Genomic DNA, 288,358 nt, shown 5'->3' with positions numbered 1-288,358 from the left:
TATATAAAGTAAATTTATTTAATAAATATTAAAGTATATAAAGTATTAAAGTATATAAAGTATCTTCTAAATTGCATTTTTGGGCCTCTTTGGATCTACAATAATTCTTTTAGAGGTTGGTACCTCTCCAGCCTTAATTCCTGAATTTGGGCTTTGTGCCAAGGCCAGGTTCTGCCCCCTATTGTGCTTTGGGGTAGGGTGTAGTCTGTCTTGCTTGGTCTTACCCTGGGGTCACCTGGCCTGACCTCCACCTCCCAGGGTTAAGCACCCTTATCTTTGAGGTTGAGAGCACTGGATCTCCAGGGCTCACAGTGGTGTTTTAGGAAGAAAAGACCCAGTACTAATGACTTCAGAGTCCTGGCTTGTCCCAGTCTGAGGACTGCCACTCTGCACTGTTCATTGTTCACTATGATTCCCAGTTGCTTCTAAGGTCTCTACTGTGGGATTCCAACTTCTGTTCCCCACCTCCCCTGCCCCAGACTTTCCAACATTGCCCTGCATTGTCAGTGCCTCTTTACCCAGATCTTAGAAGACTATATATTTTTCTACCCCATCCCTCGTTGTGCTGGGAGCTGGCTGCCTTTTTTGCATTGTTGCATTGATTTTGATTGGGGAGGGGTGTGTGTGTGTGTTGGGGGGGAGCTTTCCTATTGTTCTATAGGTTTGTGACTGTCTTTCTGTGACTTCCTTGGGTAGAAGAAATTACTTACTTTCTTGGCTCATTGAATTATTTGATCATTTTTTGGCCTTGTGTGTATTTTTACATGTTTGCTGGAATTGGTATGGTATGGGGAAGTGAATTTCTCCCTTTCTCCATTCAAGCAGCCGCCATTGTAGCATGGTCTTATATTTTCTGTGTCTGTCTGTGACTATAAAAATGTGGTTTTCTGTAGAAGAACATTTGTGGATACCTCCCTGTTCCCTTCATCAAGGATGCCCTTAATGTGTGCATAGATTATTCTTGTAAAGACTTTGTAGAAAGGGGATCATAGGTAAGTTTATTGATAACTTTTTATGTAATCTCAGTAGTCTTTTTGGTAGTAATAATGTACACAGTTTTTTCTAAACATTTGTTATTCTCTCTTTTATGTGTCTTGAGATGCATAAAAGTGGATCCGCAGTGTCTTTCAAATTGTGTCCTGTTAAAGACCTCTGTGTAAAAATGGTTCAGTCCAGGAGTGAGGAACCTGCGACCTCAAGGCCACACGTGGCCCTCTAGGTCCTCAAGTGCATCCCTTTGACTGAATCCAAACTTCACAGAACAAATCCCCTTAAAAAAAGGATTCGTTCTGTGAAGTTTGGATTAAAGTATAGTCCAACGCTTTTTCCATCTTTGACTTCTCTAACGCCAAAATGTGGTGTTTCCATTGTGATCTGTGGAGAAAAATATAGCTTGTGAGAGTCATCTTGACAGATCTTTGGTGGCATGGTCGGCAGAGCACCGGGCGTCAGGTAAGAAAGACCTGCGTTCACATGTGACCTCAGATATTTGCTAGCTGTGTGACCCTGGGCAAGTCATTTCACCCTGTTTGCCTCACTTTTCTCATCTGTAAAATGAACTGGAGAAGGAAATGTCAAACAACTACAATATCTCAGCCAAGAAAACCCTAAATGGGGTCACAAAGAATTGGACATGACTGAAAACAACAAAATGAGAACTTAACAGGTGCCAAGTGTGAGTTCTCAAAGAGCTCTCAGTCTAATGGAAGAGACAACATGTAGAATGCCTCTATTTGCAATGTATTATGCACACTTCCAGCCGTACATAGACGGAAAATGACTCAGTCCTGTCTGAAAGTATTTTGTAATCTACTGGGGGTGGTAGTAGGTACAAGATGGACAGAGATAAGTGTCTATCTACAGTGTATGGAATTATGGGAGGTAGGGTTCCACAGGGAGATTTGATCCTGATAAAAGACTCCTTGAAAATGCAAAGAGGAAGAAAATACTTTTAGCTGAGAAGACTGTGGAAAGTTTCATGGAAGAGATGCTATCTGGGCTAGGCCTGGAAGGAAGAGGATTCCAGGGACTGAATATAAGGAGAGAATATGTTTTTGATTATGAGGAGTGACCTGTGTGAAGAAACAGAGGTCATTGATAGCAGGATGAGAAAGAGGAACAGAGGAGATTAGGGGGACAGCCTGGGAATATCAGTGCAGAGAATGTAAATTTATTGTTTGTTGATTAAAAAAAAACAATCAAGGGAGTTAGAACTTTGGAGACAATAAGGAGCTATTAAGTTTTTTTTTTTTTTTAAACCAAAGACACACACACATAAACAACAAACAGATCTATGAGGGCTTCTGTTGGAATGACAGTGGTAAGCAAAGAAGAGAAGGGGACCTAAGAGATATTATATACTAAGTGGAACTGACAGAACTTGGTAATTGATTGAGAGTTGAGGCAGGGCAGGGCAGAGTTCATTGTAAAACACAGAACATTTCCCAAATGTTGAATCTAGGAGACATCTAGCTGTAGCCCTTGCTCATCATTGCTTATGACCTTGACTATGGAGAAATTGCTATGAATAAAATCGTAGGGGAAAAAAAGTATGAAAGAGGGGCAGAGGTAGTGCTGGGGAGACACAGAGAGAGAGAGAGAGAGAGGCAGAGGCAGAGAGACGGGGCGGGGAAGGGGGGAAGAGACAGAGAGACAGACAGAGACAGAGAGACAGAGACAGAGAGACAGTTCCCAGGGACTGCATCTCTCCTTTCTTCTCTTCTTTTGAGGGAGGACTGAAGGCGGATGCTGACTTCGTTTCAATGTAAGGATTCGTTAAAGCGCATGTTAAGTCTGAATAGGAGTGTGTTCCAATAATTCTCACCGTTCCCCATTGTTTGTTCTTTCTCGGTAACTTTGGTGAGCCCCTGCCCTAGGGTATTGGATGCCGTTAATTCTTCCTGCAATTAGTATTCATGGTTAGCTAAGCAGAACTAATGCAACAAACCTTTTTGACTTTGAAGGTTATGTTACATGTTGTCGGAGCATCCCTCTGGAAATGGCTCTTTATGAAGAAGATAATCTTGTGTATCTCTGGGAATTTTCATTCACCTGGTTTTAAATTGTCCAGTGGCCCTTTTGGCTTCTTCAGTTTGATTCCCATCGGAAGCAGCCAAAGCTCGATGACAGCTGAATAGGAGCACACTTCTCCCCCCACCCAAACTGCCCATTGCAAGGTATGCTATCAGCAGGTTGAATTCTGAGCTACTTGGGATTTCACTGCAGCTAGGTCTTCCTGCTCGATCTCATTACTATTGAACACAGAGAGCTTTATTTCACAGAGAAATTGCTTCTTCATTTTCAGCATCCACAGGGATGGTTCTGAAAATTCCGACTTCCAAAGACAAGGATTTAAAATTCTCTGGAATTCTAACCCTGGAGAGTTTCCCCAGGGGAGATGAAGTAGCTATAGCCAGAATAATTTTTTCCCCCCCGAATCTTTTCCTTCTGAATGTTCACTACCAGTTAACACTTTAAATGGACCCAAAATAAAAAAAAAAGGTCAGAAGATACACTTGGATACTGCCTAAAAATTCGAATCCCTCATAAATGGCAACCTCAGCCAGCTCCACTTAGAGCCATTTGAATTTGGCTGTCACCCTGTGGAGGGCACAATCTATTTCCATCCCTGTGAATAGGTTAGGGATGCTTTTTTTCCCTTTTCTTTTAAATTCTTGCAGTGAGATGCGGTTTGTTAGGAAGAAACTGCATCCACGTTTCCATCAGACACTATTTATTGAAAACACACAGAAGAAGAAAAAAATCCAGGAAAATCGCAATTTCTGAGTTTTAAAAAAAGGTGCACTAATTGGTGGTGACTGCATCTTGATGTGTCACTATTACAAGAAATGGTGACAGAAAAAACCAATGCCAGAGTGAAATGTCTCTGATACACCCCCCACCCCCCACAAACACTCCCCCAGTCCCTCAATATGTGCTAGATATAACAGCTTAAGGAAGTGGGTAGGCTGTAAAAGAGTTTGCAAGTGAGGAGTATCTCATGAGCAAATTCCTATGTTATTTACACAGTTTGTGATGGCATCATCCCCATTTTCTGGGAGTGGTAGCTTAGTAAAAAGAGAAAACAAGGAAAGAAATTTCCCAGTGAGCTCGTGAAAGCTGAGGGGGTTGGTTGTGCAAGGACCTGTCTCCAAGGTGGTGAGGCTCACTTTCAAGTGTTCTTCACCAGAGTGAAAGGAACAATACTTCAGCTATTTGTGAATAAGTCTTTTCCTGCTGTCCTGTCCTCCTCTCCTATTTTGTCCTGTCCTGTTCTCTCCTGTCATCCATGGCTTAAGCAGTGGGACCTCACATAACATTTGCTCCAACCTTCTAAATCTATGTTTTAATTTGCATCATATTATACACATTCTTCCCCCATATGTCCTTCTGTGACTCTATCTTCTTGTCTCTCTGTCTGTCCCTCTAGAGATAATTCTTTAACTTTAAAACACCAGAGATTCCCAAGTTTCAATGAATAATCTAACTCCAGGAGAGAAAGTTTGGCATTATTTTAAAACATAATTTTTCATTGGAAGACACTTTAAAATTTAGATGAATATGTAACTTTCTCAGGGAGAATAAACAGTGGAGAGATTTCTTTCTTAAAAGCTGCTTTGTTAAATATATTTCCATAAATATTGAGCACAGTTTTTGCTTTGATATTAAGAGAAAATGTATTTTTTCTCAGTCTACCAAATGATGATGACTTTTTTTTTTATCTCTTGAACATGCTGGTGGTGTACAATCCAACAGACAGATACATTTTTAAAATAGATTGTCTTTGGCAGGGCTTCATTATATGTTAGTGTTCTCCCAGGAAATGCTGGGATGATGCATTCTATTGAAAGACTGATTTATTTATTTTTTTTAGATATGTACTTCTATGCTCAGGACAGCAGAAATTTCTGATTAAGTCAAGTACAGGTGATTATGGCTTCCAATGTAAATCAGTTAACACCTGTAATTTTCCTTGTTCTCTAATGCTATTAGTTATTTCAAGGGTAAAAAAAGGATGTTTTACTTAATTTTTTTTTATCTTACTAGGTACCCGTAGCTTAACTTAATGATTTGTATAAGTGATAGTAATTGCTGGAACTACAGTTGAGTATTATTAGCTATAAAATGAACATGGTTATATGTCCAACAGAACTAGCAAGGGACAGAAATGCAGTTGTATCCAAGAGAAAATAATTACAGCAATAATCAGTGTAATTCATGATAATGGCTGAATTGAATTTCACACCATAGCTCCAAGCACTTACACTTAATGAATGTAGTTTGTGCTTGTTTACTAAAAAGGTTTTTAGCAGAAAATCGATAATGTAACTTCAGTGTTTCTAATTGCAAATGCAATTATTTTTTTTAAAGTAGTGGTTCAATAAGGATTTTGTAGAGAAAATTGAGGTATGTGAGTGCTGCAAATGCTGGTGCCTTAATTAGTCTACCTGTACATTAGTACTATGGTTCCTTAATATCTATTTATTACAACATATTGATTGAAATGGATTTGTATTCAATTTTAAGGTTAGCTAATGTAATGGACATTGAAACTTTTCTGTATGCATTGGCTGTGATTAAAACATATCACTAGGTAATGAGGCTTTCTTTAAATAGGTGATTTCAGAAATCATCTTAACACATGATGGCTGCAAAAAAAGTAGGGACTGGGATACTGGACAATTTCTGCAAAGCTAAAGTGACAGTAATAGATATGACACAGAAATCACAGGATTTAAGAATTTGGAGGGATTGTAGTGGCTATTTAGTCCAACCCATACCCCAAAGGAATCCACACCACAACATACATATTGTCATCCAGCTTCTTTTGAAGATATACAAGGAAGGGTGACCAATCACCCCTTCAGACAGTCTGTTTTACTACAGGACAGCTCTAATTGTAGGAAGTCTTTCCTGAAATCAAGCTTAGGTGTGTCTTTTTGTAACTTCTCATTGCTCCTTGTTTGTCCTTTGGGGCCAAATAGAATAAACCTAATCCTTATTTCACAGGATAGGCCTTTAAATCCTTCAATCCAGCTATTATATGTCTCCCCACCTCTGTGTCCCGCCCCCCCCAGCTCTTTTCTTCTCTAAGCTAAACACCTCTGACTTGTACTCTTTCAGTAGGATGTCAAGTAGAACACATATTCAAATTAGACTATATCTCTAGTGCCTTCAGTTAACTAGGAATGATTTGGATCTGTGCCTTCCCAGATCAAACATATGTTTACAATTATTGTATAAATCTCAATTTTTATATGGTCAACAATATCCATAGCTGTAGTTCCACAGAACTACAAACTAGTTAGTAGGGACTGCAGGAATAATCTAGTCCTGTTCCCTTATTTTACCAAAAGGGAAACATCCCGAAGAGGTCAAATTATTTGCCAGAAATTGTCACGTCACTAATTAATGACAGAGCTGTGACTAGAACCTGGGACTCTTTCCTAGGCCAGTGATCTTTCACTATATCACACTACCTTTTAATCAGTTCCTTACTACGATATTGGTTAGAATTCTGCCAAAAATTGACACTAAAACTTTCAAACACATTATGAGATTAAGCCTAAGATTTTCCACTTTTATGTTCATCATCATCTTGCAGTTGTTGAGTCCATGCTTGATGAGTAGAGTTGGCATCATACATATTTTGGGACATGATGTAGTCTCAATATTAAAGAAACTTAATCCTCAGGTTGAACCCTAACTTGATTCACTAGGGCTGGAGACTATTATTTTCAGTCTTGCAACATCTCCGGGTGTCTCTATTTATCTCAGAAGATGTGGTGAAGCTCTTAATGCACTTTGAGAGACAGAGAGAGAGACAGAGACAGAGAATGAAAGAGAAAGAGAGAGACACAGAAAAACAGAGCAAAATAATAAAGAGATAGATGGGAGGAGGCAAAGGATGAATGTTAAAACTTTAAAGAGGTTGACAAACCATGATAATTGTCACTGAGTTCTAACCACAGTGGATTGCAAACCATATTCAAAATGATATTCAGAGTCTCAGGTTCCTCAATTCAATTTAATTTAATTAAAAACACTTATATAATATCTTACATATAGAGAGAGTACTGTGCTTGGCATTGGAAGATACACAAAACTTGGATAACCAAACAGTCCCTGTCTTCATGGAGCTTGCAGTCTAGTTCGGAGATGTGGTACAGATACAAATTGCTGGAATACACAATGATATGTGATAAGTATGGGAAAGAAGGGTAAAGTAGTATTCAAAAGGTCTGCATGAGAGCAGCCAGTACTGAACTAGGGGATGAGGGAAAGTTTCTTGAAAAAGATGACATTGAGCTGGGCTATAAATGATTCAATAGGTGAAGATTTGGAGGTTTGGGGGAAGGGTGTGAGAGGAGAATATTCCAGCCATAGAGAAAAAGAGCAGCAAAAGGAAAGAAGCAGGAAATGGAGGGGATTGTATAGTGGAATCCTGTGGTTCAGCATAGTTTAGCCTCGAGTAATATGAGATAAGACCAGAAGGGTAGAATACTACCCTTAGTAAGGATGACCTTAAATAGGATCATTCCTGGCATCATTCTGATAAAGGCTCTGTCTCTGGTTCTCTCTCAAAAAAATAAAAAAAGCAAATAACCCAAAATTCACAATAGTTACCTCAATTATATTAAAAATAGGCCTCTTGGAGAAGATGGGTGTGGCCTCAGAATCACACTGGCTTGTGATATGAATTATCCAACAAATGGGTAGAGTGGAAGAAAGTTGTTTTAGGCTCATCTTCTAACAGAATCTCTATTAAGTAGGGTCTCCCAGAGTTGCTTCTAAAGCTCCTTCCTAGCTGTCCTCCAAACCTTACCTCAAATTTACTCTCTTCTGTGAAGGCCAAAGTGGTCTCTCCCTTTTCTGAAGTTCGATAGTGTTTGAGAGGCAACATGTAAGATATAGTGGAAAGTGTTCTGAATGTGGAGCCAGAAAGCCTTAGCTTTAACCCAAGTTTTGTCACTAGCTATGTGATCATGAACAAGTTACCTAACCTCGCTTTGGTATCAATTTCTTTATCTGTAAAATGAAAAATAATATCTGTAGTACTCTATACCTCCTAAGATTATTGTAGGGAAAGCATATTCAGTCTAAACCCAAGATCAAAGAACTTTAAAAAATATATTGTGTGTTTTAAAAATATTTTAATATAATTGGTTTTCTTTATTATCTAATAGATGCACTTTGTTTTATGTATTTGCAAACAGTAATCTGAGAAGGGTCCATAGACTTCACCAGCTCCAGAGGGGTCCAGGACACAAAAAAGGTTCCAAGTACCCCTGATATGAATGTTAGCTCCCGCTATTGCACTCATTTGATGCGCTATATTGCTAATTATTTTTGCTTTAGTTTTATGGGGCTCAAAGCTGTCATCTTAATGTACTTTAATCTCTTGCGTATAGAAGGTACTCAATAAATGTTGAATGAATAATTCATTCTTTCAGATGGGTGGAACCAATCTTTATACGTTTTAGGATTGTAAAGGAAGGTAGACAGCCTCTAGCCCCACTTCCCCTTTTGGTGCATGAGGAAACCAGGGCTCAGAGAGAGGAAGTAACTTGCTCAAGGTCACACAACTAATGAAGAGCAAGTTCAAGATGTGAACCTAGGTCTTTAGACTCCAAATCCAGTACTCTTTCTACCACACCATTCCCTCACTTCAGCAAATATCCAATTGCTTTCTGTGTTTAAAATATGCATTTACCTTGGCTGTTTTCAGAAATGAAGAGCCATGCTGGAAATCTGCTTGTGGACATATTTGTGTCTGCAGCCATGCTAATGGGAAACATGCATGCACATATATGCATGCATACATTCATGCATATATATCATTAAGTTTTCACATGGTTATAATTTGCAAGGGTAGTTCTGAAATAACAAATGAAACAGAATTTCTTGCAAAGAAAGTATCTTATAAAAAAAAGAGGAAGAACAAAAGCTACCAGAAGAAAATGTGAGTAGCCTACAAACTCTGCATACTTTCCCTGAGCTAATGAGGGGATGATAACAATCTCCTGATACCTGGGAGACACTAATTTATGGATTAAAAAGAAAGCTAATGCTTATTAAAGCTTTTCTCTCCCCCCTTGGCCAATGTTGCTTGCAACATGTGAATCTGCCTAGGAAGACTAGAAGCTCTTGTTTGGCTGAATAACCTAATATCCTGTGCTGGGTAAGAAGAACAACATAACTGTTGACCAACAAAATGTATAGAAAATGGTCATCGGTAAGTAACAATTATGTAATAATCTTATCCAAAGAAAATGGGGGTGCAAATTAAGTTTATTTCACTGGGGAAACATTAAGGTATACAAAGAGTTCTTAATAAATAGAAATAAATAGTGCAGGTTTTACGCTGTGACTATTTTCTATGGTTATCTGCCCTCGCTGCTACTACGCCGGTCGCATTTTCTGTGGGGCTCAGAACAGCATTTTACTTTACAAAAACAACTAGCTCTTTTCCAGCCAATGATTACTTGTAATTATGCTTTCCCCTGCTATTATTCTAATAGGCTGTCATGCTGTACAGAGGAGGCGTTTGGAATATACGGCTGCTTTTATGGAGGGACTGCTGGAACACTTAATATAGCTCTATTTTTGAATTATCAGGTTCTATCCTTTTGAAGTCTGTGTTAGTGGAACTCCTATTTATGAGATGTGCTGTGCTTAAAGGTTTGCTATTGATGAAGAGGTCCAACAGAGGCCTTTATCCTAAGTACTGGAGCATTCTCCCTGAGAAATAAACAGCCTTGCTAAAAGGTATGTTGTGTACCAAGGCTGCAAATTACCAGCCAAGTACTTTATAACAGTATACTTCAAAAATACCTTTATGCTTCTTGTTTGTCCTCTTTTCCATAGACATGAGTGACATTTCTTAAAGCATATAGGGAGAGAAAGGTATTGGCTACCAGCCATCATTCAATAAGCTGGAAAAGGGTGCATGTGCCATATAGAGCCTGGGAGGCATGGGTCTGCTGTGGATATTATAGAATTGGTAGGCATCAAACAATTTTTGCCATCTTCAGTTCTGGATCTTTGTGTGTGTGTATGTGTATGTATGTGTGTGATTTCTTTTAAGTTTTCTGAACTCTTATTTAGAAAATGAAATTAGCTTTGGCTAAACATTTCTTGGAGTTGGGGAATGGGGCAGGGAAAAGGGTCAGCTAAGAAAGCTAAACCTGAATGCAAGGGTATAGTCTTTTGTGGTGGAGAGAACAGTTGTAGATATGATCTCTAGAAAAATAAATGAGGGAAGGCTGTAGCTATGACATTTTCCAACAAGACTTGGGGGGAGGGTGGGGAAAGCTTGTTGGAGGAGACTTTAGGAGGTGGCAGGTGAATTGAGAGTGGGATAGGTTTTGAGGTTTCCCCAGCTTCCTTCAGTATGGACAAATCCAGGCTTTGACTTTTTTTTCATGGCCAGCAACTTTGCCTGAAAGTGTCTTCTCACAAGTAAAACTTGCTTTCGTGGCTCTTTCTGCTGACAGGGGTTCACAAATATAACCCTAACCAGAAGCTGACTGATATCAAAGATCACGCAGTTCTCTTCAGATCTTAAATAGTTTTTAAACTGAAATGAACAAGTTATACATTTTATGAATAAAATTTTCCATCTGGTTTGTCTGTCGGTCTATCTGTCTATCTATCTATCTATCTATCTATCTATCTATCTATCTATCTATCTATCTATCTATCTATCTGTTGGTGAGGGGTTGCATTTCCTCTGTAGTAACTGAATTTCATTGTGTTAGGCAGAAAAGCATCTCAGATTTAGTAAGAGTTATGTAAGTGTCTCTGCTCTTGGAAATGCACCAACACCAGGCAGAGAGGCTGCTTTGAGTAAGGGCAAATGCAGCAGGTTTTTCCCATGCATTCAGAATTTGCATTTGATTTCACAAGTAAGGCAGGGTATTGCTCCAGAGTGTTTGTCTTCTGTTTTTCATTTGGAGCCTTAATGCATCAGAATCTTGACTCTGTCGTCCCTGTCTAATTCATCTTTACTCATATATTTTACTATTACTGATAGCTTTTCCCTTAAGCTTGTCTATTTACTAGCGGATTTGACAGATGACAGCTCCTCTTTGGAATGTTAGATAGCATTTGTATGGCGGCGATGCCAGGAGCACTTGGAGCGCTGGTGTTGCATATTTATTGATCTCCATATTCCCAATAATCCGATGCACGTCACATTTGACAACATTATGTGGAGAGGTCAGCTAGATGGGGCTAATGAAACTGTTCCAAAGATGGATGTTGTTTTCCACAACATTAACCTTGCAAATAGCTGTCAGTAGTGCATTTCAGTATAGGGCTTGGCGTTTGAGGACCACCCCCCCCCCATTCTCTCTCTCTCTCTTTTTTTTTTTTTAACATAGTTGACGTTAACATTAAACAAAACCCGGAGCCATTAAATCTTGGTATTTATATACAATAGGAAACACAGACGGCATGGCGATATTCTAAATGAAAATCTTATTAACAGCATATGGTGCTTGTGGCAAAGTCCTGAGCAATTTGAAAATGGGCCCGGCTGTCTCCAGTGTTTGACAGATTAGTGAAAGATGGTGTAAAGCCCCAAATGGGAAATGGCTGAATTCAGAAGGATTAAACCGGCAAATAGAAGATTCTGATGCAATTAAGAAGTACAGACCTCTTCTAGATTTCACCCTAGCTTTTCCATTCTGAGCCTCCAGTAATCCCAGTATGTACAAAATAAGGCACAGTCAAATATGGTTGGGAAAGCTTCATATTTAAAGCCAAAGGGTGAGAGCAACATTTGCACCAAAAAGCAGATTCAGGGATATGCTACTTATGAAGAGGTGGCATTTCGATATTTTGGTGCAGCAATTAAAATATCTGAGTTCAGGTTCTTGAACCCCCTACCCCACCACTCTTTGAAAACATTGAAGAGATGTACTTCAGGGCCCTGTTCTTGCTCTAAGGATTTTTCACTCTGGGAAAGTTACACAGGTGGCTCATTTCCCGGAGGCCAAATTTGAGGGCAAGTGATTTCAAATGCTGCCCTCTCTGTGCTCCTCTATGGCACTCAACTGTAGCTCTTTAGGTATGAAGAGTCACAAAATATCTTTGAAGCCAATGTACTTTTAGTTAAAAGCTAGGCATGAAAGTTGCCAGTACAAGCTAGAATATTAGAACTTTTAGGAAAAAGAAAAGAAAAGCCTTTAATTTGTATCTAATCTACTTGGACATATTTGACATTGAAAGGCATATTTGATAGAATTATTCTTAGAAGTTTTCCATTCCCAGTTCTCCCCCAGACCAGGCAAAACATAGCTTTTAATCATATCCATTATGTTTGTTTAACTAGATTAAAAAAGACCATAGGCTTGGTCCCCTCCTACCGTACCTTATGGGTGATAAGAGCTAGAATTTCTTTTAACTACTGACTGATAACCTTGACATAAAATTAATAGGAATACTTTGGTTTCAAAATTTTCTTGCAGTAATAAGAACTCAAGAATTTCGGGTTTGTTTACTTCATCAAGATGAAGGGTGGATATAGGAAGTAACATTGATTTACACATATACTATAGGTTTAAAAGTTAGAAGGTTTTAGAGTTCATTTTGGTGAATTCCTTCATTTAACAGGTGAGGAAACTGAGGCTCTGAGAGGGAAAAGGTTGTGAAAGCTCACAGAGTGGTGGAACCTAGGTCTCCTGAGTCATAGTTCAGGCTTTTTTCCAGTATTCCACATTAATAACAATAGTTTGACTTTTTTATTTTCCTGTTAATTAACAAGTTCAAGTGTAATGAATCTTTTTGCCCTTGAATAACCTCACCCTCAGACTAGTACAATTGCCTGCTGATTGGTCTTCTTGCCTCACATCTCTCCTTACTCCAGTCTATCCTCCACTCAGCTGTCAAAGTGATCTTAAAATTCAGTTCTGACCATATCCCTCCTTCCTTCCTTCCTTCCTTCCTTCCTTCCTTCCTTCCTTCCTTCCTTCCTTCCTTCCTTCCTTCCTTCCTTCCTTCCTTCCTTCCTTCCTTCCTTCCTTCCTTCCTTCCTTCCTTCCTTCCTTCCTTCCTTCCCTGGACTTTTGCACCATCTGGTTCAATGTTTTCCATCCTCATCTCCTCCTGGCTTCTCTGGCTTCCTTCAAGTCTCAGCTGAAATCCTATCTTTTGTAAAAAGCTTTACCCAGTCCTCCTTATTGCTAGCACCTTCCTTCCATTGATTATCTCCAATTTATCTCATGAGCGTCTTATTTGAGCATAGTTATTTGCATGTTGTTTGCCCCATTAGACTGTGAACTCTTTGAGGGCAGAGACTGTTTTTGCCTTTCTTTGTATCCCCGGCATTTAGCAAAGTGCCTGATAAACAGTAGGAACTTAATCAATGATTGTTGGTGACTTGATTTATTAGTAGTTAGATTATTATGCATTTTCAAGAAGAATACTTCTTTTTCTCATCCCTGTACCTGGCTAATGTAACATACTCGTCCTGGAATTCTTTCTTTTACCTGTATTGAATGGGAGGGGGGGCACAGCAGAGGGCAAAGGAAATCAAAGTAAAGGCTAAAATTAGCACAAAAATGGGTAGCATGTGAACAACACACCAAAAGACAAAATACTCATTAAAGGAAACACTATTAAAAAGCTATATGTGGTAGGTAGAAGTTAAAGCTACCCCAGGTAGCTTTAACACAGGCATGAGCAAATTACATGGGTAGTAGTTGCCATAGTAACAAGGAGACAATGTGGTGTTTATGTTACCTTGGAGATGCCCAGTACTTTACCAAAAAAGAAAAAGTTAAAAAAAGAGGAGACTTATAAAAGTATCTGAAGATGACATAAGGGAGAATATTTTATAATAAACATTTTACTTCTTAGGTTTTAATGTTTATTTATAATGAAAATCATAATCTGCATTTACATACTGCAATTTCCTCCTCTTCACTCCCCCCCCAAAAAAAAAACCAGGATCCTCTTTTAGAGCCTTTCAGTAAATATAACCACTGGAGACACACCTGGCAGCCATCTTGGATGTAGCCATCTTGGATGCAGCCATCTTGGATGGTTGCCATGAGGTGGCTACTGTCAGTCAGCCAGCATGAAGTGAACTTAAGGGTATCCCTGGGCCATGAAGACTGTTACAGTGGATTATCTAAGGCAAAAGGAAATGCTCATAATATAAAGTTTTAATTTTATTCATTGATGGGATTTGGAGTATTTATCAGCCAGAACATTTTAGGGAATCTACAGAAGGTTCATCAATGACTTCAGAATGACTGAAGACAGTATAGAGTGGGGGTCTGGCAAATGGCTGGTGGATCTTGATTATGGACCTGGATAACACTGGCCCCTAATTGGATCATTTTAGCTTGATTCTTTACCTTGATTGAATTTACCATATGGTTCAACTGCTTGCTTCACCTGGTTTGTGTAAACCAGGGATACATAACTCATTATACTTTTATTTCTCTCAAGAGGAGTTGTATAATTTTCTAATAGTAAATTGCATTCACATAGTGTTTAAAGTTTGAAAAATTCCTTACAACCCAATGAGGTAGATAGTACATTTTACGGATGAGAAAACTGAGGCTCAGAGAAGTTAAATTATTTGCTCATTGCCCATAGCGAGTAAGTGTCTGGGGACAAAGGTAAAGCTCACAATATATAGTTATTTTATTCATTAATGAGACATGGAGTAATTATCAACTGGCAACTTTTAGAGAATTTTCAGATTCAGATCTGAAGTATGGTTTAACCCAAGTGTCCCAAATACAACTTAGTAGTCTATATACTATATGGTTTCTCTTAAAACCAAATTCAGTTAAATTCACTTGAAGGAAGGAAGGAAATAAACATTTCTCAAACCACCTACTAAGTCTTAGGCATGGTACTAAAACACTTTAGAAACATTATCTCATTAAATTCTCACAACAACCCTGGGAGATAGATGCTATTATCATTGTCATTTTATAGTTGAGGAAACTGAGGCAGAGAGAGGTTAAGTGGCTTGCCCAGAGTCATATAACTAGTAAATATCTAAGGCCAGTTTGAATTCAAATCTTCCTGACTCCAGGCCCAGTGCTCTGTATACACTGTACATAACTTTTTTTCATGTATTATACAGCAGTTTTTGATGGGATAATAGAAAAATTATGAAACGTGCAAGAAACCAACAATGATAGTTTTTGATAGCCAGTGATTTGGCACCACTGCTATAGATCCAGCTTGAACATGTTTGTACTTTAGCCCATATTCTTATCTCTGTGTGAATAAGACAGGTAACTTCTGGTTCAAAGTTCTGATCCCTCTGATTGTTGAGTCCTGAGTCTGACTATGAGCCAGAAGTTTTACTTTTGTCACTAATTAGCTGTAGAATTTTTGACAAGTTCATGTCTCCTTTCTGGGAATCATTTTCTTCTTTTGTACAACAAAAGATCCCTTTTAGCCAGGAATATGCTGGAGCCAGCTCGGACCCTGCAGAGAGCCAATTGTTACATCTTCAGTGTGAACACTGACATATCAGAAGTCAGCAAATGCTACAAATCTGAACATGATTTATTGTTCTTTATTTGTCTAGACTTAAGAAAATGATGGAGAAAGTATTAATGATTTGGATTAAATATCAAAGTGTGTTGTGTGTGCAATTTTTTCCAGGAGCTATTGTTTTCAATATTTGCCAGCCTACTCCTACTTCCAGTTCTGAAATTTAATGATTCTAAGCACTATTGTTTAATGTATTCCTCCTGTCTTCTCTGGGGCTTGTCTATAGTAGATTTCAGTCTTAATTGTTGAATAGATCTATATACTGTCCTGGCAGCTGGGCAAAGCTGCACATATGAGAATTCAGAATGCCATATTTGAATTTTAGGTCACATCTTTCCTTATCATAGTTTCTGACTCTACAAGGGGTCTAAAGAGATCATATGACCTAACATTCTTAAGCTTCATGAAGACAGGGTATTTTTTATTGTCAATCAATAAATGAGGGAACCCAACTCAAAGAGGTTAAGAAATATGCCCAAAGTCACATAGCTGTTTTACAGTTTAGTATGTTCTCTCTCTCTCTCTCTCTCTCTCTCTGTCTGTGCTTCTATATGTATGTAGATATATGCATATACACATTCATTACATATATAATTATATGTATAATTCATTATATATCTATATGTAATGAATTTGTGAGAAGGGCATTTCAGGACAAAAATGTCCAAAATAGTGCCCAAGTGAGGCTTTGTTCAATTGAACAAATATTTTCTCAATTATACAAGGGATTGGCAGTGAACTTGGACCCTGTATAAAAAAAATGAGATACATGAGGTGTTTGAAGGGATCTATTTAGCTACCTGAATCATGATTCAAAAATATATGCAGATTGCCTAATTGATAAATGGTCAAAGGACATGAACAGGTAGTTTTCAGGTGAAGAAATTAAAGCTATCTATTGTCATATGAAAAAAAAATTGCTCTAAATTACTATTGATTAGAGAAATGCAAATCAGAACAACTCTGAGGTACCACATCATACCTATCAGGTTGGCTAATATGACAAAACAGAATAATGATAAATGTTGGAGAAGATGTGGGAAAATTGGAACACTAATGCATTGTTGGTGGAGTTGTGAACTGATCCAACTATTCTGGAGAGCAATTTGGAACTATGCTGAAAGGGCTATAAAATATGCATGCCCTTTGATCCAGCAATAGCATTTGTAGGTCTATATCCCAAAGAGATCATAAAAATAGGAAAAGGACCCATATGTACAAAAATATTAATAGCAGCTCTTTATGTGGTGGCAAAGAATTGGAAATTGAGGGGATGCCCATCAATTGGGGAATGGCTGAACAAGTTGTGGTATATGAATATAATGGAATACTACTGTACTATAAGAAATGATGAGTAAACAGACTTAAGAAAAACCTGAAAAGGCTTTTATGGACTAATGCTGAGTGAAGTGAGCAGAACCAGGAGAACATTGTACACAGCAACAGTCACATTGTGTGATGACTGACTTTGATAGACTTAGCCCTTCTCCACATTGCAAGGATCTAAGACAACTCCAAAAGTCTCCTGCTGGAAAATGCTATCCACATCTAGAGAAAGAACTATGGAGTTTGAATGCAGATCAAAGCATACTATTTGTTCTTGTTTTGTCTTCTGTTTTGTTTTGTTTCTTCTTTCTTGTGGTTCCTCCTATTGGTTCTAATTCTTCTTTACAACATGACTAAGGTGAAAATATGTTTAATAGGAATGTATACATATAGCATATATCAGATTGCACGCCGTCTTGGGGAGGGAGGGGGAGAAAAGCATATGGAAGTGAATGTTGAAAACTAAAAATAAATTAATAGGACCTTTCCAGGCTTATTACCCGTTTTCCTTCTTCTTATAATCTGGGTCCAGCCAAACTGACACATATAACATTGTACCTATCATTAATTGATTGAATTGTAATGGAGTTGGTGGAGGGGGCACACACATTGATGAATTCATGGATCCTGTCAGGATTGAATTGTATAGGTGGTACAGTAGAAAGAGAGCTTTGTTGGAGTCAAAGGGCCTGGGTTCAAATCTTGCCTCTGATACTTACTGTGTGAACTTGGACATATCATTAACCTCCCTAGGCCCTAGTTTTCTCATCTACAAAATGAGGAAAATGTACTAGTTGACCATTAAGTCTCATATGGCTTTATATCTATGAAGTGTATGTACATATATGTCTAGAAAAATGTATGGGTAGTGAATTGTATTTATTTTTAACAGAAGGCAATTATTACTATTTCTGCTCAAAGAAATGAGCTTTTTATTTTATGTTTTTCTTAATGTTTTGAATTGTTTGCCTCATGACTCTGCAATATAAAATTCATTAACAGCATAACAATTTAATCAGAATGAATAAAATTGTGAAATGGATATATAAGCATTGTATGTAGCCACAAAACATATTAGGATGTTTTCTAAGTGGGTTAATAAAGCACATGTGGGTAGTAGCTGTGATGAACATATGCTCTTACAAAAACTTAGAAGTAGTCATTCTTAATAATAGAAAGGTAAACAATATCTATTCTGTATTATTTTTCTTTCCTGAGGACATTAGCCCATATGAAATTTTTAGTCAATCAATCAAATCAATTAATCTCTTATGACTTGTTCTTTACTACAGACCACCAATACAGAAGGAGGAAATAGCTGAATAGTATGCGAAACTCATCATAAGACTGGTATGAAGCCATAGTAGTGGAGAAAAAAGGGGCTTCAGTTTTGTAGAATTGTGTTGGAGTTCATTCCCTGCCAAAAGCAAAATGAATAACGATTTCTTCACTTGCTATAATTATTCTTCAAAATGTGGAAGAAACAAAGGTAGAACTTTTATTTCAGGTTTGTTTCTCACCTTCAAGAAAGAATTACTTTGTAGAACTTTGGGAAGGGATGAAGTGACTAGTACCTTCATAAAAACAAAATAAAACAAAATTAAAATATGTAATAATGAAGGGAAGCAATATCAGGCATAGTTTGACATGGACCATAGATTTTGAGAGAGTAAATTTCAAAGGGTTTAGATAAAGGATACTTATGTTGTAAAGGACTGAAATTTTAGAGGAAAATTTAGCCAAGGACAGGTGGGAATATCTCATGTCATATTTTAGAGACACAAAGAGAAAATTCCAGTGAAGATGAAAAGGGAGTTCTCTAAAGGGACCATTATGGTTGCATAAAGAACTCATCAAACAACTTAGATTTTAAAAATATTTACACCGAAGACTGAAGTAAGGAGTGGCGATAGAGGATGATGCATAATAGAATGTGGCATTGAACTATAAGAATACTGTCAGAAATACTAAAGCTCAGAGTTTGCTGAGGGTAGTGAAGGAAAGTTAAAGCCAACACAAAGGCTTTGTTTTATTTCATTTTAGCTGTATTAGGAAAAAAGACCAGGATCAAAAAATGTATCCAATTTTTGTTTGAGGTAGATGGAATGATGACAATGGACTGACAGAAAAAGGCTTAATTATATTTCCCCCCACTTAATAGTGTTTTATTTTTTTCTAATTACATGTAAAGATAGTTTTCAATATTCACTTTTATAAGATTTTGATTTCCAAATTTTTCTCCCTCCTTTCCCAAGACAGTAAACACTCTGATATAGGTTATATATGTACACTCATATTAAATACATTTCCACATTAATCATATTGCGAAAGAGGAATCTGAACAAAAGGGAAAAATCCTAAGATATAAAAAACCCCCAAAACAAAAAAAAATGAAAATAATATGCTTCGATCTGCATTCAGACTCCATAGTTCTTTTCTCTGGATGTGGATAGCACTTTCCATCATGAGTCTTTTGGCATTGTCTCAGATCATTTTATTGCTGAGAAGAGCTAAGTATATCATAGTTGATCAATGGACAGGGTTGCTGTTACTGTATATGATGTTCTCCTGGTTCTGCTCACTTCACTCAGCATCAGTTCATGTAAGTCTTTCCAAGTTTTTCTGAAACCTGCCTGCTCATCATTTCTTATAGCACAATAATATTCCATTACATTCATATACCATAACTTGTTCAGGCATTCCCCAATTGATGGGCATCCTCTCAATTTCCAATTCTTTGCCACCATAAAAAGAGCTGCTATAAATATTTTTGTATATGTGGGTTCTTTTGTCTTTTTATGATCTCTTTGGGATACAGACCTAGTAATGCTGCTGCTGGGTCAAAGGGTATGCACAGTTTGCCCTTTGGGTATAGTTCCAAATTGCTCTCCAGAATTGTTGGATCAGTCCACAACTCAACCAACAATTCATTAGTGTTTCAATTTTCCCACATCTTCTCCAACATTTGCCATTTTCCTTTTCTGTCATATTAGCCAAGCTGATAGGTGTGAGGTGGTACCTCAGAGTTGTTTTTAATTTACATTTCTCTAATCAGTTTGACTTAGAACATTCTTTGATATGACTATACATGACTTTAATTTCTTCCTCTGAAAACTGCCTGTTCATATCAAAAGGCTTAATTCTTAATGTGACTTCTTTTTTCTCCACCAAGGAGAATGATCTGTGTACTGGACAAAACAGAAATAACTAATAGGTCTAACCTGAATTGAAAGCCAATCTTGGTACCTTTCACATGAAACTACATATAGAAAAGGAGAATCTTAATTGCTGAACCAAATGCTGATGCTAGGCTGACTGTTTGAGGGGGTAAAGTTGGTATGAGAACTTTAGAGAGGACAGACATGCTTTCTTTAAGAGAGTCATACATGATGCAAGGAATTCTTTGGGACTGACTCCCTCATTCTCTCTTTCAGTTAGAAGTCTCCTTCTGCATATGCAGAGACATGGGAAATACCTCAATCCTGGTTTGAAGTCTGAGTTATGTAAGGGGACTGGTACTCAAGATAAATAGGAAGATAGTAAGAAAGATCCTAGATGACTTTGATGAATTCATGTCACCCGGCTTTTATGAATTATGTCCTGGGACACTAAAAGAACTGGCAGATAGGATTCTGAGGAATTTTTGAAAGACCATGCAGAAATATGAAGTACTATAGGATTGGAAAAGGGCAAATATTGTCTTGGTTATCAAAAGAGGAAAGAGAATGGAGTTTGTATATTATTGGTCAATGAGCTTGACTTTGATTCTTGGCAAAATATTAAAATATATTATTAAATGTTCAATGAATTCCTAGAAAAAGAAATGGCTTCATCAAGAGCAGCCTCTGCCAGATCAACTTTATTTCCCGTTTGCTCCCCATTTTTTTTATTAGCCTGATATAGAAGGGGTATTCTGTAATGTAGGTTATTATAATTTTAGCAAAAAGTTCAACAAAGTCTTTGAAGATATTCTTGTAGAAAAGATGGAGACACATATCCTGTGCTAATACAGTTAGGTAGATTTGCAATAATTAATTAGCCAAACTCAAAGAGTAGTTATTAATGATTTGATGTCATCTCAGAAGGAGGTCTCTAACCAATGCCACAGGTGGGGTGGGAAGTCAGTCAACAGTTAATCATCAGGCATTTATTAAGTACCTGCTATGTGACAGGCATTGTGGTAAGTACTGGGGGAAAAAAGAAAAAAAATCAGTAAAACCAATCAACATATTGAGAAAATATGTGCTGTTATGATATCTATACCCGTGGACCCTGACGTCTGCAAAGGAGCAGGGAGGTAACTCCCTTCTCATATATATTCTTATGGTCAAGAATATTCTTTATAATTCAGTCTCTATCGCAAAAAAAGGCTTATTGGTGCCTTCATGTTTTCACATCACAGCTACTTCCAGATTTAGCACTCTACCCACACCAAGAAATAGTTAAGTAAAATCAAGTAATGGGTTGACTGCATTTGACAATGTATTCAGCATTTTACACCTGCAGACCACTATCTTTCTGGTGAGAGGAGGTAGGCAGGTTTCATTATCTGCTCTCTAAGATCCAAGTTATTATTACAATTACTCAGTCTTCAGCTTCCCAGTAGGATTATTTTCATTTACGTTATCGTAGTCACTAAATATAATGTCCTTCTAGTTCTAGTTAGCATTTAGTTCTACTGCAGCATTTCATATAAAATTTCCTATGTTTCTCTGAATTTCTTATAATCATCATTTCCTATTTCACAATAGTACTCTTTTACAGGTCATAGCCAACTGTTTGCTCAGCTCTTCCCTCATCAATGACCATCTATTTCATCTCTAGTTCTTTGCTACAACAAAAATGATCGAAAGATTTTGATATTGAACCTGCTGCACAAAATGAGACATACCAGTTATGAGATGAATGATGACTTGAACACATTTTATGCAAAACTCTGAAGCCTAGGCCTGAAAGGAGAGATCTATTTCTAAAGCATCCTCTTGGCCTTTGACCAAAATTCCAGCTTTGAGCACCCTACCAAACAGCCTGGGCAGCACAGGCCTCTGGGAGAAATAGATCATGCAGATAGGAGGAAGCAGGATTAGCCCTAATGGGATAATTAGGAAAATCCATTAGTCAATACTGTTTAATTTCCTTTCACATTTCTAGTTGCCTTATTAACAAAGTAATCAGACTCTAAGTAATAGTTCTAAGGTGGATCTGGAATCTACCTTTCCTTTCAAAGATGGTGGAAATAACAAGGCATGATCTAATATAGTGTTTTGTTTTTTCCCTGCTAAAATCCAAGGTATTTCCAAAAGGCTATATTCTGCTGGATGTGGCTTTAGGGCAGAACATCCTTAATAAGGGAGCTAGTCCTGCGACTGTGAAGTGCTGAAGGTGTGGCTGCATTAAAGACCCCTTGTGTTTTTTTCCATTTTGCTTTGTAAGTGCTTAATTTTACCAGTTGCTTTAGTGGACTTGTGTGCCTCCCTCCCTCCTTCTTGGAACATGAAAAGCCAGGTGGTGGAAACAATGGGATTTTGAAGCCTAATCATAGAAGCCTGGCTTCTATAGTGAGGGAGAAGGTTTTGTAGACACTCTCATGATGGTAATACAGATGAGAGAACTGGCCTTTTGTGTCCCTGTGGTTCTGTGGGCTTAATGAGGTTAAATGTGCAAGTCTAATTCTCATAAAAGCTGGTTAGCCACATCCTTGACCTGGGTAGCTATTTCACAGCAATAATAGCTGACATTTATATGTCCCTTACAGGGTTACAAAGTGCTTTACATGAATTATGTCATATGATCTTCCTACAATGATTCTTCAAAGTAGATGCCTTTGCTTTTTGAAGTAGGTACCATTATTAGATCCATTTTACAGATGAGAAAACAAAAGCTAGGGGGGCATGTCAAATCATCCACCTACCATTACATAAATAATAAGCACTGGAGTCAGAATCTGAACCCAGATCTACCTGATTCCCACTCTAGCTGTGCTGTAGTATCTCATATATGTGATGTTGGTACCAAGAGAAGGAGCTAGGGCAGTAATAACCCTAATCCATCACCAGGGCTGGGGAAATTGGCTCAGCTGATACCTCTTCAAACTTGAACGTGGTAGCACCGTCTTTGCAAATGTTATATAATGAGAAGGAGCAAGGTGGAGTGAAAAGAGCCCTGGACCTACAGCCAGAATCCATGGCTTCATGGCCCGGTACTGACGCTTCCTAGCTTTCATACCTTGGATAAACCCTTCTGTTTCCGTATCTGTAAAATAGAGTAACAGAATAACAGCAACTCACATTTGTGTAGAGCTTCAACATATACAAGACACTTTAGAGTACAAGTAGTACTCTCATTTTATAGATGAGAAAAGGGAGACATATCCAGGGTTTGAGTAACTTACCCATGGTTACATATTTTGTAACTTTGGCATTTTGTAAACATAAAGAAATATGAATTATTATGAAGTAGAATGTAAGCTCCTGGAAGGTATCATTTAGTCTTTGTGTCCCTAGTGCCTAGCAAAGTGCCTTACACACAGCAGGCCCGTGATAGATGCTTGTTGAATGGAATTAGAGGATGGATGGTACATAATTATTGAGCTGACTTGCATTTTCTAGAGAGAAGATTTTACATTATGTTGTATAGGGGAAAAGAGGTGCAGTAAGTTGGGAGATTTGGGTTCAAGCTCTCAGCAATCAGCTGAAGGGCTATGTTTAGGTCTGGGCTACCCCTTTTAGGAGGGACATTGATAAGCTGGAATACAAACAGATGAGGGGTAACAGGATGGTGAGGGGAACTGAAACCATGCCATTTGTGGATCAGATGAAAGACCTAGAGAAGAGAAGATTAAGGGGAGGTATGATTGGTGTCTTCAAGTATTTAAAGGGTTGCAAAGTGGAAGAAGAATTGGAATTGGAATTCTAATGGAAGGCAGAACTAGAATCAATGGTTGAGAGTTACAGGGAGGCAAATCATAATTCTTTTTTGGGGGGGAGGAAAAGGGACAATTTTCTGACAATTAAGGATATTCAAAATGGAAAGGTTCTGCCAAAGAATTTCCCCATCACTGGACGTGCTTTATCTTCACTACCACTTGTCAGAGGTATTGGAGAAGGGATGAATTCTTTGGGGGAGGTTGGAGTATATGACCTCCAAATTTCTCTTCTAATCCTAAGATTCTATGATTCTATATCCATGAGCAAATCAGTTCACTTCATTTGGATTGAGTTTTTTCATAAGTAAAATGAGGGTATTGGGAAATAGATATCCTTTAAGGTCCCCTCTAGCATTAGAATTCGAAGAACCTTTGAACTGTAGCCCAGACTTTTGGTTGGATAATTTCAACAAGGAATGGGGTGGTAATACAATGGAAGCCAAGCATAGATCAAAGACTGCATTTCCAAAAAAGAAAGTTGTATTGATAGTTTCCTTTACAGTGCTTTTACTGCTGATAATACATACTTTATTTCATACCTACAGTCCACTACCTGCCTCTGGAAAGGAAAGAGATATTCTTTTCCTTTAGTTTTTTTTTGTTTGTTTGTTTTGTTTTTTGCTTTTTGGTGAGGCAATTGGGGTTAAGTGACTTGCCCAGGGTCACACAGCTAGTAAGTGCCAACTGTCTCAGGCCGGATTTGAACTCAGGTCCTCCTGACTCCAAGGCTGGATCTCTAGCTGCCCTTACCTTTAGTCTTCTGATGTCAAGATTGACTCCTGCATTGATCAAAATTCTGATGTCTTTCAAGCATGTTTTCCTTTATGTTATTATCATTCTGTAAATTATTCTCCTCGATTGGCTTACTTTGCTCTGCATCAGTTCATTTAAGTCTTCCCAATTTTTTACAAATTCTTGATATTCAGTGTTTTTTAGAATGTTCTAATGTTCCATTGTATTTTATATACCATAATTTATTCAATACTACTTTTTTTGCCACTAACTATAAATATCATAGATAAGGAAAAGCAAGACATGATTGTTCTTTCAGGATGTGGAATTACTGAGGTTTTCCCCAGGTATTTGTTTTCCTGAACAAATGTTAGAAGTAGGCCCCTCTAGGCTGGCCGGATTGTGACAAAAACTCCATGAATTTTAATAGCTCCCTCTTCCAAAGTAATTAAAACCTTAATGAAATGAAATCATCTTGATAATAAGCATTTTGTGCACAAGCCCATTGCATTCTGACCACTCATTGTTAACTGTACATTTATGCTAGTGAATCCAGTCAATCATTGTAGAAGGAAAAGTTGAATCTGCCTGAGTGAAATTTACCTCAAAATAATTGTTTTCAATAGAAACAATAAGTAGTCATTATGATTGGATTTGTGAATTTGACCAGGCTGTACATTGCTCCTATTATGTACTATATGCATATGTAATATATGCATATAATATATATACACATACACATGAGTTCTCTCTCATCTCCATCAGTTTAGAGTTCTATTAGTAGGAATGTTAAAAGTTCATACTTTTTTTTTTAAGTGACAGGTGTTTATAGCTTGCAATTGCATTAAACAGGCTCTTAAATGCAAGTTAAAGGCCTTCATGAAATATAGAAGACCTTTAAAAAATGTGGTCCAAGTTTTTTGCCATTTTAGACTTTGAATTACTTATGTACAGAATTACTCTCACCCTTCAGGTTAATCAGCTGCAGGTTTAAATCACTGAGCTCCAGATGGGCATAAACACCAGGAGAGCCCAGCTCACTGGCCCCGTTGCCTTGCCCGGGACTGGCGAAGGCCTTCCGCTGATGGAGAGCTTTTAATTTCACATTCCGGCCCCCCACCGCAGGTGATAAACAAAGGTTTCCCCACTGCTCTTGCTGGGGTCAGTTATCCAGCCTCCCTCCCGCCCGCCCGCCCCGAGGCCCCCTCCCCACCATCCTCTCTCCCTCCCGTCAATCCCACTCCCGTAATTACACACAAAAGGTTACTGAGATCCACAGCTAATTTGCGGCCTCTGTTTAGCAGAATTTAATAGCAGGTATTACTGCTGCGGCGGTAATTAAGGACCTTTGTCAATAAGACGGAATAGATGGCCACACTTTGTTGTAATCAGTGGACTCTTGAGAGCCCAAAGGAGTGAAAAGCGGTGAGAGGAGCAATCCATTCTGTGAATAACATGCGTCTCCTATCCCCCCCTCCCTCCGGAAACCCGCGATGGAATAATAATTCCCCAGGCAATGAAAGAACAGGAATAAAAGTACTTACCCTCCAGCCTGTGCTTTTTTTTTTACTTTTTTTTTTTATTTACTCTACTGTGCTTTCTTATTTGCTTCAGGCTGCATTTGATGAAGTATTGTTTAAACAGCAGAGAGCAAAATAGATCTAGGGAGATGGAGAAAAGAAAGAGGAGGAATTTTAACCAGGTGGCTAGCTCTGCACACGGGCAGGGCTCCTTTAAGGTGGGCGCTGGCCCGGTTTATCAATTATTTCTTCGGGATAAAAAAATGACAAAAACAAGTGGCCCAGTGAAGAGGTGGAGGGAGTCATTTAGAGCTGTCTCTGAACATAGTCATTCAGCTCTAAATGGGTCTCAAATAACAAGGAGAAGTGAACTTGGTGTCGCATTGTAAACCTTTCCCCCCTTCTCTGGCTCTGTTTGTGTGTGTCTCTCTCCCATTCCCTCTCCCGTCACTAATGTATCCAAGCAGAGAGGAGAGAGGGAGAGAGAGAGAGAGAGAGAGAGAGAGAGAGAGAGAGAGAGAGAGAGAGAGAGAGAGAGAGAGAGAGAGAGAGAGAGAGAGAGAGAGAGAGAGAGAGAGAGAGAGAGAGAGAGAGAGAGAGAGAGAGAGAGAGAGAGAGAGAGAGAGAGAGGTGGAGGGCGGGAGGAGAGAGGAAGGGAGAAGGGGGTAGAGAGAGGCTGGTATGACACAATTCAAAGAGTGCTTTAAGGTGTGCGCTCCCCTCGGTAATTGGTGAAGAAGCTACATTTCACTCCCTGATTTCCTGCCTTTTTACACGTTTTAACAAGCGTGATGCTTTTAATAGTGGTTTGAGTACTGGCTCTTTATGAGGCCTCTCCCCTTTTAAAGCAGCTTTAACTATACTCTTTCTGTCACTAATGTCTGAAAAACTCCTACCTTTAATCATTCCTAGATCAGGCGGCAAACAAGAGTCCCTTTCCATTTTCAATTACATGCTGGATGGTCACTGCATATCCAGAGGAAAAAAGAAAAGGGGGAGGGGAGAGGTGGGAGGAGGAAAGGTGAAGAGAGTATAAGAAGGAAGAGAAAAGGGAAAGTGTAAGTGCCCAACATTTTCTTTATAACAATAACCGAAATTATATCAATGTATTATATAGATATAGAACCCAGCTTTGATGTGATAGGAGTTAATTTCAAATGCCTTGAGTCAAAATTTGAAACTGAGGCAGAAGCTTCTATGCTTCCCGTTAGCGCATAGACTTGGATTTGAATTTTGTTTTAATTGTTACTTTAATTTCTCTTCTTTCATATTTTTTGCTTAAATTGACAATAGTGTTTGTGTTGGGTGTGGTCAGTTGGTTAGGATTTTAAAGGTTTTTAAAGACTCCTTTTGGGGGTGGAGGGGAATGGATTTATTTCTGTCTGTTTTGAAGTACAGATTTGTGAAGGAAGGTGAAGTGGGAAATATCAATGCACAAGTTATTTCCTTTCACTAAGGACCAGCATTCAAAACACCATTAGGTCACTTAAAGGGAAAGAGGGTGAAAGGCATCTAGTAGATGTCAGTCCCCTTATTAGACACTCATTAGACAATTGAGAGAGGCTCCCAAGCCCACAGGTGGTTGTAATGGGAGTAATGGTGGAAGGAGCAGGATCTGAGCAACTGACACTCATAGGAGCCTTCCCTGCTTTGTTAGGTTGGAATCCAAGCATTTGAAGTTCTGTCCTGCCTCCTCCAACTTGATGAAATAGTTTATTAAACTAAACTTACTGGGAAATTATCAAAGGGCTAAAATGGTTCCTACAAAGATCTTACAATATTAGGACTTTTTAAAAAGGTAGATGTTAAATGCCAGCTATTGAAAGGTAATAGTAAAATATTTCTTTGAATTGAGTGCTGAGGGATTTAAAGACATTGATTTCATCTGAATTTTTAGAAAGTGTGACAGAGGGTCAATGTTTTACTGGACATTGTACAGTACTCAGAGAAATCAATGAAATTTAAGCAATAGCTATATCATACAGATCAGCTAAAACAATGCCCAAAAGTGCGTGTGAAAAATTTACCTTGAACAGAAATAGTCTCTGAAATGGTTGTGAGCTTGAGGCAAACCCCCACCTGTCCCCTAAACAAAACAAAATCCCAAATCTGAATATAGGTTACTCTATTTCAGTCTCAAAATTAAGCATATTAGATAATAGTTCTCCCCCTGCCCCATGTCTTTCAAAAACTGAATTTGAATCGCTCTATCCCTGATATCAGAGGCAACCAACTCAAACCTACCACTGGTTGAGGAGGATTCCTTTGGTGAAATGCTTGGTCTCTCCCGCTATCCTTGGCTGGGATCGGAAATGTAGAGTCTAGCTTTTAAACTGTCGCAGTTTGCCAGTGTTAGATAGACTTGGAAAGAGCCTCTCTTCCTGCCAGCTCCCTGTATCTTGGGGATCTTGGCTGACTTGTTTCTCTGTCCACAAATTCTTGGTGAAGATGCTCCAAAGCTCTTCATGGCTTAATTTTTTTCCAGCATCAAAGTTAAGCAAATCATGGTTCTGAATGTCTAAAGTCCACAATGGAAAGACTTAAACATATTGCTCCTTTTCCCTCAATATTCTTAGGCAGAAGAGGATTCTGTTGGGTACTGTCTATGTGTATGTGACTGTCTATACCACCAGCAAGAAGGTCACGGCCACCTTTACAACAGAGATCTGGTGGAGCAAAAGTTGGTGGGAATCCCAAAGTGTTTGAAGTATTCTTTTGCCATAAATGTTAATAGGCTTTGGTTGTGCGAATGACCTTTGTATAGGAACAGAATAGATGCCTGGGTTGTAGATCTGGCTCTGCCATTAACTGAACCCTTAATCTTGAAGAGTTACTTGATCTCATAGTGGGCCACAGTGTTCTCCTCTTGTCCAATAAGTGAAGTGGGGAATAAAGAGTTGATCTTATAGTCAGTGAGACCTGAGTTTGAATCCACCCTCAGGCACTTACTCTTTGCTATCTCTGGGCCTCAGTTTCCTTATCTGTGACAGGAAAAATATTAGCATCTACTTCGTAGAATATGAAGCGCTTTGCAAACTTTAAAACACTACATAAATACTAGCCATTATTATTAATAAAGGATGGGCCAAACTAGATAATTTCTTAAGTCCCTCTAGTGCTAAGAGCTTATGCTTCTCATGGTCCCGGTCCACCATCAACAGAGTAGATTTTGAATGTTTTTTTCTGAGAGGTGGGCTGTTGGCTTTACATTGACCCAAACACACTTACACTTAGTCTTACGTATTGTCAGTATATATTACTGATGTATTTCAGCATATTGGAACAGAGTGAAATTAATTACCCTTGTAGGAATGGAATGGTAAGAAAGAAAGGGAAGAAAAAAAGGTTTTGTTTTTCCATTTATTCAGACATAATGAGCTAACTGGCCATAGTGTGGCCTCTGTGGTAGGAAATACATTTTTTCATTGACTGATATTAGCTGTGAAAAACATCAACAAGGAACACTATTTTTTCTTAGGGATACCCAGCTACTTATCTCATCATATACATATTTGCCTCTATGGTAAAATCTTGTTATAAATGTTTGCTCAATGAATGAATAAAGCCTAGTTTTGTGGGGTCAGGTGTGAAAAGATTTTTTTTTTCTACTGAGGACTATGTCCACTCCGTTCTTCACCATCCCTCACAACAACAACAACACCAGCAACTGTGGTCCACATGCAGAAAGCCACATCACTTAGCTTCCCCACCCACAGATAAATAAAAAATTGTTCAGCTCAGCTAGTTTTTAAAATTAGGTATGATGAGTGTAAAACTTTATTCAATGAATATAACAGCTACTAAAAATACATTAAATCTCATATCTGTTCATTTAATTGGAGAGGGGTAGCCATAGAGAGTGAGCAGAGAAGAGAATGAAAGGCAAAGTGGAAGAGTGGGAAAGGTGAGATCCATAATGAAAATATGAAGGATAGAGAAGGAGAGAAAGAGATGTATGGAAGATGAGAGAGAAGAGACAAAGACAGAGAGAGAGAGAGAGAGAGAGAGAGAGAGAGAGAGAGAGAGAGAGAGAGAGAGAGAGAGAGAAGTGAAAAAATAGGAAATAAGGGAAGAGATACTTAGATAGGGAAACAGGTAGAATAGTTTTTGAGGCATTAGCTGGAGACTAGCCTGATGTTCATTTGGTTAGTGGGCTTCAGGTATTATCCCATATTATTTAACCTCCATTTAAAATGTTGATTTATTTATAAGTAGATGTTCGTAGACCATCTTCTATTCTTGTCCTTATACTTTTAGAAGCTCTCTTCTGAATTGGATAACTGTAGCATCAATTACTAAAGCAATATTACTTCTAGGGTTTAATAAAATAAAATTCAGGGTCAAATTTTGCCCCAGGCTGGAAGTTTCTCACCTTTGGTTTACATTATGGCTGAGAACATTCCCTCTTACATAGATAGCTATGCAAAGATGAACAATGCATTTCATAGATTTAGAGCTGTAAAAGACCTCAGAGATCATTTAGTCCAACTCTCTCATTGTCTAGGTGGAGAAATCAAGGCCAGAGAAGTTAAGTGATTTGCCTGAAGTCACACAGGTAGTAAGTAGCAGAATCAGGATTTGAGGGGCAGCTAGGTGGCACAGTGGATAGAGCACCGGCCCTGAAGTCAGGAAGACCTGAGTTCAAATGTGACCTCAGACCAAACACTTGCCACTTACTAGCTGTGTGACCCTGGGCAAGTCACCTAACCCCAACTGCCTAAAAAAACAAAACCAAAAAACTCCCCAAATAAACAGAATCCGACTTTGAACCTAGGTCCTCTGGATCTAAATTGACTGCTCCTTTCCACTGGACCACATTGCCTCTCTGTTGTGTTATAACTCAGAAAGTCTATCACATGAGTTTTATTCTTGTACCATGATAGCAATGCTACAATGGGAATTCTACTCTTTTAATCATATGATATATAATTTCCATATGCATCCATTTTAAAGATTTTGGTGTTCTTTCATAATTGTGATATTATAGACCATTTTTGTACATTTAGTTAAAGATTAAAATCACTGCCAAAAGAGATCAATAATATATAGGCAGCAACTTCTTACTCGGCATCATTTCAGACTAGATGAATTTATATTTAGATGTCTTGTTGAGACAGCTCTGACAAACAAGAGCTTTATAATTTACTCTTTTCCTATATCTAGGTCTTTTCTTGGATTCAGTGGACTTAAAATAGTATATTCTTAATAGATTTTCTCTTAATGGCACAAATTATTTTCATCCTGTATGTTGTAAGTTTCTACTTTTACTAATTTAGATGGTCATCTGTGTTCAGATAAAAAGTTAGTTTACATGGAGCTTAGAATTTATAAATGGTATCATTCTAGATGCTATTTAAAGTCTTTTCAAAGGAAGAAAAGAAAACTATCTATATATGTCTTGCTATTAGAAGATATGAAGTGATCTCTGCTGTTGGGTATTGAAATGCTCAAGGAAAATACATAGTAGACATTATCTCTTAGAAAGAAAATGTATGGATTCCCATGGGGGAGAACATCTTTCAGTAATTCAACAAACATTTAATTAAACATCTATCATGGTTTTGGGTTCTGGAAGAAATAGAAAATAAATAATATAAGAATCCTTTCCTTCAATGACCCTACAACTCAATGATCTTATAGTATAAAAGTACATCAGAGCAGTATAAAGTACCATGAGATTGCATCAGGGAAGGAACACTTCCTACTGGATGTTGGGGTGAGGTTAGCTTCATGAAGAGTGTGACATTTGAGCTGGGCCTTGAAGGATCGGTGTAATGTCAATAAGCTCAGACAGCTAGGTGGTTCAGTGGATAGAGCACTGGCCCTGAATCAGGAGGACCTGAGTTCAAATGTGGCCTCAGACCAAACACTTGACACTTACTAGCTGTGTGACCCTGGCAAGTCACTTAACCCCAATTCCTAAAAAAAAAAAGGCAGGAATTCTGAATGTAGGGTACAGTCTGAGCAAAAGTACAGAGGCTAGAAAGGGTGAGATTTAAGAGTTTATAGGATTTGAAATTGGAAGGGACTTTAGGGATAATTTGTTTCAATCATTTAAAAAAAAATTAAAGATGAGACTGAGGCTCAGAGGGACTTGTACATTAGTTATAAGGTGGTATGTGAACAGAGTTTTGAATAGAATTCAGATCTTCAGACTCAAAATCCATAGTCATCGTTGGGGAGATAATAAGAGCTTTTTGGTTGGAATATGGAGTACAGATGGGGGAATAACTGTGAGAGATGACTGGAGAGATGGATTGGAGCCTGACTTAGGGGAACCTTTAATACTAGGCTAAGGAAACCTGACTTCATTTTGTAGACCCTACAGACAAAAGTTCATGGGAAATAATATTTGGATAATAAGATTCCCCCATGCCTGGACTATTGTTCTTCCTCATCTCTACGTCCTGGCTTCCCTGGCTTATTTTAAGTTCCAGCTAAAATCCCACTTAACACAGGAAGTAATTCCCATTCCCCTTAATGTTAGTGCCTTCTCTCTGCTGATCATTTCCAATTTCTTCTCTGCATAGCTTCTTTTTACACAGTTGTTTTCATTTTGTCTCCCGTATTAGACTGTGAGCTCCTTGAGAACAGGGACTGTTTTGCCTTGGTGTTCCCAGAACTTAGTATAGTGCCTAACACATGGGATGCTTAAAGAGTTTGTTGACTGATGAGATAGGTACAAATAATACCTATTTCCACCTAACATGAGAAATTCTCTTAGTCCTAGAATTAAAAAATGAAAATAAAATAGCAAACAAGCAACATGGTATAATAGAAAATTGGAATGGAAGTTGGAAGACCTGAGTTCAAATTCTGTCTCTGCTGTTGATCTTAGGAAAAACATTTAACTTCTTAGGGTCTCAGTTCCCTCATTTGTAAAATAAGGAAGTTGAATTACAGGACCTCTGAAATCCCTTCCTTCTCTAAATCCTATGTTTCTAAACTTTTATTAAAATGTGTTTTTTAAAGTCTTAAGTCTCTTTGTCTTGCAAAGGCTACAAGTTAAGGTGCTACTCGTGGGCCGAGTTCCACTCTGGCCTAGGAGCTTTGACTTGGAACATTTCTGACCTGGGCCCTTCCTTACGGCGAATGGTAGGAGCCCTAATCCTAAGGCCCCACCAGGTTGTCACACATTATTGGCTCAGTTCATTGTACTTCGGAACTTCAGAGCTTAAAATATCTGCCAACCTTAGCCTTCTAGGTAGCTGGCATTACAGGTATGCAGCACCATGCCTACCCTAAATGCATGAGCTAATAATCCTAAATAGAATTCTGCCTTTTGTGGTTATGCCTACAGACACAGCAAAGTGGAAATCTTATTTTCTGAGCTGAAGATGCAAAATATTTTCTGTTATTTACTGTTGTCTCATTTTAACTGGGTTCCTTTGATACACAAACTACAATCTTTTTTTGCCTTTTGTCCATAACTGGCTATTAATTGACTTACTAGTAATTGGTTTCTAATTATCTGTGACACTCAAATGTAGACAGAAAGAATTAGTTTAGCTTTTAAATCACTGGGTAAAGATGCCACAGTGAGGAAAAAGAAATGTTTTTTTCCCATTTATTTTGAAGAATACTCCCTTTGGATAGATTTTATCTTTCATTAAGTGAGATGAAAATCACCACAGAGACTATGTTTGACTAGATGAGGTTGATTACTTAGGTAGTGAGAAAGAATCAGAAAATTCAGTAGAGAGAGGACAAACTAAACGTTGTACTGATATCTGTGAGATCAAACAAGGCTCCTGGCTAAGTTTTCTATTGAGGACTTATCAAAAAACATTGACAGACCTGCAGAAATTAAGAATGAATGGAAGTGTTAGTCTCATCAGTGAAGGGAGCAACCGCATCAAAGAAATCAGAGATCTAGAATAATTCCCAGCAAAACACCTTGTTTGATAAGTTTCTTCACACCCCTTCCTGCAATATGTTTCACGTGGTCAAAAACACCTTATTGATGGATTGAATTTTTCACTTTTCAACCCACTTTCTTAGGTTTACATAGACAAAAAGGGTCTAGCAGTGTTCATGGATGAAACAGGCCAAATACTGCATCTCTCTTTGTTTCTCTTTCTGTCTCTATCTCTCCCCACCCCTCTCTCTGACTTGAACTGTGATTTCACTGGTGTAAAGAACTCCTTCTACCAATGACAGATTGATACCTTTCCTATCAACTTTTATCCTTAGAGTTTCCTTTGGCACTAAGAGACTGTGATTTCCTTGGGGTCACATGGTCAACATGTGTGAGAGGGGGGTTAGATTACTGTGCCTTTCCAGAGTCTGAGTTCATCTCATTATCCATGAGGCCACACTCTTCCTAACTTTAACTCTTAGGACAAGAAATTGTCACCAGATTTCCTAGGGTATTCTCAGAGACCTGGAAATTTGTAAGAGGGAGCCAGAATGATACAGTCTGGACCCAGCCATTGTACTAATTCACTTGGAAGTTAGAAATGGGCTCTTTGTTCCAAGAAAAGAAGAAGATGAATAGCTTGAGCTTCTAATCCAGCAGGGTTCTTTGAACTGGTTATGCACGATTGGTAGGCTGCACCAATTATTCTAACATGAAAAGCTAATCGTGAGGGTCTCATCTTTGTGGACACTACAAGTGCACTGTGAATAAAGCACTTTTATGACACATGTCTAGTACCTGTAGTCAGTTCTTATCTTTTCTAGCTGGCAAGGAAGGTCTTTGAAAATTTTGTTCTTGTTTGGGTCAGCATACATATATACTTACACATGTACAGCTAATGATATGTATATGTAAGTGTGTGCACACATACATATATGTATATATGTACACATGTGTATATATGTGTACGTACATACACACATGCCATGTGCTGCTGATATTCTAAATTGTAAGAGTGGAGAATGGATAGAGAATTGGCTTTGGATCTGGGGAGACCTGGGTTCTTGCCCCACTTCTAAGACGTACTTACTAACTATGAGAGTGGGGAAATCACTTGTCCTCTGTCAGTGCTCTAGGCGACCATCTAAGACTATAAATTGGAGAAAAGATGCCAATCAGTATAGGTAGAAGGAGTTTCTTCATCTGGGAGTTCTCTCTACCAATGGAATTACAGGTTCAGAACTTATTCCCAAATTATCTGTCATGGAAAATCACTGATTCACAATCTACATCTTCTGGAAGGTTTTATTTTAGAAGGTCTACCTGCCTCACCTATTTGTACTGATCAAATCATGTGGCTAAACTATATGGCATCCAAGGCTGTTCTGTACATTGAATTAGGAGTCGGGGAAGGGAGGTAAACAGTAGAGAAACCTTGAAGAATTAAATGAATTCATGTTTGTCACTATAGGCAATTTACTCTTAAAGGATGATGTTTTGGGAAAAATATATTGCTATTCCTAAAAGGTGGTAAAATATTGTTTTGGCCACAATACATGTAACGTATCCTAATTGTTTCTAAAGCAAAACAAAACAGAACTAAACACTGGATGGAAGCTATGTTTGGTGGCTGTGAATGGATTCTGATACTGAAAAGACTTTACGAGAACCTATTTCACACATTTCAGGCTGTTTAGCATAACCCACAAAAGCAGCTACTTTTCTTTGAAAAGTGAGCAAGAACATTTGGTTAAGAATCCATATTGATTTTGTAACAGGAGTCAGTGCTGCTGAATTACAAATGAGACAGTGCCTTAAGACTTTCCTCAAATGTCTTCATCTAAACGTAACTGATTACTTTTAAGACAAATGCGAGCATGTTTTGCGTATTGCTTTTTCTTTGAGCACTCCACTTGTAGCAAAAAAAAAAATTAAAATTAAAAAAAAGTCTGATCTTTGCTAAGAGCAATGGAAAAGGAACAAGGTGTACCCTGTCCCTCTGCCCTCATAGTAACTGAGGTCATGGAGCCTGTGTCATTCAAAGTATAGAATGCAGACTAGCCGGCATGGCGTCATTCACTAATTCTTTTCAGAGTGATTTGACCATGACACTGACAAGAGAATAATCTCCTCTGTAGTGATTTGACATTGATGTTTTCATTCATGCTTTGCCAACTACCAACCCTGGATGACTCTCACCATCTGTCTCCTTTGCAAGTAGGAACTCATGTGCTGCTGAACAGAGCTGTCACATATTATCTGATCACAACTGGGCCCTCACTGCAGCAAGGTAATTATACTACTTAGTTGATTCTCTATCCCACTCCCCACAATGGCTATTCTAAACCTTCCTTTTTCTTCTCAAACCTCTGACAGTCAGCTCTCCACACTCTCAGCAAAGAACCTTACTTTATACTTTAGAGAGAAAATCAAGGTCAATTGCTAAGAAGATCTTCTTCTCCCCTTTCATTTTATACACCCTACATCATACCCTACAATTTCCTTTATATGAAGAGAGTTGGCCCTTCTCCTTGACAAGGTCATCCTTCTACATATGTGTGCTGCATTGATTTTAGGACTGACTTCATCCAGCACACTTTAGCAGCATCAAAGTATTATATCACTGAAGGACTGTTTGACTCATGCCAGTCATTAAGTCAATAAGAATTTATTAAACACCTACATAATGCCTGGCACTGTGCTAAGCACTGTTTTTGTGGGTTGGTTGGAGATGGTTGAGTGGGGGCTATAGTGTAATTTTAGAACTTAGGTGTCAAACCAAACTCTTCCTTTTACAGATGAGGAAACTGAAACCTTGAGAATTTAAGTGACTTAATTGAGGTAGCATAAGAATTCAGTTAGAGAACAGAATAGGATCTAAATCTTCTGATTCTAGGCTGAGTGGTGTTTTTGTTCTGCCACTTTTGTGTCTACTTACCTCCCTGGGAGCTTCCTTTCTGTTAATGCTGCTGAATTATCAGTGACAGTTACTTTGCAGCCATGTAAGATGTTTGAAACCCTACCTTTAGACATCTCTACAAGGGAGCTGAGCATCTCTTCCTCATCAACTACACTTCTTTCACAAGCTACCAAGCTGCCCTAGTTGTGCCCTACTTTACTTAGATTATTTCCATTCAAATTAGAATCATTGCATCATAGACTTAGAGCTGGAAGGGACCCTCAAAGTCATCAAATCCAACCTGCTCGTTTTAAAGATGAGGAAACTGAAGCCTGACAAGGTCAAGTGATTTGTCCAAGGTCACACATAAATGGCATATCCTGGATTTGATTCCACATCTTCTTCCTTCAAAACCACTGCTCTGTGTCTTGTACTCTACAGTTTCCCATTGTGTGTTTGGATGGGGCGGGGCTGGGAGTGGAATCTATCAGCTATCTCCCATTGCCATCTTTGGAGAAGTTACATTCCCATCAGATCGTTAAGACTATATACGTGCCTTTGAGCTTGCTCCAAAAGCTCACCGTTTCCCATTTTATCAAAAGAGATACTTCCTAAGATTGCTAGAGAATAGTGGAATTGTATCATTATCCCTCCCTCTCTATGTGTGACTGCACAAACTACTTCCCCTCTCTGGGTCTCAATTTCCCTATCTGTAAAATGAGGCAGTTGATGTCTTCATTTCTAAATCCTATTATCTTATGATCCTAGGAACTGGAAGGATCATAGTCTTAGGGCTGAAAGGGATCTTAGAAGTCATCTATTCCAATCCCCTCACTGTACGCATGAGAAAACTGAGGCCGGAAAAAGTTGAACTTGCTCAAGCCACATAGATGGGAAGCAGAATAGTTGGGATTTTAATCCAGGTCTTCTGACTTTAGAGTTGGTTCTTTATACTATACTACAGAACTTCTTAACTGGGACCAGCATGATATCAGCAATCTCCTTTGATTATCTAAAGGAGAGGCAGAGTAGCATACTCAAAATAGTGCTGGATGAAAGGTCAAAGGACCTGGATTTGAACATTGGTTCTATTACTTAATGCCTGTGTGGTCTTGGTTGGAGTACTTACTTGAGCACTTTGGGTCTCAGTTTCTCTAAAATGAGCAATTTGGGCTAGATGATATCTAAGGTCACTTTCAGCTCTAAGCCTCCTGGCTTCTCTGGCTTCCTTCAGGTCCCAGCTGAAACCCCACACCATGCAAGAAGCCTTTCCCAGTCCTTCTTAATTCTAGTACTTTCCTTCTGCTGATTATTTCCTATTTATGCTGTCTATAGCTTGAGTGTGTATAGTTGTTTGTATATTGTCCATCCCCTCCCCCCATTACACTGTGAGCTCCTTGGTGATGGGGACTGATCTTTTATCTTTCTTCATATTCCCAGTGATTATAATTGTGCCTGGCACATAATAGGCACTTCATAAATGTTTACTGACTTACTGACTAACTTAAATATTTTTTTTTATGCTGACTCTCATTTATTTATTTATTTTTATTTTTCTAAGCACTACTGCAAAGTTGCCCTTACCATGGGTAAAAGCATGCAGATGGGGTCTTGGGATGGGTGAGGCAGAGATATTTCCCTAACCATTATGACCTGAGTCTTCAGTCTATGCTCTGATACCCACTTGTTTTGTGCTGTTGGTCAAATCACTTTGCTCTGGATTACAGTTTCCTTATTTGTACAGTGAGGATTCCTTACATCTCTAAATTTAGTTTGCTTCTAAGTCAGTGGGGGGAAAAGTCAATCCAACTGGTCTTTTGGTATTGTATAGACAAAACAATCATTTTATTTAACTAAATTGTTCTTCCAGTTGATTTGGCATCATGTTGACACCCTTACAATGACTTTGATCTCCCCTTCCATTTCAAATTCTCACAACTGGTATGGAAAAGCCTTTTTTCTAATAGTCCAGTTGCCTATGTTTGGTCTCTAAAGGGAATTTCCAAGGAGCTTTTAATTTCTAATCCATTAAGAAATAAATCTTTAGTGCACTTGCACCAGACACAGTGGTATGCTTTTTGTTCCTACTAGCTGTCAACCTCCAACTCCATGAATTCCCCAAGTAATTTAGAAGTTGCTTGGACTGAAATTCAGGGTGATGTCTGCTCAACCTATATGGTGACATTTGTGCCTAGGTAATTCAATTCACTTTATTTTTTTAAAAAAGGAAATTACTTTCATAAGAAAAAAGGAAAAAGGACATTTTATTGAATTATGAAATGGGTGTTCAGAACAAACTTGTTACTCTCTTTCTAATTGGTCTCACCTCTCAGTACTCTTCTGGGAAGAGCTTCCTGTTAAACGGTAGCTTGTTCCCTGCCAATAATTACTTTTGGATGTGACCTAAAAGTCCGTTGTTTTTTTTTTTTTTACTTTGTTCTTCTATGATGTATGTTAAGAAAAACCCCTGTTAAGATCTAAGCCTCCCTCTCCAATACTAGGTTTCTTTTCTTCAGAGATTAAAACACTGCAGTCACCATTAGTTTTGACCAAAACAATGTTATGGGAGCCAGTAATAGCTCACTGGGGATTTGGGGTTGAAAGAATTTTTTATTAATCCTGCAAATACTTTAGGAGATACAAACCCACTTTCCTCCCTCCCACTTCCAAGCACATAACCCCGGTGATTACTACTCATTAATTCCAGAATGTGCTGTCCCCTGACCTGTCTGTTACAATTCTGCTTTCTGCCTTTTTTGAAAAAAAAAAGATTTGAACTTTTTAGTCTAAATAAAAAAAGCTTGATGTCTGCCACTGGGCAACTGCACTCCTATTCCCCCCTCCCCCCAGAAAAATGGAACAGGTTTCTTTTAACTAGTGCAAGGCTCTAGTCTCTAAAAGGTTTTTATTATTGAGCGCCTGGGGTCCTTGGTTTCAGACATTTATCTTCTGGCTAAGCAGTAACAAAGGAAGGAAGCAGCTTCCTGCACCCTGAGTTTCTTAGTAATTGCCTGGTGGTCACAGTGCAGCAGGTGTAACATCTTCTTCATCGTGTCACACCCTTACGCAGGTAATAATTTATGAGCTTCGACTGTCAAAATAATTTGTGCAACAGACCCTAAAAACAGGTGATGGGTCATATCAATCAGACTTTATGGCCACAGCTTTTCTTTTCCATAGGAAGTTGGCTATATATGTTGAATTAAAAAGCAGAAGGAGGGGGACAAAATGAGTAGGTAATAAAGTCCAATAAGAATACATCATTGGATTGTACCAGGGAACCCAATCTAGCCATACCAGAATGTTGCTTGGAGCTGGTAGTCCCCATTATGATAAATACATAGCTTTCAGTCACGGTGCTAGGATTCTTCAGGATATTATGATATGACTGGGTTTCCAAGCACTAATAAATAATGATAAAAATAATAATGAATATTTATACAATATTTTGAAATTCACAAAGTACTGTACATACATTATCTCATTTAGGCTTCATCAAAAGGTACAATGATCATTGATATTATTAACCTCTTTTTTTGGTTGAGAGAGGAAGTTGAGGGCTCAGAGAGCTTGTGATTTGTCCATAGTTACAAAGCTGGTTCATATCAGAAGCAGTATTTGAACTTGAGATTTCCCAATTACATGTCCAGAATGCTATCTATTACGCATGTCCTGCTGCCTCTCACTGCAATGTGTGGTCTATCATATCATAATGACTATTAAGATACTGAAATGACACGCTTGATTGACCTCTAGAAAGGAATTTGTAGATGGCTTATGTTAAATGGTAGACTAATTTAAACACCCCTTGTGATTTTAATGGTTAATTATATTTCCGTGTGACCAAAACACCTGTCTGTAGGTATACATCTAAGAGAGAGTGCAGTGGAAAGAGTACTCAACTTGAAATCAGATGACCTGGGTTTGAATATTGCCACCACTAGTTACTGTGTGATCTTGGGGCAAGACACCAAACCTCAGTTTTCCCTTCTGTAGGCATAAATGAGAACTTGCACTGTATACCACTCAGGACTATTGTGATGATTAAATGTAAAGTAATGTAAAGTTCTTTTTTAGTATAAATGAGCTATTCACACAAATGTTGATTTTGACTTCTGCTACAATGTATGTTGGTGTTTTTGCCTCAGTAATTTAGAGTTTCCCATCATTCCTATTTTTCCTATTTAGACTTAATGGGGTTGTGGTTCTATGGCTATATTTACATAAATATCTCACCCAGAATCCTTGTGAGATGGATAGTTCCAGGATTACTGTTCCCATTTTAGAGACGAGGGTTATGGGATCAAAGAACCATAGATCTAGAGCTAGAAGAGGACTTTAGAGTAAACTGAATCTAGACAGGCAAAGTATCTTGTTCAGGGTTGCACAGATATTAAATGTTGGAGTCAGGATTTGAAGTAGGCTCTCTCCTGATTCCAGGTTTAGCTCTCTTACTACAACGGCATGCTGACTCTGGCCATCTTTGAAGTCTATACCCTGAGTGGGACAAATAGGTTTCTGCCCTTTGTGTTTTCTAATCACTCATTTGAAGTATTTGGACAAATTAATTTCCTTGGATTTCAGCTTTCTGGGAAAGAGAGCTGAAGCATTGATTTTGTTCAGTGTATGTTTCCATACTTCAGTGGAATCATGGTCTCCCTTGGTTAAGTACTCCTTCCACTGGTACAGATCACAATCCATCTATGTATTCTCATCCTGACTGATATTTATCCATGCCTTTCTGAAGTCCAACATGCTAGAAGTCTTTTGTGGTTTTTCTGCTATTTTGTAGATCATAGGACCATAGATTTAGAACTGGGAAGGACTGTAGAGACCATGTAGCCCAGCCCCCTCATTGTACAGGTAAGGCTCAGAAAGATAAAGAAATTTACCCAAGGACACACAGGTAGTAAGTAATAGAGATGAGATTTGAACCCAAGTTTTCTGACTGTAAATCCCTTGCTCTTCTCACTCTATTACACTAGTACCATACTAAGGCTATCTATGATTATTCAATATGAAATATTTAAAAATTAACAAACACTTACAAAAGCACCGTGTAGAAAGAACCCCAAAGAAGATGACAGAGGCCCTATCCTCAAAAAGCTTTTAATTAAAATTTTAGTTTTAACCAAAATCTCTGATCTCAAAATAGTAAATGATTATTGTTTGAAGATCCAAGGAGAATGCAGAGCTGCTATTGTAATGAAATGACTCAGTGCATACAAAATGACCAAGAAGCTTTCTCCTGAAAAATGAATTCAATGTCTCAGTGTTAGGGGCAGTGAAATGTGAATCTCTTTTTTTGTGTGTTTTTTTTTTTAATTTCTTTTAAGTTTTTATTTTTTTATTTTTTAAAATTTTATTAATTTGTTTTAATTTATCAATAATCACTTCCATATGCTTTTGAGTTTAAAATTTTTCTCTCCCTTCCTCCCCACCATCCTCCCCAAGATGGTGCACAATCTGACATAGGCTATACATTATATTCCTATTAAACATATTTTCACATTAGTGGTGTTGTAAGTAAAAATTAAAACCAATAGGAGGAACCATCAGAAAGAGGAAACAAAACTCAACAGAAGAGAAAAATAATAGCAATTCAACTTTCATAGTTGTTTCTTTGGATGTGGATAGCATTTTCCATCACGAGGCCTCTGGAGATGTCTTAGATCCTTGTATTGCTGGGAAGAGCTATGTTTATCAATAGTAGTCATCGCACAATGTGGTTGTTATTGTGTACAATGTTCTCTTGGTTCTGCTCATTTCACTCAGCATCAGACCATACAAATCTTTCCAGGATGTGAATCCCCTTGGCTGGAGGATGCTGAGGCTATGGCTTACTTGAGCTTGGGAGTTCTCAGCTGCAGAAGGGCTAAGGCTAATTGGGTGTCTGCACTTCCAGGTATCACTATGGTGAGCCTCCAAGAATGGAGGGCCATAAGGCTACTTAACAGAGGGGCTACACAGCCCGAGTTGGAAGTGGGGCAGCAGTGGCATCTACCATGAGTGGCTGCTGCACTTCCAGGCTAAGTGAGATAGGGAGACCCAGTTTCTTTAAAAAAAAAAAGAAGGAAAAAAAATGAATCTAATTTGAAATTTTAGTTTGTGACTTGAATATTTTGATAACATTGTGGGGCCTAGATTAGAAAAATATAAAGAATAATTTTATGATGTTAGGCCACAGAGAACATATAGAGTATCATTATCAAATAATAATTACTGAAATGACCAAAATGTCCATACCTTTTGACCCAGAGATCTCACTCCTAGGCAACCAGAGGTGAAAGATAGAAAGACAATAGTCCTTTAGCAAAGGGTTGAAAGCAAAGCAGAAGTCCATTAAATGATGGGAATGGCTGAAAAAATCATGGAACATAAATATAATAGGATATTATTGAATCATAGGAAAAGATGAATATGAAGAATTCAGGGGAGCAGGGCAAGACATATGAACCTATGTGGAGTGATGTAATCAGAACTAGGGGAAAAATATACACATTGACTACAACAGTGGAATTAGAAAAAAGAAAAACAAAGCAAAACTTGATGCTTCATAAGTATGCTAACAAAGAGTGCCTCCCAAGAAGAGGCAAGGAAATGTACTCCTTTCCTTCATTACAGAAGTAAGGGCATGTATCATCAGACCCAACTGATGTGTTGGCTAGTTTTGATGAATTGCTTTATTTTTTTTCTTCTTAATTATTTTTGTTGCAAGGGTTAACTCACTGGTTAGGAGAGAAAGGAAGGTTATATTGGTAAATGAAGGTGCCGTGAAAGCAAAAGAGATCAATAAAACCCCCTACAACAACTCAGAAGCTTGGTCCTGGGCTCGCTAAATCAAAAGGGACAGAGAAATGTTTTAACTTATTGGCGGGGGGAGTAAAACATGGAAAATGAGATCATCTGGGAGTTAAGAGCTCTAGGTTCTAATTCAATCTTTGCCACTACCTCACTGTGTGATATTTTGGGCAAGTAGCTTCTACACTTTGGGATTTTGTTTCTTCATTTGTTAAATGGTAACACTGAATTAAGTGATCTCTCAGTTTACTTCCAGCTCTAATAGGGGGAACTCTGCTCATGATTTCTTTGCCTAAGCTTATAATTATCTATCAATGTAATTACAGGTATATGGGTCTTTGAGTCTCTGACCTGTGTACTCCTATCTTTTCCTTACTGAATAATGCTGTATAGCAAGTTGTAATAACAAAGAAAATAACCAAGGATATACTGGTAAGTGTTTAACAGCAGGCTCTCTGGAAAAATAAAATGCAAACCTTCATTATTAATACTTTAACCTTTAAAAAAATATATATATATATATGTATATTTATTTAACATTTTATTTTCCCAAATTACATGTAAAAATAAAATTTAACACTCGTTTTTTAAAATATTGAGTTCCAAATTCTCTCCCTACCATTGAGAAGGCAAGCAATTTGATAGAGGTTATACATCCAAAACATATTTCTATATTAGTCACGTTGTGAAAGAAAACACAGAAAAAAACCCCAAGAAAAATAAAGTTAAAAAAGCATGCTTCAATCTGCTTTCAGACTCTATCAGTTCTTTCTCTGGAGCATTTTTCATCATTGGTCCTTTGGAATTGTCTTGGATCATTGTATTGCTAGGAATCTAAGTGTTTTACAGTTGATCATTATACAGTATTACTGTTCATCTGTACAATGTTCTCCTGGTCCTGCTCATTTTACTTTGCCTCAGTTCATGTAAGTCTTTCCAGGTTTTTCTGAAATCATCTTGTTTGTCATTTCTTATAGTACAATAGTATTCCATCATAATCATATACCATAACTTGTTCAGCCATTCCCCACTTGATGAGCATCCCCTCAATTTCCAATTCTTTGCCACCATAAGAAGGGCTGCTATAAATACTTTTGTACAAATAGCTCATTTTCATTTTTAGTTTTTTATCTCTTCAGGATACAGACCTAGTAGTGGTATTGTTGGGTCAAAGGGTATGCATGGTTTTATTTCCCTTTGATCATAACTTCAAATTGCTCTCCAGAATAACTGAATAACACAACTCCACCAACAATGCATTAGTGTCTCAGTTTTTCCACATCACTTCCAACATTTGTCATTTTCCTTTTCTATCATATTAGTCAATCTGAAAGGTGTTTTTAATTTACATTTCTCTAATCAGTAGTGATTTAGAGCATTTTTCATATGATTATAGATAGCTCTGATTACTTCATTGAAAACTGTCTGTTCATATCCTTTCGCCATTTATCAGTTGAGGAATGACTTGTATTCTTATACATTTGACTCAGTTCTGTATCTACTTGAGAAATGAGGTCTTTATCAGGGAGACTTGCTATAATTTTTTTCATTATGATTACTAATTTTATATTTCTCTCTCTCTCTCTCTCTCTCTCTCTCTCTCTCTCTCTCTCTCTCTCTCTCTCTCCTTTTATCTTGTCCATCCTCAATTTGCTTCTGACTACCTTGTACCCCCATTCATCCTCCCTTCTATCAGTGGCCCCTGTGCTTATTCCCTTCCTCTCTTACTTTTCTATAAGGTAAGGTACATTTCCACACCCAATTGAGTGTGTGTGGCTCTTTGAGATGGTTTTGGTGAGAATAAGGTTAAAGCATCCCCCATACCCTCCTCCATCTTCACCTCCACTGTATAAGCTCCTTTGTACTTCTTTTATATTATATAATTTATCCCATTCAATCTCTCCCTTTCTGCTTTGTGGCATTTGCCAGTTTCCAAGCTGGAAATGCTCTTAATGAAAATTTAATAATCAGTTCTCATAAGCAGGTTCAAGCTGGCTCCAGAACGCCTCTGAATATAACTGAGATTTATATAATGCTTCACTGTTTGCACAGTTCCTTATATAGTTGATCTCATTTGATTTTCACAACAACTTTGTGAAGTAGGTACCTACAGGTTATCTACATTGTGCAGCTGAGAAAATGGAGACTTAGAGAAGTCTTGCCAATAATTATGCATCAGAGGCAGAATTTGAACACAGATCTTCTTGATGCTATTTTCAGTACTCTGTTCACTATGTCACATGGCTAAGGCACCAGTGCACCCCTATCATTAATTTCCTGGCTTGTAACTGGGGAAGAGGGTTCTAATATTCCTTATTTCCAAATGCACATTTGCTTCTTTGTCAGTAAGACAGTCTATTCTGTGGTGGAGACTCAGGATTGTCTAATAATCATGTTTATAAAATCTTGAGTTTTCAAAATTGTGTACCATAGGACAACAAATACTTTTTTAATTTACATTCATTCATTTGCTTTTTTTGAGAGGAGTATAGATTGAACAAACATAAAATCCTGTTGCAACACACTGCATGCTTCCCTTTTGGGTGCAAGGATATTTTCTCTAATGCTACTGTTGTTTGTATCTGCTGTCAGAGTTTATGATGACATTTGTAGTGGAAACTCCTAATTTGATATTTCTCTAGTGAATTTAATGAGTCTAAAAAGTGTCATTTAGAGGTAGTTTTCTCTTTGTGCTTTGAAAAATGAAATGCAAGTAGTTATCTATTAAATGAGATAATTACATCACTACTTTGCTAAAGGCACACAGTAGTGATTTTTAGCTTGCTTCATTTAATTAAAGCTTTCCAAAATGTGGAGTATGGAACTGATAATAGACCTGCTGGAACAGTAACTGAGAATGGGGAATAAGAGCCAGTTCCTCCAAACAAGAAGTGGAAATAGACTGATGAACTGGCTGGCAGCTCAGACATACATTTAAGCCTTGGCTGCATTAGAGAAAATGTAATAATAGCAGCAACCAAAATTTTTAATATTACTGATCTTTCTGCAATAATTACTGAGAACTTTTAATGTCTGCAATTAGAATGCTAGAGATAGGGTGGCGTCGACCAGTGCTGAACTGTATGAAATTGGATACTTAGTCTAATTGGTAATTAATCACTTTTCATTACCAGGAAGGGATGTAGTAGTTATTCTGAATGGGCTAAGATACATCATGCTAATTATGGGAAAAAACAAACCCACATATTTGAAGTTCATGGATGCTAGAAAAGAGGCAGTCCATGATGGTATTGTGCAGGCTGGCAGAAGATTAGCATGTATAATTGCCCTATGAAAAATGAGCATGTGTTTATTTTGACAAGAGGCTGTCAGGGCAAGAAGTTCCCCTTTTCCTAAGGGGTTCAATCACAGTCCTATTAACTTCTGTTGATAATCTCATCTGTCTTCTTTTATAAAGACTTAGAAATGATTTCAAACATTTATCCTAAAAGGGACAAAAGATGACAATAGTGGTAAAACCTTAGCCATGTCTCTTAGGATTGAGGGCATTACTTGCAGCCAACAATTTTGAGAGCCAATAAATTGCAGAGCAAAGCTAAATTGCTGCATCTTTCCTAAGTCAATTAAATTCAACAGGCATTTTTAAAGTGCTTACCACATTCCAGGTATCTTGATGGAGTGGATTGAGGGTTGGCTTCAGAGTTTAGAAGCCCTGGGTTTGTTTTGTCTCTGGAGGATTCTTCCTGCCTCTCTTGACAGGCTTTGTGAGCCTAAGCAATTGGCTTAACCCCTCAGTTTCCCCAGACAACTCTATGAGAATATTAATTAGTGAAGAGTTGCTGATTTGTTTTGGTGAAGGAAGTTTCCTCTTTGGGTATTTCCTATATCTATGAAATCATAGATCTGGGTCCCTTCTACCTTCCTCCCCTCCCCACCAAGTGCCAGATGATGGAGATACAAAGACAAGTCCCCTCAAGTTGCTTACATTCGATTACATTCAAATCTCCCCCTCCACTAGCCCTATTTCTAACCAGTTTTCTGACCAGTTTCCTGAAGGATCCTCCAGATATCCCAAGCTTGAGGCATCCTAAGCAGAGAGGTGAGGACTTAGGTTCAATGTAACTTTTTGGGCGAAATAGCAAAAAACAACTTTATAAATATAAGATGGGGGGGAGCATAGCTTAAAATCCAGTTCATATAAAAAAGACCTAGGGGTTTTAGTTGACTACAAACTTGGTATGAATCAATAGTGTAATGTGGCTGCCAAAAAAGCTAATGAAATCTAACATTGTATTAAATAGAATCTCAGCTTCTTTCAAAGCTCAGCTTAAGCCTTTTTTAGTATCCACAGCTGATAATGCTTTACCCCCAGATTATCTTGCATGTATCTTGTATATAGTTAGACATGTAAATGTTATCTCTTCTGATAGAAATTTGAATTTCTTGAGGGCAAGCCTGGAACATAACAGGTTCTTAATAAAGTGTTGCTGATATATGTATGTTCATAACAATACATGAATATGTGTGTATGTAAGTATCCATACCTGTTATGGCATCCCTATAGGGAACTTCCAGTGAGGCCAGTCCCTCTACCAATGCAAATTAAAGACTTCTAGTCTTAGAGTCACCTGGGGCACTAAGAGGTTAAGTGACTTGCTCAGGATCATACAGTTATATATGTCATAATAAGGAGCTGGAGTCACAGATTTCTGACTCCAAGAGTTTCCCCTCTAATCCTATGCTGTCTTTCATTACATATGTGTAATAGATATCCTTATATACAAATATATATAATACCTAACATATAATATGTATTAGAAGCAAATTAATATACACATGGAATAAAAAGTCTGTATTTCAATGAAGCAAATGTTTTTGACTCCATTTTTCACTCAACTTGGCCTATGGAATTGAGTGACTCTCATAAAACATCACTTAATATACTCTCTGTAATCTCCTGAGTCCCTGAATTGGTTTTCTGCCCAATAGGACTCTTTTAACCATAGATTCTTTTTCTCCTCTTTTTGTCACTGAGCTGAATGATGGTATGACAACATGTGATTGGGTGATTGATGTCAAATGTTAGCAGCAACATTCATTTTAGTCTGAAATGGACAAAGAGGAGCATTTCTCACTTTAAATTTTTTTTTCAGAATCTACACCTAACCAGTGGCATTCCAAAATTGCATTTGGGAGGAAATTCAAAGTGACTTTTAAGTTCCTTCTTCTGTGATTGCTTCTAAGGTCATAAAGAGTTGCTAAAAGCTGAAGGAGCAAGTTAGTGGAGAGAACTACAAATGTAATTTCATAGCTGTCAGACTCCTTTGGAAAAATCCAGAGCTCTGGTGACTAGGCTTTTGCTAAGCTCCAGTCCTGTTTGAATGCATGCCTCTATTAGAAGCCATATAATTCCATCCTGAGCTTGCTTTTAATCAATTAACAGTAGATATTTAATGTAAGAAATACAATTACCAGTCAGCAATCATTTATTAGGTGTGAACTATATTCCTGGCACTATAGTAGGCACTGGGAAAGAAAGACATTTTTCAAAAGAGGAAGAAATGTTTCTTAGTCCTGAAGCATTTATTAAGCAACCAGGAAACTCATGGTGCTCTAATATATGCCCCATCATAGCTTTCAATATTTTCTAATATACCGTACAGTGTTTTTAATCTCTTTATCTATATTTTACCATAAATTTGCAACATGAAATCTTGATGAACAAAATGATGCATATGGATGGATTCAGCATATGCAGTGGACATGTGTGTAGAACTATGGTAGCATGGAATAATGGAAAGAGAACTTGATTTGGAATAAATAAAATATGGGGTCAAATTCTGTCTTTGTCACTCCTAACCATGTAACATTGGTAAGTCAATAACCTCTCTGAACATCAATTTCTGCATCTCTAGAATGATGATAGTGATACTTGCAACTACATACTTCACAGGTTTGTTGCGATAATCAAATGAGTTTACTAAAAGAACTTTATAAAGTACTAGAAGAAGGGAAGGAAAGGAGAAGGAAATAAGCATTTACAAAGAATCTACTATGTACTAGGCATTGTGCTAAGAACTTCTGGATATCACTTCATTCAATCCTTATAAAATTAATGCGAGGTAGGTGCTATTATGACCTCCATTTTTTCAGATGAGGAGACTGAGGCAGATAGAGGTTAAATGAATTGAGCAGGTCATAAGAAAAATCAGCGGCCAGATTTTAACTCATCTTCCTGATTCTGGGACCAGCACTCTATCCTCTGAACCACCTAGCTACCACTAAATAAATATAAACTGTTATTAGTTGTGTTGATATACAACCAGTAGATCTTGTTGTCCTAACTAATTAATCTCCAATCTGGTTGCTTCTGTGATGTGATATCTGATAGTTGTATGGACATCCAGAGAGGAGATTAGCATGATGGCCAATAGAACCCTCCTGTCCTGACCCCTTCTTTTGTGTCTGGAAATAGTACCTTCAGCACTCTGGCCAGCGACTTTTTAGTGACCCAGGTGAGTGACTTAATATTTATTAACAACTACCTCTGAGTCCCAGTTTTCTCATCTCTAAAATGGAAGTGACATTGATTCACATTTCTGTAAAGTGCTTTAAGGTTTACAAAACATTTTCCTCACAACATCTCTGTGAGGTAAGTTGTGTATGTATTAGCATCCATATTTTACGGTTGAGGAGAAGTTCAAAGAAGGTAAGGTGACTTGTCTAGGGTTACATAGTAAGTCAGTGTTTACTGGTTTAATAGGGCTCCCTGCTTCCTGGGATCCTAATTGTTGACATCTACAAAGTGCATCAAGGTTTACCTTATATGCATTTTTTTTTTTGCAAGGCAATTGGGGTTAAGTGACTTGGCCAGGGTCACACAGCTAGTAAGTGTCAAGTGTTTGGTCTGAGATCAGATTTTAACTCAGGTCCTCCTGACTACAAGGCTGGTGCTCTATCCACTGCACCACCTAGCTGCCCCTTGCATTATCTTATTTGATAAAACCAATAACCTTCTGAGATACATCCACAGTTTTTATCATCTCCATTTACTGAGGAGGAAAGTGACTGATGAGAAAAGATTAAGCTAGTCATTTTTGGAAGTGGGATAGGAAACCAGTTATGATTCCAAATCCATCATGTTGCCTTTCTCCCTATCCCACAGTGGTGTTGGAGAGATAAAATGAAATAACTATTTCATCCTTGCAATCCCCTTGGCCTTAACCTCTACAGCATCAACAAGATAACTTTGGGGAAATAAAGGATGGGTCTTTCTCAGAATCAAAAGATCATATCACAGGAACATAGATTTAAAATTGGGAGCCATGCCAGGTGCCATTGAGTTCATCCCTATCTTTTTACTTTTGAGGATGCTGAGGCCCATCATAGTAGGTGGGGTACTGGACATGAAATCAGGAAGACCAGAATTCAAGTCCTTCCTCAGAAGACACTTCGTAACTGTGTGACCTTGGGCAAGTCACTTAACTTCTCTTTACCTGCAGACTCATCTGTACAATAAAGGGACTCTAGATACTGGGGTAAGGACTCAAGTTATTTGACAATGACTGCAGGGAAAACTGGAAAGCATCCTGGTAGAAATTAGGTTTAAATCAAAACTGCACCCCATAGTGCCTTTCTTCAAACCTCCAGTTTGTCCTATAATAGCTTGTTTGTATATAGTTGTTAGCATGTTGTTTCCCTCTTAGTCTGTGAGCTCCTTGAAAACAGGAATTGTGTTCTGTCTCTTTTTATATCCACAGCATTTACCACAATGTCTGACAAGTAGTAGGCACTTAATTGATGTTTTTTGAATGAATGACAGATTACATGTCACTTAGATAACTCCAAGTAGATACATGACAAATATAAAAGGTCATATCATACATAAATTAGAGGAACCAAGGAAGAGATTTCTTGTTTTTGGATTTATGGGTAGGGGAAGAATTCTTGACCAAATAATGAATAGAGAGGACCAGAGAAAATAAAATGAACAATTTTGATTATATAAAATTTAAATGTTTCTGTACGAACAAAAATAAAGTTGCAGCTAAAATTAGAAGGGAGTCAACTGAGTAAAAAAATCTTTGTAGCAAATTTCTCTTTTAAATGTCTCATTACCAGGATATGTAATAAATCAATCTGAATTTATAAGAATAAGAACTTTTATCCAATGTATAAGTGGTCAAAGGATATGAACAATCAGTTCCCAAAGGAAGAAATCTAAGCCATATGAAAAAAGCTCCAAGTCACTAATTACAAGAATGTAAATTATAGCAACTCCAAGGTTCCATCTTATTGTTCAGTCATTTTCAGTCATGTCCAACTCTTTGTGACCTCATCTTGGGTTTTCTTGGCAAAGCTACTAGAGTGGTTTGCCATTTCCTTCTCTAGTTCATTTTACAGATGAGGAAACTGAGGCAAACACCTGCTTTGCCCAGGGCCACACAGCTAGTGAATGTCTGAGTCTGACTTGAATTCAAGAAGATGAGCCTTCCTGGCTCCAGGCCCAGCATTATATCAGCTGCACCATCTAGCTGCCCCCAAGATTTCATCTTACACCTATCTATTCAGCAAAGATGATGAAACCCAGAAAATGATAGCTGTTGGAGGGAATGCAGAAAGATAGGCACGCTAATGAATTGTTGATATAGTTGTAAATTGGTCCAGCATTCTGGAAAGAAATTTGGAACCATTTCTCAAAAGTCACTAAACTGTACCTACCTTTTGATCCAGCAATATCACTATTAGGCTTACAACCTAGAAATAATAGAAAGAAGAAAAGGATCCTACGTATAAAAATGTAGTAGCTCTATTTATTGTAGCAAAGAACTAGAAACTGGTGTGGGAGGGTGCTCATCAATTGAGGAATGGTTGAACAAATTTTGGCAAATGAACATAATGGAATACTGTTGTATTCTTAGAAATGATAAGATGGATGGTTTCAGAGAAACCTGGGAAGACTCATATAAACTGATGAAGAATGAAAATGAGTAGAACCAGGAAAATACTTTATATAATGACAACACTGTAAAAGCAAACAACTTTGAAAGACTTAAGAACTCTATCAATGCAATGATAAGCTACAATTTCGGAGGAATGATGATGAAACAGTCTTCCTTTCTTCTGGCAGAGAGACTCAAGATGCACAGTGAGGCATAACATTTTTCTACATGGCTAATGCTAAAAATTGCTAAAACTATACATATGGGTTATAAAGATTTTCTTCCACTCCCTCCCTCCCTCCTTCCTTTTCCTTCCCCACTTTTCCCTCCCCTCTCTTCCCCTTCCCCCTCTTCCCTTTCTTCCCCTTTCCCTTCACTGTCCAGGTAGGAAACATTTCAAAAATATAATTTATTTGGTGAGAGATCTGTGAAGACTGTTTGCCAGATCAATCGATAAATACTGTGTGTTCTGTATGCCCAATACTGTACTAGGCACTAGGCATATAATACAGTGAATGAAATAATCTGTCCCTCCAGGCATTAGAAATAACTGTCAGGCTTTAATGTCTCCCTAGATTTCAGGGTAAATTTATTTTAATTTTTTAATTTTGTTTTTCTAAATGTTTTCAGCAGTCAGATCTATTTCAGACATAAAGTAAATCCCAGAGCAGTGAAGCTAAAATTGACTGACTTGGGTTCAAATACTGGCTGTGATGCTTACTAACTATAACCTTGAGAAAATCCCTTCACCTACTGAGAATCAGTTAACTAACTTATATGATAATAGGCTTGTACTATGAACTACCTAACCTCTAATGTAGTTTTGAACTCTAAATCTATGACCCTATGATCCAAAATAAAATGTCTTGCTTTCCAGTCCCTCAGATTTAGTTATGTTGCCAGTAAAATAATCACTTCACCAATATATATATATATAATGTCTGATGTATGCCCTTCCAGCCCACCTCTGTGTCAGAATCGGTAGCTCTCTAAAATACAACTCAGGTCTTACCTCCTACATGAGGCCTTTCCTGAAGCTATGAATTATCAGAGCACTTTCTCTCTTACAATTATTTTGTATTACTTTAAACATATTTTGTATCACTTATCTCTGTGTTTGTTATATTCTTTTAGTACAATGTAAGCTCCTTGAGAGAAGGCACTATTTAATTTCCATCTTTGTAAGCCTGATACCTAATACCCAGCACAGAGCTTGGCACACAGTAGGCAGTTAAAACATTGTTGACTTCACTTTAATTGAATCATTGCTGAACACCATGATCCTTAAAATAATGATTTCAGTAGAATGCAAGTTCCCTGAGAGCAGAGGCCACTTAAATTTTTTCTTTACATCTCCTGTAGTGCCTAGAGTAGTGCTTAATAAGTGTTTGTTGGGTTGAGTTATATTGATAAGAATGTACTTGTTGATATCTCTGTTTTTCTAAGGTAAATCCTTGGAGTCTGAATGACAGCTCCTTCTCTCTCCCTCCCCACCATGCCCTTTAAAATAATCACTTAATCTTTAGTGTCTTATGTGTTGCAGATGAAGACTGGTCAATTGCTTTTGGTTTTGATTCACCTTGCTTTTCTTGGAATGGGATGTAGGGTTTAGTTATGCTTAGATTTTAGCAGATAAAGCAGAATCAGTCTTTTCACCTTGTTCTGGTAGATCACCAGAGTGTATATTGCAGAATCTTATTGAACATCATGGGAAAATCAGCCTTGCTTCAAAAGAAGGCTTAAAGGTTATGTTTCATTAATGAAAACTCTTGCCAAGGAAACTGCATGGTCAAGCTTTGCCTAGTGACTCTTTAGAACACAAAACAGCCTCACTATTCATTAGCAAGGAAGGGATCTTAAAGAGCATCTAGGTCAACTCCTTCATCTTACAAATGAAGAAACTGAGGTTTGGGGTGGTGACGTGACTTTCGTAAGGCCATACAAAGCCTAGGTGAGAACCCATGTCCTTTAATTCCAAATACTCAATTCTTTCCATGTGTTGTGATACAATTGTTAAGAGTAAACTTAGTAAGCCAACAGTCAAAGTCAAAATGAATCAATGACTTTAGTTCATTGCCTGGATTATCTCAATTGGAGACTAAGGAAGAACAAAACCTTTCTTATCTTGGTAGAGTTAATTGTTGCTAGAGCTTGGCAAATACCTCCTACTTTCAGAAAGCTTTCTTTAATCTCCCCCCTCAAAAATGATCTCTTTCTCCTTTGAACTCCTAGGGCATTTTGTTTATAAATCTCTTATGAGACTACATTCTGCCTTATAATTATTCACAACAATGTCTTATCTCTCCCACTAGACTGTAAGTTCCTTGAGGGCATGACCATGCATATCTAATTCATCTTTTCTCTTCATCTGTGCCTTGAATAATAGAAGCATGAAATGTATATTTGTTGAATGAATGGCAGGCAATAAATGTTATTGTTCATCTGAAAAGAGTAGATTCTTCACTCTAGAAAGACTTTTAATGAATATAAATGAGATCCAAAGAAGCCTATATCAAATTTTAAAATTTAAATTCTTTATTTTTTTCTTTTAAAGTTCTTTATTTTTAACATTCTTTTCTTTTTAAATTTTGACTTTCAGATTCTCAGTCACTCTCCCATCCCTTCCCTACCCACTGAGAAACCAAGCAATACATCAATTACACATGTGAAATCGTGCAAAACCGGTTTCTAAATTAGCCATACCACAAAAAAGCGAGAAAATTATAATTTAGTTGGCACTCAGAGTTCTCCAGTTTTCTCGCTGGAGGTGGATTATGTTTTTTCATCATGAATCCTTTGGAATTGTTTTGGATCATTGTACTGATAAGTCTTTCACAGTTGATCATCATTACAACATTGCTGTTACTGTGCATGATGATTTCCCAGTTCTCACTTCACTTTGCATCAGTTCAAGTAGATCTTGCCATATGTTGAAGCCCACATTTTAGCAAAAGCTGGAAGATACATAAAAGTGGTTAACAAAAGCATGTCATCTTATGGAGGATGACTTTAAAAATGAAACAGTCTCTTAAATTCCCCAGGATAGCTTAGCTTTATCTACCCACTGTAACTTTATTCTTAATTTATAGTATTACATAGAATGCATTTTTTTGAGGGGGTGCAGACTTATGATTGTTTAGGTAAAGAGAACTCCCAGCTTACAAACTCCCATCATTAATGCAGATCAGCAACTGTCCTATAATGGAATGTATAGCCTTAGAATTATATAAAAACAAAATGGAGCGTTTTGAAATAGCTCAGCACATGTTGTTCAATGGTGTCTGACTCTTCATGAACTCATTTGTGATTTTCTTGGCAAAGATATTGGAGTGGTTTGCCATTTCTTTCTCCAGCTCCTTTTACAGATGGGGAACTGAGGCAACGGGGTTAAGTGACGTGCCCAGGGTGAACTCAGGAAGATGATCTTCCTAACTTTAGGCCCTTCTGTCTGTTCACTGTGCCACCTAGCTGCGCTGTGCACATACAGGTAGTGATAACTAATGATCATGTAAACTTCAAATTGGAAAATGGCAATATTTGTTTATGATGGGTATCTATTCAGAGATAGGGCTTTTCCAGATAAACTCGAAAAATATTCAGCTCTTGGTGAAAGTGACCACTGATGAAGAATGCTAAGTAAGGTCCCTTTTCACAATCTAGAATCTCTCCTAAAAGGAAGATAGCGTACTTAGTGTTCATGCTATAAAATTTGTAATGGTTTCATGCTGACTCTGAGTCTTTCCATGTCCTCCTAAGTCACTAATATTGTCTTTAAAAATGGTTCCTACCTGTGGTTATGATTCATGGGCTGGTTATGACTGTGATTCATGATCCTGCTAAGCAGCTTGGGGAATTTAAGTGCTGTCTCTATAGTCAGACAGTTATATGAGCCGGCTGTCCCTGGACTGCCAGTCTTGAAATCCCCTCTATTTTCATCCCACTATGATAATGGCCTGGCATTGTGCTACAATAAAATATGCTAATAAGATCTATGGGACTTAACATTTAAAAACCCAAAATTGAAAATTTATGTTAATAAGGGGGGTGGGGAAGAACATCAGAAACTAAACCAGAAATCAGTGAGGTGACTAGCTCCTCCTCAGTTAAGTAACATAATTTGTTCAATTTGTTTTATGTCTGTAAGTGAAGAACCTTTTACTCACTTTGATTCATGGAAGGAGGTTAGAAAATTGTACAGTAGAAAAGAACTTAACATTTAACCTGCCTGACTGAATTTCCTAACTGATGTCTCAATATGACTTCAGCTGTGCGTAAATTCTCCTGATAAACCAGAATAAAATAGCAGGGTGGCTCTTTAAATCCTGAAGAAAACTTGCATGGCAGATGAGAATATTCTATTCTGAATCAAGGTCAAGAGGAATTGAGTTAAAACCCATAAATTCTGGGTTCTAATCCTGGTCCTACCCCTTACTGACTATGAGATTTGGAGCACAAATTATGAATCAATCAATCAACAAGCATTTATTAAGTACCTACTGGGTGTCAGGCACTGTGCTTGAGGCTGGAAACACAGATAAAAAGGCAGCTTGACTAGCTACTGTGCATTAGGTACTGTGCTAAAAGCTGAAAACACAAAGTTTTTTTTAAATGACAAAGTCCTGCCCTTAAGGAGCTTATAATTTAAGGGAGAGGAAAGACCTACATAAATAAACATGATGCAGGGCAGAATCCGATGGGAGCAAAGGCAAGAGCCATATAAAATGCTCTAGGTAGAAAAATTGAAGAGGCAGTAGGAGGAGAGTGATAAAGATCTCATGAAGGAGTTGGCATCCAAAAAGGATATTGGTGAAAGATAAATTTTTTAGCAAGTGGAGATGAGTAGGGAATGCCTTCCAGGCCTCTGTGCCTTGATTTCTTCATCTGTAACATTAAGAGTTTAAACAGTATCATCTCTAAAGTTGCTTCCAGATTTAAATCCTGTGACCCACTGAGTGGCATGAAGTCTGGAAAGAAAGGTTGGAGCAAAGTTGTGGAAGGACTTCCTTGGCTTAAGAGATTGAATTTAGGGAGGTGAAGTGACTTTTGTAAGGAGGGAAGCAATAAAGATTTTCATTAGAGGAGTAACACAGCTTGTTTTCTAGGAAGATTATTTTGGCAGAAATTTCAAGGACAAGTTAGAGCGGGTGGAGACTAGAGGCAGGGATATCAGTTAGTGGCTGTTAACAGTAGTCTGGGTGACCATTAGAAGGGCTTGTGCTTAGATGATGGCTGGGTGAGAAGATAGGAGGGATGGATGTGAGATACCTTGTGTAGGTGGAATTGATAGGAGAATTGGCTAAAGGAACTAGGGATTTTTAGCCTGGAGAAGAGAAGACAGAAGGTGGGGAGGGATTTGGGGAGACAATAACATTTGAAGGTTTGTTGTGGAAGAGGGATTGGACTTGTTCTGATTTGTCCTAGAGGGCAGAAATAGGATCATGGGTAAAAGTTGAAAAGAGGTCAATTTAGGACTGAGTTCAGGAAGAACTTCCTATCAATTATCCATCAGTGAAGCATTTATTAAGTGCCTGTAACATAGCAGATGCTGTGCTAGGTGCTATAGATGCAAAGACAAGAAACAAAACAATCCCTGACTTCAAGAAACTTGTATTTTAATAGGGGAGATGTCACGCACATGTATTTATGTATGATCATAAACTAAACATACAAAGTAGCTACAAGATGATTTTGCTGTATAAGCTATCAATAGCTTGGGGGACCATCAAAGGCCTCATGCAAAATAAGGGGCTTGAGTTGAGGGAAGGAAAACCAAGGATTTCTAGAGCCAAAGATAACACAGGGGAGCATTCCAGGCATGGGTGACTGTCAATGCAAAGGCATGGATATGGGAAATAAGAATGCTGTGTGAGAATAACAGTCAGTGGGACGATATGTCTAGACATAGACCATGTGGAGGAAAATAATATATAAAAATAAATATAGGATATGGCCAAGTTTCAAGGGCTTTATTTTTTGTTATTTTTTCTTTTTTGCCTGTAGAGTTGCCTTTATTTTTTCCAATTTGTTTTTACCATTTTTATTTAAAGTTTTGAGTTCCAAATTCTCTCTCCTTTCTTCCCCTCCCCTACCCCCTGTCTGACATGGTAAGCAATCAGATATAATTTACACATATGCAATTATGTAACATGCTTCCATATTACTTATTTTGTACAAGAAGACTCAAATAAAAGAAAAAAAAGGAAGTGGAAAAAATAGCATGCTTCAGTTTGTATTCAATCAATATCAGTTCTTCCTCTGGAGGCAGATAGTATATTTCATCATTAGTGCTTTGGGATTGTCTTGGATGGTTGTATTATTGAGAATAGCTGCCATTCACAATTCTTCCAACAATATTGCTGTTACTGTATACAATGTTCTCCTGGTTCTGTTCACTTCACTATGCATCAGTTCATGTAAGTCTTTCCAATCTTTTCTGAAATCATCCTGCTTCTCATTTCTTATAGCATAATAATGTTACATTACAATCATATACCCTTGACTCTTCCCTCTCCTTCATCCAAATGCATACCCCATAAAGAATCCCCTCTACAACACACCTACCAAATGGTCATGGTCATCCAAGTCTCTGCTTGAAGGCCTCACATGAAGAGGAAACCATCAGCTCCAGGAATATAACATTCTACTTTTGTAGTTGTTAGGAAGTTCTTCTTGACTTTAAGCCTAAATTTGTTTCTTTGTAACTTCTACCAATTAACCTTAATTCTGGCTTTTTAGGACTGAACAAAACAAGTCTACTCTACATAAAAAGCCTTCGAATACTTAAAAATGGCTATTATCTTCCTGCCCTCCCCCTCCAAGCTTTCTTGTCTAAACCTATGCCATTTTTTCAACCAGTCCTGGTTGGTTTGACCCAACAAAATTGATATGGACCCCTGGCCCTTGTCCATTCCAGTTGCCCTCTTCTGGGTATTCTTCAGTGCGTTAGTTTTTTTGGTTGCCATATGACACTGTTAACTCAAATTTAGCTAGTAATCCTCTAAAATCCCCTTATTTTCTAAGCATGCCACATTTACCTTGTATTTTTGAATTTGATTTATTGCATCCAAATATAACATTTTAAATTTATCTTGAATATATTTTGTTTTTATTTATTTTTAATTAAATTTTATTTTCAAATGACAGTCCATTTTCTCCTCCTCCCACTTTACTTCTTTCTCCCCAACCCCCTGAGAAAGCAAGCATAATGAAAGCTCTGTTGCAAAGATGTATAGTTAAATAAAACAAATCCCCACATTTTGCTTTATTAGGTTCAGCTCAGCATCTGGACCCGTCAAGATCTTTCTTGACAGTTCTGTGATCCAGTATGTCTATTCCTCCTCTTCTTGTGGTGTCTGCAAACTTGGTAATATGCCATCTATACCTTTATCTGTGATACTGACAAAAGTGTTAAACAACATAGGTCTCTGTGGCCGTTCATGGAAGACCACCTGCTCAGCTGACATTGAAACATTATGCACTACTCTTTGAGTCTTGCTATTTCACCAGTTCTGAATTCATTTAATTGACTTACCAGTTAGTCGACATATCTTCATTTTTTACATGATATACTTTATTGAATACTTTGCTATAATTAAATAAGCTGTATTGATAGCATCCCCCATATCATATAGATTATTAACCATGTCAAAAGGAAGGCAAAGTCTTCTGAGATGACATATTGTGTTTTTTTAACTAATTTAACTAATTTTAAACTATTTTTTGTCTCGAACTTAACGAATGCCAAATAAAATGCTTCCATATACAAAGCAGAGCAGATACGGATTGCACATGAAACCATGAATCTCTGTTAGAGTGCTTATTTTTCCTTTAAATCTATGTTACATTTTACTTTCAGAGCTATCCTATTCATTAGTGTTTCCTTTTAAACCTCCTCTGTTCATTCACTTCTGCGAGTTAAAAATGCTTCAATTATTCTCTTTTCTTCATTTTTGGAAAATATTGTAATTTCCCTGCCTTCTTCCTTGGATGGGGGAGAAGGAAAAATAAAATCCTTGTAATGGCTATGTATAATTAAACCAAATGAATCCATATATTGTCCATGTCTGAAAATATATGTTTCATCTTATACCTTGAGGTCATCACCTCTTTTAGGAGGTGGAGAGATTGCCTCATCACGTATCTTTTGGATTTTTGGTTAGTTATTTCATTGATCACATTTCTTAAGTCTTTCAAGTTGATTTTCTTTACAATATTGTTATTATATAGATAGCTCTGGTTCTGTTCACTTCATTCTGCATCAGTTCATACGAGTTTTCTCAGGTCTCTTGGAACTATTCCTTTTAGAATTTCCTATGGTACAATAATATTCCATTACATTCATACGCCACAATTTATTTAGCCATTCCCCACATGAGTACCCCTTTAGTTTCAAGGTTTTTGCTGCAACAAATAGAGCTGCTATAAATATTTTTGCACATGTGAGTCTTCTTCCTTTCCCCTTTATCTCTTTGGAGTATCACCTTGTAATGGTATTTCTGGTCTAAAGGTATGCACAGTTTGGTGATTTTGGCACATAATTTAAAATTTCTTTTTAAACTGGCTGCACCAACAATGCATTAATGTGACTTGTCTTCCCACAGCCCCTCCAACAAGTGTCATTATTATCCTGTTTAAAAAAAGTGCCTTTGCTATTTCAATGAGTGTGAGGTGTAAACTAAGTTATTTTTGTTTGCATTCATGTAGCTATTAGCTACTTAGAACATTTTTAATGTGGCTGTTGATAGCCATATAAATCCTTTATTTTCTTATTTCAGTAAATGGTTTATGTAGTATTGGGATTAATTGTTCTTTGAATGTTTGATAGCATTCACTCATAAAACTATTAACTCCTGGGGCTTTCTTCTTTAGAAGTTCATTTATGGCTTGTTTATTTTTTTTAAATTGGTTTATTTCAAATCTCTATTTTTTGTTCCATTAATCTGGATGTTTTATGTTTTGGATTGAGAATTGACTGTTCATATCTTTGACCACATATTTTAATTAGTTCTTATGTGTATCAGAGAAACTTGCTACAAAGATTTTTCCCTTTAAACTTAGTTTTATTGGACTTTGTGCAAAAAAAGAATATTTAAAGTTTATTTAATCAAAATTTTCCACTTTATCTCCTGTTATCCTCTTTTCCCCTTATTTGATCACAAATGCTTCCCTAATTCAAGGTTACAAAAGCTATTCCTTCTATTCTTCTCTAAACTGTTTATAATATGACCTTTAACATATATGATATATCCATGGGGAGCTTATCTCATGAGGTACATGGTGTTAGGTTTTGGTACATACCTAATTTCTGCCAGACTGTATTACAGATTTCTCAATAGTTTTTGTCACACTGTGAACCATTGGTTTACCAGTTGAGGCCTTTGTGTTTATAGAGCATTATACTATTATATTAATTTGCTTCTGTATGGTGTATTATTTTGATTCTGTTCCACTGATCAACATATCCATTTTTTAACCAGTACCAAATAGTTTTAATTATTGCTTCCTTGTAGCATTGCTTGAGCACTTGTACTGCTAGGATCCCTTACTTCACACTTTTTAAATTATTTTCCTTATGATTCTTGACTTTTGTCTCTTCGGATGAGTTTTGTTGTAATTTTTTCTAGCTTGATAAAATATTTTTGGTAGTTTGCTTGATATGGCATTGAATAAGCAAATTAATATGGGTAGTAGTATAATTTTTATTAGATCAGTATGTCATACCCACAAACAATTAAGATTTCTCTAATTAACTAGGTCTGTTCTTTTTTTCTACAAAGTATGTTTTATGGTTGAATTTATTTAGTTCCTGTAAGTCCCTGGAAGGTAGAGTCCCAAATATTTTATATATTCTGTAGTTATTTTTAATGAAATTTCTTCTTCTATCACTTTCTTATTGGCTTTGTTTGTGATATACAGAAAAAAAACTATGTAGATTTGTTTTAAATCCTGCTTCCTGCTGAAGTTATTGCTTAAATTAATTTTTAGTATATGCTCTAGAGTTCTTTATATTGACTATCATATTATCTGTGAAAAGTGATAATTTTGTTTTCTCTTTGTCTAGGCTTATTTCCTCAATTTCTTTTTATTATTGCTATAATTAGCATTTCTGACACTATAGAAAAAATAGTGAAAATAGACATCCATGTGTTGTTATTCTTATTCTTTTTGGAAAGGCTGTTAGCAATTCCATACTAAATATAATGTTGGTCCTTGGTTTTTGATTGATACTATTTACCATATTAAATAAAAGCACATTGATTCCTATACTTGTTAGTATGTTGTTTTTTTTTTTTAATATCAGTGTTATATTTCGTTAAAAGCTTTTTTAACTTTGGGGCATCGAGGTGGTGCAGTGGATAGAGCACTGGCCCTGAAGTCAGGAGAACCTGAGTTCAAATCCCTGAGTTCAAATCTGGCCTCAGACCAAACACTTGACACTAGCTGTGTGACCCTGGGCAAGTCACTCAACCCCAATTGCCTAAAAAGAAAAAAAAGCCTTTTCAGCATCAATTGATATAGTAATGTGATTTATATATGTGCTATTATTAATATGATCTATTATGTTTAAAATTTTCCTTACAATGAACAAACTCTAAATTCCTAGTATAAGCCCAATCTGATCATTATGTATAATCTCTTTAATATGTTGTATCATCTGTGCTAATACTTTATTTAACACATTTGCATCAATATTCATAAAGGATATTGATCTATAGTTTTCTTTCTTTGCTTTGTCTTTCTTTAGTTTAGACATCAAGATAATATTTGTGTCTAGGAGGATTTGGTAGCATCCTTTATTTTTTTATTTTAGTAAATGGTTTGCATAATTTTGGGATTAATTGTTCTTTTAATGTTTGATAGAATTCACTTTTAAAACTATCAGCTCTTGGAGTTTTTTCTTTAGGAGTTCATTTATGACTTGTCTATTTTTTTTCTGAGGTGAGGTTATTTCAATTCTCTGTTTTTTGTTCTATTAATCTAGATATTTTATATTCTTTTAAGCATTCATTTCATCTAAGTTACCAGTTTTGTTGGCACACAACTGGGCAAAATAATTTCTGATAATTTCCTTTGTTTCATCTTTATTTGTTGTGAATTCTTTTTTGTTTTTTAATAGTAGCAATTTCATTTTTTAAAATCAGAAACCTCTACCACATGTTATTATTATTATTATTATTATTGTAAAATGGCTCTTAGTTTTAGTTCATAGTTAGTAGCTAGATGGGGCAGTGGATAGGGCACAGGATTTGAAGTCAGGAAGACCTGCATTCAAATACAGCCTTAAACACTTATTAACTGTGTGGCCCTGGGCAAATCATTTAACCTCTTTGTCTCTCAGTTTCTTCATCTATAAAATGGGGATAGTAATTCTACCCACTTCCCAGGGTTGTTGTGAAGATCAAATGAGTTAACATAAGTAAAGTATTTTGTAAATCTTAAAGCATTATATAAATGCTAGCTATCATGATTGTATTTAACAATTCAGTAGTGATTTTGCTTCCAATTTTGTTCATCTCTCAGGTGTTTAGTTGTTTTTTTAATGTAATTTTCCTTTTTTTTAAGTTGCATACCTAATGCATTGATCTGTCTCTCTCTCTCTCTCTCTCTCTCTCTCTCTCTCTCTCTCTCTCATACACTGTGTGTGTGTGTGTGTGTGTGTGTGTGTGTGTGTGTGTGTGTGTGTGTGAAATTTTTCTGCTAAGAATTGCTTTGGCTGCTTTCCAAAAGTTTTGGTATATTATCCAGAGTGGTAATTTTCTTTGAAGAAATTATTTATTGCTTATATCCTTTGTTCTTTGAGCCACTGATTCTTTAGGGTTAAAATATTTGTTCTCCAATTAAATTTTAATCATTTTTAAAGACTTCATATTGAATATAATTTTTTATTGAATTTTAGTCCATAAAATATTATTTAATAATTTTGCCTTACTGCATTTTGTGTTTTTTTTATTCCCTAATACATGGATAATTTTTTTTAAAGTTCCCATGGCTAGCTGAGAAATATGAATACTCCTTTATAGATGTATTAACTAATCACTGTTTCTATTTTGTCTAACTTTTCTAAACTCCTCTCCAGGTACTTAAATTCTTTCATGTTTAGCTCTTGGCTAGATTTGGACATGGCCTATTTGTGATAAAACCATGCTGGCTCTTTGTGATCACCACTTCCTTTTTAAGATATTCATCTATCATCTTTTTACTAATATATTTTAGAACTTTGCTAGGAATCAAAACTAATCTCAGTAGCCTTGAGTTTGTAGATTCTAGTCATTATCCCACCCTTCTCCAGGCCTATGAGACCTCTCTAGGATCTTTCCAATATCACTGATAATGACTTGTTAATCACACCTGCCAGTGTTCAAAGAGGTAGTTTATATGAGACAGGTGATTTGAATTCATCAAATAACTAGGTGCTCTCTTACTATCTTTTTATTTATCTTATTTAACTCTCTACTAGCTATTTTTGCTTTGTTCTTTCCATTGTAAGGATGATTTTTCCAGGGAGAGAAGGAAAAAGACAAATAATTGAGTCATTTGCTTTCTCCCTATGAATGATCATCATCATGACAAGCCTGAGAAGTGGGCATTGTGGATATTATCAATCAAATCAATGATTATTTAAGTGCCTACTATGCACCAGGAATTTTGCTAGGTCACGGGGATACAAATAAAAAGGTAATAATTTCTTTCCTCAGGAGGCTTAAATGGGGAGATACAGCATGTTCGCAAAGAACATATTGTAAGTAGATATAGGTCATAAACAAAATAAATACAAAGTGATTTCAGTGAAGGGGAGGGAGAGACCCTAACAATCAGGGGAATCAGTAAAGGTTCATAATGAAGGTGGCACTTGAGCTGAACCCTAAAGGGAACTAGGGCTTCCAAGAATCAGAGGTAATGAGGGAAAGCATTAACTCCCTACGGAAAGCTTCTGCACATACATGGAGGCAAGAAATGGAATGTTATGTTCAGAGAACAACAGCAGACTAGTTGGGATGGAATGTAGAGTGTGTGAAGAGGAATAACATGTCATTAATCTGGAATGATAGGCTGGAAACAGAATATGAAAGACTTTGAATGTCAAGCCAGGGAGTTTATGGTTTATCCTAAAGGGCAGAGGGAGCTGCTGAAGCCTCTTGAGCTTGGGTGATGACTTGGTCAGAACTGCATTTCAGAGGTATCAGTTGGCAGCTGTGCAGAGGACAAATGGGGAAAGGGAAGAGACCGATTAGGAGAAATGTGTGGCTAGAAAGAAAAGATCATCGAGTGCTACACTGGGTTAACAGATGAGATAACAGATGCATCAGAGTATCAAACTAAGACCATATGCTACCTCATGATGCAAATTAAATAGATAGATAGATGCATAAGGCATTCATGAAATGAGATAATATTTGTAAAGTGCTTAGCACAGTGCCTGGCATATATAGTAGAAGTATTTATTGCCTTCTCCCCCCACTAGTATATGCTGGATGGACACTGTGCTAAGTGCAGGGGACACAAATACAAACAAAGATAACAGTTCCTGCCCACAAGGAGTTTACACGCTCATGGGGGATGACATATAAAAGCTAGGAGTGAAGGGGGAAGAGGAGAGGGTACTCTTGAAGGGGGATGGCAAGGAGAAATGACCTAGAGGTCTGGTTCCCAGTAAGGATTATATTTTCGTGTACATGTTCCATCTTCCTACTTGAACTAAGTTTGAGAAGGGCAGGAATTGACCTTATACCTTACTTAATCTCTTTATAGCATATAGCATAGTTCTTTGACTTACTATTTTTTTAAAAAAAATTTTTAGACATACCTTTGATTTGGCTATATAGCGAACCATGAGTGTGGAAATCTCCTCCATCTATGCAAATAGGCAACTCATCTATAACATAGTCTTAGAGAGTTGTTTAAAGGGACCTAGAAATTAAATTACTTTCCCCCAGTCACACAATTTATCTGTGTCAGAGGCAGGATATAAGCACAAGTCTTCTGATTCCAAGACCTGTACTTTATTCACCACACCCCACTGTCTCTCTCCTTTCACATAAGAGATGCTTAATAAATGTTTATGCTTCATTGATAATTTTCATCATGACTCTTGCCATGTGTCTTTAAGCCCCCATAACTATATAATACCTCTCAGCTTTCTTCTTATCATCCATTGCTTTTTACTGTTCATTTTGGTGAAAGCCCTTTCAGAAAATACCTCTCCATTATCTGATGGATATTAACAAGAAAGTTGTACTTCTTTGAAAGAAGCAGCAGCTGAAGTAAAAGGAGTGTCCCTTCTTGAAATTACGTTCTTAGTCCTTAGGAAAAGAGACTTATACTTCACAGTTCCTATATACGTATGTCACTTTCAATGCATCCATTTTCATGTTCACCTTAACAAATAATATAGTAGGGAATGCAATATACAAACATCCTGAAGTCATGCTAATGAGTACTGGAGAGACTTGATCAAGAAGAATGATATTTCTGGTTTTCAGACGAGACTGTCATTATAATTCACATAGCTTAAAAGCCAGTATGCCTAAGTGCCACATGTAGTTTGTACCTTGATCCACAGAGTGTGGATTTGTTTGAGGGGATATTTTTAATTTTTCTCATTTTCATTTTCCCATGTCTTCTCTTTAAAGAGCTACAGTTCTTTTTTGACATCTTTCTTATTTTAACTTTCTTCTTGCACTCTTAGTAATTCACTCAATCACCAATTTGACTGTTGAATGAATGACTGTTTCATTCTGTCTTAGGATGATATTCTATGACAATGCAGCAGTCTTGAGTAATTCTGAAGATTTGGGTCCTACTTCTAATGAGAGTCATTAGCAAAATTAAATACAATCCAGAATCAAATCTGTGTTGCATAATTTCTCTCTTTGTCCACTTCCTATTTCTCTCTCCAGCAGTTTAATGAAATGTCCCTCACAAAGATGATCAATGACCTCCTTATAGTTATTTCTGAGGATCCTTAACCAGTATTCATCTTCTCTTGATGTATGCCCATCATACCTTTTTTGTGGATGACTTCTTCATTCTTGGCTTTTATGTCATTGCATGACCTTGATTCTTTTCATTTTTTCCTCCACTTCTCCTTGAAGGCACCCAAGAACCTTTCTGCATGTGATAACATGCTGATATAGGACCTGCTTTGGGGTTACTCCCTGAAATCCCAGTCACATTGGTGAGCTGGGTCTGTATAAGATTGCTCACTGACTACTCCTCAGGATTATAGGGGTGACTTTGAGGGGCTGGGGTTTCTAGTCCTGTCACTCATGAGCCCTCACCAGTATGCTCCTCATTGATTATCAACTTGCAGATATTAATTAACTTATAGAAACAGTATTTACTGAGTAGATATAATGAGGATAGGTATTATAGGAGCATCCCTTCCTACCAAATCAGGATTGTGTTCTCCCCTCTTACACTGGGGAAAGTGGGCTCAAACTTAGAGAGCACATGGAGTCAGACTCCCCTTTTTGACATTCCAAGTCCTTCACATTCTGCTTCCAGCCTATCATTCTAGATTGATGATGTATTATTCCCCTTCGCACACTCTACACTCTAGCCCAACTGATCTGCTGTTTGTTCTCTGAACATAACATTCCATTTCTTGCCTCTGTGTATGTGCAGAGGCTTTCCCTATGGCTCTTAGTCCTTTTTCCCCTTCATGGAGTTCTCATGAAGTTTTCTTCAGGTACAATTTTCTTCTGGGCTCCAAGAGTCAGTGCTTTGTTCCATTAATCTAAAACTGCTTTTCCTCAGTGGCTTTAATTTGTCTTTGGTATGTCTTGAGCTCCTGATACAGATGCTACTGTCATCTATTGCTGCTATGGATTATATTACCATTGACATTGATAGTCCCTACTACTAATACCAATGTGTACTTTAGATCTTTGAGTCTTTTGAAATTCACAAGCTTGTCACTGGGTTAAGGACAGGGGGAAGAGAAATAGAAAACTCTTTCTTCACCCAATCTCCCCAAAAGTCATTCTTCTTAAGGAGTCCACCATTGGATTCAGTCACCACTTAACTAGCCTATGCTGGAATGTAATTTGAACTGTCTTGCCTTGCATACAGAGGCTCAGAGGTAAGTCTGTTCTTTTAACCAATCAAAAGATATTTCCTACGTGGTGTCATCTGTCTTTGTCTAATGACTCAAAGCCCCTATAATACTTTCAAATTGATTAAAGATTTATTCGCTGGGACAGTAATACACTGTTGGTGGAACTGTGAATTGATCCAACTATTTTGGAGAGCAATCTGGAATTATGGCTAAGGAGTCATAAAACTGTGTATACCCTTTGACCCAGCCACACCGCTATTAGATCTATTTCCCAAGGTGATCAGGGAAAAGGAAAATAACTTATGTGTTCTAAACTATTTATAGTAGTTTTTTGTGGTGGCAAAGAACTGGAAGCTGAGGGGATGCCCATAAATTAGGGAATGGCTAAACAAGTTGTGGTATATGATTGTGATAGAATACTACTGTGCTGTAAGAAATGATGAGCGGTTGATTTTGGAAAAAAAAACATTGAAAGACTTGCATGAAATAATGAAGAGTGAAATGAGCAGAACCAAGAGAATATTGCATACAATAACAGCAATATTGTTTGAAAAATAATGGTGAAAGACTAAGTTATTCTGAGTATTATAAATACTCAAATCAATTACAAAGAACCTGTAAAGGAAGATGCATCCACCTCCAGAGAAAGAACTGATAAGTAGAAGTATTCGTGGTATGGTTTTACATATATACCCACACATATATATCTGTGTCAAATGCTGACCTTCTCTAGTGGGGGATGGGAAGGGAGAGAGAGAGGGAGAACTTAAGTTCAGAACTTAAAATATAACCAAAAAATAAATTAAATTAAATTAAAAAAAAGATTTATTCATACCCAGTCTATTTCTGTTCAACTGAATGATTCAATCAATATGTCTGGGCCTTCTGTGATTACATTAATTGGAGTGTGTGTGTGTGTGTGTGTGTGTGTGTGTGTGTGTGTATAAAATCCCCTACTATTATCCTAGATATGAAGTAGATAGAAAGTTACAATCAACATGTGGCAAAGTGCCTGAAATACAGTAGGTGCTTAATAAATGTTTCTTAAATAAATGACCTTAAATAAATTCCTATTCTCAAGGAGTTTATAATATGCTATTATAATCCTTCTCTCCATCTTCTCCAAATATCTGTAGCAGACCTCATATTCATAGGAATAATAAGATTTACAGTATTAAAAGACCTAAAATACCTTATAGTCTAACTCTTTCATTTTTAGGGCTGAAGATACTAAGGCATAGAGAAGTAAAGCAAATTGCCCCAAATGACAGCAATAATTACACAGTCTGAGTTGGAAGAGCCAGCAGAAGCCTTCTTAATCTGGCCCATAATTGATTAATAATCCCTTCCATATTTTCTCCAAACTTGAAAAATTGTTAATTTTTGTTGTAACCCTATACAGGCATACCTCATTATATTGCATTTTGCTCTATTGTGCTTCACAAATATTGCATTTTTTTTAAAAATTGAAGGCTTGTGGTAACCCTGCATTGTTTGCCATTTTTCCAACAGCATATGCTTATATCATGTCTCTATGTTACAGTTTTGGTAATTCTTGCAATATTTCAAACTTTTTCGTTGTTATTATTCTATCTGTTGTGGTGACCTGTGATCAGTGATCTTTGATGGTACTATTGTAATTGCTCTGGGGCACAACAAACCACACCCTTATAAAATAGTGAAGTTAATCAATAAATGTATGTGTTCTGACTGCTCCACTGACTGGCTGTTCCCCTGTCTCTCTCCTTCTTGGGCCTCCTTATTCCCTGAGACACAATGATATTGAAGAAGAATATTACATAAACTTAGTTGATAAAGCAAGGACAGAGTTTGAGAGGATTGACTTCAATTTTGAAAGAAGTTCTACTATGGGTAATATGCTATCAAACAGCATCACATACTACAGAGAAATCTTTCATGAAAGGAAATCAATTGATGCAGAAAACTTCATTGTTGTCTTATTTTAAGAAACTGCCACAGATCCCCCAACCTTCAGCAACCACTACCCTGATCAATCAGTAGCCATCAACTGTGAGGCAAGACCCTCTACCACCAAAAAGATTACAACTCACTATAGGCTCAGATGATAGAATTTTTTAGCAATAAAGTATTTTTTAAAAATTAAGACATATACATTTTTACACATAATACTAATTACACACTTAATAGACTACAGTATAATATAAACAAATCTTTTGTATGCACTGGGGAACAAAAAAATTCGTTTGACTTGCTTTGTTGCAATATTCACTTTATTGTAGTGGTCTACAACCTAACCTGCATTATCTCTGAGGTATGCCTGTAATCATTTCCCCTTATGATCCCGCTCTTTGCATTTTCCATTGAAACAAATAAAAAACATTTAAGGAAAACCAGCTGATGCATCAACCATGTCCAACATATATGATTTCAGTATCCTAAATCCTAGATGCAGATAGTATATTATACTACATTTCATATCTCTAGTTTCCCACCTGCTACTGAGAGAAGGGATTTCATCATCAGCTCTCTGAGAGGGAAATTGAATTAATTAACTAATTAATAACAATTAATCAATTCAACTATCTTTTAATTTTGTTTTCATTAATGTTATTATGGTCAGTGTATGTATTGTTCTGCTACTGTTTCATTCACTGTGCATCAGTTTATTAAGTCTTGCTATGTTTTTCTGGATTTCTCATATGTTTGCCATTTCTTATTTAGTATACCATTACTTATTTGGACATTTCCTAATTGATGGGTACCTATCTTGTTTCCAGGTTTGTTTGTTTGTTTTTGCTACTACAAAAAGCTTTGCTGTGAATATTTTGGTTTATATGCATCTTCCACTATAGCCAATGAGTCAGCCAATTACAGTTTGGGACAGCTTGCTAAGTTTTTCCTTATTTCAAACTTGACCAGTATGCCTCTCTTAAGGCAATCTTAAGATTATATTGCTTTCTTTGAGTATAATGGTATACTATTGACTCATGTTGAGCTGGCAGTCTATTAAAACTCAGATTGTTTTCAGATGAACTACTGTTGAGCTGTGTCTTTATCTTGTACTTGTGAAACTGATTTTTTGAATCCAAGTATAGTACTTCACATTTAAACTCCATAATATTTCATCTTAGCAAGGCACTAATTCATGAAAGCAGAATTCAGACCCAAGATTTTGATTCCAGATTAAGTGCTTTTTACTAAACCACGATAGCCTTCTTTTTCTACTACTTTTGTATGTGGTTTACGCAGAGATTCTTCTGTATCCTAAATGCTGTTTCATTTCAATAAATATTTATTGGGCATTTGTGAAGCCTTGTGCTGGGTACTGTGAGAGGTAAAAAGATAAGTAAAGGCAAGACCCTTCCCTAAAGGAATTAACAATTCAGTAGTGTGGATGACAGAAATACAAATGAATAAATGTAACAAATACTTTTAGAAAGGTACAAAGGAGCTCTGAGGAAGAAGGTATCACTTTGAATTGTGTGGGTCAGTAAAGGTTTCATAAAGGAAGGGAAGATGTTTTCATGGAGGTGGACCTTGAATAATGCATCACAATATGAAAAATAACTGTACCAAATTACCATGTGAGAAAACACTGGCCTATTTGGGAGAATCTTTTGTTTCTTGTTTTTGTTTTTCCTAGAAGTAAATAAGCTTCTGTTACACATTGAAATTTTAACAGATTGATATGGAGAAGAGGGATGGAAGTGAACAAAGATACAAAGGTAGGAAAGTCTCGGGCATGTGTAGACATGGATGAGTTTATTAGATTCCAGTTTGAGTCCAATATGGAGTGTTGGACATTTTGCATCTTTTTGTATCCCCAGAGCTTAGCATAGTGCCTTGTACATAGTAAATACTTGATGAATGTTTATCCATTCATAGTGGTTAGTCAGGAGGGTAAGGTTCCTATAGATAGATGACTGAAGATGAAAATAAGGCCATGTTGGATGGAGAAAGGGGGTAAAATAAGATTCAAACCAGCAGAGTAGGTTATTGACAGCTAATTTTTTTTGATACCATCTATGATCACGCATTATAGATCTGGAGTTGGAAGGGACCCTAGAGAACTTCAGTAACTTGACGAAGATCACAGTAAGTTTCAGAGACAGAATTTGAATCTAGACTCATTGAAGAAATGAATGAATAAAGCATTTATTAAGTACTTATATACAGAGCACTATGCTGAGAACTAGAACTGCAAATAGGAAAGGAAGACAGTCCCTGATCTCAAGGAGTTCACATTCTAGTGGTGGAGACAGCTCCTGTTGACGGTTTTAGCTACAAGTTAAATACATAGGTCCATGGCCCTTAGAGTGTGGTTCCAGTGCATATGGCAGTACCTCTTTAATGTCATTTCTACTGATAAAATATTATCAGTTTTTGATGTTGAACCACTTGACAGTGCTAAGGACTTTGGTGGCAAGAAATTTCATTTCTGGGTCATCAGTAGATATGATGGTAGCACATGTAGAAGCAGTTGCCAAGCTTCACCTGCACAAGGTTGGCATCCCAGAATGGTGGCTAAGGGCTCCTGGGCTCCAAGGATCCAAGGCTCCTAGGTTTAGGGTCCTCAGGGTTTGAGGGGAGATGATGATCAAGGTAATAATGGTGGTTGTACTTGCCTGGCACATGCTACTTCCTGTCTTTCTCTCTCAGGATATCTTTTCTTTTTAAGGCAATTGAGGGTAAGTGACTTGCCCAGGGTCACACAGCTAGTAAGTGTCAAGGGTCTGGTTTGGGGCTGGATTCTCTCAGGGTGTCTTGATGCTTCAGGTAGGCTGCCTTGCCTGCCCTGTGGGTGGCAGATGTTGGGGATGCTGGCCATTTGTATGAAGAAGTTGCTTCCCCAGATGATAGCTGTGAGGCTGGCCTGGGTATAGGGGATGTGAGTAGTCTTGAGGGAGCAGCCTCTCATAGGGCTTCTGGGCTTATCTGCTTATTGGTAGCAGTTTTTGTTTGGTAGTGATGAGGAAGGTGAGCCCCCCTCTCCATGATGATTTCCCATCAGTATGGCTGTGGGAGCTGGGATGGAAGAAGATCTGGTGGTTTGGAAGACATTGCTATTCTGAATGCCGTTGAGTTCAGGGTCCTGGAATGTCTCTGGGGGGGAAGGTAGTCAAGATGGTGGTGGTGGTTTGACTTTCCTGGGACATACGGCCTCCTGTCTGATCTGATACCTTACTGATTCAATAATCTTTCCATTGTTCACAATTCTAAGAGGATGGTTTTATGTGAATTGTCCTTGTATTGGTCCAAATATAATCTACTTCTGAATATAGTTAGTAGCCCTAAAGTGAGATATTTCTGTAATGAAAAGAAAACAAGCTTCTGCCATACAAAATGTCAGGTATCATATCAAACTTAAAAGGAAAGCCAGAAATTCTCAGAAATGAGAAGAAATTTAGAAAGGAAAACAAATAGAGGAGATTCAGCTTTGGGACATTAGGAAAAGCCTAATATGTATAGGTTACTTTCATTTTGCTCCCTTCCTATGGCAGCTTTTTTTTTTTCAAAGCATGGACTTATCACCACTCCTCTGTGAGACCCAAGATTCCCCTGTGCTCTCTCCTGCCCACAGTTCCACTCAATGACATTAAACTTCTCTGAGCCACCTCTTCAGTGCCAAGCAGCAGTTCTTGGACCATCTACTAACAAATAGGACATGGATCTCATGGGCTGAATGCATATTTTTCTGGGAAGGGGGATTCCTGGAGATTACCTCTAATACCTACCCCTAACCATTGTTAGGGATGTGTGGAGGGGTAGAATTGATGGACTTGGTAATGAGACTCTTAGCCCTAAGAGACTCAGGAAGGGATGTAAGCAATCACCATGGGGGAGGGACTTAGTTTACCTCTTTTACCATGTAATACCAGCAGCAAGAATATGGACTTCTTCAATGTGCAGAGCTATAACTAAAATTTTTTTGTTCTTTGGAGCACTCCAAATTGTGCCTGGGGAAAGTGACACAAAATACATCTGCAAACTGGGATACAAACACCTATGGGCACACCTGGGACACTGAGACTGATGCTGGGATGACCAATGCTGGATAAAAAGGTTGGAGGACCATGGCAGTGCTAGGCCAGGGAAGACCTAATATAGGATGGGATTGCAGTTGGTGAGAAGGTAAAGGAAGTATACCATCTGGTGGCTTGCTAGGTAGCTCAATGGGTAGAGTATTTGGCCTGGAGTTAGGAAGACCAGAATTCAAATCTGGTTTCCACACCAGCCAGCTTACTAGTTGTGTGACCCTGGAAAAATCACTTAACCTCTGTTTACCTGGTTTCCTCAACCATAAAATTGGGATAATAACAGTAATTCCCTCTCAGGGTTATTGTGAGAATCAAATAAAATAATATTTGCATGGTGCATGGCACAAAGTAAGTGCTATAGAAATACTTAGTCCCTCATTCCCCTCTTCCCTTCCCTTCCCTTCCCTTCCCTTCCCTTCCCTTCCCTTCCCTTCCCTTCCCTTCCCTTCCCTTCCCTTCCCTTCCCTTCCCTTCCCTTCCCTTCCCTTCCCTTCCCTTCCCTTCCCTTCCCTTCCCTTCCCTTCCCTTCCCTTCCCTATTAACTAACTCTCCTACATATCTATCTATCTATCTATATATATATATACATCTCTCCTACACACACACCTCCACACAGTAACTATTCCAGGATAATCCAGTTATTCACTTAGAAGCATAATTACCCCATCAGAATATATGTATTTTCTCTATCTTTTGACAAGTAGGAAAGGAAAGGATGGCTTTGAGTTCTAACCACTTCTAAACTCCTTTCCAGATTGCTCAAAGCAAACTTATAAACTGGAGCTCGGAGTGTTTGGAAATGTCAGTATTGCACACCTTTCACCATTATAAGTCATGGTATACATGAGATGTTCAAATTATGATGTTTGATTCTAATGACACAGAGGGTAACAAGTACAGGAAATGACCTGGCATTAATCTCTCCTCTATCTTGTGGCAGTGACTGCAATGAAAATGAGAAATAGTTTAAGCTTAACTCATTCTCATTACAATCATAATTACATTTTGTGGTCATTCTTGGATTCCAGTGGAACCTGACTGCTTTCCATGTTAATGTAAAAGACACAGGCAGCCCTTCACATTTTCTGCAACATTTACTGGTGGCAAAATGACCAGGCATCTGCTTAAGATTAATTCTTGGGAAACAGGATTGAGAATAAATAACTTGGATGTTTAATGACATAACTTGTTTGGAGTGTGTTGTACATGACTAAAGAACTGGCTGAAAAATAAAGTGTGTGTGTGTGTGTGTGTGTGTGTGTGTGTGTGTGTGTGTGTGTTGTCTTCAACCACTGGTAAATATGAACCATAGAACATTAATGGTAGAAAGGACCTTAGAGATCATTTACTCCAACCCCAAATTTTATCGATGAAGAAACAAAGGCTTGGAGAGTAGCACTTACCCAACGTCAGCAATTCAGTTCAATAAACAGTAAGTGCCTACTATATGCTACCACTGTGTTAGATGACAGGGATGTAAAGATGAAAAATGGCATAGTCTTTGCCACATGGTCACTTGGATTGGAACCAAATAGGGAATATCTGTGTATGTTCTAAGGACTGGCCCCTCCATAACTAGTCCACTGTCATTACATAAGAAAATAAATCTGGTGCCCCCAAATCTCATTCTAAAAATACATTAAAGATATCTATTTTTTTATTTTGGATTTAATTTCTTCTCATTTACATGTAAACAAAAACATTTTAACATTTGTTTTTTTAAATTTTCAGTTCTAAATTCTCTTCTTTCCACATTCCCTTTCTCCTTGAGAAGGCCAACAATTTGATATAAATTATAATGAGGCAGCTAGGTGGCTCCGTGGATAGAGCACTGGTCCTGGAGTCAGGAAGACCAGAGTTCACATCTGGTCTCAGACACTTACTAGTTATATGATCCTGAGCAAATCACTTAACCTCTGCTTACCTTAGTCTCCTGGAGAAGGAAGTGGCAAATCATTTCTATATCTTTGCCAAGAAAACCCCATGGACAGTATGACCCACAGGGTCATGAAGAGTAGCACACGAATGAATCAACTGAACAACAAAATACATGTTGCAGTCATGTAAAACATTTCCATATTAGCCATGTTGCAAAAGAAAATGCATACCCCCCAAAATCCAAGAATAATAAAATTTAAAAAGTATGCTATATTAATGGCTCTTTTGTGTTGTTTACTACTTCTTGACATAATTTTAAGGGATTCTTCTTCCTGAAATTGTCTTCTAGCACTCTATTCGAATAATTCACATAAGGTAGTGTTTTGTTTTACGTTTTTATGTGTGGCCATGCCACGTAATTCCTGCTTAGTCCTAGTCTAAGTGCCTATGGAGAAACTTAAAGGGAGGTGGTTTCAAAGGACTGAGGAGCTTCTACATGGCGAAAAGTATTCTAATTGGCTGTGGGGTCAGTAGAACTGATGGCTCAGGGATTACTCAGCCAGAACACAGTGTGTAAACAAAATGGATAGGTCATCTCTCTGAAGTTCTTTGTCCTTCCTGGCTGTATGGAGGCAGGATTACTTTGAGCTGCTTCTCAAATGAGAATGAGGGGAAGGCTAGATCCTCTATCTTCCATATGACATCACATGGCTCCCTTTGTGTATGTGTGTGTGTGTATGTGTGTGTGTGTGTGTGTGTGTGTGTGTGTGTCTTTCTTGATTTTAGGTGAACAAATATTCTGTGATAGAATTGCCTGGAGAGTAAAATGGTGAGATCCAAATGATCTGAAGGCCTGTGAAGTGACTGCTGTGGAGTTGAGATCAGTGTCTAATGGAGCCAGTAGCAGTGTCTACCAGACCATTAGGGGTTAATAGCAGTAGAAATGGCTGCAAGGGGAGCGGAGTGACACACCAAGGATGAGCATAGAGGAGCTATAGGCATATGAAGAAGGGCAACTTTGAGGATCCCTTGTGGCACAGAGAAGGGCTGATGATGAATTCTAGAACTGTGCGTTCTAATCGTGAACAAGGGTTAGCCCTGAAAGGGAGAGAGGAAAAGCCTGGTATCCCTGAGCCCAGAAGCAGTTTTTATTGTGGCATCAGGAAGTTATTTCTAATCATTTGAATTGTCCAAAAATGAATTGGACTGCTTCAGGCGGTGATGAATTCTCCATTAATGAGCCTGTTCAAATAGAATTGGATAACTACTCGGTGACTATGTTCTGTCAACTGGACTGGAACCAGTTTCTAACCTGTGCGTGGCTAGAACCAAACAAAGCAGGCCAGAAACAGGAGAGACAAGAATCAAACAGAAGTCCAATCTCAAAGTGAGGGAAACGGCTTGCAAGCAAGAACACATGTGCCGGACCCCCTCCTCTAGTGGCGGCAGCGTTTTAGTGTGGGGATATCTCAGGACTTATACCAATGGTTGAACAGTGAGCTGTAACCTGACAATGAGAGGTAACAGTAAAAGACAAGTTTGATTCATAGCAAGACTTCATGACTGGAAGATGGGTACCACAGGTACCACAGATATCCAAGCTCAGTGACCACCTGATGCTGGTGTGAAACAATTCTGGGATTTTGCTGGGACTGAGATCAACCAGAGGGTGAGCACAAAGGATTGTTATTATGCCACGTTTAGGACACAGCTTGCCTGCTGGAAAATAGGATGTCTCCTAATATCTCGAAATTCTAAAGGGGATTTTTTCTTCAAGCAGTGGTTGGAATGGATGATTGCTGAAGTCTCTTCCAATTCTAAGGTCCTAATATGAATCAATTTTTTAGGTACAAACTTTGAATTGATGGGAATATCAATGTGTATAATACATGCATGCTTTCATGGTTCAAAAATCCCTTATTTTGTCATTGTCAGTATTTTCTCCATGTAGACTATGATCTCCCCTTGCATTTGTAGATGGTATTATGGATATTGTGGTCAAAAAATTCACCATCTGTTGGTCAATATTCTTGTGACAGGCCTTCAGAAATTTAGTAAAGCTAGTCTATAGACATTCAGAATGCAGACTTTGGAATAGAACTTAAATTTTTAAAAAAAGCACATAATGTGAGCAGTTAATCTTTTCTGTTAAGATGAGGAAAGGATGGTCCTTCTCCCATCCCTAACAGGAAGCCCAAGGAGGGATAGTTATTTTTCATATGTTGAGCCAAAGGAAGAGAGAGAAGTGAAAGCTGTCTCTTCATTTTAAATTGATGTAGCTTTTTCTCTCATCACAGTCACAGGTGATGGGGAATAAGTGAACACTCAGGGTTTATTGTGTCATCCCAAAGTGCCAACTCCTTCAGAGCTGAGCACGTATTGTCCCAGGGCACAGGCTTAGTACTCCATGGGGTGTGTCCTAATCAGAGAAGACCAGAGAGACCTACTATTATGCCCAATATACTTACAATGAATTAAAGCATGCCTTTCTATGCCCATTTGCCCCTTGGTTCTTCCCTCTGGGGCCAATTAGAGTAAATCTAATTTACTTACCACATGATAATCTTTCAAGTGTTTGAAATTTGCAAAGAAATTTTTGTGTGTGTGTGTGGAGCCCAGAATTTAGATGTAAGGCATTAGATGAAATTAAGGCACTATGGTGTAAAAGGAAAAAAAACCCCTAGATTCGAGATCAGAGAATCTGGGTTAGAATCCTGGCTCTGTCATTCATTGCCAGTGTAATCTTAGGCAAGTAAGTTCTGAATGGACCCTAGTTTTCTCATCTGTAAAATGATTGGGTGAGACTAAAATAACATTTAAAATCTCTTCTAGCTGTAAATCTGTAGTCCTATGTTTTGATGACTATTAATCCAATGATTCTACTATATCAGAGAGAATTCCACCTCTTTGATCCATCTTTCCCCTCCTCTATTCCTATGGGTACCACCTGTTTTTTTCAGTAGCTTCCTAGTTTTCTCTTCTTCACTTTCTCCTTTCAATCTTTTATATTGCTGAACAGAATAACCTTTCTAATGCACATTTCTGGCCATGTCTCTCCTCTGCTCAAAAAATGTTCTGTGCCTCTATATTGCTGATGGAATACAATTAAAAATCCTTTTCCAGGACTTTAAGGTCATCCACAATCTGCTACCACATTGCCTTTCTAGTCTTATTGCCTATTTCAGCCATCCATGTGACTTATGTTCCAACCTGACTAAACTATTACTTGCTCTATGGACCCAATCTATGTTTTTATATCTCTATGCCGATCTTTTCCCAATGAGTGTTTCCTCTTCCCTACTTCTTAGTTTGAACTATATACATCTTTTAAAGTCTACCTCAAGTACTAGTAAGAATTTGGAAGAAAAGAGACATCTACTTCTCTAGCACCGTCTTTCTGATTGATAACAATCTTCTCTCCTTAGACTTCATAAAGCATTTTGTTTTGCATCTCTCCAATGTACTTATTGTGTTATATTGTCTTTTACATGTAACCCTGGGTTCAAGCCTGGAGCATTTTCATTCTCCTCAGCGGTAGAGAGAAGGATTACTTAAAGCTGTGTGCCTGTGTGAGAGGTGAAGTTGGTACCAGAGCTTGGGAGAGACACTGCTTCCCTTCCTGCTTTGGCAGAGGACATACATGGATCCAGATTCTCTTTGGGGAGAAACTGGAGATAGAGAAAAGACTTTGGGAAGTGATAGGTATGTAGGAACTCTAGAAACTCTGGGAAATTTTTCCTTGGGTGAAATTAGGCAATTTCCCCTTGAATGAATTCAACTAAGAGGTTCTCCCATCTTACCCAAGGGAAATTCCTCAGAGCCTTTCAAGAGGCAGTTTGCAAAACAAGGACATGTTGGGGTGTTGGCTTTTTCTACATGTCTGTTACTTCCCAAAGTCTTTTCTCTTTCTCCTTTGATTTTACTCTGATTTTAGAACAGGGGTGGGGAACCTATGGCCTCACGGTCACATGTGACCCTCTATGTTCTCAAGTGTAGTTCTTTGATTGAATCCAGTCTGTTCTGTAAAACTTGGATTCAGTCAAAAGGCTGGAAGGTCACATACGGAAGCTGAAGCTTCAATTCTTTGGCCACATAACGAGAAGAAGGGAATCGTTGGGAAAGACCCTGATGTTAGGAAAGATTTAAGGCAAAAGGAAACTGGCACCTTAGAGGATGAGATGGATAGATAGTGTCATGGAAAAACGAAAAGGAATTTGGACAGACTTCAAGACATAGCGCAGGATAGTAGGACCTGGTGTGTTATGGTCCATGAGGTCACAAAGAGTTGGACACAACTGACCAACTGATCAACAACAAAAGAGTATCATCCTTGAAATGGACAATTTTGCAATTATTTGTGAAGGCCACATTTGACTTGCTACGTTGAGCAGAGAATTGAATATTCCATGCAATAAAAATGGAGACTTTTGGGGGTGGGCAGCATGAGTGGTTTGGCTTTTTGCGTTGCCCAGGGTTTTTCTTCGCTGGCAGATGACTGGATTCAGAGATGTACTGTGGAGTTACTGACTGTGTCAAGGGCTTTTCTAACATCGCAGGATTTAGAGCTGTGGCATGAGGAGTGGCTTTTAAAATCTAGTCAAGTCAGCAAGCACTTATTAAGCACCTACTGTGTGCCAGGTACCATTCTGAGCACTGGGTATATCAAGGAGAAAATGGTCTTTGCTCTCAAGGATCTTACAATCTAATAGAAAACCATCAGCTCCATACTCTTCATTTACAGATGAATGAACTGAGGCCAAATAAGTCAAGTGACTTGTCCAAGGATACATAGCAGAGCTACATTTAGAACCAGGGTCCTCTGACACTAATGCCAGTTCTCTTTCCACTACAAGAGCACTGTGACGGGCAGGGGTCCCTGTCACTACAATGACAAAACCATACAGTGTGAGGTCTGGTTTCAGACATATTCTTTGGTGGTGAGTTAGTCTGCTTTCTTGCTTTTGACTGATGTTAATTTTTTTCATAGGGGGCCAATAAACAGTAGTAATTTGCCCCCAACCCACTTAAGTGCCGGTATAGATAGCATCATATTCTCTGGGGGGTTCACAGAAAACTTCTCCTTTATTGTAAAGAAATGACTAAAGTATGTAAGGTATTCTGGAAACAGTTCCTTTATTTTTGATTGGCAGTTTGAAATGTAACATTAGGTCTCATAATGTTGTTTAAAAATAAACAGACAAGGGCTCAGTGAAATTCAGCCATTGGAGAAAATAGGGTCCGTAAATCAACACTGAAGGGAAAATCACCATTGTTAAACTGGAAAAATAAATTAGACATTTGCTAGTAGAACAGGTTAGGAAATGAGAATTTCCCTAATTGATATAGTGTATCTCATGGAGGGACACTCATTCAAACTCCAATCCGGCCCTTCCAAATGCAGCTGACATTCTTCCCTAGGGACTGACTGAGTCATCCTCCACCAGGCGGGGGTCTGGAACGCAGTGTTTGGCAGCTCATAATGCTGCTATGGAATTAAATTTGACCTTTGCAATTGTAGCTTTTTTATTATTAAATTAAAAAATGGTTAAATCTCAAATGAGCTGAAATCTTTTGTATTAAGAATCTGTCCATCATTACTTTTGTCCATAAAATATGTTTATACTCGACCACATAATTAACGCCAATGAATCAACCATGTCAGTCAGGTTTATTATATGCATGGGGGTTATCAGCTGTTTTCATTTGGAGAAGCACAGTGCAGGTCTGCTGTATGGCATTTTCTCTGGTTGCTTGGCAAGGCTATAGGAGAGGATGTGAATACACAGAAATTTTGTGGAATGTTTTCTGCTCTCCCCTTCCATTTCCCCCAAAGCACAAGCAGAAAGTGTTTCACAGTTAGAGGAAAAAAAATTTAAAAATATATTCAGCCAAGATGATAATACATTCCAGGGGAAGAATGCATATAAAAGGCACATAATTCAAGGGAACAGATTCAAAACTGGGAAACCCAAATCTAAAGATCCAGACCAACAAAACCAGCTGTCAATAATTCTCTACTTTTATCTGGGGCACCAGAAACCTATGGCAGCTACATAGGGCTCTCTGTTTCTCAGACACAATGCTCAATCAAATTCAATTCAACAGTCAATTATAAAGCATCTTCTAGGTCTAAGACATTGTGCTAGGTTCTGAAGATCATAGATTTATAAAAGGAAGGGATCCTGGAGGCTGTCAAGGCCAATTTCTTCATTTTACAGATGAGGAAACTGAGGCACAGAGAGGTTTAAATGACTTGACTAGGATCACTCAGTGTCTACAGTGAGATTTGCCTCCAGGTCTTTCTGACAAAACATAAAAACATTCTGGGAAGGGAGTTGGTAGGTGGACTAATTAATTTGAGGAGGAGAATGTGGACAGAAAAGTGGACAGGGAAGGGTTCTGTGAATCTGGGGTTCCTGAACTTAGTTGTCCTGCTTCAGAGTCATAGTTAGAAATACTTGTGCTTGGGCCAACCATCTTGGCCCAATAAATTGTACAAACAGTAGTTTCTCCCAGGTTAGGGATGGGAATCCACCACCCAGTGGGAGAATGGATAAAGATCTTGAGATGCTAGTATAGGGTGGCTGCTAGAAAAGACCAAGGTGGAGAAGCAGGACAGGACAGACAGGTGAGAAGCTCAGCCCAGCTAGCTGTCTGGTAGACTTCTATCTTGACTAGCTGACTGTGCTAGATGGGTCCTCATATTTATTGTTTTCTACATTACTGAAGGGCTGAAAATGATGTAATTATCTTTTAAATTTGATGCCCCAGGGCAAAGCCTATTGCCCCATACTAATTACATTATTGTCTTCCTCCCTCTCTGGTGAAATATAACTGGGAAACTTTGGAAAGCTGACAGGAAAGTAGAAAGTCCCACAAATCAGTCACTTCCCAGGGCAATTTACCAGGTTATAATTTTTGAACATCTACCTTAGCAAATAATAAGTAGGAAGACTCTATTTTCTAATTATTATGCAGAATCAGTCTTATGACACAGATAGCGTAGATATCCAGAGGGTGAAAATGAGGTCTTCTTAAATGAAAAATATTCCCAAGTCAGTAGGATGAAAACAAAACATGGGCCATTTTATGGATCAGTTTCAGGTCTGCAGGGAGGATATTCAGTCGGGTCCTGCCTAAACACACAGAATAGAATAAATACTCAAAGTGGAGATTTTAGGTGATTCCTTTATCCTGTAATGTGTTTCCCACTGTTATCTATACAAACACACTTATATGAAGTGTACGTCCTCTCCTACTGGAATTATGTAGTGCATTAAAAAACATGCACAAATTCTCTCAGGCATAATGGATTCTAGGGAATGTTTATAGTCTATTGTTTCAATAGGAAGTGGATTAACACTCCCTCACCATGCACTGATATGACAGACAGTAATGCCTTTTATAGATCCTTTATAGCTTTTTTCAATGATCTGTAAATAATGGGTCACTGAAAATGTTTTGAACTGTGCCTTGCTCTTTTTCTGCTGTTTGTTTTTCTTGTTTGTTTGCAGGCAAACTTAAGCTCAGCGTTTCCCATTCCCCACCTCCCACTGACCCTCACTGACTTTTCAACAAGGTCTCATAATCTGTTTTGTTTTTATTTGGTTTAAGAACAGCATGGAGGTCAAGTGTCTTGCTGAAGATGTCACAATTAGTGAATTAGCAGAAAGGAAAATACACATTCTGGTTTTCTACTTGATCTGGTGCGCCTGCTCCCGGTGTTAATCCGGCTTACTTCTTAAACTCTATCCTGTCAGTGCTTTCAGGAAGTTAGAGCTTTGAGGATCCTTGTTGCCCCAAATCTCGACTTGGTCAAAACTGAGTTGAATTGAGTGGAAAAGAAAGTACCTTATTATTATTGTTGTTTTTTAAGGAAGTGTAAAGGGAAAATTAAAGAGCTTCAGTCTTCCTGCCCCCTACACACACACACACACACACACACACACACACACACACACACACACGTGCGTGTGTGCTTTCCCTCTGTTGATTATTTCCAATTTATCCTGTCTATACCTTATTAGTTATATATAGTTATATATAGTTATATATATAGTAATATATAATATTATGTATAGTATATATAATATATAGCATATATTATTATATATAGTATACATAATTTATATATATATAGTATATATGTGTATATATGTATATATGTGTATATATGTATATATGTGTATATATGTATATATATGTGTTGTGTGTGTGTATATATATATATGTGTGTGTATATATGTATATATATATATACATATATATATATGTGTGTGTGTGTATATATGTATATATATATATATATATATATACATATATATATATACATATACCATCAGACTGTGAGCTCCTTGAAAACTGGGACTGCCTTTTGCCTTTTTTTCTTTTTCTTTCTTTCTTTCTTTCTTTCTTTCTTTCTTTCTTTCTTTCTTTCTTTCTTTCTTTCTTTCTTTCTTTCTTTCTTTCTTTCTTTCTTTCTTTCTTTCTTTCTTTCTTTCTTTCTTTTTTGTATTTTCAGCATTTAGCATAGTGCCTGGCACTTGGTTCTAAATAAATGCATATTGGCTAACACACACACACACACACAAACACACACACACACAGAGGCACACCTACACACAGAGCCATAGATCAGAGGTTATTCCATCTGTCCTTATCCTCTCATCTCTTTAAAGTTTTGTTAAATTCTAGAGCAAAGTTGGAGTAAGGTTACAGGACTTAAATCCTAATTAGCAATCCTAAAATCATGTTGGTTTCTATTTGGAAGCCAGGTTTGGTAATGAATGCCTTAATTGAGTTTTAGAGCCAGGGCTATAAAAAATGCAAGTAATGTCAGAATCCCAAAAGCCCTGGGGAAGGGGTGGGGGAACCCATGCCCAAGACTAAATTTTTCCAATACTGTTAAATATGGAAAAGGTAACAATTAACATTGTGTTCCTTCTTCTTACTGCTGCTCTAAACAGCTTATGGGCTCTGTGTACATGGAGAGGTAATAAAGCTGGGTTTATTATGGCATTAAAAGAAGAGACAACTCTGGTTAACGGAATATTAAACCCATTTTTATTCGGTGGAAGTACAGTAGGGATGCTATGCTTTTCTCCATCTTGTGAATCTAAGTAGGACACAGGCTGATCAACACAAAGGCTTGGAAAACAGGTTGCCCTATAATTGTGTCTTTACAACCAACTAGGCTACCAAAATGATTTTCTTTTTCTTTCCACATCTAGTGACCTGTGGCTAATGAGATTTGTGTTTCGATTAGTTGTAGGACATAAATTAACTAATCAATGTCAATGGATTCACAATATTTCTCATCTCAGAGAGCTCTGCAGCAGTGATCTGTATTTAATATTCAAATCAATTTCAAATCCTCAGGATGATTCTGTTAATATGGCAGGCTAGAATCTGAGCATCTGGATCCTCTTCACTGGTTATGAATAGGACATCTATAGATAATGGACCACTCATTGTCTTCCAGAACATTACTAATCTCCTTGCTTTCAGTTACTGAGAAAAAAAAATATGGAGTTCAGAAAGCTGCCCTGAAGTCTAGGAGTAGTGTGACAACAAAGAAATAGGCAGAAACCTCTCTGGAATACACACCCTGGCACATCGTCTTATTGGAAAGAGAAGCAGGGCAAATGGAGATCAAAAAGCAGTAAGAGTAATTCTGAGTTTTGATGTGAAAACTTTGCAAATATTGATGCTCTTGGGTCAGAGGCCTGCCTCTTCATTTGCCAGCACCAGGAAACTCTATCTCATGCTTTGCTCTAATTGTCTCATCTGTACAATTAACTAGCATCTTGGCATAAAATGTGAAAATTTGTACAGTGTTCAAAGCATCTGTGGCCTTTATGGTACAAGTTCTGTTAGTACTGAAGCCACAGAAAATTAAATGTTCCCCAAAGAACTTCCAGATGTGTTTTATTCTAATAGGGTCATTATACAGTAAATTAAAAAGCAGGGTAAATGGAACTGTAAAATTTAAATTACTCTAAAACCACATCTCTTTGCTTTGAGCATTCATTTGTGGGGTTGCATTTGCAATAAATGTGAATTAGGCAGCTGCAATAACTGTTAATCATATATTTATAAAATAGTAATGAGGAAATGAATAGCAGAGTAAGACAGCTGCACATTTCTCTAATAGTATGTCAACTGTGAACATAATAAGATGTAGAAAATTGTTTGGTGCTATACTGATAATACAGCTGAATGTAAGAGATCACTTCAACCTCTTAACTTTACATGAATTTATACATAAAATCCATATAAAGCCATAATAATGCATTATGCCTTCGAATTGGATTCAATATTTTTCTTTGCTTTGATTTTCTGAAATGAGCTGTACTTTTTACCAAAGTAGTCTTCCAGAGATCACTGAGGCTTTTGTTTTAGGTGATGCTGTGCTCCTAATCTTGCAATTTTATTTAAAAAGACCTGCTCCAGATGCACCGAGTGCGTGTTAATGGCTCTCCTTGTTTTGGTGGAGCTGCCATCGCAGATGGTGAGGCCAGCTCTCCTCCTCCTGGGCTGAGGTTTCGATGTGTGTTGAATTTCCCTGGGTCCCACCTTGGTGCCACAATTGTGCTAACAGCACAATCCCCAGCAGTCATCCCCAGTTACCAAAAAATAAAAATCCACGATCCCTACGTTACAACATAGATAGGACTGGCATATGGAAATCACTTCTAAGGACCAATAAGCAACCATTGTCTTTGAAAAACATCTTTCTAGTCTGGCCCAGTGTTAGGGTCCCCAGAAAAGACAGGGGCTTCCGATATTGAAACTGCCCTCTGGTTTACCATCTATGGTGGCAGATGTTTTTCCTCCTGAGCTTATGTCAGGCACATTTCTTGCTTATGCAGTTTTGGAGAATAATTGTATTTTGCAAATGAATGACAGAAGGAGGAAGATTAAGAAACCAACCAGCTCCTATTTTCTTCTTAAAAAAATGAAGCAAGTGGTTCATCTGGTAAGAACTTGATTAGGAAATGGCACTTAGGAGAGCTCAAGGTCTAGCCGAGGGTGAGAAATAGGGCAAGTTGGGCAGGTGGAAATTGGATAAAGGTTCCTTGTCTTTATAGGGGTTTGGGATTAACAGGCAATTCAATAGATGTTTATGAAGCACCTACTATGTGTTAGGATATGCCATTAGTTGGGGATTCAAAGACTAAAATGAAAGCAGTTCTAAAAAGGACAAGTGACATGGTTTGGTCTTGGGACAAAGATAACATTATGAACAGATTTTAGGCACTGAAATGTGAACAGAGAAGGCTCAAGCTTGCCCAAAATAGTTTGGGCCCCAGTTGCATTCATCTGCATAGTGATTATTATGGAATGGACCCCATGTGAAGGGTTCTATTTCTTTGAATAGAAAGGATGCTTAGCCCACTGAGGTGAGACAAATACTGGCATGCCCTTGGCAACATTTGGAAACTGCTTCCTCTGTTTGTGACTGTCCACTTTAGGCTTTGAGCCTTCATTATAACATATAAGGATGTTATGTAGTCACAAAAATAAAAACTTATATATCATGGAGAGAGGAATTTTCCATTTTTAAAAATATATGTATTTGTAAAAATATTATATATAATATATATAACAATATAACATATGACATACAATAGTATACTTGTAATATAAAATAGCATATATAACATAAACCATTATTATCATGAAAAATAATATTACATATTAGAATTAGCACATCTGGCATTATGAATAGAGAGTCAGCCTAAGAGTCAGGAAGACCTGAGTTCAAATCCTACCTCTGACATCATATAGGTAATATGACCATGTGAGTGTCCTTTAACCTTTCCATGCACAAAGCAAACTTTCAAAGATTAGATGGAGGTTTCAGGGCAAGTGCCATCTGCACTGGTGGAGGGATTTTACTCACTGAGAATCCCTTAGTAGATTAACTCACAGATCCAATTCACCCCCCAAATTAAAAGCATTCTTCATTGATCCTCCAGGTGGTTACCTACCTTGCTTACTCCTAATTATGACCATGGTATCAACATTGTTTTAGGCAGGCTAATTCCGGGGCAGCTATTCCATTTTTTTGGGTAGGGCAATTGGGGCTAAGTGACTTTCCCAGAGTCACACAGCTAGGAAGTGTCAAGTGTCTGGTCTGAGGCTGGTTTTGAACTCACCTTCTCCTGACTCCAAAGCCAGTGCTCTATCCACTACCCTACTTTGCTGCCCCCAGCTATTCCACTGAGTTTGGGAAATAGCACCTCCTTTGCCAGAGTATAAGACTTTTTAGTCAACATAAAAGGACATCTTAATATGACTATATGGAATTTCTGTGTGAATTCTTAGAAATAAGCTACAAAGAATGGCTTAAATCTATTAGGGCAGTATTAGGGCAGAAGTTTTTATTCTGGGGTCCATGAACTTGTTATTTAAAAATAAATTTTAATAACTATATTTCAATATAATTGTTTTTCATTATAATCTTATGTATTTTATTTTATGCATTTAAAAACATTCTGAAAAGGGGTCCACGAGCTTCACTGCCAAAGGGGTCCATGACATACAACAAAACCAGTTAAGAACCCCTTCCTTAGAATTTCTAGGAGCAATGAGAGTTTAAGTGACTTTACGATGACTCCACAGTTAATGTTTCTAGAAGGTCATAGAATGTAGGGGCTAGCGCTTTTAGTATAATATCCTCTTTTCTAGATGAGGAAATTGAGGACTAGGGAGACCAAATGACTTTTGTAAGGTTACTAAAATGGTGGTAGACCTATCATTTTGCCTTTCTTGAGTTATCTCTGTTAAAGGGAATTTTCTTTTCTAAGACTGGATAAGAATATTTCATGGGCATCCACAGTCCTCCAAATTTTGTATAAAATATAGGATCACAGACTTAAAGCTGGAAGTGACCTTAGAAGTCATCTTAGTTCAACCCTTTCATTTGACAGCTGAAAAAAATATGAGGTACACAGAGGGGAAGTGATTTGCAAAGGTCATACAGGTGGAGTCAGAGCCTGGTCCTTTTATGAAATCCAGAGCTGTTCCATTATACTATATTGTCTTATTGACATAACTAACAGTACTCAGAGAACCCAGGAAATATTACTGGAAGGAGTATGAGCTATGATTTTCTAACTTAGATTTTTCGAAAGATTGATTTTTGTATCTCAAAAGTTCAAGTTCCCCATTTTCTAATCCACAAGACTTTTCTTGGTACTTCACTCAATAGCAGCTTGTGGATTAAAAAGGCTTCTCTTAGGTTAAGCATATGACATAGCCTGTCTATAATGGAGCTATTCTTCTGGATCCAATAGACCCAAGTCCCACCGCCTTATAGAATCCAGTAGGTAGACAGAGAAAGAGTCTTCTTACTTCTGTGCCCATCTGGGTTTGATAAGGAGAGCAAAGGTCTCTGGTTGACAATAAGTTAGAAAACTATTCTCTAAAGAAATAGAATTAAATATAAAGTAGGGGCATCTGGGACTTTATCTAAGGAAGTTTAGGTAATAAAGTATGCAAAGACTTCATTCATTCATTCTGAGACAACTTCACCTATAAGAGGGACCCATTATGTGGATGAGAACAATCGTATAGCAATGTTGGTACTAGCTCTAGTTAAACTGCTTTTATACTTTTCTAAGTAGATGCTTAAGAGTGATGGTCCTGGGCACATGGTAGGTCTTCCATAGTTACTTGTGGGTTGATTGATTTCTTATTCTGAAATATGGTGATTTTGTTTTGGTGAGAGTTGGGGAAGGATGACAGTGGTTTGTTATGACCATAGTTATGGCCATGGAGGTAGCCACCTGCCAAGTCATCCAGATCTAATAGAACAGTAATAGAATAATCACTGAATCTCAGAGTTGGAAAGGACCTTGGTTGCCATTTAGTTTATCCTATACCTGGAAAAAATTCCCTCTTTGACATACCTAGCAAATGGTCATCCAGCCTTTGCTTGACAGCCTTCAGAAAAGGTCTTTACTCACTATTTCCTTAGGTAGTTCATTCTGCTTTTTCACAGCTGTAATTGTTAGGACGCTTTTCCTTACTTCAAACCCAAATGTGTTTCTTTGCTCCTATTCCTGTCCTCTGGGCTAGTCAGAACAAAGAGCATTGGTTTACTTTGGTTTCCCTCTTGCCTAAGCTGAGAAACCTCTAAGCAATCCTTGTGGCTAGGTCTTTTCCCAATCCCCCTTAATGCTAATGCTTTTCCTCTGTCAGTTATTTCCAATCAAATCTTGTATATATCTTATTTGTACATATCTGTTTTTGTCTTTCCAATTAGACTAGGAGCTTCTTGAAACAAAGGACTATCTTGCCTTTCTTTACATCCCTAGTGCTTAGCATGGTGTCTGGCACATCGTAGATACTTAATATTTTGGATGGTAGATGAGTTCCTTTAAAAAAGGGGAAAAAAGTAGGGGAGCGGTAAGGAGGACGGTACAATATATTTATAAAGTGGCTAAAATCTTTTCATGTGTCTGAAATGCTGCTTTGAGTTCATAATAATATTAAATTATTAAATAATTAATAATACTATCATTAATAAATGATGTTGAAGAACAAAATTACTATTCTAGTAGATGCTAAGACTTTACATTTTATCTAATTTAAGGTCAATATCAAAATTCTGTTCTAGGTTAACATGAAAGTAGTGTCACTTGTGCCAGAGAAAATGTGCCACACAGCATCAGGTGCTGTTTACTATGGAATACTATACATGTGAGACTGTATCAAAGTGGATAGAATGCCAGCCTTGGAATCAAAGAGACCTGTTTTCAAGTTCTGTCTCTGACACATACAAGCTATTTGAACAAAGGGCAATTTACTTAATCTTAGTGTCCTCTGGCAACACTCCCAAACTTTAAATTGAAGATCAGTCACTGAGCTACATGAGTAGAGAGAGTTTCCAGACTGGGAGGCATTCATAATGCTTATGAAATTCCAGGTTCTGATCCTCTTCCCTTTCTCTACCAAATTAAAAAAAAAATATGGCAGATGAGTATTGGGAATACTGCACGATAAAAAGGACCTTAGCGCCAACTACATTTTAAGCCCATGTATTTGAATTACATTAGTGATTTTACTGCACCAAATAGACTAGCTCTGCCAGGTCTTGTGAAATACTATTAATATTTCTCAAGTTATTGTGCTTTGCATCATCCCCGTGTTCATTTTTGTTTTTGCATATTGAATACATTTAAAGCGATTAAAATGGAAACCTGATTTGGTAACTTCATCCAAATTCCATAAATGCCACTTCCTCCCAAATGAATGCTTGCAATCAATTTAATTTTTCAAATAAAATTATTAAATTGCTGTTATTGTTGAATCATTTTTATTACTAAAAACCTTTTAAAATGTTAATTATTTAGGGCCCCTCAAAACACTTTCATCTTTACTGACTTTGCTCTTCCAGAGAAAGTGCCTCACTCCTGACCAAATGGAAAATCCAGCCTTTACTTTTTTTTTTTAACACCTGTCAGTGTTCTCCTTAGCTCTAATATTTATATGAATTTAACTTTAATTTTTCCCCCTTTCATCTTCTGAATTAGTCAGTAGAATGCAGAGATCACTCCTTCTTCGTGGCTTTCCTGTTTATTTGCCTTCACAATAGATTCATTAACTAGATTTTGGTGCCTGAGCAATGCGGCCACATCCATTTCAAAGGAAGATTTAATGGCATTTCATATTTTTCTACATTAAGGAAGATTAAAGTATATTACAATACCCTTTACTGCTCTATTTTCTTCATTTTAGAAGTGGTAAGTTTTTAAATTTTTTCCCCCTCTTTCTTTCATCTGCAGTGTTCAATAAATTGTCCAGGCCTTTCAGATGATAGTTCCAGCAAATTGAGTTCTATATTACAACTCTGAACCATTGTTTAGCCCATCATCAGTCAGATAAAGCACCCCTATTCACGCAGGACATCAAAAGAACAAATATATGTTCAAAGTGGCTAAAAAGATTACTGTGACTCAGATATTTCATTTTCTTAATTGTTAGTGATTATTTGGCTAGTTTAGGAGGTGATCAGTTTGTTGACTCTGAACCTGTCCTTGTGTGATGTAATCAGGATATGAGATATATGGATGAATATATATTCATGACCACAAATTACACCATTCACAGAGGGACAGTTCCATCATCTTTTAATAGCCTAAGGTGCAGGAATACTAACATTTTAATAGCAGACTGCGGATGTGAAATGCAAGCTTCAAACTTGTCCCTTTTTCTTTTGCTATATTACAGAATGCTCTAGATTTCAAACTGTTCTCCCAGAAAGAGGAAGCTGGAAGATGGAGAGTAGGTGTAATGATTTTTGCAAGGCAGAGCAGGTCGAGCACAGTCTTTCCCTCTTGGCAGAAGACTTCTTCCTAGGCAATGAGTGACAGAAAGCAAAATTAGTTCTGGGGAGCCCAGAATCTAGTCCTCTAGGTCACATGGAATGTCAAATAAGCCAGCATGTGGTTGCATCTAAACCAAGATTGGGGCTGTTGGTAAGATGTGAGAGGAAAGGGTGGAAGACAGATTTTACAACCAAACAGTCATGGGGTGTAGGTTTTAGGCAATAAGCAGGTAGCCTAGTTTTCTCAAAAGAAAAAAAGAAAATAATGGAAAACTGTAACATTCATTCGGAGGCCTCAAAGGCATAAAAAACCCAATTCCAACTGTTATAGGTCCCTGCAGGAGTCTACAAAAGAACTAAGCTTTTTAAGTAAGAAAACTAGATTTTGGCCCAGAGGGCCCTGTCATTGCTGCTTAATAGATGAAACTCTTTGGATATAAATATGCTGTTTACTTCTCAGCTTCAGCTTTCATAAAATATAACCTTTTTATGATTTACGACCCACAGAAAAACTGGAGGATGGATTTTTAGCTCTGAATTGGTTGAATGTCAACAAGAAAAATATAGATAACATATCGAAGTAGCAGGGTGTTAATGCCACACAAAATGATGAAATCATTTTTGTTTAGAAAAGTTAAGTTTGTTCTTCAAGTTGTTTGTAGAGGATGACTGGGAGAGGGGAGGCTGACCCAAAGTGGGGGGGGGCGGTGGCACAGGCGTTTTTAAGTATGTATCTGAAAGCTTCCCGCTTGTGTTCGTCAAGCCACTTGGGTTCTAGTTTGCAATCAGCAGTATCTTGTGAAAAGTTGTCTTTCGCAGGCACTGTCTCAAAAATGTAAATGATTAGGCTTCTGCTGGGCTTTGCCTCTGTCACTATGACTTTAGGCCTTTTAAGTGTCAGCTTTTCATCATGTCTCCCAACCCAAAATGTGGGCCCTGATCCTGTGGGCAAGAGATGACTGGATAAGTCATTTTTGGGAAAATGATGGGGAACAAGAAAAGAAAGAGAAAAATCCCAAATAACAAAAAACAAATGTAAGCAAGGTCTGCCTGAAAGATGATTGAATGCTAATTTTGCCAGGGGTGGATGTGTATTGGTCCTTACCAGATATTAATAATATGTCTGTTATTTATTCTGATTTTTTTTAAACCTGGGATTTCTTTCGTTCATGTTGTTGGTGAACCTATAGAACATATAAAATAATGTTGATTTCTCATTGTGCTTGGGGAAATAGTCTAAGCCCAGACAAATTGCCCAGGAAGTCTGCACAGTGACCTAGCTTGTCACAGAGGTATGGTTATAAAAATTGAAAAGGCTTATGTTTTGTTTGTTGAAAGCTGTCATTCAGCAAATTAGAATATTGACCTGTGGAGCCCTGAACAACAGATTTTCCAGTTTTCTCCCCATTTCTCATAGATTAGAACAGGGGTGGGGAACATGTGCCTTGAGGCCCACTCCTAAACTAGAGAATTGTAGACAGGTTGGCTGTCCTTAAAGCCTGGATGACACCAATAAGAATGGGGAGATGTTTCTCATGATCTATTTGGTTCTAGATGTAAGGGGTGTGTGTAATAGGTGCTGCCAATGTATGTTATGTACATGGGTCTGTCTACTATGCTTATGGGGGGCATGAATAGATACCTCTAAAATACCCTCCATCCATCCTTCTCCAAGGGAAACTTTGATTTCTACTAGGAGGGGAAGAAGGAGATTGGTGCCAGAGTCTGGCCATTCTTTTCTCCTTAGAGATCTAGAAGGGGTACTGGGCTAGAATTATATCTACCTACCCCATAAATATTGTCAGTACAGGGGAAATAATTTTTAGTTCAAAGCTGAGCTCTCAATCACTATCCCTTAATGGGGAAGGAGTGCTCCAAGCTATATATCCAAGGCTTAACTCCTTTCCACCAAATGCCAGTCACATATGTAGTAAATAGCAAACAAATCCAAGACACAAGAAAACGAAATCAGAGAAAATATACAGATGAGAATATAAATCAGATAGTGTGTGGGGTGAATGAGCTATTCTATTGGGAGCAAGATATCTTAGCTCAACTGAGAGAGAGAAAGAGGATCTCACCTGAGAGGAAATTTCTCAATCTCTAGTGTAGTAAGCTGTGGATAGCAATATTATTGAAGTTCTGGCCCCTCTACATGCCAGGTTCTTCCTAGAATCTTTCTCTCCCTGCTGGAACCTGAAGTCTAGAACCATGTGTTTTCCCTCTCTAAGTGGATAGCCAGATTTCTCTTCTTCCAAGCTCTTGCCAACTCTGCAGCATATCCATGCATGAAGCATTGTATAATCAGTCTCCACCCATGTGGAGTGTCTTTTGCAAATGGACTTTGATGTGTGGATTACATAGATAACAGACATCCAACTGATGAACCAACAACTGCCTTCTGCATACTAGGTGCTAGGGATACAAAAACAAACATAAGACTGTCTGCTTTCAAGGAGCTTACATTTTGTCTTGCGAGACAAAATGTATGTATGTTGGTATTTATAAGATAAGTACAAAACATAAACAAACTAAATATAAGGTGATTTTTATGTGAGAGGGACCGGCCACTGAAGGGAATCAAAGAAGTTCTCACCTAGGGGTTGTATAGATAGTGCAACATCACTCACTCTGATCTACACTTAATCCATGTTGCTGAGACTGCATCCTATCTCTAGATATCCCTAGAGATGAATTTGCTCGCTGAGTCTTCAGTATTTCACATGCAAAAGCAGAGAGAGGATGTGCAGTTTATGCAGAAGGCAAACCTAAAGGCATGAATTAGCACAGTCTCCTTAAGTAAACACTGAGCTTATGGTCTCTGAGGGTGGGCTCCCGATAGGAGTTTCAATTCCCATCTGAGTTTAAATTAGTGAAATGTCTGTTATATGTGTATACACATTGTGTGTAAATATGCAAGACATAAGTAAACAATACATAGAACACAAACTTATAAGGCAGATACATTAGGGAAGATGGATTTCAAACCTAATGCATACTTTTCACTCTTAAGAGGCTTGCAAGATACAACATGCAAATTTAATCTGAAGAGGAAGCAGCCCTTATTTACAAATAAGGAAATCAGGAAAAAGCTTTGCATAGGAAAGGGCACCTGAGCTAAACCCTGAAGGAAGGCAGGTTTTCTTGGAGGCAGAGATGAGGAAGGAGAACATTCCGGACATGGGGGCAGCCTGCGCAGAGACATGGAGGCAAATGGAGGAGATCAAGTGCTGAATTCAAGGGACAGCAACTAGGTTGGTTTGGCTAGACTAAAGAATGGTGAGTCAATAGGGTGAGTAAAGCAAAACGAGCTTGGAAAGGTAGGCTGGAGTTAAATAGCAAAGGGCTGTAAATGCCATGCTGAGGAGTTTGCATTTTGTCCTAGTGGAAAGAGTGAAGAGTCAATCAGTCAATAAGCATTTATTGAGTGCCTCATAAAAAGCAGAGATATCACCTTGCCGACAAAAGTGCACATAGTCAAAGCTATGGTTTTTCCAGTAGCAGTGTGTGGCTGTGAGAGTTGGAGCACAAGGAAAGCTGAACACTGAAGAATTGATGCTTTCAAATTGTGGTACTGGAGAAGACTTTTGAGAGTCCCTTGGATGGCAAAGAAATAAATTCAGTTAATACTCAAAGAAATTAATTCACGCTATTCACTGGAAGGTCAGATATTAAAGCTTAAATACTTTGGCCCCATAATGAAAAGATGGTACTCATTGGAAAAGACCCTGATGTTGGGAAAGATTGAAGTCAAAAGTAAAGTGAAATGGCAGAGGATGAGATGGATAGGTAGTGTCATGGAAACAATGCCCATGCACTTGGACAAACTTCAAGAGTTAGTGGAGAATAGAAGAACCTAGTATGCTGTAGTCCATGGGGGTCACTAAGTGACTGAATAACAACAATAGCAATGTGCCTGGCACTGTGCTAAGCTCTGGAGGTGCCAAAAGAGGCAAAGACAGTCCCTGCCTTCAAGGAGCTCACAATCTAAAAGGGAAACAGTAAGCAAACAACTGCATTCAAGGAAACTACATAGAGAATATAGGAAATAGTTAAAAGAAAGAAGGCATTTGAATTAAGAGGGGATGAGAAAGGCTTCCTATATAATATGGATTTTAAAGGAAAGCCAGGGTAACCAAGAGTCAGATGAGGAAGGAGAACATTCCAGGCATGGGGGACAGTCAGAGAGAATGTCTGTAGCTGAGAGATGGAATATCTTTTTCATGGAATAGTAGGAAGGCTAGTGTCCACGAATCAAAGAGTGTGTAGTGGTGCATAAGGTGTAAGAAGATTAGAAATGGGAGGGGGGCTAGGTTATGAAGGGCTTTGAACATTAAACAGAGGATTTTATATTTGATTCTAGAGGTAATAGGAATATGATATCATATTCTACTGGCATTTATAATGTGATATGCTCTGTTCTTAGTGATAGAGTTGCTTTGATATCGTGGTTGACTTTAAAATAACATCTACTATACCTCCCAATTCCCTGCACTGAAGTCAAGAGGAATGCCAGATCAAATATGCTCAGAAGAAATCTATGCTGTGGGTATAATGGAGCTGAAAGAAATAATCCTCCTTTCCTCTAGTCTCTGACAAATAACTTGGTAAAAATAAGTTGTTTGCCTGGTATTTCTCCCATTAGAATGCAAGGTCTTTAAGAGCAGGGATTTATTTTTTGCCTTTCTTTGTATCCCCAGCACCAAGAATAATGCTTGTCAGATAAGGGCTTAACAAATGCTTGATCACTGACTGTTGACTAACTCACAAAAATCTTGTAAGGTCAGGAGTACAAATGTTCTTATCTCCATTTTAGAGGTAAGGAAACTGAAGCTCGAGATGTTACATGTACTACCTAAGGTCAGAAAGGGTTTTATTCTGAAGGCAATTGGGACCAATAAAAGCATCTGAGCAGGTAAATGATGTGTCCAGTCTTATGCATTAACATTATTTTTGCAGCACATTTATAATCGTGCAAAAGAGTTTTCCCTGACTATCCACAGAGGAACTATCAAGTGGATGATTGAAGCCTGTTGTGCAGGCTTGGATGTACAATTAGAGGAGTGCCCATAGAGAGCATCTATTGGTATGTATATCTTAGTTGGGCACTCAAATGAATGAGCTGGGCTCAGGATTGAATAAGAAGAGCAGAGTAAGCTAGATTACAATGATTTTTTAAAACAAAATTAAACTTCTCCTAAAACACACAGCACCTTCCAGGATATCGTGTGATATGCCATGGAATCCTTTGAAGAATTGAAGTTGATGATCATTCATAAGACAATGGAGAAGCTTAGTGACAATGTGACTAGGCCACAAGACATTGCACAAAAAAAGCTTTTGTAGGAGAAGCACCCTCAAGAATGTCATCAAAGATATGAATGGCTGAAAAAGAAGGTGGGCTGGTCATAGAGCAGGAGTGAGGGGTATCTAATGGAGAGTCCACATGCTCCATCAGCATTCTTGAAATCTGAAGAGAAAGTGAGAAAAGGTTCCAGCATATTGATGGCCATGAGAGGTGCACAGGATGGACATGCACAGATGGGTTGAAATTTTAATTGTTAGAGGGAATAGCCACAATTATGAGATCATGGATCCATTGGATTTTTGAGGAGAAAAGGAAGAAGGAAGAAAAAGGACATGATAAAGGGAAAAGACTGGAGACAGGGTGATTAACTAGGAGATTATTCCAACATCTCAGGAAGAGAACTAATGAGGACCTGAACTACAGTGGTGCTAGTATGAGTGAAGAGGAAGAGACAGATATAAGAGTGTTGTCAACGTCAAATTGACAGAATTTAGCAGCCTATGGAATGTGAGGGGTGGGAGATAGGGAAGAATCAAACATATTTCTAAGATTGCAAGTCTGAGTGGTCAGGAGGATGATGGTGCTATCAATAGGAGGGAAATTAGAAAGAAGAGAAGGTTTTTTGGGGGGAATGTGGTAAATTCAACATTGGACACAAGCTTGAGGTGTCTACTGTAAGCAACAGGACTTCACAGTTTGGATTCAGTAAAAGGGCCACACTTGAGGAGCTAAAGAGTCATGTGTGGCCTAGAGGCTGCAGGTTCCCCACCCTTGATTATTAGGTGGTACGGAAGGTGTTTTTTTTCTGGCATGCTGTAATCCTTTTTCAAATAGCAATAGATATTTGAGCATCAAGAGCTTAGCCACACTGGAATTTAAAGGGTCTTTTCTTGGGCTTGCCTCAAGACATCTTATAATAAAAATTCCCAGAGGTCAACAGAGTTTACACATAAGTTTAATGAAAAATAACACTTTTTATCCTATTCTCAAAGCTCCCAAAGGCTCAGTTCTAATTTTTTTTCAGTCAATGCTGAGATAGGTTGCCTCTTTGCCTAAGGGGTTGCCTATTTAGTTAGCTACTGCCCTTCTGCCCATTCCTTTCCATATTTCAAACAACACTATGTTTTTTCCCATCCCTTAAACTTCCAACATTTTTGTTCAGGTAAAATAAAGTTAAAATGAACATTAAATGAGAGACAGTGAGCTGTTTTGGAGGGAGCATTGGACTCAGAGTCAGAAGACCTGTGTTCATGTCCTGGTTCCCACATTTGGTGGCTTTGTGAGCAAAAAACAAGCCATTTTACTTCTTAATTTCCTCATTTGGAGAATGGGAATAATAACAATTGCATGGCCTGTTTCATGGGATTGTGAGAAGACAAAGGCCCATATTGTTCTCTTACTTCTGACAATTTCTGTCTTGTGACCTTGGGCAAAATACTTAACCTCTTTGGGTAACAGTTTTCTTCTCTTTAAATTGAAGGGGCTGGATTGGTTGGCCTCTAAGTTGCCTTTCAATTCTCTGTTACTATAAGATGGGAATAATAATGCTTTTGCTACCTATTTCATAGAGTTGTTATGAGCAAAGTATTACATAAACCTCAATGCACTGTAGAAATGTGAGTTATTATGACAATACTCTGCAATACCCCATGGCCCTGTGCACCACTCAAATCCTAACACATTGCTTTTGGTGTAGGATATCTGATTGATACCAAATGGTAGAAAGTATTACTTAAACTACTGTCCCACTGCTAACATTATATAGCTCTTTCTTCCCATCTAAGTAGGAAGCAACCCTACTTAGAAAGAATTGCATTTGATTCTGTTTTCTGTTTTTTTTTTCAAGCTGGAAAGAGACACAATGATTAATTACACATGTCTACATTCAGCCACAAAGAAAACAGAGTCAATCCTAAATGCCAAGATGGTCAATGGCACACAAATGTAAGTGAATTGAGTAGAGGTCTCAGCCAGGTGGGCCTTACATTAGCAGATTAGAGGATTCAAATAGTAAAAGATTATAAAAGTCTTGACTTCCATGGTAGAGATGAGTGCTAGATCAGGTTGGAGAAATGGTACAGTCCTGGATCAAATGAGGCCCTGACCAAAGGCTTGAGTGAATTTTTAAATTTATTTTTTTAATTTATGGAATAAAACATGTATTTCCATAACATAGTATAATAAAAAAGATGATTGCATAAAGGATATATGAAGAAGGATGCTATCTGCATCTAGCCAATTATGATTGGAAGACTTGAAAACCATATCACTGCTCCTAGGGATTCTGGGTCAGCAAACTGAGACTACTGAGACCTCTGACTCATCTTTTTCCTCTTATGCCTCAGTCTTGCTGCACACTGGTTCTTCTTCCTCTGGACTCTCAAGGCAAGCAAGAAGCCCATATAATAATGTTAAGACCAAATGATTCCTAGTTTTTTATGGTTGCCTAATCTTCTTTTGATGTACTGTTTATTCTTAGTAAGAATGATAATTAACATTGCTTACTATTAGAGGGGCATGTAGTATTAGTGAGGTATGGTTGGTAGAACACAACTGTAACTTGATGAATATTAACTAAATGTTTTGTCCTCCTTTTAAAGAGGTGAATTGAAGTGTCCAAAGTTACACAATGAATAAAAGAGTTAGCCATCTATTTCATTATTACTGCCATCATTATTGACATCAATGAATACTTATAGTATTTTGGTACATGGCACCATGTTCTAGGCTTTATGTTTAAGAAAAAGGCCAATCAGAGGGAAGTTCTATGGGTGTTGATTGGGCAAGATTTTGAGAGGTGATGTTGATACAGACTAACAGGGTTTGTGCCTTTATTGTACCATCATAACTGTTTGAAACCCTTTTCTGTCTATTGATATCCTATTTACCCTTGAAGACTCATCTCTGATGATACCTCCTCCATTAAGTTTTTCCTGATCTACCTCCATTGGATATGATCTTTCTTTAAGCTGCATGGAGTACCTTGTACCTGTCTTATGTTTTTGTTATATCCTATTTTGCTTTATAATTATGGGATAGTTATTGTATATTTATTGTTGTTGTTCAGTTGTTTCAGTCATGTCTGACTCTTTATAACCCCATTTGGGGTTTTCTTGGCAAAGGTACTAGAGTAGTTTGCCATTTCCTTGTCCAGTTCATTTTACAGATGAGGAAACTGAGGCAAACAGGGTGACTTGCTTAGGGTCACATAGCTAATAAGTGTCTGAGGCCAGATTGGAACTCAGGAAGAGAAGTCTTCCTGACTCTAGGCCAGGCACACTGTGCCATCTATCTATCCTTAATTGTATATTTATGCTTGTGCCATATCCCCACTGTTAGATTGTGAACTCCATGAGGGAAAGACTATGTTTTAATTATCCCTTCATCTTTTCTTGAGTCTTATGTAGTGCTATGTTTGTAGGAAGCATTTCCCAAATGTCTGTTAAATGAATGATTAAATAAATGAATGAGAAATGAAAATTCAGTCACTCAGACTGTTTTTATTAACATCAGAGAACAAAAAAAGGATTTGATTTATTCTTTTCACTGAATTAACTTTTTAAAAAAAATTGCAGAGAGGAATGCAGTAGGAGGTTTAGTTGTAGTACATTGGCAGGTTCAGAGGAATGTGTTTTCATCGATAATAAAATGGATAATGCTTACATTTGGCTGCTATTTTTATTCTACTCCTAATCTACAGTTTTGAGCAATCCAAATTAGGCAAGGAAGTGAGACAACTCCAGACTGAGTCAGGTGAGCATACTTACATCTAACAATTGCATGACAGCATAGCCAAGTTGGTGTGTGTGTGTGTGTGTGTGTGTGTGTGTTGAATAGACCATGGCAATGAGTATGGAAGGACTTATTTGACCTTCTTTGAAATAAATCATTTTGCCCCTCACAGAGACTAGGATCTAAGAGTTGCCTTCCTTTTTCAGTCTGATAGCAGTGTAAGCTTGAACAGTTCATCTGTCTGTACCATCATCATCACCACTACCTTTCTCTTCCTCTCCTCCTTGGATTCTAGAGTTGTTGTCTTTTAAAAGCAGAGTTTGTACAATTGGCAAAGTCGCTTATGAACACAAACATTCTAACTGAGCCCAAGAAAGATAGTCACTACTGAAGGAGGAAGCAATCAATCCATCAATCAAGGAACCATTTATTAAGGGTTTTCTAAGTGCCAAGGATATAGAGACAAAAATGAAGCAACCTCTGCTCTCAAGATAGTTACATTATTTTGAGGAGCTCACCAATGTACATATATAATAAATACACAATAATTGTTTTGGCACTGGCAGTGAGGTGGGGGCCAGGAAAATCTCCATGTAGAAGTGGATGACTAAGCTGAGATTTGAAGGAAGCTAGGAAGTCTAAAAGATGGAATTGATGAGGGAGTGTACTCCAAGCATAAGGAACACCCAGTACAAAGACATGGGGATGGGAGATGGAGTATGTTGTGTGTGAGGAGCAATAAAAAGGCCAGCTTAACTGGAGTGTGCAAAGGTGAGAAATGTATAACACAGCTGGAAAAATAGGTTGAAGCTGAGGTCATGAAGGGCTTTGAATGCCAAAGAGAGTTTACATTTTACCTAGAGGAATAGGGAGCTGCTAGAGTTTACTGAGCAGGCAAGTGACATGGTCAGAACTATGCTTTAGGAAAATCACTTTGGAATCTATGTGGAGGGGAGATATTTGAAACAGAGAGATCATTTAGGAGGTTATTGCTAGGCAAGAGTTATAGGAGCTTGAGCTAGGGCAGTAGCCATGTGAATAGAGAGAAGACAAATAGGAGAAATATTGTAGAGGAAGAATGGAGGAGAGGAAGCCCCTCCCCCCACAAATGGGGAGTAATTGAAAAGAAAAAATTATCAGTGGCAGGGAGTCAGTGCAGGAAGATTCATAGTAAGGGAGATCATTACTTATGTGTTTATTTTCTCTGCTCATTTCACTGTGCTTTTGGAGGGTGGCATCCATTCGATTGGACAATAGATGTCTTTCATCCACTTGATATTTTTAGTGTGGATAGTTGTTTTGGATTTCATTTAGCTTCTGTAATGTTATGGGACTTGATATAATTAGAAAGACGCTATCTGCAAAGAGGAGCATCTGGAGGACCTTACCATTTATAGGCAATCCTTCTTCAATTTTTACTTTGCCCTGGGCATCTTCTGTGGTAATCGACAACAACTTTGGGACATATTCATCCTCCTGTTTTATGCCTCCCTTGATCAATTTGGGAGATAATTTTTCAAAATGTGTTTCCAATTTTTAATTTAAATTTTATAATGAACTTTCCCTGTATGATTGATTCTGGACTTTTAATGCATTTTTTCATTTCAAACTGATGTCTTTTTAAAACAGCATTCATTTACAAACATAGCCCACTTTGTCCCTTCCTCCCTCCCATCCACCATACTATGATTCTGTTTTGTTTTGCTTTGTTTTTGCTAGGCAGTGGGGTTAAGTGACTTGCCCAGGGTCACACACTAGTAAGTATCAAGTATCTGAGGCTGGATTTGAACTCACATCCTCCTGACTCCAGGGCCAGTGCTCTATCCATTGTGCCACCTAGCCGCGCCCGTACTATGATTTTGGATTGAAAAAAAGACCCTTCTGATACATCTGGAGTAAAGGTCATTATTACAATGTTTGCTATGTCTTACTGTTGGACAATATTTCTAGTGTCCAATTCTCCTTTTTGTTCTTCTCAGCTGTGCTCAGATTGTGCTTTTCCCCTCCCTCCTTATGGGGCTTACTTAATGGCATTTCATGTTCCACAGGTCAGCTAGCTTGGGGCAAAAAATTTGTGCTATGCTCTTAATTACTTCTAGTTTTCCTTTCAAAGAAAGAAATTTAGTTGTCTATCATATATATCCCTCTCTTGTTGTCATGGGATGACCATGAATATTTGAATTTTTAAAATAACTTGCAGGATAAGACTTGTCTGGGAGGAGTGTTGAGAAGTATAGTAAAATGACAAACTACATAGCTTACTTTTTCTCTCCAAAGTCAATTCTTATTCTCCCTCCCCCCATCCCTGCAAAACCTGCCAGCTATAGAGGCTTTAGAATGAGTATTCCTGAATAGTTAGTATTCTGAGACAGAGAGGTAAGTAAGGAGTCTATCCAGACCTGGGTGAAAACCTGGGCAGAGGCACAGGTACATATCAATATATAAATCTTTAGGGGGAGAGGTTAAAGATTAATAAAGACCAAAAGCTACAGATGCATGTACAATAATTTATCATCCCAAGGTTTTTTGCTATGTCAATTTCAGCTTACATGCCCATTTTTCTTTGCTTATACTTCTCTGTTTCTGGTGTTCATGCTCGTTTTCTTTTGTTTCTCCATTTAGTTGTACTTCTGATTTTCAAGACTTCTTTCTCCTCTGTGGCCCAGCAGCCTTTTCACCCTGGAAGATCCCTCTGTCCCCTCCTAGAATCTCCATTTGAAGGAAAGTGCCCAGATCAATCCTGTTCACTCATTCATTCCTCTCATTCCTCTTAGGGCTTCACTCCTGATTCTCCAGACTTCACCATCAGATGGTTTTCTCTCTCTCTCTCTCTCTCTCTCTCTCTCTCTCTCTCTCTCTCTCTCTCTCTCTCTCTCTCTCTTTCTCTCTCTCTCTCTCTCTCTCTCCTTTCCTTTCTCCTCCTCTGCCCACCCATCTACACCTTTCAGTTTCATTTTATATGTTGTCTTTCCCCATTAGACTGTAAGCTCCATGAAGCCAAGAATTGTCTTTCTTTTTGCATTTATTTGTATTACCTGTGTCTGGCACGTAGTAAGCACTCAATAAATTTTTGTTGACTTAAGCTTGTATTCACACCATTTAATACATGTACTTGTCAATAGAAGTAAAAATAAAGCTTATAATATACATGCAAATATATTTTAAATTGCTTTTCCATATGTTTAAAGCCCTCATTCATTTGTTTTGTTATTGCAGTACTTTAAATACTCCTTTCATCCTGGACCTGATTTTCGGCTTTCTTTTGCTCCTCAGGAAAGGTGAAACATTCATCACTGATCACTTAGGCCGTGCCTCCTGAAAATCCTCAGTTTTCATTTATAATAGAAGGTGATCAGCCATTTCTATGTATTAATGGTGATTTCATTCCTTTGGTCTTCAAGTCATTTAAAACCCAAAAACAAATTCTAGGCACAAGCCTGGCCCTGCTTACACACTCTGCTTGAAATTGGATTTTTAAACTTACTTGATTTTATAGTCCTTCACTATATACAAGATACTGGAGTCCTCTTAGAATTCCCTGATGATTAGCTTACCATCTTGCTTAATGATCCTAAAGGCCATGCAAAGGTTCTCCTAAATGAGTGAGTCTTAAGTCATGATTCTGGGATTTGGTTTCTCAAAAATCACTATTCTAAGTATTTCAAAAGCCTCACTCATGTAATACTGGGAAGGATTCACTTGAATTTTGGGTCTGATCTTCTGCCTTCATTTGCTAGAAAATTTACTGGGTCATACCAGGGCAAGGATATTCAGCAAAGATAGAATTTATTTGGTTGGGCACAGCTTTCCTGTTTCTGTGTTGGCCATTCTGGTCCACTGGTCAGAAGCTTGAGGAACTCTTAATTCCCTTGATATGCTTAGGCCACCGGGAAACTATGTCAGTGATTCAAATCTTACTTTCCTGAGCCAATTAAACATTGAGTACAGTGTCAATACCTTTTAAGGAAAAAACAGCATAGTCTGAGTAGAGTAGGGTCTTAGTATTTTGTTTTTACGACAGCAATTCATACTACCATGGCAGGGATTTAAGTGAATTCATTAGAGTGGAGGACTTGCAGAAGAAGAAATTATAACACTAGAAAAAAAGTAATTTTTTTTGGAGGGAGGATACGAGATAGGGAAAATGGAGATGAAATTGGTTCTTTCCCAAGAGATTTATATAAAACATACAATGAATCAACAAATTCATCTCTTTTTTCTGAATGGCCATCTTTGTCTATACAATGAGAGTGCAGCATATCTAGAGGTAATTTGGAATTGATCAGGATTGATTTTACTTTCTCTCCAGAAATTAAATTATTTCCAAATAAAAGACTTTCAAAAATTCTGCCAAATTTTACTTTATCTTCCAGTATAACAGTCTGGTGAGCTTCTGCTGAAGGGAATACATAATCAACAAAAGGCTCATAATAACATGAAATCTGGTACATGCTAAATTCAAGTACAGACAACTAAAGTCAACCTCGTGCCCATTTTAAGCACATACTATTAGCTTCAGTGCAAAAGAAACTATGTTTGTCTCAGAACCTCTTAATCTCTGGATCCAGCAGATCCCATATTTTTCCAAAAACAATGTTTGGGAGTCATCTTTCAGAAAACAATTGCAACGTCCATAGAACCAATTCTCCCTTTCAATGTTAGGCCTATCTATTTGTAATAAGATTCATATGATGTATTTAATAAACTCCAGAGGCTTTCTATTGCTTCTAGGATAAAATATAATAAAATATTTTGTTTAGCTTTTAAAGACCTTCATAACTTGGACCCAATCTTTCCAGCTTCATTCTATATTATTCCTTTCTATATTATTCTATATTATTCTGTGATCTGCCTAGTCACACTAACCTTCTTGATGTTTTCCTCACACTGCACTCCATCTCACATCTCCTTATCTTTGTGCTAGACATCCGCCATATGCAGGCTACCCTCCTTCCATACTTCTCCCACCTTTCCATTGATACACAGTTTAGAAAGCCATCTTCTACCTGAAACCTTTCCTGGTTCCCCCAACTGTACCCTCTCTCTCCAACTACACTGCATTTAACAACCTTGTATTTATTCTGTATATATTTGTTCTATATATACTTATATATGTACTTGTCTCCCAGGATAGAATATGAGTTCCTTGAGAACAGGATATTACTTAATTTTCTTGTCTTTGTATTCCCAATTGCTAGCACAGTACCTGACACATAGCAGGTATTTAATAAATGCTTGCTGATCGATTAATTTCCTACTGTGAATGGCTAGATTATAGGCATGAATTGTATTGCTGTTTTTCCTGGACTCTGTCATGAACTGACCTATAGCAAGAAGAGGGAAGACCATGTGTTCCTAGAATACAACAGACACTCCTCAGTGAGTATCCTTAAAAAGATTGGTTTATAAATTTGACCTAATTCTTTATATATTTTGGAGATGAGGCCCTTATCAGAGACATTGGTTGTAAAAATTCTTTCTCAGTTTTCTGCTTCCCTTCTAATCTTGGTTGCATTGGCTTTGTACAAAAACTTTTCAATGTAATGTAATCAAAATTATCCATTTTGCATTTCGTAATGTTCTCTACCTCCTGTTTGGTCATAAATTCTTCTATTCTCCATAAATCTGATAGGTGAACTATTCCTTGCACTCCTAGTTTGCTTATAGTATCAGCCTTTATATCTAAATCATGAACCCATTTTGACTTTTTTGGGGGTATATGGTGTGAGATTTTGGTCTATGCCTAGTTTCTGCCATTCTCTTTTCCAGTTTTCTCAGCAGATTTTGTCAGATAGTGAGTTCTTATCCCAGAAGCTGAGGTCTTTGGGTTTATCAAACAATAGATTACTGTAGTAATTGACTATTGTGTCTTTCATACCTAACCTATTCCTCTGATCTACCACTCTATTTCTTAGCCAGTCCCAATTAGTTTTGATGATTGCTGCTTTATAATACAATTTAAAATCTGGAACAACTAGGCCACCTTCCCCTGCATTTCTTTTTATTAGTTCCCTTGATATTCTGGACCTTTTGTTTTTCTTGAATTTCCTGCATCTTGTTATTATTTTTTCTAGCTTTATAATTTTTTGGTAGTTTGATTGGTATGGCCCTGAATAAGTAAATTAGTTTAGGGAGAATTGTCATTTGCATTATATTAGCTTGGCCTACACATGAGCAATTGATGTTTTTTTCCAATTATTTAGATCTGACTTTATTTGTGTGGGAAGACTATTGAGTTAATCAGTACATTGTCCTGGATCATCACTGAGCTGGGCCCAAAACTAAATAGAAAGAAGAAAACAGGCTGGATTGCATTTTCAATGTTGGGAAATGCTTTTAATAATTTTGAAACTTCTACCTCATAAAAAATCCATTGTTTTAATATCAACATTCTCCTAGTGATGCCAAGTAGCTGCAAGTCATGCTATATCATGATTTCTGAAGAATCAAAACTGGGTGACCCAAAGGACAAAGCAAAGATACATGGCAGCTTGCAGCATATTACTAATAATGACTTGAACACAAGACGTGTTATAGCAGATGTGATCAAGAGCACGTATGGTCAGAAAAGGAGGTATGCCAGTTTGATAGTGGGAGCAAGGAATAAACCATTCAGATCTTAACACTGGTATCCCATGATGTGTTAAGAACTAGAAGCCCTTCAATGCCTTGTGTTGATCTTCTATATAGGATTTTTATATATAATAGTGATGGGTAAGAGTTACACCAGACGAAAGCTACCAGATAAGTTGCAATCTGTACTGGGGGGAGGGTGTACTGAGTGTAGATACTCTAGATCCACCAAAGCATAATATTGGAGTATATTTCATTTGACTTTACAACCTTATGAGGTTGATGATTTTCTCCCCATAAAGGAAACTGAAGCTTAGAGAGGGTAAAGTGACTTGTCTGAGGTCACTTAATTAAGCATCAGAGCTGGAACTTGAACCTTCTCTGACTCCAAATCCAATGTCCTTTCCACTATATTATCTATTTATTTTCTAGGCTGGGCATTGCATACTTATTTCACTCATGCCAAAGTGTAAAATATCCTAACTGTATTCTTTCCCTTGCTTGGTGTGTGTTTTTTGTGGTTTAATTAAAGTTGATAAGCAGTACTGGATGGTGGAGAACAGCATATTTTTACATTTTAAAAAGTTTACTGTTCCCTTTGTATTTGGGTTTTGGTTGTAAGCCTAGTTGGCTTAGATGCACATTAATTTAATTTTATCTGTGATTTCAATCAGCGCTGCATCCTATTAATTTGGGGTTGACTGCTGGCAGAAAGAATCTTTCACCAATATCTACTTTTTAGCTAAGTAATCATGTAGTAATTAGGCTGCATGTTGTACACAATCTTGATTTAAATAGTCTTCACTTAGTTTTTCGTCTATGGAGATAAAAAGCTATTTTGTCAGTATTTTGAAAATAGGAAATCATCTTGATTATTTTCATAAAAAATCGGCATCCATGAATAGTCATACTATCTTACGAACAGTTAATCTACACGTCAGAGATTTGCTTCCTTGCCCTGTGTGAGAGATCCATTGCAAATGCATTAGGATACAAAGGACATATTCAATTTCCCTGGTCTCAAATGAGCAGCTTTTTGGTTTTTTCTGTCCTGTAGAATCACACAGTCTTAGACCTGAAAGAAGCATTAGACCATAAAGTATTAGAATGTAAAGCCCCAGAATGTTAGTGCTGGAAGGGACCCGAGATCATCTCATCCAAACCCTTCATTTTATAGATGGAAAAACTGAGGTCCATAGAGGTGAAATGACTTGTCCACCTTGCAGAAAAATAATAATAGAGATGAATCTACTACAGCCTAGGTTTTCTCTCAGCTGGATACCTTTCTCCACTACATCTGGCTGTCCCTTAAAAAAGGCTTGTTTTTTCTTCCTTCTCTTCCCTACATTCTTTTTTCTTTTTGGCTCACTGAATTCCCTTCCATCTTTTTTTAAAAATCCAGTTAATGGTAAAGAAGTAAAAATACTTGCACTTGGGTTCGGAGGGGGATGGCTTCCACCTAAACCCTAGGTCTGGGCATTTGGGGCAAGGGCGATGTTTCATATAGTACTTAGTCTGACCCATTCTTCCCATCTGCCTCCATTTCTTTATGAGGTGATCAGGGAATCTAGGCATTATAAGGTTTTGATGCCATATCTGATCTGTCATTATTGTACAGACACAACTTAAAACCACCACAGTATGCAGGCATGATGTAAGAAGAGCAGTATGGTACGTTGGAAAGTGCGTGGGATTCAAAGTATGATATGTGTATGGGGAAAGGGAATTTATTTCCAACTCCAGCATTCACTAATTATTGGATCTTCTGAAGGTCACTTAAGCTCCAGCTTAGTTTTCCTTCCTGGAAAATGTTGGAATGGAGTGGTGTTGTAATATTCAATTCAACATTTACTGGGTGTTTACTATGCCAGGGCACTGTGGTAGGCTCTGAGGATACAAAGAAGGAAACTGACATAATCCTTGCCCTCAGAGAGGTTATAGTCTAATGGGGGGATATGATATTTGTACAAAGAGCCATATGTGGTGGCACAGGCACGCCAGGCAAAATATTATAAGAAATCTGGGGACACAAAGCTCTATCTCACTAATATAATCTCTAAGATACCTTCCAGCACTAGTGTTTTATGATTGTATGAAATACTGGATGACAAACACTTATAATCCAATTCAATCAGTTTTTCTTGCAAAAAATAAAATTGAGTGCTGTTGTGCCATTATTATTGTTTTCCAGACAAATTTCTTTATTGTTTTATCAATCATCAATTATTGATCGATCAACAAGCATTTAATAAGCCCTACTATGTGCCGGGCACAGTGCTAGGTGTGATACATGCAAATGCAAACCCAAAATTTCTGACCTCAAGGAATTTATATTTCACAGGGTATTAGAAACAAATTCTGCATTTACATTCCACAAAAGAAAGAATTTCAAAATTCTTGCATTTCACAATATAAAGTCTAGCGCAGTAAATAATTTGAAGGAATACTTCTTATTTAAAACAGATTATCTTAAACGTATGATAATCAAGAATAAATTTGCAGGCTTGAAACATAATTTATTTTGTAGTGGTTTTCTCTTACTATGCACAATATGTGGCTTCTTGTCTTTACCTATGTCACGTATTATATATGTACATATATAAATAATAATAATAATAATAATTATTATTATTAAGCTTTGACTTTAGGTTGCCAATTGGCCTTCTAACATACTCAACCTCAGTTTTGCCTTATACTCAATGTGTCTTGCCCAGAGAAGCCAAGATATTTGTATGTTTCACCTTCTTCTATTGTTTCAGTTTCATCTCGAGATTCAAGTTCAAAACCTTTAGTGTTTATTCTCTCTTGGCATATACTAAGAATTTTACAAGTTGAGTCCAAGTGGTATTTTGATATTATTGGAGAAAAGTTACACATGTTTAATGTTTAATGTGCTTTTCAAGGAGCCATATAACTTGATTTCTCCTAAGCTTAAGTAAATATTAAGACTATTGGCTATAACATTTGTTACCAGTGTAATAAATGATAAAACAAAGATATAAATAATTATTTACAACAGATTACCTTTGAGAACAATCCCAGCACAGTCACCTCTAGCCATCAAAGCTTCCATTGACTTCTGAATTATGGAAACAGTCCTACCATTCAGCAATCTCAGGATAAGCAGCTAAAATCTCTCAAGGATTCCCTTCATAAGATGTCTTCACAAGATTAAACTCAACCTCTCAGAAAATAAATTCTCTTCATTTTTTCTATAGTTCACTCAGTATTTTCCTAGCCATCACCTTTAAAAGATTCCAAAACGACAGTTAAACTTTCAATCTCCTTGTAGACATCTCAAATATTACTCTACAAGATTCCTGTATCTCTTCAAGATAAGTTACATCATCCATAGTATCTGGGAGAGACTGTTGAAGTAGGAGTATCAGCAGTACATAACTAAGAGGTGATTGCAAGACTAAGTCAAAGCTTTGCGATAATTAATAAAGGGGGGTGTGAATGTTATGGTGCTTTAGGTGGCTAATTCAATAATCACTGAGTCAATAATGAACTGTTCTTTGTATGCCTTGAGACTTTTTGGAGTTTGCTTTTTGTTCTTCTTAGAGACAGCGAAGATGTCGTAGTGGTTAGAGCTGTGGGTATGAAATAGGAAGACCTGAGCTCAAATCAGGCTTCAGACATTTACTAGCTGTGTAACCCAGGGAAAGTGAACTTCAGTTTGCTTCAATTTCCTCAACTGTAAAATGGGAGTAATAATGGCACCTACCTGACAAGGTTGTCAGGAGGATCAAATGAGATATTTGTAGAGCGCCTACCATACTACCTCGCACACAGTAGATTCTATATAAATGCTTATTCCCTTCCCTCCCTCCCACCTTCAGAAAATATATTTTATGCATGTATTTATAGATTTTTTGAATGACATAATCTGTGAATGCTTTGTAACATTGGACCAAACATAATTGGCCAATATTCTCATCTTTTGGCAATAAGTATGTGATTCCTTCTGTTTAAAAAGATGGAATTAGGCATCTACAATAGAGGAAGCTGGTAAATTATTAATATTTTCCTAGCAATTTATGCACCATTGCAAAGAGCCTTAGCCTCTAATTATGGATCTTATTTAGATCTACTGTTTTCCAGTTTCAAAAAGAAATTAGAATTATAGTTACCCTCCTTTATATAGCTGCAAGGGTAGCATGAGGCTCAAAAGACATAATGGACATAAAGCATTTTGTAAACTTTAATGTGCTGTATAAATGCCAGTTGTTGTTGCTGTTGTTGCTATTGTTATTGTTGTAGTTGTGGCTGTGATTATTTTAGAGTCACCAGGCCTCCAGTCTGGTGATGACTGTTCTTTGAGCCTTCTATTATACTCAAGCCATGTTCTTAGAGCAGTACAGGGGTGTGTTGATAAATATTTACCAACTGAGCTCACCCTTCCCCCCAAAAAAGTATGCAGAAACAGTTTTAAATTTAATCTATATTATTCACACTTTCTTAAGTGTAGACAGTTAAGAAAACAATAAATCAAGCCTCATTTGTAGTTACTGACATTCCTGTGGAATAAAAGCTCACACTGAAAAATCTAATCATACTCAAAGGTTAGACTTGGCTCTAACATCTATGGTTCATTAAAATAACGGTATATAAATTTTATGTTTTGTGTTTGATCCAATTTATACTTTCATTGAATAGACTTCTTTCAACTATGTGGAAGACAATCAGAAATTTTCCATGTCCTCCTACTTTGGGGGTTCACTCTCTACCCTAATTTCTTTGTTTCTCTATCCTCTATAATGTATGTATACATGCACATATATATGTATATACATGTATATGCATATACATATATATATATGTATGTACATATATACACACATATATAACATATATTGCATATTACATGTCCATTTGTTTATATAGTTATAATGAAGCAAGGCCACATGTGTTGTGAGGGCCACCCTCCCCCCAACATATGGCATAGGGGTATTACTATGTGGTTCAAGGAGAGGCAGAATAGCCATCTTTGGCCTCTTTTCCCCTCTACTCTTCTCCAGAGGAGTTTTTATTTCCTGTTAAGAGGGAAAGTAGAAGGGCAGGGGTCAGAGGCTACTATAGAGCAGAGTTAGGGGGTACTAGACTAGAATTATATCTATCTGCTTCCTTAAATATAATTAGTCTAGGGGAAATGAGTTTTAGGTTCAAGCTAATTTCTGATCACAGTTTCAATATTGAAAAGGAAGACTTCAAACTCTACATCTGAGGCTTGACCTCTTTTCCTCCAAATACCAGTTTCACAGTGAACCAAGAAATTCATTTAACGAAACTGGTAGAAAACAGAAATCAGAGAAAGTACATCCATCTATCTATCTATCTATCTATCTATCTATCTATCTATCTATCTATCTGTCTGTCTGTCTGTCTGTCTGTCTGTCTGTCTGTCTATCTATCTATCTATATCTATATCTATATCTATATCTATATCTATATCTATATCTATATCTATATCTATATCTATATCTATATCTATATCTATATCTATATCTATATCTATATCTATATCTATATCTATATCTATACACACGCATACATACATATACATACATGTACACACATATGTATGTATGTATGAGAATATATACTGGACAATATAGAGCGAAATAACTCAGCTCATCCAAGAGAGAGTCCCAGGTCTCACCCAAAGGGACCCTGAAGTCTCTAGGTTAGCAAACTGGGGAGAGGGACAGGGTGGAGACTGCCAGTTCCTTTCATATCTTCCCAGATTCTTTTCTTTCATCCACCTGAAACGAAGCTGGCCTTCTCCATCTTCCCTCTTGTAGCTGGAAGCCAGAAGTGCCCAGAGTGACTGCAGTTCCTGAAGCAACTTGAAGCTTGAGGAGCACTTGGAGACTGTTTCCAGAAGAACTGAAGAGACTTGAGCTCTCCTGCTCTTATCAATTCCACCCCTGCTGCTCATACAGGGCAGGGCATTTGTCTACACAGATGAGGAGAGAGTCTCGTACTAATGGGCTTTGGGACTGGGGTCATATCAATATGTGAATATACCTAGATATCCATCTGTCTGTCTCTATCTCTCTCTTGATCTGTATCTATATAAATAATATTGCTGTTGATTTTTTTATTTTGTTCTTGTCTTGCTTTAACTCCTTTGGTTGTGTAATGTTTTGGTCTTCACTTATGAATTAAGGGTACCAAGAATTTCTTATATACTTTTATTTTGTGGATCCCTTTCAATATGTTTCTTTTTTTTGGTGTTGTCTTTAATTCATCTATATTGTATCCCAATTGTCTGCTATGCACATCAGATTACATTATTTGTGTCATCTTCTAATGCCTTTCCACAGGTATTCAATAGTTTTCTCCAGGTGATTCTACCATGATGGCATTTGATACCTGTTCTTAGGAGTATTTCTATATAACTCCCTATTTGTGCCTATGGTCCTTACTATAGCAATGACTCCAGCGTATACAATTGTGAGGAGGTCCTGAAATTTTTTTTGTTCTCTATCAAATTCTGTGGGAGGAAAGCATTTGTTCCTTATGGTTGTAGCAGATATCAGCTTTTTCAATAAATTATTTTGTTTTGGTATCTTTTGTCTATTAGTTGAATTTGTGTTGTCAAACTCCAAAAGTGTGTTTTTAATTCCATTCTGACTATGCCCATCTCCTTTTCAAAATTATTCAAGGCATTGGCATTACTTTGCTGTTGCCATCTGTTTCATTATTTGGTGGCACTTCTGGAGTTTGCACTAAGTGTAGTTTTTCAGTGCTTTAAAATTCTTTGGCTTTTTTTCCTTTGGATTTAAGTAAATCTCATTTTCTCTTCTTATTTCATCTAATCTAGGTTTAGGGGTGAATTTTTTATGATTGCATTGATCTGAAATGCTTTGATGTATAAGTGGGAATTGAGGATCTCATAGACAAAAAGCAGTCTTCCAAATATCCCTTGCCTATAACTTATAAGATGTTTCTAATTTTGTTGTGATGTAGCTCTAGTGTATAATAAAAGTATTCATACCTTCAGTCTATTACATGTGTACTTGTGGTTTGTCTATTGTAGTGGTCAGCACTATCCACAATGAAGCATTTCCAGGCAGGGGAGGTTTTGGTATTCTGATTTCTACCTGTGTGTCTTGCCTTATTATTGTATCAAAATATGGGAAAGTGCCAGTCATTTTGCTTTCCTCTGTTAAGATGATCATCACAGTAGTTCTGAGTAGGTTGGTTTTCAACCCTATGCTGCCCCATCTATTTCTTAGATTTATAGGACCAGATATATCATTCTGGCCAGGATGCTAACCCAGTCATTGGTATTACCAGAACTCAAGTGACCAGCTTTCCAAGGTTCCATTCAAACCTTCACAAATACTGTAGGAATCTCAGGGCACAAAGAATTCATGCTCTGTGTTATTCTGGGTAGTATTATTTTAATTGTCCTTCTTTGGACCCCTTCTTATGACATGGATTTTGGGTTGGGCTTTGAGGAGTTTATTTATTATTATTGTCATCATCATCATCATCATTTCTTCTGGTTCTTGAGAGTGTGACTTTAACTTCCAAGGTGGAGAATTGTATTGACATGCTTTGTTGAATGTAAACTTTTCAAGACCTCCTCAGCATATAGACATTGTAAACTCCAATGCTAATAGATTAATTTAGTCAAAACAGGCCAATCAGTTTCATAGAGAGTAAACCAATGATGATGAACTTTAGGTCCCAGAATTTAGATCAAATGGATTTAAATGGTCATAACTGTCAGTCAGTTTCACAGATTTGGAATGTGATACAATGAGTCTAAGCCATCAATATAAAATATTGTTTGCTATTTTACATAAAATTTGTCCTCGTGATACATGTTTAGAGTAAATTTTTAGTGTTAGAAGTGCAGAGATTGATTTAATTTTGGGGTAGATGGGCTCCTAAAAGCTTATTTAATCCAGCTATTTGCCTCTAAGAAATACTATTTATAAGATTATAGAATTGTAGATTACAGTTGGAAGAGACCACAAAGGTTATCTACTTCCCCCTGTTTTTATTTTATTTTTTAATGTTATCTATGTTTTATTATTATTTATTTTGTCAAATATTTTCTGATTACATTTTAATCAGGCTCAGGTTACATTGGGAGTTGTTTGACATCACAAAATTCCAAAAGCGAGTTGACCAGATGACAGAGGACCTCTTATCTTCAATTTTCTTTTGTTGTTGTTGTTGTCATCATTTTAATTTTTTTTTAAAATTAATTTATTTTTAATTTTCAACAATCACTTCCATAAGTTTTTGAGTTTTAAATATTTCCCCCTCCTTTCCCACCTCCCTCCCCAAGATGGCATGCAATATGACATAGGCTTTACATTATTAAACTTCTTTTCACATTAGTCATATTGTAAACAAGAATTAGAAGCAATAGGAGGAACCACAAGAAAGAAGAAACAAAACAATACAAAACAGAAGGAAAAAAAGAGCGAAAAGTATGCTTCGATCTGCATTCAAACTCCATAGTTCTTTCTCTGGATGTGTATAACATTTTCCATCATGAGACTTTCGGAGATGTCTTAGATCGTTGCATTACTGAGAAGAGCCAAGTCTATCACAGTCAGTCATCGTACAATGTGACTATTACTGTGTGCAATGTTCTCCTGGTTCTGCTCACTTCATTCTACATCGGTTCATGTAAGTCTTTCCAGGTTTTTCTGAAACCTGCCTGCTCATCATTTCTTTTAGCACAATAGTATTCCATTACATTCATATACCACAACTTGTTCAGTCATTCCCCAATTGATGGGCATTCCTTCAATTTCCAATTTTTTGCTACCACAAAAAGAGCTGCTATAAATATTTTTGTACATGTGGGTCCTTTTCCCTTTTTTATGATCTCTTTGGGATACAGCCCTAGAAGTGGTATTGCTGGGTCAAAGAATGCATAATTTTATAGCCCTTTGGGCATAGTTCCAAATTCCTCTCCAAAATGGTTAGATCAGTTCACAACTCCACAACAATGCATTGGTGATGGAGTTGTGAACTGGTCCAGCCATTTTGAGAGCAATTTGAAACTATCCCCAAAGAACTATAAAAATGTGCATACCCTTTGACCCAGCAATAGCACTTTTAGGGCTGTATCCCCCTATTTTTAGATGAGGAAACTGACATGACAAGTGAATTATCCAAAGACATACAGATATTTATAGAATCAGGATTTGAACCTAGACCTTCTTCCTCCAAATCCAGAAATATCTCTATTGTACCACATTCTTTTATGTCTTTTTTTTTGTATCACCAGCACTTAACATGGTGCCTAATGGATAGTAGACACCTAATAGATGCTTATTGACTGACTTTCCAGGCTCCTTCTAAGCCATCTAAGAATATTGTAGAAATATTTTCTTAAAGCTCTGCTCATTTGGAGATTCTACCATTTTACTAAGTAGTCTGTTCAATGCTTTAGTCTTTCATACTGCTAGGAAGTTCTTCTTTACATCTTTCTTGATGCAATGTAAGTTCATTTCTCAGAATTTTGTCCTTCACATAGTTGGAGAATGTGCTGTCAGCACCACCCTTCTTATATACTTTGAAGTACTTGGAAATAACTACTAGGTTATTTTCATTCCCCTCAAATTAAGCCTAGCATCTTTAATCTTTCTTCATGAGTTCTATTTTCTAATCCTTTAACCATTTTGATTATTTTTTTTCTGGGTCCTCTCCTCTCCTATTCCTTAGGGACTCACACTGGACACAATGCTGTAATGTCCTATTTCAAATAAAATGAAAACCAGAGTGACTATTTATAACAGACTAAAGATCTCTGAAGAGTTCAGTCCCTTCATTGTCTTAGTCATGAATAAAGTCACGCCAGCAATTTTCTTTTGAATAGTTTTGTCAATCAAAGATATAACAGTCAGAGTAGATCCCCACAGTCTCCCTAAATGCAGCTGGACATGAGCCAGTGGAGGGGAGTAGACGAATTCCCCAATGTTGTTATAACTGGAACTGTAGACTGAGGGCTGATTCAATTTTTTAAAAAGAGATTTCTTTAGCTCTTGGCTGGCTTAAGGAGAACCGGACTGCATCTGGCTTGGGGAAATCCTTTTCATGATGACAATTTCACAATGTCCCGTTCTATAATTTCCACTAATTGCCACTTCAATGAAAGCCATGTTGTATAGGTTTTACCCTGCTCTGTAGCCTGAAGCATGAACTGCCCCCAATTGCTATAGCACCCATCATGAGCAATATCACAGGGAGACCTCTCTTCCCCCCAGCCTGCTGAATTTATCTAGGCTATGGCGGTGGAAATCTGATTTTCACACTCAGAGCAAGTTTGTGCCAGGCAATGAGAATTTAACCAGGGCTGATCCCTCAGTAGCACTAATGCCTTACAATCCACCTGCACTCCCTGTTTTTTAGGGCAATGATAATTTAGATTTAATGGAAGATGGCTTTAAGCATTTCTTCTTTTTCCCCAGTTGTCTGAATGTTTTGAAATGACCTAATAAGCTTTAAGGACTAGCTAACAATGTAATTTTGAGTACTCAGAGTCGGCCCTAGGCAAAATTGTGAAATAGGTGAAATGTATTTTGGTGCTCCCCCCTTTTGGGGGCGCTCCCTTTTCCCATATGTTACCCTCTGTGTTGGTCAGTGCCTACATGTTGTTCTCCAACTTCCCAGACTTCCCCTACTGTGGATCTGCACAGTTTCCCATGCTGCTGACCTACCTTTCCTGCTTCCATCTCTCCCCCAGCAACTGTTTCATCAGTTCATCCCAACAATCATTGGTAAGTCATCGAAACTCGTCTGCTGCATATCGCATTTCCTCAAGGAGGATGTTGGAGGGGTGATGAATAAGTGGTCGAAACATGTATTAAGTGCTCACAATGTGCCATGCACAGTTCTGAGTACTGAGGATACAAATTCAAATGTGCACCAATTCTAGGCCTTATGGAGTTTACCTTCATACAGGGTATCAATGGCCAGGGAGAGGTGAACCTTGACAAGAGATTGGAAAGAGAAGAGTCAGGAAGACCTGAGTCTACACAATGATGAATAAGTCACTTAAGTTAATGTCCCTGCCAACTGTCTAAGACTGCAACAATTATAACCTTATAGCCTATCTGCACTGGTTAGTAAAGGGAATTTGCAATCTGGGAGTTCCCCACACTGGTGTTTTCCCAGCTCTGGACTCTCCCCTTAGCACTCTCCCCCCTTTTCCCTGCCCAGATGAGGGATGTTGTGAGGATCAAATGAGATGGTATTTAGATCTAGGTATGTGTGTGTGTGTGTGTGTGTGTGTGTGTGTGTGTGTGTGTGTGTGTGTAGTACTTTATAACTGTCAACACCCTATATAAAGACAAGTTCTTATAGTAAGAGTTGCCCTCTCCTACTTAACAACGTATGTATCTAGCAGATATATGCATGTGTATGTATGCATGTATATTCCTGGTAAATATGTCCTTTCTCCTTGCTCCATAAAATACATTAAACAGGCAGTCATTTGCTTGGCTTGCCCATAAGGACAGCCTTGACAGCGCTCACTGAAAGACCTAAGCCTGGTTGGCATACAGTGGATTACAGATGAAAACTTTCCCATGGAGATCCTAGTTCTGCTAGGCTGAGCTATTCTCCCTTACAAACTGAAATGCACTCTGGTTTGCTGTAATCACGGCTACGATAATATTTTTTAAGCAAAATAATCTGAAACAGAGCGGGAGAATAATGATGTCACGGTGGGCTCTGTTGGTAAATACAATTACCCAATTGTAAGCACTAATCAATACACTGTGCAGTTCAAGAGTTCAGTGCTAGCGAAGGCGGAGGTGATGACTCAGCACAATGGCATTCTTGATGATGGATTTTAGGGTTTATTTGGACACAGGCATAAATAGTTGGAAACATGAATTACAGAGTGCAGATTTAAAACTGGATTGTGCCTGAGATCCCATGGCAATTAAATGGTGGGCATTCCATAATGTTTTCTCATTTTTTTCCTAATCTGGCTGTAGCCTTTTTTTTCTCATATAGATTCCCAAATAGGCGGAATTCAAGCATTGCATTGAAGTCTGTGATTGATTGATTGATTGATTGATTGATTACCTGGCGGGTAAGAGTTTGGAGAGAGTAAAAGCATCACATCCTTTCTTGTTGGCTGAAGGTGATTTGCACCCTATCCCCCTTCCCCTCCCCAGGGCAGTAACCTTGCCCTGTGACCTAAGAGAGGAGAAAGGTGATATTGTTACTAATAAAATAGTCATTGGCTCGTTTTTGATCTAAAGAATAGCCGGTAAGGTATCTCTCTCACTTGTAATCTCTAAAGCATGACGGATGGGTGGACACAATCATGCAAATGACTCCAAGCTTAATGGTCTGGGATTTATCAACCTCACTCTTTCTGATGTGCCCTGTGTCAAATTCAAAGAATTACTCCTTTCTGGGGACCAATGAATCAAAGAACTATAACATTTTATAAAAGCCTGATGCTTTTTGCTATTTAATTATATGTTTTGTTTTTGTTTTTCCCTTCTTAGTAAGTCCTTCATCTCTCTGGGACTCCCTTATTCTCATCATCTATTTTTCATTTCCTGAGCCTCTCCTCCATGACTCCTCCTCTCTGATTATTCCCTAACAAGTGTCCTGTTCCCTGTGCTTTACCCTTCCATTTTCCATGGAGTTTAATGATTGGATATATTAAATTCACTAGAACATGAAATTCGCAAGAACATCTCTTTTCTTATCCATTGTGGCAAAATAGTATTTTACAGTATGGGTTCAGTAACTCTTCAGAATTGATCATACCATGATTGGTTTGATGCTCTTCATACGTACGATCTTTGATGCTGGTTCTTGAACTCTGGCTGCAGATCTTGGTCAAGACATTTGTGGATCCATTGTAAGGTTTGAAAATGGTGCTTTCTGTGCAGTACTGGCTGGTAGAGACTTTGTGCCTTCCCTGGAACATGTAGGACTTATCACAGAATAAAAACCTATGATGCTCACTTCATATGCACAAATACTAAAATTGGAATGATACAGAGAAGATTAGCATGGCTCCTGTGCAAAGATGACATGCAAATTTGTGAAGCATTCAGTTTTTTTGAAAGAATAAAAACCTATAGACTATGGCATTATGGCATTATGGCATTAAAATGATACATTGGAAAAAATTATTATTTTTAAATATCTTCTATTTTACCCTCCTGTAGGCTCTGCCCCAATATTGTTACAATGTTATTTCTTGAAAATATCTGAGTCTTAATAAGCACACACCTCTCCCAACAATAGCTCAAAGATGTGCTATTAAGCTTGTATCATTCACTGCTCGTTTTCTTTATTTGTTAAGGATAAGCGCAATTCCCTACATTTCCATTTTGGTTGGCAAAGTTGCTTTTTATAAAATCAGAGATATAGAGCTGGGAGGGACCTCTAAGCCCATCCGGTCCAATCCCCTGGTTATATGGTTGAGAAAACTGAGGACAAATGATTTGTCCACAATTACAGAGCTCATCTGTAATCAGAGGTGAAATTTGAACCCACTCCTTCCTGATTCCAAGTTCAATTTCAATGAAAATTTAAGAAGAGTTTCCTGTTAAATTTTACACGGATATCTACTTCATAGACATAGCAAGGATAGAACTGCAAACCATTAACCCCCTAATACCTGGGGGGCACATTCTCCCCTATATTCCTTTGATTTCTGGGGCCAAGTGACTTAGACTTAACATAGTTTCCATATATCATGGATTTCAACAGGTTCCTGTCCAAATGTAGCATACCTTCTGGATGACTCCAAGGCTCATCAGCTATAGCTGGATTAAATCAGTAAGGCTGTTCCTCCTTGGCATCTTTTAGAGGAAGCCAAGAGGTGAAGTGGGTAGAGCACTGTGCCAGGAGTTAGAAAAACCGGAGTTCAAATCCAGCCTCAAACGCTGACTAGCTGTGTGACTCTGGGCAAGTCACTTAACTTCTGTTTGCCTCGGTTTCCTCCTCTGTAAAATGGGGATAATAATAGCACCTCCCCCTCCCCCCCCACAGTTGTTGTGAAGATTAACTGAGATAATCTTTGTAAAGTGCTTAGCATAGTGCCTGGCACTTACTTGCTCCCTCTCTCTTCCCTCAGAGCTTCAATATGGTACTGGCTGGCTTAAAAACTGGGCATGGGTTCTGTTTCTAGACATCCTGGTGGCTCAATCCCTTGACCTTTCATTGCTTACAAGGTCAAAGCCATTTCAAATATCTTTCACCTTAAACAGGAAAGAATGAATACCAATGCAAAAACAGAGGCTCATATTCATGTGGGTCTTGGGTAGAGAGGGCTGGAGGCTTCTTCCTTTACAGCATTCTTTTGTCCTACCCTAACATAGGCAGTTAGATGCCACATGCATAGAGTGCCCAAAGGAATGGCTCTGGCTGACTTGGGCCTTTTGAATTCACCCCAGTTCTGTAGCCATGTAGAAAGGCTCCTCTTCATCACAGGGCCAGCAGATTGGAACCAGTGACAGAATGCCTACACATGCTTCAAATCTCCGTGAGGCCCTTTCATCATTACACATTCTCATTCCTCTTGCACGTGGCAGGGACTGGATCATCCAAGCTTGCTAACGCCACCTACCAGCCCCCCATTACACAATAGCCAGCAAATCATAGTAGAAAGTCATAGGGTAATAGATTTGCAGCGGGAGGGACCCATTAAGTCCAGCCCCTTCATTTTACAGATGAAGAAACTGAGACCCAGTGAAAGGGAGTGATTTGCCCAGGATCCGGTGATCAGTGAGTGCCTTAGACAAGATTTGAACCTAGATCTTCTAGACTCCAAATCTAGTGCCCTATCGCTGACTCTGCACAGAAGGGAGAGTTAGGAAGACCTTGAACTCTAGTGCTTGTTCTGTCATTTATCGGATGAGTATCTTTCAGAGGGCACTCAATTCAATTCAATAACCATTTACTAAGTACTGTACTAAAGAAAAAGAACTATCTTTGGCTGGGAGGGGTGGTGTTTATAACATGTGCACAGATTAGTGCGTACAATGCAAAAAATGTATAATTTGAAGTCTGTGACCTTGGGTTCAAATCCAGGCTCTGCCATTTGCTGTGTGACCTTGAGAAAATCACTTGACATCTCTGGGCCAGAATTTCCTCGTCTGTAAAATTCAGGGGTTGAACTACACGGCTTCTAAGGTCCCTCCATCTGTGATATTAAGCAAATATAAAGTAATTTGAGGAGGGGCAGAGTCACTGGAGGCTGGGAAAAATCAGGGAAAGCTTCAGAAAGAAGTGGCTTATAATTAGATTATTGGATTATTAGAGATAGCATTAAAGAGAAGGTGCGTTCTAGATATGGGGGACCAACTTGTACAGATGAACAAAGGCAGGAGACAAGATAGTCAGGGAATGGCTGGTCATCTGGTTTGGCTGGAATACAGAGTGCATGAAGTAGAATAATGGGAAATAAATCTGGCTCTGTAGGTCCGAATCCCATTATGGAAGGCCTTTAAATGGCCTGCTGATTTTGTATTTGCTCCCAGAGGCTCTTTGAGCACCCCACTTGCTCATTTGTAAAGTGAAGGGTTTGAATTTGAATTATTTTGAATTTTGTCTTTAAGGTCCCTCTTAGCTATAACATGTCAGAGATGCCTGAAATACTGTACTGCCTTCTATTGGTAATTATCTTTTCGTGTGCATATTTCTTGTCTCTACAACTAGTTTGAAAATTCCTTGAAGGCAAGAACCTCATCTTATCCATCTTGTTATCTCTTTCATCACCTAGCAGAGGTCCAGGTGGACTGCGAAGAGGTGCTTCATAAATATTTGCTAATTGACACTTAAGTAAACAACAGATTGGTAGTATTCCAAGAGTCCTACAGCGATTACTTGGACTGCTGCTCCATCTTGCCCTTGGCCACGCAGATTCATACAGGCTCCTTTAAGGCATTATCTGGAAATCTAGGCTCAAAAAAATAGAAAGGAGAAAAATATTTCTCTTCCATGACTGGAGGGGAAGGAGCTGAGATGACATTTCCAGGATCTGATTTCTGAGTTGGGTTGTTAGGATGACTGGTGCTGGCACCAGGAGCTCTCTGAGGGTGAAGACAGCAGGAGAGATGCTGTGTTCATGGAAGCAAAGGGATGATCTGGGATTTTTTGGAGCTATGCAAAGACTTGGGTTTTGTAGCTGGTGTATCTGTCTTCTCCCCTCTGCTTCCAATCTGAGGGGTCTTATCAGGTACTCAGTCGCCTTTATGCCCTGCTCACTTAGCTGTCTTTTTAATTTAATGTGTAGCTGTTTCAGATTATAAAGGCTTGTGAGCCTGTACCCTTCAGATTCATTAGCGTTGTGGAGCCAAATATCTATGATCTTTGCTGTGTGTCCGGAGCTAGAGAGATACTAATCCAAATGCCTTTATTAAAAAAAAATACCTAAGTAAATGAATTATGCTATAATAAAAAATGGTAGGAAATTATGTCTGAATTAGTAGATCTGAAGAAGTTAAAGAAAGGGATAAAGTTCTAATGGTTGGTATTGTTTGGGCACCAACCTTTCCAAAGCCTCCATTAGGATACAGGCAGGGAGAGGAGGGTCCTTTATTCCAATGCGCTGCCAGTCAGCTGCAAGACTTTCCCAATGTTTGGTCGGTGGATGGAAAATGCATTCTATTAGCGGGTATGCTTTTTACTTTACAGATGAGGCATTAAAATTGATACCACTTTCCCCTTAATAAGAACAGAAAATGGCACAAAATCTGAATCTATTATCATGAGGAAGATAGTAACAAGGATTGGAAATGAAACAAACGTAATTTGTCCTCATTATAGTATTCGTATTTTGATCTTGTGGACTTCTTAGGGTCCATTCCTCTCCCCCCTCTCCCTTCCCCCTTCCCACTGACTGCTTTCTCTGGATAATACAGTGATAATTTTTTTTTTCTCTTTTGAAAGGAAGTCATTGAGATGACATCTTGTGTTGTCTGTATGTATCTGTGGTGGCTCCCAAATCTCTCAGTAGGTTGAGTTGAACAACTACTCAGTAGGTGAGAAAATGTACCACTACTTACATAATGTGATTTTACATTAAATGGCTACAGAAGAATTCTATATGGAGGCAAGAATAGGATGTATTTCTACCTGCTGACAGCTCTCTTTACAAAGTAGCTGTATTGGGCTTACATAGATTTTGAGTTACAGTGCTACTCAGTATGTTGGTTTTAAGCAAAAAAGAAAGAGAACAAAAAAGAAAAAAATCCAAATCCTTTGTCTCAACCCTCCCTCCCCCAATCTTTACTGTGACTTTAATATACCATTCAGCCAACCAGAATCCTCAGACTGGTGATATACTAAACAGGCAGGTGATGACATGCTTTTTGGGTACAATATATACAGTAGGCCATTAGTCTGCAAGCAACAGTTGTCAGTTTCGTTCCCATTTAGAGTAATTTTCTCACTAATATGGCATATTCTTAGGGGATAAAATGCATTTTGAAGCTAGATATCTCATAATACTGAAGTTGGTTTAATGATCAAGTTTCAGGCAAGGGAGAGGGTAAAGCTGCTGTCTGCCAGGGGTATCCAACCCACCCATAATGAGAAGGGAGTATTTTAAAACATGTTAACATGAATAGAAAAAACCCCTCATCCTTTAAGAGATTAATCATACTTATTTTATGGGAAACTTAGAAACAAATATTAGAGATAAGTAAGGGACTTGGAACCCTTTGGTACAAAATCCTCATATTGAAAACCCCGCTCCCACATTTCTAGAGAGGGCCAGAGACGGCAGAAAGGAATACTTTATTACAGATTACTGATGACCAGTTCTCTGCAAAAAGGCCTGTGTATTCAGGCCTGTGCACATCTGAAATTGCCAATTCCATTTTCCCCCATGTCTATACCTCAAAAAATATTCAAATCAATTAAAAATGAATTCCCAAACTGCAAACTTGGATGTCAAGCCTCAGCCTGTGGCCAATTTATATGGTTGAGTTATAACCCCCTGAAAAACAGCATTTCTAATGGGGATGCTGACAGAGCCTTAAGTACATCTGGGCGAGTCGAATGGCTATAATTAACTCTGCTCTAGACGCCCCCCATTAATATTTTAAAGGCTCTTAATTAAAATAATTATATTAGTTTATGAAAAATATCAAACACCTAAGAATTTTTTTACAGACTTGAAGTCTAAACATTCTCTCCTTTAATATAGTTACTTGGGTGTTCATTTTTCTCTGCACTCATCCCCCATGCCTAATACTACTTCCAAAGGGAAAAAAAAAGGATTTATTGCAAATTGAGATCCATGTCTATTTTTACTATATATTTTTTGATATTTGGGAGTGACATGTTACTGAATGTCCTTGGATTTTTTAAAAATAATTTTTCCTTTTAATGTTTTTTCCACTCTTCTCAAGGAAGATAGAGTGCAGCTACTCATACACAGGAGGCCCTCAACAACTATTTGTTGAATGAATGAATCAGTGGCAGACCTCTGTACCTCTCTTCTTGCAAAAGTGGAAGGTGAAGAAGTTAAAGAAAGGGGAAGTGTCTTCCAGAACTAACAAGAGGCAAGGGATTATACAGTGTGGTGTTAAGAGTGCTAGCTCTGGAATCAAAAATCCTGCCTTCAAATCGAGGATCCATTTTTTCTTATCTGTGTGACCTTGATTTCCCACTTCACCATTGTGGGTTCTTTGGTGCCTTATATGTAAAGTGAGGGATTGGACTAATGACCTCTAAGGTCCATTTCTAGCTTGAGCTTGATTCCATTCAGCAAAGGACTATTTTGCTAATTCATTAAACAGCAAATGTAAAAGTGATTCTTTTCACTTAATTTACTGCCTTGAAAGAATATCTTTCCAATTTGAAGAATACACAGATGACCCAAACAGAGAAATGTACTGAAGACTATGTTAAACCTATCAGACTGTGAAGATATGTTTAAATGATGGAGAAAGACTCCAAAGAGGTCTTACACACTTAATCCTTTTGAGCAAAGTATAGGGTCTGAAGCATCATTATTGATCTTTATGAAGTGTTTGTATTTCATAGCAATCCATGGGCCTTTATTGGGTAACCATGGAGAAGAGAGAATTTTCACATGGACTTTGGATATTTTATATGTTGGGTCACTTGTTTAGCAACTATTTGTTGAATCTACGGTGTATAAGACACTGTGCTATGGGCTGTTGGACACCCAAAGATGTACAAGACACAGTACCTGCCTTCAAACAGCTTATAATATAATTGTTAACAACCTACTTCTTAGAAGTAAATAATAGACTGAGAGTTGATTTAATGCTGACCAGGGTATGAAATGCCTAGCTCTTCATTTATTCATTCAACAAGCATTTATTAAGTGCTACGTATAGTAAAAGCCTGCTCAAAAATGACATATATGCTATGCACTATACTAGGTATTAGGGATGCAAAGACAAACCAGAAGAGCTGCTGACCTCAGAGGACTTACATTGTATTGAAGGGAAACCCAATGTGGATAAGCAAATACAAAAATACATATAAAGTAGTTTCTAAGGAGGAGTGATAAATAGCTGGGGAGATCAAGATAGATCTCATGGAGGAGAGGCGGTATGATGTAATGGTCAGAGGACAAGCTAATGACCATGTTCTGTGAGCTTCAGTTTTCTCCTCTGTGAAAAAGAGGGTTGGACTGGATGACCTCTAAAGGCCCTTCTAGCTGAAAGCTACAATCCTATGAGGGGGCCTGAGCCTTGGAGGAAGTAAAGGAATTTGAGAGGTGAATGTGAGAAAGGTGTGAATTCCAGTCACTGAATATAGCTTCTGCAAAGGAAAGGAGATGGGAGATGCAATATTGTGTCTGTGGAACAGCTAATAGGTCAGTTTGGACAGAATGTAATGTGTTAAGGAGAGTAATGTTCCAGTAAGCCTAGAAAGTGGACTGAAGTCAGGTTGTAAAGGATGTCATTTTCTTCCTCCCACCACCCTTTTGTGTAGAAAGATATGCCTCGCATGTTCATTCTTTCCTTCCCTGTGCAATTCCATTTGGTGTGGGTGTAGTAACTCTGGCTACAGCTTTACATGTAAACAGGAAGTTATTTCAGATGGGAGCCACAAAGGATGCTGATGGCTGGAGAGTTTTTCTTCTCTTCCCATCCACCTATATCCAAGAATCATTATCTCTCTGGGCAATTTTCTCGGTGGACATATGACATTGAGTCATACCACTAGTGTGTGTTGCCTCTCCCATGCCAACTATCTAGATGACCCTTTTATGTCTCTGGGAATGGATATATAAATATATGTATGCACATATGATATGAAATGGCAAATACGTACACATACACACATGCATATATATGCATACACACACGTACGTATACATCTATGCATATGTTTATATGTCTGTATATGTATGTGTATATACATATATATGCATATATATATGTATATACACATACATACGTACATACATGCATATATACGTAGTACGTATGGGATTCCCAGTGTGGAGATACCTTTAGCAGTACAGATAGACAAATTGCTAAAGATACCTTTAGCAATACAGATAGACAAATATCCGTAGTCTGTATTAGTGAGGTACCTGGGTCACGCAGAGGTGAAGTAACACAGCCACCCATGCTTCCTGTCTTATGAAAAATTGTACCCATTGCTAGACATAGTCAACAGGAAGGCTAAAGAACTGCCTTACATAATAGTAATTTGTGTACATATCATCTCCCCAACTAGGTTATAGTCTTTATGATTAGAGGGGAAATACAGGGCTGAATTTGGAGTCAGGAGAGACCTTGGTCCAAACTCCCCCTTCTTCCACTCCCCCCATTAGATTTGGTACTTTGTTTAATTCACTTGACCTCTCTCAGCCTCAGTTTCCTCATCTGTACAATGTTTTACAGCTTAACCTAGAGGTATTTATAGAGTATATCTATAGGTTCTCAAGCCTAACTGCCTGCTACATTTCTTATAGTACTTCTTTTAGTCGATCAATAAACACTTATTAACGTGTATAAAAAAATAATCATTTATTAAGCACCAACTATGTTCCAGGCACCATGCCAAGTGCTTACACACACAAACACACTTACAACCTCACCTTCATGGCTCATGATAAGAGAGGAAGGGTCACTCTAAGCTTGTTGAGAATCACAAGAGATGAGATTTAGCCCCGGCCTGTTTGAGAATGGGGCCCAGGGCTTTAATCCACCATCCAAAACAGGCAAGACCCCAAACTGGTGCTGCCATTGACTTATACTTGAATTCATTTCATCTTTATTTTATGACAACTGTACCTGAAAATCGCCATGTCCAAAATATGACAAGGATCACCTCTGAGCAGGCTCATCATTTGAATAATCAGCCATTTAGTGACATGTCTAGCCTAGTTTAATGACTGAATCTGTAAAAGTATGACCTCAAGCACTGGTTAACTTTTAAAATAGCTGTGCCCACTGCATGACACAGCCAACAGGAAGCCATTAGAGCTGCAGCAATTACCATTTACATCCATTGACGAAGTCCCTATTTTATTTTAATCTGCTTAAGTGCATTTTCTGCACGAGGTTAAAATATAAATCCCTTCTCCTGAACAAGACTGGTTTTCTGGCTGACTTGAGAGCACAATTTACAGCTGATTTAATTTGTTCTTCACAAACATTCCTAATGACATTACCCCGGTGCATATACTGACTGCCTCCTCTTATTCCATTAACTCCCAAATCGGGTTTAAAGACCATATTGATGCTAGATGTTATTATGGGTGATTATCAAAACAACAGACAATGGGGCAAAGTGTTTACTAACTGGTTTATATATAATTTCTGTAATAACTACAACAGATGGTAATGCTACAAACAATAAATCAGGCTTTTCGCTGCTGAAATAAATTGGCAACCTGCAGCACAGAAATGGTGTATGTAACTGTATACAGATGCTTCAGTCATCAACTATATTGTTCATCTTATTAGGAAATGAGTCTGTTGCTACTATTTCAGGTAATCTCTCCATTTGCAATTACAAAGGTAGATTTTTCAATTAACATGGTTTTAACTGCTAAACTGGTATAAGTATATTTTTACCTTTAATTACTGATAGAGTTACAACATTCATTGGCAAAACTGAAGATGTGTGTGTGTGTGTGTATGTGTGTGTTTCTCTCTGTGTGTAGTTTGTCATAATTTATATCTTCTTCTGCTCAGGCCATATTTCCATTATGTGAGGATGTTTCCCTTCCTGAATATTCCTCTGTTGGCAAGGTCAGGATTCTTGGATATGAAGTAAGAGGCTAATCCAATGGCATTTAGGTATCTGAGTGCTACGTATAGTAAAAGCCTGCTCAAAAATGACAATTAATGCCATTTATTACTGTCAGTAGCCTTTAGGCAAGACACAAATCTCCTTGTCCCAAGAGGAGATGTCCTGTGGCTCTTTCCTTTAGTATCAGATGTTCTTACCAATAGCAAGAGATGAAAATGGACAGTAAACCATCCCACCCCCGCCACATATTAGAATGTCATCTCTTCCTATGGAAATGAGAAACAGAACCAAACCAAACCAAACTGCCAACGGGTCTTGTAAAGAACTATACTTAGCAACTTTTTTCATTATTCTCCAATGTGAGTCCTGCTGCTTGGCATTTTCTCAAAGGACTGCCTTTTACTGTATGATTACCCTTGTTCTTGACATTCCCCTCTACCTTGAATGCTCCCTCTCCCCCTCCCCCCATTGTTGCCCTCATTCCATTCCCATGACCCACTTTTTCATTTGTCAAAATTCAACCATCTTTTAAAGTTAAGCTCATATGGCATTTCCTCTGTGAAGTCTTCTCTGCTTTCCTCAATTAGATATGATTCTTCCCTCCTTTGAATTCTCATCAGATTTCATTTCTTTTGGGCACCTACTGTGATAATGATGATGATGATGATGATTGATGGTGGTGGTGGTGGTGTTAATTTATACTGTCATTTAAACTGAGTGAGGAAATGACAGTATGGAAATTCCCTTCACCAATGAAGATCAGCAACTCAGTGATTATTAAATGAATCACAAAACTTTAGAGTTGGAACGGAACTCAGGGGTCATTTAGTCCAATCTGTACTCCCTAAAAATACTGTGGTTGTCATCATCATCATCATTTGTCAGATCTAGATGATGATAATGATGATGATGATGATGACTACTCCTGCTAATTTTGACAACAATATTCTTTTGATGGTATGAGTGATCACTGAGCTCCCTCCCTATGCTAAAATTTTGTGGTTCTTTTAAATGAGTGGCTTATCTGCATTGTTGGACTTCTACACTGTGAATTTCCCACTCAAATTAAAGCACAGGTTAGGGCCCATCATTATTATCTTCTTCTAGTTCTTCTTCTTCTGGAATAAGTTGGTCTTATAATCTTAGAGATTTGCCTAGGACATTGAAAGGTTAGGTAATTTGCCTATTGTCACATATCCAGGATTTATCAGAGACAGAATTTGAATCCAGATCTTCCTGACTCCAAAGCCTACCCTTTATCCACTAAACCATGCTGCGTACCATTTCTACCACCTCTACCAATCTGAAGACCTAGAACAAACTTTGCACATAGTAGCCATTGGCATTTTCTTAGGCTGTCGACCACTCCTTCCTCCTGAATTTTTTTCATATCTGGATTTTTGGGAATCTGCTGTCTCCTGGCTTGCCTCATATCTAACTGACCAATCCTTTCAATTTTTTTTTTTTTGCTGTATTATCTTCCATGCCCCATCCCTCATGCATGAGTACATCCTAGGCCTCTATATTACATCCTTTTTTCTTCTCTCAAATATACTTTGTTTGTTTCCGTCTCTGATTTTGTCAACTCTCATTGGATTAAATTATCTTTTCTATGTAGATGATTCTCGGATCTTTGTCTGCAGTCCTAATTCCTCACCTGAGTTATAGTTGTAGCATGCATAAAAATATTCCAGTTCTTCTCTTTTCCTGGGTTGGGGATGACTTGTTCACTCCATCTGCACCTACATCAGTAGGGTAGAGTGCTTCCCTAGATAGAGGTGGCCACATGACTGCAAATCACTTTAAGGGTTCTAGGGGGTAACTGTGGTGGGGGAGGAGACATTTATTTACTACCCATTACTGTAGCCACTGAGGCCTAACAGTGTGGTTCCCATTTAAACAAATTTGCTGATATGAAACCTTTAACTTTTAAATCATGAGACATTAAATAATAAAAGTCAAGCCATTAGTAATCATAACGTAGGAGTTTACCCATAAACCTAGGTCACACTCTCCCACCAATGTACACTGTATATATGTGGGAGAGAGGGCACAGACTTACAGGAACTTAGCATTGAGACACATGAGTAGGAAAACCCATGTGCCTGAGACATTTCACAATTCCAGACTGCAGACCTCGTGGTCCTTAGTCTCTTTAGGAAATAGCCTCCAGAGTTGTATGTGGCAGTGTATCCTTATCCTCCTTGCTTCTGGGGAGAGTAAGGCTGGTGGATAGCTTGAGCTCTGGAATTCTGAGCTGTGGTAGAGCTAAGCTGATCAGGTATCCATACTAAGTCTAGTAACCAATGTGGTGAGTCCCTGAGAGCAGGGGGCCACCAGAGTACCTAAGGAGGAGTGAAACAGCATAAGTTGGAAACAGCAGGTCAAAGATCCTATGCTAATCTCTAGTGAAGTCAATGGCTTTTGCATTTCCAGACTGCACAAGATAGGAAAACACCATATTAAAAAAGCAGGGTCAAGGAGGAGAGTTTCTGCTTTGTGTCATCTATTGGGTGGTACTTCTACTCTTCTGGGCCTCTCTGCTCTCTTGATGGACAAAATCACTTCTGTACTACTCTTGGGCTACTGAAGTACTATTAAGCTCTTTTAGCAAATAGTGGCCTCAAGCCTTAGATCTGCAGAACTTCCGTTGGCTGATTGCAGAGACAGCATTGTATTTTTTTCAGTATTTGCTTCCTTCTCACTTTTCTTTGCTATAATTTCATCCATGTCCTATTTTTTCCCCAAAAGTGTTTTCCTTAAACCTGGGATCTAAAAAGCTTATTAGGTCTTTTCTCTAGTCTGTGTTGGATTTCTGACTCTTGAACCTTAGAAGGAAGTAAAAGGTACAAAAATATTTATAGCAGCTCTTTTTGTGGTGGCTAAGAACTGGAAATTGAGGGGATGTCTATCAATTGTGGAATGGCTGAACCAGTTGTGGTACATGAATGTGATGGAATATTATTGTTCCATAAGAAATGATGAGCAGGTGGATTTCAGAAAAACCTGGAAAGACTTACATGAACTGATGCTGAGTGAAATGAGCAGAACCAGGAGAACATTGTACACAGTAATAGCAACATTGTGCAATGACTAACTTTGATAGATTTATCTCTTCTTAACAATGCAAGGACAACTCCAAAAGACTCATGATAGAAAATGCTATCCACACCCAGAAAAAGAACCATGGAGTCTGAATGCAGATGGAAGCATACTATGTGCTCTCTCTCTTTTTTGTTTGTTTCTTCTTTCTCATGGTTTCTCCCATTGGTTCTAATTCTTCTTTACAATGTGACTAATGTAAAAAAAAGAAGGAAGTAAAGGGCAATGTAGACAAGTCCCTAAGGATTTTCCCCTCTCTCAGATTATAGATGAAAATAGACAATAAGGTATCCATTTGAAGAGCTAGTCAGATCTTCAAACAGCAGAAGATTCTGCTTTCCCAATCAACTCTCAGCTCCAGAGCTTTCCCACAGTCAGATCAGCTCCACCACTAATCAGGAGGCTATTCTCCTGTTAGCTCCCCTGGTCCCCTTTTTCTGTGTTCTGGATTTTGTTGTTTAAGCTTCTATACATAGCATCTCTTGTATTCTACCTTCTAATTCCCTAGCTTCTTATATGGCTTCTCACTTGGCTCTCCTGGCTCAAATAAGGGTTTGTTCATGTGTAGTGACTTACTTCTATGTTAGGTTAAAATTCCCCAAATCTACATTTCTATGAGAAATGACAAAAATAGTCAATATGCAGTTTCCCCATAGTTTTCCAACAGTTCTTTGATTCAGGGTTTCTCAGCAGTAAACTTCAAAGTCTCTATACATTAGCTTCTGAGAAACAACACACTCTCAGTCAGTCAGTGCTTTTGCCTTAGAAGAGGTCTGGGCTGCTTTTCTCTCAGGTTCTGTGTGAACTTTTTGTGTTTCTTCTGTCTTCTTGTGTTGGTGTGCCGTACACAAATGTCCTTTTTATCACCTTTCAGTAAATAAAATATCCACATCAGAAAAAGGCAGTACCTTATATAGTAATATATCTGCCTGTTGGACATATTCCTTGGATGTCCCTATACATCTTCATCTCAATATGATTGAATTAGGACTTATTTTAGAATTGAAATCTACCTCCTCTTCCTATTTTTCCCATTTCTCTTAAGAGTTCTACCATCTTTTCAGCATGACCCATGTTTACGACTGCAGAGCCATTCTCTTCAGTTGCCTTCACCCTGCTTCTCATCTCTCTATTTTTTTTGTCTATCTTCTTTTTTTTTAGGCAGTTGGGATTAAGTGACTTGCCCAAGGTCACACAGCTAGTAAGTGTCAAGTGTTTGGTCTGACTCCGGATTTGAACTCAGGTCCTCCTGACTTCGGGGCCAGTGCTCTATCCACTGTGCCACCTAGCTGCCCCTTGGTCTATCTTCTACACAGATGCTAAAGAGATATTACTAAAACATGGTTTGACCATGCAACCCCTCTGCTCAAGAAGCTAATTCCCCCTTACCTCAAGGATCAAACCTTTAACATTTAAAGTCTTTATGATTTGACTCTAGCCTCTCTTTTTTCCTTAATAATATTTCTTTTTTTCTAATTACATGTTAAAATAATTTTCAACATTCATTTTTGTAAAATTTTGAGTTCCAAATTTTTCTCCATTGTTTCCTTTTCTCCTCCCCTCCCCAATACAGCATGCAATCTGATATAGGCTATACATATCAATCATATTAAACATATTTCCACATTAGTCATGTTGTGAAAGAAGAATCAGAACAAAAGGGAAAAACCACGAGAAAAAAAAACAAAAAAAGTTAAAACAGTATGCTTTGATCTGCATTCAGACTCCATAGTTCTTTCTCTGGATATAGTTATCATTTTCCATCACAAGGTTTTTGCAATTGTCTTGGTCGTTGTACTGCTGAAAGAGCTAAGTTTATCATTGCACAATGTTGTCTAGCCTCTCTTTCTCTACTGATTTCATACTACACCCTCTTACACACTCCACTTTCTAGTCAGATTGGCATTCTTGTTGTTACCTATGGTCTATCTTTTGATTCCTTACCTTTGCATAAGCTGTCTCCCAGGCCTAGAATGTACCTCCCCTCATCTTTGACTCTTTAAATCCCTTGCTCCTTTCAAGGCACAGCTCAGGTGCCGTCTTCTAGCTCAGTCTTTTTCGGATCCCCCAGTTGGTAATACTTAGTAACACTCTTCAAATTATTTTGTATTGCCTTTGTGGTGTGTGTGTGTGTGTGTGTGTGTGTGTGTTTGTGTGTCTGCATGTGTGTATGTATGTGTGTGTGTACTTACATAGTGTTTACTTATTTGTGTACTTGTGTTTCCTCCTTGGATGCAATGATTATTTCTTTTGGATCTTCGGTGCCTAGCATAGTGCTTGGCATATTTTTTTGTTGTCCAGTTGTGTCTGACTCTTCATGATCCCATTTGAGGTTTTCTTGGCAAAGACACTGGAGTGGTTTGTCATTTCCTTCTCTTGTTCATTTTATAGATGAGGAACCTGAGGCAAAAGTAGGCACTTAATAAAGTCTTACTGAATTTGATTGATTGATTGATGTGAGCAAAATGTAAATGTAAATACCTCCTCTGATTTAGTGGAGGTGGGAGAAATATTACTTCAGGAACTTTTAAGACACTGTTTTTGGGGGCACATCTATGCCAAAGAGCTACTTAGCAATTCTCTCCATTTTCTGTGGATAGGAAGGGATTTAGATTTGATGGCATCTCTACTGCCATCTACTGCTTGACGCCCATCTCTCCCACCACCAATTTAGTTTCTCCAATAGCTGTTCTTAAAATTTAGCATGGATTTTTCAGAGCTAGAAGGAATCAAGAAGATATCAAGTCTAGGCGAGATAAAAAAAAAATCCCCTCTACAATGTTCCTTCTGAGTTGTCATCCAACTCCACTCAAAGGCTGAGTGACCCATCTTCCCAACTTGATCATAAACCCCCTGGGGGTAGGAACCCTGATGATTTTGTACTTATTTCTGTTTCTATAAGGCCTACAAGGTAGTTAGTGTTCAATGAATGTTAGTGTATTTGGTGTGACAAATGTACCATGGAGATTATAACAGTACCCACAGTCCACTGGGAATCAGCATGGCCCAAGGGGTTCAGCAAATCTGTGTGCATTGCCTAGGAGTAGCAACTTGAGCCTAAAGGTCTGACAGACTGGGATTCAGATGTTTGGACCATGCTGTCAATCAGTACAAAGCAGGAAAAGAGCAAGCACTCCACGCAACTGGAGCAAGAGCTCCCAGAGCTCCCGTGATCCTCTGCAGGTAGAAACTGGACAGTACACTTGTAGGGTTGGGCTTTGTATCCTCTCTTCCCTCAGGCCCCAGAAGGGACAATAAGTGATAAAGCTCAATTGAATTATAGCCAGTCGCTTGCTCTCCTATAATTAAGGTTGTGTCAGCATTTCCATTATAAACCTCTATTAAAAATTTAAGTTCAGATCCTAGTTTTGGTAGGGAATTTGATTAAGTTTTATGGTGATATAATAGCACATAGCAACTAGTAGGTGATAAAAATTGGAAACTCCGGAGTCTGTGTAAGGTGTGTGAAATATAGGATGCCTTGTTTTTAATCAATATCATGAGAATGTTTTAAAACTCTGGAATGTAGGGCATACTGCTGGGATTGTTGTACTCCCTGGCAGAGTGGGTGTAAAGATTTATCCTTGTTATTTTGAAGACTTGAGAAAGAGGAAGATGAGGAAATCTGCCTGAGGGTTGCTCCCACTCAAGCCTGCTCCATCCTCTACCCCATCCCCCAATCTTCCTCAGCAACCTTCCCCTGCAGGATTCTAAATAGCCAATAGATGATCACACCACAGTGTCTTTTAGAAAGGGGCAATTAATTGTCCTTTCCCTGTAATTTTCTGCACAGAGATCTCTTTCTCACATTCCCTCTGCTCTTTCCCTCTGACCCCTGAGGTTGCCTTCTATCTCTCCAGCAGCTGACCTTTCCTTTACCTGTACAATATGGTTCTATTCAGTTAGCTGGCTGACCTGAGAAAACCATTCTTGTTTTCAACTGACTGCTTTCAGTTCTTCTGTAAAAAGGGAATGGGGGTAGGGAATCCCTAGCACCTTTGTTATGGACCCCTTTGGCAGACCAGTGAAGCCAATGGACACCTCAGAATAATGGTTTTAAATGCAGAAAATTAAATACATAGTATTACAAAAGAAAATAGTTATGTTGAAATAAAGTTATTGCAATAATCATAGGTGAAGGGTGATGAAGGAGCCTAAAGTACAGTAGTTGTGGTGGTAGGAGGGAGACAGAAAGATACAAGAAATGTTGAGGAGAGAGAATCAAACACGTTTGGTGACTGATTAGAAGGGAAAGGTGCCCTCACTAGTAATAGGGAAGTTGGAGGAGGGGTAGATATAGAAGGAGAGGTAAGCCTCCTCACTTAAGCCCCTCAAACAAGAGCAATTTAAGGAGATCAGGAAGTAATACCCTTCACCTTCCCTTTAGAGCCTAGATCAGTCCCTGGGACAGATGGACTGGAGTGACTGTAGTTTCTGGACTGACTGTAGTTTCTGGACTGGGACTGGACAGAGAACAGTCCATAGTAGGGATTAATCTGACTCAAGAGAGTATTTATGACTAGTGGACATCCTCTCTGAAATAGGAATGTTGATCAACTGGATACAAAATGATGCATTAAAAAGAACATTCTACTTTTCCTCATCAATTAACAAAAGTAAGGGGTTTGGGTTTGATAATCTCTGAATTCCTTCCAGGTCTAACCAATGGAAATTTATGAAATGGTTTCCTCTTACTACCCACATCAACGTGAGCCTTTAAGAAGGCATTGTTTTTCTCATCTTCACTAAAAAGCATTTTTAAAGCACTGCTATTTCTATGTCATAGAAATGAACCAATCCTGGCTAATTATACAATATTCCTTTCCACTCTGCATTCCTTCTAAGCTGCTCTGCTGCTACCTCTGTTTGTTTACATATAGGCCAGATTTTCCATGTCTAGCATATCTCCCTCCCTCCCTTTAGCTTCCATCAAGGCTCAGGTCAAGTGCTTTTAAAAGGCCTTTCCTGATTCTCCCAGTTGCTCTTCTAGCCTCCACCCCAGTGAAATCACTTTGTATATATTCTGTATTTACTCATCTGTGATACCTCTTGTATTCCCACTATAGAATGTAAGCTTACTGAAGGTTGGGACTATCTCACTGTTGTGTTTGTATCCCAGCACTGAGTGCACTGGCACATGATAGTTAATTAATAATTCTTGTTGATTGTTATGTTGAGGTTGATGTCATGAGTTTTCATTGAGTGAATACTTCTTTTAAAAGGTCACTGGAAGAGATAGAATAACTACCAGGAAGGAGAATTGTTTCATCATAATAGTTCCATTTACATTTTTCAATTGATATTGGGTTTGACTTAGCTATAATTCTCTCCCCTCCCACAATAATACATCTTTTCTCCACTGAAATCCTTTTCTGATAGCTCATCAGAGTGTAGAGTTTATCAAAGGCCGTATCAACAGAACACAAGCAACCTCTGTCCAGGCCTATCAAGTTGGAAAGGCTTTTAGTATGGGCCCAGAGATAATCTGCGCATATTTCTGTCTTCTCAGGACCAGCCTAGCTAAATTCAGAGAGGCTTAACTTTAAATTGACTGAATTTTTCAGCCCCAACACCTCCCAATGACCACCTTGTAAGCAGAGAAAGGTTGTAGTTGGCATGGATTGAGGGAGATTATTCAATAATCAACAGATTATTGAAGTTATTGAAGAATTGAAATAATAAACATACATTTGGATCTATCATGCTAAATGCATTGCTTTTATCTTAAAGTGCTGTTCATTTCAGAGCATAGCATAGAGTCCATTGCACCTTACAACCTGACATTTGGCCTGGGGGTGGGGGAAATGTCTAGATTTGGCATGTTAATCATAATTAATATCCCAATTCACACTTACATACGCTTTCTCATTTATGACACATTTCTCCATCCTGCCTTTTCACTTGATCCTCACAATCACTGAACAAGGGCTAAGTATTATGTCCTCCGTAATACAGATATGGAAACTGAAACTTGGAGAGATTAAATTACTTGCTCAAGGTCTCTAGCAAATGGCAAATCCAGGGCTCCTGACTCCAAATCTCCATGTTAGATATATGTCCTTAATACTCCTAAAGACAGATATTCAGTGATCCCACATGGATGACCTACATTGACAGGTTGGAAGCCCGTTAGAAATTCAATGCACAAAACAAGAGATCCATTTCATTCCAAGACCAGTAGACATGTTTCTTCCCATGTAGTTGATTCTTTTGCTGCTTTTTCATGTCTACCAAAGACCCCCTTTGCCAGAACACATTAAGCAAGGGGCACAAAGAAAGACTCATTTTGTGTACATCCAGAGCAAAACTATTAGTAGAATTTACAAATATGTTGTAAATTGTATCTCTTGTATTGAGCCAATAAAACAAATACATTCCCAAGACTATGGAGAACTTTAATTAGAATTTTACAAAGGTGCCAATCTGAATTATTTGTTAATTGCTTTCCCATATTATCCCCCCTGGGTTCCAGAGGCTTCAGACACACACTAAAGAGCAAACTCAGTCCAATGTGACAACAGTGATAGATATGCTAATTTCTTCATTCACTCCACTTCACTTCTTGTATTCTTTCCAATTAAAGCAAATGCTACTGAAACTGTAATTAAGCTAGTGCCCAGCGCCCTGATTGCCTGCTGTTTTAATGAAACCCTATTGATTTTCCTTTTATTTCTAATGGCCACACATGGCGTTCTGTGGTAAAACACATGGATGGTACAATGTCCTAGCTCAACTTCATTTGGGTCTGGTGAATGGGAGGCCTTATGAAAAAAAAATCATCAAAAGGGAAATCTGTATGGCTTCTCCCATGCATAGGAGATCTGTGCTAGAAAACTCTGTATTACCATAAAAAAGAAATGGCCAAGTGGTCGAAGTCACTTTTTATTCTAGCAAGCATGCCATGAGGAGCAGTATATTTGTTAAACACTAGCAAATTAGCCAAATGGAATACTAAAATAACAGCTACTTAGAACAGTAGCAATGTGTTATTTTGATGCATACAGGAATGATCACAAACCTCCTTAGAGGTTTTGGAAAGAAAGCCCCAGAAGAATATCCTCTTACTTTCATTACTGAAAAAACAAACAAGCAAATAAACAAACCAAAAACAACAACAAACACCACAACTCTCTTTTCTAAAATGGACAAAGGCATCTTTCAGAAAGAGTTTTCTCCCTTGGCTTTTGGCTAGATTTAAAAACTAAAATAAAGGAGGGAAAGCCTTGAGCATTGGGGTTTTTAAAAACCTCACAGATGTTTGCTTATGCAAAATTAATATTCACACTCAGAATTATAAGTTGACGTAAATTCACCTGTTTTCTGCATTTAACAACATGGTTTCTAATATGGAATATTGAAAAAATAGATATGGTATATATTTACAGGCAGCACAGACTAGTAGAAAGAAAAAATGGGCTGAACATAACAAGACTTAGAACTTCTATGTTGGTGACCCGGTTTCAGTTGCTAGCAAAATTCTAGAATGTATTATAAAAGGGTTGGTTTGTGAGCATTTAGAAAGGAAAGCACTTATCATTAATAGCCAGCATAGTTTCATCAAGAACAAGTCACAAGAGATTAGCCTTATTTCCTTCTCTGAAAAGGTTACAAGTCTGGTCAATCTGTGATCATGTTGACATGGTATATTGAGATATCAGTGCCATCTTACTGAACTAGTTGGAAAGATGTGGGCCAGAAGATAACAATCAAGTAGATTTGGAGCTGGTTGAATGATTGGTTGATAGTGATTTGTAGGGAACTCTTTAGTGAAGTGCCCTAGGGATCTATTCATGGTCTCCTGCAGGTAAATATTTTTTTTTTCAATGACTTGAATGAAGGCATAGAAGGCGTACTAGTTTGTAAATGACATGAAGCTAGGTGGGATAATTACTAAGTTTAATGGCAGAGCTAGGATCCAAAAAGATCTTGAGAGGGCTAAATGAATGGTTTAATCTAATAAGACTACATTTAAAAGGGAACTATAGTCTTACACTCACACGAAGGCAGCAAGTACCTCAATAAGACTGAGTGGTGCTGGTCTCACTATACTCTATATTAGATCATATTCACTACATATATAGTAGCCAAATAGGTGCACGTAATCTTAGGCTGCATATCGAAAGGCTACCATGTTTATAATAAAGAAGGTAACAAGTCCCACTCTACCCTGCAGTGGTTAGACTATATCTAGATTATTGTGCTCAGTTCTTGATTCCACATTTTATGAAAATATTAATAATCTGGATAGCACTGGGGGGAAGGGGAAGACCATGATGGTGAAGGTTTGTATGAGGATTTAGTAAAGGAACTGGAAAACAGTTTCTCTTCAAGAAGAGAGACTTCAGTGGCTGGATGGCCATGATTGGTGTGTTCCAGTATCTAAAAGGTTATCAATCAATCAATCAATCAGTAAACATTGATTAAGTACATATTATGCTTCAGGCACTGTGCTGTTATGTAGAAGAGTAATTATGCTTGCTTTGCTTTGCTGCATAAGGCAGAATGAGAAAAACAGTGTGGAAGTAGTAGAGAGATAGATTTAGGCATGATATAAAGAAACCCTTTAAAACAGTTAGAAGTATTGAAAGTGGAAAAGGCCACACATCAGGCCACATTGTTTTCCTCTCATTGGAAGTATTCAAGCCCAGCCTCAATGATCAACTGCCAGGAATGTTTTAGAGTAGACTTGTGGTCAGATACAGGACTCTGAAGTGCCTTCCAAATCTAAGAATCTGTAATCCTGTTATGGACAAAAACAAAACAAAACAAAACAAAACTCCCCCCAAAAACCCACCTCTTGTTTTCTAGGGTCTATTAAGAATAATCTCGATTGAAAGGTTTTGGTCTCACTATGTTCTATGTATGATACTCTATATCAGATAATATCCAGAATATTCTATTTGGTTCTTGGTTCTGTGTTTAAGGAAAGTCATTTACAGGTTGGAGAATGTCCAAGGAAGATGACTGGTTTGGTGAGTGGATTGGAGACCATTTAAGGACTGATTGTAAGAAATAGGAATGTTTAGCTTGTAGAAGAAAAGATTTGGGGGATAAAATAGCAATCTACAAGTATTAAAAGCCTGTCACGTGGAAGAGCCCCCTTGCTTCAGAGGGCAGAATGAAGAGAAATGGCCTGACTCAGGAGACAAGATGTCTGACATGTCTCAGAGGTTTACCAGAAGCTGAATGGCTATGTTTTGTTGTAGAAGAGATTTTAAGTCAGGTATGGGTTAAATTAGGTGGCCTTTGAAGTTTCTTATAAAGCTGGGATTCTGTAATTCCTTTTTGCAATTTGGCATTTTTCTTTAACCAGCTAAAGAGCTGAGGGCTCACAGTGATAACTAAACAGGACACAATTGCTTATTCTTGAATAATTTTCTTGTTAATAAACTATCCATTAAATGAGCATCAGTTTCATTTGGACTGTCACTTGATGTCTTCTACATCCATGCCATACCATGCTAGAAGAAAGGATTCACGATGTGTAATTGCGAAGCTTCTAAGTAATTTATAAACATTTAGCTTCTTTCATTTCCGTATCCCCAGCTGCACTGTATTTTCCAGCATAGGTTTTGCTGCTCTTCCTTATGTCCACATTCACTTTGAAGTCAGTGGACATTGTATGGTGTATGTTGACCCAAGTTGTAGGATCTTGTGAGCTTTTTCAAAGAATTTCCTTACTTGCTTCTTCACCTTCTGCAATAGACAGTGAGACATAAACTGCAGTTACTTAAAGGTGGTATGTTGGCATAATTTAATTGCAAGAACTGAAAATTGAGATGATCAGTTGTCTGAAAGGTAGTGCTCATTGCCTTTGTCAATATACTGAAACTAATTCCACTAAGTTGTTTATTCCTTCAAAAACTCAAGTAGTGTGACCATTATAATTGCTTTATGTATTCTATTTCTCATGAGAATGTTAGCATGAATTCAGTTCAGTTTCTCCAGTCATGTGCCAGCTGGCTGGTTGTTGGACAAAGACTACATGAAGAGTTCCAACAACTACATTTATAGAATTTAAAAAACAGTATGATTTTTATTAAGTTCTCTCCCACCCCTGCTTCTGTCTACCTCTCTTTTGCATCACTCAATCCAATCAGTACAAAATGGAAGGGTGCTACATGGGACAGAAGAGCATTTTGTATGTTGTCACTTTATTTTATGGGTTGTTTTGGCTCCCCCAAAGTTACCTAGCAGCTAAGCTTCAATGATTAGCCTCTCCAAACTTTGTATGGCTGGTCTTCCCTGGGCCTGAAACTGTGGCTTTTCTAGCTTGATAGAAGCTTCCAGAGCTAGCATAGCCTTCAAGAACTCAATGTCCCTTTGCATTCTACTGCTTCCTACTTCAAGTCTCTCCTCACTCTCATCCTTCCTCCACGCAGCTGCCAGAGTACTTTTCCTTAAGTGCAGAGCTGAGCACATCTCAGTAAAATCTAGTGGTTCCCTATTGCCTCTAAAATAAACTATAAATTCCTCTTTAGCTTTTAAAAGTCGTGGCCTCAACCTATTTTTCCAGCATGATTGTACATTACTCCCCTTTCTGCACCCTCCAGTCCAGCTTTCTCTTTGTTCCTCACATATAGCATTCCAACTCCTATCTCCATCTATGCCTTTGCATCAATCATCACCCATGCCTGAAATGCATTCCCTCCTCAACTTTGCTTCATAGAATCTCTCACTTCCTTCAAGACTCAGCTCAGATGCTTCCTTCTCTACGAAGCCTTCCCTGATCCTCTTACCACTAGTGCCTTCCAGCCCTAAATGCTTTATATTTAGCTACCTTGCATTTGTTTCACATTTATTCTATGTGTGTTTATATATCTACAGCTCCTGGTAGAGGATAAGCTCTTTGAGAGTGGCAGATGTTTCATTTTTTGTCTTAGTATCCTCAGTAGCTAGCTCCATGCCTATCATATAGTATCCACTTTAAAAAGTGCTTATTGAGTGATTCCAGGGTAAGTGATCAGAATAGGATATGAATGTAAAGAGGTAAATAATGATAGAAGGCAAGCAATGTCAAATATCAAATACATGACACAGACAATAAGTTCAATCTTGAACTCCAAGGAGAAGGTGATCATTTGTGGATCAGTTGTGCAAAAGCTTCATAGAAGGAATGCGATTTAAGCTAAGTCTTAGCATTATAGAAAACTGGAATTGAAAGAGACCCCAAAGATTATTTAACACAGCCTCTTGACTAGATGGATGAATCCCTTCTATGATTTACTTAAAAAATGGTCACCTAAATCAAACATTTTCCAGTGACTGGCAAGTCACAATGGAGCAGCCCATTCCATTTTGTAAAAGTACTTTGTTAAAAGTTCTTCCTTATGTTGAGCTTAAACTGGCATTATAAAAGTTAAGCCTTTCATTGGTCATTAATTACCTGATGGCATTTTTCTCTAGAGTGTATGAGCACTGGTTCTCCTGATGATATTCCAATAGCTATTCCTTCCTATTTAGATTTTAAATGGCACCAATTTGTATTTTCCTACTCCCTATACACTCAGTACCTAGCATATAAGAACTAGCATTCTTGTTCTTCAATACCATATATTTCATGGGGTTGTGAGACTTTTAAAATAAATAGCTATTTCTTTGTAGCCCAGAATATGGAAGGATAGGACTTTGTAGATCAGAAATTTGTGTTTGGTCTGAATCTGAATTCAGGAATACTCATTGTTTATTACTGACCACTAGACCAAGTACTTTTTCTTGAGCAAAGCAGATTATCTAATCTGTTTGCTGTATGATAAACCTTCAAATACTTGATGACAATGATCCTGTACTCTCTTAAATCTTTTCTTCTCCAGATTAAACCACCTCAGTTCAACTGATCTTCACATGAAATTATTTTTGAGTTCTTGTGTTAAATTCATTTCTTTGGACTAGCTAGCTTGTCATTGTTTTCCCTAATAAGTGATATCTAGAACTGAACACAACACTCCAGATACGATCTAACTAGCCATCAAAGAATGGTGGGACTACCTGCCTTAAAATGATAGATAGCATCTATCAAAAACCATCAGCAAACATTATATGTAATGGGGATAAACTAGAAGCATTTCCAATAAGATTGGTGGTGAAGTAAGGATGTCCAATATCACCACTGTTATTCAATATTGTGCTAGAAATGTTAGCTGTAGCAATTAGAGAGGAAAAAGAAAAGGAAGGAATTAGAAAAGGCAAAGAAGAAACAAAGCTATCACTCTTTGCAGTTGAAATGATCGTATATTTAGAGAATCCTAGAGAATCAAGTAAAAAAAATACTTGAAATAATAAAAAAATTTAGCAAAGTTGCAGAATATAAAATAAACCCACAGAAATCATTGGCATTTCTATATATTATTAACAAAGCCCAGCAGCAAGAGATAGAAAGAGAAATTCCATTTAAAATTACTGTAGATGTTATAAAATATTTGGGAGTTTACCTGCCAAAACAAAACCAGGAACTGTATGAACACAATTACAAAACCCTTTTCACATGAATAAAGTCAGATCTAAATAACTGGAAAAACATCATTTGCTTATGGGTATGCTGAACTAATGTAATAAAAAAACCCAACTCTACCTAAATTAATTTACTTATTCAGCACCATACCAATCAAACTACCAAAAATTATTTTATAGAGCTAGAAAAAAAACAATAACAAAATTCATCTGGAAGAACAAAAAGTCCAGAATATCAAGAGAACTAATGAAAAGAAATGCAAGGGAAGGTGGCCTAGCTGTACAAGATCTTAAATTGTATTATAAAGCAGCAATCGTCAAAACTACTTTGTATTGGCTAAGAAATGGAGTGGTGGATCAGTGGAATAGGTTAGGTATGTAAAACACAACAGTCAATGACCATAGTACTCTACTATTTGATAAATACAAAGACTCCAATTTCTGGGATAAGAAATTACTGTATAACAAAAACTGTTGGAAAAACTGGAAAAGATTATGGTAGAAACTGGGCATAGACCAACATCTTATACCCTATGCCAAGATAAAGTCAAAGTGGATACAGGATTTAGGTATAAAGACTGATACTATAAGCAAACTAGAAGAGAAGGTAATAGCTTGCCCTTCAGAGCTATGGAGAAGGGAAGAATTTATGACCAAACAAGAGAGAGAGAGAAAATTATGAAATGCAAAATGGATAATTTTGATTACATTAAATTGAAAAGTTTTTGCACAAAGCCAATGTATCCAAAGCTGGGAGAAAAGCAGAAAACTGGGAAAGAATTTTTACAACCAGTATTTCTGATAAATGCCTTATTTCTAAAATATATAGAGAATTGAGTCAAATTTATAAGTCATTCCCCAGTTGATAAATGGTCAAAGGATATGAACAGGCAGTTTTCAGAGGAAGAAACTAAAGCTATCTATTATCATATTTTTAAAAGAAGTGTTCTAAATCACTATCGATTAGAGAAATGCAAATTAAAACGACTTTGAGGTACCACATTACACCTATCAGATTGGCTAATGTGACAAAACAGGAAAATGATAGATGTTGAAGATGTGGGAAAATTGGAACACTAATGCATTGTTGGTGGAGTTGTGAACTGATCCATCCATTTTGGAGGGCAATTTGCAACTATTCCCAAAGGGCTATAAAATGGTGCATACTTTGACCCAGCAATACCACTTTTAGGTCTGTATCCCAAAGAGATCATAAAAAAGGGAAAAGGACCCACATGTACAAAAATATTTATAGCAGCTATTTTTGTGATGGCAAAGAATTGGAGATTGAGGGGATGCACATCAGTTGGGGAATGGCTGAACAAGTTGTGGTAAATGAATGTTATGGAATACTATTGTGCTCTAAGAAATGATGAGCAGGCAGGTTTCAGAAAAACCTGGAAAGACTTACATGAACTGATGCTGAGTGAAATGAGCAGAACCAGGAGAACATTGTACACAGTAACAGCCACATTGTGCAATGACTGACTTTGATAGACTTGGCTCTGCACAGCAATGCAATAATCTAAATCAACTCCAAAAGACTCAGGATGGAAATTACTATCCGTATCCCCAGAAAGAACTAGGGAGTCTGAATGCAGATGGAAGCAGACTATGTGCTCTCCTTTTTTTCATTATTTTGTTTTATTGCTTCATTCTCATGGTTCCTCCCATTAGTTGTAGTTGTATTTTACATCATGACTAATGGGAAAATATGATTAATATGAATGCATAAGTAGAGCTTATATCAGATTGCATACTGCCCTCTTGGGAGGAGTGGGAGGAGGAAAAAAATTTAAAACTCAAAATCTTATAAAAATGAATAAATCAATTATAAAAAAAAAGAATGGTGGGGCTCCACTAAATAAATCAGAAAAAAAGAGAATAGGAAATTCCAAGAACACAGAATGTAACACAGACATAAAGTGACAGATGGGTTTGATGTAATTGGGGAGCAAGGTCAGGCTCTATTGGACAGTTCTTGTAGGGAAGCAAAAGGAAGTAGCATTGGAGACACAGAAAGAGATTGGTTTCATACAGTGGCTAATGGCATGGACTTAGCCTAGACATAATTCTGCATAAGACAAGCTACATTGCCTGGGGAGCCAGCCTCTAGAATTCTCCAATCTAGCTCAGTCTTTCAAAGTCCCTTCCACTTCTAGATCTACGATCTTATGAAAACCAACAAACATAGATGCTCATTTTAAGGATGTATTGGAATCCAGACGGCAAGGACAGAAACAACTTGACAAAAGTCTTTAATCTGAGGGACAGCTAGGTGGCAGATGCATAACAGTTACTAGCTGTGTGACCCTGGCCAAGTCACTTACCCCCATTGCCTAGCCAAAAAAAAAAGTCTTTAATCTGTCCTGGAGCTGTAGCTAAAAATGTGTTTGTTCGCCTGCCTGCTTGCTTTAGTCTCTTTCCTAAGTCATTGGAATGAACTCAGAGGCAGAATCAAGAGATTATTGTAGTTTTCATGTTTTGTGCTCTTGGATTGTTATGATCAATGGGACATCTTTGCCGAAGAACAGCTCACTCTTATAGCTACTTCACAATTTACAAGATATTTTGCTCTTGACCATGTGAGGTGGGCACTGCATGTCTTATGTTCAAAAGTTTATAGGTGTGGATCTAATACTCTATTACTCAAAAGCAGATAGCAGTAAGAGCCAAGGCCAAGACTCAAACTCAAGTCTTCTTCCCCAAATCCAGTGTTTGCTCAACTCTATCATTCACTCTGGAGATGATAGAGACTCTGAAATCTGTACCACTCTGGTGGAAGCCTAGATGGTTGTGTTAAGCTGTCTGGGTGCAATCTTGGTGCATAGTCATAGGATACTAGAATTAGAACTGGAAAGAGGCCTTAGAAATTCTCTAGTCCAGCGGTATTAAACCAAATATAAAAGGGGGCTGCTAAATTACACATAGGAATCCCAGCAATCACAATGACTTGAAAACCACATATTAACATTATCTATGCTTTATTGTGGCAACTAGGTGGTAGAATGGATAGAATGTTAGACCTGGAGTCAGGAAAACCTGAGTTCAAATTTGGCCTCTGATACGTACTAGCTGTGTGACCCTGAGCAAGTCACTTAGATCTATTTGCCTCAATTTCCTCATCTATAAAATGAGTTGGAGAAGGAAATGGCAAACCACTCCTATAGCTTTGCCAAGAATATGTCAAACAGGGTCATGAAGAGTGGGACGACTGAAATGACTGAATAATGTTTTATTGTATTTTTATTTATTTTGTTAAATGTTTCCCAATTACATTTTAGTCTGGTTCTGGCCATACTCAAGTATTTTGTGAGCTGCAGGCCTGTGGTTCCATGTGTTTGACACTTCTGTTTTAGTCCAGCCTCCTCAACGTAGGTATGAGGAAGCTGAAGAGAGGATAAGTGACAAGGGTAAGTGAGCTCATTTTTAAAATAATTGTGGTTTGTGATTTTGTAATTATTATTATATTTTAAAAAATAAACTGAGCAGCTTACTTCTTGTCTTCCTGAATCTCTAGGGTACTTGAAGTAGCCTTTGCTATTACCAAATCTCTGGATTAAATTTATTGGTCTCAATACATTTTAAAGTCATCAGAGAAACAATAAATTCTTACTACTCTGCAGTTGTAGAGCTACTACAAGAGTCAGGGGTAGGAGTGGATAAGCCTTGAATCCTCACCTCAAAGCCAGCCTAAGCACTGACATCCTGGTTGCATTCTAATTCTGGAGGTTATTTCATATAACTTAGATTTTCTGTAGCAGTCAGTTATCTTCTGCCAATCCCATCTGCCTTCAGCCTACTATATGGGAGTCAGAATTCTCCTTCTTGCTTTTCAAGAGGTCAGGAGGACCTGAGTTCAAATCCAGGCTCAGACACTTATTAGCTGTGTGACTCGGGACGAGTCACTTACTCTGTTTGCCACAGTTTCCTCATCTGTAAAATGGAGATAATAACAACATTTACCTCCCAGTGTTGTGAAGATCAAATGAGAAAACAGTTGTAAAGTGCTCAGTATAGTGCCTGACACAAAGTAAGTACAATATAAAGGTTAGTTATTATTATTATTCCCAAATGTTTAATAGCTTTGTGAAACTTTTCAAATAAGTGACTCCTTTCTAGCTCATAATAAGGATGAGTAAGACTTTGTAGACTGGAGTTCTGCATTTGGTCTGAATCTGAATTCAGGTCTAGAGGTTTTTAAAATGATTCAGAATTTGAAACATCTAATCCAAGTTAAGCCAACATACGTTTGTTAACCATGTACTGTGTTCCAGGCACTGGTGATACAAAGACAACATCAAAAACAATACTAGACCTCAAGGAATGTAAAATCTACTAGAAGGATGAACAATATGTCAGTAGATAAGAAAAGTCTTTAAAATAACTTAAATGGAAAATTTTAAGCTCCCTAAGGTCAGTGATTGTATCCTACTTCTCTTGGCAACTCTACCGGTGCTTAGAACTGGGCACCGCATATAGTAGACATTTAATACGTGTTTACAGAATTTACAGGCAAGAACCACTTTAAAAAGACAACCACCCTGTACCTGACCCACTTCTAGAAGCTGAAACTGTTTATAGTCAACATTATTGTCTACATAAAATCCAGAAAGAAACATTCAGCTTGAGTTCAAGAGTAAGATGATCAACTAAACCTGACCAAAGATCATTTGGATTCCTGTCCCCACCCTGACACACACACTTCTTCCTGTTTGTGCTCTTCTCACATCTCACTGCAGTTTTGTGAGCTCAAGTTTCCTCATTTGTTAAAATGGTGATAATATTAAATACTTGCATCAGCTGTCTCACAGGGAACTTTCCATTTACTCTCAGCCTTGGACACTGAAATATTTAAAAAAAAACCAACTCTTTGACAATGACTGGACAGGTTTTGTCCTAACCATCTCATCTTCAGCCAATAAGTAGTCCTCACTACTGACACACAAAGAATGCCCATTATTAAGGATGATGCTAATCAATTAGTTGGATGAAATTCAGCTGTTAACTATTAATAACTTCATAAGGTTAGGCTAGCATTGCAGGTTAAAAACAAAGTTTACAGGTAAGATAATTAATAAAGAATATACAACATGGATATCATGAGGTCAAGAACCATGGTTTCTTTAGTTCTGGGTGTACCCAGAACAGTGTATTGTGTAGATTTGGATGTATACACATTCTTATCATTGTGGGCATTACCTTTATAGACTTCTACCTCATGTCTTCTCGGTATGTGGGATTCTTTCCCTAGGTTCTCCTTAGAGAGTAGTAGATACTTCATAGGTTAGTTGAATGAATGAGTGAATAAATGGTAGCTCAAATTCTGTCATTTCCATGAAGCCTTTCCAGGCTACACTGGGAAGGGTACACCAATTCCTATCCTTAACTTCTATTGTGTTGATCTTCAATCTCACAGTTTATTATCCAATTGTTGTCTTCTTCATATGTATTACTCTTGTTTCCCCAATTAAGTTGTGAGCCCCTCAAAGACAGAAATTGTGCCTTATGTTTCTTTTGTATGTTCCCTAGTATCCAGTCCAGTGCCAAATACATAGTAGGTGTTTAATCAGATGAATAAATGCTCATTTTTTTTTAACATAAGGCTCCATACTAACTGCTCAATTTAACACATATTTATTGAATACTTGTTATATCCAAGGAACTGTGCTAGGCACTGGGTGATAGAGAGACAAAACCCAAACAGTACCTACCCTCGAGGAGCTTACATTCTACCAGGAAGAGATAGCATTTAAATAAGGAATACTGATACATGCAAAGAAAAACAAAGTCATTATAAGAAGAAGAAAGTCCCGATAACTAGGGGAACAATCTGGAAAAACCTCATATAGTAGGTGGCATATGAGCTGTGATGGAAGGAGGCAAGGCATTCTGAGAGGTGGAGTATATTACAGCCCTAGGTGACAAAGGCCCAGTAGCAGGAGTCTAGGTCATCTTGATTATAGGTAAAATTTCTTTTAAATTCAGAATTACACAATTGAAACAGTAGAGTATTGATTTTTTTTTGGCAGCACCTAAGGCATCAAATTTAAGGAATTTCTAGGTAGCATACACCATTTTACAGTGTGATACATACTGACAAAAATGTGTTATTACATGCCAGCTCCATTATAAGAGCTGACATTTATATAATGCTTCACAAATACTATCTCATTTTGTCCCTACAACAACTTTTGTGGTATAGTTATTGTTCTCCCCATTTTATGGATGAGAGAATGAGGTACAGAGAAGATAAGAAACATGACCCAGAACATACAGATAATAGATAACAGACTGGCTCCAAAATTCTGGATTTTTTATTACTAGACCATAGTCCAGATAGCAGGGAATTGGAGGGGGAAGTAGCTACCTAGTAGCATAGAATGTTGGCTAGAGTGCTGTACTCAGAGTGAGGAAAATCTAGGTTCAAATCTTGCTTTTGAAACCTACTAGCTCTTTGCCTATTGTAATATGTAAGATGAATCTGTGAAATGAAGATGATATCTGTAGTATTCAGTTCACAGGGTTATTTTTATGAGGTTCAAATAAAATTGTTTTAAAAATATTTTATAAGCTTTAAGATTCCCATCCAGCCTCAGATGCTTGATACTAACTGTGTGATTCTGGGCAAGTCATTTAACCCCAATTGCCTCACCAAAAAAAAAAAAAGATTCCTTACAATGTCACTTTTTAAATATATGTGTGTATGTATATCTATTAACCTATTCTTTTCCACTATGTTAGTAAAGGACTTTGGACAAAGCTCTATGATCGTTTATTTCAGTTCATTCCCCTTCCCCTTTTGTTTTTCAAAGTACCTGCACAGTGCAGTGGTAGACATATAGTAGGGCTTTAAGAAACACTCATTGAATTGAATCACCATGAGAAAAGTCAACCAGACTGCAGAAATAGACAAGTAATTAAAGGAACTATTCCTGACAGATTGCTGATGCACAAATTGGCAATCTCAGGACAGGATTGAAGAGAATTGTGACTAAATGATTCCAATGATTATCAGTCAGCCTCTTCAGATGAGAAAGGGATCACCACGGATAGGGAAAACCAGGAATTCTACTGTCTCTGCTATTGGGGCTCATTCAAAGCTGAAAAGGCTCCCTTTATCTTGAAAGTTCTTGCCTGGCACCATTTCTGAGGGCTCCATTCCCTGGAAAAGAAAAAAGAAAGAATTAGGGAATAATTTAAACAGTAAGGGCAACTTCTCTTAAACCTGCCATTTCTTGTGTAAACACACAAGAAACAATGTGTTCTTTCAGATGACCCCAATATAGTTGGGAATTTTAGGTAGTTTGCCAGCTAACTACATGTGAAATCGGAATAAGCATGGCCCTTTTTGTTAGCCTTTCTCTGGGAATGAGTTTGCCTTCTACATAGGTAACAGAAAATCTTGTGATATATTCATTCTGCCTTTATTTTACATTTATTGGAGCCTTTCCCATCACATCTATAGGAATGAAGCTTAGCGGAGCACCCCATAGGTCTACAAGCTTACCTCTTACTAACAGGGAAACGCAGTGTTTATTTTTTAATTGATTTTTAAAAAAATAGCATATTCTTTCCATAAAAAACAGGGATCATTTTCATGGATGTTAGCAATGACACTTTTACTCATTAATACTGGGGAAATAACAAATAAACCCAAGGCAAGGAACATCAGACACCCTGGAAAAGGGACACCATCATGCCACTGTTCAGCTCTGTCAACTGGCAAGTTAATTAGGATGAAATTAAAAACACATTTTCCGTGATGTTTCACAGCCCAACCAGTTAAATAGAGACTTTAACAAAATTGAAAGCATATTATACTGAGATTTGTGGTTTCCAGCCCAGTGAGTGAGTGCTGGAAAGTGTGATAAAATAACAAAATTGCTGCCTAATAATCTATAGAATAATATTGTCAACTAATGGATGATAATAAAATAAAAGCTGTTATTAGGGTAAAACATTATAACAAAAAATCCAACTTTTATTTGCAGCGCCTCCCCCTTAATGGTTTCTAGCATTTTGAAAGGTAATTTAAACAAGTACATTGTGTCCTTATTGAAACTGTTTCATCTCGCTAGCTTCTGAAAATGGCTTTAACATCTCTCTGAACAAAAGCTCCTCTAATAAGACAACAAAAAGCCCACAAAAGCACTGGCCGGCATCATTGCATCAAGGCAACGATGGACGGCAGCCTGCAAATGCTGTTTCTTTTTTCTTGCATGTAATTAGATGAATTAAAAGGACAAAGTGGTTAATGTAACTGTTGTCCGGGGGCCCGGCTCTTTTCATTCTGTCCATTTTAGACAAGAGCCCATGGCTTTTTGCTTCAGCAATGCAGGGAAGAATGTTGGCAGTAAGTAAAATTAACAAGCTTAATCTGTCAGGAATCTGGTCTGAGTCACAGATGAAATGTATCTCGAGCAACGAAAAGCTAGTCATTCCTGCTCTCCTTTTATATGCCTAATAAAACTTACAATAAATTAACTGCATTTTAGTTTTAAGCCCTGGCTCTATTAATCAGGGCTGAGACATATAGTCAGGTTACAATAGGAAGGCCTCAACTGGTGCATTTCAGCTAGGCAATTAGGGCCCATTGGTCCAGTTCTAATTAGTCTGTGGATGTTGATATTTCAAGTACTGTTTTATCATCAGGTTTCATTTCTTTGGAACCTCTTCAGCGCCTGGCTAGTGAGAAGGGTGGTGGATAGTATCAGTCCAGGTCACTAGAGAGTCATTCAATGGTCTGGCATTAGGAAGGGTGCTGGAGAGAAAATCTCCCCTACCCAAATTGGTTGGCTGAAGGTACCCCATCAAATCAACAGCTGCCTGGAGGCTTTCCTCAGTTTCTTCCATTGGGAGATGCCTCGGTTTTCTACAGTTTTGTAAAATTTCTGCCAAGAGGCCAGTCTCCCATCTCCTTCCCACTACACTGATCTGGCTGAGGGCTTCTGAGAAATTCTAAGGCGAGAAGGCAGGGAGAAGAGAAAAGCTCTCAGTCCCCTATTTTCCTTTCCTGGCCAAAACTAGGCTCAGGACTGAAAATTTGAACAATCCATGTCCTGTTGGTAAAATATGACTTTGTTTCATTATGAAAAAAAGAAATTAGAAAATTAAATTCATTATATTCAATTACTAAATGATTCATTTGGCTGCTTAATGAAGCAGCACATTATGCTAACAAGATAAAGGCGAAGAATAACATTTGATGAGTGACTGCAGGCATTCTGTGTACTGAAGGTTCAGAGATACACAGTCTGAGGGCTTCTCATGATTTCTGTTGATGGCAAGGGAGAAAGCTAAGGTCAACTCAATGAAGATGAAGAGGATGCTGTGGGAAACGAACATGTCTTCCTTTTTATGAAACTGACAACAAAGTTGCATTCTAAATCTCTCCTCTACCACTGCCACCACTACCACCCACCACCTCCTCCTTCTCCTCCTCCTCCTCCCTCTCTTCCTCTGCTTCCTCCTCCTTCTCTCTCTCTGTGTCTCTGTCTCTCTCTGTCTCTCTCAGCAATTCTCCCTTGAAGGCAGGTGCAGGAAGCTTGTCAGTCAGCCTAGATGAGCCTGTCAGCAGACGTATGGCCGAGGACACCCTGGGAGAACATGCAGAGGCTGCAGTAGCGGAGTGGAGCAGGTCATCTCACTCTCCTTTCCACAGTTCTAAGCACAATGTCCCTAAAAATTGCCTCACAGTCCATCTTGGGAATATTGACTCAGAAAGCTTTAGTCACTCTTCTGTGGTTTAGTGGAACAAGCATCACCCTGGGAACTGGGACTCTGCTGTGTTCTAGTCCCCACTCAGCCACTATAGAACCATAGACAAGTCCCTTCAACTCTCTGGACCTTAGTTTCCTCATCTGTAAAACAAGAGGATTGGAATCATTTCTAAGCTCTATCAGTCCTAAGGTTCTAGGAATCAGTACAGGGATTTCTATTGAATCCCTTGCTGGGTTGCAAATTAGTTACTTATGCTCTGAAAACATGCCCTTTGGGTAAGGGCAGTTAGGTGGCCCAGTGGATAGATAACTGGGCCTAGACTCTAGAATACTTGATTTGAATCCAGCCTGTATGACCCTGGACAAATCACTTAACCTTTGTTTGACTCAGTTTCCTCATCTATAAAATGGGGATAATTATAGCACCTATCTCCCAAGGTGGGTGTGAGATAATGATTGTAAAATGTTTAGCATAGTGCCTGGCACATAGTACTGTATAAATGTTAGCTATTATTAATGAGAGAGGGAGTTTCAGAGAGTAATCAATCGATCAATGCAAAATTATTTGTTAAGTGCTTTCTATGTTCCAATCAATCAATAAGCATTTACTAAGTGCCTGCTATGTGCCTGGCACTGTGCTAAGTGCTTGTTTATTGTGCTAAGCACTGGGAATACAAAAAAAGGTAAAAACAGTCTCCGCCCTCACAGTCTGATGGAGATAATGTGTAAACAACCAGGTATATATACACATATATTTACAGTAGATGAAAGGAAACAAGTATTTATGTGTCAGCAACTGTGCTAAGTGCTTCACCCTTATTGTCTTATTTGATCCTCACAACAACCCTGAGATGCTGGTTATTATTCCTCTTTCACAGTTGAATAAGCTGAGGCAAATAGAGGTTAAGTGACTTGCCCAAGGTCCACATTTAAACTCGTATCTTCCTGACTTCAGACCCTTCACTCCCTCCACTGCACTACCAAGCTGCCTCATTAGATGGAAGATCATCTTGGAGGGGGACATACTAGCAATTAAGGAACTGAGATCTGCAGAATATTGTAGTGGAGCTGTGACTTCAAGGAAGCCAAGGAAGCGAGGAGGCAGAGGTGAAAAAGGCAGGCATTCTGGCATGGAATTGTAAAGGCAATTGTGATAGCAAGGAGGCGGGAGATGAGGTGACATAGGACAGGAAGGAGACCAGTGTAGGCAGAACGTATAGCACATGGAGGGGAGGCAAGTATAAGAAGTCTGGAAAAGAAGGAAAGGGTAAAGTTTGGAAGAGCTTTAAATGACAAACAGATGACTTTATATTTGGTCCTCAAGGTAATCAGATGCCACTATAGTTTATTGAATATATTATATATAGTCATATGCTTTATGAAAGTCACTTTGTGCAGGAGTGTGAGTGAAGGATAGACTGGTGTGAACCAAGCAACATAAAGATTATGGATTTAGAAGTGCAAAGGCCTTGGGGCAGCTAGAAGGTACAGTGCATAAAGCTCCAGCCTTGGAGTCAGGAGGACTTGAGTTCAAATCCGGTCTCAGAAACATAACACACAAAATTTACTAGCTGTGTGACTCTGGGCAAGTCACTTAACCCCGAATGCCTGGCCAAAAAAAAAAAGTGCATAGGCCTTGGAGGTAGTCCAACCCTCTTATTTTGCACTGTAAAATCCAGGGCCATCAGAGTTAAAGTGACTTGCCCAAGGTCACACAAGTAATGAAAGAACTGGGATTCAAACCCAACTCCTACTTCAAACCCAGTACTTCTTTCCATTCCTGCAAAGGTTTGGAGGCAGGAAAGTATTGGGACTTTGTGGTAATTGTTGCAAACATATTATCTTCCTTCTAACAGGTAAAGATATCTATAATAGCTATAGAATTCTTTAAGCAGGTATAAATTACAGCTGTATCTGTCTGTGTACAGGGAGTAAAATTAAAGAGGTATCTTATCTATAATGAAAAGGGAGTTAAGGGAGCTATCAGAGAACCAAGATTCATCTGAACCTCCCACAGCAGCTGTGGCTCCAGCTTAATAGTCGAAGGACAATGGCCATTGTGGAGCTTCATTAAGAAATAGTGAGAAAAACTGAGATATTTGGGGTGGGGATGGGGGTGGAGTGTGCTTTACATCATGAATAGGCTAAGGCATGTGACTTCCGCAGGCACTAAAGAAGACCTTTATTAAAAGATTGTAATTTTAGTAAATTATTTTTAAGTCAATTATCAATGGGAATGAAATCAGGAACTTCTGCGGATAGTCATTTTCACAAAAGCATTTGTTATTCTGATGTTCATTGTAAAGTAGAAGGCTGTGACTTGCATTTTTATTTCAGCAAAAATTGACTGAAAATAAAGCCATTTATTTTAAAAGTCTGTAATGTAAACCTTAAAATCAAAAGACAAAAAAGTAATGTGAATTATATACTTTGTCATATTTCTATTTGATTATTTTGCTTTATTTCATTTTAGTTTTGCTCTTGTCCTTCAGTAGCTACATACTTGGAGTGATTGATTTGTCTTAGGAAGATTCTGAAGATCACTTGGCAAGTTAAAGTACCAGACACTGAGGTCCTTTCTTGAGCTGAACTCCCAAGCATTCCAATTCTACTGCAGACAGCAAAACTCCTATGGTCTGGCCATGTTGTTTGAATGCCAAATGTACATTTGCTGAAAAGACTATTTTACAGAGAACTTACACAATACAAGCACTCACACAGAAGTCAGAAGTGATATAAGGATACTCTCAAGGTCTCTCTGAAGAACTTTGGTATTGATTGTGAGACATGGGAGATACTGGCATAGGAATGCCCAGGATGGTATGCCCACATCAGAGAAAGCACAGTGCTCTATGAGCAAAGCAGAATTGCAGTAGCTCAAAAGAAATGTGAGATGTGCAAATTTAGAGACATCTCTATCCCAAATGTTCATGTAGACTATTTGTGCCCACCCTGTGATACAGCCCTCCAAGCTTGTACTGGTCTGACCAGGCATAGTCAGAAACACTGTACATTGGCCCAGACATTGTGTTGTCATTTTGGTTTTCTTCAAGTATGGAGGACAACAACGACGATGACAACTTGGCATGATGAAGAGTATATGCCCATGGCCTACTGAAGACCCTAAATATGGAAGGAGGGGAACAGTTAAGGTCAGTGGTTATGAGTGTGCAGATAGAGGGATGTATAAAGAGAAACTTACTATTAACTTGGCAGAAGGAAGAACAATTAATACAGAATTCCCAAGGGGGAATTTAGCAGAGATCCCATTCTATCAACCCTTTTAGGTTTAGCTTGAATGCCAACAGCCCCATGAAGCTTTCCCTTATCCTCTAGCTAGAAGGAATCACCCTTCAGCTATTTTTCATCACTCTGGTTGGACCTTTCCTTTGCACCTAATTGCACTCTATATTATACTATAATGATCTATATATAGACATAGAGCAAGCCAATCCTAAGGGAGAGGTAAGGTGCATACTCACACTAACAATGTTCCATAGCTATGGTCATCTGCTTCCACAAAGAAGAAAGGAAGGTGCATTGTTTTTCTTCTCCAGGCTCAGGCTTAGTCCTAACAACAACAACAACAACAACAACAGTTTGGTTTCATTTTTTGGTTTTTCAAAAAAATTTTACATTGTTGCAGTTATTATTTATATTGTTTTCATGGTTCTAATTCACTCTAAATCAGTTGATATGACTTCCATGATTCTCTGAATTCTTCATATTTATTTCTTATGGTAAAATAATATTGCCTTAAACTTTGTACCACACCTTATTTAGCCATTCTCCAAAGGCCCAGATTCTGATGACATACAGTTGGTCAGAGGGACTAATTCAATTCAATTTGACAAACCCTTAAGAGTCTGCAATGTGTAAGGCTCTGTGCTAGTAGGTACTAGAGATACAAAGAAAGAGATGATATTCTTTTAAGAATAGAAGAAAGGGATAGCCTTATGAGGTGGAAGTACGGTCTTATTTTCATGTTCTCTGTCTAAAAAGTTGAAAAAGGAACTTCTAGGGAAAGAGCCAAGATGGCAGAGTAGAAACCCTCAGCTGACCTCTCCCAAAATTTCCCTCCAAACAACTTTAAAATAATGTCTCAATTCTAATTTTGGAGTAGCAAAGCCAATAAAAAGTCAGGATGAGACATTTTTCCAGCCCAAGACAACTTAGAAGGTTGGAAGGAGAGATCTGTGATATAGGGCAGAAGGCTGGCTTAGATCCCATGTAACAACACTAGTGGTGGGACTAAGTGGTTATGACAGAAGCAGAAGTAACTTTAGGAATTCTCAAGCCCAAGACGGTAACAGGACAAAGCAACTAGCCCAAATGAGATTATGGGGACCCTGTGCTAGCACTGGATGCAGGAATGGAAGCTATCTGGCAACTCCTATACTCACTTCTGGGTCACAGTTCAAAGCTGGACAGGAGCACTTTCAGTCAAAAGGGAGAAGGGTCCCTAAGGAACAATACTGCTTTTGATCACAAGAGATCGGGAACCCAGAGGATGATTGCAACCTCAAGGGATCAGGGGCCTTTCCTAGGTAACGACTAGAGTACAGACCAAGAGAGCAGTTACCACACCTCTCCCCAGATCACATAACCCTTGGAAGCACCGAAAGCTTCCAGACTTTCAGAACTAACTCTGAAAACATTAGTGTGAAAAAGCCTAAAGCTTGGACGTTGTCTCACCCCTATCCCCAATGCAAGAACAGAGTTGAACTTTGTCATAAATTAAAAGTCAAGAAATAGGGTAGAAAAATGATAAACAACAACAACAACAAGAACCTGGCCATAACAAAACTGTTATGGTGACAGCAAAGATCAAGACACAAATTCAGAAGACAATGAAATCAAAATATCTAAAAGCAAAGCCTCAAAGAAAAATGTGAATTAGAAACATGCCCAACAAAAATTCCTAGAAGAGCTAAAACTTATTTTCAAAATCAAAATGGTAGAGGAAAAATTAGGTAAAGAAATGAGAGTAAGGGAACAAAATTATGAAAAGACAATTAACAGCTTGGTAAAAGAGGCACAAAAATACTGAAGAAAATAGAAAACAGAATTGGCCAAAAGAAAAAATATACAAAACTTCACTAATGAAAATAACTCCTTAAAAAGCAGAATTGGCCAAATGGAATAAGAGGCACAAAAGCTAAGTGAAAAAAAAATAATTCTTTAAAAAGTAAAATTGGGCAATTGGAAGCTAATAATCCTATGAGACACAAAGAAACAATAAGACAAAGTCAAAAGGATGAAAAATAGAAGAAAATATGAACTTCTCATTGGAAAAACAACTGACATGGAAAGTAGACTGAGGAAAGATAATTTAGGAATTATTGGATTACCTGAAAGCCACGATCAAAGAAAGAGCCTAGACAACATATTTCGAGAAATTGTCAAAGAACTGTCCTGATATATTAGAACCAGAGGGCAAAATAGAAATTGAAAGAATCTACTGATCACCTCCTGAAAGAGATTCCGAAATGAAAACTCCCAAGTCAAAGAGAAAATACTTCAAACATCCAGAAAAAAAAAGCATTCAAATACTGTGGAGCCATAATCAGGATCATACAAGATTTAGCAGTTACCACATTAAAGAAGCAGAGGTAGTGGAATATGCTTTTCCAAAAGGCAAAACAGCTAGGATTACAAGCAAGGAAAACCTACCTAGCAAAACTGAATATAATCCTTCAAAGGAAGAAAAAGGATATTTAACAAAATCGAGACTTTCAAGCATTCCTGATAAAAAGACAAGAGATGAATGGAAAATGTGACTTTTAAATACAGGGCTCAAGAGAAGCATAACAAGGTAAATATGAAAAGAAAACATAAGGAGGGACTCAATAAGGTTAAATGTTTACATTTCTATATGGGAAGATGATATAGGTAACTTCTAAAACTTTTATCACTATTAAGAAGAATTCTACATAGAGGGTGTGAGAGTGAGTTGATTATATTGGAATGATGTACAAAAAATAGATGGGCAAGAAGGAGGATGCCCTTGGAGAAAAGGGAAGGGAGAGGAAAAATGGAGACAATCATCTCAAAGAAAAGAAATGCACAAGAAAGACCTTGGGGGAAATGGGGAGAAGGAGGCAATGCTTGAACCTCACTCATATCTAAATTGGTTAAAAGAGGTAAAGATATTTCCTTCTTACTTCCTTGTTGGGTAAGATAGATATATATCAAATGACAACAGAAATCTATCTAACACAACAGGAAAGTAGAAGGGGAAGGCAATAAAGGAAAGGGGAGTGATAAAAGGAAGGACAAATAAAAGAAGAGTGGTCAGAAGCAAAATAGACTCTAGAGGACAGACAGGATAAAAAGAGAGAGAGAAGGATGAAAAGAGGAGAAACAGAAAAAAATGGAATAGAAGGAAATGCATAGTTAACAATCATAACTGTGAATGTGAATAGAATGAACTCACCCATAAAACAGAAGCAGATACCAGAATGGATTAGAAACCAGAATCCAACATGATGCTGTTTACAAGAAACACACTTGAAACAAAGAGATACACAGAGTTAATAAGGGGCTAGAGCAGAATCTATTATGCTTCAACTGAAGTGAAAAAGGCACTGTCTTGGACAAATCAAAGGCACTGTCTTGGACAAATCAAAAACAAAAATAGACCTAATTAAAAGAGATAAGCAGGGAAACTACATCTTGCTAAAAGACACAATAGATAATAAAGTAACATTACTGCTAAACATATATCCTCCAAATGGAGTAGCTTCCAAATTCTCAAAGGAAAATTTGAATGTTACAGGAGGAAATAGTAAAACTATACTAGTGAGGGATCTCAAGTTTTTCCTCTCAGAGATAGATCAATCTAACCATAAAATTAATAAGAAAGTAGTCAAGGAGATGAATAGGATCTTAGAAAAGTTAAATATGATAAATCTCTGGAGAAAACTGAATGGAAATAGAAAGCAGTATACTTTTTTTCTCAGCTGTACATGGTGCCTTCACAAAAATTGACCATGTGTTAGGGCATAAAAATCTCACAAGGAAATGAAGAAAAGCAAATGTTCTTTTCTTTTCTTTAAAAAATTTTAAAAAAGCAGAAATATGAAATGCATCCTTTTCAGACAATAATGCAATAAAATTATATTTAATAAAGGACTCTAGAAGCATAGATTAAAAATTTAATTAGTAACTAAATAATCTAATCCTAAAGAATGAATGGATCAAAGAACAAACCATAAAAGCAATCAATAATTTCATCAGAGAATGACAACAATGAGATAACATTCCAAAATTTGTGGGACGCAGCCAAGCAGTACTTAGGGGAAAATTTATATCTCTAAATGCATATATCAGTAAAGAAGAGAAAGAGCAAACTGATGAATTGAGCATACAACTAAAAAAGCTGGAAAAAGAACAAATTGAAAATCCCCAATTAAACAACAAAATGAATATCCTGAAAATGAAAGAAGAGATTAATAAAGTTGAAAGCAAAAACAAACAAACAAACAAACCCAACATTGAACTAGTAAATAAAACTAAGGCTGGTTTTATGAAAAACAATAAAATAGATAAATCATTGGTTAATTTCATTTAAAAATAGAAAAAGAAAACCAAATTACCAGTATCAAAAATGAAAAAGGTTAATACACCACCAATGAAGATGAAATTAAAGCAATTATTAGAAATTATTTTGCCTAATTATGTTCCAGTAAAAATGACAATCTAAGTGAAATGGAAGAACATTTACAAAAACATAAACTGCCTGGATTAACAGAAGAGGAAACAGAATATTTAAATAATCTTATTTTAGAAAAAGGGAATTGAAGAAACCTGGAATGACATATATGGACTGATGCTAAATGAAGTTGAGCAGTACCAGTTTAACATCATATACTGTAAAAGCAATATTGTTAGGATGATCAACTGTGAAAAACTTAGTTATTCTGATCAAGACACTTCCAAAGGACCCACAGTGAAAAATGTTACTCATCTGCAGAGAGATGAACTCTTAGTGCAGACTGAAATGTGTGTGTGTACGTGTGTGTGTGTATGTGTGTGTGTGTGTGTGTGTGTAACTGTATAATTTTATTTTTCTTTTTTTGTGTTTGTGGGATTTTTTGCAACATGGATAATATGGAAATATGTTTTGCATGATTCACATATATAATCAATATCATATTGCTTGCCTTCTCAAGTGGTAGAGAAGGGGAGGGAAGGATAGAATTTGGAACTTAAAATTTTGAAAAATGAAGTTGAAAAAGAACATTTCTGTCTCTGGCCCTCTTTGTCCTAGGTTAGAGGCAGACATCTGATGCCATAAAAAATTTAAAAAAAGACTTTGCCCAAAAGCTTAGATTTCTCTGGGAATCTTTTTGGATTTAAAATATTTTCTCTTAAACTTTCCTGTGGCAAGTTCTCTTTCTCTGGGTTCTCCCTCTAATTTTAGATACAAGCAAGTCTTTAGAGAAATAAGGTTTATATATAAACCTGAAAACTAACTAACATATAGCCAATGAGCTTCATTCTCCCCATATTCTGGAAAATTGAGCCCTTTAGAAGCCACTTCTTAGCTCCCCAGCCCCCCTACAGAAAGAGACTGATATAATAATAATAGCTACTATTTACATAGTACTTTAATATTTATGATGTGTTTTAGAAATATGATCTCACAACAACCCTGGGGTGTAAGGTGTAATTATTATCCCCATTTTACAGATGAGGAAATTGAGGCTGGAAGAAGTTAAGTGACTTGTCTAAAGTCACATGGCGCCTATCTTTTTGAGGTTGGATTCAAATTCAGGTCTTCCAGACTTCAGGTTCAGGGCTCTATTCACCTACCTGCATGATAATGAGGATGAGAAGCTGTGTTCCTTCTCCCATAAATATAAATCCAAACCAATCCAATAAGCATTTATTAAGCACCTAATATGTGCTAGACAATTAAATTTAATAAATATTTATTAAGTGTCTGCTATATGCCAGGCACTATCCTAAGCACCAGGGACACAATAAAAGGAAAGACAGTCCCTTCCCTCAAGGAGTTTACAATCTAATCCATGCACACAAATTCCTGCAGCATCAGGACAAAGTGACTCACAGAAAATGTCAAAAAAAAAAAAGGGGGCTGACCACAGAAAGCACTAGACTTTCATGGGCATGCAGTTTCATAGAAAATGTGTCTGCTAATGTGAATACAATCAGCAATGCTTGTAGTCCTTGCTGAACTTTACAGTAGTCACATGTTCACAAGAAGTACAGGGTTGTGCCTGGTTACATTCATTTGCTGGGATGAGAGACAGATAAGGAGAACATACAGCGTTGTACAATGATTCCTTAAGCACTTAAGGATTTGGATGATGGACAGCACCAAGGTGCTGATATTTTGATTTACTGAGAGGTTAGTCAGGACCTTGGTTAGTCTAGAGCTCAACCCTGGACTTCAGAAGTATAGGACAAATCTCACTTCTGAATTCCTATGAGGGCTTCTCATGATTGCTTAATAAAGATCTGGTTTGATGTGAGAGCTTACTCAGATCTACAAGAGAAAAGATGCAGTGTCATGAGTAAAGGCTATTTCACTTTTTACCAATATGGTTACTGAGGAGAAAGAGCTTAATAGTAAATTTTTGAATCTAACTTTTATAGAATGAAGAAAAAAACCACAGGAACAAAAAGTGTACCAATTCTGATGGATTGTACTGCTGGTCTGATCCATTGTACAGAAATGGTTATCAAGGTCCCAAACACTCAATTCAACTAAAAAATGGCTGATTCATTGGCAACACAGAGAACAATCTGCTAAGGTGATTGATATTTGGACTGGAGGGGAAGCTTAGTGGGTGACTCAGCAGTTCCCCTAAATCTATTTTGCAGTCCTGAGGCCAGCTTAGTCTGGGTGGCTATTACCTATTTGCAATTTCAGATGTTCTCAGGTTATTTATTGGTTCTTTTTGATCCTTTTCCTTTTCTTCCTCTTAGTTTAACAATGCCATGTTTTCAGAGTTTTCTTGGAGCAGGATGAACAAATTCTTTTGATGTCAGGTCACCAGGCAAATTTCTAGGAATCTCAGGCCACTACTATTCTCTGTCTTCTTCCTATCTCTGAAACTTGATTCTGTAACATCTTTTGTGTCTGGTCCTACCTCTCCACTTTCATGGTGACCACCATGCTTTGGTCTTTCCTTTATTTTTATCTAGGAAAAAAAGCCAGTTTGATTACATGAAATACAATTTTTTTTTGTGCAAACAAAACAAATGCAGACAAAATTAGAAGGAAAACAGAAAACTGGGAAAATTTTTACAGCAAGTTTCTTTGATAAAGGTCTCATTTCTCAAATATATGGTGAACTGAGCAACTGGCCATCCTACCTCCAGTAAATCCACTCTCTAATCCATGTTCTACACTGTTGCCTGAGTAATTTTTTGATCATGCTAATATAATCTTGTCATTCTTCTACTCAAACAACTTAGTAGCCCTCCATTGCCTATCATTTCAATTAAATAAACATTTAATGAGAAACTATTATGTGCTAAATGAAGTGAAACAGTCCCTACCCTCAGTTGCATATAATCAAATAGAAAGTGGAGTGGCATGAGAGACAACATCTACATAGATAGGTATAAAGTTGGATAAGGCAATTTCAAGAGAAAAACATCACTGATAACTAGGGAAGAGGGTTTAGGAAAGACTTCATGCATGAGGTAGCACACAAACTGCATTTTAAAAGAATTTAAGGATTTTAAGAAATGGAGGTGAGGAGCAAGGACATCCAGGCATGGACAAGTGATGGGAATATCAGGTATAGGGAAGAATTAGCAGGTCAGTTTGACCAGAACAGCTAGTGTGTAAAGGAGAGTGATATGAAATAAGACTGTGAAGGTAGGTGGAAGCCATATTATGGAGGAATTTCAGTGACAGACTTAGAATATCAACTCCTTACCTTGATATTTGAAGTCTTGAACAATCTAGTTCTAACCTACTTCTTTAGACTTATCTCACAATATTCCCCTTGATGTATTCTATATTCCTTGTAAACAGGACTGTTCTTTATTCCTTTTCTTGTTCTGCCCTCTCCTATCACCATTTTTAAGTCACTTTGCTCCCTCACACAGATACTGTTTCTTCCATGAAGCTATCCCTGATTCCCCTGGATAAAAGTACTCCCTCTCTCTCTCTCTCTCTCTCTCTCTCTCTCCTCTCTCTCTCTCTCTCTCTCTCTCTCTCTCTCCCTCCCTCCCTCCCCTCTCTTTTCCTCTCTCTCTTTCTCCCATCCTCCTTCCTCCCTCTTGCTCCTTCACTCTCACTGATCTCAAATTTCCCATATCCTTTTGCCTTCCTTATCTTTGCCCCTTTTACATGTATCATACTTTTTGGTGTGTGCATTGTTTTATCAGTCTTCCAACTCCCAAAAAAGATGTTAAGGTTTTAGAGGGTAAGGACTGTGCCATTCTTGAACTTTTTGTCTCTAGTGCCTAGCATGGTGCCTTGAACCTAATAACTATTTAATAAATATTTGTTGAATTGAGTCATCTAGAAGTGGAATGAAATCTTGTACAAAAAGTTCTGTCTTTTTCTAAAGTAAACGAGCTGTGACCTTTGAGCAGTCCTTAGCATCAGCAATCATCACATCACATCCAGCCCTTGAGAGCTTACTGTACTAATCTACCACAAACACTAGAAATTGGTGTTTCAGTCCCAAAAGAAGTGGAACTGAACTTGGGCCACATTTAGGAGGGAAAAGATCTTTGATGGCTTGATGTTTATGTGATGGGTGAAACCATCAAAGTACCTGCACAAAGAGAGAATTTCTGGTCATGTCCACAGCAAAAACCCAAGAATTAACAAAGCCTTCTGTTTCATCATGTAATCCTTTTTAAAATTATGCTATCATTTTATCACCCATTGTCAGAAATTGAGAGTGTAAAGCTATTTTGCTATAGTGGGAGGTAGCGCTGGGTGCACAAACTAGGGACAGAGGTCCTTCGCTTCTTAAATACCATGCCTTCAGATTAATTTATATAGGTACTCAGGCTGGTCTCTGAATCCAGATTGGCTTAGCTCTTGACAATTTCAACCTATTCCTCTCTAGGGTCAGCTGGACATCTCTTAACCCTAGACCTTGTGTAAATTCTGTTTAGCATTCTAAATTAGTTTTCCTTTCCTAGGCCCTTTCTGAATAGGAAAAGTCTCCCTCTTTCCACCCTTTTCTCCTAGTGGCCTTTCCTTATTTGAAACTGTTTTGTTGAGTGACTTATTCCCAAACAACTGATAGTCTCATTGTCATGCCCTGCAGCATTTTCCTGACACAAAAGCAATCTGTCTTTATGATCGTTCTTTTGCTGCATAGGATTTTTAATCTGACAGTGTTCTCTCAAATAAGTCATACTCCTCTCTAGGGGCACATGGATGTCCAAGGAGGATCAGCACCTTTGGTGTGAGGGCTTGCTGAGTCCTTTTCAGGGCTGTTCGTCCACCTTTGGTGTTTGCTTGGCACTTAGCTCTTACATGTGGCTCCAAGAAGTTGTAGCATATGCCACACCCTGGTAAAACTGTCTTCGCAGACAGGCTAAACGAGATTGAGGGTAACTAATAGGCCTCAAATCTGTTGGTAAGTTAGGGGGGGTCTGCCCCAACCATGTAAAGGCTTCCTCCAGTGGAATTGGTTAATGAGAAAGGCTTGTTCCAAAGGACATGGAGATGCTCAAGCAGGCACTGTGAATCAATTTGAGTTTGGTTAAACATCATAGCTGTCAAGGTCATCCACTACATCTTGGCTTTTGTCTTGCCACTGGACTTCAATGACTCTGAAAGAGAGTGAGGTTGACAACTTTGTGCAACTCTACCTCACTTAAATCCAATTCATGCATGAGTCAAGACATCACCGTGTGATGACGTTGGTCCTCTTTCAAAATGAAGGACAAATGACAACCACCACCACTCCACTGCAGTATTTTCTTATTCTTCCTGGCCTACTGTCTTGTTGTTAGTTAATCACCTCTGGCCATTCGGAATTCAGACTCTCCAAAGCCTTTATTTGAATATATGCCAGCACATTTAAGATACCCCCCATTTGCAATGTAAAGTTGTTACAATCCCAAGATCCATATAATTAGAGAGGGGAGGTCATCTTTGATTTTCATTAATATAATTAGTCAGGATATAGAGTGCAGGGTGGATTTGGAGTTGGAGACACTGGGTTTAATCTCCCAACTTTGCCACTTTTGCTACCTATATGATCTTAGGCAACACACTTAACCTCTCTGAACCTCAGTTTCTTCATTTGTAAAATGAGGGATTGGACTAAATGATATTTATGGTCCTTTTAGATCTAAAGTTATGATCCTACTTTTGATTTCATTATGAAACTTGGACTTCCGTGTTTTTTTTTTCTTTGTAGGTGTAGGAACCAGAATCTTTTTACATGTGGGAGGACTGAAAATACCTAGAGTGCCATTGAAACTCTGAGTTTTAAGGGAGTTTTCATTTGGAGGAATTAAGGGAGTTTTCATTTAAAGGAAACTTCATTGTCGGGGGGGGTGTTGATGTACTTATCTTCATTTTATAGAAGGACAAAGTGAGTCCAAGAAGGATGAATTTATACATACATACATACATACATACATATATATACATACATACATACATATATATACATATATATATATATACATATATATATATAGATATAGATATAGATATAGATATAGATAGATATATATAAGATGTTAGTCCCCACAGCTATTGAGTGGTAGAATAATGCAATTAATAAAATATAAAAATCCTTGAGCTTCTGACTCAAAGTTCACCAGATCTTGGTAATATTTAAAATGTAATTCCTCTACCATATGCTAATCATTTTATATATAATCAATTAAGCATAAGCTATGAAAATCCCTATACTGTATAATTATAGTGTATAATGCTTTAATTAATGGCTCTAGAAGATCCATTTCCTGAAATGAGATTCCATCTAGGACTATCATGAGCAATGTTTCCATTTTAGTCTAGTGATATATTCATAACTTTCAACAATGATTTGACTGGGTGATTTGACTACTAAAAATCCATTGACCACTTACAGACCAAGTGCTGTTTCTCTAAAGACATACTGGGGCTGTGGGATGTGAGTGTCATCTTCCATGTCAGTATTTTGATTTAATGAGGGAAAATGACATTCACCTAGAGTCTTACAGCATATATAAAAATCAGACAGAAATACTTACTTTATGTCAAATATGAAATCATAAGATCTGAGAGAGTTGGAAGGGACCTCAGAATATTTAGTCCAAAGTTCCTAAACTTTATTTGTATCATGGGCCCCTTGAGTCGTCTGGTGACAGCTACGGACCCCTCCTCAGAATAATATTTTAAATGAATAAAATAAAATCCATACAATTGGGGGGCAGAGCCAAGATGGCAGAGTAAAAGCAGTGATTTGCTTGAGCTCAATTCCTCTGCTGGCCAAGGTCTCAAAGGGAGTAAGTGGCAGTGTGGAGGTTAGAACCCTGGTCCTCTGATTCTAAATGCAGCATTGTCCTTACTGAACCACTCTATCCTTGAGTATTTTGGTGTAGTTCAAAGAACTGGGCTTGGAGTTGGAAGAGCTGGACTTGAATCCCAACTTGTCACTTGCTAGTTTTGTGATTCTGGGCAGGTAATAATCTTTTTGACCCTCCATTTTCTTAGCTGTAAAATGAGAATAACAAGACTTATGCTGCTTCCTTGTGAAAGAACTTTCTAGGGAAGTGATTTGAAAACTATAGAGAACTCTAAAAAAAAAAGATATATTATCAATTCCACGAGCATGGATGAATGAAAAAGAATTGATTAAAGTAGTGCTATGTGCAAAGAAAGCACTGTGGGTACAAATAGAAAAGTACAGATGGCAGTGCTGAGGGCTTCGGTGACAAGAAACTTCTTCGATGGATCTTCAGCATCTGTGACTATTAAAGAAGAAGGAGTTGTAGAAGTGGCAGAAGTAGTTGCTAGGTCTAATTTCCACAAAGGTTATTTCCATGGATGATGGCTTTGGGGACTAGGCTTTGGAGCAGGGCTGTTACTATAAGGTACACTCCTATTCCAGGGCTTTGGCACTTAAGGTCCTGTGCCATCGCCATTGGGGTCAGTAGGAAAATGGTGCTTATGGTGGTAGCAGTGTGTTTGACTTTCCTGGCATATGCTGCTTCCTGTTTTTTTCACTCAGAGTGCCTTGTAGCTTCATCTAGGTTGGTTTGCCTGCCCTGAAAGTTGTGATTGTTTCATAGTATGGAAGGAGTCATTTTTTGTGTCTATTATAAAGAAAATAAGAAATTAAAAGTACACTTTGCAATGCAATAAATTTCAGTAAAAAATAACTCTACAGCATTGCTTCTGGAAATTTTCAATTACTTTTTTTTTCCATTTACCAGCTTCTTAATTGTCCCTTGAACTACTTACACAAAACAGTCAATGTGAGCCAGTTTGGTTTCAGGTGGGTAATGTATAGTTTGATTGGTTCTGTTTTTCAGTCTTTAACGTCTTTTTTGTTGTAGTGTAGGCACAGCTTTGAAAGTCGTGGCTGAATATTGAACAATCTACTTTGTTGATGAAAAATGATGTCAGCTTCTTAAGGGAAGGGACTGTCTTCCCTTTTGTTTCTGTATTCCAGAACTTATCACAGTGCATGGCATATAAGTACTTAATGACGATAAAATATAATATAATTTCTGGAGAAGTTCTGTAGAGGGAAAAAATCATATTGCTGAGAACATAAGTAGAAAAATAAGATTAGTGATTTGAAAATGAGATTTTAAAAATGAGAAAAATTAAGGAATAAAAATAATCACAAAAGAGGAAAATTTTAAAATTAGAGGACAAATCAATCAATTAGAAAACAAAGAAACTATGGATTGATGAAACCAGAGACTGTTCCATATTATGTATGACTAAAATAGAAATATAATAAGGAAGGTAGGTGGTACAGTGGATGTATACTTATATAATTGTAGTCTGGGCAATAGTTATTCTTTATCTACTTAGTTTTTCCTCTGTTGATAATTTGGCTAAACTCAAAGGCAGCTAGGCTTCAAAGTGGAGTTCTTCATGAGTTCAAATCTGGCCAGAGACGCTTACTAGCTGTGTGACCCTGGGCAAGTCACTTAACCTTGTTTGCCTGTAAAACAAGTTGGAAAAGGAAATAGCTCCAAATGGGGTCATGAAGAGTCAACTATGACTGAACAACAGCAAAAATAAGAGTGAGGAAAATTAAATTATTAGAATAAAAATGGTCATTTCTCAACAGGCATTTATTAATTAAGTGTATGTATATATGTATATTTGTATCTTTTTTGTGTGTTGTCTCCCCCATTAGTCCATCAGCTCCTTGAAAGCAGGGCTTAACATTTGCCTTTCTTTGTGTCTACAGGACTTCGTACAGTGCCTGGCACATAGTAGGCACTTAATAATAAATGCCTGTTGAGAAATGAGGTCCATTGTAACTTCAGATTCATATTTATGTAGAGGAGAAGTGATATACCCATGATCCCATAGGTGGTAACTAGCAGAACCAGGACTTTAATCCAGCACATTTTCCTCTGCAAATGAGCTTGCCCAGAGTCACATAGCTAATAAGTATCCAAGGCCAAATATGAACTCGGGTATTCCAGACTTCAGGCCCAGTGCTGTATCCTCTGTACCATCTACTTGTCCTTGAAGTACAATTTAGTACAATTATGCACAGAGGAAAAATTAAATGGATGAAAAATGGCTATTGTTCAGATTTTAGATAGATAGATAGATAGACAACCTATATAACTTGTCCATGATACTATATTTAACTATCAGGGACAGCCAATAAGGAGTTTAGGCACTAGTCAGGTAATTACATTGTTATTGCTATGGTAGTGTGGCTGTGGTAGTGGTATAATAAATTAAATCCCTCCAGCTATGGTATCCATAAACCCAGTCACTTTTGCCTCCTCTTCCCTCTGGGGTTATATGCTTTGAAATGCCTGGAGGAAAGCCCTCAGAGTGAAGCTTCAAGTCCCCCCACCCCCACAGTGAACTGCCTTTTTATTAAATCACTGTCTTTTTATTAAAAGGGAAGCAAAATAAGTCTAGGCTTCAAATTGGTGATTTTGGTATTTCTGCAAAGTTTATTGGAGAATAACATGGCTTTTTTCTTTCTAGCTCCTAGCTCAACCTTGTTGGGTAAAATGTCTTTGTCTCTAAAAGGGGAAATCCTCCCTCTATTCTTATATCTATCTATGCATTGAACAACAGAGCAAACAGCTTGGGTTTTTATTGGCCAGCAGGTTTTGTCATGGGTTGATGCTTTAAGAATAAAGTAAGTTTTTGGGAAAAGAACAAAAATTTCCAAACTCTGGCTGCCTTCCAAATAGCCTACAGGTAACAATAGAAGTGTGAAGTAAAAGGGAGTGACCACCAAAGAGGCAAATCTTGTTTCTTCCTGGAAAAAAAGTTGGGAGTCACTGTCTTATCTTCCTGGTTTTCACAGGATTGGCAAAACAGTTTCAGGTCAGGCAATAGTTCATGCTTAAAATGTATTGATCTTTTCCTATACCTCCTACAGTAGCATGAACCACTAGCAGTAGCCATGCCAATAATGTCTTCATTGCATTTTTCTTTTTATCAGCAGTTCATTCTACCTCAATGGCAAGACTCTAAGAACTTTGGGGCATGCTGGGTAAAATGCCTAGACAGCAGGTAGTTATCCTTCCCCTCTCCCCCTCTCCCAAAGCTTTGGAGAGCATTTCCTATGATGATGAGGCTAACAGATGGACTACATTCATATTAGATAGTTTCTAATGCCCTTTCTAGTTCTACACTTAGGGGATCCTATCATCCTAATATCTTGAATAGACACTGAAAATGGACAAGTAAATTAGTCCAGAATTGGACAAGAGGAGAAAAGTGAGCTTGTTTATCTTTGGGAATTTGTCAAGTTCTTTTAATGTCCTTATGACTTCTCTCTGAAACAAAGGTTTATCATTTTAATTCTAATAATGTCCCTGTGATGTTTTAGGGCTACAAGCCATGAAACACTAGGATCTCTAAAGAATTAAAATTGAGTCTCACTCAGGGCAAAAGTGGGCGTAAACAGGTTATAACACATAACAAATAAAGGAATATGAAGAATTGGAATAAAGGATGTGTTCAAAGAAAGGTATGCCAGAAAAAAAAATGAACTCATCACATAGTGAGAATGAAGTATAATCAGTGGACAGCTCCACTGATATGATTTTGAAAGTATTTGAAGATGATCCTCGCTATATTAGTTGAACCCTATTTGTCAAACATGAGAATTTATCGATGAGACTCACCCAAGATGGACAGGCATGGATGGATTGTGATTCTCATTAATGAAGGAAATCAAAATGATAATATCATAGAACCATTAGAGTATAAATTCCATTTGCTCTAATGATGATGATGATGATAATAAAACTGAAACAGAGGAGGCTTGTCTAATTTAGGCTTTTTCTTTTTAGCCAGAATAATCTAGGTCACTGGGACAATTCCTATCTGCCCCCTTAAAAAGGGCAAGCAGACTCCCCATTGTGGAACCCCTTTATTGACCATTGGCCAAAGCTCTGAGACCTCATTACAGAGATAAACAGAGATGACATATCATAGAGGCCTGCTGTCCCACTGCCAGCAGGAAATCATTCCAGGAGCTGCTTGATGGGATGAAGCAATTAGGAGGCATTTTTCATTCAATCAGCAGAATCAATTAATTGCTTTGCTCATGTAAGAACAACAAAAAAACAAATCCTGAAGCTTTCTTGTGAAACAGTGGGGAGGGTAGGTAGGCTGCTTTTAAATCTGACATTTACATGAAATTATCTTCTTATATAATTAACAGCTCCCAGTTAATAAACAGGCAGAAAATAAAGGAATAGCCATATAAATGCATGCAAGGAAAATCACCATTTATCATGTGTACAATAATAGGAAGATGCAAAAGCCATCAAAGCAATATATCCAACTCCAAATGTTTCAGGAAGCAGCACCCCCAAATGTGGGAGCAGGAAAAAAAGAGCCCAAAGCTTTAAAATCTCTCAGATGTAAAATGTAGCACAATAAGCAACATATAAAGGAGCCAGTATTCATAGAGAAGTGACTCTTCTATTGGCAAAGGCTTTGCATAAAGCCTTGTACCCCTCAAATGGGAAAATATCTGACAATTATCAGATAAATAAGCAAAAGATAATACTAACTATGAATGTAAATATAAGAATGGAGTCTAATCCTAAATACCATTATTGAAATAGGACCCAGCACATTTGAAATTAACAGCCCTCATTATTCATGTGGAGTTTATTGCCAAAAAGGCAAAGAAATGCAAAAGGCCAGGAACATGATGTCTTTGGCGTAATATTTTACCCAAGGGGATTCTTCAAAATGAGAGCCAAACTATTCCTTTTATACAATGCAATATTTATATCTCTATCACTAGGGGAACTCATGACCTGACTTCAAGTTGATATAGAAAAGGATATATTAAAAAAAATCTCTCTCTTAATAAAGATAGAGATTCCTACACACCAAAATGAAGCCTACGAGCTAAGAACATTTTTGGTATGTTGAATGGACAATCCCATTACTGCCGTTGTAAGCCCCTAGAATATTTTATATACTCAATAGGAAAAAAAATGGTTTCATGTCAGGCTTATAATGATCTATGCGCTGAGACACTATTAAAAGGCAGTTGTATCTTGTACTATCGTGCCATCAAATATATCTAGTGACTTATTTTATTACCTTCTTTGGTATTTTGAGGAAGAGGGCAGTCTGTGCCAATGTATGTGGTTTTGCATTCATCACAAAACTTCAGGAGGTTATATTTATAATGTAGAAAATCCTCTTAAAACTCTTCATTCATTTGATTAGCACAGAAGTTGAACAAATAGACCCCTAACCTTGCAAACCTTGCAACCTCTTCCATTTGTAAAAGAGCCAGGTGCATTCACAGAATGCCTCTGATAGCATCTCTCCATGTGGAGCCACTGAGAAACCTGTTCCTAAAAGAGTTATGATGTGGAATAGATGTGCTTTGGAATGACTGTAGAGTCTGCACTGTAGAGAATGCACAGACATTTTGTAATTGGCTCTGGTCTGCCAACCAGAGGTAAGGAAGAGCTTTTTGGATTGTCTGCATAGCCAAGACTGGAGAAGACTTCAGAAAGGCTGAGTCAACTGGTTTCTTTGCCTTCTTCCCTTGAACCAGTTCAAGAGGGGGGAATCCAGTTGGCCCCTTCATTCACAAAATCAGGTGAGAGAAAATACTGTAAGTGGAGAGGTTTCATTTCCTATACATGTATATGTATACACACATACACACTATATATATATATATATATATATATATATATTATATATATATATATATATATGTGTATATATTCATATGTACATATGTAGATATAGATGTGTATGTATGTATATATACACACATATACATATATACACATACACATATTATGTAATTTAATTAGGTAGTAAAAATGTTGCTCTATTTTTTTGTTTCCTTTTCCACATTTGTGGTTTCTTTTATTTGTTAAAATGTTTTATTGATTTTTTGCATATTTATGAACCTACCACCTAGTATAAAAACTTCTTTGTAAGAAAAATACAGTCAAACAAAATAAACCCACACTCTGGCTTTCACTTTTTAAAATAAATTTTAAAATTTTTGAATTTGCCTTAAAAGAGAGTATTTCCATATATAGAGCAGAGCACAAAAAGGGGATTGTAAATGAAACAGTGAATCTTCATTTCATACTGTGTGTTTTTTTAAAGTCTGTAGTAAATTCTACTTTTCAGACTGTCCTTATCTGTGCTTCCTTTTGAGCTTTCTTCCATTCTTTTCTTTATATTTAAAAAACTGTCTCAATGGTTCCCCTCCCTATCTTTGTAGCAATACTGCTAACTCCTTTCCCCTTACACACTTAAAAAAACTGTGTGGGGGGGAACCTTTGTAGTAAATAATCAGTCAAGCCAAACAAATCCACACAATATTAATGTCCAGAAATGTATGTCTCTGTTCATCTTGAGTCCATCATCTGTCTATCAGGAGTTGAGTAACGTGTTTCACCATAGGTCCTCTAGACACATGGTGGGTCACTGCATTATTCAGAGTTCTTAAGTCTTTCAAAATTGTTTTCCTTTATTATATTTTGGTCCTTGTACAAATTGTTTTCTTGGTTCTGCTTACTTCACTCTGCATCAGTTCATACTACCCAAAGTTCTCTTAAAGAGTTTGTTATTTTTAATGGTACATATTATTCTGTTACATTCATATGCCAAACTTTTTCAACCGTTTCCTAATTGATGGGCATCACCTTGATCTAGTTCTTTGCTTCCCCCTCCCCTCTTTTAATGATCCCTTTCGGATCAGGAAATTTGTTTTGTTTGGTATTATTCCCTTTATGGTATCATCTTCTCTCACAATACCCACCCTCAACCATTGTTGCTCATTTCCCTGTTGTGTTTGATATATTTCTACACCAAATTGAGTGTTCAGTCCTTATTTTTCCATTTCAAATAAGAGTGAAGTTCATCTGATATCCACTCAATCCACTACTTTCTTCATGTTTTGATACCTTCTTCTCATGTACCTCAATTATGAGAAATACTACCTCCTTTCTACACTAGTGTATTCTTTTTAATCTTCCTTCTCTTTCCCCTCAAAACCCCTCAGAACAGAACTAATCCATTCCCTGTGTCTCTGTTGTTTTTTTTCCTCCTTATTTAATTCCATAATGCTCTTTGAATACATCAAGGTTCTTAAGGAAGTATGTTTATTTTCTAACCATTCTAGTGTGAGCAATACATCAATTGTTTATTCAAATTCCTCAAATAGATTTACTTTTTGAGTTTCTTGGGAGTCTTGTACGTGCATTTCAAAGTTCTTACTCAGCTCTGGTCTCTGTCAGAAATGCTTAAATGTCCTCTATTCCATTAAAGATTGTTTCCATCCCCATACAATTATGTTCAGCTTTGCAAGGTAAGTTATCCTTGGTTATTAGCTTATCTCTTGCCTTTTGGAATATTGTACACTAAGATCTCCTCTCATTTTTAATAGAAATGGGTTGCCAGGTCTTATATGATCTTGACCGTGCTTCCTTGGTACCTGGTATCCTTATTTTTTGATGCTTGCAGTTTTTGTCTTTGATGTTAGAACTATGGACTTTGACTATGACATTCCTGGGATTTTTCCTTTTAGGATTTCTTTCAGAAGTGACCAATGAATTCTTTCTATCATCACGCTGCCCTCTGGTTCAAATAGATGTAAGCAGTTTTCATTTACAACTTCTTGAAACATAGTGTCTAGATTTTTAAAAAAATCTTATTTTTCAGAGAGTCCAGTCGGTCTTAAATTACATCCCCTTGAACTGTTTTCCAGGTGAGTTGCTTTTTTATGTTAGACATCTGTTTTCTATTTCTCAATCTTTTGATGTTTTTCTAATATTTTGCTATCTTTTAGAGTCATTAATTTCTGTTTGGTCTATTCTAGTTTTCATATAGTCTATTATACATTGTTAAGGATTCCCACTTTCTCTTCTAAATTATTTATTAATCTCCCGATTCTTTCATACAGAGCATTTATTTTATTTTTTCTTGTGCTTCTTTTCTTCTAGATGTTTATGTAGCCCTTGTGGAAAATTCATTTTATACCTTCAGCCTCTGCTGTTGTTATGGAATTATTCTCTCCTTTGGGGTAGGGATCTATAGGTTCGCAGCAATATTTGGGCATGTCCTTTACTTTGCTCATCCCTTCAGCTTTAGTTCTTGCAGTGGGGCTTTGTGACAGGACCAAACACTGCCCTTGCTGCCCTTTTGGATAGGGCGATCAGCCCTACCACGCTCCTCTAGTGGCCTGTACCTCCCAGGGTTTTTGAGGCTGGATCTCTATGCTTTTTGAGGACGAGATGTTTAGATCTTTGGAGCCCTGGGATGTTCTAGTCTGAGCTGTAGTTGCATGGTCGCTCCCTCTTTGAAGAGGGAGCCTGATGCGGGCTTACAAGCACTATGGAGCTTTCTCATGGGAGCACTCCAAAGCCTTATAGGCATGTGTGGTTTTTGGCCATTTTCTGTTATGCTTGTTTGCCTGCACTGGTGCTGCCTTTGCTGGTGTCTCCTTTTCCTGCTGCCCATGAAATGCTGGCTGACTTTTTGCATAGTTCTAAGGAAGAAGAACTCCTGTAGTCTGTCATTTGACTTCAAATCATAATGTAGTTGAGTGCAAATTCCATATTTCTGCTATAATAGATGTGGGGGGCTCTGGTCAGGCACCCACATTGGCTGAAAGTCCTTGATTTTCATTTTATGGGGAGTAACTATTTCTCAGAAGATCTGTTATTTTGTCAGTCTATCTGTGACTTAGTAGTAAATCTTAGGGGACTGACTGAGACACACAGAGGTTAAGTGATTGATATGATCAGCTAATAGGTATCAGGTGCAAGGTTTTAACCCAGCCCTTCTTGACTCTAAGTCTTATACTCTTTTCATTATGTCAAGCTTGTCTCTATGTGTTTGTGAAAATAGTAGGTTGACTGACAGTTCTAATATGTAAAAGAATTAGTTAGTGATCAGCAGGGAGTCAAGAGAGAGGCTTCTTAGCAGTCAAAAAAATCTAGAAATGTATCCTCAGAGAAGAGATGCAGTCCTAAAAATTTATTTGTTTTGCTGAGGCTTTCTGGAGATCTAGACAAAAAAAGCAATCATTTTGATGTTAATAAAATATACATAGTGTTTTGAGACTCACAACGCGCAGTATCTCATTTGTTCTTAATTGTTTGCCATGAATTAAATGGATACTACAGGTATTTTTCCTATTATTATTTTTTTAGCTGAGAATTGGTCCAGCCATTCTAGGAAACAATTTGGAACTGTGCCCCCAAAGTTACTACCTTGTGCATAACTTTTAATCCAGTAATACCACTGGTATAAGTCCATTTTACAGATGAGGAAATGGAGACTTACAGAGGTCAGGTGACTTGCCCATCATCATACAGCTGCTTAGTTTTTGAAGCAGGATTTGAACTCATTTTTTCCATGACTCCTGGTGTTCTTTCCTTTATACCACTTTGCCTTTCAAATGGAGGATTTAGTTGTAGTCAGTTATTTTCAGGGTAAAATGACCCCAGATATGTGTAACTTTTTAGGTCACTTTATAGTTGAAGATAAGCTTTCACATTTCTGATTAAGTATGGACATAGACCACTGTGAGAAAGTTCCAGCTGACTAGGAGTAGGTGAGAAAAGGCCTGGCTTTGGATTCTAGTATCTCTGTTTGGTGACTGGCCAGGAGCTGATTTTGAGTTCATGTTCTGGACTGAAGTAGCTATATGGATAAAAACCTTGATCATGATGAGCAAGTTAGAGAATTCTTTTCTGACTCTTCCATTAAACTGTGAGTGGATGTGGCCCTGAAACAAGAAATTGGCAACAGATGCAATCATTGTTTGAGATTGCACCCAGTTAGAGCCAAGGACTATGAGGTAGCAAGGAAAGCAAAGAAAATAGGAGCTATAACATTGAAAGCCTTGTTCAAATAAAAAGAAATACCCACTTTTGATAGTACTACTGAATTTAGGATTCTTCATAGACTTGTCCTCTGCAGCTTAATGGAATCAGTGACTGATGGACCTGAAGCCTAAAGTTTTGGGCTGGAAGCCAGTCCTGCTACTTGCTAGCTAAGTGGTCTTTAACAAGTCAAGTCACCCCTCTGAGACTTAATTCCTTCATCTGTCAAATGAGGATAATAACAATTGTGATACCTGCCTCAAAACAGCATTGCTAACTATAAAGCACTGTGTAAATGAGACCACTCATTACTGGTCATTTTCAAAGCAACTTTGGATCATTTGGTTGGGTTGTGATCATTTATTCCTAACTAGCTTTTATGATGACTAGATCTAAGAATTTGGGTGAGCAAATTCTTCTTTGGCTATTAACATTTTAGGACTTCTTAAGCTAACCTAAGCCAGCTGCCAAAATGGTGGCCAATCATCAGTATACATATAATCACTGAGTTACTGAGAATCATTTGATTTCATCTAGTGAAAGAAAATGACTGGTAGTGTATTTTGTATCTTATGAGATCGATGGATACAGCTAATCCTCAACAGTGAAGCCCTACATGGGGCCTGATTGTTTTAGCTTGTAAGGCTGGGTATTCAAGGCAACAAATGCTTTACATGCATATAGCATATTCATAGAACAAGGAAATTTGAAGACTATTTAGAATAAAGGATATCATCAGGAAAATATGATCGAAAAAGAATGTCATGTGACAGAAGAGAGGGATAAGCAGTGGACAATCGGTGGGCTCCACTGTTGTCCTTTTGGTGTGAGAAGGAATCAAGAAAGGCCCACAGTATATTGGGTGGCCCACCCGTGGTCAACTACTGGGAGAACATGGCCAAGTGTCAAGGAAAGGCATGGGAAAGCATCTGATCTACATTTGTAGAATACTGATATTGGTGAGATCACAAATCTCTTTTAGTATTTGAAAATTGAGGTACTCATGCAATGTTTTGATTTTCCTAAGCACTTCTGTATCCGGAATCACATTTTATCCTTATTTTTTTAAAAAAGCCCAGAGGAACTCAGGTATTGTTATTTACATTTTACAGGTAAGGAAGGTGATGATCAGGAAGATGAAGTGAGCTCAAGCTCATGTTGCTGATAGAAGTAAGTCATTGAAAAAAAAACACAAGTAATTGAAGTCACAGGGCCTTATAGACAGGACAATAAAGATCATCTAGTGATCCAGCCCTCTCATTTAAAATGTATAAACTGAGACCCAGAGAGGTTAAATGACTTATCTAAGATCACACAGTGAGCCATGGAGGACCTAGAATAAAAGGTTCCTGGTTTACTGTTTTTGCTATGAGAAAACACTGCCTTTTGGTTTTTCCTTTTTTTATAGCCATCATTCATCTTGTTCCCACAAGCAATGATGCGATGCTGGCATTTCTGATATCAGTTATAATCTCCATTTTATAGATGAGGAAAATGAGGCTGAGGGAAGCTCAAAAACTTGTTCGAGGTCCCATGACTAGGAAGTATCAGAGGTGGGATTTGAACTCAGGTCTCCCTAGTGTTACTCCTGCACTCTCTCTGCTATGGTGTGATATCTCACTGCCTTGACTTCTCTCGATGTGAGTCAAAAAATTCAAATGGTAATGCAGCCAAATATCATGAATGAATGGCCATTTTCAATGCAACTTATTAATGAGAAGAAAGGACCAAAAAGCCCTCAACCTTTGACAACAAGCCAAATGAAAATAAGTTTGAGTAGCTCCCTATTTTAACTGGGCTAAATGAAACCTTTATCTTCATAACTGTTGCTATCATGGTTTGGTTGATGTCCTAGTATCTTTTGAGGAGCTAACAGGTTTAGTTTTATTGTTTTGTCAAAATATTACCCAAATCAATATATCTCCATAATTCAGTGTTATACCAAGAAGCATTCTTGTGCCATATATAGCAAAAATTGTATTACACTTTTGAGATCATAGGTAATGATGACAAAGTGATCTGTGTTCAATTCCAGCATTAATGTCTGGTTTGAACAAAGTCTGAAATATGATCCTAGAGCTAAGAGGCTTTAATATTAAGATCTTTAACTGTAATTTATGTGACAGAAGATAGGATTTAGCATAATAAAATGTAATGGGCTCCTACAGTAAAGAGGACTAAGAGACAATTGAAAACAAGGTAAAAATGGTAAATTATAAATAACAGTAAATTTTCCTTTATGTTGTTACTTCATTTATTTTTGATTTGTTAGATAGGCTCTATAATTCCTCATCTTTCTATGCTTCAGAATCAGACATTCCTCAAAGAATATACATTTCAAGTGAGTGGTCTATAATCCTGTGATGGAAGCCTGGGTTTAGAATGATAGAAGGATAGAAGGAGCCACGGGGATCATTTTAATTCACTCCCTCATTTTGCATGGGAGGAAGCAAGGTCACAAAACTAGATTTTTTGATTCTACCATGTGAAGTTCAGGAATATTTTAAGAAGCACATATAACCCTTAGAAAGCTTATTTACATTTCAGGTGAAATCTGACCTATAAGACTTCAATGCATGCTTATATAGCACTTCTGCCTTTCCCACTTCATTTCACTCTTCTCTCACTTTCATTCACAATATTCTGGTCATTTTTTTTTGAAATGTAAAAATAAATGTAAAGGAGAAGAGGAAGCCAGCAGATTTTTTTTTTTAAAATCAGCATTCATTTTTTAAAGGAAAAACTTGAAATGAAATATAGCTTCCAGATATTAGACTTCCTAAGGGTTCTGTATGATCCAATTCAATTATAATTTATTCAATTCCTAAAATCTGTCAGACATCATCAGTTCATAGATAAATATTAACATGGAACGGGTTAATTCTTTTTTTTTTTTTGGAAAGAATACTAACAATAGTCTAAGTGCCATTAAAGTGAATTAAAATCTATCTCTTATCAATCAATATTGAATTTATACAATATAGACACTTAAAAATTAACATTACTCATTTGAGAGAGAAAGAAAGGAATTGTATAAGCATCTATTCATACTAGTGATACTTAGGAATACATAGAAATGTGTTGTAAAAACAAAACACTATTTGCTCTCTAGGAGATTATCATTGAATGAGGTGGAGTGCGATGAGACATTGAAATAACTCTAATATAAAGTAGAATGGAATGAAGTTGAGGAACAAGACTGATGCCTTCTTGAAACACCCTCCTTGTAGCAGAACTGTCTTCAATGAGGAACCTTAGCAATTAGAACTGATATGACAAGCATATACTTACGAAATCACAAGGACCCTTGTGAGGCAAAGTATTTTAGAATTAAAACACAGAAACTACGTCAATGTAGTACATCAGTGGTGTACTAGCATCACTGACATTTTTCCCCTGTTGCTTCACATTAAGTGATCAGAGCAGTCTGACTCTATCCTCCCTTATTAGAAAGTAAAATATTTCTTGGCTTATTTAACTGCCCTCAATTCAGTTGTTTAACAGGGATATAGACAGCTGTGTGCCAGTGAATGTTTGAAGACCAACTCTCCAAAAGCACATGACACACTTCTACATTTAATTGCATTAACATTATCTCCATCAGCTTCTTAAGTCTAGACAATCAATTGTACAATAAATCGAGCCATGATTTTTAGTGTTTGTCAGTTTCTGAGGTATATCTGCTCGCCTAAAAGCAGCTAGGTACCACAGTGGATATGGTGCTGGGCTTTGAATCAGGAAGACCTGTGTTCAAATCTGGCATCAGACACTTATTAACTTGGTGACTCTGGGCAAGTCGCTTACCTCTACCTCAGTTTCCTCATATGTAACGGGGATAAATCTAGCGGCTACCTCCCAGTATTGTTGTGAGGATCAAATGAAATAATGTTTGTAAAGCTCTTAGTACAGTGCCTGGCACATAGTAGGTACTTTATAAATGTGCTGCTGATGCTAAAAATTTAACAATCATTTCTGTTGGGGCAATAGGAGATGGCTGTAGCATACCCCTGGATATGGGCAAAAGAGAAAGCTAGATTCTCTTTCATAAGAATATTTAAGAGATGCAGCTAGGTGGCACAGTGGATAGAACACTGGCCCTGAAGTCAGGAGGACCTGAGTTCAGATCCAGCCTCAGACACTTACTAGCTGTATGACCCTGGGCAAATCACTTAACCCCTCATTGTCTCCACCAAAAAAAAAAGAATATTTAAGGAAGTACTGATACCTTTTAGCTAGGAGGTAGCTCTTCTTTTGAAGGAAGAAAAGGATTTCACTAAATAGTCACATAGAGGGAACATATTCCAGGCATGGCCTATATGAATACAAAAAGGAAGGAGACGGAAGGGTGAGACTTGCTAATGATCCATTGTGAGAAGGGAAATAATGTGAGGTAAGACTGGAGGACTGCAGTCATATTATACAGGTCTCTGTTTTTTATAAAATTTTATTTTTAAGAATTCTGAGCTCAACCAATACCACTTAGAGATGGTCCTAATTCTCCTAGAAACATTTCCTTGTCAAGACCTGGTTGCCATTTTCATTCAACCAATTGGAAGAGAAATAGCCTTATCTCATAACCAGATAAGGTGAAAATTTGATCCATAGCCTTTCAAATGTGATGATCACCCATTCCACTTGTAAGTTTTGGCCTAAGCAATGAGCTGTCTCCCCTCTACATAATGGTGTGATTTACTTTGATTTGGGACTATATATAATCAAGCTAATCAATCACTGTGGTTTGCCTGGCTAGGATCTGGGACTATCCATCTGGTCATATTACTGAATCCTTTTTCTAGGATGCTCCTCTTCTCACCCCTCACCTCACAAATCTCTCTCTATTCATGTCACACACAGCTGAGAAATTCCAAGGACCAACCCAAATGCCATCTCTTACATTAAACCTTCGCTGTTCCCACTAGCTGGGATTGATCCCTTCTTGTTTGAGCTCATGACATTGCCTGTACTTTTGTCTGACTTGTAATCATCTAATTTGTTTATATGTCTAAGTGTTCCCTCCTCCTTGATCTGTTCTAATCTCCATGAGCATGAAGACGATGCCTTAATTCATCTTTGTTCATCTGCCCTAGCACATAGCACAGCATCTCACACATACCAGTATGTGACAATGCACCAAGGTAAGAATACTCACAATTGCTTATTGAATGAATGAATGAATGAATGAATGAATGAATGAATGAATGGGCCCTTCCTTCTGATCCTGTTTCTGGGAATACCAGATATGCCAGAAGTGAAAGGTCTGATGTGAGCAGTGCAGAGAACAGCTCAGAGAACCCAGTGTGAGTAATGGTTTGGGAGCATTAACATTTCCAAGGTCCTCCCTGCCCCTGTCCATAGCGCCTGCTAAATCATTTGCATAGGCTTGCAGAAGTTATGACTGAGTCAGTGTACTCTTTCTGCCCTTTGACTAAAAGTCATTTTTCTATCTACATAGCTGACAGTCCTGTGTTTTTTACCTTGACTTTCCCTGCCTTATTTTCTCTCACATCCCTTACCCTGCCTTTCTAGAACTTGGAGGTACAGAGTACTACTTCTATGTCTCCCCACATCATTTTTGGGGAAACTCCATTGTGACACCCCAAGAGACCTATGGTACAAAGTAGAGAATTCTCAGTGTAAAGGAGCCCCCAGATCCCAATCTCAAGCTTTACTTTGGGCCCTCTTATTTTCTTGGTTTTTCATCTTAGCTGCTTAGACAAAGGTACAGAGGCCATCCCTCCCATAATTTACAAGATCAGTCATTGGTTTAAGGAGTTTCTGTTGGAGGGGCGATGTCATAGAAGGGACTTGCATTCAGAGGACTCTTTCTTAGGTATGAGTCCCAGATCCATGGTTTCCTAGTTATGTGATATTGGGTGAGCATCTCCCATCTCTGGGCTTCAGTGTCCTCTCTGTGTAACAAGGATAATAATGCTTGTACTACCTGCCTCCCGTAAGTGTGTGAAGACAGCACTAGCTTTAAATTGGCAGTAGCAATGAAGAGAGCAGCATGGGACATTTGAAAGAGCATTGACTTTGGAGTTAAGTCTTTGAATCACAATCCTGTTTCTATAGAAGAACCTATGGATCTTCAGGGAAGTCACTTAAATTCTCTGTGCCTCAGTTTCCTCACCTGTAAAATGAGGGGGCATAGACTTGACAATTTTTGATGTCCCTTCTATTTCTATATATACAATGGTATGGTCTTTAAGATCTTGTCTAGCTCTAACAATCTATGATTCTGAATCAGTGTGAGAGAGGGAGCATGGTATGAGGGATAGAGGCTTAAACTTAGAATCAGAAGGACTTATATTCAAATCCTTCCTCTGACTTACACTAACTGTAAACTCTTTTTTTTAGGCAATTGGGGTTAAGTGACTTGCCCAGAGTCACGCAGCTAGTAAGTGCCAAGTGTTTGGTCTGTGGCTGGATTTGAACTCAGGTCCTCCTGACTTCAGGGCCAGTGCTCTATCCACTATGCCACCTAGCTGCCCCTTTGACTTACACTAACTGTATGGCCATGGGAAGTCACTTGGGTTCTTAGTGCCCAGAAAAATCTTTAAGACTGTAAGATAAAAAGCCATTGCTTATCTGCATCAATGAAAGGAACTTCTACACTGGAAGTTCCCTATGCCAATAAAAATCACCTGTCCAAATTTTTTAATTTAAATAAGAGATATGTCTCTAACTGAGAATGAAGCACAGTGTAAATACTAACACAGCTAGGGCTTTGTTTGCCTAGCAGAAGGTGTGAATGAAAACAAATGTTTGCCATAATCATTCACAAGATATGCTGGGAATACTTCCTAAGTGATTGATACATAATAAATGAGTATTAGAAAGGCAGTCATTAGCAAAAACCATCAGACATAATAATTAGGTTTTCTGGCAACTTCATCCTCATGATGCACATACATACAGTCCATTTGGAAGCATGACTTTTCATACTCTTGGAAAGTACCAACCTACTGGAATCCCTGATTAGCAGCAGCCCACTGTGTGGTAAATAAAATTCTGTAGCCCAAGGAAATAGAGCCTACACACATGAAAAGTGTTACACAAAGGAACATGATTTATGATAAAGTTTTCTGACTTTGGTGGCAATTTTCTTTGCATTCCTAAATGGCAAAACATTTAGGTGACTGTCTAAATGTTTGCTCGGTTGGGATGAAAGGCTGCATCAGAGAGGCAAACCATGGGGCTTTATAAAGAAGAAAGTGTGGTCGACTGGGGCAGTATCTACAGAATGTGTGTGCTACTGGGGGATTCAGTCAAATGATGGTTTAAGTTAGTATTTCACAGAGGTGGTAATGGCAGAGTGGGTTTGAATCCCACCTCAGATCCTTCCTAGTTGAGTGTTCCTAGGCAAGTCATTTAATTTTTCTGAGCTCAATTTCTTTATCTGTAAAAATGGAGATAACAGCAACACTTCTTTCACAGGACTGTTTGTCAGGACAAAATGAAATCATATTTGTAAAGTACTCGTAAACATTAAATTACTATGTAACATATGTGTGTTTGTGTGTGAACTATTCTTAAAGTGAATTGAATAGATTTTAAGGAATTTTCATCACTCCCTCATTCCTTAAAATGAGAAATAGGCTAGTTTTGTAGGTTAATGAATGACCCCAACCAATCCTGCTCTGGATTTTCCAGAGTCTTTAGGATAGAGAATTAATTGGCATTTCACCATGGCTCCTCAAACACCCTCTGTCAGATCACATGAAAGAGAGCCAAAAGGGTTAGGGTTTAGGGGTCATCCAAATGAAGCTCATCAGTTTATAGATGAGGAAACTGAGGCCCAGAGAGGCCGAATGAGTTGTTCAAAGGTGTGTCACAGTCAATGAGGCAGAGCAGTGTTTGAACCCAGATCATTTGACTCTTAATATGGTGGCTTTTGCCGCTATATGACAATGCCTCTTGAGAGGATACTCGGGGATAGCCACATAGCAACAAACCAGCCAATTGTGAAGTGAAGAAGACCTGAGTTAAAATCCTGTTTCAGTCACTTACTTTCTGTGTGACCCTGGGCAAATCACTTGACCTATCTAAGCCTCATTTTTCTCATCTGTAAAACAGGGATAATAATAGCATCTCTCTAAGGGATGTTGTAAGGATGAAAAGAGATAATATATAAAAAGGACTTTGCAAACCTTAAAATGCTTTATTTGTTGTTGTTGTTTGAGTTGAATCTGACTCTTCATGATGTTATTTGAGATTTTCTTGGCAAAGATACTAGAGCAGTTTGCCATTTCCTTCTCTAGCTCATTTTACAGATGAGAAAATTGAGGCAAACAGGTCTAAGGGACTTACCAAAAGTCACACAGCTAGTAAGTGTCTGAGATCACATTTGAACTCAGGTCTTCCTGAATCCAGGTGCCAGGTGGGGGCGGGGGGGAGAGTGAGGGGCTCTATCACCTAGCTATCCTTTAAAATGGGGATAATAATGTTTAAACTTACTGATAGTGTTGTATAAGGAACTCCTGGTATGGAAATTCCCTCTATTGATGCAGATCAGCAACTTAGTTGTAACTTAGAGCCTTAGAGAGTTTTCTGAGACTGAGAAATTAAGTGACGTGGTCACATGGCTAATGAGGTCAGAAGTAGCACTTGAATGAGAGTCTTCCTGATTTCGGTCTGGGACTTTATCCATTATAGCAGACTGTATCTTTCTACAGAAATGTGGGTTTATTGTGAAGAAGATCATTCCCATGCTCCTGCAATCTCTACCACTTTTTGGTAAAGCACAGGATTTTTAGCAGAGAATGAAATTCATATGAATAAGCAGCATGTATGGATATAGTAACAAGAGCTCTAGATTTGGAGTTAGGAGACCTGAGTTCAAATATTGCTTCTTTTACTTTCTAATCGCATGAGTGACCTCATGTAAGTCATTTGAGTTCTCACTCTGTTTCCTCATCTGTCTAGTGGGGATAATAATACTTTTACTATATGTCTCAAAAAGTCATTGTTGAGCTCAAATAAAATATCTGTAAAGGTCTTTGTGTAAAGCACTGTGAAGCATTAACAATTATGTAACAAATTCAATTCAATAAGCATTTTTGCAAGGCCTGCTATGTGCAAGGAATTTTGTTAAGGGCAGAGGAAGCAGAGATTAAAATGATCTTCACTGAAGGAGCTTATATTCTACCCCTGTCTTCTCTTCTTCCTTTTTCTCCTCTTCTCCCTTCTTCCTCCTTCTCCTATGGGGTATTTGAAATTTCCTCAAATAATTGGGAAGCCCTTTCATGGTTTTCTGCCTATTTCCAAGCCCACCAAGAGAGTAAGAGGCCCTGTATCAGAGCTGTCAAAGGAAACTTATCTATATGAAATCACAAATATTGGGAGAAAGTACATATGACTTTTTTATTTGGACAGAATTAAAGCTTTCTTTAGTTATCACCTAGATATCCAATGTAGCTTCTCTTCTTTGTCTAATTTTGGGGTGATCTTGTAGAGGAAAAATTTGCAGAGGGAAAAATCGCATTCAGTTTCACCTTGCTTGAGTGAAACATATATCTTTTGTGGGTCTTACTTTCCTCTCTATTCCTACAAAGCCCAGCAAAAATGAAGAAAAACTGAGAAGACAAAAGAACCAAGAGATGATGGCTTTTCCTGCTCTGCCAGGCTCTCCTTTTCTAAGGCGCTGCTTTTCATTGTAAACCCCTAAATGTTCATCTTGAGGGAAGAGGTTGAATCAGTTTAATTGTGCATATTTAATTCAAACAAGGTTTCCTTTCTCCTTCCCTTTTGTAAGACACATTTCAAAGTATCTTCAGTGTAACAGGTTTTAGAATTTGATTACAGCACCATCTACTGGGTATTGAACTTGGAATTTTTTAAAGCCTTTCCTACATGTTGACTTTCTTTGCTTTCCACTCCCCCCGGCCCCCGTTTTCTCATATAATAAAAGTGTACAATTGTTTTCACAATAAGAGAAAGCTCTTGAAGATTTATGAGTTGATGATCCACTAAAATGATTTAAAAAGTGCATATTTTGCCAATAATGGTTACAGAGACCGAGGCCGCACTGACCACATTACCTATCACATAATTATACCAAGGGATCAATAATCTCATCAGTAAAACTAACTGATGAGGACATCACAGTAATGAATTAGCCAGACCAACAGTGGCCAGATAGGACATCCTTAGCCCTGTTGCCTGAAAGCTGTCCATGAGCATGATGGGAATTAAAGAGGGCCATTTTGCTAAAGGATTAATCATAGTTATCCCTAACTCATATTCATATAATTTGCCTTCCTTATGCGACCAACACGAAATTGATCAGAAAAGATTTCTTGCTGCACAATAGGCCACTTGGAATGTATTCGTAGAAGGGAGAGAGAAATGCCCTATCTACAGGGAAAAACTGGATCACTCAGAGTTAGGAAATAATAAAATATTATTTCATGAAGAGCTGCTTTTGCCTTTCTCAACTCAAGGGTAAAACTTTAAAATGATCCATTTTGCCATACAGCCTTTAAAAATCATATAATTATGTGATATTCAGTTCCTTTTGGAAAGAAGGAAGAGGTTTTCTTTCTTGGGCTTTGGACCTTTTGTTGGCTGTCACAGTTACTGCTCCTAGTGTGAAGACATTCGAATTCCCCGTGAGATTTTGTCTGCTGTAAGCATTGGTAATCATCTAACCAGTTGCTGAGGTCCTGCTCTGTGGTGACAACATACCTCAGGATTGTCCTGAGGATCAAATGAGATAATATTTGTAAAGTGTATGGTGCAGTGCCTGGCACATGGTAGGTACTTAATAAATGTTTGTTCCCTTCTCTTTCCCTTCTCTAATTGGACTGGTCTCTGTATCCTGTTTTTATCCTGCCCCTCTCTTGTCTTTGCACCTTTCATAGAATCACAGAATTTCAGAGAAGGAAGAGACTTTAGGAACCATCTAGCCCAATCTGTACCTTCATAGTATCTCCTCTACAACAGACCCAAGTTAATCCAGCTTCTACTTGAACACATCTGATCAAGGTGTTTTCCTTCCACTTTTGGATGGCTTTAATTGTTTTCCTTACAAGACTAAATTTGTCTCTTACCAGCTTCCACCTATTGCCTTAATTCTGCCCCCTGTGACCAACCAGGAGAAATCTAATCCCTTCTCTACATGGTGACCTTCAAATACTTGAAAATAGCTATCGTTTATCTCCTGAGTCTTCTTTCTTTAAGCTAAACATTCCCACTTCCTTCAACCAAATGTTATTTGTCATAGCCTCAAGACTGTTTGGTATCCTGGCTGTGGTCTTCTTGATGCTCTGAAGCTGGCCAATGTTCTTCCAAAAATTTGGCACTCGGAACTTAAAATGCCACTTTAGTTCTGTCCTGATTGGGGTAGAGCATGGAGGAGCTATCACCCCTTTATTTCTGTATGCTATTCTTCTTATAATGTAGCCCCAAATTATGTTGGCTTTTTTTGGTCTGCTATATCATACTTTTGACTCATACTGCCCTTATTCTATCCTAAAACCCCTAGATCTTTCTTAAACTCCTTTTTAATCATGCCTTTCCCATACTGTACTTGTAATGTTGACTTCTGGAATCCAAGTCTAAGACTATATATTTACCCTTGAATTTTGCTTTATTAATTTAGGTACAGTGTTCTAGTCTGACAAGATTTTAATGGATTCTGACTTTGTCATCCAGCGTGTTCTCTCTCTATGCCTGCTTTATATGTCATCTGCAAATTTGTTAATACTGTCATTTAATTTTTTAAATGATATAGCATCCAGCAGAGCTCTCTGGGCACTCCAATTGAAAACTTCTCCCAAGTTACCCTCAATTTTTGTCATAACGCCCCACATGACAAGGATGGCTTTCCCCAATGACATAATTTTCCTGAAAGGCAAATGAAGGTGCCAGCTCCTCCATGAAGCCCTCCTTGGCAGTATTCATGCTTCTCCTCATTAAATGAAGGATATTCCTCTCCCTTTGAACTGTCCTTGGTGCTTTGTATCTTTCCTTGGCACTTACCTCACTTTCCCTTAAATCATAGATTGTGCGTACACTTGTTACTTGCCTATATTAGAGTGGTAACTCCTTGAGAATGGAGTTCATATAATATTTATCTTTGTATACTTACTGGCTAGCACAGCAACTTTCGGTCGATAAAGTTCACATTTATTAAGCATTTATTAGAGCAAGATTCTGGATGAATGAATGAAAAAAATGTACTAAGTGCCAACTATATGCCACGCCCTGTGCTGAACACTGGGGATAGAGAGAAAAGCAACACAGTTTTTGCTTTCTAGGAGCCCACATTCTAATAGAATAGCACATATAGTAGGGTTCAGGGGCAGGGAAGATGGAAAGACATACTTGCCCTCAAGGTATAGCAGCAAGTCAAATAGTAAGAGCAAGACAAATCTTCTTTAGTGTCCTTTCCATTGATAAAATCATAGCCATTTCTTGTTTTTAACAATTTCTAGTACCAAAGATTTTAGAGTCAATATTGGAATCAGTTTCAATGATGGAATGGATTATGTCATTAAATAGTGCATTCCCCATCTGCTTGAAGTATTCAAGCAGAAGTTGTAAAGCCATTTGTCAAGGATGTTAGAAAGCAGACACATATTCTTGATAAGAATTATACTAGATGGACTCTAAGATTCCCTTCAACTTGGAGATACCATGACTCTATGGCTCAAGTCCCAAGTCTGTCTCTTACTACTTGTAGCTAGTAACTAGTTCTGACTAGTGTTACCTCATGTAAGCCATTTAATTTCCTGTGCTTTAATTCCCTCATTTGTAATAATGTCTGTCTTGCCTTTTCCCCAGGATTGTAGTGAGACAGAAATGAGATAATGTATCCTACTCCTATTACTCCTTTGTAATTATGTAATTGGGTTTTGAGCACTGCCTGCCATGTTTGGATTTGTTCAAAGAAATAAACATTCACTTGCAGGAGTCCTTTACCACCAAATCCTTCACCACTGGACTGACTGGCTCCTAAGTAGTTCATTATTCTCATAGATAGACCCACAGGACGTAACTGATTCTTTTCAACCAATCACAAGGTATTTCCTATGTGGCATCATTTGCTTTCAACCAATGATCCAAAGCCCCTGTTATCTTTTCAAGACTGACTCAACTGTTTTGATTGATTCCACTGAGATTTCTGGGCCTTATATGATTAATTGGGAGGGGGACACACTCCACTCCCTTGTAGTTGTATAGTATTTTATATAAAAGACAATTATTCTTCTGTATACTGAAAAATGAAAACTTTTAACTTGTATATATTACAAGGAATATAATTGGGGCTGTGCCAATTATTTACCAACACAGCTGAGGAATTCTTGATAAGGAAGATCAATAATATTTGAAGTCAAATCTATATTTCCCAGTGGGAAAACATCTTCTAAGGTAGGCCTAACCATTGATTTATTTGTCAGTGAGTAAATGGACAAATGTGATTTCAGAGAAGTTATATCCTTTGGCAAATAGGAAGAAAACCATAGTTCTCCTGGCTGAGTCTCTTGTAGGACCCTCCTTTGACATTGCAATGACATATTCATTTATATATTTATTCATTTGTTCTTTCAATCCATCCTTTATTCAACAACCTTAATAAAAAATTGTCTTTAATGAGCCAATCACTGAACACAAGCCTTACCTTTAAGGAGCCTATATTATTATTCACAGGTATTTGAAAGAGTTCAATGGTTGAGGTGAGTCCACCTAAGACCATTATCACTCTGGAGTACAGATAAAAGACAATGCTGAGGTGAAATCCAGGGGAAAAAAATTGACAAGTGAGTCCTGTGGGAGTTCAGCTCTATAAATAATACTTGGTGCAGGATTTGAACTTGGGAAAATCTCTTTTTCTTCTTCCAAGAAGCTTTAGAAAACATTGGTCAGCTGTTATGTAGGGTATGCTCTTTCCAGAGAACAAGCAGCATCAGATATTCTGAAGGAAGATTCTGTTTCAGAAAGGCCCTGAATTTCCACAGGATCTTTTCTGTGCAATTTGATCTCATCCACATCCTTTTTGAATGGCACTTGGGGGGTGAGTTGTCTTTTTGCTTGCTGTCACTCAACCTCTAAATTCTGTTCAGTGGAAGCCATGTAACCAGGGGAAGAGATTTTGAATTAGTTTCTCTGAGGCAGTATTTCACACTTTCTATATAAAGTCACCTCTGGAGTCAGGTGCATGGGGGTGGGGGGAGGAGAGAAAGGGCAACAGAGCCAGTAAATGGTGTGCAGAAAGAATCCAATTAAACGAAGTGGTTCTGTTGAAAGCAAGATTGGTCTCAGATGAGCCATGTAGGTGGCCAATCTGTAGACAATGCTACTTGACTATGTATGCAGAACATTTGGACACTGCATGCATTATGCAGCCCACGTTATCAACTTTAAGTTTCATCAGCTCTGCTTAAGCAGCAGATGAAATTTGGCTTCTCCCATTCCCTCTCCATAATGAATATTTCCCTTTTCTCCACAAAAACAGAGGTTTTCTTTCCATCTCTAGAGTTTTCAGTAGGAAGGACAGCCTTGTTCTACAGATCAGTCAAAACACTTGAAAGGACATGAAAATAAAACAACCTGTGCTTAAGTGCTATTTACTATTTAGCAAATATTCTCGCTAGATGAGAATTACCAGGAAGGGGCAGCTAGGGCTTTGTCCCAGGGCATCAAAACTTAGAAGGACCTGACAGTATTAGTAATCTTTCAGCATTTTAGAAATAAATGGAGTTGCTAATTAGCAAGAATAATTAGTTAAAATAGGAAGTTACTAGATGATGAGCCTTTTCTTGAGTTTTTCCTCTATTCAATCATTCAATCAGTAAACATGTATTAAATGCCTACTATATTTCAGGCACCGTGCAAAATCTACAAAGCTACAGAGAAAAAAGCAAAATGGTTTTTGCCCTGAAGGAGCTTATATTTTTTTAAAAATTTATCTTAAAAAATTTAGTTTATATCTTTAGTTCCAAATTCTCTCCCTACCTTCACCTGTATCTCCATTGAGAAGGCAAGAAATTTGATACCCAATATACATATAAAATTATGAAAAACATTCCCGCATTAGCCACATTGTAAAAAGGAAAAAAAAGCAAGAAAAATACATTTTTAAAATGTGCTTCAATCTGTAGTCAATTCATCAGTTCTCTCTCTGGATCTGGTAGCATTTTTCATCATGAGTCCTTTGGAATTGTTTTAGATCATTGCATTGATCAAAGTAGCAAGCTGATTATCATTACAGTGTTATTGTTACTGTATACATTGTTGTATCACTTTACACAGTTTACTGTGTTACTGTACAATTCATTTAAGTCTTCCCCAGTTTTTCTGAACACATCCTCATCATTTCTTATAGCACAATAGTATTCCATCACAACTTCTTCAGCTGTTCCCTAATTGATGGGCATTCCCTCAGTTTCTAATTCTTTGCCACTAGAAAAAGAGCTGCTAAAAATATCTTTGAATGTATGAGTCCTTTTCCTTTTCCTTAGATGTCTTAGGAATACAGACCTACTAGTGGTATTACTGGGTCAAAAAGTTATGCACAGTTTTATATTCCTTCGGGCATAGTTCCAAATTGTTCTCCAGAATGGGTGGACCAGTTCACAACTCAACTAATAATGCATTAGTGTAACTATTTTTACACAGCCCCTACAGCATTTGTCATTTTCTTTTTCTGTCACATTAGCCAATTTCATAGATGTGAGGTGGTACCTCAGAGTTGTTTGAATTCGCATTTCTCTAATCATTAGTGATATAGAGGCTGAGGACCTTATATTCTAATATAGCCCTAGTCTGCTCCTCCTTGTATCCTCAGTGGGATCTTCTCTGTCTACAGCCGTGTGATGCAGTGGGATTGCTCTTTTCTGCTTCCATTGGAGCCGTGTTCTATATTCTCCCTTACTCCCAGCTAAATTTTTCTCTAAAGAACAATTGACCATTTTGTGCCATGTTGTGCTCCTTTTCCCTGGCACTCCACAAAAAAAAAAAATCTCTTTTATGGCTCTGGTTTTACCTAGGTCCCAGTTGGAAAGGGAAGGAAAGGAAACAAACATTTATTAAGCACCTACTATATGTCAGACATTGTGGTAAATGCTTTACAAATACTGTCTCATTTGATCAATGGAAATTTATTCACCAGACAGCAGTTTGAAATGTACTGCCCACATAAATCCTCTCCTGTATAATTTTTCCATATTTTCCACCCTGCTTTGGAGAATTATGCCAAGAAACAGTAATTTTTTTTGGCCTCAAAGTAGCTATGTGGTATCTAAGAATTTAGAACATCAGAACTGGAAGTGACATTAGTGATCATTTGACCCACCTCAGCCTCCCATTTTACAGATGAGGACACTGATGCTCTGAGAGGGAAGGGAACTATCCAAAATGACACTGTTAGTGAGCTGATGGCAGAGTTAGATCTGGAGCATGGGTGTGCTGACTCACAGTCTGATATGATTGCTGTTATATTAGGTGACCATTTAGAAAAGAAATGAATGGTTAGAGACACTGTAATGTATTTCAAAGCTCACTGAAATTGGAGTCAGGAGAGGCCTGGGTTAAATTTCCCCTTATAAACTCTGTGACCATAGACAAATCCTTTAACCTCTCCTTTCCTTGATTTCCTCATCTTTAAAAGGGGGATAATAATAGTACCTGATTCACAGGGTTGTTGTGAGGTTCAAATGAAAAAATGTATGGAAAGAACTTTATAAACCTTAAGGATATATAGAAAACATTTGTTATAATTAATGATCCTCTACTGAAGGTACTCCTATGACATATCTCTAAATTGCAAATTACTGGCATTTAGCTGCTGTTAACAGTGTAACGTTTTACAAAAACAAAGGAAAATGACTTTTGTCTTTTCATCTGACCCTTGCCTTACTTCCCTCAAAATGTGACTGTAGGACATTTCTCCTCAAACCCAGGGTCCTTTCCATTCATGGTAGCTACTTCCACTCAGGCAGAACCAACAGCAAATAAATATCATGCCTGGAAAACTCTCAGACAGCTTCACGCAAGAGCTTAGGAAGGTCCATTCTGAGGCCATGTTTTGTAGGGGATTTTGGTCTTGTTACTAAAAAAAAATAACTACCTGGAACTAGTGCCCCAGTTTATTTTTTGTTTTTGCCAAATGTTTGCATGTTACTGGATAGCTACACATTATAAGGAAGCTGGTGTGACTATAGCTCTATTATTTTTATATACAAATCATTGACTCACTTAAGTATTTATTGAGCACTTATAGTGCACGGAATATTAGGAAGCCAGAGGCAGCATGACTTAGGAAAAGCACAAAACTTGGAGTGGAAATTCAAGTCATTCTATTCACTGAACATTTCTTATATGCCCATTATATGCAAGGCATTAGGCTGTGTGCTGGGCATACAAAACCAAATCAAAACAGTCCTTACTCTCAAGTAACTTAAGTTCTATTGGAAAGACTTGAACTTAGTTCCTTACTCTTCCAAGTACTAGGTATGTGACCGTGGGCAAGTTACTTAACCTCCCTTAGCTTTATAATTACTCTTGCTCTATCTACTCTCTTGAAATGGCTTCAAGGAGAGGATTCTGCAAACCTCTATAACTGTAAAGTTGTTATTAGCAGATTGAGAGTACAGAAGGGAAGAGCTCTTGGTGGGCAACAGAGGATTTTGACAGTCATTCTAGAGGGACAAGGTATAGGGAATGCATTTGGTTCAGCACATTCTGTTCCTCTGATGGCCAGTCCCTTAGCCTATCAACAAGTGCAGGGAGATCTGTTGAAAATATGAGCCGTCCCTGCTGGTGAGTAGTGAAAGATACTCCCAGCTCTCTTCCACCCCCTGGGCAGTGAGTATACATTAGCAAAACAGCTCTGTCAGTAGCATGGAGTGCCCAATTGCAATCTCCTCATCTTCTATATAAAGACTAGTTCAAAGAAACTTGAGTTCTGGTCCTGGCCCCTAACTGGCTGGTTAATATTGGACTACTGGCTTCAAGTCACTGACCCTCAGTTTTCTCATCTATAAAATGATAGTGTTGGATTGTCAACACCCTGTTCCCACCATACACACAATACAACCCAGCCTCACACCTCTAAACTTTAGCAGTTCTCTGTTGCCTCTAAGACTCCTCAGCCCACCATTTAAAATCCTCTTTAATATGGCTCCCATCTACCTTTACAGTATTATTTCATATTACTCCCCTCCACACCTTCTCTTCCACTCATACTGAGCCTGCATGTTCTACCCTGTATGTGATCATTCATTTCCCACCTGTGTGCCTTTACTTAGGTGGACCCCCATGTTTATATTCACTTCCTTCTCAGAGACAGCTTCCTTCAGAGCAAAGCTCAAGTGATGCCTCTTATATGAGTTCTTTCCTGATTATCCCCAGTTAATCAACAATCTCTTCTTCTTGAAATTACTCTGTATGACTTTGTATTTCCTTCTCTGCATGCATGTTGTATCCCCTGTGATGTTTAAAAAGTTTGTGAGACATATTAATAATTTTATTAATAATGCTAGTATATTATGGTCATTTGGCTGTCTCTCTTACACCAAAGACAAATCATGGCAATGGGCTCACAGTTTGTATGCCCTTGGAAGAGTGGGTGTTCCTGAGGTTATCTCTGATTGGTTAAAAATTAATGAGAGAATGAATATTATAATGAGGTAGACCTATTTTAATGGGGGACTGGGGAATATCACAGTCATTTACTTCCAAATCACCCCCAGCCTCTGGGAAATCTAGACAAAGGATCTATGTCCCCCATCCAAGGCTAAGTAGAACACAATGGACTGGAGTTTCACCTTAGATTAAATTACTTGTAAGGTTGGGTGGGGTAGATTGAGGAGAATGTTTATCCTTCTACAGTCATCAGTCCTGTCCCTCAGAGGCTGAGCCTTGAAATGAGGACTTTAGAAAAAAGGATTTTAGAAAAAAAACTCTGGACCTCCCCAAATAATTGGTTATTAATAATAATTTCTCTCACCTCCAAGAAGTATGTAAATTTGCTGAGATCAAGAACCTAATGCAATGCCTTACACACAGTAGTTTCTTAATAAATGTTTGTTGAATTGAATTGAATCCAGAACCATCCTTTCAACTCTAACATTCTGTGGCTCCATGATTCTTACAGAGAAGAAACAGTATTTGTCTCCTCACTCTCATCCTCCTTTGCCTCGTCCTCTCAAAACTGCAACCTAAGTGCAGAAGTATAATAGTCATTACACAGAGCCATTTATATGATATATTAGATGATATGATCACATAAGGAAAATAGCTGTTTTTGAGAAGAGAGTTACCTGTGTGTCTTCTACCACACAATTTAATTGAAGTCCAGGGATATTTAAAGGTTGCACAGCATCGAGGCATGCTGTTCTTCTTTACATAAGCCCTGGCCCTTGGCTGTAAAAGGTATTGCGATACTCTGATTGAGCTAATGGTCTTTGCTAATGTAGATCATCTTATCCTCTTTGGAAGAGGGCAACAAATGCAGTCATTAAATATCCTGCTTGTTCTTGGTGTCCCATTTATCCAGACTCAATACCTGTGCTCAGCACTGCAGCCACTTAATTGTTCTGTTCTGCATGATGTCACCATAGCCCTGCAGATTGGAGACCAGAGACAACCATGCTGCTTTATGGGTATTCTGGGCTCTTTCCAGATTCAAAAAATCTTTTTTTTTCTTTTTTGATACAGCATCTAAATTCCTTTTCAAAAAATGTTTTGTTTTTCTCCATTAATATGTTAAAAACAATTTTTAACATTTTTTTAGATTTTCAGTTCCAAATTCTCTCCCTCCCCTACGTCCTCCTCATTTAGAAGAGCTTAAGCAACTTGATATATGTTATACATGTGCATCATGCAAAATGTATTTCCAAATTATAGACTCAATAAATCTTCAGTATCCTGGTAACAGTTACAAAGAAGTATGAAGTTTGCATCTTTGAAACTAACTTTGGTATAGAGTTGGTAACAATGAAGGAGGGGCCAGGATGCTGAAGAAGAAGGAAGAAAGCATTGCTAGCTAAGACCATGAAAGCCTTAGAAGGGAATGTCATAATATGTCTTTCAATCAATCAATGAACAAATGTTTATTGAGCATCTATTCCTTGTAGATAGTTATTTTAGGTGATGTGTGTGTGTGTGTGTGTGTGTGTGTGTGTGTGTATGAATAAGACATAGGCTCTGTGCTCAAGGTGCTTGTCTTCGTGTAAGGAAGATATGACTTGTGTAGGTAAAGACTTAACTAACAATGGAGGTCATGGGGAAGAGTGTCAGATGGGAGTCAGGAGACCTGGCTCTTTGACTTTATGTTACAATTGTCTAGTTATGTGACCTTAAGCCAGTTGCTTTGTCTTTCTTGCCCTTGGCTTCCTCATCTTGAAAAAGAGAAGGATGGACTATTAGAAATATCAAATTCACAGCCTGAGTATGGTCCCAGCCATCTTAAAATGTAATTGAGAAATGTTTGATAAAATTAATAAAAATACAATACAACCTAGATAGTGTTACTTTGTGCTTTTCTAAGCCAATATGTGCTCTAAAGGGATTTATTTCTATTTGAGTTTGTCATTACTAGACTAGATGATCTTCAAGGTCCCCTTTTGCCCCTAAAATCTTATGATTAATACAAGGTGTGATGAGAGGCAGTGTGACATAGTAGTCAGGGACCAGCTTGAGAGTCAAGAAGACCTGAATGCTAGTCCTACCTGTCATGTGTTCAAGCTGAATGACCATGGGTAAGTCATGGGTAAGTTTTTATAATGGGTGTTTCCCCACATTGATGAAATCACAGGTCTGGATTAAACTGATAAATGTCAAAAAAAGGGTATAGATAATAAGTGGCATTAGAGGTTAAAGGGGTGAACAACCCAGGGATTGGTGTGAGGAAGGGCTTCATGGAGGAAGTGGACTTGACTTGAAAAATGGATAAGATTTGAATGAGGGTATTTTTAGGCAGAACTGACAGTGAATAAGAAGGTAAGAATACATATGGTATATCTGGCAGGAAATATATAGACCTGTATAACTAGAACTGAGGTTTTCTGGGATGTTAAAAAACAAGTAATTTGGAAGAAAAACTATGGGGAGAATTCAATTCTATGCTAAGGATTTTGGACTTTATCCTATAAGCAAGTGAATCTTTTCTGAGTACCCTGGCTAACAAATCCTTAGGGAATGAATAAGTGAATTAATAGATTTTTTATTTTGTTCTTAGAATTCATTCATTAAGTTTGGGTAATCAAGCAACAACACAGTGCAAATAAAAGCCACATCCTTACCTTCTCTGTTTCTGAACTTGGTAAAATTTTCTATTAATTAAAATGATATTTCAGATCTCTCCTTAGGAAATAATGGACTTAGTTGAATTTTCAATGTTAAGTCTCAACTCTATGGGACCTATAAATACTCACAGAAAATGATTGTTCATTAAGGTTGTTGAATAAATGAATATATAGATGTGCATTTTATTGAGGCAAACCAAAGATATGGGAAGACATTACCAAGAACATGTAGTTACAAGTATTTTTAAATGAAATCTGGTTACCTTATTTCATCAGTCCATCAATCAATCAGTCCAACTGACGTAACATTCTTATGCCAGGTACTTGGCTGGGAGCTGAGGATACAGAGTCCTTGAAATGAAACAGTCCTTGCCTTCAAGGATCTTATATTCTCTTACATATATAATGATATATGAAATATATACAAAGTACATTCAAAGTAGTTTCTGTGGGGGAAGACACTAATAGCTTGAAAGATCACAGGAGGTGGTATCTGAGTTCACCTTGGAAGGAAACCAGTGGATCATATGCACAGGGGACAGCCTTTTCAGGGATGGATAGATAGACAGGAGACAGAATGTCATGTGAAAGACAGAATGTAGACCTTCTCCTAGGGTGTTTCCAGGCCAAAGTCTCGAAATTAGTAGGTCATGGGTCATAATTAGCCCTATTCCCACCTTCCCTGACTTTACATTCTATCACTATGAAGACTAGTAGAACAAACCTGGTCCCACTTCCAGCCCAGTTTACCTTCTCTGGGATGATTGTCTACTCCGTATTTACTTGTATACAGGATACCTCCTATTCACATCTTGATTCCCCCATTAGAATGGGAGCTCCTGTTTTCCTATGTATATGGAAATACTCATCTTACTTGGTATCTGTTAAGGTCAGAACATTTTTTTTAATTGTAGATTTAAAAAAGAAAAGAATACAGAACCAAAAAGGAATAATAAAGAAATGTAATATGCCTTAAAAGTGAGCTTCTTGAGGGCAGACTAGTTTTACCTTTCTTTGTATTCCCAGATCTTAGTATAGTGCCTGACACAAAGTAAGCACATAATAAATGCTTATTGATTAACTCATTGACAAAAGAAGAATATCATTTGGGGGGTAAAAATTCAGTAGAATTTAGAATTTTTTTTTTCTTAGAGACCTTGATTGTTCTCACATCTGATAGCAAGGAGAAATGTACTCTGAGACCACCTTTCCATACTCAGCAGCTTCATGCCTTTGAAACCATTTTGACTGTCCACTTTTGGTCAAACCAATCAGCCATGCATGAATGGTCCACAGTGCAGTGTGACTTAAGGGAATGATGCCTCTTTTTTGATCATATCATAGGGCAGGTGGGGTGTGGCTGATGACTTTGACCTAAAGTTTCAAGTGTATGTGCTTGTGTAGACCTTTGCCATGGTATAGGTTGTGTGTGATGCAGGAAACCTAGCTGAATGGAGGAAATAGGCACTTTTGACTCATCTGGGTCATAGATCATAGAGTAGGAAAGGACCCTCAAGATCATGTAGTCCAGTTCCCATCATTTTACAGATATAGAAATTGAAGCAGTGGGAGGGCAAGTGACTTGCCCAAGGTTTTTGCAAACTTGTTAATATCGGAGCTGGTATTAGAGCCTAGGACCTTTGCCTCTCAATCCAGTTCCCTTTCCCCTGCACCATACTTGAGTTTGTCCTCATAAGCAGGTAGAAATGGTTCTTCCCACTCCCCAAAACTTATAGGGGGAATGTTGTATAAAGGTGGGTTGTTAATTACAGTCATAAATGCCATGAAAAATGCATGTAATAAAACTAAAGCTATTATAAGGAAAAAATCCAATGAAAGATGTCTAGTATTCTGGCAAGATGGAATGCCTCCTTCCATATGTATGAGTTTCACTCAGCTAGTAATCCACAGTTTAAAGAACTTTTTTTTTAATTTAATAAAGAGGTTATTTTAAACTTAGATCTGCAAAACACTCATACCTCCAGCACATGGCCTCAGTGAAATATCCCTCTACATGAAAATATAGACAGTTAGTTTTTTCTTCCAAAGTGAAACACTGCAAGGTCTTTCATTACTGGTTTATTATGCTTTCTGTATCTTTGCTCATTTTTCACCAGTATTGCATTAAGTATTGATATTGATTTCTTGTAAATGGTGCTGAAATGGATGGCTCCCAGTTTTTGTTATTGTTCTGAAGCACTTGTATGTAATTTATTATAGCTGCACATGAGTCTGCCCCTTGCTGCCTTGGCGTAAATTAAATGTGCCACGCATTGGCCCCTGCTCGTCTCAGACATTTCTCATTCGATATCAAAAATTAGTATGTAGAAAATTTCTTTTCCTTCATTTAAAGAAAAATAACAATGTGTTTGATATGACTTTAAAAGTTGATTGTTGATTTGGGGAACTTTGTGAATTCATGGAGAAAGGGTGGGTGGAAGTCCTCTTTGCTTCTTCTGCAGGGTCCTACTGCATATATGAGATGATGTGTGTGTGAATGGAGCAAAAGTACTAGGTTAGGACATTAGACATCTGTCCTGGAGACCTGACTCTGTCACTACTTTGTGGTAACCCTGGGCAAATCACTTTTCCATTCAATTCAATTCAACACCCATTTATTAAGCATCTACTGCATGCTAGGCAATGTACTAAATACTAAGGACAAAAATATAAAACCAACCATCGCTGCCCTCAAGGACTTTCATCATATTAGGGGAAAGTAACACATACACAGACAAGTAAATACCAAATAAATACAAAGTAATTTGTTGTGGGAGAGGAGAGCACTAAGAAATGTGGGGATCAGGAAAGGCTGCTTATAAGTGTCTTTAAGCTGAGCCTGAAAGAGAGATGTGGATCCCAAGAGGTGGTAGTAAGGAGGGGGGGCATCCTAGGCATGGGTGTTGGTTAATGCAAAGGGATGGTGTCATGTGTGGGAAACAACATGGATAGTGCATGAGAGGGGAGAAATATGCAAGTGGGCACCCTTGCCTTTCCTTTATTACTTTTCCCCCTCCCTTCCTCTCCATTCTTTTCTCTTGTCTTGTCTCTGGGTCTACCCATCTTATCTAGAGTGGAAATGCAGGACCTACTAAAAGTCTCGATCCCACTACTGATTAGCAGGGAGCCTTAACCTGCACCATTTCTGGTATGGATCAACTCACTCCTCCTTAGACAACTTGGTGGCCTGCTGCTCCCTTATAATATTGATGCCAAATTTAGTATAGGCATCTGATCTGCATAGCTGACTGGAGCTCATAACTCCCAAATTCAAGAGATCCTCCAGGCCCAGCCTCTCAAGTAACTAGGATTAAAGGCATACATCGCCCATGCCTGGACTCAGTTTTCTTTTCCATAAAAGATGGAGCTAGGCCTAGATGATCCCCAAGTCCCTTCTAGGTACAACAAGGTAGGATTCTTAATTAGCTAATGAAATAACATGAGTCGCCTATACTGTATCGTACCCTGTATTTGCATCTTCCTAAGAAAGGGAGTAATGACTCCTCCGCTGCAAAACTACTGCCAATTGCTTTACACACACACACACACACACACACACACACACACACACACAGAGGTATATGTGTGTATGTATATACATATACATATACATATACATATACATATACATATACATATACATATACATATACATATACATATACATATACATATACATATACATATACATATACATATACATATACATATACATATACATATACATATACATTACATATACATATACATTACATATACATATACATATACATACACATGTATTTCTTTGAAGGTATTTATACATACATACATACATGTCTACATACAATAGACAGGTATGCTATAAAATTATATCTTTATACATGAATACATATGCATGTGTACATATACATACATTTAAATATGCATATATTTGTGAACATATTTACTTCTTTTTCAATATGCATTTCAAATGCATATTTCCTGTTCATTCACCTCAGTTTTTACAGAGTCCCTACTATATGCGTACCACCACTTGAGGTGATGCAGGTGACACCAAGAAATCTAAGTATGGTGTGATAGAAAAAGCATTGACTAAGGAGTCTGAAGACTCCCTTGAAGTGCTTGCTGTTTTCCTAACTGGCTGTGTGAATTTGCATAGACCATTTTACTTCACTGGGCATCCATTTCCTCATTTGTAAAATTAAAGAGTTGGACAAATGACCTCTACTGTCCCTTGTAGCCTTCTCAGGCTATCGTCGCTTCCTCCTAGGATTTTACAGTATAGTGGATATGACTATCATTACCCATAGGAAACAGCTGAGTAATAGTGAATGACAAGAGATGACAAGTGTGAGAGGGAGAGGTGTGCATTCTATATTCCTATGACCCCATAATGCATCTGGCATCCCCCCCCCAGCATAGCAGAAAAGCGTCTCCTTAAAGGTCATGTATTCTATCCCGAGCCTCGGAAGTCAAGACTTTTCTGATTTCCAGATGTTTTCCCTAAAGTTTCAGCTAAGATTTTTTTTTTAATCCCTGATGTCTTCTTTGCTGTATTTGTTTGGCCTGTGCTTCAATAGAATAGCTTTTTTAATGTATTATTTCCCCTCTGTACTTTTTCCAATTAGAAAGGAAGATTTCTGTTGAGGAAAAAGAACAACATGTAACCTTATTCAGTGCCCATGGTATTTCAAGAGCCTGAGTTAGACTTTTCCTCATCTTGCTTTGTGTCACATCAAAATGTTCTTGGTGTACAACATGGCCCATTAATTATACTTTTATTTTTATTTATAATGGGACCCATAGGCCTTAAAATGGAGTAGATGCAAACCCCTTGTGGAATATCAATCTTAGTTCTGCTCAATTGAATTAAACCCAATTGCTATTTGAAGGGCTCTTCTTGCGTTTTCTTTCTAAGACCTGATAACACCCCTATTCTTCCACTAACCACTATAAATAGGCCTGTTGCCTTTCATTATTTACATTCTAGAGGCCTGGTTAGATGCAGCCACTGGTCTTGATGAGCTCAGTCCTTCACTCAAGGCTGAAACATTTTCCCCACAGGGAAGCTGATAATACCTTTCCCCTCCTTCCCCAATTCTTTATTAAGAAAACACCCCTGAATCCCTCACTGTGTTTGACAGGAAGAATCAAGGCACAATAGAAAGTATTTAAGTAACTCAGAGCTGTGATCATCCAGGGGACCAAACTTTGAACAGGCTGGAGACAGCATGGCAGAATATGAAGGACACAGAAGATGGACTGAGAAGGCCTGGGTTCCAATGCAAGCCAGTTGACCGTAAAGAACCTCAGTTTCCTCATCTTTACATCCTCATGTAAACTCGGTATCATGGTGCTTGGTCCAATATACCTTATAGATTTTCCTGGAGGAAAGCCTTTGGTAAGTGGAGAGGTGCTCTGTCAATATAAATTACCACTACCTGGCACCTGGATGATTTCTTTGTCGTTTTCTCTGAACAGGATAACAGTGCCAGCTGTTGAAAACCAAAGCAAGTTGGGAAGCCAGCAGCTCTTATGGCTTTAACAAATCAGCCCTTTTAAAATCAGAAAGCTGTACAGTGTGCCAGAAAATTGGAGAGATCATTTTAGTTCAGCTCTCAGTAAATTGCATTGTGTTGGGGAAAAGGAAAGCCATGGAAATGCAGTCCTTAAGTAGAGAACCTATGTGTTATGGCCTCTTGCACTGAAAACAACACATAGTAGGTGTTCAGGAAATAATAATAATTCACTAGATACTAGTGTAATTGATTCAATCCAATGACCTTTCCCACCTTCTATGTACAAAAGGGCAATGTGTAGGTTACATAGCAAGACTGACAATGGGTTGACCCTTACCTAATAGATTGGGTTCCATGGGATCACCTAAGGCCAACTAGGAAATTGGAAATGATGAGATGATATAATGATCTCACTATTTGGAAGGAACAGTGAATCCTGCAGGATTAATTCTAGCATCCAATGACTCAGTGCCAACATTGTGATGAGCAGTGACAGATTCAAATATGACCAAGATGATTTGAATTACAAACCTGGGAGATGCAAAGTGTTTTTAGAAGCTGTGAATGCAATCATACATATGTTTTAGGGCATTCTTTTTTATACACAAAAAAACATAGATTTGATTTCCATCAGCTATAAAATTGGGTGCTCTTCTTGGATTAAGGCCCTGGGTGTCCTGGACAATGACCTACAATAACAAGGATAATGAAATACTGGGACCTTGTAATCATCAAATGCAAACTGTAATGGTCTTATTTCCAAAGACCTTTCAGTATGTTACCTGAATAAAAAAGAGGCACAAAAAAAGAGAATGGATTTTTTCCTGATGTTTCTAGCATTTGATCTTTTCTAATCATGTCCTAAATACAATTTTCTATTTGATTGATTTTGCTATGGTTCATCTGTATTGCTACATTTCTTTTAAAATGGCCTTTGGAACGTCAGACCAATAACATTTTATAGACCTACGTACAATTCCTCTTAGCACATTGACTCAATTTTTGTTTTTATTATTATATTATTGTTATTATTATTTTGCTATTGCATTTTTCTTCTCCACCTATCTAAATTCCTTGGAGTCCCATCTGAAGTTATATCCCTTCTGTGAAGCTTTTGTTGAATACTTTAGTCCACAATGAGCTGTCCTTTCTCTAGCAGCCAGAGATTTACTGCCTTTACCACATGTGGTACTAAGACACTTGGTTATATTCCATTTAACTCCAGAAGATAAAGTTTGAATCTGGGATCAGCTACATTCTAGACATGTGACCTTGCAGATGAAGATAAGGATAGAGATGTGACCAGTGAATTCACTAGTATGGGAACTCCTAAATGAAGAACCTTTTCTACCAATGCAAGTTAATGTCTGCTCTGTAACTTTTTCTTAGAGACTTGTCTAGAACATGGAGAAGTTAAATGACTTGGTCAGTGTCACACAGCCAGTTTGTCAGAAATGGGACTGAAACCCAAGGCGTCTGGGCTTCAAGGTCAACTTTCTAGCCACTACCCTACAGTGCCTCATGTGCAAATTATTTGATCTCTCTAAGCCTTAGTGTACTCATGTGTAAAATAAAATGAGTGTGATGATGCCTTCCCCGCCTCCAGAGAGAATCAAATGTCCAAGAGGGAAAAAAACCCTAGCAAGTACTGTACAGAAATAGTATGATTATTTTGATAATGTGCTATTTTTGTTTCTTTAATTGTATAATGTGCATATTTTATCTCTCCAACAAGATTGTTCTTGAAGCCAGGGTCCAAGCTTTCAATTTATCTTGCATCCTACCTAGCACTGAGCATAAAAAATTATGTATGTGTGTATGTGTGTACACATACACACATATCTGTATACACACATAAGTATATGTATATAGCCTTGCTGTGTGTATACACACATATACAATTATATATACACATATACCTACACATACACATACATATTTATGAAGAACATACATGTTTGTGAGTGTGTATAGGTATATGTATATATCCTTATTTGTAGTGCTTGGCAATTTTTGAGTTGTAAATACTCACTCCTACAGTTTAATAACCAGCTCTCTCTTGAGAGCTGGTTTGAGTTGTCTCCATCACTCAGTAGAATGAAAGGTAGAATACAAGTAGGCTAGGGTAAGAAGATTTAAACTCTTGCATCTCTCACTTATCAGCTATGTGGCCTTAGTAAAGAGCCCAGTTTTCCTCATTTGTTAAATAAAGAGGATGACAATACTTGCTACAACTTCATGATTTTATTGCAAAGATCAACTAAGATAATGTCTGCATAAAAGTCAGTGTGGCATTGTGGATATAGTACTGAATGTGGTGTCACAAAGACCTGGGTTCAAATCCTGCCTCTGACACTTACTTACCATGGGCAAAACACTTAACCTGACTGAACCTATGTCCTCATCAGTAAAATGGGGATAATAAATATCAGTAATGTTTATCACACATGACTGTGTCATTAGTTTCAAATAAGACAATGTATGAAAAAAGTGATTTGTCAACATCAAAGTGCTATCATCTATCTATCTAAACTATCTATCTATCTATCTATCTATCTATCTATCTATCTATCTATCATCTACCTTTCCATAATCTATCATCTATCTATCTATCTAACCTATTATTAGAATATCAAGGGCTATATATCTGCATGATTGCTCTTATTATTATAATGGGAAAAATCTACTTTCAATACAGAGTGAAATCTAGTTGGTATAGAAAGCATATCACTAAACTATTTCATCAATCATACTGTCAGACCACATGACCTATGACCAGGATTACAGATGAAGGTACTAATGTACCTAGAGTCAAACATCTTAGAATCAGAGCATCTGATAGCTCCTAAGAATGTGGAGAGAATTCCCTCTGATTAAGTAACTAGCACATACTGTAACCAATGGGGAAAAGGAAGAAAGAAATTCCTTCCCCTTTCTCAAAGTATTTACTCCAGAGCCTGCACTCCCTCAAACTCACAAACTAATTATAAGTTAGGGTCATGCCAATATTCCATAAACCAATCACATTCCTCCTTCTGATTCACTTGTGGAAAGATATTCACACTACTCAAAGGAATCTTGGAATAGAAGCTATCTTTATGGTTCAGTTGACATATTTTTAACACTTCATGATTGTATTCTAGACTTTCTCAGCTGAGAAGTTGTTCATAGATTAACTACCCTACATCTGGATCCCCATCACATCTCTCATTTTATTGTATTCATTGGTGTATGTGCCATATCCTTCCTACTAGGATACAAACTCTTTAAGGAAAAGGATTGCATTTTTTTCATCTTTGTATCCTCATTACTTATCAAGGGTCTTTCACATTTTAAGTGGTTAAATATGTATTGAATGAGTAACTTGATGGTAATTATTTTGAAAATTATAATATTCAGTATTGTAGCTATTTTTTCTCCCCATGGGATGACCATGGTTATTATTAATAATAATTACTCACTTTACCAATGTAGATCACAACCATTTTAGGACTTAGACTTTATGATTTGCTATGGTTTAGGAAAAAAAAAGTCAGCAAAAAATGGACCATTTTCTGGTGAGCTATTTTGTCCTTGGAAGACAGGCACAAAATGTTAACTAGGACTGTTCTCAAAGCATCATCATCATCATCATCATCATCATCAAACAGTAATAATACAAGAAGGGAATAAGCATTTACTTAGTATCTAATGGACAGCTAGGTGGGGCAGTGTCAGGCCTGAAGTCAGGAAGACTCATTTTTGTGAGTTCAAATCTGGCCCCAGACACCCACTGTGTGACCCTGGGCAAGTTGCTCAGTCCTGTTTGCCTCAATTTCCTTATTTGTAAAATGAACTGGAGAAGGAAATGGCAAACCACTCTAGTATCTTTGCAAAGAAAACCTCAAATGGAGTCACGAAGAATTGGACATGACTAAGACAACTGAATAACAACAGCACAGCATCTAATACATGCCAGGCACTGTGTTAAGTTAAGGCACATATTATCTCATCTGATTCTTGCAACAACCCAGGGGATATGGGTGCTATTATTATTCTCATTTTATGGTTGAAGAAACTGAGGCAAACAGAGGGAAGTGACTTGCCCAGAGTCACACAGCTAGTAAGTGTCTGAAGCTGTATCCAAACTCAGGCCTTCCTGCCTCCAGGTCCAATACTCCATCCACCTAGCTGAGCCACCTAGCTGCTGCTACTATCATCAAAACCACGACCACCATCACCACCACCACCACCACCAACATCTAGTATTTATGTAGTGCTTTAAGGTCTACAAAGCACGTTACAAATATTATCTCACTTAATGCCAACACAACCCTGGGAGGTAGGTGCCACCAGTAATCCCATTTTACAAATGAGGAAACTGCAACTCACCTGGGACACATTACTATCAAGTGTCTGAGGTCAAATTTGAACACAGGTGTTTCCAACTCCAAATCCAGTACTCTATCTGCTGCTCTCTTAGCTTGGCAGACCTGCCAGAGTCAGTGTTTTCCACCAGAAGAAAATCTGAGAACCCAGGTCCAATCCAGGCCATGTTGAAGCAGCAGAATGGAGTTTGAATTGGGATATTTCCCTCTACACTTAAATGTAGCAGATACAATATCTTTTGTGTCAATAGCATAGGTCATATCTCTTCTCTTGACTTTGAACACCTTTGACTCTCATGCATATGAGGCAGCTGGTATTGCAGTAGAGTGCTGGGCCTGGAGTCAGGAAGACCTGAGTTCAAATCCAGACTCAAATCCTTCCTATCTGTGTGACTCTGGGCAAGTCATTTAACCTCTGTCTACCTTAGTTTCCTCAACTGAAAAATGGGGATAATAATAGCACCTACCCCAGGGCCGTTGTGAGGATCAAATGAGACAATATTTGTAAACACTTGGCAGGATGCCTGAACTTAAGTAGCTGTTTAACAAATACTTCTTCCTTTCCCCATCTCCTTTCCTTTTCCTTTTTTAAGCTTTTTTTTTAATATAAATTTGTTTTTAGTTTTCAACATTTACTTCCACAAGATTTTGAGTTCCAAATTTTCACCCCATCTTGCCCCTCCCCCCACCCCAAGATGGCAAGGATTCTGAATACCCCCTTCCCCTAGTCTGCCCTCTCTTCTATCTCTCCCCCTTCTCTTATCCCCTTCCCCTTCTATTTTCCTGTAGGGCAGGATAGATTTCTGTACCCCATTTCCTGTATTTCTTATTTCCCAGTTGCATGTGAAAACATTTTTTTTAAACATGTGTTTTTTAACTTTTAATTTTTAATTTTAATTTTCTCCCTTCCTCCCTCTCCATCCACCCTCAGTGAAAAGGCAAACAACTCAATATAGGTTATACATGTGCAGTTATGCAAAATACTTCCATAGTAGACATGTTGTGAAAAACTAACTCTATTTCCCTTAATGCTATCCTGCCCCCCCATTTATTCTATTCTTTCTTTTGACCCTGTCCCTCCTCAGAAGTATTTGCTTCTGATTACCCCCTTTCCCAATCTGCCCTCCTCTCTATCATCCCCCTGCTCTCTTGTTCCCTTCTCCCCCTGTTTTCCTGTAGGGTAAGACAGATTTCCATACCCAATTGAATGTGTATGTTATTCCCTCCTTAAGCCAAATCCTATGAGAATAAGATTCACTCATTTCCTCTCACTTTCCCCTGTTTCCCCTCCACTGTAAGAGCCTTTTCTTTTCTGTTTTTTTTTGTGAGATAATTTACCCTGTTCTACCTCTCCCTTTCTACTTCTCCCGCTATAATCCTCTCTCACCCCTTAATTTTGTTCTCCAGATATGACCCCTTCATTTTCAACTCACCCTGTGCCCTCTATCTATCTATGTATCTGTCTATCTATATATCTATCCATGCATATAATTTTAATTTTTGATCATGGCTTTCAGATAGTCCAATAATTTTTAGATTCTCTCTCCTGGATCTATTTTCCAGGTCAGTTGTTTTTCCAATGAGATATTTCACATTTTTTTCTATTTTTTCATTCTTTTGGATTTGTTTTACAGTGTCTTGATTTCTCATAAAGTCACTATCTTCCAATTGCTCTATTTTAATTTTTAAGGAAGTATTTTCTTCAGTAATCTTTTGGATTTCCTTTGCCATTTGGCCAATTTTGTTTTTTAGGGCATTCTTTTCCTCATTGGCCTTTTGGACCTCTTTTGCCATTTGGGTTAGGCTATTTTTTAAGGTGTTATTTTCTTCAGTATTTTTTTGGGTCTCCTTTAGGAAGCTGTTGACCTGTTTTTCATGATTTTCTTGCATCACTCTCACTTCTCTTCCCAGTTTCTCCTCTACTTCTCTTACTTGCTTCTCAAAATCCCTCTTGAGCTCTTCCAAGGCCTGGGACTGATTCATATTTTTCTTGGAGGCTTTGGATGCAGGAGCTTTGACTTTGTTGTCTTCTTCTGGTTGTATATTTTGATCTTCTTTTTCACCAAAGTAAGATAAAATAGTCTGACTCTTTTTGCGCTGCTTGCTCATGATCCCAGCCAATTACTTGAGTTTTGTGGAGAATGTACTGTCCCAAGCTTTAGGAGTTTGTACAGCTGTTTTCAGAGATACTTGTAAGGACCTGTAAATTTTCAGTTCTTCCAAGGTGGTATGATAAGGGGCGAGGTGTTTACTCCTTTTCTGGCCTATGCTGTGGTCTATTAGTGACCACAAGCACTCCTTTCTATCCTGGAACTGTGAGGAGGGTTTCCTTTACTACAAGCTCTACCATGCCAGCGCTCCTCCTCATCCCAGCACCGCAGCCCAGAACTGTGACCCAGATCCAAGCACAGGCAAAGCAAGAGATTCCTGCCTCAGCACCAGCAAAGAGATCTCTGCAATCCCTCTCTGATCAGCCACATGATTCCCCCTTAGTCTGTGGACCTGGAAGCTCAGGAGGCAGCCCTCGCCCTGGGCCGTGCTCGGGGAATGGAGCTGCGACCACCTTGCTTCTCTCTCAGCACCAGAGAAACAGACTTTTCCCACTGACCTTCTAAGTTGTCTTTGGCTTTTGAGGGTTGAGAAGTCTGGAAACCACCACAGCTGCCCGAGATTCAGTCTCTGAGGCCTGCTTCAGGTTCACTGCAGCCTGCGCGCCCACACCACACTGTGCTCCTCTCAATGCCCTGCGTGATATACCTTTCCAATCAACCATCCAGGTTGTCTTGGGGTCTGGAAATTTGTTTCACTCTGTCTTTTTGTGGGTTCTGCTGCTTTAGAATTTGTTTAGAGCCATTTTTAAGAGGTATTTGGAGGGATTTGGGGGAGAGCTCAAGCAAGTCACTGCTTTCACTCCGCCATCTTCGCTCTGCCCCACCCCAGCATTGTAGCTATTGAAAACTGAAGGATCTTAAGGATCACCTAGTCCATCTTCCCCATTTTACAAAGAGGGAAACTGAGGTCCAGAGAGAGAAATGATTTGTCCAAGATCACATCCAACTGGATGTGGAGATGGAACTAGATCCAGGTCACCTGACTGCTACTTCAGGGAACTACTTTTCGCTGTACGACTCTTCCTTTGAAAATTGAGTACCACCTTGTCACTAGCTCAGGATCTAAGAACAGCAGAATGTTAGGGGTGGAAAGGACTTTAAAGGTCATCTAATACTACTTACCTCTTCATTTTACAGATGAGGAAACTGAAACTCAAAAAGGCTAGATCATTTGCCCAAGGTCATGGCAAGAGAAGAATTAAAATGCAGATTTCCTGACTAAAAATCCAGGGATTTTTCATTGTACCGCCATTTGACTATGAAACACATATATTTATCTCTAAACTGAAAGTAAATCAAAATCCATTGTGTTTGGAGAATTCTGTTTAAAATACACACACACACACACACACACACACACACACACACACAACTTGCTACTATTAGAGACATCATGTCTAGATTGCAAAGCCAAGTGAGGAAATCACTTGTTTCTGTAGTTCTAACAGCTCTTCTATTCGGTTTGTCCTTTGGGGAGCTAAAGAAGTCAGGGCACTTAGACCCACTGGCCTGGCCCAGTAGGTCTTAGAGACAATGAAGATACAACCAAAAAAAGTAAAGATTTGGAGTCAGAGGACCTGGCTTAATACCTGGCCTCTGTCACTTACTATCCTTATAATAAATTATGACAAATTACTCTCCCCCCCCCACTTTGGGTCTAGGAACTAGAATGAATAGTGGATTTAGAATCAAAGAACCTGAGTTCAAGTGCTAGCTCTGTCACATCCCTATGGAACTTTAGGCAAATCAATTCAATTCTCTAGCCTCTGTTTTCTCACCTGTAAAATGAGGGATTGGATTAGATGGCCTTTTAAGGTCCCTGAAATTCTAGATCTATGATACATGGGCCATTTTGTTTGTACTGCTGTATCAGTGGATAATAGAGCTTTTTGTATCACCTCCAAGTTTTTTCTTTCCATGTTGCCTCAGAACTTCAGTAGCCATGGTAATATTAATAATGATTCCTTGTATTTACTTAGCACTTTCCCAGTACATTGGATCCTCGTAATAATCCAGCTCCTTTTCCCCAGTATTCGGTTAGGTTGTCTCACTGGTATGCACTTCTTACCACCTTGGAAAACACTCCCTTGAAGTTCAGTTATTGCTCTTAAGGGATTGACTTCATCAGAAGTCATTGTCATGGATAGCCAGGTAACTTAATGTTACTATGTGTGGTGTTTTAAGAGTTTGAGAGACATAGTTTCTGGGTAATTTAATCATTTTATTAATAATTCCAGCATGTTTATTAATAAAAAGATGGTCATTTGACCATCTCTCTTAGACCAAAGACTCCTCATGGAGGTGGGCTCACAGCTTATATGCCCTTCAAAGAATAGGTATTCCTAAGGGTGGCAATCAACTCTGATTGATAAATGATTAATGAGAGAATGAATAATATAATGAGAGGCTGTGCTATATTACATTGAGGGTCTTGGGATACTGACTTGGATCACCTAAATCTTGGTCAAAGAAACTTATCAGTTTCCATATCACCTGCCTGACAAAAGGAAGATCCTCATTTTTCCAGAGTTATCTGAGCAAACACAATCAGCAGAAATGGATCTGTTAGCCCAAACTTAGAATTTCTTTTCTTTGAAAAGATCTCAGCCGTGCTAGGTAGGTAAGTATTTCCCACACTGGTTGATTTCTGGATGAGGAAGTAGAAAAGGGGAAAAACCTTGGTTCTAATTCAATAATTAGTTATTAATACAAGAAAGAAATAATTCTCTCTGATGTCAAACTGAAATAGAAATAGATTTCCCTCTCCCCCAACCTGCTGAACATTGACTTAGAAAACCACAAATTAACATTATCTCTGTTGTATTTTTATTTATTTTGTTAAATATTTACAAATTTCATTTTAATCTGGTTTGGGCCACAATGGGGAGTTTTGTAGGCCAAGATTGAGATGTCTGATGTAGTGGATAGAACATCAAGTTGGAATCGGGGAGACAAGAGGTCAAATCTTGCTTTCAATATTTCCTAGCTGTGTGACCTAGGGTAGCTTACTCTTCCTGGTTTCTTGTATACAATTCTCTCCCCTTCCCCTGAATCCTACAAAGAGAGTCAGGAAAGGTGGCCCATGGAATACAATCAGAAACCTATAGTTGCTTTTTTACCTTTTTTACCATCACAAAAGGACAGGCCAAGTGTTACTAAAAGGACCCAGTGCTAGAGAAGTATTTTGTTTTTCAGGCATGTCTGACTCTTCATGATCCCATTTGGGGTTTTCTTGGCAGAGGTACTAGAATGCTTTGCCATTTCCTTCTCCAGCTCATTTCACAGATGAAGAAACTGAGGCAAACAGGTGAAGTGACTTGCCCAGGGTCACATAGCTGGTAAGTGTCTGAGGCAGAATTTGAACTCAGGAAGAGGAGTCTTCTTGACTCCAGGCTGGGCATTCTATTCACTGTATCCCCTAGCTGCCCCCTGGGAATTATAGGATCCCAGATTTAAAGCTGGATGAAACCTTATAGGTCATCTAGTCCAGGGCTTCTTACACTTTTTCCAATTATGACCCCTTCAGTGCTTCTTAAACTGTGGGTTGCGATCCTATGTGGAGTCCTGACCCACAATTTATTCTAGTCTAACTCCCATATAGATAGTAAGTTCCAAAGTCAGGATTTGAATCCAGGTCCTTAGACTCAAGAGCTGATGTTCTTCTTTGCATAACACCACTGGAAGGGGCCCAGATCCAGGCATGCTCCATGACTGTTCTAGTCAGAGCCAGTCAGCTAGGGATGTCCCTTGATTATGCCTGTTGCATAAGGGTGAGCTTTCTTATTATCATTGTTAAGTGACTTGTACAACTTTGGACAGTTTGGAATGTTGGGGATGTGATTCCAGGCCCCCTGACTCCAAATCCACTGTTTTTCTATGCTGCCTAATTGTTGTTGTTCAGTCATTTCAGTCATGTTAACTCTTTGTGATACCATTTAGTATTTTTTTTTGGCAAAGATATTTCCTGGTATAAAAATTCTCTCTACCAAGCAGATTGGTATTTCATCTGTCTATAGCTTAGAATCTTAGAGAGTTGCCCAGGGCACCTGAGGTGTTAAATGTCTTACCCATGGCCATATACATACATACACATATATACATATATATGTATGTGTGTGTGTGTGTGTGTGTGTGTGTGTGTATAGCTAGTGTGTGTGAGAGGTGAGACTTGAATTTGTCTTCCTGACCTCCAAATCCAGCCCTGTATACACTATATTATGCTCCCTATGGCCATATTTCTTTCTATTTGCAAGTCAAAAAACTGTGCTCCAGGGACTATCCTTCCTAAGTGGAATAATTAAAGATGCTGGGGTTTCTTGGGATTTATTACTTGGTTATAAAATCCTACGCCTAAATGAAACTAGTCAAAACTCTCCCAGGAAAGGAAGCATTTTTAAAGACAAATAAGGAAATTCATTAATCTTATGTTTATCTCCAGAAAGATGGATAAAATGTGACTGTCATACATTATCCTTCTTTGTAGGCCTTTTTAGAATACAATACTGGAGGGAGGAAGGGAAGGATAGAATTTGGAACACAAAACTTTAAAAAAAACAAATGCTAAAGATTGTTTTAACATGTAATTGGGAGAAAAGAATAAAATATATGTATATAAAAGGGTTAGAACCACAAAGATTTCCCCAGATTTAAGTAAAGAAAAAAAAATTGATGAAAAATGCTTCCTCTTAAGATGCTATTAAAAGAGGAATATTTAGAGACAAAAATAATTAATTACATTATCTGTAAGGCTAAAAGTATGTCAGATCTCCTTAGTAAAAGGTATTCCTGAAAAAAAAAAGAATACAATAAAAATTTCTGCTTGACATTTAAAGCTTTTCACAGTTTGATTCCAGCCTATCTTTCCAGGCTAATTACACAGGATTGTCGTTCACATACTCTACAGCCCAGCCCAAGTGGTCTCACTGTTCCTGAGATATGACAGTCTATATCCTACTTCCATGTTTTTGTAAAGGCTGTGCCCCATATCTGGAATAAGGTCCTTCTTCTCCTCTGCCTTTTGGAACTTCGGGCCCCCTTCCAGGATCAGCTCAATGCCACTTTCTTTCAGAGGCCTTTCCTGAGACCCACCCCAATTATTAGCCCCCATGTCTCCCCAATAAATCATTGATTATTTATTTTGTATGTATCTTATATACTTAAGTATTTATCTGTGAAAATGTTGAATTCTCTTGGTAGGATATAAGCTCTTTGAAGGCAGCGGCTGTTTTCGCTTTTCTATTTGTCTCCTGCTCCAAGTACAATGCCTGGCATATAGAGGCACTTAATAAAGGCTTCTTGGTTGATGCTTTCTATACTCTATAGCTTGTATCTTGACAGATTCATCCTTCTATAGCTTCTCTTTCATGGGTTCTATGATGGGCAGTGGCATCCCAAAGAGAATTGCAATTTCTCAGCAAGCTCAGCAAATTCTCATAAAGTGAGGTTCCTTGGGTGGCCCATCCAGGAGTTGATGGCAAGAGCAGGTGTTAAAGTGACAAGTCACTGTATCACTGAAGGGATTAGACTAGTAGTGAGAAAGAGGTAGAGAGCTCTACAGTCAACACTGATGTTTCCTTCCTTCTCCCAGGTATACCTCATCTCTCCCTCGGCCTGACTCTGGTTATTACTTACTCTTTCTTGTTGGTGATCCCTAAGATGCCTCTTCTAATGTCTTAGCTTAAAGCAAGTATTCTTGACCTTTATGTATCATGGACCCTTGGGAAAGCTAGTGAAATCAGTGGGGTTTTTAAATACGTAAAATAAAATAAAAAATATTTAAGTATACATATTTTAAATATACATTTTAATATACAAAATTATAAAAATTACAAAGGAAATCAATTGTATTAAAATACAGTTATCAAAATATTTAAAAAGCAAGCTCACAGACCACAGGTTAATTTAGGGTCTTACGGGTTTACCTTCTGCTCCTGTAACAAAACAGCAGGTGATGTACATCCTAACATTAATTAAATATCTCCTGGAGAGTCACATCTCATTCATTTGAACACTACTAACTTGGAAGCTGTCAGCATCTACATAGAGTCTATATGCTGTATGCTTATTAAAAAGTTTGAAATAATTTCTTCCTCAGAAGTTTCTGCATTTTATTCCTTAAGAATTGGGTTCCAGGTACACATTACCTCTTCCAAATGAAACCAAAATGAAAGTTTGTTTTTTCAAAATACATTCAACTTCTGGGTCCTGTAACTGAATCTTTTATGTAAAAGGGTTTTTTATGGTTCCCTTATCTCATAATGCAGGCCTATTGTGAATTATCATCTCTTTATTAAATTACCTCATTTTATTTATTTGCACCTCATTTGTAGTATAGAACAGGTTGAAAAGGACCTAAACTGCATTGCTTTAAAAATATCACTTGGACATTCCACTGTCAGATGGCTTCTCTGCACATTGTTCTGAATCAGGTGAGTTTCAACGTACTTTCTTTGCTCAGTACCTTGGAAAACACACTACACTGAAACTAATTTATTGTTGTTAAGGGATTGGAGGGCCTGGAGGAGGCAGTGTCCCAGATGGAAGGCTCTGAGACTAGACATTTAGGGTCTTGGAAGGAATCAAAGCTGTCAGTCTGCCTGGGCAATGAATGTCTTTGCTATTGCAGTCATGGAGTTGTCCAAAGATAAGGGTAGGCACACATGCAATGCTGGAGGTGAGAGGGAAAATGAAGGGAGGATTTCTGGACCATTTCAAAGGGAAAATAAGAAAGAAAAGTGGTTTATCTTGAAGGGACAACTGTTTTACATTAAGTTCACAAGGAGTCTAACAAGCCCATTTCTCTAGAACTGTATCTCTAGCTCTCTACTTGGTACTTTAAAATAAAGGAATGGTCTTCAGCTTTCCTGAAAAGTTTAGTGGCCTTAGTCTTCCTTCATGATTCCTCCCCATGTCAAGTGTTTGTGTAGGACCAAATTGGTTAGAAATAGTTTACATTTTCTTGGTTGTACAAGTGGCATAACAGAAAGATCACTGCATTTAAATTGGTAGGCCTGAATTCTGATCCCAGCTCTGCCACTTGATGGCTATGTGACTTTGGGCAAATCGCTTTTCTCAGCCCCAGTTTTCTCATTTGTGAAATGAGCATATTAATACCTGCCTTTTGGAGTTGTTCTGAGGATCAAATGAGATATTGTTATATAAAGAGATTTGCCAACTATAAAACGCTATTCAGTGTGAACCATTTTCATCCCACATAATAAACTTTCCCCCACCTTCCAAAACATACTTTCCTCATCCAGATATACATTTTGCTATTTATTAAAATGCAGTGTTAACATTTTAATATCATTGGAAAAACAAAGTCCCATCATAATCAGAAAATTGCCAGCCAATATTTACTATGAACAATGCCTAGAGTAATTAAAATAAAGTAGGAGAAGCATTAGGTTAAATGAGACAAGATTGGTAAGTGTCTGTGAAGTACTTGTACCATCCGCCATGTTCCAGCATCTCTCAATATGAGGCACCACCTGATTCATCTTGTATTTAGAAACAATTACTGCTCTCTAGTAGGAGGAACTGTGCTGAGCAGCTGTGTTTGCCCCACTTGTTGAAGCAGCTCTGCCTATCAATTAGGCATGTGTCTGCCAAGCTTTCAAAGTTTAATCAGGAGAGCAGCTTGGATGAGCCACATGAAGACGAGGTTCTCTCAGGCATAGCTGCTATCGCAGCCTTCCTCTGGGAGGCAGATGCCTGGAAATTCACATCTTTGTCTCCAGGTGAACTGGAGGTGGGGGTAGGAATGGGGCAGGATGCCATCTCTCACTCTTAGTTAATTGTCTGTCTTTGTCATAGGCTCATAGGGCCACAGACTTAGACCTGGAGCATGCCTTCAAAGTCATCTGGTTCAACCCTCTCATTATAATGATGTGGAAAGTGAAGCCCAGGAAAGCTGTGTCTTTTTGCCCAAGGTCACACATGCAGTAAGTGGTAGAGTTGGGATCTGAACCCTGGTCCCACAACTTCCTCTTTTCCATTGTACTATGTGCCTCGCTACCTCTAGGGTCTGCTTGTGATATAAAAGATGTTCAAGGATCTCTACATCATATCTGTCTCCCACTCCTTCCCCAAATAGACCCTGTGATCCAATCAAATTTATTCTGCTGTCTCCAAATGCCTTTGGATTTGGATGGTAGCAGCTTACAATAATGTATTGCTTGGAAAGACCTGGGTTTGAGTACTGCCTCGACCACACACTGAGTGGCCCTGAGTGAGTCCCAACCTGTCAGCACCCTGGTCAGTTATCCAAAATTCTTAAGTTGCTGAGACTGTGTTAACCTGCCTTGTAAAAGGAGCTACTGTATCCCAGGACTGTGAAATCACAACCTCTATCTTTTTATAGTAACAAGGCATTTTTACATATATTATTCTCCTTCCTCTTCACAACAACCCAGTTAGGTTGGTAGTACTGGTATTATCTGCCTCACTTGGATGGAGAAACTGAGACTCAAAAATCTTTATGATTTGCTCCATGTTACACAACAAGTAAGTGGGGGTGGGGGTGGTAGGGAATCCAGAGCATCTTGTTCTCACTCTTCTTCTTTTGCACCACCAGCTGCTCTCTATGCCTGGAATTCTCTTCCTTCTTGTCTCTGCCATCTGGCTTCCTTGACTTCTTTCAGGCCCCTTCTACTTTTGCATCACCAGCTGCCCTCTATGCCTGGAATTCTCTTCCTTCTTGTCTCTGCCATCTGGCTTCCTTGACTTCTTTCAGGCCCCAGCTAAAATCCCACCTGCTACAGGATGCCTTTCCTGATCCCCCTTCAATTCTAGTACCCTCCTCCTGGTTGATTATTTCCTAAATCACTTATATTTTGTGTATCACTTATTTATACATTGGTTGTTTCCATGTTGTCTCCCCCATTAGACTGTGAGCTCCCTGAGGGCAGGGGCTATCTTTAGCTTTTAATTGCATCTTCAAGGCTGAGCACAGTGCCTGGTACATAGTAGGCACTTAATAAATGCTTATTTACTGGTTCTAAGAGTCCTTTTCCTGGCAAATGCAGTTCTCGGTGATCCTTCCCTCTTTTGGGTTCCAGTGGCTCTCATTGCCTGCATCACTAATTTGGCTGTTACCACATACTGCTTTTTATGGTTAATGCATACTGCGTTTCATGGTTTGTCCTTTTTTATTTCAATATCCTATCTTCCAAACAAATATGTGAGCTCCTTGAGAATGGGAGCAGTCTCTTATTTTTTTATTCCTGGCACTCCATATAGTGCCTTGCCTATAGTTGGAGCTTAATAAATATTTATTGTTGATGATAATGATGATAATGAACACCAACTTTGTTCACTTCTCATCTTCCAAAATGAAAGGGTTTCTAAAACTCATTATCCCCAGGGGTGTTCTTCTTCCTACTAGAGAAAGACTCATTCTTCCTGAACTCAGAGGTATGGCTGCTCAATCTGTGAACAGTACAGCAAGTTACTGAAAGAATGTTCTTTTCTAAGAGGATATAACAGGATAATAGATATCATACTTGCTTCCCTCAAAATGACGAGTGACAAAGAGTCACTCGAGATCAGAGTAATTCAGAGTGAGTTAAGTCAATACCTGTGTTCCTTAGAGATCAATTTTTATTTTGTGGAATGGAGAGAGAGAGAGGATGAAAGAAATCTAAAATAAAATTCAGTTTGTCCCTTCCCTAACCTCAACAAGCCTTGGCATCCTTAAGAGGGAGGTCTCTGTGGTATGTCTGTGGGGAGGGTGAGATTATATCTCACATTAAAGATACATGTTCTGAGAGGAGTGTTAGCTTCTGAAACGGTTTTCTTTAGTGGTTCAAAAATTAGGTATTCACAAAAGAAATTTGTTGTCCAGATTTGGTTGATATGAAGAACCGATAGTAGGTGACATTTCTCATTGTGGAATCTAATACTGTGTAAACACAAACTTGACTAACATCTAACTCTGATGTCTCATTGTGCTGTGGAAATGATCTTAGGTTCTCAAAAACTAAAAAGCTGGAAAGGCTATGAGCATGGACCTGGTGCCAAAACCTGTGTCTGCTATTCAAGGATCAGCATTGATACAATCAGGAAGCTCATCACCAGTAGTTTGGCCACCAGGTGGGTTGCAAAGATTTTTTGCCATAGCAAGTTATGAAACCAGTGACAAGGGCATAGATGGGTTGTGATATGCACAGCAAGGAGAGAATTCATACCGGTGAAATCATTAACACTAATAAAAAAAATAGCTAAGCCTTATTTAGCACTTTAAGGTTTACACAGTGCTTCACATATAAATCATTTGATCGTCACAACAGCCCTGTTAGGTAAATGCTATTATTATCTCCCATTTTACAGATGAGGAAACAGAGGCACACAGAGGCTAAGTGACTTGCCCAAGTCACACAGCTAGAAAGTGCCTGAGGCTGTATTTGAATTCAGGTCTTCCAGACTCCAGGTCCAGCACTCTACCCATTGTGCCACTTAATAAGTAAGACACAAACTTCAATGGAGTATTCTTTCCCAGGATCAAACATTTGATTATGGCATAAAATAGTTGAATAAACATATCTTCCTCCTTTGTGAGTATGGTTAGGTTTACACAAGAGTTATGCTTTTGAAAAATTCCACATAAATTTAGTTTTTGTAAATTGAATTGTGCTGTAAATCTACTATGGGGTAGGAATTCATTTTGGATATTTTCTTGGAGCTAAAAAATTCTTTGGAAAAGCGAATTTGCACCCCTGGGGTAGCTTTTAGTCCTGGCTGCGACATTAACTTATTGTGAGACCTTTAGCAGGTTGCTTAGTTTCTTTATCTGTCAGATAAGGGGGTTGACCTGGGTGATATTTAAAGTCCCTTCCAGCTCTTATGTCAGTATCTGATTTCATTGCATTGGTTTGATTTATGGTGAACCCCACTTGTGTTTTGGAGACAGGTAGCCACCCTAACCCAAGATGTAACTGATGGTTTTAATGTAGCCAAATCCTAGTCTTATAAGGGACAAAATTACGCTTAACAACAAATATCCATAGTATGCTCACTACCTCTATATTGTTCCAGATGCTAATGTCAAAGTCATCAATGAGAACTTCAAAGAATGCCTCCATTTTTTCCAGAGGAATGGAAGCTCCTTAAAGGGAGAGATTGCCTAGCTTTCGTGGCACATAGTAGGTAGTTAATCAAAGCTCATTTATTGATTATTATTCTGCCTTTTGATCGCAAGACTAGAGAACTCTGGTTCTAGACTTTATCATCAAGACATGAGTTCTAGTCCTGGCTCTTCTACTTAGAAACTGTATAACCTAGGCCACTCCACCTAAATGCGCTAATGTACATAAAATGTTTTATAACTCTAAAGCATTATGCAAATGTCAACTCATTATAAAATATCTAAGAAAAATAAAGATCAGTAGTTCCCAACCCATGAGCTGTGGGCCATTGTTGGGGGGAGGGCAGAGATTTAATGCAAGGGTCCAAGAAGCCCCATGTGAATCCAAAGACAAGCAAACTACCAGGAGACTGAATACATACTATGTCTTGCAATCTGTACATTACTATTTTTGTATACATGTAGATGCTGTAATGAGAAACTGAACACGAATTTATTAAAAAGCATTACTGAAAACCACCTAGTTTGCTTTCCTCATTATTTACTCAATTGATTGATCCTAAGAGAACAATCATTATCACATGGGATAGGGCATGAAATTTTTTGATGTTAAAAAGAAGTCCTCATATGTCAAAAGATCAGGAACCAGTGACTGAGACCATATTTGAAAAGCCCATCTTAAATGGCCATTCAGTCTGATTTCTTGACCATGCTAGGCTTTTACCAAGGTGACAGCTTTTTAGCTAAGTAATGTGCTGTGCACATTCCCCTCAGAAAGCTTAATTGGCCCAAGTATTGATTGGGCTTCCAGTCAAGGTCAGAAACAGAACAGAGTTTTGCTGCAGGAAGCTGCGTATTAATCTCAATATCACCTAAAGTACTGAAGATGCTATTGGAATTTTATGATCAATTGCTCCTTTGAAAACTCCTGAACATGGTATTTGTGGGTCTTCTGTATTTGTTGTCACAAAATCAAACCTGATAATTCAGCAACTGAATAAATACAAGTTAAGAATTCACTGGGCCTGAAGTTGGGACTATTGTTCATCTCTACATATGGCATCACAAAGCTTGGAGCTGAGATGAAAGTGGCCAATTGTAATGATAAAGAGAGGTCAGTGGCTGCCTGCACTAGAGCAGGAATGCCAGGGAGGGAAGTGGATAGCAAGAGTGCATAATCCTTTTATAACAAAGTTAACAGTCATAGAATTTGTAGAGCTAGAAGGACTTAGAGGTCATCTAACCCTTCATTATATGGGCAAAAAATATAAGGTCCAAAGAGAAGTCAAGCAACTTGTCCAAAGTGACCCATCTAGTTAGGGGCAGAGTGAGGACCAGGCCTGGGAGCTCCTGACTAATGGCCTGCTGCTTGTTCCCATCACACCATTCTGCCCCTCCAAGGTAACAGTAGATTTTTTTTAACAGGGACCTTCCAGAGACATAATACCTTTTTTTAAGGGAATCATTCTAATGTAGGAATCACCACAATGACATTGGGTCTTAGGAAGGATCTTTTGCATATAACAAAATTCAAAGCTTAGTCCATTGCTGGCTACCTACTCTTGACTTATCTCTTTTTCTTACTTAAGTTGAACTCAGGTAACTAATGAATGAAGTGGAATGAAATCTGAACCAGATATTAAGGGAGATAGGTTGCTCCCTTAACCCTGGAGACTCTCGAGGCATGAAGGGGACCTTTGGGGGAAACTCCCTCACTTTTGTTGGCTTATATGATCCCAACCAAGAGTCCTGGGGGAAACACTGCATGGTCCCCAGCCACTCCTATGGGGTGAGATCAATTCTTCACTTGCAAGCATTCATTTCACAGTATTAGAGCAGCACCTTTGTATAATGGAAAAAATAGAAGATATGGACACAGAAGAGAAGTAGTCAGATCTTGGATTTGCTGTTTACTTCCTGTGTAACCATGGACAAGTCACTTAGCTTCTTGAAACTTAGATTTGTTTATCTGTAAAATGAGAGTTAGCCTATATCAGGGGTTCTTAATTTTTTGGTGGGCATCATAGGTTCCTTCCTGGTGAAAAGGGGATCCCTTCTCAGAAGAAAGTTTTTAAATGCATCCTACAAAATACATAGAATTGAAAAGGAAAACAAGTGTATTGAATTTTTTAAAGTTCACAAGCTAAGAACAGATAGACTAGTATTCTTCATGGTTTTTTTCCAGCTCTAAGTCTTATTAATAATGTTTTATTGAAAGAATGAAGGAAACCAAGTAGAAAAGTCTGAATAAATAACCATTAATACCAAAGATCCTCAATGAAAGTGACCAGAGAGTTATACTCCCAAATAAGATACAATGGTCAGCACCATCATCAGATTTATTAGGAAAGCTAGGATTAATAAATAGGGTTATCATTATAATATTAGATAAAGTTGAGCTGTCTCCAGCTCAGATATGTTGTACCTCCATTATTGACATACAGGCATGGTGGGTAGTATGAAGATTTAAGGAGGAGGAAGAATGGAAGTTATTGCCAGTTAATAACTTGATTGTGTGGAGTTTGATCCAAACAAGTTTCTGTGGTTGGAAAGGGCATGGGTTGCATTATTTTGGATGGCTGGGAGTCCTCCCTGATGTGGGGATTCATCTTTTTTTTGGGGACACCAGCATAAGGTGGCCACAGGATTGTGTATGTCTTTTCCTTCTTCCTGAAGGTCTTTAAGCAAAATATTACGGCTTTAAGCAAGATACCAGACTTAATATCTAAGTAACTGAAGCATAATACTAAGATATAAAATAGGACATTATTAATGGTGTTTCTTTTTCATTAGATATCTGGGAACAATTACCTAATTACCAACAGATTCTGGGAACTACCTTATTTGTTAAGAGTGTCCTACAAAAGAGTCGTTAACAGAATAAGCAATGAATTTAGAGAGAGCTGTTGCAATTATAAAATGCATTTAATGCCTCAAAGACCATCAGTAACATTTTGCCAAGAATTACTGTCTCTCCAGTGGTTGAACAGCTGAGCTAGGCTAGCCGATGGATGTTGTGGAGAAGAGGATATCTCCCAACTAGCTGGGGCTAAAAGTGCTCAGCTGGGTTGGTAATTGCTATTTTCCCTTTGGTGGAAAATACAACACCCTAAATAATAGAGTTATCTCCTCAGGGTTATGAATAAAGAGATTCTGTTAGCACCTCTGCATCTTTTCCAAATTGAAAACAGAGGTAAACTGGAGTGATAGAAATAAAGGCATTCTCCCAACAGGTCAAAGGAATTGGGATTATTTATCTTGAAAAAGAAAAGACTGAGAGGTGACCCAATTGCAGTCTTTAAATATACAAAGGATTACACTTATCGAGGAGTGGTAATCAGTATTTCTACACAACTGCTGAAAATGATACTGAGACATCAGTGGGAGAGATTTAGTTTTGCTTTAAGGAAGACCTTTTTGAACCAAGAGTCCCAAAGGGAAGTTATGGAATCAGTCTTTCTCTGGAGGTTATTAGGTGGTATAAATTAGCTCCCCCATCTGATTGGAAGGCTTTGAAAATAGCAGAAGAGAGACAGATTCAGAGATTTTCTAAGGTCTTTTCCATCTCTAAGACTGTTCTTATATGATGTAAGTGAAAAAGTGAGGCCCTTTACTGGGTAATTCAAACTACCATCTCTTACTACTTCAGTTGTCTGGATACCCAGTTATCTGGATGGTTTTTGCTTGATCATCCTTCTTTAGTCCTTCAGACATGGATGCTCCCCAAAGCTTTGTTCTCAGCCTTCTTTCTTCTCCAAGATCATCTGCTTCTGTGGCTTTAGTTATTGCTACTCTTTAGATGAGACCCAAATGTACATATCTAGCCTCAATATTTCCCTTGTGTTAACACATGTCAGAGGCAGGACTTGAACCCAGGTTTTTTTGAAACTCCTACACTGCTTTTCTATCCATAATGCCATGCTTCATTTAGAACTTTAGATATCTTTTGCAGAGAAATAATAATGAGGTGGACAGAACACTGGGCCTGGAGTGAAAAAGATATGAGTTCAAATCTAGCTTTAGACACTTACTAGCTATGTAATCCTGAGCAAGTTGCTAACCCCTATTTGTCTCTGTTCCTCATTGTAAAATAGGGGCACTAAAATGGGGGACAAAGTCCATGGAATTATGTAAGACTCAGACATAACTGGAGGGCTGAACACAATAACAATAATTAATGAAGTCATGAGAGTAGATGACAGGAGAGGAGGAAGAGGAGGAGGAGGGGAGAGAGAGAGAGAGGAGAGAAAGACAGAGAGAGAGAGACAGAGACAGAGAGAGAATATGAAGGTGAGGGTTGAAGACAGAGGAACCTGGATCTTCCTTTCAGCTCTCCTGTTACTGCTGAGGACACCACCAAGAATTATGAGCTCAGTGTCATCTTTCACTCTTTTCTCTCCCTTTTTTTGACTCCTTCCATTCAATCAATTTCAAAGTCCTGTCAATTTTACCTCCACAGGATCTCTTAGATCTGCTCTCCACTGCTACCAGCCTCATGTGGTCTCTGTCACTTTTTATTTAAACCACTAGAATAGATAACTAAATGATCATGTCTGCTGGGATGACTTTGCTTAGATAGATCTCTCACCAGTCTTTCTCTGTAACTAGTTTTCTCTCCATTGCTTTTCATTTTACAATCCAGAAGATGATACTCCTTATCATCTTTGACAATCCTTCCCTGTAAGACTGTGCAAACAAGTTTGTATTCCAAACCAGTGTTGCTTTTGGCTGCCATATCTCCCTAGTTTGATCACAAAGTAAATATGCCAAGTAAGGGACTTTTAAGTTTTTTGGGGGTAGAGAGATGTCTCCTTATTACAGTGAATGATTTGCATTGTTTAAATTTCTGTATAAAATCATTGTATCATCTTTCCTTCACTCACTTCCCATTTTTAGCATCAACAACTTAATTAAGTCAGGTTGGAGTTGTTTTAATTGATGCCATAGATTTTTTCTTATTTTTCTTCTTTCTTCCAGCTTTATGTTAACTCTGATCTTTGATCTACCAAACCAGTGGTTTACTGGTATACAAACAGTTGATTCAGGGTTTATTCCTATGTCAAAAACTAATTGTTTTCTATTAAAATATAATCAATTTGATGTTTGTGGTGTTATTAAGTATTTATCATGCTTAATGTCTTCCAGTTCTTGTGTTGAAGAAGGTATTTATGATGTCTAGGCAATAGTCTATAATTCTTTGGCCTTTCTCATTTCTTATTCTTCTTAAACCATATTTTCCAACTCCTTTTTGCTACTACTCTACTTTTGACCTACCTTTGCATCGAGTTCACCAAATATTATTAATGTATATGTTGATTAAAATTAAAGAGTTTTACTCTAGCATTTCTCTACCTTTTCATCCTCTGTACTAGATGAGTTGCAATTATGTTTATTGCAGTGTTTTTATAATTAGTAATCATGAGCTATGTAATGCAATATAGCCAAATGTCTCAGAAATGGTGCTTTTTTTTGTCTTAGGATACACAATAAATCAGAAACTGCCAGTTCCTTTTATTGCTTCTCCAAGGAAGGCCATCCTTACACTAGCATACAACTTCCTTTTGTCTTCTAGTTTCATTTTATTGTAGGTAGGTCAAGATTCAACTTAAGTCAACAAGCATTTATCTTTGTCTTTTTTCTTTTTCTTTTTCTTTCTTTCTTTCTTTTTTTTTTTTTTGGCTAGGCAATGGGGTTAAATGACTTGCCCAGGGTCACATAGCTAGTAAGTGTTAAGTGTCTGAGGCCAGATTTGAACTCAGGTGCTCCTGACTCTAGGGCTGGTGCTTCATCCACTGTGCCACCTAGCTGCCCCCAACAAGCATTTATTAAGTGCTTACTATGTACCAGAAAAGAAAGACAGTCCCTGTTCCCAAGTAGCTTACATTCTGTCTGTCTATCTATCTATTGATCTATCTGTCTGTCTGTCTGTCTGTCTTACCTATCTAAGCCAAGTGGTCTTATGCCTTTTGATATTACATAGCATAGTATAAAACCATATTGCTAATAATGAAGCAATTCTCCTGCCTGAGATGTTGTGGAAAGTTGGGGACATCCCCCAGATTGGGTGAGTCATTCTTCTTGTCTTTTAAGGACAGCCAGCACTATATTCAGTTTCCTGTTACCCATCAGAGCTGTCTCAGAGTATATCCAAAACTTCCTCTATAGTCCTCAGATTCCTACCACAGTTGGCTAGTGGTTATCACTTTTAGTCAGTCAACTAGTCAGCCAGACAGTGAGGCCATGATCACGTATGGTTAAACCTGTGTAACTAAGAGGTGGATATTTCCCTATCCTTGTCTGAGCACTAACCTCACTATGGCAACAGGACAATTCCCAGTCTCTGGTATTTTCATTGCCTTTCATTGCCTTCTGAAAATGAATATTTTTCATTCCATTATTTTCTCAACTTAGAGATTATATATTAAAACCGTGTTTGACCAATGTTTATTTTCCCCCAGTACAGATAAAAAGGGAACAAATTATAAACTTTATTGAATACAAATTGCAACAAATACTTTCTGACTAAAGATTTTGAAGCTATATAAACCTCAGTCTAGAAAATTTGGAGGAGGGAATGTGTGTGTTTGCAGAAAAGTGATTAAAAATTAGTGTGCACAAGTGCATATCATTGTATTCTAATATCTTTAGGTCATCATTTCACTCATCTTAAGAGAAATGAACCCCTCATGCATTGTTGGAAATCTATTGTATAACTAAAAGAGGACTAGATTAAGTGTCTAAAGACCCTCCTCTGTTTTAGTTTGAGATTTGCTGGTAACTGGTTGTCTGATCCTTGAAAAATTATTTACATTTTCTAGATTTCAGGCTCTTTGTCTGTAAAATGAGATTAATCTGGATCATATCTGGTTCCTTCCTGCTGTGAAAGTACTTAAAAGAGAGGTGCTGAAAAAAGTCCTAGTCTTACAGGAAGATAAAAAACTCAATTTCAAATGTTTATTGATTTATTAATTAATAATGCTTGGCATTTTCTAGTTTTGTGACCTTGGTTAAGTAAAGCTTTCTGAGCCTCAGTTTCCTCTGTTGTGAAATGGGGTTAATAATATCTATTGTACTTATCTGCTAGAGATGTTCATAGGGTCAAATGAGATGAGAGAAAATGCTTTAATGCAATGAAAATTATTTTATTATAATAACTATTTACCTTATGTGCAAAACACTGTGCAAGTTAGTAGATGAAATAAAAAGATTACTAAGACATAGTGTCTACCTCAGTGGTATATGTCTGTGACCACACACACCTTTAGAAATGTCTTATACCATTTTTCATGTGCAAATCCTCATTGGTAATAATATTGCTGCCTGCTTGCACTAGTCAACACAGGTTTTTACATTACTTTTTAGGTTATCTTCCAATCTACTTCTTTTGAGATTCTGGTATTTCATAATTGTCAGCCTCATAGCATCACCAGGAGAAAACATCGGGCTTCATTATCACCTCTGTTATTTAGTATTGTACTAGAAATGTTAGCTATAGCAATAAGAGAAGAAAAAGAAATTAAAGGAATCAAAATAGGTAATGAGGAAACAAAACTATCACTTTACAGATGATATGATGTTATACTTAGAAAATCCTAGAGAATCAGCTAAAAAACCTTCTTGAAATTATTAACAACTTTAGCAAAGTTGCAGGACACAAAATAAACTTACATAAATCATCAGCATTTCTATATATTACCAGCAAAATTCAGCAACAAGAGATAGAAAGAGAAATTCCATTTAAAATAACTGTAGCCAATATAAAATACTTAGGCATCTACCTGCCAAGACAAACCCAGGAACTATATGAACACAAGTATAAAAATACTTTTCACAGAAATAAAGTCAGATCCAAACAATCGAAAAAAATGTTAATTGCTCATGGGTAGGCCAAACCAATACACTAAAAATGACAATTCTACCTAAATTAATCTATTTATTCAGTGACATACCAATCAAACTATCAAAAATTATTTTCTAGAGTTAAAGAAATAATAACAAAATTCATCTGGAAGAACAAAAGCTCAAGGATATCAAGGGAATCAATGAAAAAAAATGCAAAAGAAGGTAGTCAAGCTGTACCAGATCTCAATCTGTATTTTAAACTAGTAATTATCAAAATAATCTGGTACTGTCTGAGAAACAGAGTGGTGGATCAGTGGAATAGAGTAGGTACAAACTACACTATAGTAAATGACAATAGTAATCTAGTATATAGTAAACCCAAAGATTCAAGCTTTTGGAACAAAAACTCATTATTTGATAAAAACTACTGGGAAAATTGGAAAACAATAGGCAGAAACTAGGTATAGTTTCTCTCTCACACCATGTAACAAGGTCAAAATGGGTACATGATTTACACATAAAGGTTGATAGTATAAGCAAATTAAGAGAGCGTGGAATAATTTATCTGTCAGATTTATGGATAAAGGAAGAATTTAGGGCTAAAGAAGGTACAGGGAGCATTATAAAATATAAAATAAATACATTTGATTATATAAAATAAAAAAGTTTTGCACAAACAAAACCAATGCAACCAAAATTATACGGAAAGCAGAAAACTGGGGGAAATTTTGCCACAAATATCTCTAATAAATCCCTCATTTCTCAAAGATATAGAGAATTTATAAAAAATTTATTAAAAAAATATACAAGTCATTCCCCAAATGATAAATGGTCAAAGGATATGAACAGACAGTTTTCAGACAATGAAGTCAAAGCTATCTATAGTCATATCAAAAAATGCTCTAAATCACTATTGATTAGAGAAATGCAAATTAAAACAACTCTGAAGTACCACCTCATACTTATCAGATTGGTTAATGTGACAGCAAAGGAAAATGATAAATGTTGGAGGGGATGTGGAAGAACTGGGACACTAATGCACTGTTGGTGGAGTTGTGAATTGATCCAACCATTCTTGAGAGCAATTTGGAACAATGCCCAAAGGGCTATAAAACTGTGCATACCCTTTGGTCCAGCAATACCACTGTTAGGTCTATATCCCAAAGACATCCAAAAACAGGAAAAGGACCTATTTGTACAAAGAAATTTGTAGCAGCTCTTTTGGTTGTGGCTAAGAATTGGAAATCAAAGGGATGCCCATCAATTGGGGAATGGCTAAACAAACTGTGGTATATGATTATAATGGAATATTATTTCCCTGTAAGAGATGACAAATAGGATGCTTTCAGAAAAACCTGGAAAGAATTACATGAACTGATACATAATGAAACAAAACAGAACCAGGAGAACATTGTACAACAGCAATAGTGTACGATGAAGAACCTCGAATGACTTAGCTAGTCTCAGCAATGCAATGATCCAAGACAATCCCAAAGGACTAATGATGAAGAATATTATATACCTCCAGAGAAAGAACTAATATTGTTTGAATACAGACTGAAGTATGCTATTTTTAATTTCTTTCTTTCATTTTTTTCTTTTATTTGAATCTTCTTGTACAAACTGGCTAATATGAAATGTTGTACATGATTACACATGTATAAACTGTATCTGATTGGTTTCTGTCTCAGGGAGAGGGGCAGGAAGGGAGGGACAGATAGAATTTGGAACACAAAACTTTTAATAAAAATGTTTAAAGAAACAATGTTGTGCTTTTACAGCAACAAGCAGCTTGGACTCACTGCAAATGCTATACTTCCAGTAATATTAACAAAATGAAACACACATTTTAAAAATGGGATTCTAAATATCTTGCAACCAAAATACATAGAATGATTACTTCAGAGAAAGGAACAGACACTGTTGTAAGGTGGTATTTTAATTACATTGAATATATACTTTAGAAACTTTTGAACTTTTAGTTGAGTCTGAAGAAGATAGAAATCTGAAGAAATTGGGGAGGAAGAAGAAGAACTCATTAGCTTTAGTGTTCTTTGTACTGATTCTAATGTAGCCCCTATTGAGATTGAATACTCTTTTCCTTCCTCTTTTAAAAATAGGACTAGATGATTTCTTTCTGCCGCAGCCAGGTGGGTGCACAACTGATCCGTGACTTCAGCAACCTGGTCATCCTTCTATGCAGTCTAAGCAAAGAAAAATCATTTTTAATGCAGCCTCATATTAGAATAGAATATACAATTCCAGCTCTTGAGAAATAGTAGGAATGAAGAGGAAGATTAAAGGCACCTGTAGCATTTGTGACATCCAGTGCTCTGTAGTTCTCAGTATTGCCTCAGTTCATTGCTGACTTTTGTGTGTGTGTGTGTGTGTGTGTGTGTGTGTGTGTGTGTGTGCCATTTCAAGAGAATGCTGAGAAGGCGGGGCTCACAAATTAACCCTAGATTTGCCTCTGCCCAGGCAAAGATAGATGCCAAGTTGGAAGTGACAAAACTTTCTGGACAGTTAAAGTAGCCAATGTGCATTTAGGCCTTTTATAAATATTGAGTGAAAGCATGTTGTTATTGAGTATTAGGCTCTGAGGGGACAAAAAGCTGAGTTAGATAAAAGCTTAAGAAATATTTGTTGACTGAATTACTGACCCTTCCTTGAGAAGCTTACAGTAACAACAATAACAGCCAGCATTTCTTTAGTGTGTTAAGAATTGGAAAACACTTTATAAATGTTATCTTATTTGATCCTTATAACAATCCTGAGGTAGATACTATTAACATATCCATTTATAGGTGAGGTGACAGAGACAGAGGTCAAGTGACTTGACATGAGTCACAAAACTAAGTAAGTACCTGAGCCAGAATTCAAACTCAGATCTTCCTGACTTTAAATCCAATAATCTAAGCACAGTCAAATGGGGAGATAAACCAAATATTCCTCAGTTCAATAATTTGATGATTGGATATTCTTCTCCAGAAATGTGCTGGAGCTATCCTTGGTGATCTCTTCACTGCCCATGGATTCTATAATCATCTCTATGCAGATGATTACTAGAACTATTTGTCCAGCCTTCACCTTTCTCCTGATCTCCAGACTCACATGTCCAACTGTCTTTTGGATTTCTCAGACTGGATGTCCTGTAGGCATTGTAAACTTAGCATGGCAAAAGCTGAACTTATTATCTTTCTCCTAAAATCCTCCCCTCTTCCTAGCTTCCTTATTACTCTCAAGGTACCACGTTCCTCTCAATCACCCAGACTTGAATCCCAGCTATCGTCCTCAGTTTTCTACTTTCTCTCACCCCCCCCAACGTATCCCATCTATTGACAGATCCTTTCCATTCTACCTTCATATCTCTCACACATCCCTTTCTTTCCTCCAACACTGTCCCCACCCTGGTGCAGGCCCTCATCACTTCATTCTTGAATTTTTACAATAGCCTTCAGGTTGATCTTTTAGTCTCTAGCCTCTCCCTACTCATGATCATTTTCCACTCAGCTATTAAAGTGATCTTCCTAAAGTACAGGTCTGATTGTCCCATGGTCTCCTCAATTCAATAAATTTCAGAGGCTCCCTATTACCTCCAAAATCAAATATAAAATCCTTTGTATGACTTTTAAAACTGAGCTTCATTGGTCCTTTCCTCCCTTGCCAATCTTCTTATACTTTATTCTCCTCCATGGACTTTTCAATCCAGTGAAGAAAGCCTCCTTATTGTTACATGCAGAGGACATTCCATCTTCTGGATCCAGCCCATTGTAGGTCTTAGTAGACTCGGCACATAATAGAAACTTAATGCTTGTTGACTGATTGATTGACTCTGTATAGTCCTTGGCTGTCTACTGTGACTAGAATTGTCTCTCTTCTCATCTCTACCTCTCAGCTTCTTTAGTTTTCTTCAATTTTCAGCTAAAATTCCACTTTCTTCAAGGGAACTTTCCTGATCCCCATTAATGATAATACTTTCCCTCTGAGATTATCTCCAATTTACCCCATCTCTATCTTCTTTATGCCTGGCTGTTTGCATTAGATTGTGAATTCCTAGAGGGCAGGGAACTATTTTTGCCTATTTAAAAAAAAATCCCCCATACTTAGCTCAATTCCTGGCACATAGTAGGTACTTCATAAAGTCTTACTGATTTGATTTTTATGTAGTCTTCCAAGTACTACCTACCTGTTACTTTCTAAAGGTCAACTTGGAGCCAATATCTAGATACTGTACTTGGCTTTGCCCTATTCACTGAAAACTCCTTTTATTGAGATCTGAGCATTTTAAAAAATAATTTAGAACTTTGATTATATGAACTCAAAACTCTTAAAATAGCATGTGTTAAGACACATCTGATAGAAATGAAAGTGAAGCAAACCAAATACTCTTCACAAACCATTTCCTCTCATCTGTCAAATTCCTGCCCTTCATCCTTTGGAATACTAGGGCTTCTAGTTATCCACTTTCCCTCCCTAAGGCTACCTCCTTACACACAGTTAGAGTTAAAAAAAAAAGAAGAGGACAGGGATGGGGTGTAAGATTTGCCACAATTGGATATTTGGGTATTGTATTTTGATGTAATCCATCAGATTGTACACTTCTTGAGGTCAGGGTCTGGTTTTTTGCTTGAATCCCCAGGGCTTAGCTCAGTGTCTGACATGTAGTAGACACTTTAAAAATTGATTGATTGGTGCTAGGTTATCATGTGGTTCCTAATACAATATGTTCAGAGAGCAGACACCTGCTGCTTCTACACCTCTGAAAGATACAGTCTTTTGTAATCACTGTCTTGATGGTTCCCTTCCAGATGGCAGGGCTATGCTGAGGACCTCATAGGAGTAGTAGTTTAGACCCCTAACACCCAGGATTTGTAGTTTAGATTTATCATACTATCCAAGAAGTCTCTGGAAAAGGATAATAGCACTGGTCCATAGCAGGAACTAGAAGAGTCATGCATATAGAGTAGCAGGCTGGTTTCAATTTTATTAGAGATATTGGCCTTAGGTGTGGTTCCTCCCAATCCCCTTAAAATCACGGGGGCGGGAAGGCAAGACAAAGGGAGTGTCCTGAGAGGTAAAGACTGCTCTGATCTATTGGCCACAATTGAACTGTTCTTTTCCCCCTTCTTTTTCGTTGGGTGCAACTGGTGCCCATTTCTAAGCATATGTATTTACTGTTATAAATCATGTTTTACCAAACTGGTTTTATCTTGACAGTTGACCCAGACGGGTGTATTTCTTTGTATTCATTGGATCATGGCATAAATGTGCAATGGGTAGCTTTGATAGCAACATAGGAGATGTGGACTCTTTAGTACAGGCCTGGAATCCCAACCCCTCACCTGTGGCTAGAGAATCTTTTTATTTAACTGGGATCATAATCATGAGCCATTCCGATATTTTACAATTAAACTCGCAATTTGAAGCTTTCTTTCTGTCTACTCCTAAGACCTAACCTTTTTTTTTTATTGTGACCCAGGTGTCTGAGGCTAAATCCTTTCTCACTTCCCAGAGTCTAGAAAAGAGTGAGGATGATGAGTAAACAAGAAGCAGAGAGTTCTGTAGATAGCTTGTACATAATTGTTTGCATGTTACCTTCCCCTTAATTATGAACTCCTCAAGGGCAGGGACTATCTTTTGCCTTTTTTGCATCTTCAGCATTTAGCATAGTACTTGGCACATAGTAGGCACTTAATAAATGTTTATTGGATAACTGCTTATTGCTGGTTCCAGGTGGCATGGTCTATGAGAATTCTGAACCTGTCCATCTTCTGATGGGAATGGGTAGGGGAAGGAGGTGAGAAGAGCAGTGATCAATAAGGCTCCAGAGAAGACCCAGTAGTATTCTTGCTTTCAAGTGAAAGAGCCAGGTCTGAGGACAAAACTAATGCTTTTACAAGTTTTCTACTCCATTTATCAAAGACTGTTTCACTGGGAAGGGGGTGATGGTAGTAGGGAATGTAAAATACTTCAGTGCCAAGAAGGTAACAGGGCAGGTAACTGGGAAAATTTCCATCTATGACCATTATCTTCCCCCTTCATTTCTGTCTTCTTTTAGAACTCTGTTGGAAAAATCCTACTTCAATGAGACAATCCCCATAGGATTATGAAAGTCATATGTTTGTGTTTGCACACAATTCCCATTAGACTCCATGTGGAGAAGACACCATCAGTTGTAATGTTGCTTACTCTTTCAACATCTTAATTGATAATAAAAACCTTTAAAAACCCCATATGATGCCCTAGTACACGAGGGAGAATAAAGGGATTGTCTGAATAAGCATGAGTTTGTAATAAAAGATTACAGAAGAGGCCATATCTAAATGAATTTTAAGGTGCTGCCAGGTAAAACTTGATTTTACATATGCAAACACAGCAATGGAGGTACCCACAGAAAAACTGCTACAGCTTCCAGGCACTCTTAAAAACCATAAGTGATAATCCTCTGCTGATGTTTTACTTTCACCAGACAGGTAGAAGACATTAACCCCAACCAAAAGATATTTATTAAAATGTCACAGTGAATAAAGTGAAAGGAAAATATCCCCCTATCTTACCCTTCCCTCTGCCCTTACTCTCTGATCATATGCCCACAGGCTAGACTCTTCAATAGGTTATCACACACACACACACATACATGTATGTATGTATGTATGTATGTATGTATACAAGGGTGATGGGACACACATAAGGAATACATTTTGCCAGAAAATGTATGTAAAGGGGCACATATCAGAACCCATGTGTCCTGAGCACACACAAAATGATCACATATATAGAGAATTCACGTAGCCAGGGCAGCTTATACCTTTGACACTTCAAAGCATCCAAACTAATTGTACTATGGTTTCTTGGATCCTCTCTGATAAGATTCAGTAAGTAATTAAAAATCTTCTCCCTGAAAAGGAAAAGATGACTGCTCTTTAGTCCATAGTTAGAGCTAACTAAGGGAAGCTGACAACAGGCAAGCAGAATGCCACAAGGGTAAGATTAACTTGACTCTTTTGACCACTTGTGTGTAGGGCTCATTTGAAGTCCATGCTCTCAGACAATATCTGACCTAGGGTTAGAAAATATCTTATAATGCCTATTTAATCCCCCTATGGGGATCTTGTTTTTTTCAAATCCCGTTTTTAGGATTCTTCCCCAAATGCACAGGAACTATGTCAAGGCTGGGGCTAAGAAGTCCATTCTGATTCCAGCCTCCTCTCTGATTGACTTGTAAATGAAGTTGAGCAAAAACAAATTTAAGCAAAGAGGGCAAAGCCATAGCTTACTATACTATTGGTCTATATTACTGACTTTATTACGTATTAGCAGCAAGGCCCTTAACTTTTCTAGCATATTCTGATAATCAAAAATCCTTGCTGTCTCCTATAAAAATAATTACAATCTAAGGTAGAATGTAGTTAAGTACTTCAAGGGCAGCATAAACAAAGTTCCATTGGGTTTTGTTCAATTCAGCAGACTTTAATGAGCACTTACTATGTGCAAAGATAAGAGGGATTATTGGCAGTTAGATTGATTAGGAAAGACCACATTCAGGAGGGAGCATTTGAACTGTATTTTTAAATATTTTTGCTAGACATTTGACAGGCTAAGAGTGAAGGGAATTAAGAAACAGCTTTTATTAAGTACTTAATATATGCTAGACACTGTGCTATACTTTGGGACATAAATATAAAAATATTTGACCTCAAGAAGCTTGAATTCTAATAGAGGGAGACACATATAGAGAATCTGTGGCCAAAAAAGGGCACTTTGATTTAAACAGTCATAGTGATTGTGAGATTATGAGTGGAACAATAAAGTAGTTAATCTACATACCTTTTCTCCCTCGGAATGTTTGCTTTGGACTGGAAGATCTGAGTTCAAATTTGGCCTCAGGCACTAGCTGTGTGATCCTGAGCAAGTCACTTCACCTCTAACTGCCCTAATATCCTCATCTATAAGGTGTGGATAATATAACACTTACCTCCTAGGGTTGTTGTGAGGATAAAATGAGATAATATTTGTAAAGAGCTCTATAAACCTTAAAATATTATGTAAGACTACCCATTATTTTTTAAGGCAATTGAGTGACTTTATTCAATGACATTCTTCCCTAACCCATTCTATAATTCAAAGCTGTAGTTATAAAATATCAGAGCTGGAAAGTTGATCTAACTGATTACAGAGTTGGAAAAAAATTAAGACACCAAGAGGTTAAATGACTTGTCCATAGTCACATAGCAAGTGAGAGCAGAGCCAGAATTGATACTCAGATCTCTTGTTCATATTATTTAGTTATGTCTAATTCTCTATGACCCAATGTTGGGTGGTTTGTCTTGGCAAAGATACTGGAGTGGTTTGCCATGTCCTTCTCCAGCTCATTTTATAGATGAGGAAACTGAGGCAAACAAAGTTAAGTGACTTGCCCAGGGCCACACAGCTAGTAAGTGTCTGAGGCCAAATTTGAACTTGGGAAGATGAATCTTCCTAATTCCAAGCCCAGTGCTCAACGCACTAGGGTGCCACCCAGATGTCCTGGGATATCCTGACATTGTTTCCCAATTTTTCTGACTTTTGGTGAGATTGTTACAAGTGAACTTCCCGTCTTTTGTGCGCTCACTAATCAGTTACCTCCTGAGATGCTACCAACGTGCAGCACATTCTCTCGTTTTCTTCCCTTGTCCCCTTCAAAGCCTACATTCAGGAAAAGATCTTATAAAATTTTAATGACAATATTCTATCTATCGGGGAGACAACATATATGCGTGTAAGTAAATACAAAATAAATGTGTAAGTACAAGATAACTTGCAGAAGGGAAGGTTTTATCAGCGTGGGTGGGGTGGGGATCAGGAAAGACTTCTCATAGAATGTAGCACATGAGCAGGGAGTACATTCTAGGCAAGCTAAGTGAGAAGTACTTTGAAGCCACTTTAATTGTCCAATGTGGGCAGCTACCTAGTCTACCAATGCATAACGCCAACAGTTTTCTCTTTGCTTTAGTACCAGAGTGTAAAATATTAGGCTTTGAACTGGTCTCAGTCTACTACCCTTGCTCTAATGTCCTAAAAGGATTATGAGTTTCATTTTTTTAAATCCTGGAAATTAAAGGATAATCTCATAATAAGATGCTCTAGAATGACACCTCACCACATGATTTCTTCCCTTGTTATCTCATCTTCCTGGTTTATGTAGAAGCAGTAGCTATGTTTGTTTCCAACTCTGACCATTTTAAAGGGCTGCAGTCTGACCAGGAGTCTCTATAGACCTTTCATAAACCCCACCTTTAAAAAACCTACCTTGAGATTGCTTAAGAAATTACAAAGTAATTGAAGTGATAAATTTCAACCCCTTACTATATTTTCTCTGGCTACATGGAGCACAGTGTCTATAATTCTTGAGATGCTTTCAGCTGTTCTTGGGAATAAACCATACCTTTTCTGGTCCACTTGGGCAGTATGAAGCACACAAGGGGGAAAAATAATCAAATGAGGATTGTAAACAGGAGAGAAGAAAAGAAATTATATTTTTTAAATTCCCAAACTATTCCAAAAGCTTTCTTCAATACTTCAAAGATCCCTGATATGGGCAGTATGAGTATTCCCTACACTGATGCAGCCTGTGAACCCACTAGGCCTTAATGATAGTTCTTGTGAATTGCTGAGGTCAAAAAAATCATCACCTAGTACCAACTGTCTTGATGAGACTTGAAAAATAGGGTGGACCTCAGACAACAAGCACATGTGGAGTCCTTTACCATACATGTACTTGAAGCTGCTTATAGGCAGGTAGGTGGCTTAGTGGATAGAGCTCCGATCCTGGACTCAAGAAGACTTGAGTTCAGATTGGGCCTCAGACACTTACTAGCCATGTGGCCATAGGCAAATCATTTAACTTCTGTATACCCAGGTTTCTTCAGCTATAAAGAGTGAATACTAATACCACATATCTCACCAAGTCGTTGTATCACAGGAGATACTATTTGTAAAGCACTCAGCATAGTACCTACTAAATAGGAGGTACTTAATAAATGTTTGCTTCCTTTTTTTCCATGGTGGTAAGATCTATCAGTGATTCAGCTCTGTTCATGTAGCTGCTTAGAACCCAGGGTTATGTCCATGACACAGAAAGAGACCTCAGTGCAGTAATCCAAACCTAGACAAGTTAAAAATAGCATTATCTTTGAAATTCTCCAGCTATGTGTATGTTTTGTGGCAAAGAAGACTTTGAACCTAATACTCTTTCTACTTTACCATAATTTATCTCTCCCCCAGTGAACTATTGTGTTCTGCCCATTATATTAGCTTAACCAGTAGAATGTAAGCTTCTTGAGATCAGGAACTTTTTTTTTTTACTTTTTTTTTTTTGTCTTTAAGTCTCAAGGGCCTAAGCCTAGGGCCGGGTCGTTTTACTCAGGCAGCCGATCCTAAGTGATTTGCACACAGTAAATTCTTAATCATCATTGGTTGAATTGAATTAATCAATGTTTATTGAAAGATTGTGTGGTTTCCTCCAGAAGTGTCAGTTCCTTCAATTCTTTCTTCCTTTTAAACACATCTTAGTGACTTCCCTCAGACTGAAGTAACAGGAGTGTAAATATTTTAGCATTTCATAAAACTGAAAACATTAGCAGGCAGTTTCCTCAGCCATTTGACTAATAGCAGGCATTTTCAACACATTATAATCAATTAATTTTCCAGGATATGGTTTTCAAGGGAGAAGAATGAGCTAAATCCAGAAAAGAGGCCCAGAGTTGCCCACTCATGCCTTCACTGCTGTGGACATGGGGAATTCACACATAAAGGGAGTGAGGGACTTTTCCTTGCATAGGACATAATAAATATATTGTGTTTGTTCAAGCAAAAGATAGGTGGAAATGGAAACAGGCCTGTGGTTGATGTTGCATTAGAGACTCGTGAAAGAACAGTTCTTTTGCTGAATCATAGGCATTAGGGTTAAAGAGACCTAATGGTCTGGCCTGCTAGTCTATCTTCCTGCATCACAGCCACAGCATTTACAAATGAGAATATTCACAGGATAAATTGAATACCTAAGCAGGTGTATTGTAAAAGTGCACTGAATTTTTATGTAGTGTTAAAAAAAGCTCCCCAAACCCAATGTTCCCCCTCTCCTTTCTTGCAAAAAACTAACCTTTATTTGGAAGACCTCACTCCGTAAAAAGCCACTTCAGAGAATGTGGAGAATTTTACAACACCCTGAAAGGTTGAAGATGACAAGAAAGTAATGACATTGGCAAGTGTCAGAGAGTACTCTGTATTTGCAAAAGGCAGAAGGCCATAGTGTAACATGCCAGAGGTGAGAAATGCTCCTTTTAGACTGTATCTCCGTAGGGCCAAGGGTTAGACAAAAAGGTGAGTAAGTACTATCTGGTTGTTTCTTCAAATGGTAAAATGTTTGCTACTGGGGTGCTAAAGGATTTAACGGTTTGTGGAATTTTTCATGGAAAAAAAGGGATCATAGAATAAAAAGTTGAGAGCTGCAAGGTACTTTTGAGGTGATCTCATCCAGCTCCCTCATTTTACAGATAAGGAAACTGAGGCTCAAAAGAAATGAAATGACTTGCGTGAAGCTGTCTTGGTATTAAGTAGAATGGGGATTTGATCCTAGGCCGTTGAACCCCAAATCCAATGCTTTTACCACTGCATCATCAACCCAATCCCATTTTAGTCTCAGTTTATGAATCTTAGATCCATAGGATAATGGGATTTTAGGCCTGGAGCTCTAAAGGACCTTAGAGGACATCTTTTCCAATTCTCTCATTTTATAGATGAGAAGAATGAGACCTAGAGTAGTTACCTATCATCACATGGCTTGTTAGTGGAATGATCTTGTATAAATGCAGTGCAATTTTATTGAGAATTGTAGGATTATTACAAAACCAGGGGCAGTCTAAATAGACAAAGTTATTTTTTTATTTGTTTTTAATCTGTATCAAGGGTGAGTTGAGGAGTTAGTGAACATTATACTTCAGGTCAGTGTGTCTGTGTGTTGATCTTTGTAGTTGGCAAGGGAAATCTCTCCATGTATATAGACTATAACTTGTTTATATCTTTATCTTTCATCTTAGTTTGAATGGCTCAGAGATATTAAGTCACTTGCCCATGGTCATGTAGCTAATAAGCATTAAACTTGGATCTTCCTCAATCCAGTGCACCAATACTCTATCCTTTGTGTCTTCTTGCTTCCCTTACTACCTAAATGCATGATATAACTACTTATCATTGGAGACATCTGTTTTCTTTTTTTTAAATTTTGATGCAAGGACATCAAAGCCACTTCTCAACCAATCAACCAGTGCTTATTTTGAGTGTCTTTTGTGTTCCAAGTGATGTGAGCCAGAATCAAAGCTACCTTGGAAATGTATGAGGACATTGCCAACAAATGACCATGAAAATATGAAAGAAGAGTTCAAGTTACAGACCATCGAGGGTACCCAAATGAATAAGGCCTGGAGTTGGAAGAATAGGAGGTATTGGAGGAAAGGGAAAATTGATCCCACTGGAAAGTGTTGGGAACTTCTTTCTGGGGAGAATAAGAATATAGTTTACCCCAATTCATTCAACAAATGCTTACCTTGTGCAAAGTATTGTGATAGACCCTGGGGATATAATAAAATGGAATCAGTCTCTGCCCTCAAAGAATTTACAGTGTACTAGAAGAAAATAACAAGTATACAGATGAATTGATATAAAGTACGTTTGGGACTAGGTAAAAAGAGCTTACAACTGGGTGGGAGTAGGGGTGGAAGTAACAGGAAGTAGTACTTGAATCCAACCTTTACTGGAACCAGGGACTCCAAGAGGGAAAGGTGAGGGGAGAGCATCCTAGGCACAGAGATCAGCCTGTCCCAAAACACAAAGATAGAAAATTCAGTTTCCTACCTGGGAAACAATTTGTAGACTAGTATGGCTGGGATCTAAAGTATTTGGAAGGGCTTACAGTAATTTTTCCCACATAGAGACATTCTCACTGAATGATCAGGGATGAAATATTTTGAATCCTAACTATAATATACTTAGCCTAGAAAATATGGGCAAAGAGAAGTCACCAGATGTGACAAAGAATATTTGCAGTTGAATATTATTAGCCTAAAAATGATGGCCAGGTTTAAAGGTAGAGAGAAGGGAGGGGGGACGAAGTAGAAGAAATCAAAGCAGACAGCTGTGAGCATGCATCTTGTGAGCATAGTAGCAGAATCCCATCTGGGACTGTGAAAATTTAGACCAGGCCATTCAATCCACCCCTCCCCTTTTTCCCCATTAGCATGTGCTTCTCTTACCGATGGCATTTTCACAGTGAGAACCACCCAGGAACATATTTGCCAACTGAGAATCCACAAACCATCACTGCAAGTCCATTCTCAATTCTACTGCTGAATCCCCAGAATATATAGTGACAGTTAAGAAAATCCTAACATTTTCCTGAGAAATACTGTCTCAATTAACCATCTTTATTACTGCATCATACTTTGTTTTTATCACATTGTTTCTCTCTAGCAAACCATAGCAAACAATTTCACTATGGATAACAGAGTTCTGCCTCCTTTGTCCCTTATCCCATTTGGCTTTTATTTTGTCATAAAAAAAGGAAAGGAAAAGTAACCTTCTGTACATAACCAGACTTGAAATTTCTCTGTTTCCATGGGAAAAAAAAATGAAGACAACTTCGGGTGATGCGTGTGCTACCTAAACATGAAAGTGTCTACCAGTATGTTTTGAAATTGAAAATAAAATTATGGACAAAATGCTTTATTTGATTCTCTGTTTATGGGAAATTCATTTTATTTGACTTTTTTATTTGTAATATCAACTGTATTGCAGAGCACAGTTTCTAGGTGCTCCCTCACGGTCCCATTCTTCTCCATTATTAATGCTGTACTGTTGATATATTGTCAGCCTTGTACATACATTCTATGAAAATGAGTTTTACAGTAGGTTGGGATTTATAACAAAGCTTGACATATGCAGCTAATTCACCTAGACAGTCTTGTCAGTTTTCCGTTCATGAATAATTGATACTCAGGGCCCGGAGTTCAGCTCCTGTTAGTACTTCAGCTGTTAAATTTCAGCAGCATAATGGATGAATATTTGTTTATAATTTCTGTACATGGTCCCGATGTCAGCTCCCTTGCCTCATTTGCATAGGTAGATTGAGATGCTGGAAGTGTAATGAGCGTATGAAGATGACGAATTGTTTTCCTCGATGCCGGTGCGGTTCTGTAAATGTTTGATTAGTTTTGAATGGATTACTGTTAGATTATCTGGTTCAGGGGTTAACGTGAGCAGCTCTCTGCTCCCAGAGCTTTTGTGATCCCTTGCTGACAGATTTTAAAATTCATACAGTGGTATCAGTATCACAAAAGCAAGGGGGTAGTCTTTGCAACAGATGTTTAGTAATTAAACATACGGTTTGCCTGTTTGGGAGATGCTCAGGAATTTTAAATGTGCATGATTTGTTTAGTTGGAGGGAATTACAATTCTAAAGAAAAATATTCTTTTCCCTCCTAAGTGTTGATTTTCTCTTCCTTCCCCTCTCCTCATTTCCCCCTCCTACTCATTCCTCTCCCCCCTCCACCCCATTAGAAGAATGAACAATATAAAGAAATCCTGGAAGAAGGAAGACAATCTAAATCAAACCAGGGGGAACTGAGGGCAGCTTCTTTTTATTTGCCCAGTTTAGAAATTAATGAGCTTTATCCAGCAAATCATTGCAAACAAGCTATCTTAGCTGGAAACACTTAGGTTAAAATGACCAATGCTCATAGACATTCCCTAGAAGCTGCCTGGTCCAAAGTCATCCTAAGGAGTGCATCTAGTTATATCTGTATTAGAAAAGACAGGAAAAAAAGGACCTTGGTGCAAAGAAAAGAAATGATCATTTTAAAATGGCAAGTGATTAAAATAAGACTGAACAAAGGCTTAGAAAGAGGTGAGCTCTCTTTTCTTTTGTTCTGTTCCTGTGGGTCGGGGCTGGGTTGGGGGGAAAGATCCTAATTCTCCATTACTTATGGAATGGCAAGCATGGCTGAAGCCCAGTCCCACTGACTATGTCCATGATGTCACTTTAAATTGAGATTCAGTAGGCAGGAGGGACATCTGACCCTCCTTCTGTCCCTCCCATGTGTTCCGTGTGCCCCATTCCGATGGTGGGATTAGAGTCATTAGAAACAAATCATTGGATGATGTTAATTGATATCATCTTTCAAGGCTCCAGGCTCAGACAAACTGCCTACTTAGCCCCAACTCCTATTTCTGTCTCCCGCCATCTCCCCACTGCCTACCGCCACTAAACTCTTATCCTTCGATGTTCTTTTCCCCCTTGCCCCCCTTTTCTTTTCTTTCCCTTTTTTTTCCCTTCAGAAAATCGAGGGAACAGGGCCTTAATGAAAAGATTTAGTGCCAGCAGCTAAAACAGAAGTGAGTTCCCGTGCTCTCTTGCTCTATATTTTTTCAGTCCCTGCATACAGTTCCTTAGCTTGTCTGGCAATCATGTTAGTGATTATATGGGTAATGAAACACGTGCTCTTTTTGTCTGTGCCTCTGATTAATCTGCTTTCTATTTAGCCTTGATTTATGGTGCTCAACTGTTGAGGTGAACACTGGCCCATCAGTTCCATAGCCTATTACAGACGCAGCGACTGCTAAATGCCTGCGAGGCTTGAATTGTTTCTTGACAGCCAGGCTTCCCACTACATTCCCTCCAATCTGTTTTGCTTCCTGGTGTGACCTTTCATACAGTAAAATACATTAGTTGAATAGCACAGTCTCATTAAAAGAGTGAATTAACCGAAGAGTCTTTTTAACTAAATGACAGGCAGAGGACTGAGTGCTAATAGCCATGGGCAGTTAGAAACTTAACTCATGAATCAGGCTGTTAATACTGCTTCATGCCTGAAGCACTGAGGGCACCACGCTCTCTGCTGGCTCTCATAAGAAGAAAAGCTCATTACTTTCCTCCTGATGGGAGAGAAAGAGTGAGCGAGCAATAATAAAGCTTGAATTTTTCAATACTGTTAAAAATGGGGCTGACAGATTGCCGACAATAGGAGCCGCGGCCTAGACACCGCGTATGGAGCCGCTGAATTAGCAATACCATATATCATACAATCTAATTAAATCAACCCGAAGAATGAAATTAGTTTTCTGTGAGTGAAATGGCCTTTGAAAGAGCTCTATTAAATGAACTGGAGAGCATTAATTAAATAATTCACAGTGAGGGATTTTGCATTTATACAAAAATTGTGCGCTTAATTGTCCATGCTGTAGTACAGATTTGGCCTTATGTTAACAATGTGTCGAAAGCACACTTATTGGAGCATATCAGGAACAGTTTAACATAAATGCAGCTCAGAAAGTTCGAAGCACTGGGCCAAGAAACCCAAGAAAGAGAGGCCATGTGACACCCAGACCTCACAAGTCGCCTGACTATTTGGTTGGAATTTTTTGGCTTTTTTCCCCCCCTTTTTTTTTTGGTACCTTGTTATTGACTTTAAGATTCAGCAAAATTTCTGAGGAGGAAGATTGACAGGGGGTGAATTTCAAATCCTACGTTATTCATCTGCAAACTTAAGTTTTTGCCATCTGCACTTACTTGTGGGCTGGGTCTCTTTAGTGACAAGTATCATGGAAACTTGGCAATATCTAGTCAAAATAGACTTGTGGAGACAAGCCACTTGGATAAGTCAGGTTGGGAGGCCCTACTTGCCCCTTAAAGCAATGCATCTTCCTGGACATGTTGTCCCATCTATGAAAACCAAAGCTTTTTTTTTTTTTAAGTAAAAGCAAATTCTAAGATATGTGTATGCCTATGTATGCATGCATATATTTTTTTTTTTTTACTAATTATAAAGTCTTCTTCTGACGGCTCATCATGGCATGTAGATTTCCCAGATGTCAACCAAGTACAGGCTTTGTCAGCAAACAAACAAACATGGAAACAAACAAACAAAAAAGACTGTTAAGTATGGGCCTCATGATGGAATGTGATGGAGCTGTCCATGGACTAGGCTAGCTAAGTAGTAGAGACTTATCTTCAGGTTGGTTATACGGTGATGGATTGTTTTTGGCCACAACAGCTCTCATGGATATCCTACCTACTGAGTTATAAAGCAGTTGTGATCTGCATCAGTGAAAGATGAGAACAGTTTTAAAGTATTCAAAAAACCATGAAAAGGCCTCAAATTTGAAGAAAAGCTATGCTTTCCAAAATAAATAAGCTCCTGAATGTTGGGAGAAGGAAGCAATAAAGAAAGGGAGGAGAACATGTAGGACAGTTTTTTCCTCTAGAGTCCAATTTCAAATCAATACAAAAGTATTTCTTAAACCCTCTGGTATATATAGAGCATCATCCTGGGCTTGGGAGATAACAGAGACAAAGCAACACAATTCTTGTCCTCAAGGAACTTACCAAACTCCTCTGGGCTAGGTACTGACTGGTAGGCTCAAGGAAGGATAAGTCAATGACAAAGCCTTTCCTCTATCAATAAAAATATTTATTGAGTTCCAACTGTATACAAAAAACATTGTTCTCTCCTTTAAGGAGATTTCTGTTTAATTGGGAAAACAAATCATGTGCTCACAGACATATAGTTTACCAAGAAAATATGCTAAATAGCAGGTGAGTAGCAACAATTGCTATAATAATACACAAATACAGAGAATTTTAAGATTGCAATAGAAAAACCGTAGGCTCTGGATCAGAGAACCTGTGTTCACATTCTGTCCTGATGCTTTCTACCTGTATGGCCTTCCCTGGTCTTGGGTTTCTCAACTGTAGAAGGAAGACTTTGGACTAGATGGCTTCTTTGGATGCTTCTGGCTCCAGCTTTGTGAACCTATGATTGACTGAATGTAGGTGTCGATTCTAAGAGTTCAGAGGACAGACAGGTGAAGCACCAAGCACCACTCTATCTCATGTTAGGTGCTGAGAAAAGTATTTAAGGCTCTGGGTAAGAAGATGGGCCTTGGAGGGTGGTAGAATTTACATTGACTAAAAAGGAGGGAGAAATCTGGGGGCCTGGGGATTTGGAGATAGGAGAGAATGGGCAGAAGTGTGCTAATGCTCAGAAGACAGTCAGTAGGTCCTGTGGTGGGATGTAGGATTCACATAGGAGGGTGTGTTGGGGCCTTGAATGCTAAGGTAAGGCATTTAAACATTGTCTTGTGGGTAAGAATAGAGGAGCTACTTAAAGTTTTTAAATGAGCCAATGAAAAAGGCATTTAAAAAGATTAATCCAGAGGTCATGCACGGGGTGGATTGAGTGAACATGGAGAGCAGAAATAGGAACGACAAGGCAGAGAAAACAGTTTGGAGTTCCAATGATGTGTGACAATGTATTTAAATTGCTCGTTATGGCCAACTTTAAATTTAAGCATTCTATTAGGATAATGGGACAGAGTCTCAATAATGGTGACTATATCCAATAGTGACTATATCCAGTAATAGGACTAATATCCAAAATTCAGCCTCAAGATAGTAATAGATATTACTTGCAGGGTGATTTAAGTTTTACAAAGTATTTAATATGTGTTATTTCATATGATCCTCACAACAGTCCTGTGAAGCATGTGCCATTATTATCCCCATTTTACAGATGAGAATATCTGAGGCAGGATTCAGACTCAGATTCCATGATCTGTTGGTCTTCATATGAACACCCTATTCACTGTGCCACCTAGTTGCCTATGCAGCTCCGAATTTAATGATCTTGTTACCAGAATGTCCTTATTCCTAGAAAACTGACCAACCAAGTAGGTACTAAGTGTTGTCTTAGGACACAAGGCACTTGGACTAGAGAAACAAATACAACTCACTGCTCCCCTGGCTGCCTCTTCACTGGTCACCACACTGGGAAATATGTGTGCATGTGGGAAACATTCTGGGAAACTCTAGTAAATGTAGCTATTCCCTTCCTAAGTCCTGGGGGCGTACCTGGGCCTAACCATCATTCTACAAGCGATGGAATTCATCTAAAGGCAACAAGGCTGTGGCCAGCCTAATGATTTACCTGGAATCAATGACAGCACTTTCTACTTTTTAAATGCCCTACCTACCACCACCTGTGTGTTTCCAGAACAGCAGCACGATGGCTTACAATATATTTTACCTGGTTCCAATGTCTCCATTGACTTCTAAAATTATCATGCTAACAGGCTAATGTCCTCACTAGATATCTATCAGAGGGCCCATGTCTAGATTAACAATATTTCTAGCTTTGAGATTAAAAGAATTCTCTTAAAATAGATGTACTAAAATCTAATATCATGCTTCAGGGAATTAGCATTAGGATGAAAGGAATCAGTAAGCAATATATATTTTCTCCTCTCAGCATTGATTGTTTTTGTGAATTGTGGGCTATTCATTCCCCCTTTTTCCCTAAAAAAAGTGATGAAGGGGCTGGGAAAGGTAGCAGAATGCCGAACTGGTGATTCTATCATCCCTTTGCTCTTATTTTCCAAATCCTATTGCTCCACTGAGTTCAGTTAAATTTTACTGTGAGCCCAGACCGATATTAGGTCTTGTAGGGACACGAGCAAAGTATATCGCATGGTCCCTGACTTCAAAAGGCTTGTATGAGAATCCAATGAAGAAATGATTTTAGTAACCCAGTAGTTTGCAAGTTGCAGTACCATTCAGAGCAAAATAAACTGGGAGACATATCAATGGTTAGATTAGGCTTTACAAAACACACAGAGATATTTAATTTCATTCATATCCCTGAAACCTTAGTATTTATTGGCAATTTATCATTTATGATTGTTAAAGGAGTGTTCAAAGTCAACTTTCAATTATCTATGTTGAAGGCTCATAGCCAGTGGCAGGATAATGTCTATTCAATAGGGACTTACTGGTTATGTTCAGGGAATGCAATCATAATTGTATATCAATAGGCAAAGACAAATTTTTGGGGAAGTAATATTATTAATTCCTGAAGCAAACAGAAATGATTTGGGGATTATCTGCTGCTATGGACCATTTCTAGCACCTTTCTCCTTTACTAGTGTGGTTAATAGATAACAGACTTGTCTGATGTCTTTTTATCTCCTTGGTCTGTACTGCTGTACAGATTTTTTGGAAAGAGAAACAGGTTTGCCACAATCAGTTGTCATGGAAGTGATGAAAGCAGCAACATCTTACTCAAGAGAACAGTTAAATTTAAATATGTGGTAATGAAGCACTCTAAGAGCAGTGTGTGGGTCTCAGATGTATTCTCATACTATGTGGTTCTTGTCCATGCCTTTCCTTAAGACCTTCATGAAAGATCTATTCAATAAGCAGGAAGCCTTCCTCTTCTTATTTTAACGTTTTGTATCTATACAAGACTCAGGCTGTCCGTTTAGAAAATTCTTGGTGCTTTTGTTTTTACATCACTCAGCTGTCTCTTTCATCCCTCACTCATGCTGTGTAAGGTAATAGTCAGAGAAGGGCACTCAGGCCATCTTGTTCAGGCCCCTTATTTTATAGATGAGGAAACTGTGAAGGAAGTAAAATGACTTGTCCAAAGTCATATAGATGTCAGCTGGATTTGAACCCAGACCTTATGACTCTAGTGCCAGTATTCTTTCTACTGTACTAGATAGTTAGACATATAGAGCATTTATTAAGCTCTTATTATGTTCCAGACACTGTGCTGAGTACTGGGAATACAAATATTGTACAGGTAAACAAAATAGTTTCTGCCCTCAAAGAGCTTATATTCTAAGGGCTAAAGGCAATATATAAAGGGGTGCTAGAAAGGGAGGGAATGAGGGGAAAGGAAATAGCCCCTTGGGGCCATGGTGAAGAGTTGGCAAGAAGTAGTAGTGGAGTAGAGGAGACCTGATTCCTGACAAATAAGGCAAAAATCTCACTATTATGGGGGATGGAGGGAAGACAGGGATGCTTCCAGTGGGGGTGGAAATGGTCGAAGAGTGGAACCATGCTGAGAAGATTGTAGGAGGCTGCACACCAGCTGTATGATGTGCCCACCTTCTTTTCTGGTCTTCTGTCTCCCTGATGATCTTTTTACATGAGTCGTGTATAGTAATAATAACCACAACAATGATTGTTGACATGTACAGTCTTTATGACTGTAAGGAAATTTAACAGGAATTATCCTATTCTGATTCTCAGACTAGTTCTGTGATGTAGGTAGGATAGAGACTGTTAACCTCCGTTGTACAGACGAGGAACCTGATACTCAAAGAGATTGTGACTTGTCTAAGGTCATATGGTTAGATATGAATATTTGAGCCGATAATACAATCAATTTGCATTATGTACTCCTTACTTTAAAAATAATCATTTTCATTAAGGCATTATATAAATATTAGCCATTACAGTTATCCTTCAACATCCCTGAGGTTAGCAGGGTGACACCCCCGCAATCTGGAAAATCTGTATAAAATTCTTTGGGCCCCCCCTTTTATGCCAGAGAAGAAGTTTTTCTTTTTCTTTTTATGAGGTGTTTGCAGTATCTTATTGTAAAATTTGGGTTGATATTATACAATACTATACATACATTTTATGCATTTCTTAGTTTCCAGAGTTTTGCTGTGTCATCTGCTGGTCTTTATGTGTTGTCAGCAGCTTCCACAAAACTCCCCCCAAATTCCCATTTAATTTCTTATGCCAACCCACAACATATCCAAGCTGCAATGGGGAAAGTCACAATGTAGAAGGAATAGCTGTATTGTTATTACAGAGTTCACATGGTACAGTGAAAAGAGTTTAGTTAGTTTATTACCTGTGTGACTTGGGTACATCACTTAGCCTCTCTGAACCTCAGTTTCTCCATTTGTAAAAATGATGGGTTAAACTAAATACCTTCTAACATCCCTGACAGCTCTATGTATGTTCTGTGTATGTTCTCATGATTTACATAGGACTTTCCAGTTTATAAAGCACTTTCACATACATCTTCTTATTTGGTCCTCTTAACAATCCTCTGAGGTATAGTGAATGATATTATCATCCCTATTCTACAGATGAAGGAACTGAGACTCAGTTACCTTATATTTATAATATTATGAATATCATAAACTAGGAAAACTTAAGTTCTTTGATACACCAATTTGACTGGTCAAGTTATAATCAAAGTGGTTTGCATGGGCAGATGGTTTTAAACGAGGTCCCCACAGTCACCATAGAAACACAACATGGACATATTCATCATTTCCTAGTTCTGAAACACTTTTGTGTGACTGACACCATGTTCACTGGGATGGATTGGTATGGATTTACCTGGCAGTGTTTTCATTCTCATTCAGCCTTAGGATTTAGTTGGATCATTGGTCATTCTACTGCAGTCTTCCTTTTGCCCCTTTTAAACATGCAGCTTGAAGCCTATGCTTTCTATGGTTTCTGTATTCCCCTGATCTGATATCAATATAACATCATTCTAGCTACTCAATGATATTTCAGATGCAGTAATATCAAACTATTCAATCACTCGCACCATTGCCTTTAATATTAAACATATTTAGTTTATTCATAAAAGGAATGTTTCACACTAAAGAATTCTTCACTATTCATCTTGATTACATTCAGCTTAACCTCCAAAATATGTCATTTCCCTTGAATTTTTGGTTGTGTGTATAAAGCTAAGTGCTTTCTTGTGTGAGCTGACAGAAAAGAAAAAGATATTCTTTTTCGTGGAAGAAGTTCCTGAACTAATATCAAGGAATTATTGAGGCCTGAAGGAGAAGCATCATGGCAGCTGGGCTTGCCAATTCCCTCCATGTGACAAGTTGTGTGACAATATGTTTATTGATGGGAGCACTAAATTGAGAGTCAGAGAACCTGGGTTCAAATGCTGACTCTATTTTTCATTACATGTGCGATCTTGAGAAAAATCCATTAAATCTCTGAGTCTTAGCTTCTTTGTCTATAAAATGATGGGGTTGGACTGGTCAGGCTTTTTGGTCTCAGGACTCCCTTATGCTCTTAAAAATTATTGAGGACTCCCTTTTCCAAGAGCTTTTGTTTGTATGGGATACACTCATATGTATACATATATACATACATATATACCCACATACACATGTAAATATACATACATGTATATGTATTATATATGGGCTTGTATGGGTAATATTTATCATATTAGAAATGACCACATCTTAGTATTATTTTGAAAATGGTTTTGATCTCAGACCACATGAAAGGACCTTGAGGATCACTACACTAAATTGTTTTAAAGCCTATCTTTCTTTGGACTCATGTTTATTACTATTATTCCTACAGACTTGCTCCTAAATCACAGAATTCCAGAGCTGGGAAGTGTCCTCCTTAGCCATCTAGTCCAGCTGATACTTCAAAAAGGATCCTCCCCTCTAGCACCAGACAAATGGCCATCCAGCCTTTGCTTAAAGACCTCAAGTGAGGCATCCACCCCATTCCTCTTTTGGGAGGCTCTAACTTAAGAAGTTTTTTCCTTACATTGAGCCCAAATTTCCCCCTTTGCAACTTCCATCCATTGTTCCTAATCCTGCCCTCTGGCTCCAAGCAGAGCAATGCCAATCCCTCTTCCCTGTGATAACCTTTCAAATGGCTATGACGTTCCCTCCCAAGTATTCTCTTCTCTAGCCTAAACAGCTCCTTTCCAGTTTATTAATGTCCTTCCTAAAATTTGGCAGCTAGAAATGACCATAGCATTCCAGTAAAGCAGCATTAGCTCCTTATTCCTGAACACCATACCTGTTAATACATGGGCTAAGCCTAAACACATCTGTACCAGACGACTAAGAATCCGAGAGATCATCTGATCTGAAACATTCATTTATGATGAGAAAATGGGCCCTACTGGGGAAATCACTTGTCCAAGATCAAATGGCTATTTAGTAGCAGAACTGGGACTAGCATGCAGTTCTTCTGTCTTTCATGCCTGTACTTTTATTGCCTGGGTATTTTTTTTTCTTTCGAGAAGTTGATTTCAAAATACAACAAACTACAACCACCACCTTGCTATGGCTAGTTCTGTTTAATGTGAAAAATGGATGAGCTGCTAATTGCTGACTGTCTTAATGGATTGTCATATGATCAACAGGTTCCTGTATAGACCAGTAGTGCCAAACAAGATGCTTTCCATTTGGAAATGTTTGCTGGAGTTATACCTTTTTAGACAAGTGTTATCTTGGTAATGCCATATGACTGCCGGGCACAGAACATTATAGCTTTAAAAGAATCACAAGTTGAGATAGCCTAAATGACAGTGGAATGGTTCATCGTGGTTATGAATAGGCTACATGTATATATGTATATAATCCACAATGATTTATATGTGACAAGTAGTAGTATTAAAGACAATGAAAATTGGATAAGGAGATGGGCTGGCTATGGAACCAGAATGAGGAATAATAGATGTATATTCTCAGTGTTTTATTGGTGTACACGAAGTATTATTGTTGTTCTTAATGGAGGTGGACTTGTAATGTCTTAGGCAGTTCCCCTATAAAAAAAAAGATACAGAAACAAAGGAGGAAAAACAACAACAACACGTAAGATGAAAAGACATGGAGAGGTTACAAACTGTACTGGTGGAGACAATGTCCACAATGATGATGCCGTGTATCCACTGAGGCACTGAAGTTTTTTCTACGGACATGGCCTTCCACTGATTTGTATGACAAGGGCAAGGAGTTCGTACTTGGTACATGAAGTAGATTGAGACTCATGTTAAGAGAATGTACTCTAGGAGAAGGTAGAGAAGAGTATCTTATGAACTGTAGCATCCCCAAATTAGCTTTGGGGAATAAACACATTTCTTTCCTATCCCCTATACTACTGGACACCATGCTGGGTACATTGTAGTCACAATCAACATCTGGAGGGGATTTTAGAGGCAATTTAGTTCAACTGCCTCATTTTACAGATGAGGAAACTGAGATACAGAGAAGTTAAATAACTTGCCCAAAGTCATATTCGTAATAAGGTTGTAAGGAGCAGAGCCAGCATATGAACCCAGGTCTCCCAGACTCCTAGCCCAGTGTTCTTTCCACTACACTATTCTGACTTAATGAATACTCATTGAATAGGATTGAATTTATATAGCTTACTTAAAACTATTGCCTTAGGCTACTGTACAGGCACCTGGGACATGGCACCTTCCCCAGAGAGGGACTATAGCTATAGAGCTATTTGCTTTTCTTGTCACCAAGTAAAAGCCAGCAAGGTCCTGATTAGTGCGAACAACAAATTTCCCCTGCAGTGATCACATTATTAGAATTTGCACTGCATATTTCCTTTGGGCTGGAACCACTGGATTTTTTTTTAAAAAAAACATAATTATAACTTTGAATACTGTGAATTTGAATAATAGGACCATTGGGATGGGGAAGGGGGGAGGTAATGTTTGCACTAATTGGGACCTGGCTGTATATTAATGTGTTCTCTCACTAGCATCTTCATCTAATGCCTCCTCAAAGCAGAGAAGTAACTCTCTCCAAGTCCATGCTAGTGGAAATCAAACAGTCACTGGAAGATCTTATTGAGCTGGAAAAGCTCCAAGTATAACACCCACAACCCAACCAGACTCTATCTGTCTGTCACCTGAGAACAAGAGGCTTATAAAGCACGATGCTACAAGGGGTAGCAACATTGATGAAATTCTGGAAGTGTAAAGGATTATAGTATATTAGTATGCTACAAAATCCTCATTTTCATTTAATTTAATGAATGTCCCTTAAGTACCTACTGCCTAACAGCACTGGAGGAAATAGATAAAGGCAGTCTCTGCTCTTAAAAATCTTAGTTATTTTGGGAGGTGATAAGGCACAGATAATGATATTACAAAATAGACTGTGATGTATCCATAACAGGTATATAAATGTTCAAAATGTTGTGTAAAGTCTGAGGCAGGAAAGATGTTTTCTTACTGGGGTAATGAGGGGAGGTTTCATGGAGTAAGTGGGCATTGGGGTCTTAAAGAATAGATAGTATTTCAACAGGTGGAAATGGGGCTTTGATCAAGCAAATGCATCATATAAGCAGAGAAGCTAGGTGTGAGTGGGGAAACTACAGCACAGCTCCACCCATCATTTTAATTCATTTTCTCAGAGAAAGGAAGATAAGGAAACTGAGGAGGGGTTATTTTTATTTTGATATACATCTGTAAATATGAGCAAGTAGGAATAGTCCTTCTAATTTTTAAAAGCTGTTCCTTCCCCAACTTTCAGAGGACATTCAACATTCATTCATTCTTTCAGAGAAATGGCATGGCATAAGGGATAAAATGCTGGACTTGTATTTATGAAGACCTGAGTTCAAATGCTGCCTTAGACACTATCGTTGTGTGACCCTTGATAAGTTGAATATCAGTTTCCTCATCTGTAAAATAGGGATAATAATACACTGCCACTTCACAGTGTTGTAAAGGTTTTTTAAGTAAAAACTTTTTGTAATCCTTAAAGCGATATAAATATACATATATTTACATATAACACTTCATGTCCAAAACAGAATTCATTATCTTCCCTCTACTACAACCCTCCCTTCTTCCAAACTTCCCTACTGGTGTTGAGGGTACCACCATCTCCCCAGTCTCCCAGGTTCACAACCTGGGTATCATCCTTTACTCTTCACTCTTACCCCACAGATCCAATCAGTTACCAAATATTGTCATTCCTCCCTTCACAATATCTCTTAAATATGTCCCCTTTTCTTCACACACAGCTACCACCCCAGCTCTGGCCCTCATCTCCTATCACCTTGACTGTTGTGATAACCTCCTCATTTGTGTCCCTCCCTCCAGTCTCCCCACTCCAATCGCCAAAGTCTCATCATGTCACCCTCTGATCCAATAAACTTGGATGGCTCCCTGTTATCTCTAGGATCAAATATAAGTTTCTCTGGCATTTTAGGCTCTTCATGACCTGTACCTTTTCTAGTTTACTACCTTTTATGTATTCTCTCATCCAGTAACACCAGGCTCTGTGCTGTTCTCTGCAAATAACACTACATCTCTCATCCTCATGCCTTTGCGTTGACTGTCCCCCATGGCTAGAATCTCTCTCCTTCCCTTTTTTCTTCTCATCCCAGGCTTCTTTTCAAACAACACCTTCTACAGGAAGCTTTCCTGGTCCCCTGTACCATCTGAGCCTTCTCTCTAATTACCTTCCTTCTACCAAATGTGCCTATTTGTTTACATGTTGGCTCTCCCAATAGTGTGCAGACTCCTTGAGGGCAGGGATTGTTTTTGTGTTTTTGCCTTTCTTTATATCCCCAGTACTTAGCATAGTATCTGCCATTTAGCAAATGCTTTTTGTGTGTTTCATGATTGACAAATACATTTCAGGACTTATTATTTTGTGCTTTAAGATTTACATGATGCTTTCCTCATAACAGCGCTATAAAGTAGATGGTGATGTATTGCTATACTGATTTTTAAAAAATTAAATATTTTTAAATTTATAAGCATTTATTTCTTCTTCCTACCCTCCCATGCCTTAAGAAAGAAAAAAGAAAAAGAAAAGAAAACTCTTATGATAAATATGGAGAGGCAAACAAAACAAATCCCACATTGGCTAGATCCAAAAGAGCGTGTCTGATTCTGCTCAACAGCTCTCTGAAGGGAGGTCAGTACCATTCTTCATGATCAGTCCTCTGGAATCATGGTAGGTCATTGCATTGATCAGAGTTCTTAAGTCTTTCAAAGTTGTTTTTACAATATTGCTTCAGCTCACTTCTCTCTCTGTCATTTGAGACATATATACCCAGTCAGTCAATAAACATTTATTAAGCACTACTATGTGGCAAGCCCTATGCTAAGCACTAGAGATACAAAGAAAAACAAAAGATAGCCCCTGTTTTCAAGGAGCTCACAGTCTAATGGCTTCCCTGAAACCATCCTCTTGGTGGCTTCTCACGGCACAGTAATATTCCTTTATGTTCATATAACGTAATTTATTCAGCTCTTCCCCAGCTGATGGGTGCAGATGAGGAAACAGGATCATAGACAAAGAAACATTATCACAAAGGCTGGCCGTGATCATATGTTGGTAATTAGTGGGAGAACTGGGCATCAAATCCAGGTCTCAGTTTCTGGTCCAATATCCTTCATATTCCACTGCATTGCTTCCTTTCAGGCAGGGTCCTATGGCTTCTAGAAATCTTTAGATGTTCCTTTTAGGAACCATATTTTAAAGGCTGCCATCCTCATTTGCACCCTGGATACCCGCTAGGGAGTGAAGAAATTCCTGTTTTTCCCATTGTGTCTGGAAAAAAGTAAAAACAAACAAACAAAACAAAAACAAGCAATAAGCCAGAGAAGAGGAGCAAACTCCCACTGCTTTGACTCAGACACCTCTAGAGTGAATGAGGGGCGATCGCCAAGTAGACCAATATTTGCTTCAGCATCTTGAGAAAGCACCAAATAAAAATCAATAGCTATAAGACTAGTTTATAATATGAACCCCCAACGAAATAGAATTTTAGTTGGAGTGATTTTGCTCAACTGTGCAGATTCCAAACACCAACAAGAAGAGATGTCTTCCTGTCTTATGTATGCATCTTAAGTTCCCTCTCAGATCATAGATTTGGTTTATAAATAACTCCACCAGAGGACCCTTCCGCCTACTTATTTCAGTTTTTTTTCAATTTCTCCCTATTCTCTCCCTCCCACCTCATTTCATCCCCACCTATTGGTGTTTAGATACTTCAGAGAAGCTAGCATTGAATAATTGTGTTTTAGGTGTTGTAACAAGAAACTAGCAGATGCAAGTTTAGTGAGTATTGAGTTTTAAACTTGTCTCCCTGTGATTTGTGGCCATGTCACTGCAAATATTTTTCAATGTCACTGCCTTCGCCACGCTGTCACTGACGCAGTCAGCTGGGGAATAGAAGGCCTAACACCATGATCTCAGTATTAATGGGAGCTGTTGAAAGTGGCAAAGGTGATAAAGTATTGTTTAGTTATTGGTGCCATACTTTGGCTGCGGGACATTATTATAAAACGTGGGTATTTTTTTGTCAGATTTCAATCACGTTTCCAATAACATGTTTAGAAACTTGCAGAACCAAGGACCAACATAATAGTGATTTTTTTTTAAGCTAGAAGAGTTCAGCTGTGTGATCTGGAAACTTGCAACAAGAGTCTGTAATTTTGATTTTACCTGCCACAGGCCAGCCCATTCTCCCCTCCCCTTACCTCTTATGAAATACACTTGATAATAATAGCTAGAATTTGTATAGTGTTTTAAAGGTTTGCAAAAGACTCATCTCATCTTTGCAACAACCCAGAGAGCTATGGTTATTATTATCTCCATTTTACAGATAATGGAACTGAGGCAAAGTGAGGTGAAATGACATGTCCAGAGTCACAAAGCAAGTATTTGAGGTCAAATTTAAACTCAAGTCTTCCTGAACTCTGGGCCTAACCCTCTATCCACTGGGCTACTTCTCTGCCTCTACGATGTTGGAATTCACAGGACAGCCTGGCTGTCACTCAGTGAGGTGGTGTGCATGGAGTTCCACAGAATAAGATACTAGATTTCTCACAATCTGTTTTCCATAGTGCCAGGCGATTAAAAAGTGTTTCAGGACAGGCTAACCTGGTAGGTAAATTTGTGTTCCATATGTTTTCTTTCCTCCCCAACAATTTCTGAGAAGAAATAGAGATATGGAAGGTGCATAAGATTTTTAGACAATGACATCCTGTTTTGCAAAATTGTCTTTCATCCAGGAAATAGCAGGATTTCCCTGCTTGCCCCCAGCCACAGGAAGAACTTAAATGAATGGCTTTGTGGGAAAGGATGCCACCGTCATTAATAGCAGTCCTTGTGCTTAGCTTATAATTAAAATAACCTTTAAAATTCAATCTTTATGGATGATGGAGATAACTTGATTTGAAATTCCTCAATACACACATTTTGTGCAGCATTCACCCAGATCTGATGGCTCTTTAGGAAAAAAAATAGAGAAACATAAAAACAGATGATGAGAGTTTATATAGCTTTTAAATATCAAGCTGTCAGGCTTTGAGTAGGTAGAAATATTGTAATTGAACAAGAGTAAAGAGAAAGAGTTGATATTAGTATGAGGGCTTTCAAGTGAATTCAGAGTAAGCAGAGTCGGTGAGAGACAGGCTTTTTGCCAGTTCCCTGCATCGTCTGACCTCCCTTCCCAGTCGAGATTTGGTTGATAAAACAGACACAACCTCAATAAAACACTAACAATAGGAAAAAAGTAAATAGAAATCATATTAAGCAGCAGCAATATTGCATGAATTGAAACAAAAATTTAGCTATAATAGCCTTGGCAGATTTTAATATTGTCCCCAATCACATCACAATATGAATCATATCATGGTGTTTCTAAATAATGTTTATCATCTCTAAATCTCCTTGCCTAGGCTACGTCTTCTATTATTTGAGCTGTGTGTGCGTGTATGTGTGTGTGTGTGTGTATGTGTGCGTGTGTGTATGTGTGCGTGTATGTGTTTTAAAAGAACTCATAAATAATTAATGTACAGGAAACAAGGGGGGCAGGGATGAGAGAATGGAGTAAAATCTCTCCAGGAATAGTACTGTTGTGTTACAAATTGTGCTACACACAATTGAATGTGTAGTTAAAATTTGTCATTGGGTCTGATGCTTGAGGTACATGGGTAGAAGAGACATCATACATAGCAGAGGGAGAGAAAAAATAGAAATCATTGACTGACATACAGCTAGGGCCTTAAGGGAGGGTGTAATTGGCACAGCATGCAGAGGGGCACCTGATTGGCCTTATTCTGGGGGGTAGGGTGGGTAGATTGTATTGGGGGGGTGTTATTTATTTATTTTTGAAAGATTAACAAAGATACTTGGAGAATGAAGCAGGGCATGGAGTGTTGTGCTTTTGAGTCAGAGAGATCAGAGTTTGAATCCTATCTCACACACTTTAGGTGTGTGACTCTAAGCAAGTCATTGAACCACTCTGTGCCTCAGTTTCTTTGTTTGTAAAATGGATATAACCTTAGCACCTACCTCACAGGGTTATTGTGAAGGTCAAATAAAATAAATACGTAAAGCAGTTCGCAAACCTTAAAATGCTTCTTAAAGGTTAAGTGTTCTTCTTGTTGTTAATTATTCCTGAAGGGAAAGGAAGCAAAAGAAGGATGGAAGATCAACAAAATAGGACAATACTCTGAGTAGAAGTGTTTTGTTTTCATTTCCAAAAGATGATTAGAAATTTTGATAAGAGTGAAATCAGATTAGACATCAGACAGTTTAGAGAATCATAGAGTCATACAATTTTGAAAATGGGAGAAAATTTAGAGGTCATCTAGATAGATAGATAGATGGATGGATGGATGGATGGTTGGATAGATAGATAGATAGATAGATAGATAGATAGATATGCTGAGCACTAGGAATATCAATACTAGTAAAAAGACAGTCCCTAGAGCTTACATTCCAGTGGAGGAAGAAACTCATAAAAGAGAGATGAAAAGCGGGGCATAAAGGTGAGAAGGCATTCACAAGGGAGGTAGGTGAAGAAGTCTGGGAATCATGGGCTGAGTGATGTTTGAAGTGAGTTTGACTGGGATGAGCTTATCCTTAAATGGAGGGTCTAGAGAGACACCCACCAATTGGGGATGCAGGAGTCGAGGTATATTCCAGAGTGAGAAGAACAATAATTGAAGCATGAATGTCCTCTATGACAGAGTAGTCACTCAGTCTTCACTTAAAAATCCTTCATCTTGCCTTTTTCATCAACCAAGCGACAAATATTCATTAGGCACCTACTATGTGCAAATGATGTCAGACACCAGTGATAAATGCAAAAATAAAAAAAAAATCCCTATTCACAATGAGCTTATATTCTAATGGAGAGGAACTATATCAAGTCATATATAAATACATGTAGAATAAATTTAAAGAAAAATAAATTCAGATAAATAGAATGTTTTTATATACAACGTAGTTTGGGAGGGAAGGTATTATTATCAACCAAGTGGTCAACAAACATTGATCACCTACTACATAAAGGCATTTGTGTAAGGCACACAATGTGAGAGGCAGGGGTAGTATAGAGGAAAGATTATTCGTTTTCATATTAAAGCCCACACATTTAAATTCAACTCAGATGCCTTCTACTTATATGATTACTGTGTCTTCCTGGGCCTCAGTTTCTTTATCTGTAAAATGATAGAGTTGCCCTAAATGGTCTTTGAGGTCCCTTTTAGCTCTACTTCTATGATTTTCGAGTTCAGGCATTGCATTCATAATTTATGTCTTAGAATACATTTAATTCTGACACCGGGAGAAGTCTGAGTAAATTCAACTTTTATAGTCAGTTTGCCATCTACTATCTCGATGTCCCATTAAGCCACCTTAAAACAGATCCATCACCTCCATACCTAGCACAATCTCTTGCACATCAGAGATATGCAATAAATGCTTACTGCTAAGGCTAAGAATGATCATCCAGTCAGGCTGTCACCGGTCCATGAGGTTATTGTCTAACCAAACTGACCCAGTTTAACCTTAGCTAGGCAGAGAAAGAAAAGTATTGCCTCCCTATGCCCTCCCCGCCCCCTCCCCACCTCCAGGAAGCACAACAATGGTAGTAGTCTTTGAGACTTGGGCAGTTATTTGATGTAAGCTCCTTGTGGACAGGGGCACTGCCTAATTTATTTTTCATTTATTTATTTAGGGCCACTTCCTAACACAGCGTTTTGCATACAACGTTTCTTAACAAATTCTAATGTTAAATGAATATGTCAAGGTTCAGAGCAATGAGTAGTGAGATTATTGTGCACCCTTATATTCAATTTTCCTTCTGCCAGCTGCTATTGAAAATGCACAAAACAATGTAATATATATGCAGTCTCCTATAATCTCTCCCCCTTCCGCCGTTGCTCCAACATATCTCCTGGTGTTCCTTTAGAACAACTCTCTAGTTCAAGAGTTCTTGAGGTCCATGAATATATGTGTGTGTGTATATTTACATATACATCTGTACACACACACATATACATATACACATATACACACGTGTGTATCACACATGTGCATATGTGTATACACAGATACAAATATACTTATATATACACACATATATACATATATACTCATATACATATGTATATGTGTACATATGTGTATGTACACATATATAAACATGTACACAAATACATTTATATACAAACATACATGTACACACATTTATATATACACGTATACATATATACATGTACACACATATGTATGCTTTTAATAACTGTATTTCAATATAATTGGTTTTCTTTATAGTCCTCTAGTCCTTCATCATTTGTCTCCACACGCTGCCCCCTGTCCCCCATTCCCTAGGCCCCTGCTCCTCATGCTTCTGTATTTTTCCTCACTCCATTCATTTCCTTGGCCTGGAATGCCCTCAGACCCTTCTCCACCTCATGCCCATATCTTAAGGTCCAGTTTGAGTCTCACGTCCTTGATGAAGCCTTTTCTAATGATATCAGACTACAAGCACTTCTTTCTGTCAATTGTTACCATTACAGTTTACATCATGTAATGTTGTCCTTTAATTGTCTACCTGCATTAATCCTTTCTCCTCTAATAAACGGCGAGGTCCCTCAGGGTATGTGAAGACCATCCAATTCTGCCATCTCTTTCCCTCAGTCCAGCACGATGCTTAGGGCTCACAGAAAGACTAAAATCAGAATGACAGAATTTTAGAGCTGAAGGGAACATTAGAGTTCTGTGCAAATTAAACCCACGTACTAATTCCCTCTTCAGCATCATCGAGATGTGGTCATTTGGAAATGCAGCGTGGCATAATTGATAGAATTTTGGACTTGGAATCAGGGAGGCAGCTTTAAGTCCCACATCCAATTCTTTGTTGCTGTGTGATCATGGGTAAATCTCTCTGAGCCTCAGTTTCCTCATCTCTAAAATGAGGATAAATAGCAACTTTGACACCTACCTCATAGGATTGGCATCGTGTTTAAATACAGTAATGCACGTGATGGGCAGCTAGGTGGTACAGGGGATTGAGTACCAGGCTTTGAGTTCAAATCCGACCTCAGACACTTACTAGCTGTATGGCCCTGGGCAAGTCACTTAACCCTGTTTGCCTCAGTTACCTCATCTGTAATGTGAGTTGGAGAAGGAAATGGCAAACCATTCCAGTATCTTTGCCAAGTAAACCCCCAAGTAAAAAAAAAATGAGGTTCACAAAGAGTCAGACATGACTGAACAGCAAAATGTATGTAAAGCACTTTGAAAGCTTTAAAGCTGTTATAACTATTAGTGATTATCATACAGCCTTTGCTTAAATACCTCCAGGGATGAGGCACTCTCTGCTTTTTGAAGTAGGCCACTTGGTTTTTGGATAGCTCTAATCATTAGGAAGCTATTTTTATACTGACTAAAGCTCTTTTTCTCTGCACCTTACCAGATCATAGGTCTGGAGGTGGAAGGGACAGAGACCATCTAGCCTTAAGTGTCTTGTCCAAAGTTATACAAGGAGTCAGTAGAAGAGTCAGAATTTGAATGAAGCCAAATCTTAAACACTTTCCACCCCACCATGATTAGTTCTGGTTCTTGCCCTTTAGGGCCAAGCAAAACAAATTTAATGTTTCTATGACGTGACAATCATTCAGTGATTAAAGAGAAATATAAAGACAGCTTTGCTTCCTCCCCCCCCCCCCCCAAATCCTGCAAACAATTCTTTCCTCCAGGCTAAACACTCCTGGTTCAATATGTCATTGTGGAAAGGGCACCAAACAGAGATTTAGATCAGCTGGTTCTAGGCTTGATTTGATCACAATCTCATTGTATGCCCTTGGACAAGTCATTCCCCAGACCTTAATTTTCTTCTTTACAAGGAGGCTGGACTAGAGTCTCTCCTTTATCCCTTCTACCTCTAATTTCTATGACTATGAATTATTTCAACCATTTCTTGTAAGACTTGTGGATCAATGGATTGATCAGCTCATTTTACAGAAACTGAGGCAAACAGGGTTAAGTGACTTGCCCAGGGTCACGCAGCTAGTAAATGTCTGAGGCCGCATTTGAATTCAGGTCTTCCTGACTCCAGACCCAGCACTCTATCTACTGCACTATCTAGCTGAGCCCATAATTATAGAGGTTTCTATCTGTGCCTGTTATCTGTCCTGAGTTGGGCACAATAGCATATTCCCATTTTTGGATGTCCATTAGTCTAGGCACGTGATGATGGCAGTTTTAGGGATGACAGTAAAGACTAACTTCTTCTGGCCCTTCTCTCGTATTCCCTTATAAGCACAGTGGTTTTGCCACTTACTGGCCATTTGGATGCTATACTAATGTGAAACATGTCTTATAGACTCTCTTTATCAAAGGTGTGTTTGTTTTCCGGGTAAGACATATTATTACACTGCATATGTTTGATATGGATTTCCAACCAGAGAGTCATTCCCAAGCATAGGAATAGTGGCCATTCCCTTTCAAAATTCTCCAACTTTTTGGTGACATTTCCCATCATAACACCTCACTGCTTTGCCAATCAATCAATAAACATTTGTTAAGCACCTACTATGTGCCAGGCACTCGAGCAGTTGAAGTGTGGAAGCAAGAAAACAGTAGCTATAGACAGCAGCTTTGATTATAGCATCAGCCACTATCCTATTCTTGGGATACTCAGGGTGCAAAAGTAGAAGCTGGAGGAAATGTTATCTTTGTCAGATTTCTCTCTAGGTTGGCTTTCTATACTGTAGCTTCAGAGCTGATGGGGAGAGAGAAATAGGTGAGACTTCCTTGTAGCTGTAACATCCTGGCTGCAGTTCTGGTGTTCCTGGTGGATTTCTCTGTGTGTCTCTGCTTTCTCTTGTGCTGTGTGAGATGCCAGGGGAGACCTATCTTGTGGACAATGGTGTCAAGCTGTGTGGAGTCTTGGGCACCAAAATATTTGGGTAATGATTTCCCCATGCTGGTGTCTTGATCACACAGAGTCCTAGGATCTCAGAGTTGGAATGAACCTAAGAACTAATATCATCCTCACTTGACTCCTATATCCCCTGGGTACAGCATACCCAATAAGTGACCACTCAAAAAGACAACTAGCTAGAGAGAACCCATTTGCACCTGAAGGATTATTTCCTTTATTTCCTCAAAATTTCATTCTTGAACATTGTCTAGTCCTCCTGAATTGAATTTCCCTGGAGGATTTTAGTTTTTCCTACCTAACATTTATCTGAACCCTTTGAAATCTGCTTTTACAAAATCTAGGAGATATGTCAGACTATGTTTAATTGTCTCCTCCTCTATCACAATTATAAAATGGAGTATTCACTTCCTTCCAAGGTTTCCATTATCTTTATCCTAGCAACAAGGTCCTCCTGTTGATGAAAATCAGATGCAGAATTTAATTTTCCTTCATTGGTTTTTCTATCTCTTGAAGAATGAAATTATCATTAAGATAAGTCAAGAAATTATTTGCTGCTCTGCTTTTGGTAGAAAAAAAGAAGTCCAGCAGATCTAAAGAATAGAAGACCCAGATAATCTCAGTCCCTCCCTCCCTACTATATAATTCCTCCATTTTCCAAAATCTTCATTTATTTCCACATTCTGTGCAGGAGCTCTAAAGTATACTCCAAATGACAATATCACATCTGTTTCTGCCTCCACTGATCTTCACCCAAATGTTCTCCACCATGCTTCTCCCCACATGGTTCCAGGATTCTCTCACATAACTTTTTACTATATCTTTTTAGTATATCTTTTTAATACTTAAGCTTCTTTATCCCCTCTTGTATATTCTGTTTCTTTTCAGTAAATCATAGCCTTTCAGAACCATATTACATTCATGAGTTTAACCACACCTAGTCCCAGTAATACTCTGAGATCTATTTTTTTCTGCTTGCATTAACATACCTAGTTCATCTTGCTTATTACCTGTACATTTTGCATTGGCAATGGATATGTGACCTTGGGCTTATTTATGCATCCTTTTATGGACTTGGTCCCCTGTGAACTACTGAATATCACCACTGTCTACACTGTAGCTACTCTGTATGGTATCTATCTTGACGTGTATACACAGGTAGTTTTCTTTTTCTGCCTCCCTTTTCAATTGAAAGCCATTTTTACTTGATTGGTAAGACCTCAGGTATATACCTTCCTACAAACTTTTATTAGGTATATTCCACCCTTGGCCAGGATTCTTTTATTTCTCTATTTTAAGCCATGGTCCAGAAGTTCAAAGCCCATTTTCTGACACTATCTTCTTAGCCAACTGCTCTCTTCACATACTTGCCTTTTTTTTCCTCAATCCCTTGACTCCATTGGACAACATTCAGGAAAATAGCTATGTGTGTTCCTAAAGTTTTCAGTTCTTTGACTATAGCTTTTAATTTTTAGCACTGCTTGCCATATTCTTTCTAATTGTATGCTGTTTAGCCAAACAGACAATCACAATTGCATATTAGTTATCTGGCTTGAAAGATCTTGGAAGTCTCTGTCATATCTTCAATACATATCCCAAGATCTCTCTACTGCTATCAGGTTGACAAAGAGCTGCCTCAGTGCCCTTTCACTGGGGAGTCACCAGGTATCTTGGTTCATCTCTTCTTCCTCTGATGCTCACAGTGTGCTCTCTGACATGAAGCATCTATGAATATACAATGTCATTCCTTGGAGGACAAGCAGCTGCTTTCTTCCGATACATACAGTTCCATCCTCTGTGGAAAGAATTTCACTTCTGTTTCATAGCTCCAAATGTTCATTGGTCCTTCATCCTTTTTGTTTTCAGTGTGACAATCTTTCATCCTCTAACCATCTAACACAGGTCAGGATTTCTCCTTCCTGGTTCAGAGGCTTACATCATTCCTCCCTCTGTGCCTTTTGTATGAATAGTCAGTTCTAGTAAGTTGACCAGAAACAGTCAAAGTACTTGCTCTAAAGTAGAGAGGGAAGGGACCCTCTATTATGCATGCTTGGAAGCTGACTCAGTGAGCCTCCATATTGCTTTGTCTTTCATATCTACAAGTTGATGGTATAATTATCATAGTATTCATTTTGTTTATAAAGAAATAGAGGCATAGCTTGCCTGAGATCACACAGATAGTAAATGTTTTAAAGTAGGGTTCGTGATGGTCACTGAGCTTATAGCCTATTGCAGAGATAGAATATCAAGAAAGGTAGCTGATAAAGGTACTTCAAGGACCTGCTTCACTCAAATCAAAGTCCACTGAAAGTCATGTCATCATCTCACTGATGTCATGGTCTTCTTCAAGAATGAAGGACAAACCACACAACACAATTTTGTTAGTGTAAGCTCAGTACAATTCAGGTCAATAAACATGTATTAAGTGCCTTTTATATTTCAAGTACTGTGCTAGTTGCTAGATGATACAAAGACAATAAAGAGATAGTTCCTGCCCTCCAGAAACTTACATTCTATTATTGCTTCCACTGATACAGATCTCAACTCCTCCATTGCTTGGTGTTATTGTTATTATTAACTTAGTAGAGTGTTTGAGAGTTACTGTAGCTGTACATGTCATCACTTTGGGGCCAACCTGGTGACTGATGATTCCCTCTGAGCTTGACTAAGCTAGATCAGAACATGGGCAACAGCCACGTGGTCATTGGACCCATATGGGTACCAAAAGATCAATACTTAGATAGGTCAATATATGTACTCTTATACACATTCCAAATGACAATTTATCCATACCTCCTCATCCTGTGGGACTCTGCTTAAAACTTTCCTTTTACTTCTTTCAACTTTATATTCATATAATGTTCAATATGATATATAGTATTTATATGACATCATTCCTCTCACTCCTGACTCTCCAGACTTTGTCTATCATTCCAGAGAAAAAAACCTCTTAACTCTGGAAGCTCATGCCACCACTAGAATACTTCTTATATCAGGAGAACCCTGAACCCCCATAGCCTTTCTTTCTGTTTGGTTAGTTACTCCAGGAACCTCCATTTTAAGGAGGACACTCAGGTCGGCCATGTCTTCATTCCTCTCCTGGCAGTACTCTTAACTCACTGGACTTCTACCATCTCTCCCCCTTCCTCTGACCTTACCCTTTCTTTTCATCATCTTTTTATGTATTAGCTTCCTCCATTAGAATGTAAGCTACTTGAGGGCTGAGGCTGTCTTTCTACTTGTTTGTATTCCCAATTTTGGCACATAATAGGTACTTAAATGTTTATTGACTTGACTAGGCTTGACTTCATGGGCACAGTTTCAGCATAGGCTGCCTATCTGTTATCCCTCCTTCTCACTGCTTGATCAGCCCATCACCTTTTTTTCTCATATCTGGAGGAGTTGGTCTGGATATTAACCACCCCCTTCCATCACTACCTCCAACACATACCTCTAATGCCCTTTCAGTGATGAGCAAAACTCTGATTCTCTGGAGATTGTAGTGATCCATTTATAATCATTATCCTGGATAAGATTGGAGAATAAAAGATGTTTCAGGAAGAAGTCTGGAGTTTCTCAAAGTGCTGCATAGTTTTCCACATAGATTCCAGCTTCTCCATTGTTGCTCTTCATTTCTGGGCCCAGCAAATTGCCCATTTTTGTGTCCATCCAAAATAATGTATATGGATCGACCAACTTAGTGAACTGTCCATTCAATTACATGCCATATTCTGGAAAATGACAGTCCTCATCTGTGTGGTTTTTTTTTCCATATGACTCATTAAGCTGAATTCTTGTGAATTTTCTGCATCTTATTTAAGTAGCTCCATACCATTCTAGGGTCTGATGCAACCAGCCCCAAAGTCTTTTGTAAACAGAAGCAGCTAGACAATCTTATCCATTTCTATGGCACTGGGTAGAAATCACTGGGTTCCACACCAAAGGACCTGAGTTTGAATCTTGGCTCTGCTGCTTGCTATCTGTGTGGTGTTAGGCAAGGCACTTAACCCTTCTTATTCTCACTTTCTTGATCTGTAAAATGAGGGGTTTGGACAGATTGGTCTCTAAGATTCATTACAACTTTAAATCTATGATCATATTTAGCCTTCTTTATCCCCTCCTCCCAAAGCTGAAATTAATCACCCCTTCTTCTGAATTCCCACAAGAGTTATCTTTTGTACTTATCCCATCAGTATTTTATGATTTGTGTATATGTCTAATTCAAATGGAATCGGCCTGAGGTCAGGGAGTATGGTTGTACCTCTACTACCTAGGATAGTGCAATTCACTTGGGATAGGGATAAAGATAGAGATAGAGATTGGACCTAGGATTTCATTACCATAAGGAAGTCAGGTTGAAGAAACTCTTCTCCCAATTCAGTTTGACACTTTCTCTGCCATTTACAATCTTAAATAGTTGCCTAGAAAATTAAGAGGTTAAGTGACTTGCAGTCACACACAGTCATCAGGTCTCCCTGGTTTCAAAACCAGCTTTTATCCAAACTTAAGCAGTTAATAAATGTTATGAATACATGAGAAAGCCCCTGGCATCCCAAACCAAGAGATCAGGACTAGGTCTCGTGAGCCTTATTTCTAAAGGGGACATGGATTGCAAAGCCATCTGTAAACAGAAACATGTGGACAATCTTACCAGTCAATTCCTGTGGCACTGGATAGAAATCACTGGATACTTGTTCCAAAGATTGAGAATCCCATTCTGCATCCACATCAGAATTGGTCTGGCCATAGCAAGAGTGCATTTGGCTTTGTGAGGTTAAGAAGAAGCTTTAGGCCCCATATGTGTTAAATCCCATAAAAGAAGCAATCAGGGTGAGGAAAAAAGAGGCAGCAAAAAAGAAAGGAGAGGATGTTAACATAGAGTACATACTCCAAGATGGGTGGCCAAGGATCACCATCCTGCTCAAGAAGGAAGGAGGCTTAATCTCTCTGAAATAACTACAACAGCTCACATCTGTTGTTTGCTGCTCTACTTGAGACCTCCTCCTTCAAGAATTGCTTTGTTCTTTTTCTTATGCTGAGACAGAGTGCAACTAGTTAGATGTGGATTCTCCCTGTAGATTCTTTATCACCCAGGCTCTCCTTTTAGTCACCGGTACTCACTTTTGGCCTCTTAGATTTAAGTAGGTCTTAATTGAGGTCTCCATTTCACAGATGGAGAAGCTGAGTCCCAAAGGTACTGAGTTACTAGCCCCAAGAAGCACAGAAAATAAGGACAAAGATGCTAGACCCTAGCTGGAACTTGGTAGGCATTTAATAAACATTGTTGAATGAATGACTTGAACTGAGTTGTTCAGATAAGACCCTTTGAGTACTGAGTCACTCATGGAAAGATCAAACCTTTGTAGACCTCCACTTTACTCCCATCCATGCTCTCTTTTGTCCAGCTATCCTGGTCTACTTACTGTTGCTCATACATATTCCATCCGATGACTCTATGCTTGTTCAAGGACTGTCCCCCATACTTGAAATGTGATCTTCCTTCACCTCAGTTTCTTGGCTTCCCTAGTGTCCATCAAGACAACTCAATTGCTACATTCTGTAAAAGGCTTTTCCAGATCTCCGACTACTAGCAGAGCGCTGGGGTGAGTGAGTGGACCCATTCGCTGCTAGTGTCCTCCTTCTGAGAATACTTCCAATTTACACTCTATGTAACTTGTACATACATAGTTATTTTCATGTTGTCTCCCAACATTAGAATATGAGTCCTCTGACTGCAGGGACTGGGTTTTTTACTGTTCTTTGAAACTCTGGTGCTTAGCACAGTGTCTGGAACATATTAAGAGCTTAAAAACATATATTGAATGACTGACTCAGAGTTTCAGAGATAGAAGGCTTAACTAGTTATTCTCCTTATTAATAAAACTTTTCTCAATCATCCAGGTGTGTTTACATTCTCCACCAGCACTGCTAGTGAGCCAGCTTTTTCAGACTGTACAGACTTGACGTATAAACCCCAGAATCTTTGGCTACAGGCAGTAGCATCCAACAGATCCTGTGCAAATAGTTTCTCTTTGAAATTTAGGAGTATTCTGCTAAATAATTTGGAATTATGCTAAGAGAGTAACTGAAATGACGTATCCTTTGACCCACAGATTACAATGCTAGGTATGTGTCCTAAAGAGGTCAAAGACACAAAGAAAGGACCTTGGCCAAGCTGGGGGCAGGGCCGGCCCTACCAGAACTCTCACTATAGTTCTGGCCTCAAGGGGGCCCTACCTAAAGCCCCCAGATTCCCCTCCACCACCAGTCAAATGTTGTCAGTTCTGTCTTAAGATGTTGCTTTTACCACACACACACACACACACACACACACACACACACACACACACACACCACAGAGAAGCAAAGAAAGGGCCCGTTAAACAAAAGAGAAAATTCAAGTCATTTAAAAAAATTATGATCACGAAAATCTTTTACTTATTTACTTCCTCTCTTTAGGTGTATAGCTATACTAGTAACTGGGTTTTTTCCCCTCATTTTATTGAGGGCAAGCTATTCAAGACTTTATTAAAATTTTATCAAAGGCAAGTCCTTTTAAAATGAGAAAAGAAAGGAAGGAAGGAAGGAAGGAAGGAAGAAAGAAAGAAAGAAAGAAAAAGAAAGAAGAAAGAAAGAAAGAAAGAAAGAAAGAAGAAAGGAAGAAAGGAAGAAAGGAAGAAGGAAAGAAGGAAAGAAGGAAAGGAAGAAAGGAAGAAAGGAAGAAAGGAAGAAAGAAAGCAAGAAAGAAAGAAAGAAAGGAAGGAAGGAAGGAAGGAAGGAGGAAAGAGAAAGGAAGGAAGGAGGAAAGAGAAGGAAAGAAAGAAAGGAAAGAAGGAAAGAAGAAAAGAAGGAAGGAAGGAAGGAAGAAAAGAAGGAAGGAAGGAAGGAAGGAAGGAAGGAAGGAAGGAAGGAAGGAAAGAAGGAAGGAAGAACCAGCATGAACCATTGCACATCCAGGACTGCAATTAACATTGGTACTTTGAATACTTCATAAAGTCCTCAGTGTGAATACTCCTTCAAATGCACATTGTGATACTTAATCTCTTAAGAGTTTCTGAGACCAAAAAATTCATCTTCTTCATGACCTCTAGCAAAGCCTGTCTCCACATTTGGCTAAGACATTACTCAGATGTCGTGGTAGCATCCATTAGGCCTGTATCCCAAGTCTTTGGAGTTTGGTAGGCCTTTTCTGAGCTCTTCTTCCTTCTCAATGGTCTTAGAGAAGAACAAGGGCTGACTCTTAGATAGAGCTTTAAATTTTCCTAAGTGCTATACATAGATTATCTCATTTGATCACCTTTCCTATTGAGAAGAGCAGATTTTATTAGTTTATCTGACCCTAATTTTCCCAGTGTGAGACTATGAATATGTGACTGTATTTTTTGTCTTTTGAGTATAAGCCTGGTGTTTGTTTTACTTTTTCAAACAATTTTTTATTGATAATTTTTTCATATCAACAAAATTTCTCTCAATATCTACCTCTCCTTGCTCCCAGAGGAAACTATTTTCCTTTTGAAATAGAGTAGCTCATATAACATGTACAGTATTCACATAGATATCAATTCCAGGAAGGGACCCCAGAGGCCATTCATTGCTACCTGTACTTAAGCCAGAATTGTGTCTATAGCATATTCTGAAAGCAGTCATTCAGACACTACTTGAAGACCACCAGTGAGGGGAAGCCTATTCTTACCCTAAAGGCTGTGTATCATATATGTATGGATTTCTCTGATTGTTAAGAAGTTTTCCCTCCTAACATTTGAGTTAACATTTGCCTCTTCGCAACCCTTACTCAAGTAAGTTCTAAATTTTTTCTAGGAATAACAATAACAAAACATCATCATCATCATTATCATTACAGCAGCATTTATATATTTATATAACATTTTAAGATTTGCAAAACACTTCACAGCTGGTTCCTAATTAGTGTAAATAAAGAATCCTGTGAAGTGGACACATGTCTGCACTATTTGAAGTTATAATTATGCAAAATATGGCAATTGCTTCCAGCCCAATAGAAATGCGCAGTGCAGGTTGGAAAAATTAAAACACTTCATTCACAGAATCTTTATTGGCACTAACTGGGACCTAGCTGTTCAGATATTATTTAATTTGATACTCACTATTAGTATACCTTGGGCAGCTAAGTGGTACAGTGGATAGAGGGCTGCACCTGGAGTCAGGAAGATTCATCTCCTTGGGTTCAAATCTGGCATTAGATACTTACTAGCTGTGTAACCCTGGGCAAGTCACTTAATCCTGTTTGCCTCAGTTTCCTCATGTGTAAAATGAGCTGGAGAAGGAAATGGCAAACTACTCCAGTATCTCTGCCAAGAAAACCCCAAATGCAGTCACAGAGTCAGACACAACTGAAAAACGAATGAACACAATAACACAAGTATCTCGTTTTATAGCTGGGGGAACAAATGTAGACACAAGTTAATTGATCTGTCCAGGGTCGCATAGCTAGCATCTGAGGCCAGATTTAAGCACAGCTGTTTCTGATTCCAGCACTTTATCCACTGTAGCAACTAGATGCCTGATATAAGACCCTTGTTGTGAGATAGGAGCGGTTACCTTGGCTTTTGACAAGGCCTGTGTGGCTTCCTCAATAATAGGACATGCCAGATGAAGCTCAAAACATAGTGTTAGGTTGTATTCAGCAAGGCAAAGCATTCAGGACTACTGAGGTGATCGCCTTGACTTATTCTGCCCTGATCATACCACATCTAGGATATAGTGTTCAGATCTGGGCAGTACGTTTCAAGAATCAAAAACTAGAGGACATTGAGAGGAAGGCAACTAGAATGGTGAAAGTCCAGGGAATGATGCAAAGGAAAAATTATGAAAGGAACTGGAGATATTTTGCTTGAAGAGAGAAGACTTGGTGAGAATGGGGGTGGGGGGAAGGACAAAGTAATTGTCTTCAAGTATTTCCAGGGCTACTATGTAGAAGAGGGATTGCACTATTTCCCCTCCTCCCCATTGGACAAGGCCAGAGGTGATGAGTAAGGGTTGTGAAGAGGCAAATGTTAACTCAAATGTTAGGAGGGAAAACTTCTTAACAATCAGAGAAATCCATACATATATGATACACAGCCTTTAGGGTAAGAATGGGCTTCCCCTCGCTGGTGGTCTTCAAGTAGTGTCTGAATGACTGCTTTCAGAATATGCTATAGACACAATTCTGGCTTAAGTACAGGTAGCAATGAATGGCCTCTGGGGTCCCTTCCAGGACTTTGAAATGTGATAATTCTTTTTGAAGCCCTCTTAGAAATACAAGTACATTCATCTTTTGAGAGAGGCAAAATACTGTCTCCTGTAAAAATCCAGCTTAGTGCTAAAAAGAGCTCTCATCTGTACTGCACACACATTATCTCAACTGACCCTCACAACTGTCTTTTGAGGGAATAGGGCAGTTGGTTTTGTGTGTGTGTGTTGTGGGGGGGAGTTTGGGCACCTAATGGGGAGTCTTGGATCCATGGTTTCTTTGGTGTGGGAAATACTGATGCCCATTAGCGACTCTTCTTTTAAGTCATTGCTTTGGGAGTTTCTTGGGGCACTGAGCAGTTTTGTGATTTACCCATAGTCACATACCTACTATGTGTCAGAGGTGAGACTTAAGCTCAAGTCTTTCTGATTCCAAGAATAATACTCTATTCGCTATTCCATGCTACCCCATGCTAACCATTCTACAGGTGAGAAAACTGAGGCTCAGAAATACGAAGTGTTATAACCAAGGTCACTCAGCCAATTAAGTGGTAGAGCTGGGCTTTGAAGCCATGTCATCTGTCTCCAGGTCTAATGCTCTTTCCCCTAAACTCCACTAAGCCTTGAAACATTTACAAAGCTATGTACATATCCCTGGATGAATAAGTCCTTTTTTAAAAAAAATTTGAGACAGGATGATGTAGTAGAAAGAATACTGGAATATTGGACTAGAAGTCAAGATACCTGTTATAGTCTTGCCTCTACCACTTACTAATTGTATGACCTTTGGCAAATCAATCTGCCTCCTTCTCTTGGCCGAGAGGCAGCCAGGTGGTGGGTGTAGTGGACAGAGCATTGGAGTCAGAAAGACCTGAATTTAAATCTAACTTTTTACAGGCTGTGTGATCCCAGGCAAGTCATTAACTTTTGTTAGCCTCAGTTTCCTTAACTGTGAAATGGAGATAATAATAGCATCTACCTTGCAAGTTTGTTTTGAAGATCAAATGAGATGATATTTGTAAAAAGTGCTTGAGTCAGTGTCTGGAACATAGTAGGTACTTAATAAAAGCTTGTTTCTTGCCCTTCCCTCCCTTTGGGCTTCATTTTATTTTTTAAATATATTTTTATTTCCTTTGTTAAATATTTCTTTATTACATGTAAAAAAATTAACAATCTTTTTTTTTTTTTAAATTGAGATCCAAATTTTTCTTTCCTTCTGGTCCCTTCCTCATTTTTGAGCAGGCAAGCAATTTCATGTCAGTTATACCTGTGAAGTCATGCAAAACTTATTTCCATATTAGCTGTGTTACAAAAGAAAACACATATCAAAATAAAACAAGAAAAATAAAGAAAGTAAAAAAGTATGCTTCAATCTATATTCAGAGTTCATCAGTTCTCTTTCTAGAAGTGGATAGCAGTTTTCGTCATTGGTCCTTTGGAATTGTCTTGAATAATTGTCTTGATGAAAGCAGTTGTCTTTCACAGTTAATTATCCTGAAAATATTGCTGTTACTATGTACACTATTTTCTGGTTCTTCTCACTTCACTTCAAATGACTTCATATAAGTCTTCCCAGGTTCTTCTTACACTATTCTGCTTGTCATTTCTTATAGCACAATAGTACTCCGTCACCATCATATACCACAACTTGTTCAGCCATTCACCAATTAATGGACATCTCTTTGATTTCCAGTTCTTTGCCACCACAAAATCAGCTGCTATAAATATTTTGATACAAATAGACCCTTTTCCCTTTTCTCTTATGTCTTTGGGATACAGACCTAGTAGTGTGGTATTGCTGGGTCAAAGGGGATACACAGTTTTTTAGCGTTTTGTGCATAGTTCTGACTTATTCTCCAGAATAGTTAGTCTAGTTCACAACTCTACCAATAGTGCATACCCCACTTTTTCCACATCCCCTCCAGCATTTGTCATTTTTCTTTTCTGTTATGTTAGTCTATTTGACAGGTATGTGATGGCACCTCAGAGTTGTTTTAATTTGCATTTCTCTAATTGGTAGCCATTTACAGCATTTTTTCCTGTGATTATTGATAGTTTTGATTTCTTCTTCTGAAAAGTACCTGTTCATGTTCTTTGACAATTACTAATTGGAGAATGACTTGCATTCTTTTTTTTTTTTTTTGGTAAGGCAATTGGGGTTAAGTGACTCATCCAGAGTCACAGAGGCGTTATGTGTCTGAGGTCAGATTTGAACTCAGGTCCTCCTGATTCCAAGTCCAGTGCTCTATTCATTGTGCCACCTAGCTGCCCCTTGACTTGTATAAGTCCTAAATATTTGAAGAATGAGGTCTTTGTCAGAGAAATTCCTCTAAATTTGCCTCCCCAGTTTCCTGATTTCCTTCTAATTTTGACTGCATTGGTTTTGTTTGTGCAAAAGCTTTTTAATTTCATGTGATCGAAATTATCTTTTACTTCTCATGATCCTCTTTATCTCTTGTTTCATCATAAACTCTTCCCTTATAGATCTTAGAGGTACATTTTTCTATGCTCCCATAATTTACTTATGATATCACCCTTTATGTCTAAATCATGTACCTTATCTGACCTTATTATCATGGTCTATGGTGTGAGATGTTGGTCTATGCCTAGTTTCTGCCAAACTGCTTTCCAGTTTTCCTAGCAATTTTTGTCAAATAGTGAGTTCTTATTCAAAGGCTTGGATCTTTGGGTTTCTCAAACACTAGATTGCTATGGTCATTTACTACTATGTATTGTGTACTTAATCTATTCCACTGATCCACCACTCTATTTTTTTTAGCTTGTACCAGACTGTTTTGATGATTTCCACTTTATAATATAGTCTGAAATCTGAAACTGCTAGGTCACCTTCTTTCACATTTTTTTCACTGATTCCCTTGATAACCTTGACTTTTTGTTGTTCCAGATGAATTTTGTTATTATTTTTTCTAGGTCTATAAAATAATTCTTTGGTAGTTTGATTGGTATGGCATTAAATTTAGAGATATAAATTTCCTCCTAAGTGTTATTTTGGTAAATTAACCTAGGTAGAATTGTAATTTGTATTATATTGGCTCATCTTATATATGAGAAATTGACATTTATCCAATTATTTAGATATGTCTTTGTATGAAAAGTGTTTAAAATTGTATTTATATAATCCCTGGGTTTGTTTGGGCAGGTAGACTCCCAAGTATTTATAATATCTATAGTTATTTTAAATAGGATTTCTCTTTCTATCTCTTCCTTCTGGGTTTTGCTGGTAAATATAGAAATGCTGATGACTTATGTGGATTTGTTTTATGTCTTACAACTATGCTAAAGATGTTAATTGTTTTAACCAGTTTTAAGTTAATTTTCTAGCATTCTGTAAGTATACCATCATATTATTTGCAAAGGGTGATAGTTTTGTTTCCTCATTGCCTATTTGTATTTCTTCAATTTATTTGTGTATGTGTGTGTGTGTGTGTGTGTGTGTGTGTGTGTGTTATTGCTATAGCTAGCATTTCTAGTACAATATTGAATGATAGTGGTGATAATGGACATCCTTGCTTCTTGATCACCTTTAATCTTATTGGGAAGGATTCAATTTTATCCCTGTTAACAAATAATGCTTGCTCTTGGTTTTAGGTAGATACTACTTATCATTTTAAGAAAGTCTCCATTTATTCCTATGTTTTCTAGTGTTTTTAATAGGAATTGGTATTGTATTTTGTCAAAGGCTTTTTCTGTATCTAAGGATGTAATCATATGTTTTGGGTTTGTTGTTACTGATGTGGCCAATTATGCTGATAGTTTTCCTATACTGAGCTAGTCCTGAATTCCTGGTGTAAATCCCATTTAGTATATATGATCTTTTTGATATTGCTGCAATCTCCTTGCTAGCATTTTGCTTAAAAAATTTTCCATAAATATTCATTAAGGAAATTGTTCTATAGTTTTCTGTCTCTGATTTTGCTGTCTCTGGTTTAGGTGTAGAAAACATATTTTTGTCATAAAAGGAATTTGGTAAATTTTACATATTTTTCAAATACTTTATATAGTATTGGGATTAATCGTTCCTTTAATGTTTTGTAGAATTAACCTAAATCTACCTCATCCTTGGGGGTTTTTCTTAGGGAGCTCACTAGTAGAATATTTAATTTCTTTTTATTAGATATTGTTATTTAAGCATTCTATTTCTTCTGTTAATCTGGGCAGTTTATATTTTTGTAAATATTCTCCCTTTTCACTCAGATTGTTAGTTTTCTGGCATATAATTGGGCAAATTAACTCCTAATAATTGATTTAGTTTCATCTTCACTGTGGTACATTCATCCTTTTCAATTTTGATAATGGTATTTTGGTTTTCTTTTTCAATCAAATTAATCAATGTTTTATCTATTTTATTGCTTTTAAAAAACAACTCCTAGATTTACTTGTTAGTTCAATTTTTTACTTACAATTTTATTAATTTCTCCTTTGATTTTTAGTATTTCCATTTTTGGTCTTTAACTGGGGATTTTAAATTTGTTTTTTTTAATTGCTTTTTTAAATTTAGTTGCATGTCCAATTTAATGATCTGCTCTTTCTCTCTTTTATTAATGTATGCATTTAGAGATATAAATTTCCTCCTAAGTACTGTTTTGGCTACATCTCACAAATTTTGGAATTATGTCTCATTGTTGTCATTCTCTTTAATGAAATCATTGATTATTCCTATGATTTGTTTTTTGGCCCATTCATTCTTTAGGATTAGATTATTTAGTTTCCAATTAATTTTTAATCTATCCTTCCACATCCCTTTATTAAACATAATTTTTATTGCATTATTATCTGAAAAGAATATATTTGATATTTCTGCTTTTATGTATTTAGTCGTGAGGCTTTTATGTCCTAATATATAGGCAGCTTTTGTGAAGATACCTTGAGTAGCTGAGAAACAAGGTATACTGCTTTCTATTCCCATTCAATTTTCTCTAGAGGTCTATCACCTCTAACTTTTCCAAGATTCTATTCATCTCCTTGACTTCCTCCTTATTAATTTTATGCTTAGATTTATCTAACTTTGTCAGCTCTGAGAGGTGACAGCTGAGGTTCACCCACCAGTATAGTCTTACTATTCCCTCCTATAAGGCAATTAATTGTTTTCTTTAAGTATTTGGCTGCTATGCCATTTGGAGCATATATGTTTAGTATTGATGTTACTTTATTGTCTGTGGTGCCTTTTAGCAAGATGTAGTTTCCCTTCTTATTTGTTTTAATTAGATCTATTTTTGCTTTTGATTTGTCTGAGATCATGATTGTTACCCCTGCCTTTTTCACTTCAGCCCCTTATTTTAACTCTGTGTGTCTCTGTTTCAAGTGTGTTTCTTGTAAACAATATCTTGTTGCATTCTTGTTTCTAATCCATACTGGTATCTGGTTCTGTTTTATGGGTGCATTCATCCCATTCACATTCACAGTTGTGATTATTAACTGTGCATTTCCCTCTATCCTATTTTCTCCTGGTTATTCTTCTCTATCACTTTTTATTCTGTCCCTCCTCTAAAGTCTGTTTTGCTTCTGAGCACTGTCTTTTATCTGTCATCCCTTTTATCACCCACTTCTTTTTTCCTTATCCCCTTCCCCTCTTTTTTTATGTTGGATAAGATAGATTTCTATTACCAATTATGTATGTGTGTGTGATATATATATATATATATATATATATATATATATATATATATATATATATATTTTTTTTTTTCCCCCTTCTTTGAACCAACATAGATGTTAGTGAAGTTCAGGTACTGCCTGCCCCACCATTTTCCCCTCCACTGTAAAAGCTTTTTCTTGAGTGCCTCTTTTATGTGAAATAATTTGTCCCATTCTTCTTCTCACTTACCCTTTTTTTTTCAGGGCATCCCTCTTTCTTGCCTATCCATTCTTTTTATATAATCCCAACACACTCTACTCACTCTGTCTTGACTGAAAGTGCTCCACTATGATCCAGAAGTGGGTATAGTCAATGGATTTGCCAAACATTGTCTGGTCCTGTGTCCAGTGCTAGCACAAGAGTCCCCTGTAATCTTTTTCTGACCAATTGCCAGGGCCCCTTACTGTTATTGGCTTGAGAGTTCCCAAAGCTGCTGCTGGTTCTGTTGCCACCAGCTAATCCCACCACTGGTGTTTCATCTCTAAGGTCCCTTTCAGCTCGAATATACTATGGTTCTGTAAGCATTTCTTAGCCTTGCATTTTGAATGTAAGTAAGAACAAAAAGACCAAGTTAAAAAAAAAACTTTCTTGGATTTAAAAAAACCCACATTATCTTCACTGTCCAGATTCTCTGGGACTGAAGGGTGAGGGAGAGAGAAGGGAAGAAAAGGAACTGACCTGAAATGAACTACGTCCCTATTTACAGAATGAACTTTTTTTCATTTTCCTTTCCGGTTTCGACACAAACCAGACATACGTCTGGCCCGTACATCAGTTCATTAGCACATGAAAATACACTATCAAACAGACAATCAAATTTCATGTAAAATAAGCTCCAGCATTAAAGCTGCACCCAGCATTTTATGTGTAACACTGTGGATAGATATATTTCTTGCTACTAGAGCAAAACTGATTTGTGTGATGGTTAGCCGTCACGAAATCACTTGGAAGGTTGTGAGATAAAATGTCGCTTAGGATAATGTAATTGGCCTTAAGGTACAGGAGTTGAATTATTTTCAGTGATTTATAATCTGGAAATTAAAGACTCACTCATTTTCTAATTTAATTCCATCTTCAATGGAAAAATGTTCACTCTGATCTAAATTGGCGAGTAATGTTGCTAATTCAAATGCAGATGTAATTTCGATCTGGGTAGCAGTTTGCAGTGATTGACGAGTCCCCGATGGATCATACTGATTCTTATCTCCCAATCTCACAAATTCTCTAGCAGTTGTGATAATAACTTCGGCTAAGGGGAAAAGAGAAAAAAAATAAATTCTCTACTGTGCTGTCAATCTAGGCTTTGCCTTGCACCTGACATAGAATAGGGTCTATTTCAAATCTATTGCAAATATGAGATAAATAGAAGGGTCCATTACCAAATCAGGCACCATCATAAAGCAGCAATTTTAATTGTTTAAGGAGACTTTTCCAATTGCATCTAAAATATGAATGAAATGGAGCCCAGAATGGAGCTACTATTTTTGCCACAGTTAATTAGCTGGAATTTTAGCCTGTGTTCCACACCATTCATTGATAATTGTAAATTATCAAGGGAGGGACAGACAATGATTAGCTGTGATCATCCCTGGTTTTTCTTGGGCTTTCCCAGTTGACATATTGTGAGCCTGTGGGAATGTGTCTTAATCTAAGAGGCATATAAGAAGCAGAGGCTGGGGAATTATTGGATCACACCCACAAAGTGCAAAATAAGTCTTAATCTGAGGTCCATATCTGTGGATAGATTGCCGGGTATCCATGAACTCAGAGGAGAAAAAAATATATCTTTTTTTCACTAACCTCAAACTGCAAGTTAACATTACTATAATTATGAATATAGGCAACAAATCAGAATAGTATTAGCAGTATCTGTGACTATGTCTCCAATAGAAATCCCAGATATTTTCATATCACATTAGAGTTGAAGATATCTCAAAATACCATTTATGCTCATCATGGCTTTGAAATTGCTATAGTGGTCATGCCCTCTGCTAAATTGAATATAATTGCAGTCTTCCTGCCTACAGACCATATTTTAATATAATTGGTTGCCTTTTTAATTCTATGTATTTTATTTTATATGTAAAAAAAAACTCCAATATTTTGAAAATGGGTCCATCTACTTCACCAGACTGCCAAAGAAATGAATGAAATATATAAAAGGTAAGAATTCCTGATATAGATGGTTGATTTAATTTAAACAAATAATTATTAAGTGGCCACCATGTGCAAGGTTCCAAGGATATGTCCAAGAATACAAAGACAAAAACCGAAATAGTCCCTGCACCCAAGGAGGTTACATGTTGCTGGGGCAATATGCTGCGTGCACACATGAGTCATTTAAAGAGAAAGAGAATGCTAATGTAAATTGTGATGGAGGATGTGGTCAAGAAAGGTGCTGGCTCCTGAACTGTGCTTTAAGGGGATAAATGAATCATTTGTTTGAGGGTTGGGCCCAAAGTCAACAGAGAAGTAGCTAGCTATTCTGATTATTGCAGTGGTTTTAACAGCCAAATTAATTTGACCATATAGTACTGTTATTATTAGTAGGAATAATAATAAACATTAATAAATTATTTGTCAATTGGATGATGGGAAAACAAGGAAGTTTCCTTGATTTGGGCTAGGTATAGAAATTCCAAAGGCCTGGTGGAATTTCCTATTGCAGTAGAATTGGCCTTTGTGTCTGTCATAGGACATCTCATTTTCTTGGTGCCCATAAGTTGCCTTAACCTTTCTAATTTCAGCTGACAGAGGCCATGGTGTGCTCTCCAAATGAGACAACTTGATTCAGGGTCCGAGGACCGGAGTTTGAATCCTGGCATCATTGTTTCCTATCTGTGTCACCTTGGACAAAAGTCAACTTGACTCTCTTGGGGAGTCAGTTTCTGAATGAAGACTTCAAACTGAATTGCCTCACAGGCCCCTTTAGCTCTAAATCCTATGAATAGGCAGACATATTAAAAAGTTATCTTCTTAAATAGGCACTCAGGTACTGGTATTTTAGGTATCGTTGTTAGAAACAGCACATCCAACTTATGGGCTGCCCAAGGTATGTAGTTAGGTGTAACAGAAAGAATATGGAACCTTTTTGTAGAGAGAGAAGGGAATTCAGAGGCCTTTAAATGCAATATCCTCATTTTACAGGTGAACCTAGACCCAGAGAAGTATGTGATTTACCTAAGGTCACACATGTAAATGATTCCAAAGTCAGTGCCCATTTCTCCCTATCTGGAAACCACTTCTTGGGGGGAAATAATAAAAATAAATTCTATTTTATAGCACTTTTAGTTTTTTTGGAAAGTTTTACACAAATTATCTCATTGACTCCTCACAAAAAACCTGGTGAAGTAAGTATCAAAGGTATTATTGTCCACAATTTAAATATGAGGAAATTGAGTTTCAGAGGGGCTGAGTGACTGGCTCATGGTCATATGTCTTAATAAGCACCCACTCTTTCCTGACCACAAGGACAGCATGCCTTTTTGTGTTTTAAATATTTTAGTGATATCTTCTGTTTGTACATCACCCTATTTTCTCAATGTGTTCCTCACCCTTCCCTCACCAAAGTCATCCCTTATATGACAAAACATTTAAAAATGGGGAGGGGGGAAGCAATTCAACAAAACTAACGAATAGCCAAGTCTGACCAATATTTTATACCCATAGTCCTCACCTCTGCAAAGAAGGGGGGAAGGGACAATCTAATGTTTTTCTTTGCCACTAAGCTCATTCATTATAATTACACAGCATTAAGGGGTTTTTTTGTTTCCATTTCCACTGTTGTCATTGGGTAGGTGTGGTGGATAGTTTCCCTTGTTCTACTTACTTCATTTTGTATCACTTCACAAAAGCCTTCCAGTTTCTCTCTGTATTCTTAATATTGATCATTTCTTACAGTTCCATAATATTTCATTGCCTTCATTTACCACATTATTTTTTTTCAACCATTCCCCAATGAGGATCTATTTAGTTTCTGGTTCTTTGCTACTATAGAAAGTAGGATAGGGATTGACTTTGAGATTTTATTGGCATAGCAACCTCCAGAGGTGAGGAAACTCTCCCAATTGGCACCTTATCTGTGATTAAGAGCTGCCTAGAGCCCTGAGAGGTTGCAGGGGACTTTCACATGGTCACACATTTAGCATACGTCAGAGGCAGACTTTGAACCCAGGTCTTTTTATTTTTTTCGGGTGAGGCAATTGGGGTTAAGTGACTTGCCCAGGGTCACACAGCTAGTAAGTGTCATGTGTCTGAGGCCAGATTTGAACTCAGGTCCTCCTGACTCCAAAGCCAGAGCTTTATCTACTGCACCATCTACCTGCCCCCTGTGCCACCTAGCTGCCTCGAACCCAGGTCTTCTTGACTTCAGTGCCAAATGTCTATTTACTACATCAAACTGCTATAAATATTTTGGTGTGGATGGGACATTTTTTTTCTTTGCCCTTTTTGGGCTATATCCAACATTTCTTTCATGGCAAGAGATACAAGGTTCAACCTGGTATCCAAGCAAGAGTGTAAACCAGAGGCCAAGGCAAAATAACTAGAATTTAGGAAAGCTTAAGTCTAAAGGGTAAAGCTGGAATAGGAAACTGGCTGTAACATCCCAGGAAACTCTATGAGATTATAAATTACAGATTGGTTGAATGATTTCCTATACTGGGAGTTTGACACACTAAGGAAATCACACTTTTAGACTCCTCTTGATAAAAATAACGTCAACAACAGTTACATCATTACTCCCCCAATAAGACACTGAAATAAATTGTTCAGTGGTGGGCAGGAGAGATCTAAAGGCTGAAGCTCTTACATTTTATTTTTAAGGGAACATCCTCTCTCTTCTGGCATTTAAAGCCTTAAGTTCCAAGGTTGTATCCTGGAGCATTCTTCTTTAGTGCTGCATCTTTCCCCTGTTCTCTTTCTGCCCTTCCTCATATAGGCCTTCACTGAAGGTATCTTGGCAGATGACGTCTGGTGGAAATGGTTTAATCTAAGCTGGCCAGGAGTGACCAGAGGCACTGAGGGGCTCCTCTCAACCCACACAAATTCATTTTGCTTGTTTGTTTGTTTGAAGTGGAGAATAACCGCTTAACTTATTTTTGCTTCCGGGACATG

General features: G+C 37.9%; 1 non-coding gene across 1 annotated transcript; it reads left to right on the top strand.

The window, feature by feature from the left end:
• The first annotated feature begins 121,362 nt into the window (after positions 1-121,362).
• LOC144456461 (U6 spliceosomal RNA) lies at positions 121,363-121,467 on the top strand. The gene has a single exon (XR_013485548.1). It is a non-coding gene; the product is annotated as a U6 spliceosomal RNA (small nuclear RNA).
• Positions 121,468-288,358: the final 166,891 nt, after the last annotated feature.

This window comes from Phascolarctos cinereus, unplaced genomic scaffold (assembly GCF_003287225.1).
Source record: "Phascolarctos cinereus isolate Bilbo 61053 unplaced genomic scaffold, phaCin_HiC Scaffold_3;HRSCAF=262, whole genome shotgun sequence".
Classification (NCBI taxonomy): Eukaryota; Metazoa; Chordata; class Mammalia; order Diprotodontia; family Phascolarctidae; genus Phascolarctos; species Phascolarctos cinereus.
The sequence above is the reverse complement of the archived record's forward strand: the minus strand, read 5'-3'. Positions and strand labels throughout refer to the sequence as shown.